We start from the raw sequence: 283,407 nt of genomic DNA, 5'->3' as shown, positions 1-283,407 counted from the left end.
CGTTTTTTGGTTACTTACCAGGTGATCAAGAATTACATAGTTGAACACGTTCCAGAAATAATGTGGCTGAAATGTTTACCCATAGATATCGCAACAGTTTCATTATAGGAGCTTTGCATAGTAGGAGCAATGATATGCTAAAGGTACCCTCATCTGGCGAGTCTCAGAGGGGAGAGGAATCCCCACTATATGGGTCCTTATCTGAGGAGTCATAGAGGGGAAAGGAGTCATTACCTAGTGAGTCATAGAGGGGAGAGGAGGCCTTGCCTAGTGATTCTCAGACAGGAGTTCTCATCCAGTGAGTCACAGAGAGGAGTGGAGTCCGCACTCAGTGAATCTCCGAAGGGAGAGCAGTCATTGCCTAGTGAGTCATATAGAGCAAAGGAGTCCTTACCCAGTGAGTCTCAGAGAGGAAATGAGTCATTGCATAGCAAGTCACAGAGGGGAAAGGAATCCTCGCCTAGTGATTCTCAGAGAGGAGTACTCCTCCAATATGTCTCAGAGGAGGCAGAGGAGTCCTCACCAAGTGAGTCACAGAGGGAAGTCAGAGGAGAGAGGAATTGTCACCATAAGGGTTTCAGAGGAGAGATGAATCCTCACCCAGTGAGCGTAAGAGGACACAGGAGTCCTTGCCTAGTGAGTCTCAGAGGGCAGAGGAGTCCTCGCCTGGCAAGTGTCAGTGAAAAGACGAGCCCTCACCTGGTGAGTCTTGGCACAGCGCACCTCCAGCACCACAGGCGGATCTGTGCACAGCTCAGCGCAGTATCCAAGAACAGCAGCACCTGGCAGGTACGCACACATAAAACACCCACACGCACACACACACACACACACACACACCAGGGAGAGAGGAAGAGATGGGGGAAACTCCTTTAGAATGTAAATGACAAAGCCTGACACATGCTCAGTCTATCCTCACCAAAATCCTGGCTGTGTCACACAGGGATGCCGATGATCCGGGACGCCACGTTGAGCGACGACCTCCCGCATCCCGCATGCCGCATGCCTACCCCTGCTACGCCTCGACTTTAATAAACCTATAAACGAACAGAGCAAGTCCCAATCGCACAGTGGACACTCACACACACTGAAGTGGCCCTTTGTTGGGGGTTACGTCTCTGTAATCCCATCCAGACTCTCCTGCTATCTCAGCTATCTCCTCGCTCACAGAGGCCCCTCTCAGAACCTCCCTGTCCAAACCACCCACCCCCCCCGCGCCAAGTCCTCGACGCGATAAGAGGCCCGGTGACAATGACAGCTGCGCTGAAATCTCACTCCTCCGTCCACGTCCTTGTAAAGCAGGAAACGATCTCCGAGGTCCAGCTGTGGAGGGAGAGGGACGGCAGGAACAAAGACTGTACGTGGTGGGAGACCCCCCCCTTATCCTATACATAATCAACACTCACTCCTTACCCATTGTACACAATGAACACCCACCACTGATTTGTCACAGCGGAAAATAAGGGCCCAGAGCAGACTAACCACAAAGAAGGCCTTCCGTAGGTCTCACGTACACCATCAAGACCCACCACAGACTGGCCACCAGACACAAAAAAGACCATCTGCCGGACATAGCAAAAACCCCACACAGATACCTTCCACATAAACATGTGTTGGACCAATGGCAAACAAAAGGACCCCCCCCGCACATACAGACTATCGGGTACAAACCACCCTCATTATCTGTAGTTTGTATATCAACCCTACTGAAGACTTAGCTGTCAGTGTTGGTCCCACCGAGGTATTTCTCTCCTCATGGTCTAAGCAGGGGCTAAGAAGATGTCCCCATCTGTCAGTTCAGGTGACCATTTCTTGTTGGGAGTGCTTTATCAGGGTGTGCCCCAGCAGATACACACCTCTGGGGGGGGGGGGTATGTTGGGGGGTGATTAGCATGCGCTCCCATAAACTTGCAATTCAGAAAAATGCTATTGAGGAAGTGTTGCTGTATTTGACGCGGGGAGCGGGAGCCTTTCATTACGGTGGGTCTTACAGCAATCCCTAATCTACGCAGCGTAATCCTGTGAGCGCCCAAAATAGGCTTTTCCGTGTCACTTCAGACAATTCGCTTTCCGACACTATTACAGATTATCACCGAGGCACTATTACACACATAATTGGAGGCCCTTTCACGGTCTGCAGGCCCACGCTCACCAGTCATTTTGCTGTATCTCCGGGGCTCGAGCGACACTTGGTCGTGGGACGTCGGTTCGTGAATTACACCACGCACACATGGAGGGGAAGCCCTTTGCTTGGGGTTCTGATGTGAAGGGGGCCGTGATGCATTTTTACACGTGAACTGGTGAGTTCTTAGGAAAAAATACAATGAAAGAGGCCCACAACAGCATCCAGGGAGACTGAGATCGGCATAGTAAACAAACTGGCACGGTATAGCAGTCACCTTCGCGGTCACCAGCTCATGGCCAGGGATTGTTTGTCTCATTACTTTGAGATGTCAGCATTCCTTTTTTACATCTCTACTCCAGTGAGAAAATGTGTAGAAAAACGAGGACCCCAGGCTGACCCCCAGCAGGGTGCCTGTCGTTTTCAGCTATCTGAATTTCCCACAATGCAGTGCGAGCCTGCCAGGAAATAACAGTGCTTCAAATTATACACACACACACACACACACACACAAAACAAACAACCACTGAGTACGCTCACTATCATACCTGCCCAGAGCATGTGTCTACTCAGAAAACCTCCCGAAGGCGCAAAAAAAAAAAAAAAAAAAAAAAAAAAGCTTTTAATTTCTTTAAATAAAATTTAGTTAAAAAAAGCATTTGTCAGGCTATCTTTGGAAAGATTCTTTGTAGGTATTTTTTCATGGTGGCCGTTTTCTAATTGTGGAAAAACTCGTGACCACAAAGATTACAAACCGCCCTTCAAACACACACAGACAGACAGACAGACAGACGTGTGCGCACACACAAACAAACACACACACACACACACACACACACAGAGCAGGGATTCTTCATCAGCCCAGCATCTCACATTAAGTGGGCCATCACTATTAAAGTCCTACACATTCATGTTAGCATTTGCCCTATAAACAAAAGCAGCTTTATGATGATTCTTTTTCAAAGTGTGTCAGGCAGCTCGACCACGATTCTCCACAGAATCTGCCATACCATTTTATGGGGACCCTCACACAGAAGAATGCAGCAGACCCCCAGAAGGTGACTTCCGGGCCTTTATGGGAATGGATACATTACATATTTTACATTTTATTTATTCAGCAGACTCTTATCTAAAGTGACGCAGCCAGACCCCGGGAGTAATCGGCCTCACTCAGGGGCCCAATGGTGACATCACTCTACCGACCCCGGGATTTGAACCGGCGACCTCCAGATCACAGGCGCAGGGTCCTAACCGGCTGAGCCAAAGGACGGAAAAATTGTCGCTGGCCTGTCCTGGAGGTAGAGGGGTCGGCGCGTCCATCTGAGAGGCAGACTGCGTCGAGGCTGCCTTTGGCAAGACGAGGCCCCCCAATCTGTCCCGCGTGGTAATGCGTTTGCAGGGGTGATTCCTGTCAATCTGCGAGCGCTCGTCAGACATCGCCGTTCAGAACTAATAGAGGCTACCTGGTACACCAGCAGAACAGCAAATGGACTGACAGATGGAGGGAAAAAATATGTGCGCGCGGAAAGATGGAGGCAGGGTAATTGGGCCGAGCGGGCACTGGCAGTAGAGCTAAAAAGGTAAATCGAATCCGTGTTGAATCACTGGGCAAGTTTAGCGAGTGGGCTGTGGGAACGCACTGCGGCCATGCGCCGATCGTGCGGCTCCTGCTTCATGCTGAAATGCGAGAGTCCCTCCGCAGCGGCGCAGAAACGCGAAAATAAAACATGCATTTGACATGAGGAGGGGAGCAGTAGGGGGCACAGAAATCCTGGCAGATTCATGCTGGTATGAATACAAAAAATTATATCATTATATAATGTAAGGAGGCAGGGGGGCCAAAGGTGATATTTTGTCAGAATTTCTAACTGCGCCCCTGAACACGAGAGGTGACCACTGCATAAGATCAACCCGGATGGGACTGCATGCGAGACCCCTGGAATACGCACCCCAAAGGGTATCTGCACCCTGCCCCCCCCCGCCATGCTTCCAGAAGTAGGGAAGGCAGTCTGCCCGTGATCCCAGTCTAGTGGTCGCAGCAGATCACCAGCAGCCGTCTCCAGCATTTAATTGCAAACAATTCAGGGGCACATGCTCCCAGGGCCCGTCAGCAGGGGCCTGTCAGCAGGGGCCCGTCAGAGAGCCCAGTCATCAGCGGCTCGCATGATTCTAAGCCGGGCCCCCTGTTCCGTTTCTCAGTACGGTCGTGACACACTTATGCAACAGTTCACAGCGGGTGACCACACGGCGGAAACGACGCACTGGCTTATTAGTGTGCTCATGAGCCCCACGCACTGAAAAGGCACGGAGAACCATCTCATGCTGGCTCTACTGATACGGTTTGTTCGGGATAAAGTGGGTCTTGGGTACCAAGGTATGTGTTCCTGCTCTATGCCCAGCCTGTTCCCCTGAACGCCCCCTTGAACCCCCACAGTGATCCACACCCCGTCTCCCAAGCCTGTCCCCAAAGGCCCATCACTGTCCAGCAACAGGCCGGGTCACACATCCTCATTTTCTTTAACACATCACTGTACCGCCACTTCCTCTTCCCTCTCCCTGCAAAGCGTTCCTCATCCACCCCCTGTGCACACCAACGCCTCTCCTCAAATATGGGGCTCTGTGGAGTGGCATCCTCCACGCACCCTATTATTCCTTGGGAACGACACCCCCCCCCCCCCCCAAGAAATACAGTGGTATGTCCCACAGGGGTGCACCTCACAATGGTATGTCCCACAGGGCTATACTCTGTAATGGTATGTCACACTGCAATGTACCCTGCTATAATATGTCCAAGGGAGCATATCCTGCTGTGGTATGTCCCACAGGGCTGTACTCTATAATGGTATGTCCCACAGGAGGTGTACCTCACAATGGTATGTCCCACAGGGCTGTACTCTATAATGGTATGTCCCACAGGAGGTGTACCCTATTGTGGGTCTATCCTCACTATTCAGGTGTGTATCACAGAATTCCCCGCTTTGCCCGCTGTGTGTTTCCAGCACAAACTGATGACCTACATCATTTTCACGCCGTTTTCAGCAGGAGAATCGCCGTATTGTTAAGACTTTGTGGTGCCTACAGGCAGAATGTATTTTCTTTGACACACACAGGCACACACACACACGCACACACACACACACACACATGCACACACACACACATGCACACACACACACGCACACACACACACACATGCACACACACACACGCACACACACACACAGGTCTTGAAAAGTTGAGTTGTGCTAGGCTGCAGTTGGGAAGTCAGGGTCAGTAGGAAATTGATTACTCAGTGATTTCCTCTTAAGCTTTTGGAAAACTCACAACTTGTTGACAGGTTGCAGCCATGACTAGATGATTTTCTTTCCCTAATCCTCAGTCTTCCTGCATTCCCTGGTGAACCCCTACCCACCCCCCCCCGCCCCCACCCCACTGTGTTTACTCTTATAATTATATCGCTCTGCGTCGAAGCCAGCCCAATCCCCCGCGGGCTCGTTTGCGCCTGTTTAATATCTCGTGGCGCAATCTCCAGCGTTGAGCGCCACCTGGGCCAGGAGCTGCGTGGGACATCGATGTTGCTCAACGACAAGCCCCCCCCCCCCCCCCCACCGGGCACGCAGTAGATATGGTGAGATGCAGCGAGATAGACAGAAGGGGAAGTGGGGAAGCCACACGGCATCGCCCGTGAGTGCCGACCCCCGACCCGCACATCGTGGTGGCGGGAAACGCGTAAAGTTGCGAGCGCCAGACGGGAGCAGGCCGCCTGATCCCAGGTACGCTACCTGCGACTCCCCTTCCCCGCTCAGACGCCCCCCTGTGTCAGTCGCCCAATTAGCCACTCGCTATGAGTGGCCACATGGGATCGTTGAGTCAGGCGTCGGGCTCCCCGTCCTGTGACACGGTCTTCCCCAGCAAAACGAGGGCCTCATCACAGTGGCTGGGGACGCCCCCCCCCAAATCTCATGGGGGGGGCATGCAAACTCCCTACGAGGCCAGTGTGCAACCTATGCTGGTTACTCATTGAAGCATCTCCATCAGAGAGCCAAGACTTCCACAGCTGACTGCGGCAAACCACCCTCATCTACACACACTGTCTCACTGACTCTCACCCAGCCCACTTAATGTCCCTTACGAAGTCTCACATGTGTCCCTTTCAGAGAGTCCAATCAGAGTCATTATAGTGTCCCTTTCAGAGAGTCCAGAGTCATTAGAGTGTCCCTTTCACAGAGTCCCATCTGAGTCCATTATAGAGTCTCTGTCACAGAGTCCCATCTGAGTCCCTCGAAGTGTGTCCCTTACAAAGCGTCCCATCAGAGTCCCTAATAGAGTGTTCCTTACTGAGTGTCCCTTACAAGGAGTCCCATTAGAGTCCCTTTAACGCTACACCTAGTAGGAAGTGACTTCCTACCTCTCGCTGCTAATCAACCTTGAAGATCATCCCCTCGGGCTCCGCTGTCATGTGGCCACTCCTGCGCTCTCCCGCTCTGCGTGATGCGAACACACAAACACACACAGATGCCCACACTGGCCCAGGGCAACACACATCTCTCCCAGAGTCCCTCCCCCACTCTTATCGGACCGCAACTTCTCTTTCCGTGCCGCTGTGGACGTGTTGACACAGAGCACAATCACACGTTTATTTCTTTTGTTAAGACGATACTTCCCCATTTAGCATCACATCCTGGAGCCTTTTACAGTTGCCCACTTCCCCTTCTCTTACTGTACTGTATCTCAGACCGCGGGCTGCCATCACTCCTGTCGCCTTCTGCCCTTATTGCCCCACCCCATACGGTGCCCCCTTGTCTTTGCCCCTTGGAATCTGCTTGCCACCGGACCCACACAAGGCAGTTTCCTCAGGAAGGCGAACTTGTTGTTAGTGCACAAGCCGCAATAGTGAACTGTAGCTGCCCCCCCCAGGCATTCACTATGAACTTTTGAATAATTGCACCAACATGCATCACTCGGGGTGGCATTCCCAGCATGCAACAGTTCCAGGAATTACTATGAAGTGTCACGCATGCTCTGGAACACGTGCATTTCTAAAAGCCCTCACACATATACTCTAATACCGCACACACACACAACACACACACACACACACACACACACACACACACACACACACACACACACACACACACACACACACACACACACACACACACACACACACACACACAGCTTATTCGGCAGAAGCTTCCCAGAATGGAAAGGTAAGGCTCCGGCATCAAAGGCAGCCCCGCGTTGGGGCTGCACCGCGGACGGCCGGGGGTATCCCAGCATCCCCCGCGACAGTTCCTTTGATCCGCTCGTACTCGCCATCAGCCTTTCCATTCTGATCTCCCTAATTGACCTCTAAAATGCAGAGTTTAAAGAAAAAAATGACGAGAAAATTTAAATCATCGATTTAGTGTCACGTGCAATTATGGCGTGGAAGCGCAGAGCGTGGCCGGTCACCCTATCGATGCAGGGCGGTGGGGTCAGACCTGTCACTGCAGAAACACGCCCAGCACAGGGATCCCCTCCCATGGCTTGCAAATGATGGCCCATGTGTTAAACGCACTCACGGTGAAAGGAGCAAAAAAAAAATAAAAAAACCCCAATGGGGGAGCCGGGACCCAGAGCAGGAAGAGGAAAGGGTACCACTGCAGCAATGACATGTTACAGAGCGCCCCGATCCATTAGTGGGAAGTTTCAGAGCATTGTGCTTGAAATATCTACCTATTACCCAGAATGCATTTTGCTGTAGGTGTGGCATTGAGGTGTGGAGGTTTCGCCTGTTGTGTCAGGTGTGGGAGTGAAGGAAGAAAGGAGAGGATGAGGGAAGGTCTGTATCATCTAAGAGGGAATGGGGGGGGAGGCGGGGGGGGGGGGTAGAGGACTCCATCGGCACAGGAGAAGCTGCCCTCCGCTCCACAGGTCCCAGATCAGTCACACGTACATGCAGCAGAGGTGACACATTCAGACGTTCTTTCTGTCCTGGGGGAACACGAACGGGGGCGGCAGGAACAACGGGAGAGGTGCGCGGAGCAGTGCGGCATTTTCACACCCCCGGCGCGCCCACAGGTGGAGAGACCCGATACAAGGATCACGGTGACAGTGTAACACACGCACAGCCATGCTCAGTCGGGGGCTTACAGCAAACACAGATGTAGCAGCAAGGTGACAGGAGAGGGGCTGCAGCGAGGGGTCGCCAGCTTCCAGGGCTGCACGAATAATGGGGGCTGGGGGGGGTGGGGCAGACAGAAGCAGGCATACAGGCCTTCCTTCCCTCTCAAAGTGTTTCCTATTATCTGACAGAGTCCTTCAGCCTCATCCTCCAATCTGATTGGTCAGATATGCAGTGGGCACTGACATAACAGGAAGTGAGGCCAGTCCCAAGAAGAAGGGGACGCCGGTGGACTTCGTCTGGCCTGGATTCCATTCTGGAGCAGTGATCTGCTATCGAGAAAACCGAATCCCCCGCGACAGCCACGGAGTGGGCGGGGCTTTAAGACCTTGCTGGGGGAGGGGAATCAGGATGCTATTCTCATTTATTTAAAGGGCAGTAGAGAGCATGGTGGTTACGGGCTGCGTTCAGACCCCCGTGGAGGCTGCGCTCGGGCAGGGCGATTAACACGCTGTGCTAAAACACCACCCTGCGTAAATGGGCAGGGGAAAAAAAGCGAGGAGGGCGAAGCCAGTCGCTTTGGTCCGAGGCGCCCTGCAAGCGACTGAATGCGACTTTATTTATTTCATGGGAAATAAATAAATAAGTGCAGGGAATGCGGCGCTGCGTCACCGTGCATTACGGGCCGCCGGCATCGGCGGGAACGGCAAGACAATGACAGGCAGTGCGGGAAATATGGCATAATAAGAGAGGGCAGGCCGCTCCTCTCCGGACCGCACCACTCAATTACCCAGCAGGCTTTTAGTGCCACTCCGCCACACTAATGCAATTCACCGAGGACCCGTCTCCACTTAGAGACAAGCCGCGGCTCAAACGGGTGGCTTTGTGACTGTAATGCATGCAGAGGCTACAGGAAGGGTAATAAGGTCATTTGGATGCCGGAGCCATTAGGCTAATACCTCTCTCTCCGCTGCTCAAATGTACGAGTATCGAGGGGAAGGGGGGGGGGCGCGCTGGGGGGGGGGGATGGGGGCAGAACGAGGGGGCCTTCTTACAGATCACTGGAGGCTTCTTCCTCTTCTCGAGTATCGGGTTTTCTCGGACGCTATTAATTATGGGGTTGTTTGCCGCACAGATACAAGCAAATAAATAATGACTATTAAACGCTGGAACGTTCCGCGACCAGGGGCTGGGAAGGAGCCGCCATCGGTGCCCGGGGATGCTTCCCCTGAATTGGCAGAACGGGCAAACCTGGGGGGACAAACCCACAGTGACGATCCCACGGTGCCGATCCCATGGTAACCATCCCACGGTGACCATCCCACGGTGACCATCCCACGGTGATGGTACGACAGTGACAGCCCCGCAGTGGTCACCGCAGGCTGCCCGATGACAAACTCAGGCAAGAGCACTACAGCAAATGCATCTCTGAATAACCCAGGGCGGAAAGCCGGTGTCAAAAACCCACACCACACCTACGTTGCGTTCCACCCCCAATTGGAAACGGCATAATCAAGGTCCACAGAGCCGAAATGGGTCAAGTATCGCTCAGGTACGCGTTCGCTAAATGACGACGTCCAGGATATCCAGGGTAGGACAGCATCTCCTTTGAAGTGTCCTCCATTAAAGCCCAACTGAGCCTCGCGGGGGTCCCTCTGGAAGGAGCACTGGCAGCGACTGCAAGCCAGGTTCACTGAAATGGGTGGGTCTACAGCTCCGAGCAGCCGAGACAGGAAGACCGCAGCGGGGAGACAGTGAGAGGTTGCGCGTGGTGGGGGGCAACTTTCACCTGGCCCCCTGTTCTCTGCACCCATTATCCACCCCCTCCGCCGCATTTAAAAACCCCGTTCACACAGTGACAGCCATGTCACCATGGGGGCCGCAGGTGCTAACAATCTATCAGTCCATCGAGTTTCACAAATAATAAACATCAGATGACATGGACTACTTAAGAAAAAATTCTGTTTGTTACGTCGCAGGAATCTATCCTGGATACGTACCTGAACCCACGGAGACCAGCGTTAACCCCCAGGATGGGTCCGACAATTGGTGCAGTAGAGCAGGCCGGCGGAGTTCGGCCATGATTCCGACCGCGTTGCCCTGGCAACACCACCTCACAAAGCACACATGCCTGTCGATCGACGAGCCATCAATAAAACAACACAGGATGCTAAATATTGACATGGCCGTGCGCTTTGTGGGGGAGACTGAAACAGGGTCACTTGACACTGCGTCGTTTGCGACACGCTAAGCGTTAAGTGTCTAATTAACCGGGGAAGTTGAGATGCTTTATAGATGCTGGCTAATCAATTGCTGTCAAGGAGTTTAGCATATGTTGCTATTGCGGTAAATCATGGATAATTTCATTAAAAAAAACACCTAGTAGCTTCAGGTGTGGCTCCATCTTGGGGTTATTAAAGGTGAGAACGTATCTTACGGTGTCAAAAAGGAATATCTCTAAGCATGTCTTCAAGCACGCACACGCACACGCACACACACACACACACACACACAGCTCAGGCCCAACACAGGGAGAGGTGGGCTGCCTCTCTCTCTCTGTATAATAAGAGATCTGTTAATTATAATTAACTAGCAGTACTGCGCTCCTGGCGTGGGGGGATCAAACGCAGGCGCTGGCCAGCGGGCTCCCTCAGCGTGCACATGAAATGCGCCGCGCTCTTTAAAGACTTCCTGTCATTAGCTGGGCCCTTGTCCGCTGGCAGGGCAGACCTCCTCTGTTCCTTCAGACAATGAGGATAATGACAGCAGATACAAAACAACCCCAGCAGGAACAAAGGAGCTCGCTATTTACCATACATAGCCAGGAGGAGGAGAGCCCCGCTCCACTCGGAGTGTCCGTCCCCGTGGGGGTGCGAGTGCGTATGTGAGTGTGCGCGCGTGGGAACGCGCGGGCTGGGTGCGTCTCCATACGCTGGTGCTTCAGAGCTGTGCTCCCTGTGTGAATTTCCATGTGCTCGCTGCACTTGGGAAACAGGAGGATGCTACTTAACACAGCGGCAGAGTCACAACCTCCATTGCTGCCCACCATCCGGGTGGACATGTTACCCAGAATCCTCATCATAGCCCCCAAAATGCTGATTGGTCCATATGGCTTCGTGCTGGCATCCCGATCCCCGATGAAATGCAAAGCGCCCGTGTGCCCCCTTCCCTGCGTCAACCCCCATCCCCCCCACGATACCCACAAGTCAGCATGGGGGGGTCACACACACAAAGGAAGAAGCAGCTGCGATTATTGACGACCACATGAGTGTTAATTAAATTACAGGTAGATAACTCAATGCATGATCTTATTTCAGGATGGTGAGCTGTCTGTCCTTGCCATTCATCTGGGACGCCTTGGGGACAGAGGTGACAACGGGCAGCCCGCCACCACGCTCCCCGCGAGAAAGCGAACCCCACCCCCTACCGAGAATTACCCAGAATACCCCAACCTGATCCAGACACCAATACACACCCTGTCACAAACACTGAGAAGTGACATCTCAGAGTAGGTACCCTCAGCGAACACAACCTGTCACCAGGCCATTCCCCCCCCCCCACACACACACACACACACACACACCAAAATCATATAAATATGAATACTAAAGACCTCTCCTGTTCTCAAAGCAAGGAAAACCGAGCTCATGCCCAACGCTGGGGTCCATTGTTCAGAGGGCACTCAGCTGAGCTCGTCATTAATGTAATTACAATGTATTAAAGCCTAATGTTAGGAGTATTAACTTTAACAAGGCCCAGAGCAAGCATCGCTAACTGTCTGCTGCTGGCGGGGCGGGGGGGGGGGGGGGGGGGGGGGTAGAAAGAAAACCTTCAGGTTTAGATTCAATATTATTAGAGGATAAAGATTTTGGGAACCCAGTCTACTGGGGCATGAGGCTCTCTCTGCCAGATACAGCAGGCCACGCCCACTCTTACCAGCTGCGTCGAATCAGATGGCTGGTGGGCCGGTCGAAGCCCAGGAAGCCCCGCCCCCCAGCACACTAGCAGCACCCTGATTAGCAGTCCAAGGCGAGGGGCAGGGGCTTTGCGGCACAGGCAGATGTTCTGAAGACGCAGACCTCACAGGTGGGCGGAGCAGCTGATGTGGGGGGTGAGAAGCAAGATGGCTTGTGTGTGTGTGTGTGTGTGTGTGTGTGTGTGTGTGTGTGTGTGTGTGTGTGTGTGTATCGGGCCCCCAGTTGGGTTTAAAAGCTCTCACACCTGCACACACATGCCATTATATCTATCTGGAACCTTCTCCCTGACTCTCAGTCACCACAGTGAGCTAAACCCCAACCTCACCAAGGAGCAGGCTGATGAAAACAACAATAGTGGCTAAAAGTTAGAAAATAAGTTACAAAACACACAAAAAAATCTTTGCACAACTGATTTCTCGGTTCAGCAAAGCACCAGAGACAGTGTGACAGCGTTAAGCCTAACAGAACAGACAGCGCTCAGCCAAAGGTCCGGGCTGACTTGTGATTAGGGGGAGGAGGTTCTGTAATAACACACCACACTTTGTATGGTTAGCAAACCTACTAATAAAAAGTCTGCATTGGTACCAGACCAGATAATCTTCTGCACTTACTTGTAAATCTCATTGAAGGCGATAAGGTAGTGATTTGTCTAACTGAAAAGGAACGATTTTCTCTTAAATCCTAAATCTCCACGTCAAAGAAACTCAGATCATAGGAAATTCCTGAAGGCTCCTCAAAGCCAGACAAAAAAAACGAGAGCCAGGGTGCAATATGGGAGAAAGAAGATCCTTAAGGATACCGCACGGCTGCTGGTGCTCCTGAGAGGCTGGGCCCAGCACCGCCAAGAGCGACCATCATGCAATGCAGCAATGCCACCCTCCAGTATTTGGTTTTTGTATTTGGGTCTGTTGGGGAATGTTTTGCACTTTAAAACTGGAGCCCCCCCCAGCAAAGACGCTGAAGTGGTAGCTACCCCCCCCCCCCCCCCCCGACCCCGAGAAGGCCAACTTAAAAACACCTGCGGAAGAGGCTTTGTGCCAGAACTGAGCCATTGTACTCTCTTCCTGCAGAATCAGAACCAAGATCCAGACTGTTATGCTCTCTTCAGTGAGAGATGAACTAGAGGCATAGGAAAGGGGGGGCAGACCTGCTTCAGTGCTTCTCAGTTCCCCGAACGCCCTCACCCCTACGCCCACCCTCAGGCCTGAACGGCAGCCCCAAAAGCAGCAGATCTGTCGCCCGCCCCTCCGCCTCGCCGTCCACGTCCACCACCCCCCCTTCCCTCTCGCCCCCCCCTCCCTCCCAAACTCGGTCCATCTGTCTTTCTCCTTCTCCCTGTCATTTCCCCCGTGCTGCTAAATGATCACGACTGTGTTTTCCGCTCACACCGGGAGCGGCTCCTCGCAGTCACATGCTGGTTAACGCAGCCGGACGTCCCCTTGGGCACGCCGCAGTCCTCCAACACGGTTAGGAGCATCCCCGGGCCGGCGTGTCGCTGGGCCCTTTTTGGGACACGAGCCGGCGACCTTCTGCTGGCAAGTCCAGCTCCCCAGCCGCCACATCCACAGACACAAAACCCAGCGGGACTCTCTCACCGCATGCACACGCTTGCTTCACTGGGCCCCACTCTGCCAGGATAGGGGCCTTGAACCGTCAATCTGGAGAGCGGCACCCCCGATTGGATGTTTCGCGGACCAATGAGGGTCCCCACCTGACCCCTCCTTTAGCAGTAAGGGCGCCAGTTTTCACGCGCTGTCCTTTCACCACTGTCATCTGCTCCTCGCTCTGCTACGTGAGAATCGCAGAGTCAGAAGTGCGAGAGGCTCACTGGAAGCTACACACACACTGCGCAGAAGTACTCAAACACACACTGCGTGTGAAATTAAACACACACTGCATAAAACTATTAAAACTGACACACAGTGTAACAAACACACACACACACACACACACACACACTGCAATACTATTCAAAATACAGACACAGAAAAACCGTTAAAAGACTCCATGTGCAAAGTTAAATACACACTTTCTACGCAAAGCTACTGAAAAGCTACTCACACTGCAAATTGAAACACTCTATTCAAAAAGCTATTCAAACAAACTCAAACATAGATGGACGCAGAGGCACTAAACACATGCACAGATAGACAGACACAAACATACACACACACACACACACACATGGAGTAACGCATTGACAGCGGGTCTCCGTCCCTGGGGTCACACCAGCCGTGTGTCGTGGCCAGTCCCCGGGCCCTCGGCACGGCACAGCCGTTGCGTGGACGCGGTCGGCGGCTGCGTGATGACAGGATGCTCCTCGCTGTGTTTATTAATGAGCCGTTTCCGTGGCGGCGGGCGCCGGCATCCTCGCCTCGCCCCCGCATCACATCGACGCTGGCCTCAGCCATGGCGACATGCTCTCAGCTTGTCCCCCCCCCCTCCCCCACAACCCCCCCAATGCATCAAAGCGGGGTTCGCATTTAAACACGCGCTCACCTGCCGCACTCAAGCCCCTCTGTCAGTCGGCAGCCGCGATCGCCGTGGAAACTGACCTCGCCTCTCCGGAGAAGGGCCGGCGTCACAGGCGAATGTCACAGCATCTCCCAGCCTCCGCCCCCTCCACCTCTACGGGTCGCAGCACCTGCGTGTCACACCTCCCCGCTCCACTCACCCACATCAGACCCTCACCACCAAATCATTCCGAACTTTCGCTTGCGAGTCGGTTCTCAAAATGACCGACCGTTTCTTTTATTTTTAACTTGGGAGAAACTCAAACCATAATGTTTGCATAACTTCATTTAAATCTTTCCATACCACATTTACCCCACCTGCTTGTTTACTGGCTCAAATCAGCCGACAGTTTAAGGTAAAAGCTTTCAGTCGGCGCCTGGAACCTTCTGATCGATGGCCCGCAGATCGCGGTTAACCGTCACGCTCAGCTTCCTATGGCTGATATTTTAGATATTTTATTTTTGACTTATCAAATCATGCTGATCTTTTTCAAAGGTCCAGAACAGTGAGAGTCTGCCGATCGCAGGCAGCCGAGACCCTGCTCAGCCAGCGTAGATCTGCGTACGGCACGCAGAGCTGCATTAAGCAGGTATGGCCTAGCCGCAGCTGGATCGGCCTGGCATCTCTATGATGCTATTCATGTCATTGTCATATCGCAGTTTCCAGCGCGTCCCTCCAATTTGCATAACTACTCATTACAAAACACAAACGTGCGAGCACGCAAACATACACACAAACACACATACACACAAATACATGGACGAACATTAAGACTCAGAAACAGACACACGTCCATCAGCACGTTGGGGTGAAAGGGGCGGGGCCAAGACGACCATCAAAGGTCCATCCACGACGGACTTCATTATGCCTCAAAACCCACTCCGTTTCAATTGTAAACGCTTTCTTCCTCAACCACCCACCCCACCCCCCCCCCCAGAAAAAAAACCCCACCCCCCGACTCCCCCAGAAAGCATGTCAGATGTAAACAAAGCCATTGCCAAGGCCCTAATTAAATACATGAGCAGCATTAACATAACCTGAAAGCCCCGGCCAATTCGCTCTCTTTTTTTTTCTGCCCCCCCCGTCCTTATTTATTTTTTTTTTGTTATTATGATCCAACCAGTGCTCCCCATTGTGGGCAGTGTAATTACCATCAGGACCCAGAGCCCAGGCCTTTGATATGGAAATGGACGCTCACTACCAGCCCCTGCCTCCCCCCCACCATATCACCCCCCACCGTACCCCCCCGCCCCTCGGACCATCTCCAGCATGCATTTCAAAAACGCTCGTCAACACCTGACGGCGAGGGCAGCCCTGCCCGTGTGCCTGAGCGCGTATGCGTATATATGTGTGTGCGTGTGTGTGTGTGTGTGTGTGTGTGTGTGATGCACGTTTGATACAGAGGAGGAGCTGGGTGGGTTGGGGTTCACCAGGGGGGTGGTCACGGTACAGTAGGACCTGCAGATTGTGGGGGGGTGGGGGGTACAGAGGACAATCTGTCATGTACAGTAACGGCTCTGTCGTCACATGACTCACTGCCCGGCCTTAATTATTAATTGCACTTGTCGACTGCCATTAATTCCTCTTTAGCATCCCTGTCTGGGCATAATTAGACGGAGCGCGGCCTGCTGCTTCCCCCGGCGCATGGTCGCAATGCCATCCCACGCTTAAGAGCCGCACCCCGGAAAGCGCACCTGCCCACCTCCCTGTTTCAGAAAGGGGTCATTCTGCAAGCCCCGCTGGGACACTGGGACCCACTCCCGTAAAGCACCTAATACAGGGGCCTCTGCAATCAAAAAGAGCATTTACGCTATTTACGCAAGATTAAAACAAAGGGTCTCCTTAAACTTGTCATTAAAACTTGTTCGGTCCGTCTGCATCCTATGCCATTGTTCCCCTATTTTCCTAAATAACAGATTGCTGTTAACGCATCCACTTCATCAAAAATGCTAAATATTTACCCATAGAAATATAACAGTTACTAACGCCAAATGGAGCTAATCAAAAAGATAAAAAGCGAGGCTCACCACCTTAACAGGAGCATCAGCCTCATCCTAGCGGGAGGGGATAAGGAATCAAACACAGTTGTCACTGACAGCCGGCTCTTGCTAGGTGTTCATGGGTAGGGGGTTGGGCTGACAAAGTGGAGATGGGTGAAACGAGAGTGTAGTTACGCAAATCAAAACAATGATGACAACAGCGGCAGACAGAGTGAGGGACGTTGTCACCGACAAAGACGATTCAGCCGAGGAGTAATTAAGGGCCCTGTACCCGACTTCTAATTGGCCGCACAGGCAACGGTGACGAGGACACATACCCTCCCCCCTCCAACCCTAGAGATAGGTGGAGAACGACCCGGGCTGGGTTTTTTCCCCTGTGATTCCGTCCCGCACAGCTGAGCAAGGATCGGATCGGGGGTGGGGGGGGGCGGGCAGGAACTGAGGGGGGGGGGGGGGGGGGGGCGGACGGCGACGGATCAGAGGGGAGTCCAGATGGACGCGGAAGCCCACAGTGTCCCCACACCCTCACGCGTCATATGTTGTCCCATCTGCGCTGTTACCATGTGCTGCCTTTAACCCAGCCGCTGCTCAAACGGGAGGCACCGCGACCATACACCCACCCCCCCCAGGTAAGCACCCCCCAAACGACACGCAGGTGACACGGGCGATGCGCTGGGTCAGCTGTCCGCAGACCCTCCCCACGCTCCTGCCCTCCATTTCCCAACTCGCGGCTTCGCTCTCGTGCTTGTCTGGGAATCGACGGAGGAGAAGCGGGTGCCTTCCTACGCTCGCAGCCGAGCGTCTCCCCCTCCCCCAGCAAAAGTGTCTCGCAAAACTGAAAGCGGGCAAGGAGGAGGAGGAAGTTTAATTCCCTGTAACGCTCTTCTTTCGAAGGGGTCAGAGTTGCTAGGCACCAGCAAGCAAACCATCACCATGGATGATGGACCTCCACCACGCCAACATCTTCCAATCAAGCTGGGAATCTGCTACCAAATTCACACGCTGGTGCTCTTACAGAAGCCACTGTGTCTAGCTCTCAGCTCTTAGTTTCACGTTAAGACAGGAAAAAAACAGGCTTAAAAAGTCACAGAAAAAATATCGTCCTGCTCTTTTCTCACAGCTCACAGCTTCATAAGCACCGAACACCATAGGTTACATGTTTACATTGTTATTTGTCCCCAGAGTCTTATTCTGAAAATGGAGCCACAGATGAATAGGAAAAATAATTTTGGGGTGGGGGGGGGTTGTTCTGATCCACTCCTGAGTATTTCTTCAAACGATCAGCTATTGTGCAACAATTAGTCTTGCTAATTGCTAAGTTTTGTTGTTCTAATGAGCCTAATTGCCTGGAATACAGGCAGAGAGGAGGGGGGTGGGAACCTGGAAGATAATGACGCTACCTGTTCTTCTTTGTTCTACAGGATAGAGCCCTCGAGAGGAAGGAATTACATCACCCCACCGGAGGCGAGAGCCCGATTAAGGAAAGAAATATCGTCTAGACTCTACGGAAGAGAGAATGAAAGAATTCTCACCTGAGATTAATAAAGCAAGCATTGAGTATCCACTCTTCAACAGACCTCCATTTGTGAGCATCTTGTTCAATGTCAATATGTTTAAAGAGAATTTTCACTTCTCTACCAACTGTGTGACAATCTGTCCATCTTAGCAGACCAGCACCGATGGGTAAATCGCCCTCCCGCTACCGCCCAAGGCTAACAGCGAATGTAGCCTTCAAAAGACTGGCAGGTAGTACTGGTGGCTTTCTGCTTCCTGGCTGGATGACGCCTGGCTTTTATTGACCCCTGGAGGATCTCTGGCCTGGATTCTACGATGGTCAGATACCAGCAGAGCGGTCATCACCGAGTGGCTGCTTGACCACTTCCTTGACCCGCTTTTCCCCCCCTTATCTCCCGGGGACACTGCCGCTTCCCAAAAATGGCCTCATTTACATCACTTCAGCTTAACAGCCGAGGTCATCACATTGTCCTATGGTGACCCCAACTTAGTATAAAATTGGATCAGGCTGCCTGATTGTAACCTGCTCACGTGTTTATGCTACAAGAGCCTGTGCTATAGTCATACTACAACCTGCAACATCAAACAAATCCACCTCCTGCGAGAATCACATAAGACAGGTCCACTCCATCCAGAACCGGTCCCGCATTCATTAACCTCTCACGCGGCAATGCTGAGGTACCTGTACCATTTGGCAATTAAAACCCCCCCTGGAAAACCACTACTAATGGGACAAACGGAACCAGGCTCGGCTCAGCTGATAGAATCAGTAACACATCTAGCATATTAGCCACCCAAAAGCCACTATAACTCTAAACTGTGGAGTTTCTTGCATCCACATGATTGTGCCGCAACTCCCTTTGCTTCCAGCCGGCGTTGTCTGTGTAATTGTTTAGTCTGAAGTGGCTTTGTTCTTCAATAGTCCTTCCTAGTCTTCCTCACTGATCTCATACTGAGGTCTTTACAGCCAAGGATCGAGATGAGGAAATGTGTACCTCTGTTAGTACCTGTAGGGGTAAGATTAGGTTCTGCGAGAGAGTATATCTATGTGAAAGGGTGTGCAATTGTGTGTTTATCTGCAATAGTTAGTCCCTATACGATTTCTTGTCCCCCCCAACACACACACACACACACACACACACACACACACACACACACACACACACACACACACACACACACACACACACACACACACAATACATCCATATTCTGAAGAAGGCTAATCTAAGACAGGAAGTGAGCTGTAATATCAGTTGTGAAGGTCAAAGAGTCATTGTGTATACAAGGACTTCAAACAACCTCTGTGGCACGGCACAGGAAGCGACGCTATCAGTCAGGCCCTCGAACCCGGGCGCCATGGCTCACATCCTACAGAGAAGCGGAATGAGAGCTGGAAAGCAGCAAGTTGCAAGCCCCTCAGCTGAGCGCTGAAGCCATATGTGATATAGCACAATGCCCCGTGAAGCGTGCAGGCCTGTCCCTCTGACAGAGCCGGGGGGGGCGGGGTCTTTGTGTTGGGGGGTCAGCTCCCAGGGTTTGGCCGTGTGGCACACTCAGCTGTGGACTACACATGCTACTATTCTGAAACTAAATCGATCCAAACACTGAAATCCCTATGGCACGACTGTCAATGTCCCTCAACTGACAGCAGCAACGACGTCCATATCTGACCACTGTGCTCTACCCCTATTCACTAACCTATGCAACTTTACCTCAAGCCTGTTTACGAATTAGGCTTATGTGTACGTATGATAAGCTAACTCATATAGCTTCCATCCTCCTGATCTACTCAATCAAAACCTTAAGATTGTATAGAACGTCCCTCAAACCTGACACCTCAGTTTTTGAGTTTTTGACACAGTATCCCAGGCCCACTCTGACCATCATTTTTTTGAGCTGAATTCCTTAGTTATTCATCTGACCGTCACAAACTAACTGGTCCGCTTACCTACAAAAGGCCCTCGAAGTGCTTCACTTTGAACCAAAAGACCCATCGGTGGGCAGAAGGTGCCGGAAGGAGAGGGGACATCATGGAAGGTGACCAGGGGGAGGGAGGTGAGGACGGCAGCTGGTCCCTGAGCACAGCCCCCAGCCGGGGGGGTTGGTGCTCTCTCGCCTGCCCGCACACGCGGTAAAAGAACCTTGTTTGTAAAACGAGGGGACAAGTCACCTAACAGGACGTACGTCTGGAGCCAGAGTGACCACGCCCAGCTTGAAGGGTCATGTGACATCCCTAACAGGGATCCACCCACCCCCTGCCCACCCCCTCCCCTCCCCCAGGCCCCACTTACACACACGCACAGACACGTCCGTGCAGACCAACTCCATTTATTACTATTTAAAAAGGTCACAGTTTTCTCTGGCTAAGCGCCCTGCGCCATTGATAATTTTATGCATAAACAAATGGCAAATTTGTGGCACATAAATATGTATTAGCAATTAATAATGTCCTCCACGTCGCGGGTAGTGCCAGGTGCATGCGAAAGCGGCGGTGTAGCTGGTGGCTTTGTGTCTGCCCGGCTCTCCACAGCCGCCCCACAATGGGGACACAAAGGCCACTTGCAGCCTGGTGGCTGGTGCCATGCTTTCAGGTCTTGGCCCTGGAGATGTACTGGAGGAGGGGGGAGCAGAGGAAACCTTAATATTTCTGTATTTTATTTTCTTTTTTTTTTGCTTTTTTTTTGTATGAATCTTACTAATCGACACCGTGGCAAACTCATTGACGGCCATTTTGATTTATAGACGTGGCCTGTTCGTCAGTTGATACAGTTTGCACAGATATATTTGTCTGTGTAAAGACAGGCTGACGATGTGACTGGTCGCAACAATTTAGAATGGTGACTGGTGTTAGGTGGGGTTGGGGATTGTTTGTACAGACATTAGGGGGCGCTAGTGAGCAGTGAACAAGGTGTGGAAGCCACCTGTTCTTCCTCAGTGTTTCAACAGGAGTTTTACCAGAGATCTGGGTCAAACTGCAGCTTCCCTCCTACAGCATCCATACAAACACACACACACACCACACACACACACACACACACACACACACACACACACACACACTCCCTCCGAGTCTCAGAGCAAGGTGAGAGCAGGACACTGCAGGTTAATAAGGTCCCTTAATGGGCGTCGGATAAACACTGCCATTGTGACAAATTGGACCATCTCGCATCGCAACGGCGCTGCTCCGCGCCGAGCGAGACAGGAGGCGGCTTCCCAGCAGCGGCGGAGAGAGACGGGGAGGCCGGTATCCGTCAGGAACATCTCCCTAATCACGCCTGTAATCCTCCTATTCATTTCATCAGCGTGGCACTACTGTTAATCAAAAAACAACACATCTGTCTATTCATTCCATCTCTAATACAATGATAATTATCAGGCAATCTGCTAATCACAGCCAATGCAATCAAAAGGGCATCCGGGGCTACATCTGTTCTATTGCTGTGACCCCCCCCCCCGAGCTCACTTTTGGGGAGGATTGTAACCACAGCCTCCTGTGTGCAGCTGCAGGGTTAGGGTAGACCTGAAAACGGTGACAGGACCCTCCCCCCCCCTCCCCCGCCCCGCCCGAGCTTGAAAGGCTTATTGTTCGCTGAGGTGGTCTCTGCCCCCCCACCCCCCAACAGACAGACACATGCATCACACACCCCACTACAGCAGTCCTAATCACAAGCCCCGACCCATGCACACTGGTAAATATTTATCTGAGATGTAAACGGCGTGCCGCGTGATTCAGCGACATGCTTTTCCTTCCTGGCTAATGACGATGTTTAGTCTTGAGGTCAGGAGGGTGTGCGCTACAGCCCCCCCCCCCCCCCCCCCCCGCCTCACTTGTCTGAAGCTCTATTCTGCTCCACCGCAAAGATACAGGGGCATGGTAACTTGCACAATAGCCACAATTAGCATCGGAGTTTGCAAGGAGATTGGAATCATCGCTGACTCTGTGCTTTGACCTTTTACTGATCTGACTACTCATCTCACAGTCACAGCACTTGGACTCCTGGAGAGTCATCTCAATTCAGACATTTGGACTGCAAAAGATTCGTCTCAGTCCCAGTACTCGGACTACAGGAGAGTCGTCTGGGAGAGACTCCTTGTCTTGAGACTATAGGAGAGTCAACTCATTCCCAGTGCTCAGATTACAGGAAAATCATCCCAGCCCCAGCACTTGGACTACAGGAGAGTCGTCTCAGTCCCAGTGTTCAGACTAAGGGAGAGTCGTCTCAGTCCCAGTGTTCAGACTAAGGGAGAGTCGTCTCGGTCCTGCTGCTGAGACTACGGGAGAGTCCTCTCGGTCCTGCTGCTGAGACTACGGGAGAGTCCTCTCGGTCCTGCTGCTGAGACTACGGGAGAGTCCTCTCGGTCCTGCTGCTGAGACTATAGGAGAGTTGTCTCACTCTCAGCGCTGACACTATAGAATCATAACAGTCCTAGCACTCAGACCACAGGAGAGTCACCTCAGTTCTAGTACTCTGATTCTACAGGAGAGTCGTCAGTCCTGGGGCTCAGATTATACAATGTCTTCAGTCTTTCAGCTCAGACACATTAACCTCTGCAGACTATACCCAACAATACAATCAGTGTCTCCCGCTGAGCATTCAGTGCAGAGAAGCCAGCCTGTGCTCTGTGTGAGGCTAAACGAGTATGGTTAGTGGGTGTTAATAAAACTCAACCCCACACACACACACACACACACACACACACACACACACACACGTGTATTTATATTTTTGTGGGGACTCTCCATTCATTTCTATGGGGAAAACTCAAACCCCAACATGATGACCATAACCCCTACCCACCCTAACCTTACCCCATAAGTAACCAAATATAAGACTTTTGGCATTTTTTTGTTTTTTAATTGCATTCACAGATCTTTGTGGGGACCCAAAAAATGGTCCCCACAATGTAATATAAACATAATCTACAGACACACACACACCTTCTGTCTGCCTTCTCACCACAGCTTTTTGGCTCCTATAAAGCCCCCTACCCCTCAGTATAGGCTTGGAATAAAGCTCTGCCCCTTCCCTCATTATACCTGTGGGGTACGGGGGCAGAGACGGGGGGGAAATAGTCAGATAACTGGGCAGATAGGAATCAGCTGCTAAACAGCTTAAGAGGAGTTAAAAATGGAAGGAAAAAAAGATGGTAAACATCATCATGTCTCTCCCAAACACGCTGAATCACCCGACCAAGGCAGCCAAACCACAGCCCTCACCACAGACCATAAAAACAGCAGGCAGGCCTTCAGAGCTTCTGTACCGGCAGTCGGTGTTGCAGGCAGGCCGCTCACGGTACATTAATAACCCACACACTCCATGTCTTCATTTACCATTAAAAAGAGTGGCAAAGGGCAATTAAGGGGGCGGGGCGGCAGTAACAATTTCCAGTTCTTTCTCCAACTGGAAAGTTTTCTTTGGTCTGGTTCCTTTTACCAGTAAAGTCTTCGCTGCTGCGGCCACAAGAAGGAACTGAGGAGCATGTGATTCGCCAACCGATCAGCCAGTCAAACCCCGAAGAGGTGAAGAGATGGATTACAGGAGAGTTTTCCCAGATGTCCAAAAGTGCCCAGGGAGCAGCCAGTGGTGTGCCCCCCCCCCCCCCCCCCAGTACAAAGGCGTTCAATGCGGCTCCCCAAGTTTACAGGGTGGGCTAATGTTAATGAATAAGTATCGCATGTTAGCGTAGCACACGCTGCACGCGGGCGGGTTATAATGGGAGAACTGGGGTGGGGGTGGTGGTGGGGGGGCGTAATGGGGAGCAGAACGCGTACGTTTGCGTTTCCCTAGTGTCTGCGTGCAGCTGCTATGCGACTTAGCCCTATTAATAGGACAGACGGAGCCCAGTCGGCAGGGGCCAGAGCGCAGAGCAGAGTCATGCTGCCGGGACCCTCAGGACCCCCTTTGTGGGCCCGTGTTGTTTTTGAAAGCTTTATTGGCCCAGCAGCCTGAGCTGACCCCTCCCCAGTCAAAGGCCCCCTTTGTCTGCGTCGAGGACACGGGAGACAGTGTGTCAGCCTGACACACACACACACACAGATCAATGATTCCTGACTCCTCGTTTCTCTGCCAAAAAGCAAGAGGATTTTAGAAGCAGAACTCTGCCCTCCTCACCGGGATGTCCGCCTGGGGTTTGTCAGCCCAGGTTTACTCTTTATTTCGAGGATTTTTTCGTCACAAGGTTACAGGAACACAATCACAGGGAGCAGGGGGAGCACACACACACACACACACACACACACACACACACACACACACACACACACACACACACACACACACACAGAGTTCATATATTCCAATTATAGGCACTCCTTTCATTTCTATGGTCATAACTCTAATCCCAACATGACGAGCGTAACCCCCTACCCAGCGCTAACCTTAACCATAAGTAACCAAACAAAATACAAGATTTTTGGCTATATTCAGTTTTTTGAAAGCATTCACAGATTTCTATAAAATAAATCTCACACACACACACACACACACACACACACACACACACACACACACACACACACACACACACGCTCGTAAGCTCTGAGTTAAGCAGATCAAGGAAGTGAGGGATGGGGGTGTAATAAGTTGTCACTATAAGCCAACCAGGGAAAAAAGGGACTTAAAAAGTGCTTAACGTGCATCAGAGATGTGTTACAGTGCTGGGGTATCCAGGGTCTCTCTCACACACATAGACACACACACACACACACACACACACACAAACCACACCAGGATCCCATCCTCTGCTTATACTGTATGTTTATCTGCAAGCGTTCCGGGTAGGGTCTGACTGCTGACACAGGGATATGAGAGGGGGTGACAGTGGGGTAGGGGGGGGCTGTTGGTAGGAGCATGACCCCCCACATGTGACCTGCTGCTTTGCCTTCAGCCAGCTCGCATGCGCCCACTAGCCGGCGGGGGGGGGGGGGGGCACTTAGAGTCAGCTGGAGTCATGCAGGGGCAGGAGGACACACCCCTTATGCCAGCCACCAAAATCACTTGCCTCGGTGGGACACTTAAACACCCCCTCTGTCAATTTTAACCCCGCCAATGACTCTCTCCATCACCAGTGACATCACAGATCCTAAATCGTAACCCCCCTATACTTCCCAACACCAGTAAAATGACCACCCCCAAGAAGAGAGAATGAGGGGCCAGCGGGACCGTCCCGTTATGGACCGCGTGGGTAAATCCCAGTCCCGCGTCTCACTGTGTGACGGACCGCACCGGCTGCAGAGTGAGGAGGAGTGAGAGACATGTCCGGGACGGCAGCGATGACAAAGGGGCGGGGCAGAGACATTCCTGGTATGTGGCCATGTGTTCTCGTCATGGGGGGTGGGGGGGGGTGGGCTTGCACAAAGACGCCATTTGTGTGGGAATTAACGGCCAGATGTTACAGCCGCTATCCTAATAAGCTAAAAGGTTGCAAATGACTAACCACTGGAAAAAAAAACATGTAATCGAAAATAAAGACTGAACTGATTTGAACTGCCCCTCCCACACCCAGCCCCCCCCCCCATTGACAAAAGAGTCACGTGAGCGGCACCAACTGCCCGCCCCATTCCGTAGCTTTACAAACCGGCCGACGAGCTTCAAATTACCAGCGAAAATTTCTGCCTTAAACAACATACAGGGCTTGGTTCAGACCAAAACGGGCCCTTTGAACCTGAATTCCTGCAGTGAGCGCAGTGATATTTCAGATCCTGGACCACACCAGGCCAAAAGGTCCCTCAGTTGGGCTAATCAGACCAATGTAAGGGCGAGTTTAACTACATCCACTGCTACAACGTGAGGGGTGCTAAGAATCGTCTAGAAGAGCACTGGGCCCGATGCATATTTATGAGTTAAAACAGCCCCGAATCCACTCCCCTAACCCACACTTATTTAAAATTGCTGAGCACATATGCACACAAACTCACGCGAACGCACTCGCTGTGGATTACCGCTTACAGAATAAAATGAAGCGAAATTACTGGCGGGGCGACCTGGAGTGTTCCGGACCCGGGCCGGTTCAATAACATTATTCCAACATCACCATGACCACTTCAGGGAGAACCACCCCCCCTGCCCCCGCCACTCTAAAAAGAGTGGGATCATTTCCACTTGATCTGGACATGGAGTGATATGTCAATACTGACCTGAGACTGGGATTTCCATCAAGCCCCCCACTCCTCTACAGCTCACGCAAAGTGCCCCCCCCTCTCAAACACACTCACATACCCAAACACATGACACTTCCTCCATCGCCAATCCACACCTTCTCCCTCTGGGACGGGAATGTGCTTCACATGCATGGGGCCTGTACCTTCACATTCGCCTGTCGCATTTATTCAAACCTACTTCCCTCTGAGTTTCAGGCATGATGATCTCCTTCCCGGGCCTTAACCCTACAGCCTTCAAGTTACCAATCGTTGCTGTTACCCCTCATGCTCAGATTGGGCTCAGATTTACGGTGCTGTGGGGGCTGTGTCGCCTCGCCCGTTTAGGGAGCTTGTTTACACGTCGGGCCTCATAAATCCCCCCCCCCCTTCAAACAGCGCACTGGGCCGCTGCTTGATTATACCTCTTGTCTCACAAGGATGCAATAAAAATTCCTTGGCTGCGGCCGGCTGCTCTGCTGGCCTCGTCTGCAGGCCGCCCAGCGCCTCCTCATCCCTTCCTTTTCTTCTCCTCCTACTTGCTCCTTTCCATGACTTCCTTCCTTCTTGTCTCTTCTCTCGCCAACCATCTTCTACCCACCACACACACACACACACACACAGATATACAGACACACACACATAGACACATAGGGAGATACTCACACAGACACATACACTGACAGACAAAAAAAAACCACACACAAACAGTTACACACACATACACACACACACACACACACACACACAGGCACACACCCTGATAGACATACTGACAGATACACACAGACACAACACACAAGGGGGGGGGGACCTGTCACTGTGAGCATTACGGGGACAAAACACACCAGCGCCTCTCGGAGACGGGTCAGGGCAGTACCAATGTCAGCCTGTCCTCCCCAAGAGAGGGAGATTTACTCCAAGGCACCTCAGTAGAATGTTACCTGTGTTACAATCAGTCAGAAGTGTTGATTATGGCTGCTGTGGGCAGCGGCCAGGCACAGACCCTTAAAAATCAGGCAGGCAAAGCGGCAACTATCGAAGCCTGATGTGTGACAAGGAGCAAGAGGAGGTGAGTCCGTGGGCTTCAGTCCTGCACCTGCACTACCACACCGCAATGTTTAAATCTCAGATTTGGAGAGGAGGTTCTCTGTCTATTGACCTCAGAAGACTATATTCATCACTCCAGTCCTGAGATACTCTCCCCCAGCACAGTTCCACAATTTCTGTGGTGTGTATTTATATCTGGGGGGGGGGGAGTGGTCACAAGACACGGAATCAATACCCCCTTCCTTGTACACCAGCATCTCCAGGTAACACTTCAATCAAGAGGCCCAGCCAACCACATGACCCTAATTCTCCAGAGAGCAAGCTGACCAGCAGAGGGCATGACGGTGAAGGAAGCAGCGCGCTGCTCCACGTGCCATGCGGCGCATCCTCCACTTAATCGCATTAATTCCACCGCAGCGAGGTAACAAACACTCAGAAAACCTGATTAATTTCACAAGAGGATTACGCCCCATAGGAAATAATGAAAAGGGAAGAGAGACGGGAAAAATGACATAAAAGGGATTAATCAACTATATTTGATCCAGAAATAGCAAAGTAATCCAGGTATAATTCAAGTGGAACAGTATCAGTGATCAGTCAGATGGGTAACATTCTGTTACACCGTTCAGCTGTTTGGCAAAGGGAGGAGTTGTTCTGATTCTGAGCCTGCTGGGCTCAACCCAAAACAGGCGACCCAAACACACCAGAACCATCAGAATGGCCCAAGTCAGCACTTTGGCTTCAGGCCCTGGCTTGCCTGTCTTGCTGGCTCAGTTAAATTCTTGTTTCTGGGTTTCCATGTGTGGTTCATTGAGTGTGTGTGTGTGTGTGTGTGTGTGTGTGTGTGTGTGTGTGTGTGTGTGTGTGTTGGGGGGTTAGGGGTAAGAGAAAGGTGTGGAGCCAAATCATCCAGTGGAATTGATACCTAACTGGGCCAGGTGAGACGAGATGAACTCCTTACAGCCCGTCCAGCCCAGGGAGAGCCCCAAAGAATTGGGTGCGTCCAGGCAGAAGTAATCGAATAAAGAATCGCGTATCACATGCTTCTGTCATCTTCACTTGGAGCGGGGGAATGCACTGTCCAGGCAGAAGTAATCAAATCAAGAGTCGACCCTCCACAGAAGTGTAAAGCTTTGGTGACTGGGGGGGGGGGGGGGGTCTTTGTTTCACCATGTTAAGTGGGTCTTCATGGTGCGGGTCATTCAGCTACCGCCACCCCCACCCCCCTTGCTGAAATCCCCCACACAGTGACCTGGTTCTGCTGGTATGGTCCAGTGCAGCACGCTGCTAGATAAGCCAGCATGGGGGGCACGTATGTGTACACACACACACACACACACACACACACACTCACCGGCCATTACACAGAAGACATTCACGCTCGCACAATTCATTAAATGGCAATTCAATGGCGCGCACGTATCTTCAGGCTCACGCAGAAGCATGTTCATGCTCACTGGGGGAGGGAGAAGATGTCAGTCTTGATAATGGATATTTCTATCTGCTGAGTAACTAATTATTAGCAAAGCATGTCTGTGAACACTGTTTTCAAACAAGTGCTCAGAGAGCCCATCCGTAATTAGCCACGGCAGCCACTGCCACCACCCCTTTCCTCTTCCCCCGTTTTCCCCGCAGCCTGGAGGTATTAGGTATTAGATCGCCCCCCCCGAACAAAACATGGCCATCGCTCGTGGGAAGACAGCTTGACTGCACGCAAAACGACACGTTCAGAGCGGGATATGCGAGCAGGAGCCTGTCAGGCACGGCGAGGATCTCGTTCCTCTGTCACCTGCCAGCAGCTGAGAAAGGCGCGAGTGTCAGGCTGCTGTCGAGTACCAAAACAAGCCCCCCCCCCCTCCGAGAGCCCAAGAAGAACCTGGCCTCATTCTCCAGGGTGTCCCACCAGGGCCAGAAGCTAACGCCCGAGTGTAAAGGCGTGTAAGACTGTGTGTGCGTGTGTGTGTGTGCGTGTGTGTGGGCGTGAGCTGGGCTGCCCCAGATCCGGCGGCCTGCCTTGTGCCCTGAGTGGAAGGGGGGGAGGAGGGCTGCAGTGGTGTGTCCCCCCCCCAGCCCTTGGGGCCCAGCGACAGCACGTTAGGCCACTGTTGCTGTCAGGTCTCATTACGCCGCCTCTTTAGCAGGACGGATATTAGGACGGACAGGCAAGTAAGCAAATTAAACACCCGACTCTGTTCACTTAAAGGCACAACGGCCCTTCAGTTAAGCTGCCCCACTGGATTGCAAAGCAAGAACAGGAGGGGCAAGGGGGCGTGGTCTGTGGCTGCCCCGCACACAGGGGGGTCATTAGCCTGGTCTCATGTCTCTCCATGGGCCGGGCATCGATAAGCCACGCCCCCTTGTCAGTCATCAGAGTACACACAGGCTTCGCTGCTTTCCCCCATCCCATCCATAAGATAAGACCGGTGATTGGCAGATGTCGGTTAACACCCTCCCTCCCGCCCCCCCCACCTACGCCAGCATTTTCAAGGCCGGCCAGGGCTCAAGGCCGACTCGCCGAAAAAAGCAGAGGGGTATAAAAGAGCTAAAGACCTGGGCGTGCGACTCCTTACACTCGTTACAGCCGAGTGAACAATATATAGGGCAGGCTGGCCTTTGCAGGGTGATAATAAAATGCTAAAGCCTGCAGGCTCACAGCACATCGTACATTAAGCTGAGGGGCCCAAACATCCTGCAAGCAGATAAGTCAATATGGTCCTATTCTGTCAGCGTGAGGGATCTGAGCAGCAGGCAGCAGGCAGCAGGCAGCAGGCAGCAGGCAGGCGCACCGCTAACCCGCCCCACTGCGTCCTGCAGCTTCACGGCATCTTTCCGTCACCCCTCTCACCCAGATCAGGTGGTTCAATCCCGAACCCGCGCATCCACCTCCAGACAAACGGACCGGAGGTGGGTTCTAGGTGTCACCAGGGCCGGAGAGCGAAGACCCTGCAGCCGTCTGTATCGATATCACGACGCTGCCGTGGCGACAGCCCCCGGGCCCCATCCCTTTAACCTCCGGAGCTTGTCGCCATGGCAGTGCTGAAGCTTAATCAATGGAATGGAAGCGACGTTTCAGACTAAATCAAATTACATGGAAATGAAGGCGGACAGGAGGTCGACACTAAGTGCTGCTCGTGCTAACGCTCAGGTCGTCGCCACGGCAGCGCAGGACCTACCCAACATTCCCGGGGGTCGCTTTGGCACACTTACACTCGGGGGCCGGGCAGGGAGGTGGGGGGTGGTGGTGAGACGGATCGTCGGCTGTTTGCACCTCCTCTCCCTCTCTGTTTTATCAGTTCCCCCCCCCTCACGGTTTCCATTCATCAGCGTGTTTATGGAAAACAAAGCCTATTAAGTAAGCTGCTTACAGAGCAGGGTCAGCCTACAGGCCTGCAGGTGATGCATGAGGGATTAAAGTAGGACACCGGGAACTTGCAATCGCACCTAGTGAGTTATAAAGCAGGCAGGGGGCGTCAGTATGCATGCAGGCTTCAACGGAGGCCAGGGACGGGTGTATCCCTTTCGCCCTAACACGCTTTACCCGCCCCCCCACCCCCCCTTAAAAAAGTGCATTTTTCACTTGAGTAATTGATGCTAGCTGCACGAGCAGGCCCAGCGCTAATTAACGCTGCAGGGTCAGGGCCGAACAGTGGAGTAAATCAGCATGCGAGTGGCACAGGCATGACAGGGGCAGCTATGCAGGGGTCCTGACCAGAGCACCACTGCCCTGGCTACCAATCATCAGTCCTGACAGTGTCACTCAGCACCCACTGCTGGGGCCTGGAGATCTGCAAACTGGCAGGTCGCAGATCGAACAGTATCACCAGCAACACACACTAAAGCAGGCTAAGTGCGAAAACACACACACACACACACACACACACACACACACACAGCAGGTAGCTCACTGTTTAAAACATGACAGACTTCAAACAGATTCCAGAAAAGTACACAGCTACGTGAGTAAAACCCAAACTATAGATATATAAACATAAATCAAAAGTCTACCCCAGACGACTTAATTAAAATAAGAAAATGTTCACTGCCGAATATGTAAATACACCGATGCACGCACGCACACACACACACACACACACACACACACACACACACACACACACACACACACACACACACACACACACACACACACACACACACACACACACACAGGTTTGTAATTATATCCTTGTGGGGACTCTCCATTCAATCCTATGGGGAAAACTTCCAACATGACAACCCTAACCCTACCCAGCCTTAAGCTTACTCATACTGTAAGTAACCAAACAAAATACGGCTTTCGATTGGCATTCACAGATCTTTGTGGGGACCTGAAAAATGGTCCCCACAACGTCAAAAAACACAAAGCGATATAAACTTAATCCACACACACACACACACACACACACACACACACACACACACACACACACACACACACACACACACACACACACACACACACACACACACAGACAAACACTCCTCTGCTCAGGAGAAATTAATAAAAAAACACCTTAAGACCAGCTATACGCTCAGCAGCTGCACATTGGATTCGGGACACCAGAGTGCAATCCTTAATTTCAGGTTTAGAGTTCAAAAGCGGGGAGCTGCTCTCCATTCAGCACTACTCACAAGCCACCCCCCCCCCTCCCCAAAATAGGAGGGGGCACACCCAAGGCCTTCCAACACCTTAAAGGGACAGCATCCGGAAACAACTGCAAGTCAGACACAGTGCCACCGGACGGGAAGCTAAGGGAGGGGCGGGGGGGGGGGGGGTGTTAACAAGATGGGATGTTTTTATTTGGGGGGACAGTAACAATACAACAAAAGGAATGGAGATGGCAAGGCAGGCCGGGCACGCAGATTCATTAAAACCCATCAGATTGTCTTCCTGTCCTATCAAGCAGCATCAAAACCATCTGCAATCTAGAGTGGACTACAAAGTGCGTCCCAGGGCCTGCAGACAGGCGGTTTTGATCAGACTAATTAAAAGCCATTTTGTTTTAAACAAACAGACACAACTCTAATTGGGTCTTTTACATAAGAAAGGGAAGATGTTGAAAGTGAAAACTCGCACAGTGAAGATCAGAGAGAGGCTGGTGGGCCACGGAGAGAGAGAGAGAGGGAGGGGGCAGGGCAGTGGGTAAATGCAGTGACACGCACAGGGGGAGGGGTGGACCCTGGCGACACACGTGTGAACAGCGGCCCGGTGCTACGAGATCCTGTGCTGTTCCTTTTCGGCAAGGATGCGTGAATTGGCAGCAAAGTACGAAGGCCTGGAATATGCCGGAACAGCCGGAAGTTCATCGAAAGAGGGAGTAGACCTCCCTGTCGTTTCAGAAGGATCCTGACTACAGACGGGCGTGCAAAGGAGTCTATAGTAACCCCGATGACGACGTGGGGGGCTGGAAGCTGTAGGCTCCCTCCTCTCACTCACACAGGGTGGGGGCTGGGATGGAGGGGGGTCATTCTGGGACAATTCTGGGTAATGACTCAACGGTGAAAAAGAAGCAAGGATATTTCTAGTGGAAGATGAGCAACGTAAGGATAAAGACCTGCATAGGAATATGGCTGCATTGCGGGTGGCGACCGACCGTCTGTGCCTCGCAGCTCTGTGCGTTTGCTGCCCCTCGAATATAAAGCCATAGGAATCGCCCAGATTAGCAGCATCACTTTAAAAAGTTATTCATTATAACCCAAAACAGCGACTCGTCCTGCCAATCAGTGTGCGGCTCCGTGCAGAACAGCGCAGCGGACGTGGACGCAGCTCCTGTGAGCTTGCAAGGGGATGCGGCAAACGCATCGATCACAGATGTTCTCAAGAGCCCCAGGCATCGTGCTGGGACACAGCGGGATGGAAATCATCACCAGCTGCCCCTTTTCCCCAACGACCGGTAGGGAAAAGTAGACGGAAAGTGTGGCCTGGTGGGATCGAGAGACGTATCCCGTCTACCGGCCCAGGAGATGCCACAAGCTTCCACGCCCAGGAATGACCAGTCTCCACTGCGCGGGTTTGGCTTTTCACAATGACCTACAGGCCACACATTCTGGTCCCAGGAGAGCAAATCCACTCCAAGCGCAATTTCATTGTAACAACAACACCCTGCGTGGGTAATTCCTTCATCCATACCTGATCTCCACAATAACAAAAGCTGTGCATGTCACAGGAGAGATTCGTCGCCTTGGGCAAAGGTCCGGCAGTGCATTTAACCACTATTCCCCCTACTGGCCCATCAGGAGAATGCGGCTTACTACCCGATCAACACCTAGGGGTAAAACTTAGAATTATTGCTACTAGCCAACTGGGCTAGTTCAGTAAAAAAAAAAAAAAAAAAAAGTCCGACATGCAAATTTCCAGTTCTGTCGAATCGAACCTAAAAGTAAAACGGCAGAGTCTCCTTTTTTGATCTGACGCACCAACTTTGACGGGTATCTATCCCATTCACCTAAACTGCTTTAACATATAAAAAGGACACAGAAAAAGTCTTGCGCCAAATGCCCCCCCACCCACCGCCCCCAAAAGGCCCTGTTCGCCATGCGTCATCATACACAAGGGAACACAAGAAGACGACGGAGAGCTGTAGCATACAAACCACTGCGCTCCCATGAACGTAAAAAATAAATAAATAAAAATAGAGAATCCGCACTTACATGCGACGCGAATTAACTGCACAATTCCTCGGGAACAACACTGACAACAAGATTGACTTCCCTTTGTCTCCGGCACAGCGATAATCGACACAACACCATTACAAAGACACTAAAAACAAATTCGAGAGCGCGGCTACAATGCGCGGTGCAGCTCCGAGCTCCAGGCCACTGAATACAGATGTTCAGTTATTTATATGATAATAATACGATCTGTCTGAGTCCATTCAGATAGGAATCACAATATGAGACAGATACACATTATGGTGGGATTCTCAGGTCTAGAGACAAAATGATCTGCAAAGCAATCTGTTCAATAGATTGTAGACGTCTCTCTGAGCGGACTTGTAGGGAATGGGGAGGGCAATGAATGCCTTGTGACAATGGGGATGGTGGTTATTTGCCCCCCGATACACAAAACAGCACAGGGATGGGCCAACAGGCCAAGGCAGGAGGAGTGGGACGGGAGTCAGGTTCGAGGTCCGGAATGTCAAGCTGTCTTTTCTACGACAAGCTGGGGGGGGGGGGGTGTATCTGTGTGTGTGTCATTAAGGAGGAGGGGGGCAAAACATAGTTGTAGCAGTACAGAGGGAGAACGCAGAGCCAAACTGTGCTGGGAAGGAAAGCAAAGTAAAATGGGGAGGAGCCAGACTAACAGGACAGAAATGCATTGGACAGGGGGCAGGGCCACAATGTGATGGAATTGGCACCAAAGGAAAGGGGTGGAGCCAGACTGTGATGCTAAGGAGTGCCAAGAGAAAAGGGAGGAGCCAGACAAATTCCTCCCAGGGCCACTTTCTGCTGTGAGCCGACAGGTGCTCCTATACAACCCAGATCCAAATGACCCACAAATGTACTCAGATGCAGATCTGCACTCACAGCCCCTGTTCTCCCACCAGGTACCCCCCCCCCAGCCCGGCTCCAACACCATCTCTGCTCTCTCTCGCTGCTGATTGGTAGCCTCTGATCACATGATCGACATCCCAGGCGCCCGGATCAAGCTCCTGCCCTCCGGAACGGACGGAGAAGACAGATCACAGGAGGAAATGTTGCCCTCTCTTCTTTTTGTAAGATGTATTATTAATACAACTTTTATGTGAACCTTTAAAATTTAAAGGGGGAAAAAAAAGCAGCATGTTGAGCGGATTAATGAGGTAAATGTAATGATCTGAGCTGATCAAAGACAATCGGAGCCGGACCAGCAGAGCCACCAATTAGTGATATAAGGCAAGAAAGGAAGTAAAATATGCAATGGGGAGGGCGATGAAAAGAAGAGGTCAGGAAGAACGCACCCGTTTTCTAAATGAAACAAATCGGTGACGTGGGGGCACTCCTGGGTGCCGGACCCCCCCCCCCCCGCTCTCTTGCACACGCCCGGGCGCGCGGTAGGGCCACTCCGCCAGGTGTACTTTGTTCGTTGACCGATCAAACAACTGGAGCAGATTCCTCACCGCATGCCGATTCCGGTTACTGTTTAACTCCAGCTGCTCTTCATCTGCCGCCGAGGTCGTCAGCTGGACGCTCTCAGGGCTGCCGGATTCCACTCCGCAACTCACTCCTCTCTCAAATACTGCATATAAAGGTTCTAACCCTAAAGTACAACAGCAAACCTTCCGCTGGATCCAAGACAGCAACATTCAATGAATGGGCTGTTACCTTACATCAGCAGCAGGTATCATTGCATATTAGGGCATACACCTGCATATATGTACCCTGGGGTAAACAGTCATCCCATCCAGGGTATCCCTGCTTCCAGGTAGACCCTTGGCTTACTGAGACTCTGTACTGGATCGAGGGTTAAAGAAGGTTGGATATGTGACTAATATAGACTTTGTTTGTCAATTAAGTCATACTTAGTAAGAGACATTTGTCTTATTAAAACGTGTGATGGATGATTACATGTCAGAATAGGAGCCCTTTGAAGTCACTATATGAAGAGCTGTATTAAGAGCTCATACAAGTGGGACAGGAAATCTGGGTTCGCAATCATCACCCAGAAGTTTATGATATTCTTATTGCACATTTTCAAACATTACCCAGAATCCACCTCACTTTTTATTTGGTTTGCCAGCATTCATTGGTTAGTTATGACCTCAGACTCCCACTCAGTTGTATCATTCCCCATTTCTTGAACCATTCTGACAAGCCACTCAAACTCTGACAGGAGCATCACTCTCCATCTCTGGCGAGAGGAGCGAAGGAGAACCGACCCCCACCCCCCACGCTGGCCAATCGCACAAAGGCACAACACGGCCTTCACAGGTAGAAGTTTCAACACTGTGACAGACCTCAGCACCGCGGGCTTGAATCGTGGTGAACGTGAACTGCGGTGGTCTTGCCAAACACGTGACAGTGGGAGTGGCCACTTAGACACCTGTCACGCAGTTTAATGGCCCAGAAGCTCCCAAAGCAGACAGCGGGTAACCTAGTGCTCAAAAACTAGATCCAGTTGATTCGCATTCAACTTTCAACAGATTAACTGTGCTGATATACAGACCGGTTGCTACCGTCAGGTCTCCGCTCGCCCAGCTACCACGTAACAGACGCGATCTATAAGCTATGGCAGTCACGTAGGAAAAATGCATCAGCTTAGCACTGAATAACATACATAATACCGCGAACATGACGTTTTTCAGACAAGCACCTTCACCTCCCCACACTTCGCCATGCAGGATCGGCGAGCTGGGCAGCTAAATTCAACAGGCAGGCAAAAAACAGCCGCGGGAACGAGTGACACAGATGCGAGACAACCGGGAGAAAGACAGCTGCTTAATAAATAGATTCAAGATTTAATATTAATCAGTACTGTGTGTGACTGTTGCATGCACGCACACATGCACCCTGATTAGTCTACCAGTTGGCCTACAACAGAAGCTCTATGAAGGTGAAAATGTTCAGCTACAAAGTGACTACTACTGCCGCCATTTTTTTAATTTTTTTTGTTTTGGAAAGTAACGCTGCATCAAATATAGTGTAATAAGTAAGTCAGCGCACATTATTTATTAACACGAGTGTGGGACACAGGACAAGTCTTCGTTTGTAAATGCTGTTCGTATGGAACATTCCGGAATATAAACAATGAGAGACAATGTAAAATGTATGAATACTGGGAGTGTGTATACAGCATAAGGAGGCTAAGTGGGTTTCAGTTTATAAACACTGTTTTTATACGACATACTTACGTTCATAAACATTCTGTGTATAAGATCTACGGCGTGCGCAATAGAGAGGCCGCATTTATAAATAACGCCTGTGTATACAGTGCGGACTCCTCTGCAAGGTAGCTGGATGCTTGCAGCGCAAGTCGCTTAGCAGGCAGTTTCACACAAAACGACTCGCACGGCCCATAATTCCACTTTTTAATGCACTCGCGCTGATGGCTGTTTAAGAAATTCGCGCCAAGTGCCATTCACAGGGGCAGCGCGGCCCTCGAACCTGGGGCCTCCAGGGCCACACACTCCTTCATCTTACCGCACAGGCCGCCCATGACACCAAGCTGCATTAGCTTCACGCTCTGCCTGTAGCATGAGCTGATCTGACGTTCCCACCGTTAAGAAATCGCCGGCGTGGCTGCGATCATCCACTTCAAGTGCAGCCTCTCAGGTGAGAGCGAGAATTAAGGCTCGTGACTGGAGACACAGACGCGTGGCGACCATGGACCCGCACGCCAGGCCACGCGGAGATGCAGAGCCGAACACAAGTTCACCTCAAGGCTCAGATGCGTTAATCCACACAACTACTGAAGCTCACACAGGCTAAACTGGAGGTGCTGTTTATAAAAACTACATTCATCCCCAAGGAGGAATTAAGCAAGAACATAAACGCAAGCAGAAATTCCTCCACTAGCCTGATGTCTCTCTCTGTTCTCCGAATGTCCTTAAAACTTGCATTCTCATCAACAAATTGTCTTATTAGACTCTTGCTTTATTTGCGCAGTGCTGCCCAGAACTGCAGTACTGCTTACATTCGCACCCGGGCCTTCACCGGAAGCTCAGCATAGCCGCACTTACGCCAAGTCAAGTCCTTGACAGCCGTATGTTTGTAATGTGCATTTTGCAAGACTTTGCATGTCGCTTTAGACTGAAGTCCCTGCTAAATAAATGTAAATGTGTATAAACCGGCCAATTTTGGCCAGGAGAAAAGCCCAGGTCAACTGCTTAGTACACAGCTCTGCTAGAAGACAGCTACACCAGTCCCTGTAGCATCAATGCAGAAACACCCAGAACGGAAAGTTTCTAACAGCTTTTATTTCGCCATTATGATTCCTTTGCCCCAGTTTCATGCTTCCACATAGAATCATATTAGGTTGAAGCCAAGTAGGGTGTGTTTCCCCCCCATAGGTTCAGTAAAATTGCATGGGGGTTTCGTTAGTTATTTTTGTTTTTTTTTTTCCCCCCCCCACCCCCTCCCCTTTGCATGTGTTTACAAATTCCAGACCTGGGCTCATAAGAAGATATTTTTGTTCCTGCCTGTTTAGGTTTGTCTCCCTGCCTGGTTTTGCTCCATTAAGATGTTAGGACAGGCCTCTTAAGCCCATTATCCTTACAATTCCGACGTCTTGGCAAATATCATTTAGCGTGGTCCAAGTTCACCAAGCGTTTCCCGCTCGCTGGCGAGGCAAGGGTGGGTTTAGCTCTAAGCCTCTTGAATGGCTCGCGGAATGGTGACCGCTGAAAGCAAAAGTACGGTCCCGCAAGTCGCCACACGTCAGGGAATTCTGTTTATGGGTTCCTGCCCTGAGATCAACAACCGGTTTAATACCCCCCAGGGCAAACGCAGCAGCAGACACCGTAGCATTCAAACGGCACTCGAACTTCGCAACTTCCACCTGGTCTGTTCTTTCCACGCCACACTTCCCCGGTATTCCCAAACAGTTTGGGATCGAGAACGTTCCACCCAGAACAACTTAACTACATCGTAATAAGGGGGTGAATTAGCCCTAGGATTTGTTGGAGTGACAGGTAATGGCAACTGGGAGAAAACTACTGAAAACACAGAGTTAGCGTGTATTTGTGTTTATTTGCGAGAGTGTTTGTGTTTCCCAGCCTGTCTCTACAGAGTCGGAAACCAATCCCTGATTCTGCGACGAGATAAAAGACCATGATCATGGAGTTCCACTTGGCAGAACAAACCGGTGGAGCAACTGACAGCACAAGACATGCAGGAGAGCTGCTTGATGCGTTTCTCAGAAGCAAAATGACATGCACCGAGTGCAGTTAAAAACAAAAATCCCACAGAAACTCCTAAAGCCTTGGTTCAGAAAGGAGCATACATGCCCTTATCTGATTGTTTGTGAACTGGAACATCCCACAACAGAGGAATCGGATAGATCTCATGCAACTTATTGTCCCCTGAATGCAGAAGCGCACGGCACTGCCTCTGAAACGAAAGGAAACCGCGGACGGGACAGAGACGTCCTAAACACCAAGACTGAGTAGCAGGCGCCGGCACGCGATGCCAGGCATATGACGCGTGTTCGGAGAGGCAGCTCCAAGGCCTGGACCTGCAGGAAGGCTTCACCGGGCCTGGCATGTTCCTCAGCCGTCTGCTTAAGCAAATAATGGCTACGCAAAACGTCAGCCCGCAAAAAATACACCGTTGACATAGCAACAATTACAGTTGCTACGATATCGTGCCCTGTCTTATTGTGGGAACAGATTGCCCGGTGTAGCTACTTAAACCCTGCTGTCTGACACTGCGAAAAAACTGGGTTGTTTTCACAAATGCGCTCAATATGGGGAATAACCTCTAAATCGAGATGCAGCTGCTCTATGCTAAATTAAGCAATTATGACCATTATCACAGGACGCATTAACAACTAAAAATGTTTTTTCCCCCTGAACTTTATGGCTGACTGGATAGATTTTCACAATACGCGGAAAGTAGGCCTATATTATTCAAGAAATGTATATAAATGTGGCTCACACCAGCCGATATAAATGTAACCTCGGAAGATTTGTTAGTGATATTTTACAAGTGGATGCCAGGATAAACACGAAACCCTGTTTTCATGACAGCGACCGCTGCTTTCAAAAGCCCTCGCTACCTGCGCTTGTTCAATGCAAAAAGTCAATGTACACACGTAATCATTATGTTGATAACAACAGCATGCAGTGTGCATGGAAAAGAGATAAAATGATCAGCGTTCCTTTCATCCGCTACACCGCACTACACCAGCTGCATATCCTATCTGTTCCCAAGTAAAACTTTCAAAGTACCATAATCACTAGTATTCCAGCATGCATGCAGACGAAAAGGGCTTAATAAATTAACTCAAATAACTGTAGCGTACACTAATTATGAGATGTACAAGAACAGACACAGCTTCGTAATTAATAATAGTTCAATAAAACTGCAGAATGTGAACCCACCAACAACTACATTTTAGTTCTCTCTGGCAATGCAACTACCGTATAAATAAAGTATACCACACTTATAATAAAGAGTGCCCTATATATGGCATATTCAACTTCATGTCCGCAAAGATATAAAAAGTGCATGACATTTGTTAAAATCATATGATAGACTATAGACGCGATCATTTGTAATATCGACAGTGTTATCATACTTTTTTTAAAAAATATGCGGCGTAGGTTATGTGCTGAACAGTGTGCATTAGTACCAGCAGCCTAACTATCGCCCCGGTCCGCTCGGGGAAAACGCGATAGCTTGACAGCGATGCGCGGACAGCGGGGGAAAGCGCGACGGTTCCCGGTGATTGGCGGGCTGCCTCGTAATCCCACACGAGAATCACGGCCGGAAAATCTCAGGGCAGGATTTGCTGGCGGCAGCGACGGACTGACTGGGACTCGGCGCCCGGTAGGTAAGGACAGCAGCCGAGCCGAGGCGCTCCGCCGCGGCAGCGAGACGCTCCGCCGCAGCTCGGCTCTCGCCTTCCCTCCGCGATCCTCTAAAAACACAATGACAAAAACCGGCGTTTAAAGTTGCAGATGTTTTGAGACACTTACCAGCGCCGACGGCCTCTTCCCGTTTTATTTGGAAAACAGCCTAATCGGAACTACCAGAAGGGGGGGGGGGAGGTCTGCTGTTGGTATTTTTTTTCCTGTTGATTTCTGTTGCTCTCAAGGACGAGGTGAAATCCCGGGGCTGGTCATCAGGCGGCTTCAGACGCAAACAACGGGAGAGAATTTTTTTTTTACAAGATACAGGGACACTGGGAGGAAAACTCGGTTTAATAACGATCCAAAAAAATCATCTGCCGAGAATAGTTACCTTAGCATTCAAGACACTTCGGACTAATTTAACTGGTAATAAAGGTTCCTATACCGAAATTACAGTGTATCCTTCCTGGAACCTGCCATATGCTCCCAGTTCAAAGGACTCCGCGCTTTTCCCCTCTCTCTCTCTCACTTGGAAATGCCACAGTGTGGTTCAATAAAGGCTATAACGGCGAAAGGTAACGGGGCACACAGGGAAACAGCCTCGGAAGCTGTCACAGCGAAATAATGTGTCACTACCCAAGTCACTTTTACAGTAAATACAAGTCACAACGAAACTCCGACAGGACCTTTCGGGTCCAGAGTTACGTCAGACTAGATCGCACAATTGCGAAGGGGGGGAGGAGGGAGGGCGCGTGTCTAAATTGAGTGACCGCGGCGGTCAAGTTTGACAGGCGATATTACTATGCATTCGCTGCTGTCCTCAGCTGCTCTTCAATGGCTCTTAACTACCGGCTAATCAGAGTCCCATCAACGGAGGCAACTCCCCCCCAGGTGTTACTCTAACGCGGGCACTGCGCTTCCCAAAGGTCAAGTGCAAAAACTGGGGTATTATCTCGGGTATTCCCATTTCCTGACCAGCGCTCAGCTCTGCACGCCTATGCTGCACGGGCGCCCTGATCCATTGTATAACTAAGTGATCGCCGAGCCCCCGTCCGGTCTGCCGGCGGACCGCCGTCCTGGGTGCTCGCAGAGTCGGCCGCCCTCCTCCGTGAGCCCAGGTGTTGATCTCGGATCGCGCACGCCTGTCTAATCAAATCGCCACAGTCGGAACCGTTTCCCCCATGTGTTCCGCAACAGCTTGTTTATTTTAATTTACCTGTCACATCCGCTGAGCCTCCACAGCTATCACTGCAACGGGGCCGGCACAAAGACGTCTCTATTGGGTTTTGTGGTTCCGACTGCGGCTGTTTTCACCTTTGTCGAGATCTATACCTGGAGAGGAGCCTAAACAGCGGAGCACCGATCAAAACTCCGCTCTATTTGTGTTTACCGTCGATATTTTGCCACTGTCACAATAATGCCACCGTGAATGGAAAAAGTTAACAACCCTACCCCATCAAAAAATTGGATTATTAACTAATGATTGAAGCAATTACCATAATTGCAGTCGGTTAATTCAGCGTTCCAAATTAATCAATTGTAATGGCCTTTATATCTATCATGCATAATTGTCTGATTAAATGTGGATAATACGTTAGTCCGTAGTGCAACGAGTAAAGAACTATGTATTTCCACGTACGTTCCTATGTGTTTGTGTATAATTGTTATGTTATGTATTATGCAGGGATCACCTTGTTGCTGCTCTGTCCTTATATGAAAGTTTAAAGGTATATTTATGCCTGGCGCGTGCTTGCCAAACAGCTGGCACTCATTAGGACTATTACATTGATTTTTGTATTTTTTTATTAATCATTTCGGTAGGCCTAGCAAATAATTTTTGAGACACATACAGCAATAACACATGGGTGACGTCAGAAGCCAGTCGTATGGCCGATCAAATAAAAATATGAAACTTATTTAAAAAAAATGCAATCCTTCGAATGGTTTCACTTGTCGTCTTTTTCGTTTACTGACGTTTTTAGTCTAAGGGCATATAAGAGGAAAACGCTTATAGCATTTTTATATTTGCGTGGCCTGTTTTACACAATAGTGAATCGTCGCGCTGGGCCCTGTTGTTAGGTTCGATTAGAGAGGATATATCCCACAAATGACCACCTGGCAGAAGTTTCTTTTCTCCCTCTGGTAGAGGTTCAGGCTCCCATCCTCATTGCTTGTCTTCCGGTCGCATCTGTTATGTTCTGCCGCACAAATAACTGAACCGTGCAATTCAACGGGCACGTTTTTTTTGTTTGTTTTACTCTGTGCGTTTTTTGTTCTTGTTTGTGTGATTCACAAAAGCTGCTTTATATAAACATTGTATATACAATTTCTAACGGAATAAAGGGTTCTTCTACCAATAACTTATGAAAGCAAATAATTATGGATTTCAACTCAACACTACTCACACCGGAGACGTTAGGTTACAATATAGATTATTTATATAGGTATGGTTGGGAAATGAGATGTTTCGGCACGCTCGTTTCAGGCTGTGTGGTCATGTACCTGGCTGTTATGTTATACCCGGCGAATGCATCAGATGTGATAAGCGGCGCCTAAGCCCCGCAGATTTATGCGTATCATATGTTCATCCATTTCTCATAGCTATAGAGCACTTTCGGGGCACCTACGAAGCTCTCAGAAACTCTCTCTCTCTCTCTCTCTCTCTCTCTCTCTCTCTCTCTCTCCTGCAGACTCGAATGGGCGCTTACTTCTCTCGATCAGTAAACCTTTTTGGTATAGGGTCCCTGTATGGACGTTTAGCCTCTTAATTGAGCCTTAAGCATTCCAATGAAAATGAGAAAATAATCTCCATTATCCCCCTCTCCCCACGCTCGTCCACAACTTGTCTTGGCTTCTTATAAATCTTACCCCCACCGCAGCGGTGTCTTTAGAGCTCACGTTTCACCGACGCAAATCCAGTGTATTGTTCATATTATGAGACAAACATTCGGCCATTCGTCTCACAGGAAATTGTTTTCATATGCCTATTTCACGTGTTCTTAGGTTATTTAACGCCTGTTGCAGGATTAAAGATTTTTATGTGAATTCTTACATGATAGAAAACTTTGTCCTTTCCAAAAAAGAATAAAACAAATCCTGTAAATTGTTATACTATCTTCGACGTGTCTTTGCGTGAAATGCTCGGTGAAAAAATGCCCCTTTTCCACTACAGAGTTGAACAATTATTTCATTTATCACGTGAAGCATCATTTACACTATTTATCACCCATTTATATACAATAACTAAAGGATGCTAAATTTTAACAAGAATGATTAGCTTGAGTAATTCAGGAAAATAACAATGATGTATCTTTGATCTATTCGTAACAGTAAATTGGCACTCAAATCGCTACAATGTTATAAAGTAAACATTAAGAAGTTAAATAAAGTGGAATAAATATGACTTTGATAATGGATCGACAAAAATATGGATATTGTTGCATTTACGGTATGAATATCATTTATTCATACTAACATGCTTCACTCATTATGTCGAAGTAGCAGTTTGTCGGCATTCGTTACTTAATTGGAAATATCATTATCTATTACCCTAAGCATCTGTGATTAAGCTTTTTATAATAATATTTGCGATTTTAATGGTATAGACAACTTAAAAGCTAGCGGCGTGGAGTTACGTGAATTAAATTTCCAGCACTGATTAGCATTAAATAACTATATGCTTGTTATTCGTCTCTTTAAAGAACTATGTTACTTTATATATTTTAACAAATATCCATCCATCAATCCATCTTATAATCGCGTATTCTGGTGAGGGTCGCGGGGTTTTAACAAATATCCGAAAAGCTTTTACGAAAAAAATGTTCGCGTTACCCAATACAGCAGGTGTTCGTGGCGAGGGGCTCATGTGCCCTCTAGCGGCAGAGCGTGGCCGCTGGTTATGTATAGTCTCAGAGTACAATTTCAAGTATTTCATTTCGCCCTAGCAAAAGTTTATTTAGTTCATAAAAATACGCAGATTAAAGTTGCCTCTCTAAAGTGAGTATTTCTAAATTCAATAAAGGTAGCGCAGGTGAAGATAATGCATGTGATTCTACACAAATACTGTACAAAGTACTTTTACCTTCTAAGACGGAAGCCAAATACTTACCAGAAAGGAAACGAAGAAAATAGTTATAATTTTAAATTAAACTTACAATAGATATTTACCCCTGTTTAACTGAAGGCATCTTTTTGTAATATACAAAAGTAATTATGGTTTATTACTTTTTAGCTGGTTAATATCGTGCAATTTCAAACAGTTTAGGCAAATTAGGCAAAGGTTTTTTTCTGGGACATATCCGTCCAGAATTATTACACCCGTTTAAATATTATATCCCCTTATTACCATTATTATTATAATGATAATCATAATTATCATTATTATTGTTGTTATTGATATTATTGTTATAGTTATTAGTAATATTATTGGTCATAATAATAATTCATATTATTATTATAATAACTGATCATATATTCTTATTGATCAGCACAGTGTTTGCGTTTAGTTTCATGTCTTTGGACGGGAATGTTTCTGATTTTATAATGAGCTAAAAAATCTCACCGAGAATTATGAGCAGAATATTACATTCGTTTCTCGTTTCAAAAAGGTTAAGAATTATGGCTAAATACACGCAGAAAAACACTTACGAACTTAACAAACCTGACAAGTATATAGATCTACACAATCAATGATGGTTAATAAAATTACGTGTGAATGACTCATTTCACTTATGGCAGTGAAGCACCATAAATACTCCATTCGACAACAAGACGTAAGTGCATTGCAAATAACTTACATCAGTAATCAAGAGAGATTTAGCAAATGGGACTAAAACAACACTATGCATCTATAATGTCTACGATGGAACATTATGGAGTTATATTTAAAACAGCAGGCAGGTGTGATTTAAATGCGCAAATTAACTGATGTGAAAATATTGTTTGTCAGGACGGTGAAAGCGAGTGGAAACACGTTGACCGTATATATTGCACGCCAATCGAAAATACCAGCATGCCGGTAAAGAAGTGAGCGATCTCAAGAGAACTATTATTTTGTTTTGCTCATTAATGCGTGAGATGGGATTATTGTGCATCATGCCACCTTTTCAGGGGATTGGGGGGGGATGTCAATGATACCCTTCAGTATGGTTTAATCCTAAATGCAAAGGCATTCCCACTGTATAGCACGCGACTTCGCAAATAAAACTTACAATTTCAGAATCAGTGTCTCGTGAATAATGTATTGCAACACCTAGTTTTTATTTAAAAAAAAAAAAAAAAACAGTTCTTGCCACTAAATAATAAGGGGAAGCTGGTAGAGAACAATACAGAGATAAGAAGATTATTGCAAACGCAGATCGTTTGCATGCGGATTCGTTAACTGTCATCATACTGACCAGAAACAAAAATATTTATTTTACATAAACAATACAACGATGAAGAGAGTCATTCATATGGCCAGCACGACGAAGCGAACAGAAGCCGTACGTGTAACATGGCAGTAAAATAGCGGAATTAAGCTGTGGATCAACAAAGACATTAACCATGACAGAGACGAAAAATGATTATAAAAATAAACTGATTACGTTCCTGGTGGGAGGTGGATGGAATTTACAACGATTCACTTTATTGCAGTAACAGTTAGTACCACGGGCCTGTGTGCTTAAGGGCAGCGAACTGTGGCACTGCATAAATACTCACGATATTTTACAAAAAGTCCCTGCTCAAGGGCAGCCTGTAGTCCTTTTTGGACCAGAATCAACAAAAAGTACTGATAAGTGCACCCTGTATCAGGTGTAGTTAAATTATTGTTCACTGCGTTGCAGTGTCAGGTTTTTGTCACTGCACTTTTGTGTCAATGTGTATGGTGTAACTGCATTTTTAAAATTAATCTGGTGTCATTTAAATGGTGTCACTGCATTACTGTTTTAATGTGGTGTCACTGCATATTTGTATTAATAGGGTATCACTGCATTTTGAATCAATGTGGTTTCACTGCACTTTTGTGTTAGTGTGCATGGGGTCACCGCATTTCTGTCATTAACCATGACGGAGATGAAATGGAGTGGTGTCACTGCACCTTTCTGAATATGTTCAGTGTACGTCAATATGCACGGTGTCTTTGCATTTTTGTATCAATGTGGTGTTGCCAGTAAAGCGTCACTGCACTTTTATTTTAAGATGATACCCCTTGTCACTGGAATAATTTTTCATACCTTGCAACAGTCTGATGAATTTCCCTCTCTGCCAGGCAGCATGATCATGACAAAACGTGATGTGAATTTAGTGATTATAAGTACTGATGTACACAAGTACGCAAGACGGTGCTTGAGAAATATCAGACAAAACGTTAAATGGAGAGCAGGGCCTTAGAGAATGAGAGAGTGTAACCTGTATAAAACATGAGTTGGAGTCAGACAGGAATACAGACACACACTCAGCGTCCGTATGCAAAAATAAAAGCATGTAGACACTTACCAAGGCTCTGACAACTGGTGGAGAATCACTGCGACTCTCAGTGTCACCGAGCCTCTGTGGAGAGACAGACATGATAAGAAGGGAGCCACCTCTGGCTCCCTGAAGCTGAATCTGAACCAGAAGGTTATGGTTTCGCATCTCACGAGGGTCTCAGCTGATGTGAGTCTCAGACAAAGGTCATTGGTTTGGAACCCTTGTGGCTCTTTGCCGCTGGTACAGCAATGGAGTATCAAACAGGTAAACATGTAAGCATGCATGTGAGGCAGGGAGGCGGCGGGGAGGAGGGTGGCGGGGAGGACGGTGGCGGGGGCGGGAGGCGTCTGCAGTGCCTCCCACACTAGAGGCCCGTCTGTTTCCCGCTGGCTTCCTGCAGGAGTCGTGTCACTTCTCTCTCAGCGCCGCCACCTTCTGGCCGGGATCCATCACCGCATCAGAGGGGCTGCCACTGGTCCCCCCACCCTCCCCATGTACTTCTGAAAAATACAGTCCCCCCCACCTCCACCTTGTCCTCATGCTCTTCCCCCGCATTACAGGGGAGATCGGCGAGCCACACCCCGCCCACCTGGGTCCGTAAGTGTTTTATGCACAACAAGCCGTCTGTTGCAGGCAGAGTGGTGGGAAGGGGGAGGGGGGGGTTGTGGGTAATGTATCTCTGATGCGATGAGACGCGCTATCTCATGTTGTTTGAAAAAATTTAAAAAATGTCCTCGCCCCTGGGCCGTGAGATCCAAAGATGTGCCGCTGAGGGGGATGGTTGGGGGCTTCAAACCCATCCCGCATTGGTGCCGTGGTGGTTCAGGAAGCCACATGCAAACACGATCGCCGATCGACGCTGGGGATCGTGACAGAAGAGCTTGGGTGTCATGGAGATCCAGGCTTGCCGGGGGCCCAGGGGGGCAGTGCACTGATACCCCCCCTCCATGTACACAGCCTTCAGGCTCTTGGGGTGTCTGTGACCAGCTTGCATCCGGTTCTGTACAGATAATCTGTTGAAGGGAGGAAATCCCACTCTTAAGGGAGCAGGTGAATCCTGAAACTGTTGGCATTTTTAGTTTTTTTATTAGAGCCACAGATTTTTATTAAATTTAATTTCCCCATGTGGGGAATTGTCAAATAACAGGTTTTTACCATGTTGTGGGGACTTTTGGTCCCCACAATGTAATGTATACCTGGACCACGCACACGCACGCACACACGCTCTCGTTAAAAAGGATACGCATAGTTAAACATCGTCGTGCAAGTTGAACATTCTGTCCTGGGATCGTGTCATGAGGGAAAATACCCTCGTTAGGACCCCCCCGTAATATTATGGGATGGCACTGTCAACGGCGCATGCTGCCTGCTGTCTGCCACAGCCTGCCACTCTCAGCAAACGCCCGCAAGCCGAGCCATGGCGTGGGACAGGGACACGGTGGGAGACTCGTCCTCAGCACTGGTTAGCAGTGCGGGGGGGGTACAGAGCACTGGGTGGGTGGGGCTGGCACTGGCGCTGACCCCGCTTCCCCTGAGGGACGATACCGAGGGCAGACGGAACGTCTCTCGCCCGGTGTCGTAACGGTGGAAAATTAGACCCACGGAACAACATCCCCGCCGCTCTCACTCGCCCGACGCCACCATTTTGTCAGCTTTTCATCACTCGGGCCTTTAAAAAAGGTTAGATATTTCTTGCCTTCGGTCCTCTCTGGCCCTATCAGGAAGTGACATCATGCCGTATCGCCGAGCCACAATGGCTATTGTCCGTGTGCCGACAGGAAGTGCCTGTGTGAAGCTTACTGTGGCTGATATGTAACGGCGAACGTGGGCGGGGGATTGGGAGAGAGAGGTGCTCGCATTGTTCCAGGTAGGTCCCGCTGGCACGAGGGTCCCCGGGGGAATCGCCTTTCCCAGCGTTCCGGCCGGGGCCTGATCTTGATCCCACAGCCTTAATATAGTCCTGAATGCCCCTGTGGCGGAACCAGCATCGCCTGCCAGTCTGTGTTTTATCCCCTCAAACCAGCACAGCAGCACAAACAGGAAGTACGCAGTAAACAGGCCTCACGCCTCAAATCTGCTTCTTTCTTCTTTAACCAGGGGGAAATCAGTCACCTATCAGTTTTTTTTCCAGCTTGAACTCGATTTGGGGGGGGGGGGGGGGGGGGGGGTTAACAGTTGACCTCTTTCTTTCATGGAAGTTTCCATTTTCTGTTACAGCTGTAATGGTGACAATTTTCAGTTTAGCCTCAAAGACACAAGTGGGTGAAATGCTACTTTTTAAGGACGTTTGCTCTGACCCTCCCCTCCCCCCCCACACACCTCCTCCATCCCACTCAAGAGTAAATGGACAGTCATCCCCCATCCCTGCCCCCCCCTTGCAAAATAGCCCCCATCTTTTAAAGGCGATTCAGGGAAGGGGGGGGGGGGGGTGTAATAGCAGCCATGGGGCACGTTTATTATCGTCCTTCTTGCTGCCTGCGGGGTAAATAATTTCTTTCGGGGAGCCCTTTTGTGCGGGCGGGGTCCCCATTAACCTCTCCGCGCTGGCATGGGTGTGCGGCAGCAGATCGGGCCTCGTACCTCTGGCGCCGGCCGGCCGGCCCTGTGCCTTCCGAGACTGGGCAGATGCTGCAGCATACGGAATATTTAGGGAGAGGGGATAGGTAAAGCATTTATGTTTCACCAAAGTGTCCCTCTGTGATCTTTAATTACAGGGAAGAGTGTGGCGGTGCCCCCCCCCGCCCCCCCCCCACATCCCGTCCTCTCAGCTGTGCCATATTCACTCAGGCTTCCTCGCCGCCAGCATTTAGAGGTTAAAGTGTGCCCGCCCGTCCCTTTCTTCCGAGGACAATTAGATTTATTTTCTTATTATTGGCGATTAAAACGTGGCAGGCAGTTGATTAATCCTCTTTTCTTGTGCTCTCGGAATAATTCCCGTCCCTGATTCGCTGGCCCCTCCAGCCTAAATGACCGTCCCGCTGCTTCACCAGCTCGTCCTTCCTCTGTCACTGGGCGCCCGCCAGTGCAGGGGCGACGCGGCGAGTCTGCCGGCCCGGATTACTGCCACAAACGCTCGCTGCGGAAGTGTCCAGCTCACGGCCGCTTGGCTGTGCTGCCGCCCCGCACCGTCGCTCTCTAACGGACCGGCAGCCTTACCTAAAACCGCTCTTTCAAACTCCATGCTTGCGCGATGGCGGATCCCGTTTGCTGCCATTTTGAGGGGAACCTCTCATTATAAAGTCAAACATAACAGGAGAAAGTTCTCTGCAAACTGCGGCACTTAGGAAAAGCACCTGGCCAGATTCCGGCAGGAAGGAGGGCGTGTCACAGATATCCAGGTATTGACCTGCAGTCACGGTAATTCTGTCACAAATGATTTAGCTCAACATCACACCCATCTTCTAACCGCTCATTTTGGTGGGGGGGTCACAGGGGGACCTGAAGCCAATCATAGGCAGTATGAGGCAAGGTGCTCCTTCTCCTCTGCTACCCTTTCTTCCTCTTTTCCTTTTTTCCTGTCTTAATTCACCATAAATGGTTTCCGTATGACGTAATAATGGATTGCCACACACTCTTGCCAAACGCAATTGGGTGCCTCTCTTGTGAAAGGCGCTATATAAAAATAAACTGAAGCCAGTCCAGTACACATAGACACTATGGACAGTTTAAAGATGCCAATCAGAGTAACTTCAGGTCTTTGGACTGTGGGACAGAGATCCTGCGAAATCCACATACGCAGAGCAGACGTGGGATTGGACCCCTATGCGATTGGATCCTCTAGGTGGGATTGGACCCCTGTGGGACTGGAGTCCTCAGGTGGGATTGGACCCCTTTGAGATTGGATCCCTCAGGTGGGATTGGACCCCTGTGGGACTGGATCCCTCAGGTGGGATTGGAGCCCTCAGGTGGGATTGGACCCCTGTGGGACTGGAGTCCTCAGGTGGGATTGGACCCCTCTGAGATTGGATCCCTCAGGTGGGATTGGACCCCTGTGGGACTGGAGCCCTCAGGTGGGATTGGAGCCCTCAGGTGGGATTGGACCCCTGTGGGACTGGAGCCCTCAGCCTGGTGGGAGTGAGGTGACAGCACTGCCCACAGAGCCACCATACCGCATGGTTGACTGTTACATTCATTCATAAATCAATTTATTGGCTCACAGTCAGAGTAATTTAATTGAAAAAGTATTAAGTCATAATCACATTAAATGAGAACAAATGGTTATGGAATTAAAGCTCCACAATAAAAGAATGTCTTATTCTACTGATAACTTTTTGTACTTGAGGTACTGACTACTAACAACACTGAAAAGTCTCATTGTAGGTACAAAAGCATCAGCAGATGATTCTGCAATGGCGAAAACTTCAACCGATCGATTTAACCAGTCGTTCTGGAGACACGTTGGCTGGTGTCTTTATCTGTGAGACTTTGATGGGATGGAAAGATGAGGCACACTGCCATACCGACATCGATCCAGGGCACTGGTCTGCATTAACATGAGATGTTTCCTTACATATAAGTGTGTGTGCAATCTTGTGATCAATGCCCCATTGAGCTCACCCCCCCCCCCAACTACAGGTCAGGTGACATCGGTAGCCGAGCCGATTAGGTAATGTTGTCTTTCCTCCAGGCAGGCGGCACCTTCACCCCCGTCAGCTGGCGTGCTGGGGGGCAGACAGAGCGTCCCCCCTAAAAAGGCCCTTTGTGTCCCACTCTGGTTCCTGAGGAAACGCCTGTGGTTTATTCTCCTGGAGGGAATATGAAGCTGAGGTTGACCAATCACACTGAACTAGGGAGGGGTGGGGGTGGGGGGGGTAATGGAGGCAGACCAGTTAAAAACAGCAAACTTAGACTCCAGGACCAGACTTAGACAAACACAGCCTCATAATGGGTCATTATGTCCCATCGACACATACCCCCCCAATCCAAATAATAAATCTTACAGCAGCATTATTCCTGGGGAGCAGGGTAAGGTATACCTTTTCAACTGTTTTGATCAGGAACCCTACTCCCACACCCTCTTCATATCTGCCTAGCCTCCCTGACCCTCATTCACTCTGATTGGATAAAACCCCACCAATGAAATCACTCCACCTTCTTAGTAAGGCGGGACCAGCATTATGGAACTTTTACTGACACTGCAGCACTAACGCTGTGATACTGACACCAAATTAAGCAGAGGTTTGGTTCGAGATGCGAGGTGGAGAACGTCACCACAGTGAACCAGATCCGTGATGAACGTAGGTGAGGGATCACTCCCACGTGGTTCTGGCAGGTGGACGTGACACCACTGCACTTGGACTGGCATTGTGGGCCTGACATGGCAGAGAACATGCTTTTGCTCGGCATCCCAGCCTAACAGCCCATCTGGGTCCATACAGCTGGGAGTTAAACGATTGTCCGTGGACTCATGACATAGAAAACAGGCCCTTATCCATGAGTGGTGATTAAGCCAATAAGGTCAAGGATTCACCTGATCCCTACAAACCCTACAAACCCTACAGTCCATGCCCAGTCTGCTCATTTTCCCCGCCAACTAAGATAGATAGAAGATTGCTCGATGCATCACGACTGGTTAGTCACACAAAGCTGGTCATGTGACCTGTCCTTCCGGTGGCTCTGATTGGCTCTGGGCGGCTTCAGTGACAGAGCCTGTGTACCGTGGATGGGGTCTTCTGCTGGTGTTTACCCTGGATGCCAGCCTGGGTTGGGGGGGGGCAGATAAGGAAAGGCATTTAAAGCAGGACCTGCTGCGAGGTGCCGTCCAGTGTTCATGTGCTAGGAGTGCTGGGGTGCCCACTTGCTCGCAGGCAGCTGCGTGACCTGACACACGCACAGCGCATGGATCAAGCTGCCGCAGCAGCCTGACCTCATGCACACTGAAGTGCGAGTCACACACACGCAAATGAGTTTGACGTCATGCATCCACACACACATACGGAGCTTAGTGGGCTCCAGACACACCCCACACACTTAGCCCAGGATGACCTTAAACACATGCACACACACGGGGGGCGGGGGGGGGGTGTGCCTCACTCCACAGCCAGTCAAATGGAACAAAACTGATATGGCAGCTACTGTCTCAGAGGTGCTCTGAAAATGTATGGGGGGGTGTTCAGTGTGTCCTGGATGCAGCCTGGAGGTGCCCCCTCCCCTGGATGGCTGACGGTTACCCCAGGCAGTGTGGGGGGGCTCTTAGGCTGTGCTATTGACCTCCAGCTGGCTTCCAGTCAGGGTGGATCCAAGAAGGAGAAGGAGGATCTTGGGCGGGGGCCACATTTCCTCATTCTGGAGGACAGCAGATTCTGCTTCCCCGCCCCCCCTGAGAGTCCTCCTTTCGGATGAGTCGGCACAGGCAATGCAGGGTGAATGGAGAAAGGGAGGGGGGGCAGCTGGGTGTACCACATCCTGACTCACTCAGAGTGCGGGAGCAGGCACAGCGCCCCAAGCAGCGTGACTCACAGCCAGGATCCGTGGTCTACACCCAGGGGCTGCTGCTGGCAGTCCTGGCCTTCTTCATCTGCCCAGCCCTCCAAAAAAGTGTTGGGCCTTGAACATACATACAGCAGGGATGTAGGAGAAGCTCTGAAAATGTCAGCCATCATGGTGCAGATTCAGCCAAGGGGGTCATTCATAGCGGAACACAGTCAATCACGGTGAAAAACTATTCATTATGGTCAGTGACGGTCACTCGCGGTCAGTGATGGTCACTCATGGTCAGTCCCCACAGTCATGGTCAGTCACGGTCACCTGTAGTCAATCATGGTCACTCACGGACAATTACAAGCAATCCTGGTCACTCACAATCAATCACAATGAAAAACAATTAATTATGGTCAGTCACCGTCACTCATGGTCAGTCACGGTCACTTGTAGTCAATCACGGTTACTCACGGATAATCACGGTTACTTATGGTCAATCATGGTCACACCCCTACTTCCCCATGACATGTTCTAGATGCTCATTGTCGAAACCCACATCCCAAACCGGCTGTAGGTTTGAGTTTGCTCATAAGTGTAGCACTGTCCTTGGTAGTGATTGGAGGTGGGGGGTGGGGGTCCCAGAATATGCACCCCCATTTCTGCTTCTTTCGATGGCAACATGCTATTCTAGGCCAGCCATTCAAGGGGCTCATTCTCCTGAAACGGAACCGTGCGACTTGTTTACTCACTTTGTACTATGAAATTGCAGTCCAGTTTGATCTTTTCTTCCTTATTAAAAAATACTTTAAAAGTTTATTTTTAATCTTGGTGAAACCACTCAGTTAAAGAAAGGATAAATGAGGGGAAAAAAAGCAGAAATAAAATCTCTGTCCCCCCATTACTGGGAGATTAAGCACATAAGCGTCACTGTAGTTAAAATGGACTAAAACTGTTAAGAATGATAACATGTATGAAGAGAGGATAACATTAATACAATGTCAAACCCACAACTGGAGGCCAGCGTAAGACTGATGTTAGCAAAAGCCATTACTAAATGTCTACTTCTGTCTGGTTAAAGCTGTATTTATTCTTTATCTGCAGCTTGAACGTTAAATGTGTGATATTATAAGAGAAGCCGATGGTTCATGATTAAACGATTGCATCACTCTGTTAGGGGATTAAGACATCCACAAAAAGAGATTAATTTTATATCCATGTTAATGTTGAGTGTCAGGCATCCAAAACCAAAAGATAAAGAAAGGGGAGAAAAAAATTGATACGTGAGACTTCTGATTGGTTCCGTAGGACTTGGCGCTGAAGCACTAGCGCCATCTCCTGGAAGAAGAGATTATATGGCTACAGACACATTCTTCAGAGCTCAGTGCTGCGTCCTCTTTTGAAAGCATTGGGATGTAAGAAGGTGAATCCACCATGTGCACCAATTAAACTTGACCTCATTCTCATCAGTTTAGCCTGGTGACCTCTCCTCTTCAACCAAAAGCAATCTAAACTCACCGCTTATTCCTCTGCTGCTTCAGAACATTTGGGCATTGCGGGCCATTGCACCACACATCTAGGTTACATGGACAAAGGATGGGGCTGCACTGCATATAATGAGGTCATAACAGGACCACAGCTACACAGAGTGAGATCAACACAGGAGTGTTGCTTACCCAGAGTGAGGTCTTGACAGGAGTGTAGCTACACAGAGTGAGATCAAAACAGGAGTGTTGCTTACCCAGAGTGAGGTCTTAACAGGAGTGTAGCTACACAGAGTGAGATCATAACAGGAGTGTAGCTACACAGAGTGAGGTCATATCAAGAGTGGAGGTACACAGATTAAGGTCATAACTGGAGTGTAATTATACAGAGTTCATACCAAGAGTGTGGCTACACAGAGTGAGGTCATACCAGGAGTGGAGCTACACAGATTGAGCTCATACCAGGAATGTAAATACCCAGAGTGAGATCAAACCAGGAGCATTGGTACACAGAGTGAGGTCATAAAAGGAATGTAGTTATCCAGAGTGAGATCATAACAGTAGTGTGAATACACAGAATGAGGTCAGTACAGGACTGAAGCTACCCAGTGTAACAGTATAACAGCAGTGTAGCTACACAGAGAAAGGTCATAACTGGAACATAGGTACCCAGAGTGAGATCATAACAGGAGTATAGCTACAGAGAGAAGTTATAGCAGGAGTGTAAGAACCCAGGTGAGGTCATAACGGGAGTCCTCTTGGAGCACTCGATAAATGACTGGACCTGTGCTCAAACCCCAAGCTTCACTCTGACCTGTATGTGTGTAATATATTATAAATGCTCATACTTGAACAAAAGGCAAATAGAGCATTATATTGCTTAATTTTACTTAATTATGTACAGTATAGGGGTGGCATGGTGGTGCAGTGGTTAGCACTGTAGGACAGCTAAGCAGTGACAGGTCATGACGTACAGCATGAAAGGAACAACTTAAAATTTGGAGTATTGTCCCAATTCCTTTTTTGCAAGACTTTTTATTGAATCATCGTTAGTATTATTTAGCTAACACTTTAACTTAATCCACAGTCACTGACAGCACCTGCACTTGGGAGAGAAGCTCCATTCTGGAATTATCATCTCTCCGAATGTGTGACCGAAAGGGTACAGAAAAGATGGATGGAAGGTAAGAAGAAGAAGAAGAGGGGAAACGGAACCACTAAAAAACAGAAGTGACTTTAAAGTCTGTTAATTACATCTTCAAATGGGTTAGACTGGTGATGACAGTGGTTTAGTTGTCAAATCGGATCACGGTCAGCCGGCCTGTCTGGAGTAAGATTGGGGGTGGGGGAGAGTGGGAGGGGGGGGGCCCACCAGCGCTGGGTGTGCTCATCCTTCTCCATATAACCCCCCTACCCTGCTTTTAGCACACTTCTTCTATAATGGAAAGTGACAGGAGAATCTCTGGAGGGCTATGCAGAGCAAGATGGGGCAGGGTGGGGGGGTGGTTGTTTTTGGTGGGCTGGGGGGGATGTTGCCGCTAGTTGCCGCATCTTGATACATAGTCAAATTGTGTCGCTGTCCAAGAAGACCGAGCCCAGGAGAGAGCAGCTTCCAAGATGGAATAGGTCATGCTAACGAGGAGAGCAGTTTCTGAGACAGACCTGTTGCTGTTTTGAAAGATAAAACAGCAAAGTAATAAATACAATATAGCCTCGCTGTGGCCTAGTTTAAAGTGCTAAATTACTAAGGAAGCCTGTGTGTCTTCATTGCTCCTAAACATAGGGGATTTAGAGCCACAGAAGTGTGAACTCATCCACAAGACAAAGAGCTTGATGTTGCAGGAGATCACGCAGGGTCAGTTCACTCCACCTCCACACTGAGGCGCCGGGGAGCAGCAGAGCCTCATGTCCACCCGCTCATTTCATCCACTTCATCATCATCACCATCAGCCTGCTCATTTAATCAGCAGTGGTACAACACCACCACGAAGGTTAATTCACATTATACTCGCATTAACCTGGGTGTTACGTCTGCAGGAACAGCACATTAACCCGTATGTTTTCTTCATGTTCCTTTTTAATTTTTTTTTGCATTAGAACTCAAGCTTGGAGCAGATTGTCTTTATTTTAAGATGCATAGAACTGTTTGTGAAGTACAGCTCATTAATGAATCACCATCGGGATTGTGGCAGGTCCGCACTGTGGGAACTGAGTGACAAGACATGCCAATTTCTCCTGGACGGGAGGAAGTCACTCTCCCTGTGGGCGGAGCTTGACCCCCCCCCCATCCCCACAACCCCTACATGTACATCTTGCTTTTTCTGCATTTACACCAAATAGTTTTCCTTCAAAGGCACTTTCCCCAAAGTTCCCTAATTTGCCCCAATAAAAATAGCTTTGTTTGCGATTTTCCACACCTTTGTGCGTATTTAGTCCCTAATGTCCGCTTGACCCTGTGGATCATTCCGTCGTTTCGGAGGCTGTGGTATTTCATCCTGCATTGACAGGAGCCAGCGCACCCCTTAGTATCTCTGCTGCCCCTACTACCATCACGTTTTAAAGCATTAACTACGTGTAGTTTAACTAGTTTGGAAAATCCACCTTATCTGTATTCTTATTTTAAGAAAAGGTAAGTTATGCCTGAGCAGTGAAAGCCTTATTTAAATCTACATTAAAATAAACTGCAGAATAGGGAGCACTGCAGCCTCACAGCGCCAAGGTCGGAGGTTCGATTCCCGTGCCAGACTGTCTGTGTGCAATGTTTGTATGTCCTCCGTGTTTGCGAGATTCCTCAATATACTCCTCCCACAGGCCGAAAATAAGCAGCTAGACAGTCCGGCAGTGTGATTATGTACGATCTGGAATGTCTGCGTGTTGCCAGAAGTTCTGCTGCCCCGTGCATCTTAAAAAAGGTTCTAGACTCACCTAGACCCGGTATTGGATAAGCAGGTATGGAAGATGGATGTGTTTATAAAATGCGGATCAGAATAAGAATGAGCCTGGTGTTCATTTTGTCGCCAATCACACACCAGAGCAGCTCGGGCTCAGAACAGCACCCGTGCAGAACCACGCAGGACCCCTTTCAGACAACGCAGTGGCATAGACACATGTATTTAGACAGGCATAACACACCATATGCTGTATACATACGTGACACCTGCCAGTTTACATGTAACATACTCTCAGAAGATGAAGACAGATCAGTACAGTAAACAGATTTTGTGCTTAGAAGTTTAGTCAATGAATGAAAATAAAGGCAGTCTGGATTTAACTATAACTATACGACACAGAGCATCTTGACCAAAATATATTTCTTACTTCTACAATTGCCGTGTACATACATTTCCTGTAAGCTAATATTAACTTTTATTGATCATTAAATATAGATTATGTTGTGCTTTCTTCTGAGTCCAAGTTATACTCTTCCAGAATGCTCCCAAAAGCACAAAGACATTAGTGATTTTTTTTGCTGTATTGGTTACTGCTGGTAGAGCAGAGGTATACAGACAGACCACAGACCACAGACCGCACTACAGTCTAGCAAAGCAAGTGTGAAAGCTGTCACATGTTTGGACATTGCATGTAGTCTCTAAAATACTAGGTAAGTTATCTGTGGTCTCAACAAAGAGTTTTCTACAAAACACCTGAGCAGCTGAAAAGTCAGTATTGTGAAAAGAATGCTACTAACCAACACTTTACTGTATTGTTCATCTATTCTAGCATTTTGGACACATCCAGATGGTTAAGAACATCGTTAGATGGTGCAGAAATCTGCATGCTGCAGCTGCTGTATATGGCCTCTCTGTTACAGTTATTGCATATCGTCCTAAGTCTACACATACGGAAGGACACAGACGGATGTCGTTTACAACATAGTGTGCATCTCTGTGCACGGTACACGTGTGCGAGTGCTTGTTGGCTCACGCATACCACACGTATGTGAGACACTGTGCGTATGATTTTGTACATGTCTGATTCTGAATGCTGGTAGAATTTTGGCAGCACCGCTGATACCGGCCGTCGCTCTCCAGAAGATCCGGTGGGTGTGTCTACACCAGGAAGCTCCATTCACTGAGGGTCCGTCCATACTGCGGCAGAGGAGAGCACAGAAGACCCGGACAGGTCACACTGGGTGAGGGAGCTGCCAAATATCTGTACGTTTACTATATTCTGGGCCCTAATGGTACCCCAGAAGGCAGCGGATGACCGAGAACATGCCTGCGCAGACCCACAGGCTGATGGAAATATCCATCTGCAAATCTACACACTCCGCGGCGAGAAAATCTGAACTAAATGTTCTAAATCCACGACAAGCGTAGAGGCAAATCCAATTATTTGCGTCTCGCGTACTAAATTCACTCTGACGGACTGAATGCGGGAATGAAACAACCGCCCGCATAGACAAACAAAGGCAGCCAATTTCTAATTAACATGAAAGTGACACGGGGGGGGGGGGCTCCACACACCGCCCTGCCGCCCCCCCCAGACCCCACGCTCCTTTGTGCAGCTCCAACTCGGCTGATTCACAGAGCAACGGGTCCGGCGTCACGGCATGTGCCGTGTGGCGGATTCCGCCAGGCCTTTGTCGGGACGGCCTTGTTTGTTGCCGTCCGGCCTCTGAAGTCCATGAAAGCTGAGACGAATAATTATGGTAAAGTAATTACACAGGATGCCTAATGAGAATTTTTTTCATTGGGAGGGTGGGCAATGTTTGCCCTTATCTCCTTCCTACCATCCCTGGGTGGTGATTAAACTCACATTTACGCCCCCCCCCCACACACACACCCACACACCCACGTCATGCTACTGTAGGGAATGTCCCACAGACACCAACACCACCCGGGGGGAGTCGATGGACGCAAGTCTTAGGGGTGTCACACTATCAAGGAGATCCACGACCTTTGACCTGCGGGATGCCACCGCTGCTGTAATGTCGAAGGTCTCACCTGGATGTCTGTGAGCTCCTTCACCAACCTGGAGGCCAATGGTGGGAAGTCTTCCTTGCAGGGGATCTGCAAATTCTGTGAAGGAAACAGACAGGAGCCGTTCAACCGAAGAAAATAGTCTGTGATTAAATAATGCAGGCAACAGATCCATGCCAGTAACGTCCTACTTAACATGCACAAATATGTAGAGACAAAGGGGTCATGGTACATCTGCTAGCTGTTGTTTTTTGGCTGGATATTTATAATAAAATCAAAGCAGGTATGTGGTAAGGAGATTGTACAAACCTCCCCCTGGTACAGAATGCGTCCCACTGGGCTCACGACACAAGCAGTACCAGACCCAAAGATCTCCTTGACCCGGTTCTCCTTCAGTGCACGCAGCAGATCTGCCATGGTGATGCACCGCTCAGAAACTTTGAACTCCTCCTACAAAGTGCGGGCCGCCAAATGTGAGTGCAACAGGGTTCCTACCCTCAACATCGAAATCGCTGCTAGTTCACGTATATTTTCTGGACTGACGTTAACTCCGCTCCCATTGGCTAAAGGCATGTTATGACATCTTTAGTCGCGGCCAATGACCACGGGCCCAACAGAAGATGCATCATTTCTCTCACTGCTGCTCCAACCGTGGGATGAGTTTCTCTTACCCATTTTTGGGAGAGTTCCAGGATGCTCTGCCGTGTGATGCCAGGCAGGATGAGGCCATCTAGTGGTGGAGTTGCCAGCTCCTCCTCTGGAACACAGAAATGCAAGAGGGTTGATATTTCTATGGTGCGCCATCAAATAGCAGGAAAGGGCAGAGGATTTACATCTGCTACTATTCTGGATCTCAGCCTAGACTGTAAATAAACCGGCGGATGCAGCAGGTCTTCGTCACCCTACTGGGGTCTTCAGGGGCTCTTTCTGACTTGCTGGTTTTTTATGTCACCCCCTATAAGAGTAACTGGTCTACCTTCCCACCACTTTTCCGATACTGGGGCACGGTGAGCCTGGAGCCTCCCCCAGGAGGCAGAGAACGCAAGGCAGGGAGACACTGTGGATGGGATACCAGTTCATCACAGGGCACACAAACACACTGTGCAATGCCACATACCAATTTTCATGCTATTTTTGGACTGCAGTAAGCAACAGGAGTACCTGAGGGAAACCTGCACAGCACAGGGAGTCCATAACCACTGCAGGGCCACCCGCTGAGCCAACATGCCGCCCCCATCAGATCAGCCATATATTATCCTCAAATTCCCAGAATGCTCGGCACATACGTATTCCCCAGGCTGCGTCCTCTTCCCTGTTAATATTACTAATTTTCTTGATGTATCACAGGTCTTTCAGAAAACCTTTGGAGCTGTTTCGTATGACTCACGCGCAGCAGAATAAAGCCTGCGACTATGCTTGCTACCATCGATCCACTAGTTGGTCTGCAAATGCTTCTGCGTAATACGCGTGGTTTATGATTACCGCCGTCTTCGTTGGTCCAGTGGATAAAAATATTCATCGTGCCAACTTCAGTGATCTGAAGGTCATCTCCGTACAGCCAGAGGACCTGCTGGCAGCCTAAGTCCGCAGCCTCATATTGTGCGTAGATCGTGGCTCCATAATTCCTGCAGAGGTTGAAGACACATATCTGAATGACATAATTGCCATGGTTGGTCAATGCGACGATATCGCAATACAAGGGGTCTTTCTTAACGTCATAAAATATGAAGGTATTGATCAGAAGAGTGTTTCCCAACCCGGGAGGGAACAAATACATGGACCGTCTGTGGATCCCTGAAGAGCGGGTTGGTAAACACTGGATTAGAGAATAATTAGCCTGATTACTTTACTATGCAAAATTGACACTCCCCCCCCCCACTGATATTCACAATGGCATCCAGTCTCCTGTGACCTCTGACACTCCAGAATGACGACAAAGTGACATTGTCCCCTCAACAAGATGATAGCCAGTTGGACTTCCTCACCCGCCTAACTTGCAATCTCCAGTTCCCCCTTTCCAGGCCCGGACGTATTTGGTATCCGCCCACAGGGACACAGGCTTGATCCCGGTGCTGAAGTAGGACCCGACTGGACTGAGGATGACGAAGAGCAGCGCACTGGTTGGCTTCTTTACACCCAGGGAAGGCTAGAAAACAGACAGAGCGATATACATACACTCAATGTTGTGATGATGCCATCGTAAGTTGAAAATATCATAAGCCGGATACAAATACGATATGACAGACAGACAAAGAACTATAGGATACGTTGTTAAACACCGTATGAGAGGTTTACGCTGGCAGCCACTACAGACACTGGAAGTACGGCTGCATAGATGCTGCCTTCGCTCGGCATCAGTGGACAGTGTCGTACAGCATATCGTTAGCCTGGATACAGATCAGACTTCAAAGTTTGGTCTGACGACTAATGAGTTTGCATCGGCATCGCACCATCAAAAAGCCAAAATATCGTAAGTTGAAGCTTTTGAACGCGAGGAGCATCAATGCACAATATGAACCAGTGACAGGTGTCCTCCTGCTGCAGTGATACACCGTAAAACACCCGGCCCACCGAGGGACCAGGCTACTGCCCTTCTACCCTTGAGCATCAAACCCAACAAGTAACCACGTATGCTACTGGAACCGTGTCATGCCTCACTCAGCCCATGCTGATGCTGGGTAACTAACCCTAACTTATGCCTAGCCTCATTATACAGATGTGCTGGAACCGTCATTGACATTCTTGTAAAACCTCTGGCTTGAAGAATGAACAGGTCAGCTGATACTATCATGTTCTATACAGATGAGCATGGGGGCGGTGCCCCCCCCCCCACCTCAGTGCCTATGAATGTGGGCCGGATGTAGAGACTAGCCGAGTCCGACCGTGGGACCCAGTCCTGGTCTATCTTCACCAGCTTCCTGATGCACTCTAGAAGCTCTTCACAGTCAAAGCTCTGCAGAGAGAAAGAGGACAAGGAAACACAAAAGGGATATGGGCATTCTGGATCGGTTTAGAACAACTATGCTGGCTTGGGAACCGTAGGATGGCAAATTCCCTGCGGTGGGGCAAGGTGCTTACTGGTAGACACGCCCTCTTCGCGGACACCGCCATCCTCTTCATGTTCAGCATCGGCCGGAAGAGACGCACCTGGCCGTCCTGCCCCCAGTATGCCTTCAGACCCTCAAAGAGCTTGGAAAATACCAGAGGCGTGACAGCAAAGGATTATGGGAAGGAGCACGTGATACAAAAACAAGTCTAACATGTGGGGCTGGATCTATGTCATGGAGCTGAGGGGGCTTCAAGCTCGGTCACCTGCACCCCTGAGTAACGAGCTCACCTGAATGGCATAATGCAGAGCCGAACACCCCGGGTGGAAGGAGAGCTCGCGCATCGGGCCGATCTGCGGGTGCTGCCATCCCCCGGCTTTGGTCCACTCGATCGTCAGCATGTGGTCCGTGAAGAACTTGCCAAACACCAGCTCTGACTCCTCAGGCTTGGCCTTGTGCGTGGGGGACAGTTCGACGACAGTATCCGAGGCCTAAGAGAGGGGGATGCAGTCACACATAAGCTCGTACAGCGTTTGTTCAGTGCAGCATGTACAATCCCAACTCCACCCAAACAAAACACATGCTTAAACACAAACAACGTGCTTGGAAACTCTTCAAGTGTCTAAGGAAGAGGTCTTTTACCTTTTTGGGAGATCCCCAGAAGGTCTAATTTTCATATTTAGCATTCTTTTTTCGAGAAAAGTGAAGGTTAAGAAAGCATGTACTTCATACTCTAGCGAACACGGGCCAACTCGCACTGGAATACGTCACACCAGCGGCATGAGGCCTCGTCTGCAATCCCTCCTAATGTTAATATTTCGTTCACTTTCCCCCCCCATCTGTTTTTCATTATGCTTATTTTCCACTGTGAGAACTGACACACTTTACCCTATTTTATTTACTCAATAGTCCACACATCCCCCTCCAGACTGAAAGCGACGCATGTGTTTATCTGTGCGTGTCTGTCTGTGAGTGTGTCTGGTAGGAATGCTGTGGGGGACCGCAGTACAGTGACGTGCTACGTAGCAACATTTTGTTCAACGGCGTACAGCATATATGGCAGTGGGTTATCGCCTAGTGACAGCATAGCCCTTGTAACATCACAGCACAGTGTGTTTGTGGTGATGCTGATGTAAATAAACCTATAAAAGTGTAGCACATACAGTCACGAACAGTATGCAATAGTTCATAATGATAATAAGCAACTACGTTAATGGTTTATGTATTCACTATACTTCTTTATAGATATTTTAAAGTGCACTATTTTTACTTAAGAAAGTTTACTGCAGTATTACTTACAACGTTCGCACAATGACGAATTCGCCTAATGACACATTCCTCAGAAAGCATCACTGCTGTTAAACGACACATGAACCTGCAGGTCTCCTAGTGACAGGCAGGGGGCAGTCACAGGCCCACTGGCTCACAGATGATGAGGCGATTATATGACTAGGATGGTAAGCGGGACATCTGGCAGCAAGGCCAGACGCAAGGGTTAGACACTGTCACACGCTCGCCCGCCTCCCCACCCCACCTGTGCAATCCCAGATTACCGAACACCATCAGCGCTCTGCACACAGTGGGTGTTCCCGCATGTTACTCTCCATTTTAGCTCTCTGCTCTGCTGTAATTTTCTATAACTTCCCTTTGGCAACGTAGGCAACAACCTTTTCTAAAAATATCTGCTGGAACTTAATATGCCTCATGCAGGGAAGCGGGACGAACTAAAATGGAAACGCAGGACTGACGTTGTGCACTTATAGCTGCTTACACTATGCTGCATGTCTGATGGGATGGTGAGATATAAAAGGAGAGGAAAGACAGAACAGTGATGCCACACCTACAAGCACACTAACGTGGGGGGGGGTGGGTACTGTCACTTTAAGGGGTTAGCCAGCTCCCCCCACAGCATGCCAGCTCTGCATGTCCAAATCCAACCTCCTCCAGGCTCAGAGCTCTTACCCCCGTGATCGGGTCTGGGACCAGCATGCACTGCTGCAAACTTGCACAACAGCTGCAAAATGTCATTCTCTCCATTCCTCTGCATATCTGTCCCCCCCCCCCCTCCCCGTGGCCACGTGTATGTTTACCCATCTTTTTGGCCCCTTTCGTAATTTCATGACAAACATTAAATCAAACATCTTTTCCAGACAGTCGTAAAACACACGCGTTGTACTGTGGCTGGAAAGTCCAAACACAAACCAGACATGGCGTGCTACAAATGTAAGGTAGAAATTAAATCCAGTGATGTACAAATAAGTAAATGTTAAATAAAGTTTCTATTTCAGCAAGATTTATATCATCTATGGATTTATTTCTCCTCATTCTATAAAACTTTATTAGAAGTGAGACAGGAATGCAGTCACCATTTGCCAAGAGAGAACAGAGGCGACTGTGTGCGGGTCACGAACGACGGTTTATCTGGCTCCTGATTCTGAACTGATTTCCTGCCAGGGATCATGTGACTCAGTGGCTTCCCCAGCTCTCGTTCCTAATCCCTACCTGTGTCCCAGAAGCCTACATATCAGTGAGCCCCAACTGACAGGGATCTGCAGTGATCTCAAGCTAGACAGTCTCCCCTCGCAGGATCCCAGTCCAAGGACTCATGGTTCATTCCCAGGGTGTCACACAATAAGAACCAGGCAAGCCCAGGACGCTGTCTCCAAGTCTGACCTCGACCGGAGTGCGCACGGATTTGGGGGAGTCTAGCAAAACACTTCAGCTGCCAGGCCACCTTTGACCAGGATACAGGAAAGCACGCAGAAAGCAGCGAAATCCTGACCTCGACCCGCCGATTCGGGACATTTTTATTTATTTTTGGACGGAGAGGGAGTAGCCATTCAGGATGCCTGCTATTGGGAGCTGTTCTGATTTGACAGGAGAGACGTTTGATTGGATGCACCTGAAAAAAAAAATCTACATGGACCCGAACTCAAAGACAAGTGTTGTGATTATGCCAGACACTGTTCTCTGTCATACCCAGCAGCGAAGAATGTAGTCCCTACATTTTCTGCCCGCATAGTTTACTTTGGCCCTAATGTCCCATTACCCATTTTACACTAAGATATCACTTACCCCAGTCCCGCGGTGACGACATGGGCTGTTTTATTATAAAATGAATGGGGGCTTGCCTATCCTATGTCTCGGGAAGGCGTAACAGTTAGCAGGTTGTCATAGTACTGCAATATGAGCAAGGAGAACAAGAGGGAACAACGGATTTACTGTTCTAATTCAGTGTATGAAGAAACTCACCTTAAACGTTGCCATATGTTCTGCCTCTCCATTCTGACATTCTTTACACGAACCCTAAAAAAACCCGTTAACTTTAAGTAGAAAATACCAGTACACAAAGGCAAGTAAATCAATAACACGTAACGTAAAGAAAATAGTATTTAAAACAGTATTAAATGTATATTCTTTTTGTTTTAGGAACCAGAAGTATTATAGCCAAGAAAACGCGGTTAAATTTCAAGCTGCCATTTTGAATAAGACGTATGAGTAGGCGAGGTTAAATGTAGGTACATTTTTTGGTGTTTTCAAGTAAATTGTAAATAGCTGTTTTTCTAAGTGGAAATGCACATTTCAGCCCTTCGGCTCGTTTGCCCGGACAAGCAGCTCGTTGAGCATGGCATTCCTATACAGTCATTTAAAACAAGAAAAACGCCCTTTTAAATGCCCCAGAACGCTATAAAATGCATGCGATAGCATTAATAAATATAGAAATCGCCATTTTTGCCTGACAGTAAGCGTTTCAGCGGCGGATTATAGCAAAATGCTTTCAAAATAAATGTACTGGAATTCCAAAACAAAGACCTTATTTTGACATATATCCAGTGACGTAATGCATAATGTGACATTCGTAAAGTCAAAATAATTAATCCATTTTCCTTAACCAATCGTCTGTCAGTGTGCTAGTTTCGACTAACTACTATATTTAAATATTACCGTAGACGGCTTATTCCGTGCAAGGCAGCCAAACGTTAACGCTGTGTTACGCTTTTCCTACCTAATCGTACGAATTAAAGACCCTACGGAAATTTCACCGGACTGTGTAGGAAGGCAGGGTTACACAGACACAGCATGCAACGTAAAAGCTAAGAGAAGCGGCTCCCGTCGTCCTGCTACGGGGAAGGTTGTACCTTGAGAGATGCGGCGCTTTCGGCTGATGCGCTCGCCATGATGAATTCGGAGCGAAAGCGGCGCGCTGTCAGCGCTGGTTAAACCGATTACAGATTAAGCGCGATGAGCACCAATGTACAGAGCTTCATCGAGGCTCAAGCCTCGGTTTTTATGCAGATGGATTACATCCCGTTAGATTATTTACAGCATAAGGCATAATTAATTAGGCATGGAAAAAAATTGGTGGTAATAAGGTATGGGACTTTAGACTTAGGACTTTGAATTAGATGAGGGAAATTGCTAGGTGAGCTTCTGCTCATTGGTCCCTGTTGGGTGCCTCAGACTCACAGGTAGTTGCAATCTGCACTTTGTCATGGCGTTCGGCTCTCTGATACACAACCAAGCGCCTAACAGCTCTGGGGAGTCATTTTCCGGGAAGCATGCAAACACAAACACGCTGGAGGGGTCTGTGATGCCCCAACACAACCAACCAAGAGCATACGTGGGATAGTCTGGAAGTGCAGTTTCATGCAGTGCTGCTGGCCGATGCTAGCAGCTACACTCCAACCTACAAGTATGGCAAACATTTTTGCAGTGTATTTGATTCGGGATTTAAATGACACTGCAAGCCAAGGAGAGGGGGGGTTGTTCCATTGTGGTAGAAAATCAGAGGACAGGGAAAGGGGCCAGCTGGAGAAGAAGTGCATGATGGGAGTGTGGCAAGCCTTGACTTGTTAGTCGGTATTTATGACCTTAACTTCAACACCATGTATAGACACAATGACATACCCTCAGGGGCATAACTTTGGGGTGAGTATTTTGGGGGGGGGGGGACCCATTTAAGTGTGTCCAGGGGATTGGCTGGTTTTGATTATTGGGGTGTTTACAACCCCCCCATCCGCCCCATACTTTACGGCCACAAATACTCTGCATCACATGGTACAAATACAATTCGTCAGATTTGTGTAGTTTTAATAGCCCCCTCCCTTTTGTGACTGTATGGCCCAGATAAAGATTTCTGCTACTTCCCAGCATGCAACCGCAACCACTTTATAAAGAATAACACGCATCGGTAAAGATTATGCTCAGGAATCTTGACCTTCCTTGCGGTTAGATTTAATCAGCCTGGGTCGGTGAGGTCATGAGAGGAATCAGAGGACCAGACATTTCAGACTAAAATGGACAACTGGGCCAAACGTGAAAGAGTCCGTGTTGGGAAGCTACTCACAAAAGTAATCCATTACAGAGGGGGGTGGAAAGTTCAGGTCCAAGAAGTAAAAATCCAGATTAAGGTTTCATTTCAGACAACCAGCGGAGTCTTCTGTCACTATTTATACTCAGGCCCAGTAGGTAGGACAGCAAGATCCTGCTCTAACTGCAGATCTCTCACATGCATGCAACAGTTGTGAGAGTTAAATCACAGATGTCATGCATATAATGTGAATTCCTGACATGCTACTTTTATATCTGTAATTTTTATGTATACAACCTCATTATGGTTGGAGTCAACAAAAACAAATAAATGGATAAATTAATCAAAATTGGTGTAATACTTAAAACAATTTCAAAATGTAATAGTTTAACGTTTTGTATTCAAACTATATCACAGAGGTGGATATTTAATGAAAAAAGTATGTGGAATTTGCTAACTACTCCAGTGCATGATGGATATGATATTTGGAGGCTACTTAAATTTCATTATCTGCAACTGCTGCAACAGGCATAGGCAGGTCATAGGTGTGAATTTAGAATGGGGGGGGGGGGGAGTCCATTATACAGTTGTTCTGCCACTGATTCAACTGTTGCTTCAAATAAAAACTTTGGTGGTATTTATACTTTCTGGACCTGAACTTTCCATCTCCGTCTGTAATGGATTGCGAGTAACTTCCCTAGCCCAGGAAATGAACGGTGAAGGACGCTAGTATTAGATACATATTTTATATCAGGATTTTCATTCATAAAAGTTCCAACTTCTATCAACTGTTCTTGACCTTGTGTCTTGACAATCAGAATGTAATACGCTTGTTACTTTGAAACAAGGTATTTGACCTCAATTTGGCATCGGTGTCACCTTGGCATCGGTGTCACGAGTAAATATCCACTTGTATGGGTGGGTAAAACAGTAAGCCTTGGATGAAAGGCTGTGCTAAGCAACCAGGCAAAGATTATAATGCTAGACAAGGTCTATAGGGTAACTGACCTCGAAACGGACTGGGGTTGGGCTTAGGGAAAGTTATGTGGTGACATATTAATGTAATCGGTTTGAATAGTGCTTACAATACATCGCGGTACATCATCTCCTTATCAGGGGAGTAGTGGGATAGTAACTCCTTCTGACCATTCAAAATCATTACGAAATCTTCACACATTATCTTCAAGGTGCAAGCTATAGTCAAAGTACATGTTATTGTTATCTCAGTTATATACATATATACTGTACAGTGAGACGAGGGACGACATGATGGGGTGGCTCCAGATTCTACAGTTTATAAAACACACACACACACACACACACACACACACACACACACATATATATAAACTCTAAACAAGTACAAATGCACAATGTACACAAGGTATTTTTGACATTCATAAATTGTGTAAATGTTCCATGTAATTATGTGTATTATATGTGCATAAGAGCAGCAGCAGTTCAATACAAATACAATACAGTTATTCTATAAAAAAAACAGTAACTCTGAGACAGTATGTCAGTGCTGCCTCTCCCTGGGTTACATTGGGGTAACGTTCCGATAACCCTGTCGTAAGGTGAAAATATTGTAAGGCGAAAATTAATTTTAACCTAATGCACCTAACCCTAACATCATAGCCTAGCTTAGCTTTCGTTAAACAGGCTTAGAGTACTTACATTAGCCTACAGTTGGGCAAAATCATTAACACAAAGTCTATTTCATCATAAAATGTTGAATATCTCTTTTCATTTATTGAATTATGTACTGAAAGTGAAAAACATTTACCCATCGTAATGTCAAAATATAGTAACAGGGAGCATGGTAATCTGAGAGCGTCTGTACATGTGACGTTGGTGTGTTTTGTGCATGTAGCTGCATATAAGACCGATCTGTAAAGTGCAAAAGTGCAAAGTAGAATTCAGTTCATAGTTCAGGTGTGTGTGTGTGGGGGGGGGGGGGGTGTAGGGAGGCAGGCAGTGTGTTAGGTGTCCGTGTTAGGAGTCCATGTGTGGGTGGGTGAGGGGTCTGTGTGAGGGGGTGTGAGGAGTCCATGTGTGGGTGGGTGAGGGGTCTGTGTGAGGAGGTGTAAGGAGTCCATGTGAATAGTCCATGTGGGGGGTGTGAGGAGTCCATGTGTGGGGGGTGAGGGGTCTGTGTGAGGAGGTGTAAGGAGTCCATGTGAATAGTCCATGTGGGGGGTGTGAGGAGTCCATGTGTGGTGTGTGCATGCATCTAAAGAGCCGAAGATGTTTACAACATGAGTTTCAGTCCAATAAATTTTAGAGATCTTGGAGTGAATCAGTGCAGGGGGAAAGGTTAGTCGCAGTTTCATCATAACCCATAAAATTGGGCCAGCAAACCAACTGCAAAAGTCAGGTCAGTGGGTGACTAATGAGGCCTCATTCCTGAATCATAAAACAATTAATGCTAATCTGTGCTACTTCACCCTAATACAGTGTCCTTGAGAAGACCCTATCAGAGCCTTGATATCCGAGTTCTTTGCACCAGTCAGCACTCTGGCATTAAAAAGTAAAGTGGGGCTTCAGCTAAACCCTTCTTAATTTTTCATACTGTGTGCCTATTACTTATATTTAATTTTAAATCTAGACAAATACAATATAAAAATAGGATAGTTTGCAAGATTCTGTTCACAGGTAGTGTAACAGAATTATAAGAGCTACTAGGAACAGTATGATTCATTTTAATGACTTGGTATTGTCGTTTGCGGTGCATAAATCAACTATATTAAGCTTTGGGTAACACATGTAATTTTTCATTCACATCACTGTAGCTACGTAACTGCATGTACCTACGTATGATTATTAGTGCATCAGTGGCTTGAAACTGTTCGTATATGCAAAGCCATTGTAAATATCATTCATAAGAGTAAATGAAATCTGATTAATTAACGGGTCTGCTAAGGCAACAAATCAGGATGTGATCTAGTACAGGTGAAAGGCACTCGTTCAGAGTACGTGGGACTAAATGTAGAATTCAAAGTTTCCACTCGGGGGCGACGTTAAATTAGACATGGAACAGAAGCGCCGTTACATAATTTCTAGCCACACAATTAGATATTATTCGGCATTACAAATGCTGAGCGCTTGCGGAGATCCGGTAATAATGCACATGACAGCGGTCATGTCCGAGGCGCACTGCTGCATGGATGTTACGCAGCTGCAGCTCTATAGCGTAAGAGCGCCCTTAAAAAGCACGCGTCAGCCTGCTGCGCTCCTTTGAACTCCCGGCAGGAGCCTGCGTTTGTTTGGAAAAAGAAAAGAAAAGGGGAAAAAAACCGAAAAAGCGAACAAAAATAACAAAAAAAGAACTGAGGGCAGCCTTCAAACCACCACGTAGTGTTGAGTCGTAAACGAAGGATAACTCGGGATAATAAAGGTATTTCTAATATACGGAAATTATTTTCGTACCTAAGAAATTTTGGTGGTGTTGTAGCAAGAATTAATCTGGTGAGCAAAGCTAGAAGTCTTTATGATATTTCAGTCTCTCCTCTTCATTTGTAAATCCCTTCAGTAGTTTAAATGAGGTAAACGAGTTTTGATGAGCCGAACAGTGAGCGAAACTGTGGGATTTGTAAAATTACTCAGCGGCTCAAACCTGCCCATTATCATCATGGATCCATTCGTTCTAGTTGCGTAGGAAGATGTTCAGGAACATCTGAAATGTTTCACGTCTTTAGAAGGCAACTTGACTTGCCTTATACCTTAATTATATTAATTAATTATAGTGTAGCACCGGCTGCCATTGATTTAAAAAAAAAAAAAAAACAGGTTGCTTGACTATCGTAAGTTAAGAATGGTGCTCTTAGCATTAAAACCGGCGTTGTGGACGGATCTGTGTGATAAATGTATACATCTTAGTTCATAGCTCGTTTGTCCCGCTGTGCATGTGTGTTTCACTGTAAACCCCAACCGCGGTGTGTAAGTGTGTCCCTCACGCTGCCTCCCTCGTTAGCAGCCTCCCAGCGATGGACACGGGTGTGATGCCCAGGAGGCACAACCCGGTGGACAGCATATGCCGGAAGCTGCGCACCATCCAGCGCCACGACCAGGAGGCTAATTCTCCCTTCCAGATCCCCAAGTTCCGCTCGCGCAGCTATGACAGTCCGCAGTGCGGCCTGCGCCACAACTTGGAGGCGATACTGAAGAAGCGTGCCGTCCGCAGCGACAGCGAGCCCCCCAGTCCCTCCACTCCCGGGACACCATGCACGCCTCACGATGCAGACCTGCTGACCCCCACTGGCTCCCCCGGAGTCATGCACACCCCATCTTACTTGGCCACTCCTACCAACACCACCTATACCATTACCAGCGCTTTGGTTGACCGCCGGGGGCCCAGCGAGGGGGGGCCATGGTCACGAATCTGCTCCACCCCCGCTGCCCAGACCAACGATGGCTTCTTCAGCTTCTCCCGCTGCACCACCTACACCAAGCGGGGGGGCCGGCTATCTGACGGGGACCCTCTGGAGAGTCCCACCCCCGGCATGCTCTCCTACAACCTGAACTTCTGTTCCACGGACAGTTCCAACCTACAGGATGGTGGGGGAAGCTACCCCGCACTCGTGGTGAAGAGACTCTCCATGGGAGATGGTGAGAAGCTACTTCTGCTCTCGTTCCAGGCCGGTGTCTCAGATTCCAGTTTTTCTCAGACCAGTCCTTGGGGACGACCCCCCCCCCCCCCAGATGGTCCACGTTTTTGCTCGCTCCCAATCTCCATGGGAGTTGGGAGGGAGTAAATATGTAGACCATCTGGGGGGGAGGGGGGTCCCCAAGGACCGGTCTGAGAAACACTGTCATGTACCACACAGCCAGATCTCTTGCTTCTGGGACTTGTGTGTTTTCCTCAGTCTGTGGCCTCTGAGTGTTTTGCTAGAGAAGCTACATTTAGAAGTTGCATTCTGTAAGTGTCTTGGAACAAAAGCATCGTTACATCAAATGAAGGAGGGTTTCTGGAGGGGGTCCATGCCTCTTTACCCCCCCCACATCCCCTCAATTACCTTGCGCAGGTACCTTGTGCCCCTCGGAGGGCCGGAAGGAGTCCATGGCGGAAGTCAGTCTCATCTGTGAAGAGGATCTGCTGGACACCATCTTTCACGCCTGTGACACGCAGCGTAGAGGTACGTGCCAACGAGGCGCGTTCAGGTGTGAAGCGGCTCATTGTCATTCCGTCCCAAACACACAGGTCTTTTTTTTTTTTTTTGCTGCGTGGGATGTGTCGTATGAATCGGCGGGGAACCTGCGCCGGTGGAGAGAAACTGTCCAACTCAGCAACAGTGTCCATCTCATTTTTTTTTTTCCCAGTGTCCATGTTGCCATGGCAGCTTTTTGGGTTCCGTTCGGTTCCGCCGGTCCCCGTGCGCCCCGCATGATTCAGAGTGGCGTGGGTGGTGCATGTTAGAAGTTCTTGCCGCCCCCCTCGTCTGACGCACATGCCAGCAGCCCGCAGTGGGATGACTTCCGGCGAGTTGCCGTGGCGATGCCACTAACTCCGGCCTCTCCTTCCAGGCAAAGTGTACGTGTCCTGCCTCGTGGACTATCTGCGGCACACCACCAGCCGTGGCTCCGAGGACAGCGGCCTGGAGGAGCTTTGCAACATGCTGGATCCGGAGCGCAAAGACGTCTCCATCGACCTGGACACCTACCACGCCATCATGAAGGAGTGGATCGAAGACTGCCGCAACCAGGGGTACGTACGGAGGGGCAGTCGGCAGGCCCAGTGGGCTGGGTGTCTCCTTGAGGGGGTACTTGGTTCAGAGACTGCTAGCGTATTGCTTAGCTGTCACATGGGGGGTGTGATGACGCACTGCACAGGCTGCTAGTGTGGGTTTGGTGGATTTGGAGGGTTCCGGAACAGCACGGTGCTCGAAGCCGTGGCCGAGATGCTGCAGTAACTCTCTCTCTCTCTTTCACACTCTCTCTCTCTCGTGTGAGTTTGTGTGTTATCACTTGCTTGTCAGATCCTGATTTAGGTTTTTCACGTCTGTAGAATTAAATAATGCTTGTTCCCCTCGCATCAGGGACAGCACTCCAGAAGACCTGACACAGGAATCGGTGAAACTCAAAGACAGCTTGTCAGGTAAATTTAAGATATTCGTTTGGTATGTTCTGAGTCAGATTTGCTATTTGGATGGCTGGTTGGTTATGTACACAAGGGTAGTAGGCAGATGGGGGGGGGGGGGGGTGGTTCTTCACCTGTAGATAAGGCATCTGCTCATGTAGCTGATTTTATAAATCATGGGGGAGTTAAATTAAATGTACTTGAGCTCAAGTTCAGAGTGGATGCAAGTGTTTAATGGCCTAGTTCCCATCTATGTTCCGCAGCTGTAAGTTTGAAGGGTTCCTTGACAATAAAATTAAAACATAAATCATTGGAGACGTCAGCTTGATGCTGTTGTAAGCAGCTTTGTCGAAAGGCATCAGCCAAGTGTCTGTGATTGACAGTGAAGTGTGTTCTTCCCCTGATGCCGGGTCTCCCTCCCTCTGCTCCGGTCCCCACGCAGCCAGGCGATCAGCACTGCTGAACATGACCTCTGGCAGCCTGGAGGCGTTTGGGGGCGAGGCTTCTCGGGGTGATCTGTGAGTACAACACTGACTAAGTTTTGCCCCCCGCCCCCCGCCATTCTGCTTTGTGGAGTCCAAGATGCAGACTGACAAAGAGACTCGGTATGAGAGAGAACCTTGGTGTTGCTTTGAGATATTTTAACTTGGAGCCTGTCAGAATGGGGAGGAAGATGATGATGATGATGATGATGATGATAAATGACAGCTAGGTTAATCAGACATTGCTTAGGTCCCCATAATGGCTGGGCGGGCCCTGACTCTGATCAGTTTGAAAAGGGCATCCAGCTATTAGAATCATATCTCCACTTGGGTCTTTGAATATAAAAGTTCTAATATGATTGTGTGTGTGTGTGTGTGAGAGAGAGAGATCTTGCAAGTGGATTTATTGCGAATATATACCCTTGTGGTTATGACCAGCACATTGGCCAAAGCTGAATGCCTACACCTGTGGTGGTGGAGGATGGTGTGCAAGGCTGACGTGCTGCTCTCCGTGTCCCCAGCGAGACATCTGACCTGGTGTACTGTGTGGCTGACCTGCAGTTCAACAACCAGAAGCTCCAAGAGGAGGTCAGGAAGCTGAAGCAGGCCGTGGAGGCCATGGAAGAATCAAACCAGAAACTCATGGAGGAGAACGAAGAGCTCCAGGCCCAGGCCAAATTGTACATCCTCTCTCTCATCCATTTCTGCACCCGGCTTCTGCCCATGAATCCCAGGACAACTTCCCTAGTTCTGACTCGTCCAGGTCTCCATGTGACCCTGGGCTCTTACCTAACTTTGGCGCCTATGGCTTCCATGTTTACCCTAGAGGATTTAGCTGGCAAGGATGTTCCTAATTCCTGTAGGAGATGATGAGCTTTCAGGATTGTCCTGTAGTTTCTGGGAGGGGTCTGCAGGGAGCCTAAATTGCAGTATTGACTGGCTGTTATGAGGAACTTTGTGAAATGCAGGCTGATCATGCGCTGACCATCTTCATGGCCGACATCTTAAATGCCCTGCATGGTCAGAGCACGTGGACCATTTCTTTCTTTTGTTTTGTTTGCTTTAACTTGACGGTGACTGACGTGGCACTGGGTAAACTGTCCTCCCCCATCCGGCCAGCAGGGGTCAGCAGTCAGCCCAGAAAGAGAAGCTGCTGAAGGAGGAGGTGGAGGTGATGAAGGCTACTCTCAGTGCCTCCGAGGAGGGCCGTGCCCGGGTGTCGGCCCAGAGTAAGCAGACCGTAAGTTTCCGGTCGTGACTGGTTCACCATTCGAACGCTGGGGCGCTGCTAGCGAGTTCTGTACAGTGATGTTGGGCCTTCAGCTCGTGGATTAATAAGGAGCATTGTGTCTGCAACCCTGGTTTCAAACATGCATTTATGAGACATTGTTTTGTTACGCTTGATAACGTATGATTGGTTTCAAGGACCAGGGTTGTGAGACCCAGCTGTCTTCTGCATATTGTAAGAAGGCCTTTACTTGTAAACTGCAAGGTCAGGCTTTTAACTGGGACCAAGCTCTGTGCCAAGTCGTGTTTCCATGCTGCCGTCACCCTGTGCTTTTTGAATAAGCATGTAAGTGCACCATCGCTCCTCTTCTATTGCAGGAGGAGGAGAATCAAGGCCTCATTTCAAAGATTGCATCTCTTCAAGAGGAGGCACTTTAATTCCACTCTGATCTTCGCTAAGCGAATATTACGTGGTTGTCAGTAGCAATAAACATAACTGAACATAAATGTTATACTACTGTATGTAGTATTGAAGGTTAAATGGCTGTATAGATGTTATGTACATGCTGTAGTTTTCTTGGCTTAAAAACCCATTGATTTTTCCCAACCCCCTCTGGTTTGTAACCAGAACCTTAAGATCACCATGGAAAGTGATGATCTTCAAAAGAAGATTATTGAGTTGTGTGACCTCAATACTGATCTCCAAGTGAGTCTGTGTTTTTGGCTGATCGTATATTGTGTGAAGCAAAAGAACAAAGATTTAATCTATTCTGTGTGGGTCAAATCTAGGTGCAAAATAAGCATCTTTTTTGACAGGAATATGGCGCAAGATGGTGGTCTTGTCAGACTTGTGTCTTTATGGGCCATCATTATATAGGCTAATTTGGTCAACCATGGTAAACGGGAAATATTTGTGGGATACTTGTGTATAAAACCATGTCTTGGAAGATTTGCTAACGAAAGCACAGAATTTGTGCACTGAAAGTGAGAATAATTTGAGCCTCCGGGATTGTTCTGCATGAAGGTGCCATGTTCCTCTTCCAGGTGCAGATCCACGCGTTTGATGGAGTCCTGAATGAGAAGGATGCATTGGTGCTGGAGGTCAGCATCCACCTTCCAGTCAGGATGTCCATCCATCAGCTTATCCAGTACCGCGTCACGGGCCAATCAGAATGTGCGAGCGGTGACTATGGTCTGCTTGGGATGATGCCAGAGATGCCCAGGCAGCTTGTCTCTGCTTGGTGTCTGTCTGGCCTTTCCTTTCCGCACAGTAGGCCATCTATGTGCTGGGATCCTTACTGTAGGGAGATCAGAACCTGTTTATGTTCATGTCTAACAGCTGGCTGCGCTTGGTGTGTTTAGTTTATCCTGCATTTGAAGATCAAATGAACTGAAAATATTTAAAACAACTTGCCAGGATTTATTTATAGGTTTCTCCTGCTAATGTGATCATTTCTTTCACTGAGAGGTCTGTCCAGTTCCTTATCATTGTGCCACCTACTGCCTCTTTATTTATTTTATTTTTTAGCACCTCAAACTATAAATGGCTGTTTGGCTCGTCTGACCGTAAATTAGATGTCCTTCCTCTACAGAGAAATCAGCAAATCGAGGAGCTGAAGGCAGCTATCATTGAGTATTCCTCAGTCACTGAGGTGAGCCTGTGGATGCCGGTTTTGAATCGGGGGGGGGGAGGGGAATCCTGCCTTAGAAGCAGCTCGTCTTTTCTCTCTGTGAATTTTCCCTTTGAAGATCTAGTGTGAGGTTTTTTCTTTTATATCAATTTTTAATAATAAGAATACTAAGCTGAGGAACAGTCTTCAGTCTGGGTTTTTCTATGATACCCTTGAAACTGTGTGTGTGTGTGTGTGTGTGTGTGTGTGTGTTCCTCACTGGTTCCAGGTTCTGAGAGCAGACAAAGCCAGGCTAGAGAGCCAGATGCAGATGATGCTGCCCGATTTGGGGGCGTAAGTGTCTGCCCTTGTTCTTCCAAGTGGGCACCGTCTCCCTCCCCAGCATGCAGACACTGAGACCTCGCATGTTGTCTGTTCGGCAGTGCCAGTCTGTCCCTGTCGGTGGCGTACAGGCTCAACCAGATGAGTTCGGGGTCTCTGCAGGCAGAGCTGGCTCTCGCTCAAGGGAAACCTGAGGTCAGCGACGCATCCTGGGCTACTTGGGTAGCCGAAGGTCATCCCTGTACCTCCTGCAACCTCCCACGTGCAACCAGCATGTTCTGGTCGGCTCACATATCTTGGTTCTCCCCAGGTCCTGGAAAAGCACTCCTCCTTCGCCTCCTCACTGGATGAGACCTTGGATCGGGAGGTTCTCCTGCTCCTCCAGGGACCTACACCTGAACAGATGTCCCTTGAGTTTAAGGCTGTCATCAGCAAACTGGTATGGTCCAGCTCGAAGATCATGGGATATATAGGGTTATATGTGATGTAGCTGGGACGTATAGTCTAAATGAAGTGCGATTCTTCGAAGACAACTGACTTTGTGTCTGTGCTGGGGTGGGGTGGTTTCAGAATCAAGACTTTAAAGAGGACAGTTATACAGTCCTGAGTGCAGTGAAGGGGCTTTTCGAGACCTACACACAACTGGACAGTGGCTGGGAAAGGAAGATGCAGGTTAGTGTGTGTGTGTGTGTGTGTGTGTGTGTGTGTGTGTGTGTGTGTGTGTGTGTGTGTGTGGGCGCCACCCATTTACTCAAAACTATTTCCTGGATCCTCAGGGCAGACCCAGGACATGCTGGAGAGATTATATCTCTTGGCTGGCCTGGGAACGCCTTAGTGTATCCCCCGGAGGAGAGGGGGGTCTCTGCATACTTGCTCAGACTACTGTTACTATGACCCAGAACCTGGGTGAGCAGTAGAGGATGGATGGATTGATTTGATTTTCCAGATCCACTTATACAGCTTGATATTTACTGATGTTTCCTGATGTCTGGGGACTCAGGACTTGTTACCTGTTTTACCCTTCGGTCCAGAAATCCACATCCTCGCCCATGGAGCACCGGTCTCTCCCGATTTCCTCGTGTCTATCTAAGCGAGCGCACAGCCAGATGGCTAGTGAATGCCGCTCTTCTTGGGTTCGCTGCAAAGACTATTGTCTGTGGAAGTGTGAATGAACTGCGTGGGCTGGTGTTTATTTTTATTTTTTTTCCTGAATTCGGAGATGTATTCATTTTGGTAAAATGCGTCATTAGAATGTCCATGGATCCACACTTTGCTGACCACGTTTCGACCTGTCGGATTCCTCTCCAGTGATTTTTATCCGTTCCATTCCGCTTGACACGTTCTGCGCTCGTACCCAGTTATTTAAGGATTATGTAAAAGGCTGATCCCAGGGTTCCCAGTAGCTGGGTTGCCTTGCCTGGGCTATTGCATAACTGGCCATTGTAGTGGGCAGCAGGCTAGATGGAGCTGCAGCAGGGGAAGCTGTCGCTCCCCCTGACAGAGCGGTTCTGGTAACCTGGGAAGCTTTCGGAGAACGGGCCGGCCGCCTCTGAAGCCGTCCGCCGTCCCGCCGCAGAGCCTGCAGGTGGACCTGGAGCAGAGGCGGAGGAACTGGGCGCGCAGCATAGAGCAGCTGGAAGAGTACACCGCATCGCTGGAGAAGGAGCTCATCAAGATGGCCAGCAACATGCGCAGGTCCCGCACTGAGATCCTGCACCTGTCAGTCAGGTGAGGGGGGAGGGGGAGGGGGAGGGGGAGTCTTCAGGAACATGCGGGGGGGGGGGGTGGCGATTCTTTTAGTGGGAGAGTCGAGAGGCAAGACGCTTGCATGTGGAGGAGAGTAGGACTACCGTGACTTGCATGTAAGGTTGGGGGACATGGGCCTTCCAAATGGACGGCGGGATGATTGCTGGACTGTCGCTGACTGGACTGACCCACTTTAAGTTAAATCGGGCTGTGACTGTAATTCCTGCATTGGGCCTTCAGGTCTTGTGTCATCATTTGTGAGCCACGTGTGATGCTGGCGGCATGTTCCCACTCCCAGCTTGATATGGTATAGTGGGAGGTAGAAGAGGCTGGGATCCTTAGTTTGCTACCGGTCATAGGATTCACTGGCTGCCTTGGGTCTTTGTTTTGGGGTCTGGATGTTGTGCTGTGTGGGTGGTGTGGACTGGGAGGGATGGAGCCTCATGTCAGGCCTTCGGAACTTCATTGTTTCATAAACACCACTTAAGGTAAGAGCGTATTTGTTCCCTTCTATCCCTTGTTCTTCTGTTTCCTCAGATGTGTAATCTATTGTTCCAGTGGCGTTTTTTTTTTCCCCTCTTATTTGGTGCTCTGGGTTCATCGGTCTCTCTCCTCCGGTCCCGTGTGTCTGAGCAAAGCATGTCTTTCAGGGTCCAAGAACAGGAGAGTCAGAAACAGCAGCTGCGTGACGAACTGGCCCAACTCCAGATGTCCGATCAGGAGGCCGCAGATGCCAGCTCCCAGACCGAGGATGCCCGGCGGGAGACCGGCGACGCGAGCTGCCAGACCGAGGGCCGACCGCGGCAAGCCGTCGACAGCTGCTCTCAGACAGAGGACCTGCTACAGGAGGGTATCGATAGCAGCTCCCAGACAGAGGCCGTCCCATGGGACGGCATCGAGACCAGCTGCCAAACTGAAGACCCGATAAGGCAGGGAATCGATGTCAGCTGCCAGACCGAGGAGGACCTGCCACAAATGGGTGTCGAAGCCAGCTCCCAAACTGAGGACTGCTCCCCACCAGAGGGCACTCATGCTAGCTCACAGACGGAGGAGGATCTGTTTCAGGTCAGTTTTACATGGGTTTGGGAATGATGATGATAATGATGATGCTAAAATACAAATAAACCAAAGCTGACATGCGATGGCTAGATGCAGGGCAAAGAAGGAATTTGCCAGGGAGTAGGCAGTCAGTTTGTTAGCCTGTGTTAGCAGCCCATCGCAGAGCAAAGGGTAGCTACCCCTCATCCTCATGGCGCTTCATCCTGATACGGAAAGGCTGCCATAGGTCTCATACAGCCACTGGCATCGTGATGGATAGGGGGGACTCAAGTGCATTAGAGAAGCGGACCAGCGGAATGGAACAAACGGGTGGGAGGTGTTTGATACTCCAGAGGACTCGGTGGGCTGTGCAGGATGCGCGGGCGGCCAGTGAGGACGCTCGTGCCACTTCAGTCTCCCCTTTTGTTTCTGAAGTTCTTTTTCATGTTTCTCCACACATCTTGTACTTCCTGTTCAGTTTGCAGACGAAAAAAAAAAACACTTAGGATTAGAAAACTGACTAACACTTACTGCGCGGCCCTCAGGTCTCCGGAGGGTCCGGCGCCCACGCTCTGGGCGAGGAAGGAGCGATCATTGTGTGTGAAGCAGAAGATGATTTGCTCGGACAACGGAATGAGGAGATGAACGCTTTGGATGAAGATGAGCAGATGGACCTTGGGGGCCTGTGGGGGGCAGAGCTGCAAGCCAGCCTTCCTCTCGCCCTGGCAGTGCCTCTTGGACAGGGCTCCAGGCGAGTGTTGGAAGGTGAGTATTATCCTCTCTGCGACAGCCACCACCTTCAGTGTCATGATCCCAGCAGATTCTAAGGATTTATTGTGTGTGGTTTTTATTTTTTATTTAAAGGGGGCAAAAGAGGAGCTTTAATTGATACAGAGGACCAATCTTATTAGCCAATCATAAGTTTTGAATCGGTGAGTGACAGGGAATGCAAGGGCCAATCAGCTTTCAGCTGGGGCCAGTGCCCCGCCCCCACATGTATTTCCCTGGGCAACTAGTGCAACGGCTGCTCTATCACTTTATCAATGTTTGCCTCCTTAAAGCCAATTGTTCAAATATCTTCCGAAAACTTCTATGCTTTTTCTGTTAAATTCACAGCATCACAGATGTGCATATTTTATTACCCGCTGTTCAAGTGTCCCGCCATATGGCCATGTGTGGGGTGTATTATGGGATGGCAGTGGCACAGAACAGTGTGGATGAGAGCTGGTTTTCAGTAGTTCTGTTCTGGGGTGAGTGTCCTCAGGCTGGATTGTCCCGTTTTGTGGTTCTGCTAAAGACCTGAGAAGCAGATACCTTATTATCTCACTCAAACTTCATCCTCGGTGGTGTCAATGTTCAGATACGTCAGCTCAGATGTTCCACTTGAGCTCCTAGCACCGTTGTCCTGTGTTAGGTGGGACGGGGGTTACTCTGAGTCGCGTGGTCAGCATGGTCACTGGACCCCACGTTTGTGACGTCAAAAACTACGCCTGCATTTAACCGGCTCTGGGACTCAAACTTCATTCTCGCTTTTTTGTTTCAGCAAGTGTAGGAATGGTGAAGGACGGTCTCCGAAGACGCAGTGTGGATCTCAAAGTGAGTGCCGGTGTTTTTGGTACATAAATACTCGACTTTCCTATGAATCCTATGACTACTTAGTTGTTCAGTATTACATATCTGTTGTGACTTCCAGCTTCTAAGATGGTCATTTTTAATGGGGGGAGGTTGTTTTGGTTCAAAATGTTCTTTTCTTGGGGTCAGGAGATTTGGCTGTGATTTTTGTTGTGTGTGTTTGTGAGCGATGCGGTTATCAGACTTCCTGTCTACATGGTCCCCTCACCACAGTGCCAGGTGTAGGAGGAGTGACCGCCCCGGGCTGATGAGAGACCGCAGGTGTGACTTCCATGCTGATCCCAAAGGGACTATGAGAGAGACTCCTACATAAACTATTCTCCCGCACACTTTCCCTCACGTGGGACTCGCTGGCTCATAAATTTGCTAAACAAATGAATGCTGACCTATTCGCTGGGTTGTTTTGCCCTGAGCAAACGCATCTCCCATGGTGTAGTGGGAGGGTTTGTGAGATGAGTGGACGCTGACCAGGAGCTCTGCTGCTAGAAAGATAGGCTTCCATGACACTGCTGCGATCCAGCCCTCTTGTCCTACTTAATGCTCACTCACAGGAATTACAAATTGGTCCAAAACGCTAAAGGATCCGTATATATTGAAGCCATGGGTTCAGGGAACTTGACCTATTTTTGACGGCAGGTCAATCCCCAGGGGTGTAGGAACCAGGGGGACAAGGTAGCGTGTAAACCCAATATTTCATTTAGTTCACCCCCCCCAATATATAGACCTTTAATTTAAGTTGTTCCCTCCCCATCACCCTCTGTCGTACGCCTCTGCCTGTCCCTATCAGTAATATCGGTGTTCCACAGCCAGAAGATGGCGTACCAGAATGCACTAGCCCTGAGGACTCCACCCATCGGGCTGCTTGGACTGCGGGGGTGATCTCTGATCACTCTCTTCGTCCACATTCCCACTTCCATCTCATCAGTAAGGCCTTCTGCTCCTGTCCATACATCAGTTGTTGGTCTATGGCACTTAATTAACGCTATTTGCATACGGCCTGCCGCCCTTCAGACGCACTGACCCTGGAGTTGCTGCTGCCCCCGTCCCGTGTTTGGCTTCCCCTGCCGAAGGGGGGCTCCTTGCAGGACCTGACGCTGCTGGATGGGTATGTCCCACCCAAGTGGGGGTGACTGTTGCACTCATCCAAACTGTCCAACCTGTCCCTGCTGTACGGTCTGTAAAGTTTCTACTTAAATGTCAGGCAGCGTTACATCAGCGGAAGGCGATAAGCTTATGTAATGTCTGATTCAGACTTGTGCTGAGCAACAGATGCTGCATTTAGGCCGTGTGGTAATTATGTGGGCCATATCCCTCCCTCCCTCCCTGCCTGCCTGCCTGCTGGCAGACTTTGCAATGCAAAGCGATGCGTTCTGCACACCCAAACGAGGTGTGGTGCCCCTTCAGATTGGGTGGTGTAGCGTGGTGGCTGACTTCCCCCATTTGCGTGAGCATGGGGAGCGCGGGGACTGGGCTGCGTCAGTCGCCTGAGTTTGCCGGAGTCCCTGGCAGGTTCCTCAGCTCCAGCACTCCGGCCCGATCCGGACCTCATCCCTGCGCGGTTCTGCCCTCTTTACCAGGTCCCGTCCGGTCCTGACTCGTGAAGGAGCCTGTCCGCCTGAGGAGGAGGAGGGGGAGGACTCCATCAGGAAGGAGGATACCACTGCCCCCGGCATGAGCGATAACCAGGTCAGAGGAGAGGTTTCCTTCAAAATCGTCAGTGAGGCGCTGTCATACTCCGCCCTCATCCTGTCTGGCATTCTCTCAACCTTCTTTGACATTTTTTTCCCCTCTCAAACTATCAAATGCCACATGCTTTTCACTTCTGCTCTGAAAAGTAAGCCCCTCACATGACCCTGCCACAGGTGGTGCTGTCAGGCTTGTCATGGAGTCCGAGTCGGGTTCTCCGAGGTAAGCAGGCTGGTGGGAGTCGCGTTCAAGCCGGGTTGGTCGCTAGGAGACGGGAAGTGCCGGGTGGCCTGCGTACCATGCATGCGTGCAGATTCCAGTTGGGTGGTACTACTGGAGTGTCTGTCAGTTTGAGGTAGCCTTCAGAATAGATGAGGGTAAAGCGGTTAGTGTGCACTAAAGAGATGTTGCTCTGTGACCTCTGACCTTTGTTGGGACCAGTGTGCATTGTAGGAAGGAGGCACTATCAGAGTTTGTAAGTTTACTGCGTTTTGAAGTATATTACTCGCTGAGAAGCAAAGGTTTGGGCAAGGGGATAAGGCGGAGATTGATATTGGAGGAGGGCACAATGCAAAGGGTTTTTTTTTTTTTTTTTTTTTGGGGCGGCGGCACACAAATGAAGTTGCATTTACATATTGAGGGTATATGTTCTGCTATCCCCCTGGTTACTTTGCCCCTGGTTTAAATGACTTATGTCTGCAGTAATAATGTACATTATATCTGATTCTCCTTAGTCAGCAGTTGGGGCGACTGCTATGGGAGACCTTGCCCGCTGGTCTTCATCAGCTAACTAACCATACTGCTAATGGCATTAATGGGTTAAAGGCTGAACGAGTCGGAGCCAGACACATTGCTGTGCTGAAGCCGCTGGGGGTCTCAGCCTGCAGAAGCTCGGCTAAAACTTTACGTAACGGTGTCTTATGTAAGTATGGCGCGTGGGGGGCTGAGCGGTTAGCGTTGTGCTATGGAGGCGTCAGCTTGCACCTTCTGGAGGACCGCGGGCTGGGACCAGCTCGCTGTGTGCGCCGGGCTCCTCGCAGGCGTGCCGTGGGCTCTGAGGTACGGGGTGTCGTGTTCATGTCGCCGCAGGGCTGTGTGTGCATCCGCGTCGCATCTTCCCGTCACGCTCTGCCGGCTCACTAGGCGTTTTGGCATCAGGCGAGTTTTGTCGCACTTTGCAAATTTTAATTGATACTTAACTATCGTTTTGCTACATTTACGGCAAATGTAGCAAAAAAAATTTTGCTTTAAATATGGAGCTGGGCTGTACGGTGTAATGTGGCGTTTTCCATGTGTGATGCTGTGTACTTGGTCACCGTTGGATCACCGTCCCTGCTACCGTTTTCCAGGAATTAACGCTATCAGCAACTAATCATGATAAAAAGAAGCCTGTGTTTCCGACTGGATTACAGGTAATGGTATGCCATTATCAGAAGCAGGTTTATCAGTAACAGCGTGGGACAATGTAGTAAGTTCAGTTGCCTAGAGGTAAGTTTGTGTGTTATAAAGTTGTGGAATTTATGAAGCTCTGAGCATGGTCTCCTCTCCCCCTGGTGGTGGGTCTGAGTACTGCTTGAAGATTTCCTGTCTCGTCTGCCTGCTGCCTGGCCCAGCTTTCATATCTCTTCACTCTTCTTGTTTAGCAGTCACCTGTGGACCAGGTACCATCCAGCAGTGTCACGGCGGATCGGTGAGTGTTGTTACCTGATCTGCTGTAATGCGCATCATGCAGTCTGATTTTCATGGTATTTTATGGAAGTTTTATCAAGGTTAGTTTATAAAAGTGACTCGCTGGATGTCCCATTCCCCCCCCACCCCCTTATTTCCATGGTTTTCTTCTTCGTTGAGAAATGTTCGATATAATGGCATTCAAGATGTTTGAACACACCCTATATTGATAATGTGTTTCACAGTAGAACTATGCATAGCAATGTGCTAATTCAGAAATAATGCATTGGCCCAATTCGGTGACACTATAGCTTAGGAGTGGGACAATAGGGGAAAGGCGTAGCGATGTGCTATGGTGCGGTGGCTCAGTGAATAGCAATGCGCTAATGTGGCACACTACTGTCTACAGTCTGCCGCTGACACCAGGAAAGGGACAGGAGGCTATGCAGGTTCTTCCTGAAGAGAAGAGCAGAGCAGGTAGGAGACGCCCACACTGGGGTGTGGTTTGACATCATTCTTGGGCTTAGCTCATGAATCACTTGCTTTATTCTCAGTCAGTGCTCATTCACTCTCTCTCACCTTGTCTCTCTCTCCAGCTTCCCCTGAACTGGTGGCAGGCAGAGGAGATGGTAGCCCTGTGACATCAATCTACAGAGGTCCTCTCCCTCCATCGGAGAATCGCGCCGTGACGGGTCGGCATCGTCGTCGTCTCCCCATTGGCTTGGGACCTGATCGGGTTTGTGCGCTCGTGAACCCGTTTTTCAATGCCTTGCAGATGATGGCCTGTCGCCACCAGCACGAGGAGGTCAGAGCCCACAGGCACTCCGAGACTCCATGAACCTGAGGAATAAGTTTAAGAGGGAAATGGTACGTGTCCGTGGGTCACCCAGGCTTGGACTGTGTGATACTCCGTTCATCTGTACATGCCAAGTCACATGTTTGATCAAGGAAATGACCTTTTTCTTATGAGTGGGTTGCTTGGGGGGGGGGGGGGGGGGGAGGTGTGTGTTTCTCCTCAAGACCAGTTTCACTGCTTGTTAGAAGGTATCTGACTTTGGCCAGGGGAGAGCTGTAGCACGCATCACCCGGGCGTTACCACAGTGTTTAGAACTTGATTGACACAGAATAAATATCTGAGCTGCTGTACAAGATTCTTACAGTCTCAGGGAGTTTAAAGTCTAGGTCAGGGGTAGGTGACACTGATCCTGGAGTGTCAGTATCTAGCAGATTCCTCATCCTACCTGCTCTCTGAGGAACCAAACCTGATCTCGGGTAAACGGTAACTCATCAGGTAGGATAGAAAACCTGCTGGATCTGGGTTGCTTACCCCTGGTCCAGAAGGTCTGTGTGCTGTAGGAAAATGTAAGTGTGTGTGTGTGTGTGTGTGTGTGGTCTGGCAGGTACTTTCACGGAGCATGGAAGCTATTGAGGAGAACAACACACAGGAAGATCTGGGAGAAGCATCAGAAAAAGAAGGTAATTTGTGTACCACATGGTATCGTGATTTACGCACTACTCTGAAAATATGTACGGGACCTTCTATTTTCATAGCAAAATGATTTAAGTTTATTCTCAGTTTGGACAGGCATGAATTTACTTGAGTAACAATTTTAGTGGATCAGTGAGTTTTAAACAGCAGGACGTTCTTTTCATACAGGTGAGAATCCACTAAATGGCGAAGACGCGAGTGACGAGAACAAGGAAGAAGACAAAGACAGGTTGGTGCCGATCGCTTCTGTACATTTTTCATTAAATTTCTAAGTAATATTTCATGGTGGTGGTTTTTTTTTGTCCCTCACTTACGATTGATTGTTCTGCTCACAGTTTGTCTCAGAGTGAAAAGGAGATTGAGGTGAGTTGGAGGAAAAAAAAAGCTGGATTCAAATATCCTGTGTCATGTTACCCCACACCGGTCGGTTCGGATAGTTGCTGGATTGTCATGGCCTGTAAGTTGTGCGTTTGGCATGCTTCTCCTCTCAGTGTGTATCGCTAAGGTTATATTGCTTATGGACTATGGGTTTGCATGCTCCTTCTCACCCAGACCGAGTTCCATCGGCTGTCGCTGGGCTTCAAGTGTGACATGTTCACCCTGGAGAAACGGCTACGCCTCGAGGAGCGGTCTCGTGACCTGGCTGAGGACAACATGAAGAGGGAGGTCTCCAGCTGCCAGGGACTCCTCCTGGTATGTCAGTAAAGCAGGGCACCACCCTCAGGAACAATGTGGGGTACCTTGATGGGTCATCATAAAGGTGGAGGTAAAAATGTAGCAGATCCGTTCGGTCCACCTGACATGCTTTCAGAACATTGCAGAGTCATGGTAAGCAGATCTCTTGGTAAGACTACAGATTAGTGTCTAGCACTGGGTGTTGGTGCCCATTTTCTGCAGGCTCTGATACCCTTGTGCGGGGATGACAACCAGTCCATGGAAATCATCCAGAGGCTTGGCAAGAACCTGGACATCTTGATCCAATCAATGAGCCGAGTGTCCACCCGCTCTGAGATGCTGGGGGCCATCCACCAGGTCTGGTATCCAGGCTGTGAGATGGACTCTGGGGGTGGGAAGGGCGGGGGACGCGACGAATGGGATTTCCATTAAGACTTGTAGGGGTAAATGCACTGGAAACTGATGTCATTCCTGTGTGCCTCTAGGAGAACCGGGTCAGCAAGGTGGTGGAGGTGATGATCCAGCATGTGGAGAACCTGAGGAGAATGTACACCAAAGAGCATGCTGAGCTGATGGAACTGAAAGAGACCCTCATACAGAATGAGAGGTCTTTTGGCTCTCTTGAAAGAGGTGACTGAACAGCAGTTCTTTTCTGAAAACCTGGTTAGCCCCGTTACGTGTCTACATGTTAGTTTACATGCTCTCCCATGTCATCATGGGAGCTTGCATGTTTTCTCCTTGACATCTTGGAGTTTCCCTCCACGGTTACGCTAAGGTTGCCAAATCATCCTGTGTACGAATGAGTGCTCTGCGATGAGTTGGCCCCTCATCCTGGTTTATTCCTTGCCTTGCATCTGTTGTTTCCGGGATAAGCTTCAGACCAATGTGGCCCTGCATAAGAATGAATGAATTAAAATGTATCAGTATCATCTAATATGGTACCTCCATGTTCCCCTCCAGATGACTTCCGGAACAAGAAGATGTCAGGATCTCAGTACTACAAGGTAACTAGGATATTTATAAAAGACATCAATAGCATGTGGGCACCTGTGTGGCTCTTCTGCAGGTTCAGCCTGCAGTGAGTGGAACACCAGTCTCAGGCTGGATACAGCGCCATAGTAACCCCTCCCCACTGACCTCTGCTCAATCCCCTCTCATCAGCCCTCCACACGACGCGTCAGTATTGCCGTTATCCCCCGGAACAGCGGAGGACCCGCAAACTCTGACATGGTGAAAGATGCCATCCTGTTCATCAACCAAACACCTTGGGAACAGTGTTGAGCACTCAGATTATGGCAGGAGCTCCTACTTTATTGGATTGGAATAAGAAGCTTGGACTCGATTAGGGTTGCAAAGGGGCGGTAAATTTCTGGAAACTTTCCAGAAACTTTCCATTCAATGGGAAGTTAAGCTGTGGGGATTTTAGAAATATTGAAAGTTTTCAACTTTCAATGGGAATTACCAAGAGTATATGGAGATGATGCCCATATGTTACCAGAATTTTGCAACCCTAGACTCTGAGGATGAGTAACAGCTGCTGAAGCATTTAAACGCCATTTTAGGTGGGTGACTGGGTCAGCGAATGTTCTGTATGAGCAGAAACTAGAAAGTATCAAGTAACTGCTCTGAAGAATTGCTTAATTTCTCGCTCCATTTACACTTTACCACTCCTTCCGTGAGCTCCTGTTTATCTGTCAATTCATCCATCCATGTGGTTGTCTCCATCTTGAACATAAAATGACATCATATGAATGTGAGAACGTGGATGTCATATTGAAAACGCTAATCGGTTTATGTTCCCAGTCTTTGCTGCAGTTTTGGTTTGTCATGACAGCATAAGCATATTAGCCTTTGCGCATTTTCACGTGACCAATAGACGCCTGATGTGTGGTTTCTCCATCTCTTCCCACCTGCAGACTAGGCCACACGACACGACGGACACAGAAGCAGAAACACTCCGGAGAAACTCTTGGTAGGTCTTGTTTAATGTTGGGTTGACTGGGAGCATATTGCCGAGTGGGAATTTCTAGTATGTGTTGAATGGTGGTTGGAGAGGATTATTGATCTAAAATCGACCCAAGTTCTTTATCAATGCTTTGCAGGATTTCTCTCAGGTGGGTTGCGAGTAGTAGGTTCCTAGAAAAAAAGGGTCCTTAATCTTGTATTCTACTTTCAAAACCAGTAGCTTGTTTCTGTATAATAGTGTTAAAACAGCTTCATGGGCACCCAGGAGCAATTCAAGCAAAAACCTAAAGCCGTTCCTGCAAACCATTACATTGCTTGAAGCAGGTCAATGGTTGTCTGCTGTTCCCATGGTTACAGGAAAACGGCAGGGAAGAACAGTCTGCAGCCATCGCTAAAACGTGTTGTTAACTCCTGCGCTTGGGCAAAGAGTGAGGATTCTTTTTCGATGAAGGGGTAAGGATTCCCAGTGGAGAGCACTTGTGGATGTGAAGTTGACCAAACCCCTCAAACGAGCGGAACGTGTTCGTGATCGATCTCCATCACGTTTGCATGCATTGCTGTGTCAGGCTGGGAATCACTGTGGCTGGCTGAAGCGAGAGGCTGATAAAAAAAAAAATAATAATAATAATTCCATGCACAATCGGTCTCTCCCATCGCAGACTTCGTTTTCATGCCATTTACATGCACACTGTCTCACCGCAAGTTGAGCTGCTGCCTGGAAACTGCCGCATGGCCTCTGCTTGATCCTCAAGCTGCCTACCCCAGCGTGCGTTGTTATTAATGCCTGCAGGTACGAAAGCGAGTGGCAGTCCCTCACTGAAGAGCAAAAGGAGGAGAATGCAGAGAGGAAGTCGGGCAGCAAAATGCCGTCGCTTGTTATGTCATCCATGAAGTTAGTGGGACGTCTCTCTGCCGACGTGTGGGTTAGCGTAGCGTAGCGCTTTTTTTCTCTCCTCCTTTCCATCCCTCCAGTCCTCGTGTTGGTGCGGGTGCTGCCACCGGTGGCGCTGGCTGCTCTGTGATTCTTGTGCTCTTGATGTCGTCTTGCCACTGACCCATGCCTCCTCTTCCTCACTCGCTCCCCATCGCCCCATGACTGATGCCCACACTCAGATCTTTCTCTCCCTTCAGGCCAGACCAGACCTCACCCTCGTTGGTGGCATCGCAGCCTGTCGTGCCCAAGGGCGGCCGGAGTCTGTGGCTTACGGTTGCGTTGGCGGTGCTGCTGGCGGCGCTCCTGGCTGTCCTAGCCAGCGTGGCCTTGCAGCCAGCAGTGGACGCGGCACCCGTCGGACCCGGTGATTCTTGGGTGACCATTCAGCAGTTCCTGTGGCCGTACACTGGCCTGAGGCACAATGGGCAGCCGCCGGTGTGAGAGGCCGAGGCTCCAGCATTGGGGAATGGAGGGATGTGACAGAAGGTGACACTAGCCGTTCTTATGAGTGAAGGTGGAGCACTTGGACTGTTTAGCAGTGTGATCCTGCTGATGCCGAAGGCTTTCTGAACGCGCCCCATTGACCATTACGGCCCGTCGGAAATTCAGAAAAATGTCGACCTCGTTGTGCCCCATCCTGCACTGTGTATGGGGGGGGCATACCATGGCCCGCAACACTGCCCAATCGTGTTGCAGATATCGGCAAACTGACCAATGGAGGCTCTTCGTTTTAAACACTCATGTTTTATTGTTAATATATCAAGGATTTATTTATTTTTTTTGTCTTTCCCCTGAGCCCAGTTCGGAATCCTGGGTTGCCTTGCATGGCGGCTTTTTAAAACACTTTAGTAGTTCAGACACAGCTGACGGAAAAGGTAAATTTTATTGGTGCATATTTAAGTGGTAATAAATGACCATTTTAATACATTCTTTCTTTTGAGTGAAGCTTTCATTTTACCATTTTATTGCATTTGCTTTTTTTTGTTTGGTTGTGTGGAATTCTTGTTCTTATGGGACACCGTGTGTAGTTCTTGCTGTGTTGTTCACCACTATGACTTCGTACGCATCTGGAAAAGGGGTAACGTGGAACTTTCACAATAAAACAACCGATTCTATGCTGCTGTCTCGTCTGTCGATGACCTGCAGTCAGGGAAGTGGGCAGGTGCCAGGATGGGGTCGGTGCTTTCAACAGGATCAGTGGTCGGTGGTTCTCATAATGTGGTGAGTTAAATATCATTTTACAGATCTCTCCTAAATTCTTGCAACAAATCACCTTCAATAAAATGACCACACCAGAAATTCAGCAGAGAAATATATTTTACAGGTTTTTTACAAATGTATATTATCAATATATATTTAATATATATATTCAATAAAGCCAAAAAAATATCAGATGACTGGCAGCAATGGCAACCAAACGAAAAAGATTAAAGTAAAATATCGTACTTCAAATTAAGTGGAAAAAAACTTCAATTAAGTGAAGTGTTAAAGGAAAATGCCTTTTTTTTTTTTTTTAATTAGTCAATTTGCAGTCGACCTCTGAGTTGGATAAGAGGGTGCCTACCTTTCTCTTGGCTGCGCTTGCAATGCCCAGTCTGACACTGTTAATGTAGTTTAGCGTAATTCACTGGGAGTAGCTGTCTAGCTATATCCTTCAACTCCTAAAAGGGATGGCATCCATTTCTAGTGAATTATGCTAGACAAATGGTGTCAGACTGGGCATTGCAAAAAGAGAGAGGAGAAGCGTCTATAACTCTGGGGTTGACTGCAAATGAGCAAATCAAAAAGCTGCTGATTTTTTTTTTTTTTTAACGTAAGCTTAAGACTAACACTTATTTTAGAAGACAAAACTGATAAAAACCATAAATATACCACAGTGCAATACAAGCATGCCTATGGCACTAAATACAATGCAAAGATTCAGTTTTGTAGAATTAGGCCTACGGTACAATACTAAACTGAAAAACTACATTTAGTGTGGCACAGACCTATAGTTTTTAAACTGGTTTAAAGTAAAGTGGTTTGGACGGTTCCACTGCAAATACCTCCCGCAAGATTATTCGAAGTTTGCTTCCTACCCCCCTGTCAGTTGGACCAGCAAAATGTAATACAAACCCGGGACAAGGTTGCAGAGGTGTAACTTGCACTAAAATTTTTTAAATAATGTTGCGAGCCCTCCTGACCAAACATACAGTGAAACTGTGAAAGGTGACAGTGCACTGTACCCCATAAAGAGTTATCCTCTTCCAAACTGGAAGTGGTCCACTGGATCCAAAGGTTTTTAAAAAAAATAAAAAATAAGAACAGCAAAACAGAAAAGGTTTCTATTCTGAGGAGAAGAGATGGGTCTCACCTAATACATATCAGGACATGATAAAAAAAAAAAAATCTGCTGGTCCTTACCAGGTCCTAAAATATATCTAACCACAAGTGCCCAAAAACACAGATTCCACCAGTCATTATTTATATAAAAATGGATGACATGAAAAAGCACACCTTTGCTTCTTCCATGGGATTTACATGGTTAAGCAATTGGACAGGGCTCCATAGTGTGACCATATGCACATTGATGAGGCCAGAATTATTTTTTATGTAGTATTGAGGATAATATTTTCTAAAAAATAGCTGGCTGTGGCTTAAAGGGAACTCTGACATGACGAAACCTATAGCCCTGTTTTAGAGGTCTTTGTGCATCGTCTGTAGCCAAAAAAAAATAATAAAAAAGGAAAAGAATTGGTTCAATACTGACCGAGCTCTTGTTACGGACGCCACTTTGTAATGGTGGAATTTCCACAGTCCCAACTGAACAGCGTATGGAGATGACCAGTCAGCGTAAATATGTATGAAGATGAAGGACACAGGAGTCTGCGTCTGGTCCACCCTCTCAGTTCACTGCATTATTCCTCCTGTATACTGAAGCATTGACTGCTGTATTTTTGTTTATTTTAATGTCATGTTGAATGTTTATACCGAGATGCATAATTGCGCTCTGAATAAGGCGCGGTGGCTCTGACCGTATCCCCTTTGCATCTTCACAACTGTTCTCCATACTGGGCATACTTAAGTTCTCCAGTGTGTCCAGTACAATCTTATACAATAAAAATAATAATAAATTGATTTTTAAAAATTATATATAAGCGACCCCCCGAAGGGAAACACGGACCCAGAATTGCGGGACAGAACGATCTTTATTGGATCTTTATTAGATCGGACAGGCAACGGTTTTTAAAGGGGGAAGACGAGGAGAATAGTCTTGGGCGATAGCTGGGGTCAAAAGCCGGGGTGGTCAGTCCTACACGCGGAAGGGGAGACGCGAGGTCAAGGGGCAGGCAGGGCGGGCAGGACGGGAGACTCAGGAACGAGGGTTGGTCTGGGGAAGGAAGGCAGGCAGGCAGGCAGGGTGAGGAGCACACAAAAGCAACGGGCAAGGCGAGGTATGAGGGAATGGCACGAGACAAGAAAACGCTCGGTGTTGCAATGTAACATTGGCAAATACTTCGCGACTGGTTTTGCTTGCTTTCCGCCTTTATAGTGCTCCCGTGTGGAGCCTAATTGGTGGCTCTTCGGCTATCCACGCCCAGGAGGCGTGACGGGTATAGTGTTAGATAAATTTGTACTGAATTCACGTTTCCAGTTTTCATTAAAAGAAACTCAAGCTTGGCCAGCGTATGTTACTTGCCGTCAAATGCAGAAGATCAGTGCCACGATTTGAAAAGTGCGCCAAAGCGGCATGTTAGGTACTGAGCTAGAAGCGTTTGGGTTGCCATGCGCATGCGCGCAGACGGTTGGCTTAGACGCACTGACCCAGACCTGTGACATCCTGGATATTCTGATAGGGTTCTAAGCAGTAATCAGTGCAAGTTCACAATTCATGTTAACTAATTCAGAGTTTAGTTAATACAGTAAAAATTAATATACTCACGTTCATACTTCACCATTTTAGGTGAGAGCTAACTCACTTTTTTACCGGTTTCATTCATCACAGCTAAGGCAGTAACCCTGTATTACTAAGATTTTATCTGGACGTAAACGGTGATTCGCAGTGTCACAAAAATCCGAACTAATTCAAGTTCTTTAGTAAATGTGTTAAGTTCAGTTCACGGTTCACAGAAAAATGAACTTAACACAGTCTGACTATGTGCATATCCTTGATGGCTAGAAATGTTTGCCCTCCACATAACATCGCAATTAATAATGAAAATATAACATTTTCCCCTTTGCACTGCGAAACAATATATAGTCGAACCTAGTTACTTCCTACAAGACGGGATATCAAAAACATGTACGTTATAAGCATAGAACGTTGTAACCACTTAATGCAAGATGGATGAAAGAACTCACGAAATATCCATGTAAATGATAAAACTTTAATAGAACAGACCCTTAAATTGACTACAAAACAAACGAACACATTATTACTTGTTAAATAATTCAACAAAGCTCATTTGGATCCTTGAAATTTCCCTTAAATTACTCACGATTACTTAGTGCCGGCCGGCGATAAACGGCAACGAAAATACACGACGGCTGGTCAAAATGGATTTTTAAAATAAACTTTCGCATCCAATAGGCTCCGGACCCCCCGCGACCCAGTAGGATAAGCGGTTTGGAAATGGATGGACATTCGCATCCAAATTGGCATTTGACCTGAAAATATTAATGAAATATTGGTCAAATTAAATAATAAAATCCTTTACTTCCATTATTATTCTGAATTCACAATTACCGGCATGACCGGTATTTCACAAGGTTTAATAAACAAAGAATACGCACAGGACACTTAACAAGCCATTACTACGCAGTCCAGTAACGATCGGTCAAGGCAACTCATTTAACACGGGAAGTTTGAATTTTACTTTAAATGTAAACAATCTATGCCTATGTGCATTGTCGGGCGAAGATCAGGTAGATACAGGTCGATGTAGCGATACAAGTTGTGGTGGGCGGGGAGAGCGCTGTACGTTGTAACGATGGTTAGCTTTCGTATTTTTTCTAGAAATTTGGATGTTGTATCGAAGTTTACGCTGTAAGGGTGTACGCTGTAAGGGTGTACGCTGTAAACAGTGGCTGCTATTGGAATAATACGTAGGCTAAAAACGGGAATTAGAAACCTGTACGTTGAAAAGGTGAAAACGTTGTATCCGGGGTACGTAGTAACGAGGTTCGACTGTAGTAACCATACACACCATAAACGCCATATGAATTACACTTAACTACATTGATCAGCCTTTGATATTCTTCCTATTTTTCTGCTAAATGCTGTGCCAGCCAGATGCATAATGTTTACTGCAATGGTACAGCTCCTTGCCTCTCAAAGTGCGAGGGGGGGGCACCACTAGTGGGGAAGAGACCAGACAGATGGGGCGCAACAAACATGGGAAAAGTTGTCTATTTATGGCAATATTATGTAATACCTTTCTTTAGCGCCTATAATGAATAGCAACCTATAGATTTTACACAGACACGCCCACAATATGCAAAAGATATGAAAAGAAAAAAAAGTGATGTGGTCTCATTTTTTTGAGGCTGTGTGTGTGTGGGGGGGGGGAAGGGGTGGACTAACACATGCATGGATGCTGAGTATCAGTCCTCTATATTACCTAATTCATGCTTTTGGAAGACATGGAGCTGATAGCCTATTACAAATAGAAATTACTATAAAAAAATGACAGTTATTTTCTGTAAAATTATCTTTTTTTTTCACAGTGTACAGGTGGTCCTTTGAAAAACCTTTGCAATCTGTGTGATGGTTTTACGTCCACTGCTAAATAAAAATATGACTTAGAATGAAGTTGGAACTTTTGAGAAAACAGCCAAAATATTAGATCCCTCTGTTTTCGATTTCACGTTCAAAAATGGCAGTGTCATTCAAGTCCGTATAGCTCTTCTGAAGGACAACAACCGTTTCAATGTCCGAATACTAATAATGATCTAGTATTTATGTGCCAGAAGACCAAGAATTTCTTTCTTTGTGATACCGATACTAAAAGCTTTACTGTATCTTCTACGTCGCTCATTTTGCCATGTGAAGTGCGTAGGTGATTGACCTTTTTACATTGCTTTAAATGACTATTCTAGAAATGTTACAACTTTAATCTTGTAACTATTACTTTAGTCTTAATTTGAGAGTAGTCCCAAAAATTATGACTTCAAGAATAAAGTCTTTATATATTTGTTTTATTTAACAATGTTGTCAGTGTAGTTACCTTGTATTGCCTTTCACAAGGCAGCACTGGTCTAAGATGTCTTTGCACAACAGTTTGGGGTCCTTTGAGATTTTGGTCTTTACAGATAGTGAGCCTTGTTTTTTGGGGGGGTGGGCAGCAGTCAGCAGTAGCTGAGCACCCGTGTGGCCATCAGCAGCTGGAGCACGCAGTCCACAAAGAAGGGGTCAGCGTCTCGCACCCGGCCATGCCCGGGTGCCCCCATGCCGTCACGCAGCATGTGCAGCAAGGTGGCATGGAACTCGCTGCCCCCGTCCAAGGCTGTCGAGAAGCTCTCGCTCTGCTCCCTGATACGCAGCCGGCAGGTCCTCTCTGCATTAAGCAGGTACAGGGACCAGGCCTTCTCCGGCACAGGCCCCGCCTCCAGATGCTCACAAGCCTGGGGGGGGGGGGGGGGGGGTACAGGATGTGAAACAATGGTTCCATTTACGCATATGGGAAAGTGTTTCAAAAGCTGCATTTTTACATTCCATTAACGGCAAAGCAACAAAGGTATAATGTGTGTATTAAAATGGTGTATGCAGGGGCGTGGGAACCAGAGGGATGTGGAGAACAGGGGGATGTGTCATCCCCAATAGTTAATTTGGCTGTATTCATCCCCCCAATAAATAGACCTTTGTATTTAAGTTATGCCCCCCATCAATATAAAACTATGCCCCTGGTGCTGACTACCCCAGCCATTTCTGCGGGGGGGATAACCCTCGCTGTTCTCCCCGTTGCCGTGCCGACCTGCACCACCAGCTGCTCCCGACCGCAGTGCGAGTTCCAGCGGCTCCAGCTGAAGGCCACGGCGCAGGAGAGCAGCGCCATCTGCTCGTAGGCTGCCTGCGCGATAGACGGCTCCTGTGTGCGCAGAAGTACGATGTTGTGTCTGCAGTCATACAACCAGCAGTTCAGACTAGGTAGTACATCTGAAGCTAAGCAGGTATGGGCCTGGCCAGTACTGGCCAGAGAGACCAACTAAGAAAGCCCACCCTGTGGTCTGTGTGGATCCCAGTGCCCTAGTGCAGTGATAGGAACACTGTGGACAACAGGGGAGCCCATTCTGTGGTCTGTGTGGATCCCAGTGCCCCAGTGCAGTGATAGGAACACTGTGGACAACAGGGGAGCCCATTCTGTAGTCTGTGTGGATCCCAGTGCAGTGATAGGAACACTGTTGCCGACAGGGGAGCCCATCCTGTGGTCAGTGTGGATCCCAACGCCCCAGTGCAGTGATAGGGACACTGTGGCCGACAGGGGAGCCCATCCTGTGGTCAGTGTGGATCCCAACGCCCCAGTGCAGTGATAGGGACACTGTGGCCGACAGGGGAGCCCATCTTGTGGTCAGTGTGGATCCCAACGCCCCGGTGCAGTGACGGGGACAATGTTTTGTAAAAATGGTGCTGTCCTTTGGATGAGACTTAAAACCGAGATCCAGATTCTCTGAGGTCATAAAACATCCCTGGGCATCTTTTAGAGGACTAGGGCTGGTACCCTGACATCCTGGATAAAACTGCCCACTGTGGCCCTAACAAATCCGGCCTCCTACTCATCAGCTATATTTAACTGGTGAATTCAGTCCTACCTCTTCACCACCTTAACTACTACGTGGTGAGCAGAATGGCTTCTATAAAGTGCTATACAAATACAGCATTCATCCTGTGAATAATGGAGACCTCCTATCAGGCCTTCCGGTCTTCTGTGGTACTGGGAGACATGCAAGCCATCATTCTTTTTAAGAGTATTCTGCTAATTAATTCAGTTAATTATAATTTAACTGTAACGTGTTGCAGTGGAGACAGGAAGGTCTCCAGGCCTGCATAAATCAATAGAATAGGGGAGTGATACCTTACTGATCTCCATAATAAAATCATTCTCCTGCCTACCCCATCTTGCTCTCCGATAGACAGTTACACAGGCAAGGGCAAGCTTTGGAGTCACAGTGCAGTGCCAGCTAGCACGCAGAGTCTCAGCAGGAATTGGGGATTAAGGGCCTTACTCAACAGTGGAAACTGTCTGCCAGCACCAGGATTTGAAATGGAAACCTTCCTATCACAGTCACAGAGTTTCAACCTGCTGAGCCACACTCTGTGCCCCCCTCCCCCCCCCCCTTCTGTGTTTTGTGACGTTCCTCAGCGACTCCCACCTTCGCGTCGATGCTGACGTACTTCTCCGAGCTCTCGCTCGCGAAAACATCGAGCCCCGCTCTCCTCACGGCCTTCTGCAGCGCTGATGGGCTCATCCACCTCCCCAGCACGTGCGGCAGCTCGTACTCCGTGGCTGAGCTCAGCATGCAGTGGTGCCCCTGCTGACGCCAAAAATCATTACAGGCTCCGAGTCATTCCACTGGAGACAAGGGAACGTGCGAAGGGCTGAATGCTTGCCTTGACCGTGAAGTGGACCTCAGTGACCGCAGCTGTGACCACCAGAACCGCAGAGTTCAGGCCCAACGGTCGCAGCTCCCAGCTCTGGAATGGCATGTTGATGTGCATGTCCTGCAGGAGAGTGAATGGGTAGAACGAGTCCATCTGGAAGGAGATCCTCTTCAAGGACGCGTCATACGTGATGTTGCCGATACTCTCTCTTGTCCACTGGCAAGCTGTAGGAGTTTGGCAGGGTGGCACAGATATTCATATCTACCCAAAAAAGCAGAAGCTGGGTACCTTCAGTGTTTACAAGCACAGTAAGACTCACCTACTGGATCCCAGCGGGCTACCTGGGGGTCCTCCAGGAACACTGCAGAATTTGGAAGAGTGACTGTGACCCCTACAGGCGGGGAGACTAAAGCACCCCCCTCATCCAGTGGTCTAGATGTGGAGCTGTGCAGCTGGGATTCATCCACAGGGTAAGGAAATCTCTGCAGGCCTGTATCTGACAGCTGGTGGGTGTAGTGGGACGATTTCCGTCATTTCCGGTCACTTGATCCAATTCTTTTTTTTTTTTTTTAAATAGGATTAAATTACATTGACAATATTACCATTGTGCTGAGTACATGAGCCAATGGAATGTAATTTGCACCTAACTAGGTATGAAATTTACAGACGCTCCTCTACTTACGTTCAACTTACGAACTTTCAGACATACGGACGAAGAGGACTGTAAGTCCAAATTGTGTTCACTGGGCTCCCGTTTCCTGTCCGCAACATAATTTTTTTTCCTGCGCACCAATTCCGCCCAGTACGGCTTCTGGCCGCTACTCCCACCGCGCAGCAGTGTAGCGTGCGAACTCCCAGCATCCTAGTTCTTAGTACTTGCGTATACCATTAAAATGATGTTGAAAACCACTTATGAGTAGAGGACCGTCTGTATATATATACACAAATACAATAAATTGTACATATGGTTGCGTGCAAAGTTATGCAGTAGTCTGGGGTGTAAGGTGCAGACAGGAAGTACAGAGCTAAGTGGAACCACGGATCCTTCTTTTCTTATGGATCCATTTTTGATCAGTTCACTCTCACCATTTGGAGGCCAGAAAAAGTATTGCAGGCTTTGTGATGGCTGGTGAGCTGTGCCTCACTGGTGAGCTGTGCCTTACTGGTGAGGGCAAAGGATGTTCCTCTTGGTAATACCTGAAGGGGAAATCCTCCATCACCTACTGACCTCTCTCACATCCCAGCCATTGACCAGCTGGGACTGGGGTGGTATCCGGAATGCGTCGAAGTAGAAGACCCCGCCCAGGGGCGTGTACTGATGCAAGTCCACCACCTCAGTCTCCACCAGTGTCGCTGGTGGCTCCGGGGGGAAATAGGAATCTCTTTCACCTGCCACCAAACAGAATGCTGGCGCTCAGGGATGAAACTCTGGGCATGATTTATGGTGATTTATATGATTTATAATGATACCGTTTCAGTTGGGAGTGTTTTTGTATCACAAAACAGCCACCATAAGGAATGGCCAAGTGGAAACCAAAGAACCTAGAGACCAAAAATCCCTCTGGACACAAACCAAGATGCCACAGGCGTTCTCCGCCTACCTGCAATCGCGGTCTCCTCCTGCAGACTGTCTCTCCTGGCCTCCCCCCAACGCTGCTCCTCCAGCTCCTTTACATGTCTGCCATTCTTCTCCTCCTTCTCAGAGGCCACGCTTGCAAAACTCTACCACAGAGATGCACACCGAATTCAGCTCATGCAAAAAACGCAACAACGGTGACCTGAATCTAAACAAGACTATTGTTAATTTCAATAGCAGTTGACCACATTTTTTGACCAACACTCCCTTCATTACTCGTCAATGATTAGGGGTGTTTCTCATTATGAATATTTGACCGTACTTGTGTTCTCATGTATCCATTTCGCATCATCTTCCATCGCCGAACACCAGTTCCAACATTCAAGAACAGAAGTACAGAGGATGGTAAAAATCCTTGGATGTTGTTCTTGCCCCATCCCAAATATGAAGGATACATCAGTTGCATCCTCGCCGAACAAGACCAATCCTTTGATTCATTACGTCCCAAGTTCATTCTTAGGAGGCAAGTCAACAAGTCGGATTTTACCAAGAGTGCATGTACGATCTTTGCATTCTTGGTATAGGTCACCAATCAGCCAATCACCTGCTCCCAGTGTGCACATGCTCAGTGCATCTCACCTTCCTGGTCTCAGATCTGACAGAGTCTTCATCCGTGTAGTCTAGACTCTCCTCTGTGCTTCCCTGCTGTTCTTTGTCTCCATCCCCCTCTTCTACTGTTGAGGGATGAGACTCCTCTGTCTTGATGGAGCCCTGGCTAATGTGATGTGCTCCGGCGCTCAGGCATGAAAGGTGGTCAAATCGCGTATGCAGGATGCGCACGGCCACGTCGCTCACGGCCAATTGCTTGGGCAGCTCGAACCCGAAGCCTGCCTCGTGAAAATGGTATCCTTTAAACCTAATGGAAAAATATGAATACCATGGAGAACTGGTGAGCTTTACAACAGACGTAGAAAAAAACCATCCAGAACTTTGTAGACATTCAGAAGCTTTGACTAGTTTTATTACCAATATCTGTATTTCAAATGCATACCGCGTTTTTCTGTTAAAAAAAAACAAAAAACGTGTTTTTTTAATGCATCTTTCAATGGCAGGGAAGGCAAAGCTCATGATGCACACATTTCACTTTCCCCACTGCCTGTTTTTTCTTTAATATGCACCTTAGAAATGCACAACAGCTAGTGTGAAATCTTTTTAAGTGTGCATAATTTCGTTCCCTGCATCTCTGACAAATCAGCTAGGCTGGGCATTGCCTCGTCTATAATATTTTCATGACTGACCCATGCTGTGCATATTTCTGTCAGTGCTGTGAGGGGGGAGGGGGTTACCTTGGGTTCTTGTTGAGGTTTGCCCAAAGACACAGGGTTACGTCTGCATCCCGAACGACCGTCTGCGTGTTTCCTGTCTCGATGTCCATGTTGGCCCTTGACCACTGCACACAGAGAAGCCAACACCAATCAAAGGTTTGCCCCATCATTGAAACACAGATTATCATGTATTTCCATATGTTTACAATATCATCTTCTGTCCAACACATACTTCACTCACTTTCACACACTTGAATATGACAAAAAGTATAAAAAAACACAAGTTTACTAAATTAACCTCTTTACAGCTATGCAGACTAATAAATCAAATTCATATCCGAGCCTGTCCCAGGCAGCACAGTGCAAAAGGCTGGGATCACCCCGCATGGGATGGCAGTGCAATACAGGGCACGCACACACTCCAGGGAGGCACCAGGTGTGGACTTACAGGGTTTAATCCCTCAGTGTTTTTAGCGGAGCCCCAGTTCGCTCTTGAACCATCGCCATCAGCCTGTTACAATGTGTAACAATTTCTGACCTGAACCCCAGGTGCCTTCTGCAAAGTTGGGGCCATTTCAGAATGCATTCATCAATTCCAGTCCAAATCAGGAAATGGACCTGGAGTTGGGAACAGAATTGGAATTGAATTTAAGGGACATTTACATTCCAGCTCCAGTTCCCTTTCCTGATTTGGACTAGAATTGAGGAATGCATTGTGGAATGGCCCCAACCCTAGCCCTCTGACCCCCCCTGTATGAGCCACCACTCCACTACATATAATATACAGCGCTAACACTGCCTCGTGTCTTCCAGGCTGGGTGACGTTTTCCCTTTTCCCCTGGGGGCTGGAACTGCTCCATCCGTTCCCTCTCCTGGCCTCACCTTCAGGATCTCCTCTGTGGCCTGGTTGTGCTTGGAGTGGATGAGTTCTTGAAGGGACAGTATAGTCTCTTGATGCCTGTGTGTGTCGCTGCTGCTCCCCGCAGACTGAGGTGTCTCACTAAGCAGGTCCTCCAGCTCCTCAATCAGCTGGGGAGAAAATTGGGCGGGGGGGGGGGGGGGGGGGGGGGATCATGAGGTGGTAGTGGTGGCAATGGGTGAGCTGTCAGATTACCGTCTGTAAAAACCCAATTAGAGATAATCACACTGAGAATGGAGTTAAAACACGCAGTGACTGACAGCTCACTGCACTGCCTACAGGGATTTCTCAGCCTCTTCTAATCCAATACTTCATTTGTCTTCAACTCAAACTATCTTGAGATTGGATTAGATGAGATTAGATTTAAGTAAATTTTATTTATAAAGCTCATTTCAAGAACACTTCATGTTCACCAAAGTGCTGCACAATTCATACCATCAAAATGAATAGTGAAATAAACAAAGAAAAACAAAACATCTTAAGAGATAAAACACCTCAAAGGGAAAGCATTTAAACTACAGGGTAACTACAGTATGTGAACTGCCTTTATCAGCAATTAAGACTTTAGACAGACAGACAGACAGACAGATAGACAGATAGATAGATAGATAGATAGATAGATAGATAGATAGATAGATAGATAGATAGATAGATAGATAGATAGATAGATAGATAGATATACATCCACAGATTCATTCAATCATTCATTCCAGCTCACTTTATCAATCCTCAGAGGGAAAACCTTTATCATGTGTTAAGGTTACTGACCCGCTGAGCCAGGGAGCAGCTCTCCAGCACAGGAGCAATCTGGACCTCTGTGTCCTCGTTCCAGAGGCTGATGAAACCATTGATCTCGTGCGGTATCGACGGGTCTGGAGTACCGTCACACCGCATGTAGCGCTCCCACTGAGGGACAGGGCAGAGTCGCAGCAAACAGTCGTTGCGATATGTGCAACTGCAGTTTGTTTTTACACATTTTCTTTTAGCAGGATGCACATCAGCAGGTGAGCAGGCACAGCTTCTGGCCTACCTTTGTTTTTGCGCTAGCCTCGTGTTTCCATCGTGCCACTGCGTTCTGCATTTCATCCAGCAGGTGTCGCAATTCGCTCAGCTCATCCTCTCTGCGCTCCCTATCCTGTTCAGAAGATCACAACCTTCATCTACTTACTGGCAGTAACTGATTTACATTTCAAGAAAAATCTGATAGGAAGCTTCTTTAATTTAAGGTTAGAACTACTAATATTTTACAGACCGTCTTCAACTCATACATTCAAAAAATGACATTCCATTGTAAACTGTATAAAAGCACGTTGTCCTGTATAAAAACACGGTGAGCTATTGAACTTGACAGCTGCAGGAGAATAGGGAAAGCGGCAATACCGCGAATATCTGCGGTAATCCATGGAAATGGGGGGAAAATACAATATTCCGGTGGAATAGCTGGAATGGGGATGACATTTAAGTTATTCCTACAGGGATGATAATAAAATGCACAGTAATACCTCGGTCATATTAATGAAATTCTTCATATATGCATATTCTTATATCTACTACATTAATTATATGCCCTATTTTCTGTTAAATTACTTTTTCTCACCCTGACACCACCTGGTGGCAGTATCAAGCGAGTGATTTAATAATTAAGATATTTAAAGGCAAAGACGGACATGGTTAATTTTACAGTGTAATGTTGATGTGCTGGTGAACACGGGGTGAGGATGGTTTTGGTACATTTGGGGACGAGGCGGGGGCAGTTTCGGTACACGCGCGGATAGGGTGGGGACAGTTATGATGTCCTCAGTGACAGATGGGGATAGACATCATCCCCGTGAGGCTCTCTATGTTGAACGTCCCCGGTAGACCTTCAGTTCGAGTCTCTGATGTTCCTCCTGCTCCTTGCGCTCCTCTTCTTGTCTCTGTAATTCTTCCTGCTCTGCCAGCAGTCGAGCCGCCTCTGAAAAAAAAATCACGTATGATCAAGGGACAGGAATCGTCATCGCAGTCAGAATGCAAATCCGGTTTACGGCTAACGCTACCCTCCTCCCTCTGTCTCTGCTCGTCCTCTTCCTTCTGTAACTTCTTCTTTTCGACTTTGCTGAGTTTGTCTCGTCTCTTGTTGGCCGACTGAAAAAAAAGCGGAATATTAATGGTGTATTGAATAAAAATCCCAACTAGTTTAAAACTCAATGAGTAAGAATTCTTTTACAACAAGAATTTCTCACCTAAAAGTAAACTCCCCTCGAGTATAAATTGAGACTAATCACACTTTTGTTCATTTAGTCTCTTCTGATAGATGAAATATACGACTGATCAATATATCTTTATAATAATATGCTAAATTACATTTTGTCTGTCTTACAGTGTTTTATTTGTTTCAAGATTATGCCGAGGGAAAAAAATGAGAAAATTTGCAGACCAGAAGACAGAATTAACTTAGGGAGTGGAAGATGCATGATGTACTAAAATCCCCTTGAACTGATTTAACTAAGTAAAAAAGGGGGGTAACAATGACAACAAAATCCTTGTGAATGTTAAAAGAGTCAGTAAGAAGGAAACATGTGCACAAGTTACCAAACATTCATTAACGTCTAATAGTCAAGGTTATTTCTTTCATGGCCATTTGTTAGGCTATAATAATATATTGCGTAACTATTTTACAACAGTTAATAATTTAATTATTATGTACAGCTCAGCTGTGTCCTCATTTAATCTTGTATATTTTTACAAAATCAGTTATGTACTCACCATTTTGTAAAACTCATAAAATGATATCCAGTGTTAGCGTCCCTGTTACCGTGGAAACTACAACCAACGAGCAGCTGGCAAAACTGGTTTCCTACAAGCGTCGTTACTTTACGACATTTAAAATATATTTACGTTTTTGTTTATGGCCCTGTCCCATTTTTCCGACTTGGTCCACTCTACTACACTTGACGTGCACGTTCATTCGTCTACCGCGAGTATTCTAGGGTGTCACGTTCTTCAAATAAGCTAAATGCACTTTATCCACACTTTGACAAATACCTCATAGAAGTGGCCTTGGACTATTTAGACCACAATGCACCGCATCAGTGACAACTTAATATTTACATGGAACACCAGAAAGTCTGTCGGCTCCATGCCTCCAAAGGAGTTTAAAGTGGCCAAAGTTGTATAGCGGATGTTAAAAAATGCCCTGGCTAGCATAAAGGACAACCCCGAGCTTAAATGACAACATAGTTGTAGCGTGTCTCTTGTTTATCTCTTAATTTAAGATAGCAAATGCGCTCCATTGATTTCAAGAAAATCCTCGCGCACTTGGGCGCTTTGCGTTTACGTCAAAGTACGTCATCAAAGTGCGTAGTATCACAGCACGATTGTAGAAAGTCACACATAACCGAAGGACGAGCGTATGAAGGTACAATATTGTAAACAGTTCCATCATGTTTTTTAAATGATAGTGGTATAGCATAAGCGGTGGTATAGCATTACCTGTTAATTAACTAAAATCCATTTTGTCTGAACTGTACGCAAAACGAAAAATCAGGTAATGTGTCTTGGTTATCCTTTGCGTATGTGATGGCTGTGTATATGTGGAAACCGTCACTGTGCAATCTAAATCAAATTATGATTAAATCTGGTATCGCCGTAAACTACGTAACGTGGATGACCGTTTTGATATAGCTGGTCGTACTTGAATCAGGGCGGTTAAGTGTGTTCGTTCGTGAATAAATCATTTGGCTGCACATAACCCCTGTTTTAAATGGCTGTTCTGTAATTTTCTGCGGATATACTATCTGAACATTAACCGTGTGAAATATTGTTTTTCTCTTAAATGGAATAACTGACTGTTCAGTATTCTATCACAATGGTCTATGACACAAAGTCAACCTGTTTAAGTTATCTGAAACCAGATTCATTTTCAAAAAAAATCTCAGTTTTGGAGCTCTGTTTTAAACATGACGATTTTGCGCTTTTTTAAAGCATCTGTCCCATGTTCCCAGTGCAGTGCTCATACTTATAGTAAGCATTACTGAAACATGCTTGGGATGGTTACGAACTGTATGTACACACACACATATATAGCTAAATGAGAAAGCGTGTTTCGTGGAACACCCCCAGGACTTCTCGGTTAGCTTAAGATATAAGTCATGATTGTCCAGCAGGACTGCTCTTTGCCTAAACTTTTTTTTGGATAATACAACAACAACAACAAATTTATATTTGTATAGCACATTATCACAACATTACATTGTCTCAAAGCGCTTTACAGTATCCGCACCCAAAGCCCCCAGTGAGCAAGCCAAAGGCGACAGTGGCAAGGAAAAACTCCCAAGAAGGAACAAACCTTGGGAGGGACCAGACTCAAAGGGGGAGCCCATCCTCCAGGGGCCGGCAGGGATAGTCAAATAAGAGTCAAGTCACATATTTCCCAAATCTTATGATTGAGACAAACTAATCATTACTTAACCCTGCTAACAAATAAACCTTGCTCCTTGGAACGACCCTCAGAATAAGTTCATAACAGATGCCGTGTTCATGTGGTGGAGATGACCAATGAAAAATGGTTTACAGTCATGTTGCACATTGAACCACACCTATCACATAGGCTACAGCTACAAAATGGAATGATGGCCCTTTTATTGCTGGAGGGGGCTGTCTCATGGCTGCAGGTGGGGTCTCTTAGGTCTTACATACGACACAAACTACACCCAGCAGAAATAACATGTAATTGCTCTTTCCAACAGCCCCTAATTCCAAGCCTACAAGGCAGAAATGGCCAACCCTCTGAGGAGTGCTGTGGTCAAACTGTACAAAAATGTGAGTTTGAAGGCCTCTTTTGCATTAACACTAATGCATTAGAACTTGCTCTTGCCTATAGTGACATTTTAATTCTTCCTGGAACAAGGGACAAGGAGTTAACCTTAGTTTTATAGTGGTTCTTGGACAGGAAAATATACTGTTTAGCTTAAATTTTTACTAATTATCTGTCTATCTTCCAATTACTTATCAACCACATGTGCAGGAGTTACATCTTAATTATAGGAAATATCATTGGTAACATGACAAGGTATTCTTTAATTCTGATCGTTTTTACACGGAGGTTCTGTTCAGACTGACAGTGTTTGCCTCTTTTGAAGCTGCTGTATGTTGGACGGGAGTACCCCAAAGGGAACGACTACTTCAGAGAACGGCTGAAGGCTGCGTTCATGAAGAATAAGGATGTGACAGACCCCGAAAAGATAAAGCAACTGATTGCACGAGGGGAGTTTGTCATGAAAGAGTTGGAGGCTTTGTATTACCTTAGGAAGTACAGAGCCATGAAGAAGCGCTACTACGACTCTGAAGGTTCAGAATAAATAAGGCAAGGCTAGCGAATGTGTAATTGTAACCATCCGCTTTGCTGTCATTCGAAAGCATTCGTCATGCTGACGACCCACGATGTTGCCGTTTGATTGCCTCCTACCTGCCAGGCCAAGGTTGTCCGCGTTGTTGCACTTCAGAAGTTGAAGTATGTCCATGTGTACACAAGGGTTTAGCTACTGGAAAGTATTCATGTTGTATAAAGTGTTTCAAACAAAAACTCTCAAGTTTCCCCAAGTTGTACGATGTAAAGTATTTAACCAGAAGGGGAATATAGTGATGTCATTCTGACAGCCCCCTAACAACTACGGCACGTGCTCCACCTGTCTATTCCGTACCAAAATGGTAATTTCCTTTTTGTGTATATATATATAAATAAATCCTCGTTTGCAATAAAAGTTTATGGACAAATTTTTTTTTTTTTTTTTTATAAAAGGTTTATTTCAATACATACAAAAAGGTTCAAGGTAAAGAAAGTCATGTTTAGTCTATGTAACTTCAGTTTCAGAGTGGCGTTCCTTCTTTGCTTTCCGGTATCGTTTTCCAGTATGATTGAAGCTGATTTCTTCGTGGCTTGTTGAGGTCAGTCACTTCCCTCAAATGTAGTTAAATAATCCTGTTGGTGAGGTAGACACTGGCACTCCTGTCATATGGGACCCTTAGCTGCCAAGTTCTGACACATCCACTCGGCATACAGGACATGTGGCATTTTCCTATAGGAAAATGAGGGGGGGGGGGGGGGGTGTCATTGCAAAAAAGAAATTCAGCAATCCACCAACCCATAGCTGGCATCAAAAATGCTTCTGATGGGGGGATTAGACCTGAAAACCCTTCCCATCATTACCGATACGCCAAGCTCATAACAGAATAATTTTCACAGATAAAACAATAAGCCTACCTTCAGCCAGCGATCGATGCACTGTACATGGTAGTCATGGAGACAGGGAAGAGTCCGTAATTTTTCTCCTTCCACATATTCTGAGAAACAAATCTGGCACCTGCCCACACAGGAACCATCATCACAGAGAAATCAGCACGACAAATACACTCCCTCATTAACAGCAAAAAGCCTGTGGAACCAAGACTCACGTGATCTTCCCGGCACTGTAGGCTGGTTCAAATGTTTTTATGGGCAGCCTGTGGATCTCTCTGGTGCTCATGCTCTTCTTGGCAATAACAGCACCCTGGCTCTCCTCAAAAGCCAGAAGAGCCTGGGTACAGGAAACAGTGGGCAGGGGCTGGACAATTCATGGTGCTCAAGGTCCACTAGGAGCAGCACTGGGGTGCTACTCAGAGCCTTTGTTGCACCTCATTGATCTGGACATTTCTCCTAAAGAGTTTATATTGTTTGACATCAATATGTTATTTTAGTTTGTGATACACAGGTCTCTCCTCTACTTACGAACTTTCAAACATACGAACGAAGAGAACCGTAAGTCCAAATTGTGTTCATTGGGCTCCCGTTTCCTGTCCGCAACATCAATTTTCTTTTTTCTACGCACCAATTCCGCCCAGTACGACCTCTGGCCGCTACTCCCACCGCGCAGCAGCGTAATGTGCGAACTCCCAGCATCCTAGTTCTTAGTACTTGCGTATACCCTTAAAATGATGTTGAATAATGACTCACGAACATTGCAAGTAACAAACACCTGTTCGGAGCACAACTCTTTCGTAAGTAGAGGAGCTGTATTACTTTTTCCATCTTGTCATATCGCGTTCATTGCGTCCAGTAGTGTTTGTCTGTGCAGTTGTAGCATAAGCAATTTTCCTCCTGGGATCAATAAAGTTTTTTCTGATTCAGATGGTGGCTCAGGGTGGGCTGTATTCGCAGGTCTTGTGAAATCCGACAGAGTCCTACCTCATAGTTTTCTCCCTGGCTGTTATCAAATAGGTCTGGACCCCGCTGGCGGGAACCACGGGAGCCCCGGGATCTATGGCCACGTCTAGCAGGTCTCGCTGTTAAGATATAATGACAAAGTGCCATCAACCCACGTTTCAAGACAGGGTTCAAATTGAGGATAAAGCAGGCATACCTTCTGCTAATTCCAGAAATTCAGATAGTCGATAGGAGTTTACAAATGAGGACAGAGGAGAGGGTATCCAGGCTATCTGACCAGGCCTGTCATACTGCAGAGGGAGACAGAAACTGTTAGACACGGGCCTGTAAGCTTCACATGAAGAGTAAGTAACAAATTCTACAGGTACTGACCAGGTTGTGGGATGAACGGAAGGAGGCCAGCTCTCGTTCCTCCTGATCAAACTGTGCCTGCAGGAGTTCAAAGGTCATATGCTACTCAAAGTTCATCGGCCTGGAGATGGCAGGCAGATGCTTACCTGGAGCCTTCGAGCAAACGCCTCATCCACTTCCTCTTGGGCTGAACGCACCATGGCCTGGAAAATGACATCCTCGTCATCACTGATGACAATCTCTTCCTCTTCTCCTGAAGTTCTGTCGGGCTGTTTCGAACAAGAAGCCTGATTGTCCACTGCGGAAAAAAGAATCTCATCGTGCTCATCCGGTCAAAGAAAAACTTGTGACTTCCTTGCTCTGTGAAGAAATTATTCCCCCCCTTACCTCGGATCCTGGGCTGTCTCAGTTCGTACACTGAGCCGGAGGGGCCCGGTGACTGGGATACGATGGTACTCGAGGTCCGCTTGGAGGACCTGGACATGGATCGTGTGACTGCATTGGGGTGCTGCTCAGAGTCTTTGTTGCACCTCATTGATCTGCATTTCCTGTTGTGGGTGAAGTCAGAGGGCTGTTTCTCTCCATCGACATCAGCTCTCTGATTGGCTGAGTAACCAAGAGATGTACAAGCCACTACGGAGGTTGATGGGGGCGGAATCCTACGCTTACGGGACACCGGGGTGCTTGGGGCAACCAGGGATGAGGTAGCAAATCTGTGTGCTGTTGTTAAAGGAGCAACTCCCCTCCCAAACACATCCCCAGCTGAACCCGCAGTAGATCCATCGTCCGAGTCAGCTTGTGAATCTGTGGCCATGAAGGACAACCTCCGGCGCTTGGCCCATCGGTATGACGGGGTCGAACTCCGTTCAGAGGGATCCCTTGCACCCTGGAATGACCGAAAGGGTGTCACCTAAATTCAGATCAGACACGGGAGTTGATGGCACAACTAAGCTTCTCTTCACTCATGTCTCTACACCACTACTACATGGGTGGAGAAATTTGGGTGACCGGAGCAGCCAAGTCAAAGGGGAAGAGCCACACTCACCTGTATAAGATCCTCTGGTGTATCTGCCACATGTCCAGATCTCCAGGTAGGGGAGGAAAAAAAATGCTAATATAACACTTGAATCCAGTGAACATTACTGTCATACCATCCACACATATACAGTGGCATCAAATAATGCTCCCCTAAGACCACAGTGCAACATACAGACAGCAAAAGAATAGGGGAGGGTTTTCACAGTGCAAAACACCAGAAAGCACAAAACAGGGGGTTGGACGCAATTATTTATACACATAGTGCAGTTGTGCATTTAAATAATCAACAATACAGCAAGGTAAAGACTGCTAACTTATAATATCAACCAGCAATAAAGAGCAATGGGAAGATTGCACTTTGCTCATTATATGAACATAGAAAAGCCATTTGACAGCACAAGTGACGGCATTACCTGGGTGTCTCAGGGATGACTGTGACTGGTGACTCAAAGTCATCGCTGGAGTTGACAAAGAGTAGGTCACTGTCGTTCAGTAGACGAGCCTGGTTCATTTCCGTAGGTTCCTCAGTCTCAAGAAAACTATAGGCCCAGTCCTCCATTCTGAGACTCATCTCTGCACCTGTACCGGAGTGACCGACCATCAGATATCTACAGTGCCAGTAATAGAGACATCTCTGTGGTTCACAACGTGCGAAAACAACCAAAAGAAGATATATAAATTTACTGGTGCCGGCTTTCATAAGAGCCCGCTGGTTAACACTGAAAGCAACACGGGGATATCAATGCTGCGATTACAGCGTCATTAGATTCACTTAAAGAAAATCAACGTTCATTATTAGCTTCTTGCATACCCTAAATATTGCGACAATGTACCTCGTTACAGTAACCAATTACCAGAAGATGGTGCAACAAACGCAACAGAACTGTAGTTAGCCACCACGCTGAGGTAAACGACGGTGGAATACTTGTACCGAAATTCCATAATCTGAGGAAAGTTTGAGATAAATATCAAGATGCCCCTGACTTACCATAAACGTCACTTAAATTACTATTAAAGATCCACCATGACATTCATCCAGTGTCTAACAAAACTTACAGCCAGACGCTTCCTGCTTCATCAGCAGAGCAGATGCGTTTTACTCATACGTCATAACCACGTGCCAGGGCGCCGCGTGTTTCAAATGACCTTACCAATGAAACGTTGTCCCTTACTGCGCACGCGCGTAGACAGTATCGGCCGCTTCTATTTTCCAGAACTTTTTTAAAATGTTTAATTTTTTTATTTCCAATCCTTAACAAGTACAGGTAATATATTTTGTAAACAGAGCATTAAACAAAATACAGAAAAAAAACAACACACATCCAGAGTTATTACAAAGTCAAAGATTATCATCTCAATACCAAATATGAAAGAACATTTCAGTACTACGTCGATACATCAAATTAAAAAGCATCAAATGAGGATACAGTTCTGATTGATTTTTTATTTTTAGATTTTCTGATTAAATTCATACAATTTATTAGGTCCAATTTGTAAACAGGCAAAAGGCCTTAGATTTATTTTATTTACATTTATGAATATAAAACTTTGCTAAGAGAAATATTAAACTAATAGAACATATTTGAACGGATAAACGTTATGTATCAATTTAAAGATGACTTCTTTTACTTTATTTGTTAAAAACTTAGAAGATAAAGTGCACGCTGTCAGGTTCGCGGGTGCAGCGGGCAGGCTGGCAGACAGAAGGCAGGGAAGGAAGACGCTGGCAACCAAGAGATGGGGTAACGGGGAATTTATTAAGGCTAAGGGCAGGGCAGCACTGAGACCAACTAACATCGATGACGGACAACAAGGCAGGGCAAGACGTGGACTGAAATAGACAAGACTGGGCGAAAATAATAGGACACAGCTGGGCAAGATCAGGGAAGCACACGTGATAATCAGGGGGCGTGGCACACACGAGGATTGGACGAGCCGGGCATGACACAAACCTTTTTCCAAAGTATATTATCTAGTATGCCATTCCAATATGAAACGACATGATGTAGTTTTGGGTAGAGTGTCTTAATTTTTCTATTATTATTTCTTGCGAAGCATGAAGAAAAACACACCTTACCAACACCAGATTCAACAGGGTCCATAGATGGAATAGTCGGATTCTTAAAAGAAAAACTCTTCAGCGACATAACTACTCCATCAGGGATTGCATCAAAAACAACGGCAAATTCTGTAGCGCTTACTGGGATTTCAAAAACTGACAGAAACTAGAATAGTAATATAATAGTGATAGATAGATGACCAGTTTTGCTATAAAAGTACTGTGGCGTTGGTGAGCCAAGCGCCGTCTGGTGAATTTGCACATATCCCAGCATGCCCTGCCTGCAAGGTGTAAATAGCCCTTGTGGTGGTGTTGTTGTTGTTATTGTTATTAGTTATGTTCTTTATTGTTGCGCGTGTGGTTACCTGTGTCTTGCGTGTATCCTGTCTGATCCTTATGTGTAATTAGCTTTCATAGGTCTCCCACCGTGTGTGTATCTTACAGTTCAGCATCTAACAACCGTGTGTTTCATATATTTAATCAGTTTTGGTGCTCGTTGGGTGCCTGATGTAGTTTTTTTTTAAGGACTGCTAAATATAAAGATCCGTGAATATATCTGTATTCTCGGTGTGGCGTTATGGCTGGAACCAACGAATACCACATTATTTTCATACCAATTCTCAAAAAATACAGATTTATGTTTGTATAGAATATCCCTGTTGTTCCAAATAAAATAGGAATGAGGAGAGAAGTTGTGTTTGAATATGTGGGACCAGGAGAGCAACATTTGTTTATGAAAGTTTAACAACTTTAGCAGGATTTTAGAAATTTCATAATTATACATAAGCAAAAATTTCAGACTGCCAACTTTTGAAAATATAAAAGAGGGAATAATATTCCAAATATTGTCTGCAGTTTTAAAATAATGTTTTATCCAGTTAACTTTGAACATTTTATTTAAAGTTGAGAAGTCAGTGAAGCTTAGGCCACCATTTTGCTCATTATTTATAATTACAGAATTCAGCTTTAGTTAGAACTCACCCTTTAAGAGATAAGTCAGATTTCAGCTTTAGATAGAACTCACCCTTTAAGAGATAAGTCAGATTTCAGCTTTAGATAGAACTCGCCCTTTAAGCGATAAGTCAGATTTCAGCTTTAGATAAAACTCGCCCTTTAAGCGATAAGTCAGATTTCAGCTTTAGATAAAACTCGCCCTTTAAGAGATAAGTCAGATTTCAGCTTTAGATAGAACTCGCTCTTCTGCAGTCTTTCTGCAGCCAAGAGTTCAGCTTTCTTCTTGTTTTCTCCAATATAGGCTCAAAGTTTAACAATGATCCAGGGGAAATTGGGCAGACTTGACGTATCCCTCGTGACATATTAAACCTTTCAGTTTGAGCTTTTGTCCAAAATACCTTGATAAATTCTTTTCCTTTATCATTAACAGATGAACATTCTAGAAAAGAATTATTTAATTTCTACAACACTGCATATTTAGCGATGAGACCACAATCAGGAGTAATGTTAATATTAATTGAAATTGCTTTATGATCTCTTAAGTGGGCACAGGAAATATTAACTGAGACACTTTTTTTTAAATGTGAAGATATTGACCAATAATCAATTCTTGACTGCAGAGAGGAATCCTTATTGCTCCAAGTGTATTGAAGACCATGCGCAGGAGTCCCGAATGAGACACAATTTCTGCATTGTGAGGGAGCGTCAGTTACAGCCGTGCGGCACGTTTCCCTGAGGGGGATTCGGCTCACAGGACCCTCTCTGCTGAGGACCCGAGCAGATGGACCAGGCCGAGGGGACGCCCACGTAACACCTGGCCGCAGCAGGTGGATGGTCATTTCTGGAGTGTGGGACTGGACCGTGTGTCTACCTGGGGGGGAGTCGCTATCCGTGTGGTGGGTAATGCAACTTGCTGTATCTGACAACCTGTCCTTGTGGCAAACGGACGTACATGAGCGCTGCAGTATCAACCACCGCTACCGTCATACAGTACTCTATTCACCTTGTCAATTTGACACTGGAAATGACATCTGGGTATGTATGATGGATATATGGCGGGATAGTGAAACCTCGGGAGCATTTGTGACGGATGCCCACATTTATGCACGAAAGGGCCATCAAAAAAGGCACTTAGAACATGGGGGGGGGGGGGAGGGTACTTTTATTCTTTCAGGCGAAAGGGACAGTTGCTCAGGCACCCCCAGCCCCCTCCCATTGCTGCATGTGCCTGTTGACTTACCATCAATTTCATAGAAATTACCATTAATGGCCATAACACTGATCTAGTGCCTAAGAAGTCTCTTACACTCAAATGTTTCCTCCTGTGACAGCGTAATGGATTGGATTTTATACACACATCGTATCCATTTTACAGTGCAGTGCGCCGCACGTTTTAAACTGCTTTTCGAATTAAAGTTGCATCACGATATCTACTCTAATTAATGAGCAAACGCATCTATTAGAATATTACGTAGACAGCTGTCAGGATCCACCACCGTCATGTCCCCTTTTGGCCAGCAGAGGTAGCTGGTCATCTCATATTCACCTAATTTTTCTCAGCCTGACGTAGTAATCTATCACACCTGCCTTTTGTTAGGTCCTCGCTAGTTATGTACTGTATATATGTGCTCACCCTCACTGCGTTTCCCAACCCGGTCACTGTAGCTCTTACAGTTGGTGTTCCTGATGTGTGCCGGTCCCAACCTTCAAAGTGCAATATGCACTGCATGCAAAGTTAACTGCAATTCTACATTTCAAAACAAATATGAAATTAGCATTGAAAATGGGAAAAAGATATTGTATCACCAACAAATTTAGAGAAGTAATTAATTTATGTAATATACCCAGTTAACAGATTTCTTGAAAAATACAGAAAGATATTGATGGAAATTGTACATCTAGCCAAAAAGAAACAGAAATTACTGAATGTTTATTTCATTGATGTATTTACACAAGACATTCTTGGCTTGATTTTAAACATTACATTAGAAGAATGACTGGAATGAATATTAAATTGTTACGTAAGGAAATATTTACTATGAAAATAATCAGAATTGTAATATTCTAATATAATTCTACTTACCAATATTTTCATAATATATGGCAAATATCATTTACATAAATGTAAACAGGCTAAAGAAAGACCAGATTATAATGTATTTGCATTACTTTACTTACTAGAAATAATAAAAAAAAAGAATTATAGCAATAAACAGAAGTATGATATGTGAAAAAGTAACTATAGACATGAAATAAATATACAGCTCTGGAAAAAATTAAGAGACCACAACAGATTTTTGTTTCAGTCATTTCTCAATTTATGGGTGTGCACCTGTGTAAAATGTTTCCTGCTTCTCATTGATGAAGAACTTCGGCCTTGCTGCAAAGCCCTCCGTTCACTTCACACCGCTCACTGTTTCCCATTCCTTCTGAAGGTCACTTGAGGTCATCCTCCGATTTATGAGGCCCTGCCGGATAAGTTGACAGTCGTCTCTGGCATTAAAAAGTCACTTCTGCCCGCTACCTGGCTGGTTTTTTGGTCACTGCCAGTGTCTCCTGCTTCACCCTGGTCTTGTGTACCAATGCCTCAGCCTAACCTGCCGCTCAGTGTAGCCGGCAGAACCAGCATTTAACCAGGATTTTAAAATGCTGTTAGTTTAAAAAAAATATAGCATGGCCTCATTTTTTTTTCCAGAGCTGTAAACCCCTGTAGTTTTGGTTATTTTTTCTTTACGATGTACATTAATACTTTGGATAGACTGATATATTCACTAAATGTATATTTATTGTTACATAACGTAAACTGTTTTACTATGCTAAGTTTAATAAAGTTTTGGAGAAATAAAACATGTTTGGTGTTCCTTGTGACAACAGTACACACACTTAGACAGAGTTAGCAGATGACTGGAGGGTTAGTGCAACTGAGTGCTCACACGCCGACCTTATGTTCCCAGAAGTGGCACACGGGTGTGCATGAGTGCTGCTGTGTCAGCCACTGATATCATTACACTCTATTCATTTTGTCATTTTGTCTGCGGCGTTTGACTCAATGGGTCCTATTTTTTTATCTATTGAAAATGACACTAGGTATATGTAAGGTTAAAAGCCAACCATTTTCGGTATATTTACCAAATATATATATATAGAGAGAGAAAGAGGGCGGCAAGAGAGTTCTGTAGTCTTGCGGCATGAAAGAAGGCTGCTGGATGTAATTCAGGGAGAAAACCTGCCTCGTCTATCAACTGGCACTTGAGAAGAGAGGTCCAGCTCAGAACTGCAGAAAGCAGGATTGTTTCTTCCAAAGTCTTTCTTACTATGCTTGTTCAAGTCCAGATTACTGGTACGTTTCATTGCCTAGGAAAAGAAACCACGCAAAAATAGGTAAATTCATATTTCGCTAACAAACTGGCTGTTACATCCTGGGGGAAAAAAAAACTTTCTACCAGTGTATTTATGGTGATGACAGTTTTCACCTGGGAAATTTTCTGTTTCAAGGTGCTATACAAGTAGTAACAGGTCAAGTCCTCCTTCTTCAGAGTCATTTCTGGTGCCAGCTTCTTGCTTCCTGGTTCAAAAATAATAATAATAATAATAATAAAAAAAACAACAGTTTAGGCCACTCAGTAACAAAATGGTGACTGACATGAGTGCTGCGTGAGCTGATAACAGAGAATCAGGGGTAAAGAGAAATGAAACAACTCCATAAAATTGGGTGGGAGACACATGAGTGTGCGGACAAGAGGCGACCATTACCTGTTAGCAGGCTAACGATAATGCCGACCGCCATTACTGTGATGGTTCCCACGACGCTAAAGTACAGGTAGGACAGAGAGTACCACTCGTTGACCATGTGAGTCCTGTCAAAGAAGTACCACACCTCACGCTCAGTGCTTTTGGCACAGTTGTCCCCCACTGTATAGCAGCTGAAATGCCTACACCATCTATGGGTAACATGGCTCACTGTTTTAGCCGTTGTTTACACTGGCGTTATGATATCCATGAGTAACTGCAATCTCTGAGAGAAGGAACCTGCAGTAATTCCTTTTGGTTTATCTCATCTACAAGCAGCTTACATTTTGCAACTCACCTGTATTCTGGATCCTCTTGCAAGACGAGAGGTGACTCTTCTCCACTTAAAGTCCAGTTTAGCCTCCCGTCAGTCATGGTAAGGTTGCAGCCATCTGTGCTGAGGTACAGTGGCTGCTTGTAGTTTATTGAAGGGGTGTGCAAGTGGGATCCTATCCCAACCCACAGAGACAGGGCAAGGCCGCTTAAAAAGCCCACCAGGGCTCCCTGAATGAGGCACCAGGCCATTGGTCACCGAAACACAGGGGGAAAAAAACACAGATGATTCACATCTATTGAGAAATTACAGCAGACATTTGTATATCTGCAAGCAAACTTGCTTTTCTACTGTGGAATAATCTACACGCCGAATAATAAAATAACCAAGCCCAATTAAGCACTGAAGTCAAATTTAAACTAGAAGGTGTTCTGAAACATATCTGGACATTTTTCATGTTGGACATCACATTTATATTCTAGGTGGATGTAACTATTCAGGTTATGTGATGCCCACAGGTATAAAGATATGTTTGAGAACCTACACTACTCACCACAGAGTTGGCAAAGGGGCAGAGAATGCCCAAAGAGAAAAGACCAAGGAGAGGCCCTCCTGTGATGCCCAAAATACTTATAGCTGCCTGTAGGGGGAAATAGAGAGCTTCTCAGTGTGTGGCAGTCAGAACAAGGAATATCTCCTTCTCTGTACTACCGTCAATGATGGGAGATGACTGAGTGATGGTGAGCGAGTCTATCCTCACCTGCAGAATTCCCCCCATCACAGACGCAATGCCAGCCATGCCAATGCATATGACCCCAAACACAACACCTGGAAGCATCAGAGACGAGAATTTCGACGACCGAGTCTGAATCAGAGAGTTTTAATAGAATAAAACTAGCCACAAAATATAATAATGGACAGCTGCTGTAATGGTGAAGAGGGATATTGGATCTCAGCCCCATCCAACTCACTAAGCCCTTTGGAGATCCAGGATAATGTCCTCTCAGATATGCTGGAGTGAGGCTTGACCAGGTCCTCCACTGTCACTGCGGTCAAGGCATTTATACTGGAGGAAACCGTACTGTAGAAGGAACAGACACAGATCTTTAACCTACACATATGTAAGCTTACAGAACATGCATCATTTATAAAACAGTCTAAAATGATATAGTTATGACCTCAGAATGGTGGTCAGCTGACAACACATACAGTACCAATCAAAACACCTGCTTTTAATGCATTTGTGTCTATTCTATCTATGCTATTCACCTTATAGTAAAAGGCTCTGAAGCAATGAAATCATATGTATTAAATATTCGGTAACGCTTTACATTAACTGCACCTTCATAATGAATTCATAGGACATTAATAACAAGCGTTATATAATAATAACAAACATAAGTCTATAATCATGTAACATTTGTTAATGTATATTAAAGCTGTTAAGGGATGTTAGGATGTTAAAGTGTACTTGCATGCTGCCCATGAATGTTCTATGAATGCATTATGAAGGTGCAGTTAATGTAAAGCATTACCAAATATTCCAACGACCAAAAGTTGTGTTCAACATCGCAAAATTCTCTCAGATTTGAGACTCTTTAAAATAGCCCCCTTTAGTTTCGATGACAGCATTGCAGACGCTTGGCATTCTTTCAACCAACTTCCAAATATAGCCACCTGGAATGATTCTCCAAAAGTCCAGAAGGAGTTCCCACAAGTTCTGGGCACAAGGTGGCAACCTTGCTCTTACCCTTCGATGCAACTCATCCCAAACCAGCTCTATAGGGTTTAGGTTGGGGGATTGTGGGGGGCCAGGTCACCTGTCACGCCAGTCTCCATCTCTTTCTTTGTTCACAAAATAATATAGCACATACATAACCTCAAGGTGTTCAACATTATCTTGTTGAAAAACTAATTATTTCCAGTAGGTATTTCCAGACTTTTGACTGGTACTGTATCTAAATTGTCCTGCACAGTGGAGCGAGAGAGACAGGAGTAACAAGGGCCTACTTCAGTTCACCTGTCTTACCTCAGTGTTCCACTGTAGGCAGCAGCCACAAACAGCCCAGGGAGACCAGGGAAGTCCCTCAAGATATCCAGCACCATGTAAGGCATTAACTAGGGAGCATTGAACATGTTCAGTATCTTAGCAGTGTTGCAGGTCATTAATGTACATGTCAGTTAGGGTGCTTTTCCACTGCACCAAGTACCGTACTTTTGGTACTTTCGCTTTTTCATTGAGTTCTGGTTGAGTACCAGTACCAAAAGTTCCAGTACCCAAAGTGATAATCTAGCTGAAGTACTTATTTGGTATTTTGGTACTTTGGGTTGGGACTTGACACTTTCTTTGACTTCTGGTTAAGTTCCAGTACTAAAAACACCAAACCAGCTGAGGCACTTCTTTGGCACTTTGGGGTGGGACTTGAAATGCTTTCTTTGTTGATTGGTTATGCAAATAGCCTGCCGCTGAAACACGATACAACCGTCGCCTTGAAAGCAGTCGCGAACTCAGAAAATAAGGATAAACAAAGTAAAAAAAAAAAAATACTGCGATCTGGTTGGAAGAACAGATACAGCAAAAAGATCAGGATGGCAAGACAAGAAATTTAAAAAGCATTTTGCTTAATACACAAAGACAGCGCGCATGCCTTAACCTCCTACATCATGTCTGCAATGTCTGTATACAGAATTGAAAGTAAGAAAAAGCCCGATCTTAATCTAGCTGACAGATCTGCACATACATAACACGTGACGTTGGTATTAATATTACACATTGTGCAGATAATATGCTATAGCCATTTTCCGAATTCAGCACAAAAGGCCCTGCCTGAAGTTGTGATGTCATTCGGCACCGTTACCAGTTTTTACAGTCGACACATAGTTACTGTCCCCTTTTCTCTGCATGGCCGTACCTGATCGGGAGCCGATACCAAGCCTGCATTCCAGGGGTCACAGTTCTTGTAGATGGAGTACAGGCACAGTCCAGAGAACACCGAGCACAGGAGGATGACCCACAGTCCCACCAGGTTCAGGAGGAGGGCCCTGTAACAAGCATTCACCCACACATATACCCCCACAAGTAGCAACTTACGAAGAAAGATCACCTCAATGCATTCTTCCTTAACACTGCAGTACTTCCTGTTGGGTAACTCACATTTTAGCATGGATCAAGGACTTGCATGATATGTATCTCTGCACTTGAGCCTGATTGACCCCATATATGCTAATCCAGATAACGGCTCCCCCGAACGTGATGGTCCAGAAGGTGTGTCGCTTTAGCGGACTGGGATCAAAGCTAGACAGGAAGAGAGAGCACAGGGCACATATGTAACGTGCTGAGCTGTCGTCATGGAGAACCTTCAAAATTGGGCAAACTCACTTCCAAAAGTTCAGTCTCCCTCCATGTCGGGAGTCGTCAATTATGGCCAAGAAGCCTCCTTGTTGCCATGTGGCTCGGACAATGACGGAGAGCAATCCGGCTACCATGATGCCCACCTGGAAGACGTCTGTCCAGACCACTGCCTTCAGCCCACCCTGTGAGAAAGAGTACAACAGCCACCTCAGCCAGGGAACTCAGACCAAGGTCTGCCTGCAGCACCAGTCAAAAGTCTGGACACACCTGCTTTTAATGCATTTTTCTCGATTTTAGCTGTGTTCTTCACTATATAGTCAAAGCCCTTGAGGCAATTAAGTAATACATATCAAATACTGCACTGACCAAGGGAAGTGATCAAGTTCTTAAAACTTTCTCAAATTTTAGACTAATCAAAATAGCCCCCCTTCTACTTTGATGATGGCATTGCAGACTCTTGGCATTCTGCAATATTTCTCCAACTGTCCTGAAGGAGTCTCCACAAGTTCTGGGCACAATTTGGTTCCCTTGTGATCACTCTTCGATCCAGCTCATCCCAATCCAGCTCTATAGGGTTTAGGTCAGGAGATTGTGGGAGCCAGGTCACCTGTCACAGCACTCCATCTTTTTACTTGTTCACAATATAATACAGTACTTACCTAACCTTGAGCTGTGCATAGGGTTGTTACCTTGTTGAAAAACAATTTATTTTCAGTAGGTGTGTTCAGACTTTTGACTGGAATGGCAGATCTCATTTTCTTGTATTTTGATTTTACAATTCTGCAGTTGAGAGTATTTGGAATTTTATTTTGATTCATTTTGAAGGATCTTAGCGCACTTACACAAACTAGCATGGCACTCAATGTTTAGGTACACTTGTATTTGTAAAATAAAAGTTGTGTCTTACCAGAGTGCAGTAAAAGGTGCAAACTATTCCTGTGGCAATCACTGCACCCCACAAATCAAAACCAGTGACTAGAGGAGGAAAGGATAATTAGGTTAACTATACTGCAGGTAATGAACACAAAAGGCATGTCACAAAACAATCGGTTGTCTCTACTGCTCCTTACTGGTGACAGGAGGCCACTGAAATAAGGTAAAGTTAACAGAAAGTCAGCTGGCTTCTGCTGACACCCAAAGGTGGGACCCAAAATGACCGGCACCGCAGAACTCCCGATTGGCAAACATGGGAAAGTGGAGAAATCATTTTTACAAAAGTAAATAACAGACGGGGGCGGCATAGTGGTGCAGTGGTTAGCACTGTTGCTTCACACCTCTGGGACCCAGGTTTGAGTCTCCGCCTGGGTCACATGTGTTTGCATGTTCTCCCCATGTCATCGTGGGGTTTCCTCCAGGTACTCCAGTTTCCCCCCACAGTCCAAAAACATGCTGAGGCTAATTGGAGTTACTAAATTGCCCGTAGGTGTGCATGCGTGAGTGAATGGTGTGTGAGTGTGCCCTGCGATGGGCTGGCCCCCCATCCTGGGTTGTTCCCTGCCTCGTGCCCATTGCTTCCAGGATAGGCTCCGGACCCCCCACGACCCAGTAGGATAAGCGGTTTAGAAAATGGATGGATGGACAAATAATAGACTAAAGGACGGTAGGGCTACTCTACCTTGGTTTAATGCAAGAGCGGGTGCGTAGATGACCATCCCCGTGTAGGACACCTGTAATTACAGGGGTAACAGACATACTGGCACTTTATACATGCCCACCGCCACCTTAAAGACGTGTATAATGTAACATTGTATATAGGGACAGACAAATACCACGCTTTCCCCATTGTTTGCACTTTATTTGGATCTATCTATCTATCTATCTATCTATCTATCTATCTCTCTCTCTCTCTCTCTTTCTCTCTCTCTCTCTCTCTCTCTCTCAGATGCTAATGACCCAGTTTGCTCCAGTAAATCCTACAATGTCAAATAAACAGGCAGCCGTAATGTACTCACTGTCTGCAGTATGAATATCATCGTCCCACACAGACGAGCCCCCCTGTTGAAGCGCATCTCTAGGTACTGTGGGTTCATGAAAATGCAGATTAGAACTTGGCCAAGCCCCGGCGACTTAAAGGCAGAGATAAAACTATAGCAATCAGGAGGCGAAATACCTTCTACTGAAGCTTGGTGGCGGTATTGAGGACATGATAAACTACCTACCTCATAACTGCTGGTGATTCCAAGCCTGTAGAAGACTGGCAGGAAGACTTCCGAACAGACAGCCACCACCAGCATGTAGGAGATGCCAAAGAACCCATAAATGGCTCCATACTGGTAGACTTCGGCGGGGGTCGCCAGGACAGTTATGGCGGACATGAAGCTGGCTGTCAGGGAGAAGGCGACCGGCAGGGCAGTCAGGTCCCGACCCCCCATTAGGAAGTCCTGGCTGTTGCGCTGCCCTTTCCCAGCCAGGGCGAAGTATACCCCCACTCCAGCCGACACCAATAGCATCAGTGCAAAGACCACGTAGTCCCACACCACGAAGGTGGTCATCTTGGTTGAAGCATCCATGAAGTCTTCTAGATGTATGACTGACCACTTCCACCCTCACCAGCATCCGCCACTGGGAGCTGAGCTGAGCTGCACCTGAAGAAGACAGTGCTGCTGTCCCAGGTGTACGGACGTTACCAGAAGCTCTGTCTTTGATGCTGAGTTGGTGCGATAAAAAGCTGAAATGAGCTCAGGCAGAGCAATGAGTTTGATACTTTTCTCAGGATGAATCCAAGTTCAAGTCCCCTCTAGCCCCATGAAAGCACTGGTGTGCTCACTCACCCAGTCGCTGCCTCATGAAGAGCTTCCCTTGTGCTCCAGGGGACCTGTGGGATTCTTGGCCCACAGCAGATGTCTCTAAAGTGCAGGAATTGTTCGTCCGGTCGGTAGATAAGTACCCTGTCATTACCCACCCCCTCCTTTCCCCTTACCACCCGCGCTTCCCTCCGCCTCTCTGCTCACCACTGAGGTGAGTGTAGGAGTTACAAGCTGGTGGGGGGTTAGTGTGCGGGGGGGGGGGGGGGGGTTCATGATAGCATTTTTAGCATTCAAAAGAATTCTGTTTATGGAAGTTGATAAGCCACATGTCGATGTGGGCATATTAACAAACCTGTTTGAGGAACATTGGCAAACTTGATGCAATCTGTGCTGGTAATGATGTGAACTTTCCTCTAAGCGATTTATAATCTCTGTTGGCACTTACCTTGCTGCTCTCCCTTTCACACTTGTCTATGGCCGGACCTAACTTGCTGTATAATAAATAACTGCTGTTTTACACAATGATGTGAACAGTAAGAATTTTAAGTAAGGTTTGTCATTTCTGGTGCAAATATGCACCACATAAGACTAAGCCTGTCATCCATCCATCCGTGATGTTCTAATCGCTTATTTGGTGCAGGCTGGGGGGTGGTGTAGGGGACAAGGCTGGAGGTCACCCTGAGGACCAAGTCAGTGAACCAAAAAGTGTCAGTGGGGTGTGATGGTGTAGCAGGTAGAGCTACTACTTCTCACCTAAAGGCTGGAGGTTCAAATAGTGCCTCTGTGTTGCATGTGCGCGTGCATGTGCGTGCGTGTGCATGTGTGTGCGTGCGTGTGCATGTGTGTGTGTGTGTGTGTGTGTGCATGTGTGTGTGTGCGTGTGCATGTGTGTGTGTGTGTGTGCATGTGTGTGTGTGCGTGTGCATGTGTGTGCGTGTGCATGTGTGTGTGTGTGTGTGTGTGTGCATGTGTCTGTGTGTTTTGTATTTTGTTTAGTTACCGTATGATTGAGGTTAGCACTGGTTAGGGGTTAAGAGTGTCGTGATTGGCATTAAGGTTTTTCTGTGGAAAAATAGAAGGTTCCCATTTTGACAGGTATGCCAGCGTGTGCCTGTGTGTGCACTGCAGTGAATTCCATTCCTCTCCAGGGTGATCCTCAGGCAACAACAACAAATTTATTTTTGTATAGCGCATTATCACAACATTACATCGTCTCAAAGAGCTTTACAGCATCCGCACCCAAAGCCCCCAGTGAGCAAGCCAAAGGCGACAGTGGCAAGGAAAAACTCCCATCGAAGGAAGAAACCTTGGGAGGGACCAGACTCAAAGGGGGAGCCCAACCTCCAGGGGGCGGCAGGGAGAGTCAAATAGAAGAGATGGCTAAGTGCCAAGTCACACACTAAGGCTTATTCCCTATGCTGCCTGGCCCCCTATGATTTGAAACTGATGCAGAATGGGTGGGTTTCTATATCTCTATTGGCCTAGGAACTGGATTTCTTTAAGGAGTATCTCCTTAAAAATCTTCTCAGACTGTGGGCGTTGCCAGGGTGATTACAAGGCTAACCTCCATTGACTGACTGAGGTCTACGTACAGTTGTTACCTGTAAATTATTTTCAAAATGTTGGGGTTAAATGGAAGAGTGAACCATCAGGTAGAAAAAAATGGTTGTGCTAATTCCTTTGACAATGTGTGATTTAGCTACAATGTAGCTCTTTGCCTTTGACGAGCGTTAGTTAGGAGTTACTCTGTGACTACAAACTGTTACCACAGAGATACTGATACATTGCTGTGAATTGTTTTACGCTTCTCTGAAGACATACCTTGTCACAGTAGTGCCATAACATTACACGGTGACATAAGTTGTGGGACCAGGAACCATAAGTTCCAGTGTTGCCCGCAAATAACATAGCAGATGTCATTCCTTGTGTTCAGTGAGGAGTTTTCTTGCAGTGGGTGACATGATATTGATGTAACACTGTTAACATGGAAAATGACACCGCTTCACACTTACCATAATTGCTGTTGTTGGCTGTAACTGTCCCATCCTAAGTGCCGGTATTGTCCAGGTGTCTGGACCTGAGAACACAAAAAGACTTATGATATTTGCATTTTTTTATTGGCAGATAATGCTGTTCATTATTCTGTTGGCCGTGGATTTCCAAACCATGACCTTAAGGATGCGGAAACAAACAGCTACCCTCTCTTTAACAGATGCTTTTGTCCAAAGTTACATTCACGAGTGGCAGATAAGACACAACCACACACAGTCAATTTAGGCACAAGTGCGATAGGCAGAACTTAACATGATTTCCCAATAAATGCAAGTTAGCTATACAGTATTCCCCGGAATGGTCTAGGAACCAGTGAACCTGATGGAGATGTGTCACACAAAGTTGGACTTAGATGTGGGGGGAAGGGGGTGATGGAGTCATCCAAGGAATATATTACTGTTGTTCTGGCAGCATGTAGTTTTTATTTAGGTCATGAATGATCCAATTACAGTCCTGGGTCCTCTACGGTAATTTTATTGCTGTTTTTCTTGACACAATAGACTTTAGTGTGGAAACATGGCTTCTCATATATAAATAGAAGCATATTCTACTCGTGTAAATCCCAAAAGTGGTTAAGGCAGTGAATAATGGACTCTTTCTATCTTCATGTGATGGTGACAGTAGAAATTGGATCTGGCCTAAGGAAAAAAGCACCAATGGAAAAACAAAGCAGTGAAGCTGTTGTTTTACCAGAAAAGGATAAATTTTACACCAAAACGTGAGGAACAATAAAAGTGACGAGATCTTGATTAATTGTAAACTGAGTGAATGCACTGTGGTACTATCCAGTTATTGTTTAGCCGGGGACAAAATAACCTACTTCCAGAAAACATGCGATATCCTGCTGCGCGACACTTATAAAACCCCAGTGTCCCCACACACAACTAACCTGGATCATATTTCTGTTTCATTTTCTGCTCAGTGGTTTGTTTTTACTCTGGTTGTATTAAGAATTTATCAAGAGACTTTTCAGTTGAATATATTCTTCATTATAGAGCTGTAAGTAGAATTTTAATTCATTTAGATTTTTTGAAACTGGATATAATTAATACCACAGGCATATAATATAGACTGATCAACAGACGGTTAAAAAGTGAAATAGATATTAAAAGATCAAATACTACAGCAATGAGAAACAGAGGTGGCAACTGGTTGGTTGAAAGTAAGTTATGGTCTGGATTTTTGCTTTCTGGACCTGAAATTGCCACCTCTGATGATAAAAGAGAACAAGAAAGTAAAACAAAGTGAAATAAAAAAACACAAATTATTACACTTTCTTTAACATTATTTTTATTATAAAAATGCATTGACTTCTGCAATGTTTCAGGGTATTCAAAGAATACCCAGAATGTCCTGACAGACCAACACTGAATACTGTTGGGTCATGGTGAGTCAGTGCCAGACAGCACGAGGCAGGGGCAGCCTTATGTCCGTCACAGGGCACACAAATGGGAAACTGGCTGTTTTGGGGGCTGGACTGCAGGAGGAAACCTGCAGAGAGCATGCAAACTCAACACATACGAATAGGTGTCAGGATTTGTACCCCAAACACTGGAGTGCTAAGCGATCCACCGAACCACCTCGCCAACCGTTTTCAGGGGAAAAAAAAAAACATTTCTAAAAATACAACTCTAAAAACTCGCACTTAAATGTCGCAATGAAGCTAATAATAAATTGACCAGTTATTTCATCACAGTAATAACGCATGAAAAGTCATTTTCCATTCGCGACAAATGTATTAGAAATGTATACATACAATTCAGTGCATGAACTGCAAACACACAAAAACATTCACTAGAACCTCATGACCAAAGAACCACGTTTTCCCACAATGCAACATTCAACATGGCGGCGCCCTAGCACCGACATGTGTATACTGTGTTAACTTTTAAAGTCACTATTTGTTGCTTTCATGGTTTCCCGTCTGTTTTTTAAACTTTAATCGGAGAATCAAAGATCACGTTAAAATGAAGACAAAATCGTCATATCATAGATCGGAAAACACTTACAGGGTAAGTATTCACAGCTAGTAAGCTAAGTAATACAAACTGGCAGCCGATCTGTCATATTGTTCTTTAAATGTTTCCGAAAAGGAGCAATAACTCTGCTTAGTTATGTGTTTTTCTTGTTCTTGGTCGTTGTCAGGTCATGATAAAATGGTGAAGTGAATGAGTCGCTAACCTGTCCAAACACGGACAAATGGCTAGACTCGTCCATATCCGTGGCAAGATGTTTTGATTGCAAAAAAAAAACCTTTTAAAATGCCATGTCCGTATTAAAAAAAAATAAGTTCTTTGATCATAATGTCCGTCCTAATTCGCCATGTTGTTGACCCCTTGTAAAATTATATAGCAATTTGAACTATTTTTGTCTGTTTTCATCTCCAGTTTCTTACCTTCTCTGAACGGCTAGCGAATGTGAATATAGATGTCATACATCGCATCGACAGAACAGGCAGCTATGCTGAGGTAAACAAAGCCGCTTACGTCTGTAATGAAATTAAATGATATTCTTGATTTGTTCTTTGAAGCAACGTTTTACTTGATATAGTTTCCCTGCAATTACTGATTTTATGTTTGCCCCCCAGGAGGTAGAAACTTACTTTTTTGAGGGATTGACGAAATGGAGGGACCTCAATTTAACGGAACATTTTAGTAAGTGGACATTAACTTCAGAGTTACATTCTTCCCCTGATTCTGTCAAGTTCAGTTTTTCAAAAACTTGGAATTTCATTCGGAGTGATTGTGTTACTTGTGTTTGTTTTTCCAGCCACCTTTTTGAAAGAAGTTTCACAGAAGAGTCAGTCATTCAAACTGCTCGTCTTCCATCAGGACTCCATTGTGGAAAGTCTAAAAACACACCTCAGTGTGAAAAACAGCCTGGCCTACCAGCCCCTGCTGGAGTGAGTATAGAGGGGCACGATTTACCTTGCTGCCCCGGTTGGAGCTGGCTTGTACACACAGGCTGTTTGACTGGGACTGTTACTGGTTCACAGGCTTTCCTAAAAATTATACCTTTCCTACAGCCTGGTGGTTCAGCTGGCTCGTGACCTCCAGACAGACTTCTACCCTCATTTCCGAAACTTCTTCCTCATCATCACATTGTTGTTAGAGACCCAGGACACGGAACAGTTGGAATGGGCTTTCACGTGCCTGTCGTACCTGTACAAGTACTTATGGAGGCTGATGGTGAAAGACATCAGTGAAATGTATAGGTGAGTCCAAACATGCTTCAGTCAGTATCTTATCTTCTGCTGTTTGGTTGCCTAACTGATTTGTGTTGAAATAAACTCACAATTTAACCTATTAATGGGTATTTTTTCTGATACAACTGCAGAAAAGTATTATGCTAAACATATTATGCTATATATATATTATATGTATATATAATACAAACTGTATGTATGTATAATATGCATGTATGTGTGTGTGTATATGTGTGTGTATATGTATATATTATATATATATATATATATATATATATATATATATATATGTGTATATATATGTATGTATATGTGTGTGTGTGTGTGTGTGTGTGTGTGTATATATGTATGTATATGTATGTGTGTATATGTATATGTGTATATGTATATGTATATGTGTATATGTATATATGTGTATATGTATATATGTGTATATGTGTATATGTATATATGTGTATATGTATATATGTGTATATGCATATATATATGTGTATATGCATATATATATGTGTATATGCATATATATATATGTATATGCGTATATGTATATATATATGTATGTATATGTATGTGTATATATGTATATGTATGTGTATATATGTGTATGTATGTGTATATATATGTATATGTATGTGTATATATGTGTATGTATATGTATATATGTATGTATATGTATATATGTATATAAATGTGTGTATATATATGTGTGTGTATATATATATGTGTGTGTGTATATATTATGTGTATATATATATATATATATGTATATATATATATATATATATGTATATATATATATATGTATATATATATATATATGTATGAATGTATATATGTGTGTATATATATATGTATGAATGTATATATGTGTGTATATATATATGTATGAATGTATATATGTGTGTATATATATATGTATGAATGTATATATGTGTATATATGTATATATATATATATGTATATATGTATATATATATATATATATGTATATATATATATATATACATATATATATATGTATATATATATATATATATATATATATATATATATATGTATGAATGTATATATGTGTATGTATTTTCCTCATCTCCGAAACTCCCCAGTTGCCAAATAAACTCGCCTAGTACAATAATGATGCATCATCCAGGTGTAACCCACTCATCCAGGGTCAGGTGACTTCTTGTCTGACATCTTCCCTCCATAACAACTCTCACTACAATAGTTCAATATTGTCTTAAGATGTCTTGCATTGTGTCTTCTGTTGTTCTGTGTACTCCAAATTGCATTCATGTTTGTTGCACATAGTGTTCTGTGATGTGGTGCCCCCTCGATGTCTTGTACGTGATGTTTTGGTTCTGGTATGTTATTACATACTGGCAGTGATTATTCTGATTCTGATATGTGAATGACCACGATCAGGTCATACTTCACATTGGATGAAATGGTGACGTCTCCCTGTGATGAGAGCAGTAGTCCCCAAGTGTGTTATCTCACGTTTAACGTTTGCACAGTGTTATAAGAACGTGCATTTTCTTCTGATTTTTTTTTATTTTTATTTTTTATTTTAGCTTGCATAGCATCTTGCTGGTTCACAAGAAGGATCACATCCGCAGCTTCGCAGCAGAAAGCTTTGCTTTCTTGATGAGAAAGGTCAGGTGAAGTTTCGACCCTGTGCTCTCAGGAAAACGGTAAAAGTTGCACTCCGATGCATTTTTAAGGCTTACAAATATCTGGAAGCACAGCTGTGGATTTGAAGAAGGGCTCCAGGTTTCAAGGAAGCTCTGTTTCAGATCTGGTTCTCACTGTGCTGTGTCTATAATTAAAAGTGTTGAGAAATCTTAGTCCAGTTTATCTCCAGAAATTCCTCACGCCAGACTGCTTTCATTTTCTTACGTGGGTCTACACAGCTTGAAGGATATCATATTTCCCCATGATGTCGTGCAGGTGCCTGATCTGGATGGCCACCTTACCTTCATGTTTGGGGACCTGGTCGCTCATCCCCAGAAGACAGAGGGACTGGGACAGCTGCTGTTTGAGATGTGCAAGGGTGTTCAGAGCAGGTTCCACTCCTGCGCCAGTATGGTGGGTAAATAAGCATCTTGCTGTCAGACCTCGTTAGCGAAGTTGTCAGGTGTTGATCGTCATGCTTCCAGCTGGACCAGATGCAAGTGTTTTTCTTTGTGGGGCCTGATCTGATATTTGAATTAGTCATTGTGTGTTTTTTACTGAAACCCATGCCCAGTATTGCTTTATTCGTTTCGGATTAAATATTTACTGGATGAGTTGATGTCAAGGTCTGGGCAGGCGTAGAGATTAATTGTCCTTGGAATTTTGTAAATAAAAGCTGGAACATTTGTCGTTATCTAAATCCGTGATGTTCAAAATTGGTTACCCCCCCCTCAGGCTGCATCAATGTTGCGAGATAAAATGTGCACACTGCCTCAGATTCCTTTTGAGTTTCGGAAACATTGTAGGGGAATTTTAAAATGAATGGGATAAGAATTTTATTTAGACCCCCCTAGTAGACACAGAAATGTACTGGCTTCTGTGCCAAGACGTCACGGCTGATCACCACAAAGAGATTTGCTGACCATGCCGACTTTCACCTACAGCTCCCTTGGCCTACTTGTACCCCTCCCCCCCCCCCTTCTCTCACTCTCAGGCCCTTCCTGTGATCCTGAAGAAGTTGGGCCCAGCTGGTTCTGCGGGTCCATCTCTGCCGTGGACCACTGTCGGGGAGGTGCTGGTTCACATGGCGGATGCAGTGGTCAGTCACGTTGATAAGGACCACCTTCTTGTCATGTGGGAGTGTCTGCAGGTGAGTGCGTGTGATGCCGTTTCCAAAATAGGGCGGGCCTATTAATTGGTCCAGTGATAGTGATTATTTTTTAGGTTAGTGGTGAGGTGCGTTTAGGTTGCATTTATTTCATAGTAGCTCTGTGCAGATGCTTTTACTGACATTCATGATATTAGCAGCCCCGACGTCCTCTAAATAGTAGTGATCTTGGATGCTGCCTTGGGAGCCTACTTGTTGACATCTTGCTTCGCAGGGCTCCTTGGAGGAGGCGATGAGGCAGGCGGAGAGGAGCAAGGACAAAGGGGAGGCGTCCCAGCATGTGGAGAGGCTGCTGAGTATCTACCAGCTCCTGATGGAGCACCGACAGGGGGCTAAGATAACCAGACCGGAGTCTGTCTGTGAGGTGCGTCTTCACCTAGCGCTTCTATGCTCGTCGGTTTGTTGGTTTTTATGATAGAATTGAGACAGTTGTAACAAGTAAATATCTCTGTGAACCTTTTTGGGGAATTCATGTTCTTAAACGGGTTTTTTAATTTGTTCCATTTCTGGTATCGTGGTGTTTAAGTGGGTGGCACTGCTGTCCCGCACCTTCATTGTTGGGGGGTTTGAATCCTGCCTCCACTCTGCATGTGTGGACTTTGCATGTTTTCCTCATGACATGTGTGTTCCCTCCAGGTACTTCAGTGCAGAGGTGGAGATTTCACGTCCTGCGAGTACGAATCAAGACCAAGATTTTGTTTCAACCAACCAGTTGAATATGAAGAGTCACAGAGGACTCAGCTGGTTGGTTGAAACGAAATCTTGGTCTTGATTCATACTCGCAGGACCTGAAATCCCCATCTCTGCATCAGTGTTCTCCTACAGTTAGGCTGATCAGAGTCTCAGTGTGTAAGTGTGTGTGTGCCCTGCGTTGGACTGGTATCCAGTATGATGTGTACCCTAGCCTTGTGCTCTGGTCCCCCCACAACACTGACTGGGATAAGTTTGTTGAAGATGCATAAATAAATATCATTCTTCACATTTATTTTACATTTTTTTGCAAAGCAGCCATTGAAACTGATGGCGTTTAGGTTCAATTTACAATGGTAGTAGGTAGAAGAATGGGTGCAGTTAGGGCTGGGTGATATCATCGATATTATGTCGCGCATGCGTAGTAACCACCGGAGCTTCTATACTATGGTTTGGTATACTTCAGGGCGATATGCATTGTAGCGGGGCACACCACATAATTCTGTTTTGGTATACTATGGTTTGGTATACTTCAGGGCGATAAGCACTGTAGCGGGGCACACCACATAATTCTGTTTTGGTATACTATGGTTTGGTATACTTCAGGGCGATAAGCACTGAAGAGGCAGTGAAGAAAGGAACAGCTCAGCAGCCACATCATCTTTTAAAAGAGGAGATCTCTTTAAAAAGTAAAAGACGTTGGTGGTGTGGTGGCACTTCTTGTGCGGTTTAAAGTCTGGTACATTTATTAAACATAAGGATGTGCCAAATTTATACTGATTACTAACCTTTGGTCGTCATAAAACGCCTCATTAATATTTTAGGCGCACTACTAATCTTCTTACCAAATTGTGGCCAGTCAAATGTTTCACCCGTAATCTGAAGCGCTGGTGATTATTACTATTGCGCAATATATCAATATGTAATCGCCCATCCCTAGGTGGAGTCTCATTGTTTTTTATTATGGATGGCTCCGTTCCCTTACCCTGTCTCATGACTTCCCCCAACCGACCCCCTCTGTGTGACCTTTAACCCCCAGACCCTGCTGCAGCTGCTTCCTCTCCCCTGGCTCTCCTACACTTGCCGTCAGTTGTTGCTGGAGGTGATGTCGACGCTCATGCAGAGTGAGAACGTCTCCCTGCCTGCCCCAGTAATCCAGGAAACTGTGAAAAAGGTGTGTTTTTGATTCTCTCCGTATGTTTCAGCGATGATGTTTTTCGTGACTATGACTGTGTGTCCCTCTCTGCCTGTCACCCTGGGGGGGGGGGGGTCCCTGATCAGTGCCTGGCCAGTTCTGGGCTCGCTCGCCCGTTTGTTTGCTCACTCGCTCGCTCATTCGATCACTCTTGTCTTTGAACTGCCATCAGGTTCTCAGAAGTGGGCTGGACCAGGACCACATCCTACCCTTCGCCAAGGAAATGTTCAACATGGAACAGTTTGAACAGGTACGTGCTGATGAATTCTCCAGGTTCACGATTCTTTATTCTTCTGGTGCACAGATACCATACGATAATGCTGAGAATTTTTCAGGAGCAGCATTATAAGTCATCAGAAGCCAAATTGTTAGGAGGAGGCATCACTGCCTGCTTGACTGACTCTTGCCTCGGCTGGTGTAGCTCTTCCTGCCCAGTATGCTGCTGTACCTGGAGCAGATGTTCATGGATGATGACCCAGTTACACGTCAGCTGGCGCTGGAGCTTCTAACCTGCCTGATCCTGGAGAAGGCGGAGCCTCCTGCTGATGGTTCCATGGCCTTCGAGAAGTACCCCTTGGTCTTCACCGGGCAGCATCTTGGGTTAGTTTGACTCGGCCTGCTGTTGATTTTCCCCCCGCCGGTTACTGGGGGCTTCTGCGCTTTAAGTATTTCATAAAAACTTGTTTGGACTTTCCTTGTTTTGCTTTTGTAGGCTGAGTGGCACTAAAGACAAGAGGCTGCCCTGTCGTGGTAAAAACAGCATCCCAGTCCCTCAGTATATCCTTTCTCTGGTTGACCTGCCAGAGGACCATGTGCTCTCCGATCTCTCCCACCTCTGGGCGGCCCTGCTGGTCCTGCCTCATGTCAGGTGAGCTGCGCCCTTGGATCAGTTGCCTTTCGTTCTTGCATCTTCCATCCCGCTGGCGGTGTCTGGTGTCACGTCAAGCCTTCGCTGTGTTTCAGGCCGCTGGACACGGAGAAGGTCATCCCAGTCTTGACTAAACTCGTCAATCGGTTACTGCACCTTGTGGAGAACGGGGCCTTGGAGAATGGTCAGTCGTCCACGTTGTTCAAGAGAAATGCAGTGTTCTTGGAAGTCTGAGCATTTGACATTGTTTACTCCGTTGTCCTCAGTACAGCTTGTTCTAACTCTGCTCTGGATTGGCTTTGATCTTTCCCAGGGGGCCTGTTTGTTGTCAGGCAAGCCCTTAGTTCTTTACTTAGCCTCAAGGAGTCTGCGGAAGTTCTGTCCCCGATTCCAGCTGAGCGCATTCGCAGCGTGATCCAGTGAGTGGAACGTTATTCACATGGCATGACCTCATGCTTTGTTCTGCATTTGATATCTGTTTGTCGGAGAAAGGCGCAGAACCTGAAAGTTCTCCTCCTGTCACTTGTCGCAGGAAGTTTCCCAGCAACCTCTCTGCCCTTCTTCTGGCTGACCTCTACTACACCAGACTGTCCCTTGATGGCTGCTCTGCCCATCTGTCCCAGGATTCTTTGCTGGAACTGTACCAGACGTTGCACTCAAACCTGTCATCTAATGTGTCGAAGGTCCGCGACAGTACAAACCTCGCTCTAATGGCCGTTCACGTCACAAAACCAGAACCTGAGTGTGATTCTCCTCCCGCAGATTCGGCTTCTTACACTGAGAGTTTTCTCCCATTTCGTGGCCGGACTTCCGAAGGGGACTGAGGTAAATAACAGTCCACTGTTTCTGAATATTTATTCAGACGTCTCAAATATCTGAGACGCCTGCTGAGAAAACGCTTATATCGCCATCGGCGTTAACGTCCGAGAGCTTTTGATGGGTTATTGGATTCCCAGGGGGATTAACCTAAAATGCTGTGCTTCCAGGGTGAGGAGGCTCTGCAGACGCAGACTGTGTTTGCAGTGTGTCTCCTGGCAGAGCTCGTCCCAGCCACGGTGCAGGACTACCGAGAGAAGCTGCTGCACTTGCGCAAGCTGCGGCATGACCTGGTGCAGCCCACATTGCCCCTGGGAACCTTCCAAGAGGTACGGAGTCCTCCTCCGGCTTCAGCAGGCTTATTAAGCTACAGGGGAATCCTCCTGTTCTCACATCACTGGCAGAGGGTGTACAGAGTCACCTGGCGCTTTGGTGAAGCATACACCCCGTGCTGTCACTCTCGTAACTGTGTGTGCCTTTCTCGGCAGCGGATTCGAAACTTCATAGTCTGCATCCTTTAAGATAACTGTTCTTGTGGAGAGTCATCTATAATAGCTGAGTCATCTCTTCCCGGGATCTTTCCCAGGTGCCTTTGCGGTATCTTATCGGGATGCTGTTCATAAACTTCAGCCACCTCTGGGATCCAGTGATTGAATTGCTAGTGTGAGTAGCCCAGCACCCACCCCAGCAGTAGCCTTGACTCTGAAATCATTTATGTGCCTGTCCACCACTTGCTCGGCGTGGTCTGAAGTGTCTCTCTCAATGACAGATCTTACGCCAAAGACATGGAGAACAAGAGTTTCTGGAAAGTTTTCTATGAACATTTGGAGCTGGTGGCCCTTTTAGCTGGTGAGCACTCAAGTGTAACTAACTTTGATGGAGTCTGTGTGACCTGCATTTATTAACGATGCAGTGTTGGAGATCCCACAGCTGTCGTGCTGGTGTTTTCGTTTCTCAGAGAAAGAGCTCCGAGAAGATGATGGTGATGGCGGCAGAGAGCCCTCCGGCGGAGAAACGCGGGCAGACTTGCGTCCTGCCGGGGACGTGGTTGAAAGCGGGGACGTGGGCGTCCTCTTCCTCAGGCAGCTAGGCCAGGCCGCTGCTTCGGATGAGCGTACGGACTTCACCAACTTCCGCTTCCTGCTCTGGAAAGCCATGGCCCAGTTCCCTGAGCGGGTGGAGCCACGTAGCCGGGAGCTGAGTCCTCTGCTGCTCCGATTTATCAGGTGGCTCCCCACTGCATCTTCACTGCAGTCTCCCTCTTGTCCATGGCTGAGACTCTACCTAGTCCACCAGTGGACAGTTCAGTCCTTGGTTTTAGTTAGAGAAACTTGATTCAGACCTAAAGAATCTCACTGTACTCTACCACAGTTCTAGGAACTGTTAGATGAAACCTGCTGGTTAGCCCGAAACTGACGCACATATATTCTGGCGACTACCAGCCAGGAATATCACCGAGCGGACCAACTGGTGGCTCCCACTCAGGACCTGAAGAGGAGAACCGGCTCCGTCCCGCAGCCCGAGGAGCCAGGCGCTGAGGCTGAAATGAAAGAGGATGACGACGAGCGAGATCCCGCGGAAGAGACCAGGCAGACTGAGAAGAGGGTCCCGAGAAGAGCAGCCGGCAAGTAAGTCTTCCTTCCTGTGACTCTTAGCGTCGTGGTGAGTGATGCTGCTGGGCTGCTGCATTCAGTCTACTGTTTGCGGGCATTAAGCTGTCTTTCTGTGGCTGTCAGCCCCCCCCCCCCCCCCCCCGAAGCCTGACTGCCAGCCCACCTCATCCTCGTCCTCCCCCCCAGGAAGACCCCTGAGCCCAGTGCCAAGAACAGCATTAACAGACGTCGTCTCTGTTGGTACAAAGTACAGCATGTTCATCTAACGCTAAGATCAGTCATGATGTACATGGACGGTATCTGCAGTGTCCACAGTGTCATCGCAGTGGTACCTACAGCTGCACTCAGAACGTCCTGGGACTCTGTGTCCTGTTTTTCTCACGATGGACAGGATAGGGTTTGCTTCACGGGGTAAATCAGTCCGGTTTGACATCAGTCTCATTTTGCCCTGGATTCTTCCATAAACAGTATAATGTTTAATCTGACACGACATGTGAAGGAACCTCTTTGTGCATGAGGGAATTCACTGTCCTTTATTAGTAAGACTCTTTGTGTTCCTACTATTAATGTCTATCTGGCCACTACTGTGTTTTCGTTGACATTTCACTTTGTCCAAGTATCCAAAGCAGGCTACAGTCTGTTCAAAAAGTACATAAAAGAATTTACTAAACAATTAAATACCTGTCTGAATATTTGCTCTTTATGGGTCAGGTTAAGTCATCAGTTAACTTATTAAACATGAATGTCTGTCTAGACGACTGTCTGGCTTCTGACATCACGAAAGTGCCCACAGGAAATTGATAAATGACACTTACCTGAATACTGACGCAGGTTAAATAACAGTCCTGCTGCTGTTTGGATCTTATTGCAGCTTTTGATAGTGTCAACAGTAAAATACTCCTCGACAGGTTGGGAAAACAGGAGTATCAGAGATGGTCCTTAGGTGTTTCAGGACTTGCTTACAAGGCCAGAGATATTTTGTCACTGTTGGCAATTTATGATGAGGTCTTTTGTTCAATTTTTACGTGCTTCTGCTCGGCCTAATTCTGCAAGACAGCAAGGCTGCCTGCAACATGACACCCAGATATATTTAACTGTTACTTAAAGATCAAGACCCTGTAAACTCACTGTTGATGCTGGAGATGGACACAACTAAGCTTCTTTAAGCAAAGACAAAGCTTTACATAAATAGGGAAGGCTTAGATTTAGTGCATACCTTATACAGACGCTCTCTACTTATGAACTTTCCCCTTACAAACTTTCAGACATACGAACGACGAGGACTGTAAGTCCAAATTGTGTTCATTGGGCTCCCGTTTCCTGTCCGCAACATCAATTTTCTTTTTTCTACGCACCAATTCCGCCCAGTACGACTTCTGGCTGCTTCTCCCGCCACGCAGCAGTGTAGCGTGCGAACTCCCAGCATCCTAGTTCTTAGTACTTGCGTATACCCTTACAATGATGTTGAATAACGACTTCCGAACATTTCAAGTTACGAACGGCTGTTCGGAACGTATCTCATTCGTAAGTAGAGGAGCGTCTGTATTTACATTATTTAACAGACATTGTCGTCTAAAACACCCTATATCTTTGCAAAAGCAGGGTCACACAGTCCCTGAAAAAGTTGGGGATTAACAGCCTTGCTCAACGTCCCGGTGGTATCATCACTCTGCCAACCCTGGGATATGAACCAACAACCATCCAATCACAGACACAGCAGCCTAACCCGCTGAGCTACACTCTGTCACCGTCTTAATTCTTAGGTTCAGAGGATAACAGCTCAGGTCATAAATCTTTGAGTAATTCTGCTATTTTTACTTTGTCTTCCAACTAAAGCTTGGGTCTTTTCATTTGTCCACACATTCATTATTATTACTTTTATTATTATTTTGACTTTATTGTTGTTTTCTGTATTTGTAACTTTTTTCGAGATGCCGGCTGTATTGTGTTTCAGAGGCAGGCTAGTTGCATAACTAGTCAACAGCAAACGCATTTGGAAGTGCCACACCATCAAAATCAGTTTTTTGTTGTGTATCACATTTTCGCAACATTACATTGTCTCAAAGCGCTTTACATTACCTCTGCCCAAAGCCCCCAGTCAGTAAGCCAGAGGCGACAGTGGTGAGGAAAAACTCCCTAGAAGGCAGAATCCTTGGGAGGAGCCTGACTCAAGAAGGGGGGGGGCATCCTCCTGCGACCAACAGTATTAGTCAAATGAATAGGATGAGATTCACTGTCCAAACTTTTAAGATTTGAGTCTCAATGCAGGGGTCAGGCATGTGCTGGTGCTGCAGGATGGCAGGATTTGTAGGGTTACAGCAGTAGGGAAGTAAAGAGAGACTTCAAAGGGCGAAGGACGGGCAGGACGGGTGGGTGTCACTGGTAGTGGAGGGGTCCTAGGCAGCAGGATAGACAGAATATCTTGATGGTTTTTTTGGGTCATCAGGCAACAAACCCTGAGGGGAAATAAATTGCTTTAGTCAAAATAGGGGAGACTAGAGTACTAAAGTACCCCAGCTGCTTTTGTACTTTTGATACTGGTACTGGAGCAGAAGTCACTGGAAAAGGGAAAATACTGAAAGTACTGTTCCAAAAGTTTGGTACCTGGTGCAGTGGAAAAGTGCCCTTAGATCCTTGATCCACTTGAGTTCTACAATAATAAAATGGCTTGTTGTCAGTTTCCAGGTTCTGTAGGTGCCTCCGGTGTTTTTTTCCTTGTTTTATCCCCTCTGTCTTTCACATGAAGTACATCGAATTGCTTCATATATGGAAATATGCTCCATAAATAAGGATGCCTTGCCTTGTGCTTGCAGGCAACTTATTGCACATCTGAAAGTGTTCGCCAGATTCACCAACCCGCGCTCATTATACCTGGAGCCCAGCCTAAATAAGCTCTACATGCAGGTAAGTTCTCCTGCGTTCTCCGTCCCGCTTCACTTCTCCCCGATAGCCGCTACGTTCGTGTCTCACTGGGGTTTTTTTCTGCCTTATCCTTCCAAATTTTAGTTGCTTTGCCATCAGGACCAGAACATCCAGAAGATGGCCCTGGAATGTGTTCTCACCTACAAGGATCCCCACATTATGCCCTACAAGTATGTCGGAAGGTTCTTGACACATGAAGTTGTGCACAAACTCTTTAAAATCGGAGTTTGCAGCAGTTCTTCTCAACCTTTCTTCCCCTTTTTTTAATCTAAGGACCCTCAGTGTTCAGGAAAGCATGTCTGAGCCCACCTACACAAGCCTTGATACTGTTCCTCTTGTATGCCTTCTGCAGCGATGACAAAAATTGCCAGTGTTTATTAATATACATATTTTACATATATAACATTTTATTTCTTTGAAATATCGCTCAAACAAGGTTTTACTCCACTGTCCACCAACACTCTTTTTCTTATGATAATGCTCTCAAAACAGAAGGTGAATGTTTATGAACAAAAAAGCATCTAATCTAAAACCTATTTGGCAAATCAATCAGCTTCCCTGTGAGAAGGAGGTAACTGGTTTTATTTTAGCTCTGTGCTCTGTGATTCTGTGGAACATCACCAATAGCTCTCACTATTCTTAATTTCTATTATTTTTTATTATTCTTTATAGAAGTTCTAATTTTACCATGCAAAGTATATCGGTATAAATGGTATTTTATCACCTTATATTGTGTTCTGAAAAAAATATCGATATGCCGCAAAAATTCAATATAAGATACCGCTCAGTCCTAGGCTTAGCGATGTCTTTTTATTTCCTGTGCTTTTCAAAGACATTGTGTCCCCCCCCCCCCCCACTTTACGTTTCATAAAGATAGACAGGAATCACCAAAACATTTATTTATTGTTTTATATATGTTTCATTGGGATGCTCGCAATCTTGCCTGTTTTTGAGAACAGGTCTTATACCTGGAAAAACAGACTGAGAAACAGAGTTTCTACAGGGTCTTTCTGTTCTCTTTGACCTTCTCCGGTTTCCACTGCCTCCCGCAAAGAAATTTAGAACCTGAAAATTTTCCAGATGCTCGGAACACAGGGTCTGGTCTCAGATTACTAACAATGCAGCTCTGTTCATTTATCATTCACCTACAAAAGATGGCAAAGGTGAATACCTGTTTTGTTTGGGTCATTAGATGGAAATTGCAATACCACACTGCAAATAGTCTACAGCTTTTCACAGTGAAATGAGTTACAAAACACAACATATGTTAACTTTGGTTGCCTTGTCAAATGTGATGATCTGTAATGTGTGCCCGAAGAACAGCAGGCTGGCATGGTTATGTCTCTTTCAGTAGTTGAATGTTTCAACGTCTCTGCAGGGAGAACCTTGAGAACCTTTTAAATGACAAACGGTTCAAGGAGGAGATAACGCACTTCAACGTCTCCGAGGACGGGGCTGTGGTGGACACCTCTCACCGGCCACGTCTTATTCCGGTACTGTTGAGGTATGTGTTCCCTCTCCATCCCTTTGTAGGAAATCCCGATGGAGTCTATGCTGTGTTTTTTTTTTTATTATTATTATTTTTAAACCTTGCCGTGGCATAATTTTTGCAGGATCCTCTACGGACGAATGCGCAGTAAGACGGGCAGCAGGTCGCAGGGCAAGGCCTGCGCCACTGCTCGCTCCTCTATCGTGCTGCGATTCCTGGCCGGCTGCTTGCCGGAGGAGATGGGCATGTTTATCGACTTGTTGCTGGAGCCCGTGAGTCACTATAGCCAAGGTATGGTGACTGACTGCCAAACCCAACAGCAAAGGGCCACCCGTCTTTTCAGGTTGCCCCTAAAGCCAACATGAAGCTCTTATAATGTCTTCCAGAGTAAACGTTCTGTCCCCTCTCACTTCTGTATCCTGTACTTTTTCATTCTTTTTGACCGCAGTTTTGCTTTGAGTTGCCTCCGTGAAAAATATTGAAGCAGTCATGTGCCCGGCTGTTTCAGTAGGACGTTGCGTATTTCCTGAAGCCGGTGCTGAGATCACATGAGTGTTGCTTTCTCCAGGGTCTTGCCTGGCTGCGGTGCAGGGCGCCTCCGAGAACACCGAGGCTTCTGCCGTCCTGCCCCTTGGCCGGCAGCATGGCCTGCTCAACATGGTGGACGTGCTGATCCACAAACTGGGCCATCTCATCTCACAGCACCTGCCCAAAGTGCTACAGATTCTGCTGTGTCTCGCTGCTTCGGTGTCTACCCTCTTGGAGCAAAGAGACCAGGCACGTGCAAGAAGGAATGACCTCTAAGGCGTTGACACAGCGAGGATCAGGATTTTAACCGTACTGCTTTTCCTGCTGCCTGTACAGCTCAAGGCGGGATGCATCAACCCACTGAAGAACCTGAGGCGTCTAGGTGTCCTCCGTGTTCAGGACTACTTTGCTCGATTCGAGACGTACAGCTTCAGTGCAGAAGAGATAGATGGCATCTTTGAGGCAGTGGTGTGGCCTCAGGTATGCCGGCCAAATCAGCCCATGCGACTATCATCAGCGAATGGCTCTGCTGTGTCTGACATCTGACCCCCCACCCCCCAGATATGTCGGCTGCCCTTTGAGAGTACCTACACACCAACCCCGCTACTGAAGCTCATACACGTGTGGGCCAAGAATGAGAGGTGAGTGCCGGTGTCTGCTGAATTGCACGATGGGGTACGTCTGACGTTGGAACGAACGTCTTTCTTCCGCTTTTGATTGTCGTGTTTCTCAGGTACTTCCCCTTGCTGATGAAGCAGAGGCCCGGTCGCCCCGAGAGCGACGTCCTACTGAACGTCTTCGCCCTGCTCTCTGCCAAGAATGTGTCTCCGGCCACCATCGCCATGGTGATGGACATAGCGGAAAGCCTGGTGACCACTGCTGACTTCGTTCCCAAGGAGACAGAGTTGCCATTGATTGTAAATGGCTGCGTGTTCCCCCAGCCCAGTGAAGGGTCTCACATTGATGCAGGTAATAACTCTGTCTGCTTCCTGACCGTGATCTTAAAGTTACCTGTTTCCCCCACGTTTGAACTTTGCCCTCTGCGTGAATCAGCAATATACCGGTTTGTTTTTGGTCTTTTTGGAGAAACGGAACAAAGTAACAAAAATGTCTTCCACAACATCATGATGATCATCTTAACCCTTCTCCCCTAGACTCCCTGACCCTGGGTTCGAAGCTTCTCCTCCCCCATGTTTCCATGCTGTTGCAGTATCTCAGCAGCGTCGTCAGTAACTCTGACCGCTTGAAGAAGAAGAAATTCAGGGAACAAGTCAGCAAAGAGCTCAATATCCTCTCCAAGTAAGTGTCATTCTCAGAATTCCTGCACTCGCTAAATCCTTCTCTTGCTTTGAAGCTGTTGCGTTCTTTAAGATTCTAACCAAAGACTAATGACTGAACCTATTTAACTCTATTCCTGGGTAGTATAATGAATCCCGTTGCCCCCATAGACTGGCAGTACATGGTTTAATTCATTGTACAGGTCCAGGATCAGTAGGCGTCGTGTGATTCCAAAAATTCATGTTGTTTTTCTTTGTTCCAGGATCAGTAGGTTTGTGAGGGACAAAGAGCAGAGCTCCATGCTCATTAATCTCTTGCTCCCACACCTGTACAAACCCGGGACTCCCCAGGTACCCTTTTACGGTGACCCTCCTATGTCCTCCTACATCATGCGATTTTGAATTTTCCCACATTACCTACTCGTCTTGACTCCCCCCGCAGGAGACTCAGGTGGATATCCTGGAGACAGTGCAGAACCTGCTGAGGCAATGTGCAGATCCGCGCGTCTTCCTGAAGCCCCTGAGTCGTCTCTTCTCTCTCATCCATCAGAAGCTTCCCCGCCAGGCCCTCTGCTCTGTCTTCCAGGTGAGCATCTCCAGCAAGGCCTTTCTTTGAAGCCTCCAGGGTCCAGCTAGTTGGCTGTCCTGAAGGTTCAGTATCTTCTCTACCAGCTCAATCTCTAAAATCCTTTAGCCACCAATGCTATTGTGCCACAGCTTTTCAGGTGGGGGTGGGACTGAGGTTATGCTTCTAGAGTAGCAGTGCCTGACCTGTGGTTTTTTGTTTCCATAGACGGTGTCAGACCTAAACAGTGAGCTGAAGTACATCACGGACATGGCCACACAGGTATCCGCTCTCTCCGTCTCCCATCCATGTTCTTGACTCTGTGAAGACATCTGTCATGTGACCGCTTATGGTCCTCCTCCAGCTTAACGCCTTCGACAGCCGCCACCTGGACGAGATCCACTTCGACGTGCGTTTGACAGCCTTCCAGGCCGCAACGAGGCACATCCAGCGGATGGAGACCCTGGACCTCAACTACCTGCAGACCCTAATGCACAACTGCTTCTACTCCTTTGAGGTCAGTCTTGCCTGCAGCTTACTCAGAATTTGCCCCTACTTTTGAGTGAAGATGTAGGCCTTTCTCAGTTGGGGACAAGGAATGATAAGCGACCTGCTTTAGTGACCGTGGTTCATCTCAGATCTAGATGGAAGCCATTACGAAATGATGCTTCACATGCACAAGTACATTGGAATTCTGCATTTTTATGCATCCAACCTTGCACTCCTTTACCACACTCACACAACTGAGAGTGAAGCTTGGTGTGTCCCTGGAGCATTCTGGGTGGGGGTCCAAAAAGACATGGCACTATTCTGCAGAGGACGGGATTCGTACCAGTGACCTTCCAATCACAGGCACAGCGACCGAACCTGCTGAGCTGCACATGGCATTGAGTTCAGGCTTAGAAGGACTGGTCTCAGACATGTTGGTCGGTAGCAACAATAACCTCGCTAATGGATCATGTAGGAGTTGTACTGAGCCTCGGACCCCTACCTATCTTATCCCACAGATTGGGGACATGTCCCTGGCCGACAGCGCTACCGTGTGTCTGACAGCGGTCATCAAACGGCTATCCGAGATAGAGCACAGCGAGGAGGTGTTCAAGGAGGTGGTGCGACACACGCTGCTGGAGGCAGTACGGCGAGGTCTCCGGAGCAGAGCCGAGGTGGGGGCCGCACCCATATGTTCCTCACACCATTTCTGTCCGACAGCAGCCACTTTTCTCATGAGTTGATGTCCGCCTGCCTTCAGACCGTCCAGCAGGATTACACCACGGTCCTGTCTTCCCTGATTCGCTGTTTTCCCAACTGCCCGGAGTTCCGAGACCTGGTGCAACTCACCAACTACACCGACCCGGAATCTGACTTCTTCGAGCACATGAAGCACATCCAGGTAGGAGGTCTGCAAATCTCCTGGGGTGTCGATTTCAGCCCCATCGCTTGCTCGGCTCTATACCGGCAAGTTTGCAAATTCTCCTGTCCTTGATGATTCCCTCAGATCCACAGGAGAGGACGTGCGCTCAGGAAGTTTGCAAAGCAGCTGACAGAAGGGACCGTGGTGATGTCGTCCCGGTCCCTACAGAACTACATCATGCCCTATGCGATGACGGCTCTCTTCAGTGAGAAGATGCTCAAGGTAGCATCTGCTCTATGTATTCTGGAGGGAAGACGTGCGCATCTGTGTGTGGGTCGACTGACTGTGTTCATGTTTCCACAGTACGAGAACGTGACCTCGGCATCTATAGAGGTTCTTGGAGCTGTGTGCAGATGTCTCACCTGGTCCAAGTACGTGTATTACCTCAAGCATTTCATCCACGTTCTGCAGACTGGACAAGCTGAACAGAAACTGTCTGTCAGGTAAGTGTCCTCCTGTGTGAGTTAGGGTTTTGCACTAGGAGTGCATTTTCCTCTGACCGATTTCTCTTTTCCCTACAGTCTGCTGGTGATTGTTTTAGACGCTTTCCACTTTGACCACCAAACAATGAGCAAAGAGATAGAAGCAGCAAAAAGCAAAGAGGCTGATGGTAAGTGAGAACGGGCATTAGGCATAACGCTGTTGCACTTTCAGGTGCTGATATGCGTCATATGTGTTGCATTTGTTTCTGTGAATTTGGCCTCAAACAACGCCACGCGTCTGGTGCCATTAACCATTTCTCTCATCCTGCTGGTGTCGGTGGCTTGGAAGCAGAAGGTGAGGAAGATGAGGAGGCGGCCATGGACACAGGCGAAAGTGACGTCGAGGAGGCTGTGGAGGCAGATGTCCCGGAGACTGTCGCCATAGAGACGGACTGTGGGAGCACGAAGCCAACATCAAAACCCCCGACCTCAGCAATGACAGCGCAGCCTGTGAAGACCGTACCCACTGGGCTTCCCCAGACCAGGGAGGAGCTGGAGGTTCTGATCACCTCCATCCACCACACTGTCACTGAGAAGATCCTGCCCAAGCTGCACAAGTGCCTGACAGCCAGGGTGAGTTTGCCACATTTCTGATGTCTCTGGCACTAATGTGTTTAGGTGGTCTAATAGAACAGTGATTCCCAAACCAGTCCTCAGGGCACACTGGACAGATGCACAATTTTGTTTTATCCCAGTTCCCAGAACGCCTGACCCAAGCAGTCAGGAGCTCTAAATACCTTACAGGTGTGATGGAAACTGGGATAAGACAAAAATGCAGATCTGTCCAGTGTGCCCTGAGGACTGGTTTGGGAAACATTTCTATAGAAAGAGCAGAAAGAGCCTTTCGATGAACTGAGAGAGAACTTTACTCTCCAGTTCTGATTCAGAGGTGTACCTGACAAATTTGCATGTATTGCCACATCTTGCAGTGATGACGTCCTCGTGTGGTTCTTCTTTCAGCTGAAAAAGGACGAGGAGCACAAGCTGGCAAAGTCTAATGAGGCGGATGAGGAGGTGGCGGTGAGGGTCCCCATCGCCTTCGCCATGGTGCGCCTCCTGCAGACCCTTCCGCAGGAGGTCATGGAGGCCAACCTTCCTGGGTCAGTGTGTGTGGGAGCAGCGGGACCACGTTTGTATTCTGATGTCGACCTCGTCTTCCGAAGACCTGCTTCTATTGACTATGTCCTGTCGTTGACAGCATTCTACTGAAGGTGTGCGTGTTGCTGAAGCACCGGTTCCAGGAGATCCGGGACGTGGCCCGGAACACTCTGGTCAAGATCATGGAGACTCTGGGCTCTCGTTACCTGCAGTACTTGCTGAAGGAGATGCAGAGCATTCTGGTCAAGGGGTATCAGGTGACTGTTTTTATCTTGTACCAAGTTTAGCTCGGAAGAAAAAAAATCTTGTCAGAGAATGGAATGTGAGATTTCTTTTTTTTTTATCCTTGCAGGTCCATGTTCTGACTTTCACTGTGTATAAGCTACTGTCCTGCCTGAGTCCGACCATGAAGAGTGGAGATCTGGACCCCTGTTTGGGCCTGCTGTTGGAGGTACACATTAATTCACCTATATATGTACTTGGAAGGATTACATTTCCTTTATTTTGGTCATCGGCATTTTGCCTGTTCTTTCGTTGAATTTTAGCATTTTGTGGTCTTTCTTCCAAATGGTCGTCTCTCAATGTTTGGGCAGATCTTCAACAATGAGCTCTTTGGACCGGTTGCTGAAGAGAAGGAGGTGAAAGGAATCGTTTCTAAACTGATGGAGGCACGTAGTAGCAAGAGTATGGAGTCCTATGAGCTGCTGGGCCAGTTTACTGGGAAAGAGTGCGTCACCCGGATCATCCTGCCTCTTAAAGAGGTAGGCGGGGCCATGCTGCTTACTGCTCTGATATGAATGGAAGCAGAGGAAGGAGGCCAACCTTTCAGACCCTCATTGTCTGCAGTTCTATAACCTTTTATCATTAGAGTTCCAAAAATGTAACCCTACCTTCCATAATACTGCCTCAGATCCGTCACCTTATTTTTCCCGTCTTTTCTTGTTTCTGAAGATCCTGGAAAACACAAGCAGTCTAAAGGTGTCCCGTCGGGTCCACACTGTGCTGCAGCGCTTGGTGGATGGGCTGCTGCTTAACCAGGGCATGACACCCCAGTCCATTCTGCTCCTGAGTCACGGGCTAGTCAGCGAGAGCCTGCCTCTCCTCACGCAGAAGACCAGGTGTGCCTCTGTCACGTGTGCGCACACACACACACACACACACACACACACACACACACACACACACACACCCCACACACTCGTACACATTTCTATTCATATCTTTGTAAGGACCATCCATTCATTTTTATAGGAGAAAATACCCTAATCCCAACTGACTAACCCTAACCCTACCCAGCCCTAACCTAAACCATAAGTAACCAAACAAAATGCAGTCAGATTTGTATAAAATTGTGGTTATCCTTGTGGGAGGTGCAAAGGTGCATCAGATTTTTATCACATTGTGGGGACTTTGGGTCTAATACATATACACCCCCCCCCCCACATGCGCACACACACTGCCCTCATATCTTTGTAGTTGTGTCAATGTAAACAATCCCATATTTCTATGGAGTAGCAGTTGGGAACCTTTTGGATCCTGAGATGAGTTTCCTTACTGTTATGTGTTGCAGAGGCAAGGTGTCAGCTCCGCCCCCTCCAGACCCCCGGCTTCCCCCTCCCAGCTGCCTGCTTCTGCCCCCCACCCCCAAGCGGGGTGGCCAGAAGGCTCTGATCAGCAGTAGAACAAACATGCACATCCTGGTCGACACGGGATTGAAGGTAGGCAGCCTTTCGGAGCCGTATGTTTTATATATGTCTGGTCTCGGTATTCTTCATACACTTGGTGTGTTACCGATTCTTCAGTAATTGTACCCTGTGCCCCCTCCCCCCCACCACCTTCAGCTACTCCACCTGAGTCTAAAGAAGTCAAAGGTCAACTCATCTGAAACAACCACCTTGGAGATGCTGGATCCGTTTGTTCTTCTGCTGCTGGATTGCTTGAACTCCATGCACGTCAAGGTAAGGACCTGCCTCAGTGCTGCCCTCAGCTGGTGGGTTGGTGCCTAGGATGCACTGGTTCCTGACACCAGTCAGGTGCTTGACCAAGCTCATTTGCATGCTATTGCAAGTGCTGGAACTTCCCTGCACTGTGCGTGTGTGAATGTAACACATGGTGACACTGTGCTAATCGTGCGTGTTTGTGTGAGCAGGTGATAACGGAAGCCCTGCAGGCCTTCACGTGGGTCCTGAAGTTCCCTCTGCCGTCACTGGCGGAGACCTCAGACCAGCTGACCAAGACGCTCTTCGTCCTGCTGAAGGACTATGCCAAGGCTGGTGCAGCCCGTGGGGAGAACTTCAATCTGGTTGTCAACTGCTTTAAGGTGATTCAGTGGCCACCAGGCCCTGCTTCTACATACATGCCATGGACATTTGTTTGTCTTCAGTTCTATGCAGCTCTATCATCGCTGCGCATGGACTTCAAAGAAATTTAGACAAATAGCATGAAACTACAAGCTAAATATATTAGACACTTAACTATTTGAGAAGCTAACTGTTTCACCGGCTTCCTGTTTGCTCTTCATCATTGTGTCCTTGTTTCTGGGAGTCACTGTCTCTCCTTCCCCTTCTCTGTCCCTGCCAGACCATTTCTATCCTCGTGAAGTGTGCAAAAAAACAACCGGTTTCTCCGAAGCAGTTGCAGGTATTGCTGGGATATGCTGAGGAGGACATCTATGACCGATCTCGTCAAGCCACTGCCTTTGGCCTACTGAAGGTAACCCCAGTAACAAGAGTGTCCCTCACCTGTTCCTGCCTTCCGTGACTCAACATTTGAATTTATGTTCCTGTTAGAACATAGAAATTTACAAAGGGGAGGCCATTCGGCCCATCAAGCTCGCTTGGAGAATTCAATTAATAGCTATAAGGTTTTAACTTGCACTACACTAACAGGAAGACTATTCCATACTCTACACGCTGTGTAATGAAGTGCTTCCTCAAATCCAATTTAAAATGTTCTCACGCTAACTTCCACCTATGGCCATGGTTTCTTGTATTTGAACTAATACTGAAGTAGCTATTTGGTTGAACAGCATCCCGACCTATTAGAATGTGATATATCTGTATCATGTCCCCCCTTAGTCTCCTTTGGTCGAGGCTGAACAGGTTCAGCTCAGCTAAGCTCTCTTGTTTTCTGTTAACTGTTCTCTGCTGTAGGCTATCCTCTCGAGAAAGCTGGTGGTCCCTGAGATGGAGGACGTGTTAAAGAAAGTGGCCAAACTGTCCATCACTGGTCCGAATGGACAAGTCAGGTTGCAGTGTAGACAGGTGCGAAAGCCTCTTGGGTGGGTTGACTTGACTGTGAAGGTGATGCTGAGTATGAGTGGGATTAAAATGGTTTTCCTGCTCCAGATTTACATGAAGTACCTCCTGGATTATCCCCTGGGGAAGAAGCTGAAGGCACACTTGGACTTTGTAGTGGCACAACTGACGTAAGGCAGAACCATTAGTGTACCATGCTTTGTACTTTATGATAAGGTTGCTGTGATTATTGAAGGGCACTCTTGTGGTCTTGTGTGGTCTCTAACTTCACCTACTCGTATCTTTCAGCTATGCGTATGACACAGGGAGAGAGTCTACTCTGGAAATGTTGGCCTACATAATCCAGACCTTCCCCCTGGTATTCTTGTATTTCATTTGCTTAACATGTTTAGTGGCCACATCCAAAATCACGAGTGCTTCTAAGGTAGCTTCCTCAATCCTCCTCTTTGTTTCTGTTAGGACCTGCTTCATGAACATTGCGGCCTGTTCTTTGTGCCGCTGGCGTTGTCCGTGGTCAATGACGACTCCCCAGGCTGTAAGAAGATGGCAGCACTGGCGATAAAATCCCTGCTGGAGAAGATTGACCTGGACCATCAGAACAACATGTATGCTCTTGTCAACACCTGGCTCTCTAGTGACAAGGTGAGCAGTTTTGGTCATCTCCTACCATGGATATTTGTATCTGACGAGCCTCCGACTAGGAATGGGAGCAGGAGGCAAAGAAAATGGCGGCCTACCCTCGACCCCTAAAATAACCATCGTCTCTTCTGCTTTAAGGTGACCCATCAGCGACTGGGTGCGCAGGTCTGTGGGCTCTTTGTGGAGGTGGAGGGGATGCAGTTTGCTCAACGCCTCAGCGCCCTGCTTCCTCTCATTGAGAGAGAGATCAACCCCGACAACTATGAAGACGTGGGTTCCTCATAAGCCTGCTAAGATAGACATAGATGGACGAAATGGGCAGCAGGAGTGACTCAGTCCTCCTGAGGTGTTTAGATCAATCCTATTTTTGCACCCGGTACTACAAACTGATCTGATACCCTACAAATGAATCCAATTGATAAGGCATGATTACAACGTTGTATGTCCATTGATGGATTGTAACAAAGCTCATCATAAATCAGTGCGTGAACGTGGTGCTCATGGTTGCAGGTTTTTTGGATGTGTTGCAGGTTAGAGTAATAGCTGTAGCTGTATCCATATGTGCACATGGGTGAAAAGGTGGTGTGTATCCATCAGATTGACGAGGAAGCAGATGAGAAGGCTGCCGACAGAATGCTGTTTAGCTTCCTGGTGCTTCTGACGAAGCTCATCAAGGACTGCAACTTCCTTCAACTGCACGAACCGAGTGAAACCCTCGCCAACGTGTGGAGTAAGACCGAGGGCACATGGCCACCTTTTGCAGTACTTGAAGCGCGACAAAAATTTGTACTTAACGGCTGGTGTAAAGCAGCAGGAAGCGGAGGTGTTGCACGCATCCTTTCTGGCCTGAGGTAGATCAGTGGACATGATGTTCTCCTGCTTCTCCCTCAGGTCACATTCATGCTCATCTGCGCTATCCTCACTTCTGGGTGTGGCTGACCGCCTCCCAGGTTTTCGGACAGCTGTTCGCGGCCCACAAACCCGAGGAGCTGGTCGGCCGGTGGAGAGCCCAACAGGACGTGAACCCAACGACTGAGCCTGTTGCCACAATTTTCCTGGTAACTGACCTCGACAAGAAGGTAAGATACAAGATGCTTAAATGTGCTTCACCAGTATTTGCTGCTAGGCGTGTACTGTTGGATTTTCAGGAAAACGATTATTTTTAAAATTTCACTAAGTCACAATAGCACATATCAAATCACCAATCATAAATTGGTCTGAGATTCGTTTTGCATGAAATCCCTCCCTGCACTGCTTTTCAAGTGGTATTAAATAACAGTTCCATATCCTGGTAAATTTTCAGCATCCAGAACTCTGTTCATACAAAACTCTCATTCATATCTGACCTTATCTGAAAGGTTTTGGATGTCAGGGCACTAAGGCTCCAGCAGTAACCCTTATTCACTTTTTCTCCCCCCTCCTCTCAGATGAGGGAGCTCGTTCTGTGCTTCTGTCATCAGCTCCAGTCTAAGTTTCTTGATGCGTCAATGGGTGAGCAGGTAGGAAGTCTCCCGGATATCTTTTATCCTGATTGATTCACACAAGGCCTGGGAATGGAATGTTTGGCATCACCCCATGAAAGACAGAGGGTTCTATTACCATAGCAACAATCGCAGGACTCCTATTGACCATGAGGACAATCAGACCTTGTTCCATAACATTGCCACATTTTAAGTAAGATCATTTTTTTGATAGAACTAAGGTTTGCGCGTCTTTAGAAAAGTTTGTGGATTTAGTGTATGGCTCTTAGATTCCCTTGTTATTATAAAAGAAGTCCACTGATTACACAGTCTATTTTAACAGTGAGAATTCATTAATATTAAACAATACACGATTGCCTTCTTAGTTCATCTTTTTTCCTGAAGACTTTGTTGTACAGGGAGCTGTCAGTCTTGCTTTCTGAAAACTAAAGAACAATGGAGACCCATGTGCATACCTGAATGAAACGTTATATCGACAGACAGGGGGCGTTGCTACAGATTTTGGCCCCCATGAAGGCATATCATATTGGGCCCCCCAGTCCAGACCAATTCAGTTATTTTCCAAATTTTCTAGCCCCCCTCCCCATCTTACGGCACCCCTGTCAACAGAAGTCTAGGAGCCTGAGGAGGTCACAGGTTCCACAGACATCAGAATACTCATCAGAATACTCATCAGAGTAGATCAGAACCAAATACACACACATGCACACTGCAGTGAGGATTACAGTTCATAAAACGTGCAGAGATGTATATTGACCATTTTTCTCGTTAGTGCATTTCATTATTTTCTTATGAATTTGTGTTGAACGGTTGGGTTACATTCTACTGAATGTCCCCAGATGCATCCCTGGTTATGAATGCTAGGATTGCACGCCATCTGTGGTATAAGCAGAGGAATTTAAACTGTTATCCATTTTAATTTTCAGATGATGTATCAGATCTTCTGCATTTCATGTACAATTCAGACCAAAATATGGCCTAATACAGCTACTCTCACAGATATTAATCTGTCCACTTGCCAACACTGTTTCCTTCTGTTCCAAGGTAATAAAGAATCTGCTGTTCGTGGCAAAGGTGATCTACCTGATCTCGCCCGAGTCTGAGACAGCCAATGGCGAGGGGGATAAAGAGCATGAGGAAGATGAGGAGAAAGAAGATGATGATGAGCTGAAGAAGAAAAGGCCTCCCTCCTTACTGTGGGTGATGAAAAAGCTGTCAGTCTTGGCAAAGAGGGAGGCAGCAGACGCGCCCAAAGTTCCACTGAAGGTGACTGCAGTCTTACTCTAAGTAATACATTGTGTGGCGATAACCAGCCAGCCCTTCCTGGCAGACCGGCTTACTGAGAGACTTTTGTTGTGGACTGGTGTGCGTGTGTCTTGGCAGAGAACGTGTGTGTTTAAATTCTTGGGCGCCATGGCGATGGACCTGGGAAAAGAGAGGATTGGGCCATACCTCACCACCATCATCGCACCGCTCTTCAGAGAGCTGGAGAGTACCTATGCTGAACAAGGTGGGACATCAGAGGGGTGTCACAAAGGGTTTGCTTAATTAGGCTTGATTGGTGTAGGGTGAAAATTCTAGTCAGAACTACTGTTGCAAAATAGGGAATGTTTTTCTTCATTATCAAATTGATCTAAATTATTTTCAAACTAATTAGGAAGTCGACTGTAGTAGCTCCTTGGAGTTATTTTAATCAAAAATTAAAATATGGTATTAATGAAGCGAACTGCTCACGCAAGTCTTGCATAATACTTCTTTCTGGAAGAGGACAGTAAATCCCCAGGATGATACCAAGACATGATCAGTATCTGTTGCTGCTGAAGTTCACAAGAACCTTGTAGGACTGCAGTCACAGCCATATAGCAACATGGTCTACCACGGTCTCTGTCCCAGATCCCACCCTGAAGAACCTGTCCCAGGAGCTGATTGATCTGCTGAAGAAGCAGGTGGGCCTAGAGGATTTCTCTCTGGCCTTTGCTGCAGTGCAGAAGGAGGCCACACAAAGAAGGGCAACACGTAAGAGGCACAGAGCAATTCAGGTGAGTCACAGGGCCTGCTGTAGACACCTAAACAGCATGACCTTATTTTGTTCTCAATGAGAGTGAACATGAGTTTTCAGGGTGGAGATCATTGCACCTACTAGGATAGACGTGCTTCTGATTTTGTGTTTTTAGGAACGTGCTACCGTGAGTCATCTTTGTGAATGCGAGCCGAATGACTGAATGCCGACCCGTAAAACAAGCTCAATTCATAATCACTTCTCTTGCTCTGATAGGCTGTTGCCAACCCTGATGTTGCAGCCAAGAGAAAGCTAAAGAAGCACCAGAGTAAGATCGTGGCCAAAAAGAGAAAGATTGAGTTTCTGCGGCCGGGATACAAGGCAAAGAAGAGTCGCAGTCACACGTTAAGGGACTTGGCCATAATGCAGTGAGAATCTCGATGCCTAGACATCCCTGTGAAATAGATTAAACCATCACGTGGACCAGTACTCAATGTCAGAGGTTTGAGAAATGACATGTAAAGTTGCAATTGCCATTGTATTTTTTTTTTATTAAAGATGATTGCTCTGTACAATTGTCAATAAGTTGTGAAGGTGTAATGTAAGATTAACTGCACTGAGTGCTATGTACTAAAATTGGACAAATGTGAAGCTATGAAATCTCCTGGTAGACACAATACAACACACACCTGAGTCCAGGATTGAATACCGAACAATAAAACAGGCAGTGTTTTGAAACTGAATAACCCTTTTGATTTATTCAGTGTGAATTCATGTAAATTTACGAGTCCATTTTAAAGCCGATTAAATAAATATGCAGAAAAGGTGTGGAAGACCATTCAAAAACAGTTAGTGTCAACTAAAACATAGCAAAACTGCAGTCCAAAGACCTCAGTGCAAAGAATGAAATCTGACCACACAACTCAATAAATCTTGCACATGGAAATTAAAAAGGAATCAGTACCCATACAAAAGACTAGCACATGGAGTGCCAGGACAGCTGTTTAACCTGGAGACTGTGTGCACCTCCCAACACCTTGCTATTGTAATGTCCTTCCCTCTGCAACAGGAGCTGCAACTTCTTCCCTGGGTTGGAATAGAGGAGTGCTGGGTGTAACTGAGGAGTATTTACACAGGGTGTGGGGGCGGGGGACGAGTAACGGAAGGTCACTGCTGACATCACTGCCTGCTCTTCAACGATTCCACAAGCCTACGGGAGGAGAAAACACAAGTCCTCTATCTTTAACAATACGCTTAATGAGGTTATAAATTATACATTCAGCAGAGTTATTTTTAAGAGGACTGTTCCATGTCGGCCTTCACTCACCACTCCATGGCCTCATCCAGTCCTGTACCCTTGGTTGCCGACGTTTTGAAGATCTGCCACTTCCTGTCCTTGAGTGCTGGGAGTCCTAGGGAGTTTGCCACCTCTGTAGGTGTCATCGCCTGTTCCATGTCTTGCTTGTTAGCAAACACTACCAGGATTGCCTTCTTCAGTTCCTCTTCCTGCGTGGGGCAGAGGCCAAAAATTAATCTGTCAACAATGTCTCCAGACTGCCGTATCAAGACTCTGATCCCGCCACCATCCTGTTATCCGGTGTCCTGTTCTCTTACCTCCAACATTGCCACCAACTCTGACTTGGAAATTCCCATCCTGTCCCGGTCACTGCTGTCCACCACGTAGATCACAGCATCCGTGTTGGAGTAATAACACCGCCAGTATGGCCTTAGGAGGCAAGGTGACAGTAAGAATGAAAGTCACTGTAAAAAGCTCCATCTACATACTTCATGACACCACAACATCCATTGTGACTTGCCAGCACTGGGAGGCCATGTGGCATGGTGGACTCTCATTCGTACCTGATACTGGTCTGACCCCCGAGATCCCACACTTGAAATTTCAGATTCTTGTATGTCACAGTCTCCACGTTGAAACCAATAGCTGGAAACAGATGGGTCCGACTGAGTTCAATGCCAGTCTTGCAACATTACTATCCTGTACTGCCCATGTTTTATAGAATCACACCGCTGGCAGAAACACTTGCATTTGATTGCTTTAGTGGGATTTATCTGGTAAAAGTTATAAATGATACACAGCACGTACAAGTTAAAGAACTAGAGGTAGTCTAACTTCTTGAGGTCGTCAAGTTTCAATAAATATACGTACTAGGAATGGTGGTGACGACTTCTCCGACCTGAAGCCTGTAAAGAATGGTGGTCTTCCCGGCGCCGTCCAGTCCCAGGATCAAGATCCTCATCTCTCTGGAGCCAAAGAGGCCGGAGAAGAGACTGGAAAAAAACCCGCCTGTGGAGAGGGACCATGAGAGTTATGATCCAGAGGACTTCAGGGAACTAACAGTCGCACCTTTTTCGTCGCCTTTGATTAAGCTGATTAATAAATTCACTTAATTGCGAAGCAGCATGTGATCCTCATGGTTTGATTGTAGCAGCTAAACAAACGATATTATGATGAGGAAAGTAATGCTCGTACGCCGACGCACTACACCTAGTCAGCCTGACAAGCAGCTAACCTGAAGACGAGAATGTGCGGCGAGGCACGTCAGTTGAGCTCCGAACAAGGCAGACCGACAGTACTGAACTGCCTCAAAATAACGCCAAGGTTTAGCTAACGCCATGGCTGCTGAGAGGCTTGTTTATTTCCTGTTAAAACCGGATCGCTGAATTGAAGAGGAAACAAAACATCAGCAAAAAGAAATGATAAAAGGCTGCAGTCTTAAACTGTCCGCTATGTACTTTGAAGCATTATTTATGAATTTCAAAATCGTACCCATATTTTCCCGAGCCTGATTCCTTCTTCAACCTGGCAGTGCACTCCACTCGGAAATACAGTGACGTGTCCTGGAATTCAAGGTAAATATATTTTTTTAGTTTCCAGTTTAAACCGTCGCGAAATACTGCCAAAAGTATTAAGCGCTATTTGATAAACTGCTGGATTAAAAAAAACACATATAAATGAATTATATTTTTTCAACTAATTATGGGCCTGTAGTTGTTTGAAAAACAAAAGTTGAATCGTAACGAATGTGCTTCTCTCTGGTATTTAACTTTTACTTCCGCGTACGATGAATGGAATGACGCTGTATATGTCACGTGACTGTTACCGTAATAATAAAAAATTTGCAAATGTTTTTTGCGGTCTGCCTCAGCCACGCTATATGCGATGGACACTGCAACTGTAATGTTACGTTTGCCGTACTTTCGGCAGTAAAGATCGCCACACTGCTCCCCTCAAACATTTTAGAAGCCCTACTTAAACTCAGTATGATCATTTAACTCCTCTCTGATATTCACTGTAAACTGTGTCCTTTACATGATTTGTTATCAGCTACAGTAACTGAAATTCTGTTCCTTAAGGAAGCATCAAGTACCCCACATACCCAATAACTTCCCACCTTTCGCTAGTTCATTCTGGTTAATAGCGCAAAATAGCTATTTTTCTGAATTCACTTCCCAGCGTATTTACGTGTACATTTCGCTGTATAGCTGGTGCTTTTATCCAAAACAGGGAGCCTCCTAGCTGGTGACCCATGTAGTGGACAGTTAACTGCGACTAAGGGATGGATACTGCGGGTAAGGAATGTTTCATTTCGTTTTCTAAAGAAGAAAAGCCAATGAAATAATCAAAATAAAACTTCAAAAGTTGCTTATGAATTTTTCCAGTAAAGTAACAATGCATGGGTGATTTACAGTGGATGATTATCAGTTATTCCAGGAATCCAAGGACCCAGATTCAAATCTCCGCACAGACTATCAGAGGAAAATGTTGATTATGATCAAGGAGGGCAGTTAGACCCTGACGCGAAGCTGAAGGATGCTGCTGCATGTCTCATGAGAGACAATTTAAATTTATGGATGAAATATGCATATAGATATAACTGTGCTTCACTTTGAATGGAGTTGGCAGTGACAGATATAAGGCACAGTTAGTGGTTTATTATTATTATTATTATTATTATTAGTAGTAGTATATTGTTATTCCTGTAGTGTTATTGTCTGGCAGGTAACCTTAAAAAGCATTCCATGTCAAATACAAGTTACTAAGGTTAACAAAAGTTAACATATTTTTAAATGCAGTTGTTTGGCAGCCAGCCAGATTTTATCGTAGGGCAATTCTTTTATTTCTAAAAGGGAAAAGTGAGCTGTTGGGTTAGGGTTCTCGATCTATGGGCCTGCTGAGTCACACGATAGTCATTTTGCTGCAACAGCTCATCGTTGTTGGCATCGATTATAGTAACTGCTTTTTTTAAGCATTGTCTCATTTAATGTTAATATTACTGTTGTTTTGTCCATTTAATATGGAGTGAATTTGTTTTATCAGCATAAGTAGCTGGATGATGATAAAGAAAAGCACATTAGGTTAAGAACTTTCCTCAAAGTTTTCAAAAATAGAGCCCAGCTAAGGCAAAAGGTAATCTTCAAGAGAACTGGTAACTGTCAGCTTACTGATCTGTGTTTTGAATCACCATGGCACCTACCTTCCCTGTCTTTGGTAACAAACAAAGGACGTTTCACTAAACTGTGATGATTTTCATGTGGCAAGAGAAATGAGTGATATTCCATTTTATTATGACGCAGCTACATACGTTTTATAAAATGCTGCAATTTAAAATGCTGTAATTGGGGGGGAAAAGCACACACATTTGGACATATATGCACGTACAGTACTGTGCAAGAGTCTTAGGCAGTCAAAGAAAATGATCTTTATATGATTTTCATGTTGGTGTAAAACTATGATGTCTGTCAAAGTGTGTCAGTTTAGACATTTTAGATCCTCTGCTCAAGTTACCCCAGTATTTGCAGTGACCATCAAACATATCCATGCATTTGTTGACTTGACCAGTAGCACATGTTGTTTGATTAATCAATACCTCACTGAGTCATTCAATACATTTTTATTAATTAATAATTTAGTTAATTGAGTTGGTGGTGAAATTTAATGAATACACAGAATGGTTGAGGTGCCCCCGAGGAGAAGTTTGGAAACCGAAGTGGTCTTCATCTTACCATCCATCTAGATATCAGCGACTTTTTATTTTTTATCATGTTAATGTTAATTTGCACATATTGTGATTGTGTCCTTTTATCTGAGCTAATGTACACTTACTTTGCAGATAAATTGATGTAAACATTTTATTTGATTGCCTCCATGTTTTGCACGGTACTGTATATATAACAGAGTCATATAACGCTTGCAAAAATAATAGGTGAACTGTTTATGTATATAAGAATTATGCTTGTTCTAATTGTCCCATCTTTTCACACCTGTGGGCCAGTGCAAGTGGAAGTGTGAAAGTGATGTGTGTCGATTACGAGATAATTAGCGTATGAGGAAATGGTTCTCCACCTGCGGCAGGGAGCGGAGGGTGATCCCCGGGGGGTGGGGGGGGGGGGTGCCTCATTCGGCCTGGACGCCTGATGAGCGACCGACACAAAAGGACACAGGCGGCCGGTGCAACGGCGTTGGTTGTGAAATCTGTTAACATGCCGCTCGGACTCTGGGTGGCACAGATATCATACACGACATTGTCAGAGAGATTATTTAGCTCTGGGCACTTCTTTATTTTCACTCGGCACTGGGGGAACAAAGAAGTGGAGTTTGGGGGGGGGCAGATATTTTGTGGTTATAGGGCTCTTCCTGTATTACTGTTGATACTACTTGTCCTTTTGAAAAGGGCTGCAGAGAAGAGGAAGGAAAGAGCTTTTGTTCCATGAGATAAAATCCACTCCCACCTGGTTTACTGGAAATTGTAAACATAAAACTTTGTCTTGGTCACATGACTGTCCTTTGTATGTGTAGCCTCTGTATTGGACGCTGTTTTGGGCCCCTTATATCCTCTGTATCATGTCTTCTACTCATTTTCTGCATCGGTAATATTGAAATGCAGGCTACAGCAATGTATATAAATGTGTTTAAAGCATGCTAACGGTGTTAAATTGCAGAAAGCATAAACCTATGGATTGTAGAGCAAAGATGATGGATAGAAAGTATTCCGGTTGGGCAAATTCGCATTTGTGAACTGTCCAACTGCTGAATTGTTGTTATTCTGTGAGAAGCTGCAATCCACATGTTCCAGGGTACAGATTCCTTTTCTCCATGCCTGAATTATGCCACTAGTCAGCCAAGAGCCAAACACCTTGTTGAGTATGAAGCATTTAATATGCTCTCTCATCTCCACTCATCCCTACATTCTCCTTTTTTATTACACCATTGTGCCGCAGATGTAACAAGTCATTTGGACACGACTTACGTATATGAGTAACATCCGGTTAAATGGCATTTTGACTTCAAGAGCAGATTCAAGACAAACTCTCACAAATGCATACAGTCTGTCACCCGTTGCACGCAGGAGTTAAATGCCAGTAGCACGTCTACTGTTGCATCAGCTTCTCCTGCATGGTCATGGTAATCTCTGCATTTCCAGCCTTGGGGCACCGCGGACCTTAATCTCTCCATCTTGTTGGCCAGGTGGCAAATCTCTACCTCTCTCACTCTGAAAGGGGAAGTGATGGAACCTGTCAGTTTATATTTAAAAATTTTATTACCAGCATGTTGTGAGGGCTTTTCTCAAAAAGTTGCTGTTTGTTTGGGTGGCAGAACCTTCCCTGATGCACGTGCGCTTTTTATATACCCTAGAAGAATGTTATCCTGACCCTTTAATTATTCAGCATGCAATTTTAAAAGCTTAAATGTTGTTTTGATGTCAACGGAATCTTTGATTGCAAAATACTCAAGGAAGACATGCATTTTGTGATTACTTTGAAATTCTTGACCAACTCTACATTTACATGTAGTTTACTTAGCAGACACTAAGAAGCGAGGCAAATAGCACATTATAAACATTCACTACCAGTCAAAGTTTCTTACACATCACAGGTTTTTACCTCTTTTCCATTTATTTCATAATCTGCAGATTTTTTATTTTTGTCGAGTATTGCAAAGTTGAGTGAACAATTATAAATTAAAATGTGTCAAATAAAACAAGTTTCCTTTATAACTTGGAAAGAGTATGTATCAGTGCACGTCTGACATCCTATTAACTGGTTGTGTCCTGATGGCAGAGTTAAATTCTAAGTTGTCCTTTAACTTTAAATGCACTAGTTAACTGTTTCATCCCATGAAACAGAGCAGTATTTTAATGTCCCTTGTAGAAAGAATGCCTCAGATTTTCTCTGCTGTTATAACTGCTAAAGGAGGTTACCGTGATGAATCAAAGATATGACATTTTCTTGCTAATAAAGTTACTCAACTGGTGAACATGCTGTGAATTTGTTAGCAAAGAATACTGAGTGTATTTTTAGCAAATGTAGAAAATCCCAGTGTGTGCAAATATGATTGACCGGTAGTGTGCGTGTAGTCAAGGAGTCAACTGGGCAAAAGTGCAGCTCGGCTGAGCTTCCAGTGAATACCGAGGTACAAGTGTAAGCGGAGAGGGAGCCGGAGTTACACAACTGCTGCTTAACTAAGCAAGAACCTAATAAGACTGTTCAAGGACCAGAAGTGCAAGAAGCAAAAGAATTATCAGGCCTCTAGAGGAATTCAGGGAATAGTTGGGTCTTGAGTCTTGAGGTGGAAAGGGAGTCTGATGACTAGACGTGGTTCAGAAGCTCATTCCACCATCGAGGAACCACAGAAGAGAATTGGCTGGACTGACATGCCTCTAGGATGTGCCTGAATGACAGACTGCCTTTATTTCATTATAATAGTCTTGAGAAGCTCGAGTGATAGACAGAAGAAGCCTATCTCAACACTGTGTGAGTGAGAGGTGAGCATCACCTCCGAAGACTCTTTGGGGCACTTTCACGTTCTGTTGGTTGGTCATCCGTGGAGAAGGATGGTCCATGTGTCACAGGAAGTAATGATAAAAAGGTGTATTTGAAGCTCTTAAATGATCTGATGGAAAGATATCTATCCATTCATCAACTCTACCCCCTTGTACTATGAAGGGTCACGGGGCTCCAGAGGCTACCCTGGAAGCTACGGGCGCAAGACAGGGAATTACTCAGAACGAGGCACCAACCCATCACATGACACAAACTCCATTCGCGTGGACAATTTGAGAACTTCACCATGTCTTGCAAGGATATGTACAAAATTCAGCACCATGCAAAAGTCATAGGCAGCCAAATGATCCTTATGTTGGGGTAACATTATGCTATTATGCCTGTCAAAGTGTGTTAGCTTAGCCATTCCAGAACCTCTGCTAAAACCACCCCAGTATTTTCAGCAACTGTACAATACACCCATTTATTTTTTGACTCGACTACTAGCATGCCCGGTATAGCTAATCAATATGTCATTGACTTTTTAAACTAATTATGTTAAATAAGTGAGCTGGTGGTGAAATGTAATAAATACACGGAATGGCGGAGGTGCCCCTGAGGAGAGGTTTGGGAACCAAAGCGGTGTTCATCTAGCCAGCCACCAAGGTATCAGTAACTTTCTGGAGAACTGAAGAAATTTTTACTAGTTTTTATACTGTTACTCTTAATTTGTGTTCTAATGTTAAATTATGTTTTCATATTTCTGAAACGTCTCACGTCTGTCCGTGCCGTTCCACAATAATGATCAGAACTGACCCAAATTGCCATGGCTGGCTGCAGTTTTTTAGCAGCTTTGAGACCAGGACCTGCACCTGAACGGCAGTGGGGGTACATGGAAAGCAAAGCAGAAAAGCAGATAAGTCGCTCAATAGTTCGGATGTTACCCTTGATAAACGGCACTGAGCTGGGATGATGAAGTACGGACAAGATCAAAACATCTGTCTAGGTGCAGATGGCTATGAACTACTATCAAATTTACATTTCAAAGGTTGCAGGTTCAAATCCAAATCCTGTCATACACTTCAAATTGCCCCAGAAAGACACTTTACTAGTATAAATGCAATATACAGCTGTAAATATACATATGCAGTATGATCTGCATGTGTAACACATCCGATAAATGTCAGTCAGCTTTTCCTTAGTGTGGCATGCATCGTAATAAAGAAGTTTTATGCACAATTTATATATGGAGTGTAAAGAAATGAAAAAGAACATTGTCCATGTTACACAACCCTCATATGGTGCATTAAGTGTGTTTTATAATCATCTGTTGCAAAAATGGACAAAAAAAAATCCCCATGACCCTGATAAGCAATTCATTGATGGATGGATGAATGGACAGAGAGCATTACTGTTAAACTTTCCCAATTTTGCTATAGAATTGATTTTTTGCAGTTATTATCCATCCACAAGGTAATTTGCTGAAAGTTTCCATACTAATTGTGAACAGGATCCGAGCCACTACTTCACTGCAGTCCTGTGACCCAAATGGCATCTCTGGACAGAATATCCCAGAAGACACTGGGCTGTGCATTAGCACAGGTTACAGTGGACGGTGTTGGGGCGGCCCGGCCAGAATGATGGCCGCGTGAACAGGCTGACGGTGGGAGGAATAACTGATCTTCATTTACAAAAAGAGAAGTTGCAGAAAGGGCTCTGATCGTGCCGTGAGGAGGTGACGTTGACATATTTAAAACGGACCGTGTATTTATCTGATACATCATTCATTTGGGGGGGATGGAGGTTATCATATATATATAAGCCAGCATCCTCTCTGGCCCAACATCAGTTAATCGTCAGGCGCCAACAATGGTGAGTTATTGCTCTGTATCACTAAACAGCCATCGCACTAACTTAAATTAAAAAGTCTATCAGACTATTGACAGCAATAGGCAATATTGGGGCTTTAAACCTGAGCATTTATGCATGTATATATAAGTCAGAATTACTAATTAAGGTTCATCAGTGGTTTCACTTTATACGTCATATTAGAATATCAGGTCTCAGCTTTTTGGAAGCCGCTCTGTGCTGAGTTACACTGCTGTTTGTCTTCTAATTGAATTATTGATGGATCATGCAACGGACTTGCCGGTTCCTTTCAGAATGATCTGGACCAGGATCACTTTAACCAGGAGTTCCAGGATGCCATAGATGTCATCCAGCGGCACTCCAGCGAGCTGCAGTTTGAGCCAGGTATGGGTTTGTCCGGCGACAGAGCCAGCTAAGCACGCAGTCCGGAGCAGACGGACAACCACGGCTTTGCCCGTGTTTTGCCAAATCACAGTCTTTATTCTCGTTTTTCTGTGAACCTATTGCACCCTGTAAATTCTCACCTTCCCTGTAACCTGACTCCGATCCTCTAATCACCCTCCACTTCTGTCATAATTATAAAGCCGCTTTTTTTTTGTGACAGAATTTATCCTTTTCTTATCATTTGATAGTGTGAAGCTTGCTGTTATTGAAGCGTGCAGATTAACCAACGCGCATCTTCTTTCCCCACGTCCAGAGTACAAATACTTTGAGACGCTGGGAGCTCAGGGTTCAGCCAGACAGCCTGGTGGTCCCTGCTACCCCCTGAATCCCGGCCCCAGCGCACCAGGGTCCGCGTACGACTGGAGAGAGCAGCTTGTGAGTGTTCACACTTCATGCTACAGCTTCCAGAACAGCCAGCTTACCTCTGTTCTTCTTTATGTGATTGTGTTGTTTTTAAAAATAAACGTGAAATGTTAACGTGTGATTTGACTGTTCTCTCTCCTAGCCCCAGCCCTGGGACTGCACTGTTCCGGAGACCTCCAATTCTTCTTCCACACCCTGTGAAGCCCCTCAGATTTACCCAGTGTTTCCCTCACAGCGGAATGGGAAAGGTGGGTTGATATAATGATTTTTGGTGAGGGAAGGATTTTTTTTATATGACTGAACCAGTAGGTTTTGGGATCTGTGACCCCAACAGGTCGGAAGAAGCTTCGACTTTATGAATACCTGCACGAGGCTCTGCATGATGCCAGCATGGCCGACTCCATCCAGTGGGCTGACCGGAGCAACGGCACTTTCCACTTTGTGTCGAAGAACAAGGAGAGGCTAGCGGAGAGCTGGGGCAAGCGCAAGGGCAACCGCAAGACCATGACCTACCAGAAGATGGCGCGCGCCCTGCGGAACTACAGCCGCACCGGCGAGATTGTCAAGATCCGCCGCAAGCTCACCTACCAGTTCAACCCCCTGATCTTGCAGCGATTGAGCTCGGGCCACACGCAGTGCCACGCCCCTGGCCACGCCCCCGCTCATCCCCCACGAGATGTGTCTCACCACCAGTGCGCCCCCACTGAGCAGGTCTACTATGATGCTCTGCCACCAGACTGGCACAGCTGGTATGGACACTATCCCTGTGACAATGACTATGATGTCACGCTCAGGCTGAGCTAAAGTGGTCAAAACATAGAAATGCTGAACGCCTAGTAAGAACAATACTAACCATGTAAATTTCTCTGAGAAAACAATGCCTTAAATGGTGAACTATTACTGAAGCCGTAATCCGAGGTTCTTTGTTCTCCAGTCCCTATTTCTGTGCTCACTGCAGACCAATGCTCATGTCTATCCATGCTCCACTCGAAATGTCCCTCTTTTATCAGGCTATAATTTAATTTCTCCTGTCCTTCATAAATGATATGTTTTGATGTATAGTGTGTTGCAATGGCTTCCTGTAACGCTGTGACCTTCCCGATATTCACCGCAGTGGCAAAATCCTACCAAAGCTTTGTAAATACAGGTTAATTTTGTGTCTTATTATTTTGCAAGAATAAAAGCTCTTTGGTTTGTATCTTGGGGACATGTGGCACTTTGATAAACTCTAACTCTATTTTATTATCATTTTTTATTAGTCAGTTATCATTGTTCTCTTTGTTATTTGCCTCCAAGGCAATATAAGCTTCTCGCGTTTAGGAAAGCCAGAGAACGTGCTGTCGCTCTATAAATGCGGAGATTTCTGTGTTTTTTTTCCCCCTGTTTGTCTTTTGAGGATGTACTCCATATTTTTGAATCTATGAATAGAATGTATTTTTGGAGAAAAATAATAAAATGATTTACACTAAATGTGTGTCTTGGCTAGTTCACTTCTGAAATTTAATCTGGTTTTGGTTTTGTTGGTTCTGTGGAATTCATTTAATTGTTGCTTGCTTTTGAAGATGTTGTCCTGTACATGCATGATTGCATCCGTTAATCAGATTACACATATCATAAATTCAGTTCAATTCAATTCAAGAAGTGTATTTGTCACATGTACAGTTATACACATATGACTTGCAGTGAAATGTAACCTTGAATATCTCCTGAGGTATAGTAAAAATATAATAGCATAAGTTTAACAGATAGGTAACAAATAAACAATATGTACTTCAATTAAGATTTAAAGTGGCATTGTCCTATGCTAGAACAGATGCGAATATGGCATTCCGATGAGACATATTTAGGACAGCAATGATTGTAATGTTGATAATAATGGTAAATCGCAAGCAGAATGTGCGTAAGAATTATCCTGGAATACACACATTTTCTGTGAATCATTGTTTTTCTCCAAAAATACATTCTATTCATAGATTCAAACCATGCAGATTAGGTCCTCAAAATACAAACTGGGTAAAATAAACATGAAGGTCGTCGGTTTGAGCCTGACCTCAGCCCATCTGTGGGTCGTTGAGTAAGACCCTTAACAGGTGGCTCCCCTTCGCAGCCAGCTTGTTCTCACTAACAGAGAGTAACTTAGGGGGAGGTGTAAATTGAATTTCCCCATGGGGATCAATAAAGTATCAATTATTATTATTATTTAGAAATGCATGCACTGTGTAGACATCATTAAACAGTTTATGCAGCGGTCTTTTGTTTCCTTTGGCCAGTAGAGGTCAGTAAAACGCCGCTTAAATTAAAGTTTAGCTTAATACACACAGTGCGATAGGCTGGCGGTACTGCTGTCTGACACAGGCCACACAGTACAGGAAAAACACGGAAAACTCGCACATTTACAACAGGGACGGGATTCAAACCCACAACCCCCAGAGACGTGAGAATATATTGCTGTCGTCAAGCCAATTTGCCGCCAGCTAAGAAAAAGAGAAGCCGTGGCGCTGAGTTAATGTTTAATATTTAAACATATATGAAGTTAAGTTAACCTCATCACAATTCTGTCATTAAAAACGTTCTAACTTACTTCCAGTAAAAATTATTAAAGCCGGAAAACTGAATATCGAATACGAGGCTAACTTAACCGCAGTCAAGCTGGGAACGTTTTATACTTTACTTTTAAGTTACTAAAAATGTAATGCTGCTCTTATTAACAGTTATATTAATTATTAATAATTAATATTAATTATTCGTGTATTTTTCCAAATATTTTCCCCCATAGCCATCCTCACATTTTCATAATTGTAAATTTGATGTATATAAAGTCGCTCGAAAAAACGAAACGTTCTTTACAAGTATAAATAAATAGCTTCTTAACCAACCTGAAAGTTAAAAAACTAAGGTAAAAGTAATGAAAACAGAAATATATTTCCGCTTAACAGACGGAAAGGTACCACCATAAACTCTTTTTAGTTACCTGTTAAGCAGGTTTAGCTCATTGGTCATTAACAATATGAAAAGTATTATTTAATAATGTTAGATTGTGAATTAGGAAACAATTTTGGTTTTAAGTTGGGGAAGATGATGGCGCAGGAGGTAATGTTATCATTCGGCAGCTGGTTAGTTGCAGGTTCGAGCCTTGGTTCCTCTTGACCCCATCAAAGTGTCCTTGAGCAGGACACTGAACCCCAAGTTGCTCCCGGTGAGCAGTTTGGTGCCTTGCATGGCAGCCTCTGCCACCGGTGTATGAGTGGGTGAATGTGAGGCATAAAATGTAAAGCACTTTGAGTACTCGTAAGAGTAGAAAAGCGCTATATAAATGCAGTCCATTTAAGTTTCAAGTAATGGCAAAAGACTGTTGGGAAAAGGTTTTGCTGTATGTCATGCTTTTTCATTTCTGTATATTGATGCAGTATTTCTGAATAGCCTGTTTGTGCTTTGTAATAATCCTGCCGGTTTGACATCATCTTAGTAGTAAATCTGATGGTTGAGACATTTATGTTTCTGAGAACCTGGATCATTGTTGGAGTGCATTGAGCATCTGGGTGTTACTGACAGTGTCCAGGATCAGACATGTAAAATGTGCGTACGTATACTAAATGTATGGCCCCTTAGGCGCATGTCGTATATATGAGTTGGCTATTATGGCGGATCTAACGACTTGAGGGCGGATCCGCCGCTGATTCTATGCTGCTAAGTCTTTATAACCGCATGATACGTCTGTGAGAAATTTGGTGATTATTGATCACTGTTTTGATACATTAAACCACATTAAGCTTTTTCACGTTAAGCGTTTTAGGATGTCCCATCGTTCGGGTTGGCAAAAAAATACTTGTTGAATGTTTTGTAAATTTTTTAAAACATTTTTAAATTTCAAAAATGGAAAATGTCTATACCTCTGATGTTAAAAAAATAAAATAACATTCCGCTGAATTCAAGGACGGTCTTTTACTTTAATTTACTTTAAATTTAATTTTTATATATACTTTAATTTAATCTACAGTAACGTGCTGTACATAACATATACAACAATGAACTGTCAAAAATACAGTAAATTAGTGCAAAAACAGCAAAAAGTATGAAAATCTACAGTAACATACTGTACACAACAAATACAGCAATGAACTGTTGAGAATACAGTAATTTTACTGTGAAAACAACAAAAATCAGTTACAGTGCAGGAGGACCCTGTAATTCCCTGACAATTCAAAAGACGAGCTAGTCTGCGCCAACTATCTGCAGTTTGTAACATGTTTTATTTATAGAGAAAAGCCCCCAAATTGGATTTTTTGTGAGTGTGAGAGAGGGGAGGACTAAAACATGAAGAAATTTCACATCCCCAAGATAAAGTCACACAGCTGATACAAGTGGGTCCTGGATCATATGAACAGGAAAACAGTTTCTCAGGAATGGATTCTTTCTCAGGGGCCAAAATTCTGATCATGACACAGAGTCATTTTCCATCTCCTTATTTAAGAGGAGGGAGAGAAGAATCTATTTACGGTTTCATTGTCCATGCCGTCCATGTTGGGTCAGAATGGTCTGTAGAACTGATCAGGAAGAAATGGTGGTTAAAATAATGCCTTTATCGCCGAGAGTGGCGGAGGTTTGCACAAGTGCTTGTGGTTCTTAATATTTCTCGATAGATGAGTAAACACATCACATGTTGAAGTTCCAGACTAGACAAAATTTCTGAATTTGTGCAATAGCTTCTGAAAGTGACACAATGTTTCCGAGAAGTTAAATCACCATAATAGTGGTTGAAGATACTAGGCTATCTGTTCTACAGGTTCTATTGAGTGGATTTCTGCGGTTCCTTTTAACAGATAAGCTGAGTATGGTGTACTGTCCAGGCTGACGAGTTAAATACATCAATGGATGTTTTACGGTTGTTCTTACTAGAATTCCAGAATGAGACTTGGATGCTTCCAAGTTATATTGACTTTGACCTAACAATGCGCTTTCAAAACAGGAATGTACCTGTGTACTGCACAGAATGGGGTCAGCCAGCAGGGGGTGCTGCAGACCTTGGGAAAACACTCACACCCCATTTCTCTTCCCCTGCTATGACGTAACGGCTAAAACCAATCTGTGATGTGACTCATCGTCCAGCCAGAGCGCTTCAAAATGTTTTGTGGGTGCGTTGTATCTGGCCCACATGATATTACCCTAAGCCCCCCTCATCTAACTGGAGCCCACCCTGAGATATATATGGTCTAACACCGATCTCTGTGTCTGCTACCAAGAAAGGCCACATTCTTCAAACCTGGCTCTGAAGCCTCTTACATAAGCCAGATTCTCGGGGCTCCCTCCTTAAATTTGCTCTTCTTTGTGAATATTCTTTTGATCCAAAGCCCTCCACACCTAAGAGCAACGCAGAGATTATTGCGCAAAATAAAGAATTACCAGCTTTGTCGGATTATTTTATTTATCAATACAGAATTTTGCATCAACATCACAGCAAAACTGAAAGTGCTAATTCTACACTCATTACGTATTTGACTTCAGTTCATAAAAATCAATCAGTCTGGTGTATAAATATTGTTTTTGTGGTGTTATGTTCCAGTGTCAAGAACACAAATTAATGAAGATTACAATAAGCTGGAAAATTAAATTAGTCAATTTAGAAGTTGCATGAAATTTTACAATTCCTTAATCACACTCTACAAGTAATTCGTTTTTATTCTAATTCTCATTGTCCTCATATTAGCCTTGTAAGACAGCGCTTCCTAATCCGGTCCTCGGGGGCCCACAGATGGTCCGTGTTTTTGTTCCATCCCAGCTCCCTACCAGACAGTCCACTTTTTTGCTGGGAGCTGGGAAGGAGCAAAAACATGGACCGTCTGCAGGTCCCCGAGGACCGGATTGGCAAACACTGTCGTATGATATATGAGGTGTCCTGACATGTGGCATTCAACTCTTATTTGAGGTAGAGGGGTAAATCCATAATCACCGGTGTGTGAATGTTTGCTAGGGGCCTCTGTCCTGACTGTCAAGTGAATTGTCAAGAAGGCACTTATCATCCCCCACCTGTTTGCAAGCAGAGGAGAGGTACAAAGAATTACCTTATAGTAATTACAGGTCTTTAACACATCACTGCTTCCCTAGATGGCCTGTTTAGCCTCTTGATAACATGCTGAAACATCAGAACTAATCAAGCTTCTGTCTTTCAATCAGATGATTTTTGAGCCTCGTTGCCTAAGTCTTCTTCTCCAGAATGACTTACTGATCACTCGAGTGAATCCCAAGTCTTGGGATTGATTGACTGCTCACTCAAGTGCTAAAAGGTTAATTAGGAACTAAAGCAACGATGCCAATCTCAAAATTCACTATCAGTCTCTCTTTCCATGTCAGATATGTCAAATGTCAAGGTTTATGATAGCTTTCTAAGTATAGGCTATATATCTAGCTCCCAGGAATCTCTTTAGTATTTATTGCTTTGGCTCTTTCAGACTGGTGCTCATGGATGGAATCCCTCTTGGATTAAGCAGATCTGGCTCTTGGCAGGAGCTCTGCAGACTCACCCAGTAGCTCCGGTTTATTCGAGCTGCACCAGGCATCATGCATGAGCACCGCCTACAAGCCTCACTTCACTTAGAGTGCTGCCTGTCAAGTGGTTGACGATCGTCAAGGACCGCTTGCTGCATATCCGTGCATTGTGAGCTTTAAGGAGCAGTGAGTCTACTGACATGACATAAACAGTCCATTGATTTATGGTGATGGAAAGAAAGCAAAGTGATACTCAGTGTCTGTTGTATTTGCAGGCATTAAATCCTCCCCGCTTCTTGCAGTCTTTTACTGTAACCTACCTTCACACTCTGCTTGCTTCACTGGCTTTTATAGCAGTGGTGATCTTGCATCAGGGCCATTGTCTTTCTTTGCCATCAGTACGTCTATGTCCGGCTGTTTCTTCTTTATTCCTGCTTCTTCTGTGGAACTTGATGGAAACATAGTAGGCTTTTCCATGTGTTGAAAGACGCCAATGATAAAATGGGTTTTCCCGACTCAGCAATGAACCCAGTCATGTGGATGTGAGTACCTGCTTTTGCATAGAAGATTACCTCACCTAGGCAGTATGTGACACACACTGTTAGAGTCAGGTGAGTAAAGGCTGGCAGAAGCAAATTTTCAGGAATATAAGCTTCCCTGTGGTATTTACCACACTTCCCTGGATCGCCCCCCACCCCGGACACTGCACTCTCACTGCTATGGCATTACTAATCCAGCAGTACTAATGACATGTGAGTTATGTAATCCAACCTAGTTGCCCTTGTTCCCCGTCAAAGGCTCTTATGGGTGTTGCTAGGGAAGGACTTGTTGACCCAACCTGGCCTGAAGGACCGTATGTATCCCTCCTGTTTTAATCCATTGGTTTATTCTGGAGGAAGTTTTTGATGGATGTGGGCCGGTCCAAAGGAAGACTAGAGGGGTGTGATGCTGCAGCTGGGGAGAGAGTAACTTCATTGTCTAACACCTAGAGGAGGGGCCAGAACTTCTCCGTATAAAGACCAGTAGCCTGTCACCCCCTAATTTGTCACTGAGCTGCCACTCTTGTGGACTGAAGGTTCATTTCTCTCCTGTTCATCTTCCACCTAATCTTTGGTCACGCTTGTGCAAAGGGTCCCATCCCAGACCCTAACTCCGGCTCTCTTCCCTGGGGCTCGCTGGTCACGCTGGTATAACAGCATCATTCACAATGCCAGAGCCCACAACAAAAGGTAAGAGCATCCTGTTACTCATCTTCATACCAGGAAAAACTGCAGAGCGGAACATGGATGCAAGTGGGTAATAGTTTGCTGGTTGTTTTTACAAAAACACATAGATTTAGATCAGAGGTTTTTCCCGCCAGAGCTTTTGTTCTTGCTTAAGCTGCTTATTTTGAGTGGTTTTTTTTTAGTATTTTGAGTGTTTTTTTAATTTTTCTTTTTACTTTGGAATTAAGGGCTAGTTAACAGTTAGCATGACTTAATGTGGTGATGAAAGAATATTAGTCTAACCCTGAAGCATAGCATTTAGAAATGTCATTAACGTTTGCCCAGAAAAAGATAAAAAAGATATATACCACAAATTCATTTATGTAAAACCAGACTATATAGTAAATAGTGGTTTCACAAATGAATCCTTTTTTATGATTAGAGTACTGATTGAGAGATCTTGGACGTGTCTGTTGTGGACACCTTCCTGGAATTCAGAATATGACTTTGATCATGTTGTATTACTCCTGGCATGATATTGACTCATCAGACCTTTTTACCTCCAAAGAAGTGGATCACCACATCTAAGAAAGCTATATATAAAATATTTAATTGTTGACCCAGTTGATGTTATCTTACTTCATTGTTCTCTCATGTTGGGTGCAGCCATCACCCACCCACCTATACGCTTCCCATGTGGTCTCGGGTAGCACTTGCTTGCTTATTGAAGTCGCCTGCGTTAAGCAGAGTGATGATAACCTCTCCCCCCTTTTTTGGTCGCTCATTGCTCACCCGAGGGGCTGTTGATTGATTGGCCTTTGTGGGACAGAAATAGCTATGTGCAAACATGTTTATAGTTTTGCACAGTTTGTGCCACACACAGCCAGCTAGCAGATGTACACAAACAATGAGGATCAGTAAACGCATGTGTGGAATATCAGAAATTTTCTCTGTCTCTGTTGCCTCCTTATAAATATGTTAATTGCCAGTGAGGTAACTGTCGAAACCCTCCCAGCTGCTGCCTGATGTTGACAGACTAAGAAATCCACCTAGACTGAAAAAAATTGGTCTATAGCACTCATTGCTCATCATGCCACTCTGCTTTTCTTATTTCTCTTATGCACTTGAAGAATCTATCTGAGACGCTAATTCTTCAGAGAGTGCTTCCATATACAGAGTCCTGTGGATGGTGTTCGCCCTAATTCATGAGTGCACTAGTGAACCACCATTGTGTCAACCCTCACGCATACAACAACTCAACTTAAGTGCTCAGGACTGCCTTTGTTGTGGTTGCGGGCTCCCTGACAGGGAACATAACGTTGTTTAGGGCCTATCTGCTCAACAGGTGTCTTCTTTGGACAGCTGTCAAAGGCTGAAAAAAGAAGATTAATGGACTGCAAGTCATTGTTCTCAAGAAAAGGCAGTTCTAGATTAAAGTAGACGAGTTTGGCCTGAGCCTGCAGACTTAGTTTTCTAAATGATGGGATTCTTTTTATTGAAGGACAGGAGACCTGTGTCTGTTTTCCCCTTGGGACAGGGATTATAGAACCCCGGAATAGTCCAGAATGACTGCCCTTTTAATCTCTATTCCTCTGCCTGTGGAAGGGAGCTTCAGCATGTAAAACCCAAAGACCTCTATGGCCTGGAACAGTTATCTGGCAGAGCTCTGCACACACACACACACACACACACACACACAGACGCAAGCATGCAGTGGGGCAAAAGAGGTGTTGTTCAGCCCGCTGCATGCCACAGCCTTGATTTTCTCTTGGTGTCCATTACATGTCCTCACCTGAGTGTATTTATGATGGTTGCAGTTTATTGTTCCTGTCGCCTTTGTGACGGCCATAATTTTTGCTCTGCATATTTCGGTAGCACCTGTTAACCATGGACATTTCGGGGATATTGCTTTACTGTAGACTAGAGTATCCGGGCTAGTAACTGCATGGTAGCTCACTGTGTGGACAGAAGAGTCCTTATTTGAAGAAAAAGATCTATATTAAGCCAATGAAGCAGTCGGAGAGAAAGAGGCTGATGATCTTGTCTGTCGACAGCCAGGGTCGTGGCGACAGCTGGGAATACCTGCCGCATGGTCAGCTGCCCCGGATCTTTGGAGGGTTGAAAACAATACCTTACTCAACTCAGATATGATCTTTGGTGAGGGAAATGAGGCCTTTCTACGGACTCGATAAGAGTCTCTGTTCCTCCAGCCATGCTCTGGCTTAGCCTTGGAGAAGGAGAACATCTAGAAATGGAACCTAGGATATAGTTAAGGGCCCTGTACTAGGGTCCAACAGTCATAAAAAATAAGATAGTCTTTATTGATCCCAGGAGGAAATTCTTGTGCATCCGGTTACTCTGTTGGGCATGGTGTTTGAACTCACAACCTACCATACATGGGCATTCTTAACTTGCTAAATTACACATCACCCCATTAGGAGCAGTTGGGAGCAACCGGGTGAAGAGCTGCCTTGCGCTACAGAGGAATCATGAGCGTGCCAAAGGGTTGCACAGTGATATTCGGTGTCCTCCTGGGTCCTTAGCGATGGCGGTTCAGTAGCCTTCTCAGAAATTGATGAGGGCCATAAAAGCACTTGGTGTTCCTGAAGGAAGAACGATGAGCAGAACGTCTGTGCAAGAACACGAGGCTGAGTGGTATTATCCACCCGGGGGCCTCATCATCATCATGTTTCTGTCTCTGGCTGAGTGGTGGAAGCTGCACGGTGCCAAGTCTCCACCAGGGGGCACCACAGCTTCTTTTGTGAGTCAGTCACCATCACCGACTCTACACTGAGGGAATGTTGTGTTTTGGGAATAACCCATTCAGGAAGAAGGTCAGAGAGAGCCCCATCTATTCTGAGTGACGGCAGCGGTCTGCAGGGTCCGAGTAACGTGTCACTGTTGGAATGTGAAGGGAGGTCTTTGGTCTCTGTGGTTTAGAATCTGCGCTGGAAAGGTCTGGCACCCTTTCTGTAACTATCCGTCCAAGTTTAGCTACGGCGGACCAAATCAGGAGACTGTCATATTGCTATTTACTAAACTGGAAACACTGTAGTGAACTGCTCGTATTACTTTATATGTCATGCATGAAATTAATTTTAAATGTAATAGGAACTTGAATACTGAATACAGGGTACAAAAATGTCCTATAATCACTACAAATTGTGGAGCATACAAATATCATAGGAAATATTCCAGGCGTCAAACGAGGCGTCTCAGTTCTCCTTGCAGGTTTAGTTAGGATTACTTAAATGGTGGTTAGATTTTGCATTGTGCTAATATAAATGAATATAAAAATGGTGGGGTGTTACTCTACAGTTTATTACAGTAAATCCCCACTAACCTTGGTGTAAAAATGCTTTGTTTTGATCTAAGTTAATGAGAACACCATTGCTGACTTTGAAATATTTCCAAATCTGGACATCCTTGAAACATAAGTTTCTACAGAGCTTTTAGAATTCGAGGAAATGTTGTCAACTGTTTATGTCAATAACCCATAGAATTCTTAGCTGATAAAGTGAAAATTAATTGCTACCTACTCTTTGAGTTTTAAATTTCTGTTCCATATTAATAGCTACACTTTGTTGCCATTCAGCAGATCTGTTAATTAAGGAAATATGCAGAGACTTGATGCTAAGTGCGTTGTTAGAAGACATCTCTCTCTCCCCCACAGACACCACCAGTGCTCCTCCTGAAGGTGAGTAGAACGCCCCATACTTTAAAATTGTACTGTATAGGCAGAGGTCAGAGGTCAAAGCTCAAACAGCTGTCTGAGGTCCCGAGTGTCGGTGCGACTTGATCTGTGCTTGACCGAGAGTAAGCATGACGTCAGGGATGGAGACGCAAAAGATGCAACGCTCAAGACACGGACACTTGGAAGAATGATTGGTAGAACATGAGGAAGTTTAACACAGAAGGGTTCGGGTTAGGGTGTGGGTTAGGGTTCAGGTTAGTCAGCATCACTGCAGGACTTCCTGCAGTGTTAGACAGTGAAGGTAGTCTCAATGCGAAAACAATCCCAACGCCGTAGCTGCATCGTGTATAAACTGGAAATAATGAGTATTACAGCTCTGGCAAACGTATAACTGTCTCCTCATGCAGTTCTCAATGAGAACCTCCTATTCTGTGAAGCTCAAGTGGGCCATTTGAACCCCTATGGACCTCCGAGAGAGTCCTGAAGTTCTGTGTGTCACTTGATGGCTGGGTTGACCGTCATAGTGTAGCTCGGATGCCCCAAGTCTCTGCCATAAAGGCCACTGATACAGCATTTTTGCTTGCTACAGTGTTTGTCACATGTACTCGGTCAGTGCCAAACTTGTATGCTGATGTCATACAAGGTCCCCCCCCCCCCGTGGATCTGCCCCACATGTCGTAGCAGCTTTTCTGCTCCAGTCACACCACAATCGGCCTGCTTTTTCGCCGTCTCCTGATAGGATGTGCGCTTTCATACTCTTTGCTTTGCCCCTGTGCCTTGGTGGTGCAGAGTGTCACCCCGCTGTGTCTGTCATGTGTACTCAGAGAATGTTGCCCCAGACAGTACTGACGCCCTGCCCCTCCCTGAGATCTCGTTTGAGATTTCTCCGCCAGGTGGGTGCATGCGTACTCTCACCATCCCATTCGCTCTTCTGTTACTTCCTGTTACACCCATTTGCTTTTAGCTCTCTGTCCCAGGTTCATCCGCTCCCATCCTTTTTCCTCTGCTGTCTGCTTCACCTTTCCTCACATTCCAGTGCCATAGATACGTCTCTCTCTATCGATATTTCTCTCTTTATGTGTGTGTTTAATCCACACTGTTTGCTTCATGGTTGTACTGGCACACTTTTTGGGGTGATGTTCGTGTCACGTATTTCTGTTTGTGCACACTTTCTGGGTGGTCAGAGGTCCTTACTGCCTTCATTTTGTTTACACCCCTGCATCTCCTTTCTACATGACCCGGTGTGGCAGCCGAATGCACTCAGGCAACACGGAAACACACACACACACACATATTAGCCCAATGCCCGTCCCGTCGTGCTAATCTGTGGTTCCTTATAGAATTACCTGTCTGTATGTACATACTTTGGCAATTGCATCACACTGGTCACATGTCTAAACATGCTTATGCACTGAACACATACATATGATTAAACAGACACACACAGTTGCACAGCCTTGCACTGGCCTTGCTGCTCCCTGGCTGCCTGGCAGGAAACCTGCTGCTCGGTCCTGCTGCTGCCACCGGCTTCTTGGTGCATGATTTGCATGGGTTTGCACGTGTCAATGAGCTGTGACAGGGAGGCCACCTTGGACCCCAGCCTCTCTCACAGTGTAGCGCAGGAGCCGTTTTCCACACTCTGTGCTCGGCAGATGTCTGTGGCGGGTGAACAAACGGAAGGCCTCATGCCTCCTGGCCCTCGATTTGGCTTTCAGCGCTTTAGGAAATATCCAGTTTCTCAATGGCTAAGAAAAACCCCGTCAGAATGTGACATAAATGATAATTTCCACTGAATTTCATGAACGTGGTCACTGCAAATGCCACTCTTTTAAATGTTTATAAAAATTCAGACTCGTCACAGAGTGAAATTTCAAGATGCACAGATGCACAGAGCTGGATAATGCTGCTTATCAATGAATCACTGCACTGCAGATATAGAATACTAGACTGACAATTTAGTTTCATTACCTTGTTCTACAATACACTTGCTAAAAAGCCTTGGCAATCTGTTGTTGTAAGGTGAAAATTCTAGTAAATATGTGGTCCTTATACATCACAGCTCAACTCTTTCAAATACAACCATGACTTTCAAGGCTAGGAACCGGTCTAGTCATTCTATATCTATGCCAACCACCTAATGCATTGCAGTGCAGCTGGTTAAGCTTTGCTCCAGTGTTGTGCTCCCCCAGTACTTTTGCAGCCTGGGTGATGCACTGAAGGCCCACTGCTTTAGCTGGAGGATGGGGGTGCTGTGTGTACTGTACAGAAGCTGCAAACGAGGTACCAGAGCCAGTGATAGTGGGGGAAGTGAAGGAGCCCGTGGAGGGCAATGTGACGGAGCCCATAGTGGCTGTAGACCTGGGGGTCACGGAGGAGGTGCCCTGCATGTCCCCTCCCCCTGGTAAGTACGGAACTGTCTCCAGAGTGTGCTCATGACTACCAACCACTAGGTGGCGCCGATAAGCTTTGTAGCAGTACTCTCTAGTTCAAGAATGTGATTAAACTCAAAATGTTATTGAGTGAAAGACCTAAATATAATGCGAGCTTGCTAAATGTATGCAGTGTTTTTGTATGTACATGGTGCAGCATTAGGGGCATTGAGTCAGGGTGAGTTTTTACTGCCGGGTGGGAGATGACAGCTGGATCTGAAGAGTATTATTAACCATTAACAATTCAACTAATAAACACCATTCATGTGTTTCAGTACAATCTGTGGCAGAAAGTTTTAACCGTAGTGTTTTTCAGTTGGAGGATGCTTTTTTTTTTTTAAATCACCAACATCACATGGACTTTGCGCATCGCAGACGCTTTTTACACTGTGGGCCAATATAAAATCCATGCTCATTTTTTGTTTGTGTGTTAACCCCTTGAGTTAGAGATTTAATGCTTTGAAACAGGGATCTCCGCCTACAAATCTTTTATCTTCATTGATGATGTGGCTCGTTTGTCAGAGAAAGGATTAACACACTAACAGCTCTGTTTAATACATAAAGGGTCTTTCATCCATGTGTAAGTCATTTTACACAAAGGTAAGTTTAAAGTATTGGTGACGGACGTGGGACATAATTGTGAAAAGTTCCTGTGAGATTAGAGTGTCTGTATGTAATGTGTGTGCACACACATAGTTAATATGTACGATCTATGAGATATATACCAGTATAACCAGTGTGTGACGTGTAAGTACTGGGTTCACGCTGATGGTGCGTAACTGTGTTCTGTATGAGTCTGGTGCATGTAACTAGGGGCATAGGAATGGGGGTATGGGGGAAGGGGGAGGGCTGAGTGTACCCCACATTTTTAATTTGGCTTCACCTCCCTCCCCCCCAAAAAATATGAGACCTTTGCATTTAAATTATGAAGTTATGTCCCCCCAATATGGAACTCCTACGCCCCTGTCTGTAATACCTGCCAGCCTTGCCTTGCCCAGAGCCACCTAAGAACACGGAGCAGGAGGGCACGGGGCCAGCTCTCGCGGTGGCAACTCCACCTACACCTCCGCCTCCCGTCCCACAAGGTCGGAAGCTGGGTGTGACCTTCTGGCTCTGTGCTTGTGTACATGTCCCCCACCCCCAGAGGATTGCCCCTCCTGGAAAAGAGAGCCGACAGCTGCTGATCGGCCCAAATAAAGGGCCTGGCTTGGATTCTGTTTGCAGCAGCGGTGACATCACCAGCGAGCCACAGATAGTGCGCATCACGGAGCCCCTGCCGTTTTCCCGGAAAGTTCAGGGACCCGGAGCTGTCACTTGTCAGCAAGCCTCCGCTGACCTTGGGACGGGATTCTGACATTGTGGCGGAGCGACGTGACTAAAGTAGAAACAAGCCTCCTCATTACTGGTATCTTCAGCTTGTCATTGCTCTGTCTATTACTCATGTCTTGGATACGGTGAAGATCATTTTGGCCCGTTAGTTTAGTATGCTGATTACGGAAAGCTTCCGCGTGGAATAGTGTTAAACGGCCCAAGTCAACACGCTGAACTGTGAAGGCGTGTCAGAGGTACGGAGAAGGTGTCCGCTGGTGCTCTCTGCTGCTGGAGACAGAACCCAGGACCTGGGCCCTCCTGACAAAGAGCTCTGCTGGAGGATATATCTGTCAATTTCCCCGGCATGGCATCATTCTGAGTAACTGCCGAGTCCCCATCCATTGGATACATCAACTAGCGTTCCTCATGACAGCATCGTGTGACGTTCCTCAGTTTTTATTGCATCTTGCACCAGCATGCATGACCTTAGTCAAAGACTGTTTCCCTTCAGCGCACGTGTGCCTCCACTCCCCTCCCTCCATGTCACACACACATCCGTGGCTTCACACGTCACGCTGCTCTGCGGTGATCACGAGTGCATCCACACCACCCTCCTCTGTGCCACCTTCACTTGTGTGGTGTCACACGTGTGTGCTTCTGTCTCGTCGGTATGCGTTTGCTCTCATCCCGCCCCCTCTCCATGTCGTAAACATACGTGTGGTCTTACATGTCGTGTCTTTATCGTTGCTTGTCTTGCCTCCCTGCCGGTGATGGACGTGGGCTTCAACAATTGGTACACCAATCACACCATTATTGCAGCTAAAGATGAGGATACCACCATCAGCACCCCTTCACCGCCGCCCCCTTCAGGTTGGTAACTGTAATAACCATGCCTCACCACCCCCCTTCTACCCTGATAAATATTAGGTACTACGATAAAGTGAATATAGTACCAATACATCTCCTCTGTTTGAGAGATCGGGACGGCAAGGACATTCCAATCAAGTTTATAGATTAACCTACGGTCTCTGTTGGTGACTTTATCAGTTAGGTGTTCAAGGTGCTATCGACAACATTTTCAAAAACAATAGCAAGCGTTCTCTTCGGTAAACGGTAAAACTCTACATACCCCACTAAATAGAAAGGGGCGTGCATGCAGCACCAGTTATAGCAGGTTAATGGGAACATGCTCATCAATTAGTCCACATGCTTTTCCTGCATAAAACATTTTCATAACGCATAGCTTCTCAACTAATGCTATGTATGTATACGCATATTACATACATGTATGCTTTTCATATGTGTGCTACCTTTAAAATGCAATGTGAAAGACAGCTTTCCTACAAGCACACAAAGCTTCTTTTATTTGGTCCAGGTTATATAATTGAATAGATGTAACATTACACATCTATCATATATGCAGAAACAATGTATATGTGCTTTGTGTGTGCAGTCTGTGTTTATATATTTATAAGTAACACGTGTATGTGTTTGTACTGATGAAGGTTTATGTCTACCTGAGGTAAAGCCATCCTTGATTTGTTTTTAGCGCATTCTTAGCATACCTGACATACAGAAAACAATCTGTGAAATGGTCTAAATTGAATTGGATGTTTAAATCATGTTACTTCAAGGAAAAAGTGATTTAAAAAGGTAGATGACTATTATTTTAATTAGCAAACAGCACTTCATTACATTCATAATTTGTACTTTAGGGGGATATTTTTGCTTATACATCCCACCCTCAGCCTGCTCCACCTCACTGAGTTCTTCCTTCATATTCCTCTCCTTAAGATCGGCAGATTTTCACCTCTCCGTTCTCATTGTGCTTCCCTTCACAGACGACGCCGGTTCACTCAAGAAACTGTCTGTAGACCTCGCTAGTAAGGATGGCTTACAATTCATGACGGACGTTCAGTTCTGATGGAGCTTGTAGTTTAGGCTGACATGGAAGAGCTGCCTCTTCCATAATAAACATGTTCTATGACATGTTTTTATGTTTTTAAGAATTTACATCAGAATTTAGGAACCAGTTAATTATTATGAGTAATGGAGTGCAGCTTTAATCCGTAGCCTTAACATTCTCATAGAGAGGGTCTGTCCTAATGTGTGTTCCACAGTTTCGCACTTAAATGGTTTGTTTTGTCACATGGGATTGTCCTTGTCTGTGTCCATGCTATGCTTGCTATCGTTGCTATTCTAACATGTAACACCACTTCACTTATTCATAAAATGTCCTTTAAAATTCTTTTCATCACATATAAAGTCATCCGTCGACTTATGTCCTGTTATGTAACATTGTGCAACGTTCGCTTGATCTTCAGAGGATGGATTGTACCACGTATGTGGTATGTGAAAAGAACCAAATCAAACCAACTGTACTGCCTCTATAAAGGTTTAGTCAAATGTGTGTGATATTCCATCCATCCATTTTCCAAACCGCTTATACTACTGGGTTGTGGGGGGTCCGGAGCCTATTCCGGAAGCAATGGGCACGAGGCAGGAAACAACCCAGGATGGGGGGCCAGCTCATCGCAGGGCACATTCACACACCATTCTCTCACACATGCACACCTACGGGCAATTTAGCAACTCCAATTAGCCTCAGCATGTTTTTGGACTGTGGGGGGAAACCGGAGTACCCAGTTTGACCTCTACCATATAATGATCGAAATACATTCAGATTCACTTAGGTCTTCAGTTCTGAGGCACAACCCAGGCATAAGTCGATGGATACCTGTATTTTGAAGAATATTTACACTTCAGTTTATTCAGCACAGCCTTCTGTCCAAAGCTGTGTTTTCTTTTCTTTGAGAAATCAGGGTCGGCCTGTCCCTGCTGCAATTGTGGCTTAAGGCCGCTGCTCTGGTGCCCAGTGGTGACATCAGTCTGCCAACCATGGGATTTGATCCGGCGACCTTCCAATCACAAACACAGCATCCTACCGCACCAAGCGACACACCTGCCCCAAAATATCATCACACCCGTTTTACTTTGACCTTTCAAGCCTGCCTCTCTCTTTTATCGTTATCAGGGCTGGTTCTCAAACCCAGATATTTGGTACAGCAGGCCAAGCATTAACCCCTGAGCTAATCAGGAATAATTTGCACACCTGCCAGATCATACACCACATAAGTACAGCATGTCACTATGTTAGTCCCCAACAGCACAGATGCAGATTGCTAAAGATAGCACTGCGGTGCACTGCACTAACACTGCATGCCTGACCCTTTGTGTCTATCGTGTGCTGTGTGCGTGAGTGTTGCTGCCTTGTGCTTTCCGTCACCATTGCGCATTATATTTCGTAAACATCTTTTTATCTTCGTTTAGATGATAGCGTTCCTGAGTCAGCCGTGGGGAGGAAGGACTCAGGTAATATTGTATGACAGTAGCCATAACAATAATAACCGGAGCAAAAATGCTATAGGAAAGCGATGTCCGATGCCAACCCAGATGCATTTTCAATCCGTACTCTTAACAATGGTAAATGTGGGGTCAGGTACAAACCGCGGCTGATTTGTTAAACTGCGTGGATACGGAGCCCTGGGGGGAGGAGAGATAGAGCTGAGCTGCCACTGCATAGCAGCAGTGACTTCACTAGACCTGCACTGGAACCTGTAGGGGGCGATAATTTATCTATACACAAGGAAGAGGCTAGAATACAGACAAGAAAAATATTAAGGAAGATACTGGGTAAAGGTATGGATAAGATGGACTCAGAGCATTTCAAGAAATGTGTGGAACTTTCTTAAAAAATTTTCCTGCAATTTTCCAATGAATGGTTTAACATCAACAGTGAAGCTGGTGAGTGCTTTCCTGTGCTTCTGCTTTCTGTCAGTCCCGTTCTGCTTTGCCAAAGAGCTTAATTTAAGTTGGAGTAGGACAAAAGTCACTTTTTGAATGTACAGATACTTATGTGTGTGCGTGTAGATCGACACCCTATTCTCAATATGGTGAGGAACTGTGATGTGTGGGTGTTTCCGTGATTCCCGAATCCTGACGAGTGAACAGATGAGTCAAAGCGTCGTGTGTGGAGCAGCCAGATGTCTCCTTTGAATGGGCACTGACTAGGTGACGGTACCTCTCTCCTGAATGAGCAGTGTGGTCCCTGGGAGATGGACAGCCTCCAGAGGACTTGGACAAACAGATTGAGACCCCCCCACTCTCCACCCTGCTCATTGAGAAGCCGCAGACCACCTCCATCAACGTGGGTGAGTTCCACGATCACAGCTTGGTTGAGCAGTGATGGCGGGAATCTGGTTCTGACAGAAAACCGGAGGTTTCAGCTTTTTAAGGAACTTATATAAAGAGAGATCAAAATGGCACCCCTCAATGGAGACTGCTGACCTATGCATATTGTCAGGGGGAGATGCCAGTTTCATTGCTAAGGTGGAAGCCAAAGACCTGCTCCGGAAACCCACTATTAAGTGGTTCAAGGGGAAGTGGATGGACCTGGCCAGCAAGACCGGGAAACATCTGCAGCTAAAGGAGAGCTTTGACCGTTTCACCAAGGTATATGAACTCTGACCCTTTTGAAAGTTCAAGTAAACAACCCTTGATGTTAGCAGATGCCACACAGGGCTGCTTTCTTCAAGGTTAGATGTTAACCCAGTTGCAGAGTCGTCTCCCACATCCAAAAGAATGAAAAGGAACAGGGGTCAAATTCGGTCTCCAGTTTACAAAGTAAAAGGCGATGGATGTGGTAAAATTGAAAGTAAACTGAGACCAAAAACCTTTATTATAGGGACAAGAAAAAAATCCATAACTGCACAAGAAGTATGTGTGAGGTAAGACATTAATAGGGCACTTAAATGAACATAGCCGCAGGTGGTAATTAAGTCATAGGCAGGTAGCCTGGAATGGGTGAGTCTGGTGTTATCCCTACGCAGAGGCTCTCCGGCAGTTAAAGTTAACCGCCGGTAAACAGTCTTAAAAATCGCGAAGGCGATACCAAAAACACAAAACCAAAAGCACGTCCACATGTATATAGAGCAAGACATTTTGTCAGAATCCCCTTTGGTGTTAATGTGTGGTCCTGCAGTACGCTACCAATGAAGCTTCCTGTTTCCTGCCTCGTTCACCCATAGATCCACACCTTTGAGATGCACATCATTAAGGCCAAGGCGGACTACGCCGGGAATTACAGATGTGAAGTCACCTACAAGGACAAGTTTGACAGCTGCTCCTTCGACTTGGAAGTTAAAGGTAGGTCACACAGTGTCCTGTAGCGGGATGCACACTGGGGGTCTTTTTATTAGGTATCCCTAGATAGGACCAGGTGGGACCCCCCCTTCGCTTCCAGAACAAGGGTTGACGAGCTGTAGATTCGCGGAAGACTTCCTGCTCTCCACTGTAATAGTGAGCTGTTATTTTTCCAGTTGTCACCTTCCGTTCTCTGGCGTTCCTTCGTCAACAAGGCATTTTCGGAAACAGAACTGCCGCTGAATAGATTTTTAAAAGTATTGCATCATTCTCCGTAAACTCTCCAGACACCGTAGCGCATTAAAATCGTAGGAGTGCAGCTGTTCCTGACACGCTGTAACCACCAGGTCTGGCTCCAGCAATCACAGCATGTTTAAAATGACTTTGATCATGTGTCTTAGCCTTTCTAATCCTCAGCCACACAGTGACTGTACCTGACCTTGTCTACATGATGTAAATATTCAGTTGTAGGCACATGATTTGCTATTTGTAGAAGCAGGATGTTTGCGTTAACTCACAGAAGTACTTCATAAGTTGGCCGCTAAGTGTATGAGAGTAGATACGTTTTGTGATTTACTGTCTTTCAGATGTTCCAGAAGCTTCTCAAAGCATCGACATCCGCTCTGCTTTTAAGAGGAGGTAACAAAGTAATCATCAGTGCCATAGCAACTATCTTAGATAACTAAGATGTTACTCTCATGGCTGAACTGATATTATTTGGGAGAGTCATTCATTTTCTGATTTGGAGATTATCAAGGACAATCCAATTCTCACAGGTTAATTAATGATATATGAAACATTATTATTATGCTGTTCGGGATACATGATACTATGTACAATGATTCTGGTTAATTATAGGTAACAATACTGCAGCCTGTTACAGTATTTTATTCTATATAGAACTGAAGAATAGTGACATTCTTAGTAACATCATGATTGTAATCCTGAGACCTTTGCAGATTAGTGTAGCCCTATTAATGCTTTGCATATTTGTGTAATATAGATTCTTAAGTTTACACATCTTAGTATTGTTGACTGCAGATCACAAGAAATGCAGTTTATGGCCTGTTTAAGGGAATGAAATGGGGGGAAATGGCTGCACGCTCCGTCTTATGAAGGTTAACGCTGCTGAAGCACGGCACACGTGCAATCATCAGCTGGGAGAGACAAGTGTCTTTATGGTTGGGTATGAACAGACATGGCAAACCATGGCACTTATCGCAGCAAACCATAGGGGGGTATGGTTTGGCAAAATGCCCCGATTGTCGTCAGCCTTCACAGCGATTATGCCTTCATAAGGGGAAATTCACTAGGGGAGTCGACCAAGTTGGCACACCGACCAGATACGAATCATTTCAGACTATAGATGAACCATTAAGGAAGACTCCCATCCAACGATGCGTCAAAAAGCAATGCAAGTATCCCAGATCGCACGTGGCGTTCTCCTTATGCGGCCTTGCGGAGGCGCTGTCGAGAGAACATCATCATGTGTATCGCCCTCGGTTTCCTCCTTATACAAACCGCTTTGCTCAGAGTCTCAGTTACCATGGAAACAACAGCGTTTTTGTATAAGGCTCAAGTATGCGTTAGTTCGCTCCTAATGCATAGATCGCATTATCTGCTGCTGCTCTGCATTGTTCTTTTACGCATTGTTTTTGTGGTGCCTGTGTCTGTGGTATTTATTAATCTTTCCTTGTTAACAACAGCACTGATGGGCAAGAAGACGCAGGAGAGCTTGACTTTAGTGGCCTCCTTAAACATAGGTGAGAATTACAGTCCGCCTCTTGGCGACTGGAGGCTATTCTTACCAACGCATCACTGGCTCACTGAGGGCCTTCGGCTGCTCTTACTTCCTGTTTCTTTTCCTTGTTTGAACACCCAGTTTTTTAGGCCAATCATGAAAAACTTTTGTCCTTCGCAATTTAGTCTTAACCTGGTACTAGACAGAAGATATTCACGAGCACTGTATTTTATTTTCTATAGTATATGAAGCTTTTATAGTAAATCTATTTAGTTGAGCAATAAACAATAAATAATACAACTTAAACCTCAAATATATGTCCCAGCTCTTTATTTCTGATGGCAAAAAACAACAGACAATTGCATTTTCAGTTGTCATGCAAATATTTCCTTTAGCTGGGCTTATAGATTGACACCAGAATGTTATGATTCCATTCCCACTGGTCCTAAAAAAGTCACATTTATTTGGACTTATCTCTTCTTTTTCTCCTATGCATTCAGAAACAGCAGGTTAGTAGAATGAATAAGTAATTAAAATATTAGATCTTAACACTGGTAAGTAGCATAAGCCTGTAGTCTCACCAGCATGGACTGTAGCCCGAGGATCCCGGGCAAGCAAGAGTGTTGGCCCAAAGTAGCCTGGTAACACTTCATTTAGAGGCAGCATTTATGCATCCTACAGCAGCCGGGATCAAACGTGGGAAGGTGTTTTGCCTCACATACGTATGGCACTGAGAAACCCACACTCCTAGCAGCTGTAGGTCACTCTGTGCTATATGGCTATATCAGATAGCAACTTCTCACAAGCGTTTGTGTCCTGCTGATGAGCAAGACTGTAAATGCTGCTGCAAAATAGTGTTACCGCTACATTATTGTTATGTTGCAACATATATATATATACACGTATATGTGCTGTATATGGTATATTTATTATAGCGTGGATGTCAAGCTTCTTAATACCTGCCTGAACACAAACGGTAATCATGAGACCATATAAAAAAAAAAATGGAAATGCATTTTATCTGCTTATGCCTCAAAACTTTCAGACATTGGGGAATGTCTCCGAAAGAAAGGATTGGTGGCGTGACTGAAAAATGAAATCACAGACTAAACCGGACCCTTGATCATTAATGTTGCTCATTAACATCTTTGCTAACGCATCGCTAACATTTACAGACAAGTGCCTTGTGAGGCTCTTCTCCAGTGGCCTTCTGGGTGCTGTCATGTCTAACACAATCCAATTAGCATCATGTGATGGTACTTGAATCAATTCAGGTAGATAGCAGCTGTACAATAGTATTTCCCCTGAATCATATCCAGTGTGAATCATTTTCACCGCAGTTCCATGTCCATCTCCCTGCCACCACCAGTATCCCAGCATGCTTTGCACAGAAGCTACTCCTGCAAAACATTAGGGCTGCCCATTGATTGCACTTTCCCCATTCATGTTTCACGTTAAATAAAGAAAAAATGCTATTTTTGTAAATTTAGAAATAATCCATCAATTCCTTAGAAATATATAGCTTTTAAATGTGTTTGGCAATTAAGCTATTTCGACTTATTAATTGGTACAACTCCACATACGTTATTTGTATTTTACTGCCATAGAACCCCCCCCCTTCCTCTCCAAGATAGTCACATGACCACAGTTGCAGGCAGAGAGGATATCGGAAACCCCCATCCCGTTATGCGACATGTCCTGAGGAACTCCAGAGCGCACAGTTGCATGATGTCATGTTGTCACATCGTTAGATTAGCGGATCAGGTAAACATGATGTAAGCTAAGTGGCGGACGTGTTACTGCAGACAGTACGATCTCATTTCCAGATCCCTTTCTCAGCCTAGCAGATATATACAGTAGAGTATATAACCCAGAATCCACTTCTGCAATGGCGTTTGTCACCTACTGCCTCTGGCCCTGACCTCCAGAGAGATGTTCCTCAGAACATGTTGCGAGCTCTGCCTGTCAAGTAACACGCTAACACCCATCACTCTGCGGCATGATGTCTGCTGTCCAGGGAGCCCAAGCAAGAGGAGGTGCCGGAGGTAGATGTGTGGGAGATCTTGAAAAATGCCCGACCAGACCAGTATGAGAAGATCGCTTTCATGTATGGAATCACAGACCTGCGGGGCCTGCTCAAGAGGTTGAAAAAGACCAAGAAGGAGGAGAAGAAAAGCGAAGGTAGAAATGCAGGCCCCAGACGTTATTGGCATATTACTTAGACCATACCTACACAATTACATTGTTCCCAAACTCACACAGTGGCCAAGACATTTTCACTCGTTCTTGGGGGAGACTTTGAAACTATGTCATTTCTAAAACTAAACATATTCTTCTCTGGGCACCTCAGGGTGTACTCACACTTACCATTACCAAGTAACATACCCAAACATGATTGTACCCCCTTCCCACTCCCCTGCAGGTCTGTGTTCACATTGTCTTTAACATTCCGGGCTCTAGCATGGTTTCATCATCACCGTGCGACTTCTTGGGTTAAAGAAAACATAAGAAAAGCATGACTGCACAGCACAATGGAATTCATGATTAATGTGGCGTATTTGGAGTCAGGTTGGGTGCGATGACACATAAGCCCTTATATAGATTCATCGATTATACAGTGCAGCAATTTTTATTAGATCCCGCTGCATGTATTAGAAGATCATCGCATCTTTTACCAAACATATCAGAGTTTTTATCAGATCTGACATGTGTGTCATTCCGGGTCTGCTTCCTGTATAGTGCACATGTACAGATGCGTGTGCTAGTCGCATCAGTGACGTCATATATGTGTTCAGTGCTCAGGCATGATTAGCGATCACACTCTGAGTTTAACTAAACTGTGCCCTGGGCCCACCTTCTGCAAGCGATCACAGTAGTCAAACAAACCGGACTTTGGGGGTCTAACATTCTTGCCATGGTACGGATAATGTAGTGTGAAAAGACCCTCAGGGAGACAAATGAAGATGTCCACAACTGCCGATAGCAGGTCTCACGTGAGGTCTATCATCATATCAAAACCAGCTCATTTGTGTATCTACAACATTTCCCTGGGTTTTATTTCCCTTAAAAATGCAGTACAGAATATACAAGGATTACTCTCCCTGTTTTTTTTAAGCTTTCGCGAAGAAGTTAGAACCTGCATATCAAGTAGACAAGGGTGGGAAGATCCGGCTTATGGTGGAATTGGCAGACCCAACAGTGGAGCTGAAGTGGTACAAGAATGGACAGGAGATCCGTCCTACTCCAAAGTGAGTGATGTACTCCTCTCTGGTCTATTTTCTTCTCACTGTACATTTTCACTTTGCAATTTCTTTCAAATGAATGACATAATATGCATTATTATGCATAATATGCATAATTTGCATAATATCGCACTGAACACCGCAGCAATTTCCTGATGTTGTAAACCTGCTCAACATTTGGCAATAAAGTCCATTCTGATTCTGATTCTGATTCTGATTCTAATGGGGAATTTCTCCATAGAATATGTTTATTTAGTGGTATGTTCCTCACTGTCTTCTGCTGCCTTTGGTTACCTGTTTGCCTCCAGAGCACATTTGCATAAGAACTTACTTTCGTAATACAGATAATGTAAAAGCTCACAGCTGTCATGTTGTTGTTGCACTAGTTATGATGAACCAGGATGATTAGCCAACAATATGCTTTGAATTAGTAAGCGGCAGGGTAGGGAGTACTCTGGGCCCAATCAGCTTTCATCTGGAAATTCAGGTTAAGTACATTGTGAGGTGTCCAGCCAGAGTCACAGCTAGACAAAGTCATCTGGACCTTTGCTAGTCTAGGACTCTGAGGGCCCCTGTGTCAGGATCCCTGGCTTTGATGCTGCACCTTCTGGTTCTCTTTCTTCTTGTGGTCATTAATGATTTATCCAGTTCACTCTAGACATGACATCTCTTTGTCCTTCTGTGCTGTTGTCTATCATCTGTTCCCATGACGTTCCTCCCTGCCTGCCATGACGTCCATTTCCTGCACATTCTTTGATGAATCTGCTGCCATTCCCCAAGCCAAAGGAAGTAAGTCTGCATTTCAGCTCTGCATTGATAGCGACCCTGATCCTGAACCCTTTCCTGAACACAGAACAGTACTTTTGAGACTCTCTTTGTTGTGATATCTGTAAAGCCGTCCAAGAAAATTGTGTTGTCCTCTCGTCTTTGAGATTTTCTGGGAGACTGCGTGGTACTTATTGGAGCAGGGTGTTGATGAAAAGGTCCATTCCACAGATATATCTTTGAGCACAAGGGCACTCAGCGGATCATGGTTATCAACAACTGTGCCAAAAGTGATGATGCTGCCTATTCCGTTCGTGCTGGTGATGAGAAGTGCAGCACTGAGTTGTTTGTTAAAGGTACTTTTCAGTTCTGTTATATATTCATAGATTATGTACACAGATATTCATACATACATATCACGTGTATCCAATGAAAAACTCATATCTCCAAAAATCCATTATTTAAGGAGGGTGAAAAAAAAATGCATTTTCTCAGAAACTATTTTATAAAATAAACCAAAAACAACATCAGGAGGCACCTTAACCATAAATAGAAATCTGTGTTTACCCAGCAGCCAGTAAATGGTTTAATGTCATAAATGGATTTACATGGATCATTACTAGAGAGGCATATATGTCAGTGTCAAGAAGATGCAAACTAATTTTACTTTATATTCACAGTAATTGATGTTAATTAGATAGATATATCGCTATCAATGTTAAGCTGGTAAAATTAGCGATATAAAGTAATCCATACAAACAAGCATCATGCATAAAAATGTTCATTTTGTACAAACATAGTACTGCTTCATACTAATAGTAGTTAAATGCATGAACTCATAAAACATCTTTTCATTGGTGAATTAGATCTCAAACGCTATCAGTAGACAGAGGACAGAGGAGAACGGGCGTATTTCATCTATAGTAAAAAGTCACAGTCGTCAAGTATGCAGTAGAATATGCAGTTTTCATCGGACAGTGATGAGATATGTATGTATTTATATATACAGCCAAATTAGGGAAATGTGCTGATGTTGTCATAACCTGTGACGTTTGTCTTGCTACTGCTTGTCAGAGTTGCCGGTGAATATCGTCAAAGAGCTCGAATCTGTAAATACCACAGTAAATGAGAGAATCGAGCTGGAGTGCGAGGTGTCTGAAGAAGGAGCCCAAGTCAAATGGTGTGTCTTCCTTGCCTTTGTCCCAGAGTCGCTAATGACAGTCAAGATGGCTAAATTGACTGATAGAAGAAGTGTTTCCTATAAGGATATGATGGCTAGGAATCCATATCCTGTGTCCTGAGCCATAGTTCTGTCTCCTAGGCTGAAAAATGGTGTGGAGGTCCCAACTGGAGCTCGCTCACGCTACCGGATCAAGTGCGAGGGAACCAAGCACCTGCTGATCATTGATGATGCTATGAGGGAGGACTCAGGCACTTACTCCCTCATGGCCACTGGGGGCACTAGTCAGGCCAAAGTGAAAGTTGACTGTATGTATCACTACCTACCGAATAATCTATTCCTCTTTCTTTTTTTATTGCTTTCTTGCAACTTTTTTTTTATCCAAAAACCATCTAAAGGTTCCTCCCATTCTTTCAGAGTTACTTTTCCTTTCTGCCACTCCCCTGATGTCTCCTTCCTTCTCCTTGCCTTCCCTCTAGTGAAACCCCTGAAGATCATACAAGACCTGAGTGACATAACGATTCGCCTGGGCCAGCCACTGAAATTGCACTGTGAAATCTCCCCGGGAAATGTGCCCGGCCGCTGGTACCGCAATGGGCAGGCAATCCAGGCCATTGAGCGCATCAACATCTTGCAAAGAGCCAGGTATGTCCCATCATCTTTGTAGCCGAGAACTAACTTCCATCTGGTTAAAACCTCTGTTGGCTGTCTTCATCCAGTCAAGTATACAATTTCTCCAAATAAAGATTTGTTCAGGCCATAAATACGTAATAAAATCCCTTGTCTAGGTCTTCCTAGTATAAAGACCCTATTCCTTCTTTCCTTTGAAGGATCCAAATTTCGAAAAGTGCTTTTAGACAAAGATGACCCTTCTAAAAGCCTTTTAAAGGTGCTCATCTTGAATCTTTTCCTGATCGAGCACTTTTTGTCCTAACAGGAACCACAGGTTAGAGATTGAAAGCTCCATAATTGGCGATGCAGGGGATTACACATTTGTGCCGGAGGGTTATACTCAGAAGCTCTCCGCCCACGTGCATATCATAGGTAAGGCCTTCAGGGCGAAGAATATAGCTGGGAAAGGCATTGGGGTAAAGATATAACAAGTTAGAGCACTGAGTCTAGAACATGCACTATATGGTCAGAAGTATGTGGATACCAGCTTGGCCAACATCTCATTCCAAATCCAAGTGTATTAAAGAAAATTTGGTCTGCCCCTTGTTGCTATAATCTATTCTCCTGGGAAAGCTTTCCATTAGATGTGGATTCATTGCTTGTAGGGTTTGTTACTGTTCAGGCTGGGTATTGATGTTGGGTTGTGAGGTCCTTCTCTGTGAGTTCGTAACTGAACTTGCTCCCAGCCATTTTGCCCGTCACAATCACCTCACCAGTTGCTGAACAGGGCAGCTCTAGCAGGGCAGACTGCTGATCATTGGCGAACTAAGTTGTTGGAAAGATGGTGTTTTATGATGGCGGCAACTGTAACTGTACAACCAACCATTCTGTTACTAAAATTGTTGCAGGAGACTGTGTGACTGTGAGTGTAATTATACAGCTATGTCAGAAATGGGTGTAACTTTTTTAGACAGTCCTCATTGATAGGGGTGTCTACATACATTTGGCCATATAGTGTACATCTAGTTAAGGAGCCATGCCTGCAAAGTAAGCCGAGGTAAATTCCTGGGACTACAGTGTACGCCCACAGACACAGACTACCCAAACAAATCACGAGTCACATGACCTCATCCCTGCAGACCCCCCAAAAGTTCATCTGGACCGTCTGAACTTCCCTGACAACACTGTGACCATCGTAGCCGGTAACAAGCTGAGGCTAGAGGTCCCCATTAGCGGAGAGCCGGCCCCCAGAGTGGTGTGGATGAAGGGGGAGCGGGTGAGTCTATACTGCCCTGGGAGCAACCAAGTGGGGCTCTGAACAGGGGTGCAATGATACAAATGTGGTTGTGTACTGTCCTAAATGAGAATTGTGATACACATGGAAAGAATGAACGCCCCCCCACCCCGTAGGTGATTCTGGACACGGGCAGTCGTGTTCGAGCTGAGACCTTCCCTGACCACACCAGCCTGACCATTGATATCACGGAGCGGGAAGACACAGGAAATTACAAGATAGTACTCCAGAATGAGGCGGGTGAAGACTCAGCCATTGTCAAGGTCAAGGTTGTGGGTAAGGAGCTTGAGAAAGACCCCAAACAGGATGTGGCAGTCAGTCCAAAATGTCTGACGTCATGGTGACCGGATTGCATGTGGACATCGTTCTAGGATTGAGTAAAACAGTTTCCAGCACTGTTATGACCAAAATCATGTACATACTGCAGTTATCATAAGAATGTTCCCCCACTGTATGTATACCTTTCCACTGGGAACCCCCACACTCTCTAAAGACATGGCAGTTGGTTAATTGGTGTCTCTGAGTTGCATTAATTGTGTAATTCTGTGTGTTAGTATTCATGCTGCAATGAGCTGGCATCCTATCCCAGATGTCCACTACCTCATGCCCTGTTCTTCCAAGGATATTCTTCAGGCTCACAGTCACCCTGTACTGGATGAGAAGTTATAGATGGATGGATGGATGGATGGATGGATGGATGACAAATTATTGTGCAAATTATTTTATATATACAGTATATAATTATCACTGTCAGAATTTCCTGAGATCCTGTTCTGGATGTGGAGTTGAAAAATGTATAAATAAACTGTCAGAATTTAGTTCCAAAGAACAACTATCTTGATGAAATTTTAACATGTATTAAAACGGATTCTCTCCTCTCAGACATTCCTGATCCACCAGAAGCCCCTCTAGTTACTGAAGTGGGGGGGGACTGGTGCTTTATGTCATGGAGTCCCCCCCACTACGATGGAGGGTCACCCATCTTAGGTAAGTAAGGGATGTTGCTGTACAAACTAGAGAAAATAGGGTGTTATACACCCCGATTCAGGAGATTCAGGACTACGCGTATAACTAATGTTCTTTAATGATTACAGCCCTCCTTAAAGAAGGTTTAAGAATGGTTGGGTGCTTTGTAAAGTAAATATCACTTCTGAGCTTTGAAAATCCCTTATTTTAGGTGTGAAATAACTCAATTTCTCAGAAATTGCTTACAAAATAAACCTAAAACAAAGTAATGTGACACCCTTAGCATCACAAATAGAAACCTTTACTCAACCGTCACAAATGCTTAATAATAACTAGTGAAGTACAAATCATGAACAAATATAGTACAAATATAGTAACTACTATATATAGTAAATATAGTAACTACTAGAGATAAAAGTGTCATGACTCAATAATGAATAACAAACATGTGATGTGCGAGCTTATTTCACTTGTGTTATTCATGCCTTGTTCCTTCAGTGTTTCCTTCAGTAGTTCACATTAAGAGTTATAATTGTTAAAAAGTGGACATACATGCTTTTCATTGGGCAGTGACCATATATCGATGTGTGTAGGGGAGTGTGTGAGAGAACTTTAATGCTGGAGGCTGCTGGTCTACGTGTATGGGTGTAACTGACTGTGGTTTCTCTCTGAGCACGTTCTCACACTCGCGTGCCTGTATCCATCAGGCTACTTCATAGAGAGGAAGAAGAAGCAGAGCTCCCGCTGGATGCGGCTGAACTTTGACCTCTGCAAAGAGACCACCTTTGAGCCCAAGAAGATGATCGAGGGGGTCCCCTACGAAGTGCGCATCTTTGCCGTGAACGCCATCGGCGTGTCCAAACCCAGCGAGCCCTCGAAATCGTTTGTGCCACTGGGTGAGCATTACGCTGCGCGCCAGGATCTGGGACTTTAGCCTAACGGTTAAAAGCACAACTTGGTAGGTCTCAGGAAAGCCATTTTTCATTGTACCCTCATTCAGAATACATGTGGCGCTGCAGTCTGCGATCCAGGTTTGTGCAGCGGCTAACATGGTTGCCGCGCCTCTAGAGATCAGGGTTTGAGTCTCCGGCCTGGCTGTACGTGTGAGCAGACTTGGGTAATTCAGGTTCAGAGAGTAAAGTATAGACCGGGATTTTGTTTCAACCAACCAGTTGAGCATAAAGACTCACAGTCATGGAGTATTCAGCTGGTTGGTTGGAACAAAGTCTGGACGTTTACTCTCTGGACCTGAATTACCCAACTCTGCATGTGAGGAGTTTGCATGTTCTCCCCATTTCATTATGGGGATTTCTTTAGGGTGCCCAATTGCCCATTGAAGCCTGGTATGGGTGCCCAGGAATGGGTTGGCATCCTGTCCTAGGCTATTACCCGTGTGCTTGCAGCTTCTGGGATAGACTCTGGACGCTCTGATCCTGCATAAGTCAAGTGGGTATGGAAGATGAATGAATGTTTGAAGTCACATTTGATGTTAGGTGTTATTTTGCATGAATAACACTGGGCAGTGCCAAGTCATTCCAGGGTGTTGTTTTGCTCTGAGGGCCAGACAAAGAGACTGTATTGTGAGCTGAGAAAGGAGGCGTTCCGCATGCCTGGGCAGCCCAGCTCCCGTCTCTGCAGCTGTTCCACGTGAAACAATGCGACATAGGTTGTTCTGCATGTGACATGTGTCTGAGGGGGGGGGGGGGAGATAAATATGTCTTTATAATGGCTGCCAGAGAATGTGGAGCATAACGCTTCAGTGACATTTGGCTTCTCCCACCCAAACTCTCACCCAGCTGCAAGCTGCGGTCAAACCCTTTTTAGAAAGTCAGATCGTAGGAGCAGAAACGTAACAGAATAGAAATATAAGACCACGTCATCTGAGAGGCACAATGCTGTAACTTCTACATGAAACACGTCTGCAGCGTTTCTGTAATTTCCCATCCGTCTAACTTTCTACGACGATGTGCCTAATAGCATTGTCAGCACCCTAAATAGTCTGGACGGTTTATAGTTTGGCTAATGAGCGTTATTCTGGTGAAGGATGCTCTCTTGTGCTCCCCTCCTGCAGCGGTGACCAGTGAGCCCACGATGCTGGTGGTGGATGAGGTCACGGATACCACGGTGACCATGAAGTGGCGGCCGCCGGACACCATTGGCGCTGCAGGGCTGGACGGATACATGCTGGAGTGGTGCCTCGAAGGATGTATGGGGCCGCCTCTCAGTAGCCAGTGCGGCTGACACACTGCCACTGCGAACAGCACTGATTTGTTACACTTCTGTAGTATTTTCCTATATACACGCAGGCTAAAGAGTGTGAAACACTCTTTCATGAAGTACTTGTATTACTGAGTCTTTTTTTGACCTGCTTTAGCTTGACGATGATGATGCGGTGTGCTTGACAGCTGACGAGTGGATTCCCGCTAACAAGGAACTCGTAGAGAAAACCAAGTACACCATTACTGGCCTGCCAACAGAGGGCAAGATCCTAGTGCGTGTCAAGGCAATCAATGCTGCAGGAGCCAGCCAACCCAGGACCACCCAGCACTCCATCCTGGTCAAAGAGGTCGTAGGTGAGGTCATAGGTCATAGGTCATTGGTCAAGTTCTGATTATTTTGTTTTTGCACACCGAGAGTCTTACTCAAATCAAGTCATTATACTTAATACAATAATACTATACATCTTCTAGACACTTGGTTGGACAGAGACTCCTTCAGTTCCACTGCAATAAGATTTGTTGCAGGAGGTCATTCCTACATCTACAAAGGCTCCTTTCTGTGCTGGAAGAGGAGTTTTCTCCACTGAGGCAATGCACAATAAACACTTACATTTATTTACCTTTAGTGTAAGTCTTTAGTTTTTCAATCTAGTATAGTAGTTTGTATATTTGTACATATATAACTTATGCGTCATGTCTTCCTTCATGCCTACCTTTTGTGTGAATTTCTTTTTCATTTATGTGAATTGCTACTGCAATCCAAATATTTCCTCTTTTAGGTAAATGAAGCACTCTGAATGTGAATGAATGAACCTGAATGTGCCGTACTATAACTTTTAGTATGAGGTATGCCCATCTGCCTCTAACCCCCCCTTCTCACGCCAAACTAACCCAACAGAGGCCCCCAAGATTCGGGTACCTAGGCATCTGAAGCAGACTTACATCCGCAAAGTTGGGGAAGCTGTCAACCTAGTCGTACCTTTTGTGGTAAGGCTGCTAAATATTTCTTGAAAAGAAGAATCGTACTGCTGCTTTGCGTTTAGATGCATGCGGTAGGGCGCTAAAGATTTAAGTCGGCTTCGATATATTAAAACCCCACAGCCCTCGTCGGGCATTACTGGCTGTACCTGTCTTGTCATTATTTCGATGATGTCATGCGTTTGGCTTCACCGTCCCATGGTCCGTCTCCAGGGCAAACCCAGGCCTAAGGTGACCTGGGTGAAGGAAGAGCAGGTCGTGGAGCCGTCGCAGGTCAGCATCCGCAACACGGACTGCGACAGCATCTTCTTCATCCGCAAAGCCGAGCGCAAGCACTCCGGGAAGTATCAGATGAGTGTTCAGGTGGAGAAGCACGTGGACACAGCCATCTTGGACATCCAGATAGTGGGTAAGTTTTGGGACAGCAATACAGTAGACACAGAAGGTCTTGGCATGCTTGCTTAATTCTGCAAAATCTTGCAATTTTTGTGAACAAATGAATTGAGTGATGATTTTTGTCATAAAACCCATATATTTGCTATATTTTTGCTCCATTAAGCAAATGTCCCAAGACTTCTCGTGACCACCGTACTGTATATGCATTTAAAATGTTATGGTTATATACATTTAACATAGTGTTAAACTAGTGTGGCTTAGTGGTTCAGAGGGTAGGACTGTTATCTCACCCCCTACCAGGGTGGGGGGTTGAAATCGCAGCCCCGTTTTGTGAGTGTGGCGTTTCCATGTCCACCTTGCGCTTTATAGGATTCCTCTTACGGTGCAAGAACCTGCAGTTAGATATCCCTGAATTCCCCAAACCGTCTGTGTGTTCCTTGCAATGGACTGGCACCCCAGCCAGGGTGTTCTCTACTTTGATTTATATATACTTATGATTTATAATGAGGCTTTGATTAATGTTTTTAATGTATAAAATCAAAATATCTGTCTTGCCAACCCCCACTCCCTCCCCAAAAGACCTTCCAGGCCCTCCCCAGGCAGTTAAAATAGATGAAGTGTGGGGCGTCAACGTGGCGCTGGACTGGACCCCCCCGAAAGACAATGGCAACGCCCCTATTACTGGCTACACCATTCAGAAAGCGGACAAGAAAACCATGGTGCGTAGCTGTTGGTGCTGGATTAGGCCTGATTATTTAGGGCGTAGTGTCATTTAGTTGTGTTCTATAAGAACTAAGCTCTTCAGTAACTCTGGCCGGTGCAGAGTGATGTCGCTGACTGTGTTAACCATGTGGCATTTTTCTGCCCCGTGCCAGGAGTGGTACACGTGCATAGAGCACTACCATCGCACCTGCATCACCATCCCCGACCTGGTGGTGGGGAACGAGTACTTCTTCCGTGTGTATTCGGAGAATATGTGCGGACTGAGTGAGAACGCAACCATGACGAAAGACAGCGCCCTTATCGTCAAGGAAGGTGTGTGCAGGCCGGCCGCAACTCCAGGAAGTAACCAAGCGGGGTGGAGAGACTAAGGGAACTCAGAGATTACGAGCTCATTGAATTACTGGTACAGAAGCGCTATACTGCACCACTTCCCTGGTCGCTACTCCTGAGTCTTCATCAGAAGATTTATTGCTAAGAGACACATTATTGTAAAAACAGTCTCTACAAAAACACCCCTTTTACATGAAGTCAGGTTTGCATGCTGCCTCTCCTGCTGATTCACAAGCCTAAGGTCTTTATGTTCCCGCATTGCAGGTTTTTTTTTTTACCAAACCCTTTTTTTTCAGAGAATAATTTATTGTTCACGTGAGAGTCGTATGAAAGCGACCCGCTGCGAATGGAAAATGCTTCTGCATGTTTAGAAGCAGGAAGAGTGGGACAGATGCATATTGATCCCGATTCGCCCATGATCTTGCTGAGAGTCGGTATCATACAATCCCATCACCTTCCCTCCCCAGGCCTGAACCTGAAGATTCCGGAGTACAATGAGTATGATTTCACTGAGGCACCCAAATTCACCCAGCCGCTGATCAACACGTTTGCCGTGGCAGGCTACAACACCAGGCTCAACTGCAGCGTCCGTGCCAACCCCCGGGTGGGTCCGTCTCCCTCATGCCGGCCATATGCAAACCTGCCTCTTCTCAGGTTCTGTCCCAGCCCTGTTCAGGAGCCCCGGCTCGGTCCCCCTGACCTGGAACAGGTTGCTAGGAGTGAAGCCACCGTAAAGGTTGTTTTGTCTGCATCAACGTTCATGCCTTGTTTAGACCACTCAGCATTATTCATCCATAAGCAAGAAGCCTGAAGGCCATTTAAAATGTGTGAAATGTGCGAAATGAGGTTCTGGAGATGATGCATCCTTTGTATTCTAACATCCTTTGTACTTTGGTTCTATGACACCTATGTCATTCGAATAAGATAACGTGTAATTTTCCCATTCCGGCTGTAGCCTAAAGTCATTTGGATGAAGAACAAGATTATAATCCTCGATGACCCGCGCTACCGGATGTTCAGCAACCAGGGTGTCTGCACGCTGGAGATTCGCAAACCCAGCCCCTACGACGGGGGCGTCTATACATGCAAGGCCATCAATGATCTCGGGGAAGCGCAGGTGGAGTGCAAGCTGGAGGTCAAAGGTCAGTCCCGGGGTGGGGTTTGGGGGGCACTGACGCTAGTCTGTGGCTGCCATCCGCCCAGGGTGAGGGTAACTTGGTCTCCTGAGATCTTGATAAACATCAAACAACTGTTCAATTTTATTTGAACAATATCACTCTGCCATATATCTAATGATAACTGCATTAAAACTGTAATACATATATCATAAACACCCTCATTAACAAAGCACACACAGATATATTATTTATGTAAATTATACAGGTTTTTCAAAAAATCAGTTTTTAAATTCTGCTGATGTAGTATTTTTTTTTTTATCTCCAAATGTCTTAAGACTCTGTTCTGCCAGAATATCGAGATTTTGAGCGGTCCGGGCTTTGGACCCCTTCCAGGTGCTCTCATTTGGACTCCTCTCCATATGGACAAACTCAACAGGAACACCCCCCCCCTTCCCCCCCCCCCTCCGCTGTCACTGATAGCATATCAGGTGGCTGGCGGCCTGCCTGAGTATACACAGGCAGGTGCCCTTTGCCTGGACCGTGCTGCGCCTATACGCTCGGGGCCGTCTGCACTTGGACGGCTGCTGGGGGCAGAGGTGACTCAGCATGTTAAAAATCAATTACAGCTTCTGAATAAGGGTAAATAAAACATAGAGTAGCAGAAGAAATCACTTCATGCCCATGTGCAAACCTTCACGATGGGGCACTGAAATGGAGAAGCCCTTTGCCGCTTTTGCATTGGCTTTGAAGACCTGCACCTCAGGTCATTTTTTTTTTTATCTTTTTTTTTTTTTTTTTTTTTATCTCATTGGCTTTTGGATTCAGTCTTTCTTCCCATGACTGCATTACATAATTCTACATTTTCAGCATGAACTCATATTCCTGGAAGGCTCTCTGAAACCGATCTATTGATCTATGCTCAACTGCACCGTGATTTTTCATCATGTATCAATAGCGTAAAAGGTGATTAGAGCAGAAAGACTTTTCGGAGCCATCGTGTGGCCATGAATCATTCAGCGCAGAATCATTCCAGAAGGAAACCCTCTAATTTATGTCAGTTTGACATCGGTGGGAAATGCTCTCACAAATGACTCTTCCAAGATGTAAATCAGTGGTATTAAGCAGATGTGGAGACTTCAGGTCCAGAGAGTACAAATCCAGACCAGGATTTTGTTTCAACCGACCAGTTGAGCATAAAGAGTCACAGCCACAGAGTACTAAGCTTGTTGGTTGCAATGAAATCCTGGTCTGGATTTGTACTCTCTGGACCTGAAATCTCCACCTCTGATATTAAGGCACTGTGACTGGCAGGAACACGAAGGTCTGATTTAGGTTTGTGTTCCTAAAGCAAACACAAGATGAAGGCAACATTAGCCCTGTGGACAGACTTTCTTTTGGCCCGGAAAACACTCATTAATTTGCATGCCCACCTGCAGCTGGAGTTCAGCTTGGCCCAATAGGGACACATGCGTCAGAGTAAATGCGCCCTCTCTGCTTTGTCTCACTCCTGCTGGCGCCCCAATCACTAGGCCAGCTGAAACCCATTCATTCACTGTACAAAATCAGCAGAGAAATCGGTGAACTGCGGGGAAATTTCTTGGAATGTGCCAGTTTGAGTTCTTAGTCTGGCTTAATTGTTTTCAATGAGGTTTTTTAGATTCCAGGCATTTTTCGTTTTTTCATTTTGTCTGATTCTTCTTCACCTTTGTTTTATGCTTTTTTGCATTTTACTGTGATTTCCAATGGGTTCCTTTTGTGAAATGTACTTTTTTCATCTCTATAACCTTTCAATGCCCTTATACTCTTCCCATGCATACTGAGGTGCATGTGAGCCTAATAATGACATCACAGTCACATTTCACATCCTATGGTTTGTTCTTACCTCTAACCTCTGGATTACTCTCCATACCTTGACCAACATGCGTCATTGTTCACATCGTGTTAACTACTCTCAGTATACACCTTCTCCCATAATGCAGCAGTTGTAAACTAATTTCTTGCCATATAGCAAAACAGATTAAGGCCAATATTTTGCTTTTTTTTATTATTTTTACTCAGCTTTGTAGCACACTAAAAACTTTTGTGAAATCTAGCTTGTAACTTTGTGACTTTAGTAAAAGTAGAAAAGTGTAATAAAAATATTTACATGACATTAAGATAAAAAGCACCTTCTTAAAATTTTCAAAGTGGCAACAAGGTGTGAGTTCACACTTTTACAAGTTTGTCGTCACTGGTTTAGTCACCAAACTAATGTCCCCTGAAACACCTAGAACTCCAGTATTCAGACCTAATGAGTTAAATTCCTTTGAGTTTCATAACACACGCTTCCAAACGCCAGAATCTGTAACACTAAATATCGATACATCGTGGACAACAAGGTGTTTCTACAAGCATGATGGGTAGACTCAAAAAAACCAATGACATCATACGGTGCTAAAATCCAGCACCAAAAATAGATATTAAAGCAAGGAGAAGTATCAACACTCCCACGGTAGGTCCAAAAAAAAGAAGGAAGCAAGCTACTGGCCAATTAGCTACATGATAGCTATTCTTCCCCAGGTGCGCTAATCATAGGGTATTTAAATTACCAGCACGGTGGAGTCACATGACAGCGGGATCGGCCACTTGGACCTGGGCTGCTTTAACTGTGCTGACCCCTCTTCTTTTCTCTCCCCTAGTCACCAAGGAATTGTGAATGTATGTTCTCATCCAAGGTAAGCTTTCATATGGTTCTGGCATATGAAGCTTATGTCATTCATTCTGCACCTGCCAATAATCCCGCAGATTGCTCAGCGATTGGAGTTAAGAGGCAGACAGTCAAAGTCTGTGATAGGAAAACTGAGATTTCGGGACAGAGCACCAGTGTCGCAAATATGGCTAACGGCGTGTGACCAATTCGTGAATAAATGACGTGCTTTTGTTAGTAAATAGTGGAAGAATGCGTGTTCAGTCCCCTGTCCATGTACGCTACACTGTGCTTGTCTGGAAGTGCCTTACGTTAGGGAACTCAGGGACTTTGGCTGTCTGCAGTAGAGGTTGACGTTGAGCCTCCTGCTTGCATAACATATCTGCCCTGCTAACAGCTTTCTGATCTTCATGTAAAGTTTACCATACAAAAGGTGAGTAACCCCAAGACCAGAGTGAACAATACCAGAGTCTATTCTCCTAGCTAAGCAAGACAATAGTCAAATCAAATGCCATTAGAAAGCAAATGAGAGCGTTACATGCACAATCACACAAGTGCCTTATATGAGTGAAAGAGCACTTTGTATTTGGTTTTACTCACTACTTATCTGTTCATTGGTTCAGGCGGCCAGCCTGCAGAACAACTAGATCTTTGGGGGGTTTTGGTACTGAGGGGCTTGCAGTTTCTTTCTGACTCGTGTTCACATATATTCTTCCTCTCACATTCTTCTGACAATATATCTCCCCCCACCTTCCTCCGCTGTCTGATCTAGGACTGCACAACATCACATCCTGCTGTAATCGCGATTACGTTGCGATGTGATATCGTGCAGCGTAGCCTGATCACTGACCACACCATAGTCTCTCTTTTCAGTCCACCTACCCCTAACTCAGGCTGAGGTTATCACTCCCCCTAGAGACCTTAGACTGACCTGGTCCCCTTTCCACCTGTTGCACGGACACTGACTTGGCCTCTCCTCTTTCCCCCAGGGGGGATGAACTTCTCTGACCTGTTGCATCGCGGAGTTCCTTTACATCTGATTGATAAGTTTATGAACGAGTCAAAATCGCCTGAGCCAGAGAAGAAGTGATCGGAATTACTGGCTTCTGCACTGGAGCTTCAACCATCCTTCCTTCTTCCCAGCCATCTGCAGCCCATCTGGGGCTCGTGGAAGGAAAGGGGGCGGGGCTTCAACACAGCATGCTGTCTGTACTGCAAGGGTGGAGCTTGTTACCATAGACTCAGTATATATACAGCTGTTTCAGGCCCCGTCTTTTTAAAGACTGATGTTTAACAACTATTTCAAGCCCTAAAGCATGTCAGTGATGTTTTTGGCAAACTGCTTTGTGTGAGACATGTTTGGTAGTGTGGAAAATTTTGAATGAACAGTTCTGATTTCACAGTGATTTGTGTGTGTCAAAGGCAGACTGGGGAGAACGCCTTCATTTGGGAGCTGAATAGAGGGGAAGAAATTTAAGTAAAAGGTCTCTTGATTTTTGATAGAAGTCTGTTTAAACTAGCCTCTAGCTTCCACAAAACTCCCTTGTGATTCTGTTTTCCAGTTATTTTATTTTTTTGTGAGGCTATAGAACAGTGGTTCTCAAACTCGGTTCTCGGGACCCACTGCCCTGCTTATTTTCCAGCTGTTCCTGCCCTACACACTGCTGATTACCTGGATCAGGTGTGTTCAGTCAATCAGAAGCTGAACGACAGCTGGGACTTGTGTGTAGGGCAGGGATAGCAGGAAAACAAGCAGGGCAGTGGGTTCCGAGGACCGGGTTTGAGAACCACTGCTATAGAACATAGTTTTCTCAGCCTGGAGATCAGAGCATGCTTTTAACTTCCACACTCATTTGTAATTTATGATTTACTGAAGCCAAATGAATAAAATGTCATGTACATATGAGGCTGTTGGAGTGTATTACTTTATTGAAACTAGTATTCCGTAAATAGGATTATAAACATATATGGGGAAAAATAATCCCATAAAAGGTTCTAAAATGATTCTGCACAATGTGAAACAACAAGCAAGTACTGATGACAAACGTAAAACAAACCTCATTTCACTTTCAGTTATTACGCATATTTTTGTTTCATACCAGGATACGCATTACAATGAATGGAAGAACATTCTTTTCATTGCACACATTCCTTATATGCTTGATTTGTGAGAACACAGAGGCACTGATCGAATCTTGAAAATGAAATCAGACGCCAGTGAACACAATGTATAGCTCATTTACTGCAGTTGAATGCTTAAGCAGTCGCTAGATTTCTTTAGCTCGGAGTCACTAGGGAATCATATCAGTCTCCAGTGATCTGAAGCTGAACCATTTCATAGTGCTTGAAGTCTGAGCGCGTCGTCTTCTGGGCGTCGTTTATGAAAACTGCCCTTAATGTATTAAACACCTATTGAACAAGCATCAGTTCAACGGATTTTCCTCTCCAACGACCCCTGTGGCAGACATAGTCAGTAGGCGGCGTGCGGTGGGATTCATATTTCCCGGTCGCATTCTCTTCCGGGCGTGAGTTTCCTGTCCAAGCTCACTCTACAACTCCAGCTCGGAGAGCGACGGATGGCTGGCGAAACGCGGGGATGCCTTCCGCCCCGCAGCGCCTAAATGCGTGACCCTCCACCGATCGGACGAGTGGTGCGTGTCGGACGTCGTCAGAGACCGCAGGCATTAAGCGCAGCGCAATAAGGCAGCAGCGACGATGCCGATCCCTGTGCGCTTAGAGCCGCTCTCAGCCCAGCAACTCAAGCGACTGGAGGAGCACAAATACAGCGCGTCGGGGCGCTCCCTCTTCGAGCCGCCTTGCCAGATATACTGGAATTGGCTTGTTCAGCAGATCCCCACCTGGGTAGCTCCCAATACACTGACCATTACAGGACTTATCATCAACATCGTCACGACGGTTATTCTGGTCTTCTACTGCCCGTCTGCCACGGAGGAGGTAAGCGGTGCTCTGCTCTGGCTCCGGTCACCGTAAACTTTGAGTGGCGCTTTTTTGCGGGGGCCCGCATGCTCGTGCCGTCCGGCACCTGCGCCGCGTCTCGCGGCGAATTCCATCAGCTATTCACGCATCCCTCTTTATCCCGCTTTCATCACAATGTGCAAACGGCTTGTTGCTATAAAATGTTTTTTTTTTCTTTGAAGAATTATTGTAATAATTCCCCCACCTTAAGAACTGTTGCATTAAATATATTAACATACATCTATCCGCACTTGCAGTTTCATATTAATATTATTGGTGTTATCAGGCTGTTTTAGTATTAACTAGTAAACGACTAGCGTGACTAGATTAACTCGGTCCTTCCTTTTAACAATAACGCCTGTGTTACAATCTCCCACTGCGCTCCGCAAGGCCTGCTTGCATGTCCACGGACTTGTTTGCTCTCTCCCGGCGTTTACCGTGATCGATTTTATTTTAACTCAGTCGGTTAGCTTATTGCAAACAGCTGAATAATCACACACCCTACTACGACCTGAGGATAACACTATTAGCTTTGTCGGGTTTCCAGCAAGTCACCCGCAAGTTATCTCTCGCGCGACATTGTATCGAACTGTTACGATCGACTGGACGGAAGGGATGAAACCAGCAAACATCCTGGATCAGAGTAAACTGATCAGATAAACATTGTATTAGTTTCCCACACTAGCTGCGTGTAGCGCTGGGCCGGCCGGAGATGGACGCACTGCTGTCTGCCAGTCACTCCGCACTGTCGGCACCGATTCCCCCTCAGGTGCCGGGTGACATTTCCGTGCAGACTGACAGACATGCTGGTCTACGGCCAGAAGTTACCGTAACTCTGAGTGCGGTGAATTTTATCGGAGGACTTGACGGCAAAACAGTCACATCGTGCTGCTTTTAATTAAATATTTTATGTACTGTCTCACTTTGGTTACAGCCAGTTTGTACACATCTAGAGTATATATTTGCTATTTGGAGTATTGCAGTATAGGTTTTATTAGTACCTAATACCTCTTTTCTTTTATGTTTATTTGAATTATTTAATATTTATTGTCTTCTGTGTATTGGAGATAAACGTCAAGTGAAATTCTTTGTAAGTGTCACCTTACTTGGGCTATAAAACTGATTAAGAGACTAAGCCTTAAGGTAAACTTAAGTATTTTTTTGTTTCTTAGTATTTATTACATTATTTGGCTGATTTTTTTAAAGAAGTGTTTTCGTTTAATACCGTATGCACATTAACAGGGTCTAATACAGGTGCAGGTGCGTAACTGCCCCAGCAAACACAAGATGCCTGTCAGCCGTGTAGATTGTCTAAATTGCGTTGGTCGGTCCAGGACCATATCTATATCTGCATGACGTGCAGGTCACGTTCAGAATTTGGACGTCTGACCACGACCCCTTTTGCGTGTAGATATGCAGTTTGATATCTGGACCTCTGGCTGGGAGATTTTTTGGACATTTGTGGACGTGCAGGACCCAATATTGGACATTCAGAAGGTTCATAAATACTTTAATTCTGGCTTCTCAGGGGGCAAGACGTCCAAAAGATGTACTTTGGACATATCTTTGCTCAGTGGGGGGAGGGAGGAACTTCCTTTGGGCAATGGGGTGGGTGTCAAACCCCCCCCCTTGCACATTAAGCTGCTGCATATTATGTTTGCACAAAAAGATATTGTCAATCAGGTGGTTTATTACGGAGGATCTTTTCAAAGTTTTATAAGGGAGGCAGTGAACGGCTGTAATAAACATCTCTGGTATTGAGGAGCACTGGGTTGTATTTGTTTTTTCAAGGTTTCATCACCGTTGTGCTGATGGTGAAGTGACGTCTGGCTGCCTTGCAAGGTCGCTTGCCTCGTTAGGGCATAGGAAGCCTGGCCTTTCTCTTCCGTGTGTTTGTAAGGTGTGCGTTTCTGGAAAGGAGCCGGGAAACGGGAATTGCATCAGTAGGTTGAGCTTCAGGCCCTGGCAGCCTGAGAGCGTCCAACTGAGGGGACATCTGGACCTGCAGGGCAGACGCGTGCACGCTCACACGCTCACACACACTCACGCATGCACAGTTACACACCTGGTGATGCTCCAGGCATCGCCTGCTGTTAAACAGCCTGTCTCGCTGTCTCTCAGAATCCCCTGGTTGTCTCGTTATAGGTATGTCTGCCTGGTAGGCCCTTGCTTGCCTTACCCTGGTCAGTGTGCTCAAGCCCCTGATTGGCTGTCCTCCACATGCCAATTTTACATGCGTTTTCCTGCCGCATAGTCACCGTGCCCGTCTTCCAGCTCTCCGTTACACTAGCGTAACTGGGCCGAGGAGGTAGATAGGACAGTGGGGGGCATGAGTCCTACTTAGCACCCCCGCACAGCCAACGCTGCGTGGGGGAGTTGCACCTCCGGTCAACAAGGGCAAACTATTAATTTTACCAGCTTGTTCAGGTTCTCGCTCAGTTCAGAAGCAGGACAATCGCATTGATTATGCTAGAAAATGCATCACACTTAAGAGGTCTTACCTCTGTAAATGTAGCTAATTATACACAAGTAGGGAATCCGATTTAAGCTTTTTCCAGCGCAAAAACACAAGATGAATGTTGTGTAGCTGTAATGCCCCTTTTGCTAACGGCATTTCATTATATTGAAAATAAAATGGCCTCGTCATTTAGCTGGGTCACGAGCAGCCAGCTGCATTATATGATTTTGCGGAACTTGCCTGATTGCAGTAGCGTCACTAAACAGGTTCTTCAGCATCCTGGTTGTTTAAAAAAAATGAAAAAACAACAAAACACTCAATGGACTTTAAGCTTCTGCTCTGCTGTTTGTTGGTAGGGGCGGTTATGCTCTCTGACTTCTTAAGAGATGCCCTTTTCCCCTGAATGTAGACGCCTCCCCCTGTGAACATCCAGGGTATAAAACCTTCTTTTCCAGGTGACGTTGTGGTCATCGTATTCCTGTTCCAAACTAGGGTCTTTGAGGAGAAAGGCAGGAGAGTCCAGTGACAAATCCCATTTAGCGTGCCATCACTTATACAGGTCATAAACCGCTCCTGGTTGTCGCTAGGAGGGTGAGTTCTGTGTTCCGTGCGGGTGCCGGAAAGCTCCGGATCGTTTTCCTCATCCCTGAGCTCTGCCTGGCCTGACTGCCTCCCCTTTGTTGTCAGCCATTTTTCCGTTCAGATACAAATTGACGGCCTTTTTCATTTACCAGCGTTTCAGACGTTCACACACCTTTGCTGAGGTGACTTATTTGTTCTTTAGTCATTTAGTTAATCTTTTGCCTATTTACTTGGGCACCTTTATTAAATGAAACCGGTTCTCCTACTGGCATTTGAACCTGTAATTTCTTGTTTACGAGTCCGGCTGGCTGCCATTGGATGATGCAATCCTGCTGTACCATTTACACGGCTGGGATAGATCATTATGGTGAAGGGATTCCTGGAGTGGGTGCTGCCGTTGGTTGCAATTAAACGAGAGAGTGCATTTTATCACTGAAAATATCATCGGGCTAGAAAAACGAACGATGGAATTTTAAGTATATTTTAAGAAATGCCTCTAGAACATTAAAAAAATACACTTAGTTGTCAAAAAAAAAACTGGGAATCTAAACATTTGGCATTTAATTTTTCTTGTTGGATAATATGTTTATTAACATCCAAGGCTTTGATTGGCCCCTTCTGGCCAATGGGAGAACAGCAGGGTGTGACTCGTCTTTCTCGCTCTCCCAGGCGCCATGCTGGGCCTTCATCCTCAGCGCATTTGGCCTCTTCATCTACCAGTCTCTGGACGCCATCGACGGGAAGCAGGCAAGGAGGACCAACAGCAGCTCGGCGCTCGGGGAGCTCTTTGACCATGGCTGCGACGCCGTCTCCACAGGTACCACGTCAGAGAAATGTTGTGCTCTTAGCTGACCTGTAACCTGCGTGTGGAGCAACAGGAGGATTAGACAGTTTGTCTAGGGATAGAAAAGTAGGAGGGTGTAGTTAGTGTAGCTGAGGTTACAGGATCTCTTAGATACACATATTCGCTGTGCCCCTGAGGAAACAAGCTTAGGCTATTTACATTACAAGTATAGCAGATGCTTTCATCCAGAGTGACGTTCAGGTCAGAAAGCATGGTCAGACATCGTTGTGGTCAAATGCCCATCAATGACATCACTGCCAGGCGTTAGATCTGAACCGACAACCTTCTGATCACAGGCACAAAGTTTTAACGCGCCGCCCTTTGTAGTCGCCGTGATCCTTCCTGATATTTTCTGGTCTGTTTTTATTTGCACGTCCCAGCAATTAATTTTTATATAGCGCCTTTCACGACAGTCAGCCCAAGGAACTTTACATGGGCGTCTCCATTATAATATCGTTAAGATAGGGATTGGATAACCATCCCGTCTCCTGTGTTCCGCCCAGTGTTCGTGTCCGTGGGAACGTGCATATCCTGTGGAATGGGAGTGTATCCAAACTGGATGTTCTTCTGCGGCTTCGTGGGCATGTTCATGTTCTTCTGCGCGCACTGGCAGGCCTACGTCTCCGGGACGCTGCGATTCGGCCTGTAAGTGGAGAACCCCCCCCCCCCCCAATCATCTCTCCACTCCCCCCTGAAGCTTGTCCCAGCTCTCCCTCTCATCCTGCACATACGATACCCGTTTGCAGGCTCTTCTTGTGTGTCTCCCAGCCCCGGCTTGCTGTTAATCCCCTTCTGCGCTCTCCTCTTCCAGCGTGGATGTGACGGAGGTGCAGGTGGCCATCATGGTGATTTACCTGATGTCAGCCTTCGGAGGAGTGGCTCTGTGGGACACAAGGGTACAGCCTCTGTGCTCTCTCTCTCTCTCTCTCTCTCTCTCTCTCTCTCTCTCTCTCTCTCTCTCTTCACTCTCTCTCATGCGCACATGGCCGCTGTGGTTGACCTCACATGGCCACTGTGGTTGACCTCTGACCTCACATGGGCGCCCACCTTAAGTCTGGATCCTACCTCCACCCCCCAGCATAACTCTCAAAGTTATTAAAGATTTATTATTATTCTTATTTTTAATAACTGTTATTAAGAAAGTTGAAGAAAGGCTTTACCTCAAGGTAACACCACATGTAGTCTGTTTCCCAGGGTTTGTAAGGAAGATCTATTCTCTCTCTCTCTCTCGCTCTCTCTGCCTGTCTGTCCTTCTTTCTCTGTCTATAACACACACACACACACACACACACACACACACACACACACACACACACACACACACACACACACACACTCTGGCCATTCTACTCTACGTGAGGTAATTAAAACAGAAGAATCACTAACCCGGATGTAACGGCTCCTCTCCACAGGCAGGCTTAGTTAATAGGATCCCTCCGTTTTTACTTACTTCTAGTCTGTAATTAAACTCTACGGTTACCGCTGCGGGACTGGAAATGAAACCTGAGGCTGATCCGTACCATTAAAAATGTGACACCGTGCAAACCGCAGCCGTCGCCGGTGACCAAAGGTCATGCCCTTTAACGGCTCGGTGCCATTGGCTCACAGCGCACCCAGATAAATACCCGGTGTCACACCATTACTCTTTGAATAGACCCTCTGTTTCACTTTTGCTCTGTGCTGCCCACGGACGCGTCACTAAACTGCACATGGGAAGGCGCCAAGGTAATTATGGGATGCTCTTGTCATGGCAGCAGCTCGCTCATGGCCATGAACTCTTTGAACAGCTGACACGGCCCCCACCTCTCCCCCCCCACATCAGCTTCTCCTCCCATTGTGCTCCGCATGCTTACAGCTTCGTCTGAATACTGGAACGCTCCCGTAACGTTTGCATAACGTGGCTTCAGCCCTCGTGCCTGTTTCTCTACAGCTGCCTGTCATTGGGATAAAGCTGCAGACCTTCCCCATCCTGGGAATCATCGGCGGAGCCGTTTACTCCTGTTTCAACTACTTTGAAGTCATTATGAATGGGGGGGTTGGCAAAAACGGCTCCACCGTGGCTGTAAGTTCCTACTCGTTAAACTTTGTTAAACTCTGGGTGTGTGAAATGAGTTACCATGGTTTACTTCTGCTGTTCTGCTTTGTACTGACTGTACGTATTATAAGACAGACACTCCTTGGGTTACGGTAGGTTTGTCAGAACGTAACCCCGTTATAAGATGAAAATGTCGTAAAGTGAAAATTTACTTAACACAGAACACCTAACCTAACAAGCATCATAGCCCAGCCTAGCTTGCCTTAAACATGCTTAGAACACTCACATTGGCCGACAGGTGGGCAAAATCATTAACGCAAAGCTTATTTTTCTAATAAAGTGTTGAAATACCTCAAGATAACGTAACGCGGACCATCGTAACCCGTGGAGCGTCTGTATGTGTAGCTGATATTTAGCATCTCTTTTGCAATGTCAGAGAAGGGGGCAGTTTGCCTGGTTTAGGATGCTGACTCGGGGAGCACCTGTGGTCCAGCATCTCCAGGGTTGTGGATGTGATTCCCAGCCCTGGTCCTGTGTGTGCAGCTTGCATGTTCCTGTGGCTTTTCCATGTTTCTGTGTTTCCCTCTGCAGTCCAAAATGTAGTTTAGTTGAACCGTTACCAGTAAACCAGACCGGTTTCCTGGTCCCCATAAGGGAAAACTCTATTTTATAAAAATCAGTGACTATGTGCTATGAAAAAACTAAAAATGCTAAAACTTGTGCATTTTGCTTGGTTACTTATGGTTATGGTTAGTGCAGGGTGGGGGTTAAGGTTGTCATAGTTAGCGTTTTAGCATTTTTCCAATAGAAGTGAATGAGCGGGCCCCATAAGGATAGGTGTATGTGTGTGTGTGTGCGTGTGTGTGTGCAGCATCCACAGTGTTCTTCTGCCTTGTACCATGTACCATTTCTTAGAATGGGTAATGGGTACATAGAAGACCCAGAATTTGATGAATGGTTATGAAAAAAATGGTTGTTCTGTAGAAAAAATAATATCGGTTTTTAAGAAGCATGATATACATGCTGTTGCAGATCACCATGGATTGACAGGTCGTAAATTAACAAGAGAATGATTGTAGCTGTTTATAAGTAGTGTATTTAAACTGTGATTTGTCAGTTATGAACCTCATTAATCAGTATGACCGACACAAACAAGCTGAACCTAAGGAGGGGACCAGCTGCAGTTAGTGGGGACCATAACTGGGATGCATTATTTCTGCACGCTGTTGACCCATAACATCTACCAGCCAATATCACACGCTGTGTAATTCCTGCAGGACACCAGCGTTCTTTCTCCAGGGCTCCACATCGGCCTCATCCTTACTCTGGCCTTTATCATCTTCAAGAAGTCATCCAGTCATTTGTTTGAGCTCCACCCCTGCCTGTATATATTAGCCTTCGGCCTGGTCAGCGCCAAGATCTCAAATAAACTAGTGGTGAGTTGTTTCTCTCCCATGGTCAACATCTTCTAGATGGTGGTAAGGAAAGAGCGTCTAGCTAAACCCTATGACAGCGATTCTCAACTGGTGGGTCGCGACCCAGAAGTGGGTCGTGGGACCATTTTCACTGGGTCACAGATTCTGCGGTTAAAAAAAAAAAACTTTTTGCTTTATTATGTTGGACTTTTGTGGTTGCAAATGATGTGCAGAGTCATCCTGGAAATCTTGTATAACTAAGCAAAAATTGTTCTACATTTAATACACCCCTATGCTCGGAATACCATTCAAATACAGTGGTGATATGGGTTTGGCATCACTTCTGCTCTGCCACTGGACATTTTCATTTTGAAGGTCACAGCTCTCTGTGATGTTCACATGACGTCGGCCCACACTGGCAGTAATGTCTCCAATGTTCCTCTCCTCTAGGTGGCCCACATGACCAAGAGTGAGCTCCATCTTCCAGATACTGCGTTCGTAGGGCCTGGCCTCCTCTTCCTTAACCAGTACTTCAACAGCTTCGTCGACGAGTACATCGTCCTCTGGATCGCACTGGTGAGTCGTCCTGAGCTCTCCTCCGTCATCACATTGCCGTAACAGTACAGATGTCATTTGTGGGAGAGACTAATGAGGATTTGTTCTCCGGTCTTGTCTTTCCTGGCCCTCACAGGTCCTGTCTGTGTTAGACCTGACGCGGTACTGCACGGCGACGTGCCTCCAGATCGCGGCCCACCTGCGGATCCGGGTCTTCAGCATTGTCCCACAGGTCCACGTCTCCCGTGACTGACTGCTTGCCCAGCAGGAGGAGACCGGGTCGGGGCAGAACAAAGGCACCGACCCGCCACTAATGCCCGGGGAACCTCGCGACCTCCACAGCCATAACCTGATCAGCCTCGACTCTCCTGAGTCAGATTCGTATCCGAGCGACAACTAAACCAAAACGCGGATTCTGACAGTGCTGGATGTCGTTATGGGATTATGGTTTGCCGTCAGATTTCGTTTCTATAATATTTCAATTTATACCTAGACTACTTTGTAAGCTAACTAATTTAGAAACAAAACTTGTAGATTAATACTGAGACATTCCCCAGAGCCTTTATCTAGTATATTTCCTTGATGGAATACCAGCATCCTCACTGCCTACTTGGGTAGGAGTTCAGAGACTCTGATCCAGTTTAGATATGAGGGACACCTGTCCTGACAGGCAGAAGTCCCTGAGGACTGACACCACTGCGTTGTTTTGCAGCTGGATGTCGATATTTTACTTGCCATTTCCTGTCATGAAAGGCTTGCAGTATGTTGTGAGTAAGGCTTACTCAACACTGGAAGGCCTACGGTATGCTATGAGTAAGGCTTACTGTACACTAGAAGGCCTACTGTATACTAGGTGTACAGTATGCTATGAGTAAGGCCTACTGTATACTAGATGGCTTACTGTATGGTTTACTGTAAGGTTATCTAATGTATTTTAAGTTTGCTTGATTCAAGTTGAAAACTGAGCAACAGTAAGCATTCCCGAAATTCCTACCGTTTCTATTCGGACAGATCTAAGAGAATGAATGACATCATGCTTTGGCTGCTTTTATATGTAAATCGCCCGCCCCCGATGACAATGACGTAATGCTTAATAAAAGTTTCATAGTTAGGAGTGAAAGCGGGACGACAAGAGACTCGTCAGATATCGAAGTCGAAACTTTTGACAGTTGCGCCCTGCTGCCAGTTGCTGGAGTCTGGATATAGAATGAGTTACATTTTTAGAATGCAGTGTTTCCAGTGAGCATAGTGTATATTTACAGTGCTTTTAGGCAGAACTCTGTCAAAGGCAGCAGGCAGAGAAGTGACTCAGCGTTGGTTCTCATAAGTGTGGCGATACCCCCCCCGAAGCTGCATACTCCACAGAATACTCCATTTTCTCCTCCCTGTCTATTCTGTGAGCAGACAGCCAAGCCCTGCTCACATCCCGCGTCAGCATGATGTGCCAAAACACCCGGGGGTGACGTAAACGACCCAAAACTTGTTCTACGGTCTCCTCCCTAAGGGCTAAGCACGCAAAAAACCAATTTGGCAGTAATGTTATTCTCCAGCTGGGCGTGGGATACAGCTGCTGCACATGGACTCATATTTCTCAGCTGTTTTGATGCCCGGAACCAATATTTTTTTCCATCAATAGCTCATAAATTATGTAAGTAGTATTTATAACGATAAAGCTGGAATTTTTTTAATAAGGAATTCTGTTCTTTGTACGTCTGCAGTTCCGGCTGCGCATACATGTACGTGTAAACTGTATACGTTTGGTACTGAACTACTTTTCGATTACTGGTATCGCATATATGTATGTAACAATGTAGGTGTGGTTGACGGTGCTCTTCGTGTGACAGGACCGGATCGTCGCGTGACGAGCGATGAAGCTCCGAGGGCTGAGTGTTTAGAAATTTTGCTACCTTTTAATAATTTATTACATAAGTGCTCCGTTGTAAAATAAACTAACACATGTGGACTAAATGCTGTAAAGAATACTTGCAAGTATTTCTAGTCATGGTGAGTTGGTGGGTTTGTCACGAAGGTCATTCTTGTGAGATGGCTCAGACGCCAGTGGGGATCACAGCGGTATATACCCCACCTTGCGTCAACGTAAGATGACATCAGCTGCTTCATAGGAGCCTCCCTGAATTAAGACTTAAATTTCTTACCCATAATACGAATTAAGGCTTGGTCAACGCAGTTGTGTAACGCGAGCTATCAACACGTGCATCGTAGCGTGAACGATAAAAGCGCGTGGCTTGTTATGGCGTTTAGCGCGTCCACGGGGAGAGGGAGGCGAAAACCTCCAGTGTGACTGTAGTAACATCTGTCGTATCGCCGATGTAGGAGGATGGAGTTTCCCTGGTGATGGTGAGCCCTCAGAGCAGCAAGGATTGAAGAGTTATACACATGGTGACCATCTGCTGTTGCTGTGGAGGGGAAAGGCAGTGGGGAGGGGTGGCTCACGAGGGCCGGGGACGGGGGGGGAGGCACGCAGCAGTTACTGCGGACCTCACCTCTAATCTCCTGGACCCCGCAGTCGCACCCTGGAAACGGACCGGGAGCCAGGCGGACCTGGCGCTCTTCCTTCTGCACATCATTCTTTTTTAAAATGTTATTTTTTTCCACAGAAAACCTTTTGTTGTGTGATTTGTCGCTCATGCCATGTTTCGGTCCCAAATCTCCATTTTGATTGGCCATTAAGAAGGACTCGTTCCGTGTCACTTTCTCCAGATCCTGTGCTCACAGACAAATTGTGGCATTTCTCTGGCCCTTACTGTGAGATGGCATTGGTGCTAATACATTTGTTACAGTGCAGAACTTATTAAACATGTTTTTTTTTTCTCCTTGATCCCACCTAAATACATTTCTTTGCTGTCCTGATCCCATTTGGGGGGCCCACCTTCATCAGTCACGTCCCCCTTTGTGTGGCTCAGCCTTGATAAAAGCTGCAGATGAAAAGCGGATGACAGCTCATCTCCCTCATAAACCGTTTTGCTATCTACACTGTACTTTCTGGAATATTCTGATCATAATGTATATGGAATTTCATTCAAAGCTTGTGCAGATTTTTAGTGTCACCGAACACTAAATGTATCTCACTTTTATGCCAAAGCAACACTGATCAAATGTGTCGAAACTAGGTCCACATTCGCCAAATTTTGATGGTTTTTATAATTTAATATATTAAAATTCACTGTAGACTCCACAGCTGCGTGACTACCTCAAACACATCCTTTTGCTTGGCCAAAAACAATCTGCTTGGGGTACATAAAATACTCAACAATCATGAATACATATACTGTATACTGTATGTAAAATATTGAAATAGATGTTATATTGGATAACACAACTTGTTGCTTAGTTATTAGTGTTCATGTTTCACAGGAGTACAGGCAGCACCTGTCTTACTGTTCAACAAATGTAATTTTTTCTGGTGTGTTGAAAGTTTGCCATAACATTTAATTTAATTGGCACAGAAGCGTCTACCAATTATATATAAATATTCTACCATATTGAATATTTCTCATATGTTTAAATTTTTGCAACCATTGATAAATTGCAAGAAGGCTCTATCACAGTTACTGACAGCTGTTGGTGAACATGCGGCAATGAACATCAGACATTTTGCAAAAAAAAATAAACGTACACGTGCAGTAGCTTCACAGTTTACTGGCGTTGGGCTTGGAGACGGGATGGTGGTTAACGGCACACAGTTTGAAGTTTGCCAGAATTACTCTTCCCCTTTTCCATTGCGTTTACAGCGGTTGGAAGAGACGGCCGCACTGTACACGCAGTTGCAGAGGCTGCTTGTGTATTTTCAGCATTGTAGTGGCCATGTTCTACGAAGCCCTTCAGCTTCAAAAGAGAATGACCAATAGCTTTTAACAAGTGGCCATTTTGAGGATTATACCTAATGATGATTTACCTACTGTAACTCACACTTTTTTCCAACTTCGACCATTCCGAGATAATATAGCCAAAAACTCATTTTAAACTTTGTTCCTTATATCACTGTTAAATTTCTAAACGTACCCTAGAGTTAAATTAAACAACTAAGCCTCCACTGGGCAAAAAAACCTTCAGTACCAGTCAGACAGGTTTACCAATTACTAATCATCATGAGTAAACTGAAACATCATCTTTATTCCCCAGCACTTGTTCGTGGTAAAATGTGGGCTCACTGAACAATCTCCAGTGCTACATGTTTGGGCTGGGCCTTCGTGTGACGGAATATCCATGTATACATGCGTATGGGCAGATACACTGAATGAAATGCATCCATGTTCAGTCCTGCATTTGACTTCTGCTACTCTGATATCTGAACATGGCTGCCCCAAAGCCACAGTACCGAAAACGGCAGACAGGAAGTAATCTCGGGACCCCATTTTTAACCTGCGCGAATACAGGAAATGTCTAAAATGAGAGACCAGACAGCAAGGGAATGGCTTCACTGAAATGCCACGTTGACATTACCTAGCCCCGATTTACCGGGAAGTTGCAGCTCTGAGATGTTAGGGCCGTCACCACTGAGGTGGAAAGCGATATACGGCGCTCAAGTCCCACGGGCTCTTGTGCTAACGTACCATGCTCTGGAGCAGTGAAACTGAATCACACCCCAGTAAAATGTCCTGCTGTTAAACTGGGCTAACCACATAAACCACTGTGGATGGATCCATTATCTAAGCACCGAAGTGAAAAGAAAATATTTACATTTTCCAGATAAACAGGCAGGGGCAGCAACACCTGTAAGTATCTCATTTAAAAATATATAGTATATACAGCGAGTCCTGAAGGTACTCCCAACTTGCAGTGAAAAATTTCGGGGCTGGAGGCAGGACTGGCACTTAAGCCACCAAAAAACCTTCACACAGTTCTGGTGAAGCAGACAGAACTCTTTTCTGCTCACTGCCAGAGTAGCTCTGCTGCAGCCACCCACAGGAAGGTTGCACGCCCCATGTGGGGGATGGGGGAAAGCCCTCCATAGTCTCATCCCCAGAAGAGTCGAAACCACCAGAGAGCCAATGAGGTCAGGCCTGTTGGGGATCGGAGCAGGTGTGGTGCTGAGGCATCACCCACGTTGGACATCTCTGGGTGCACAGGTCTTGAGGCCGATCCATCGATTAGCTGTGACCCACCCAGTCTCATTGAGATTACGGTGGGTCATTGAGGTGGTGAACCAGCTGAGGGTAAGGAAGGCTGCAGGGATCTGTGGCAACCTGGGTGAACTTCTCCAGGCTGCTGGTAAGTTTGTCCTCCTGGCATTGCAAGCAATCTTTGCTTCCATTTGGGCAGACAGGTGTCATCCCAACTGATTAGAAAATGGGACTTGTTTTCCCTATCTGGATAAGGAAGGATGATCGCCTGGATTGCGACAACTACAGGGAGATAACACTGCTCTCAGTGGTGGGTAAGGTCCTTGCCAAGATGAACCTCAATAGGATCTGTGATTACTTGCTTGCCTACCAGTGACCAGAGCCTAAGAAGTCTACCATCGATCGCCTCCTGACACTGAGGGTTCTCATCAAGCACAAACACGAATATCGGCAGAGGTTCTTTGCAGCCTTTGTCAATTTTCATGAAGTGTTATACTCAACTGATCGAGCTGCCCTGTGGGACATCCTGAGCCTTTGTGAGATTCCCCCAAAGTTGCTGGACATCATGGCCGGCCTATACACTGGTACTGTGAGTGCTGTGCAGAGTGGAGGCAGAACCTCTGCATTCTTCCTACCCGATTCTGAGGTGCGCCTGGGGTGTGTTCTTGCTCCTACTCTGTTCAACGCTTGTATGGACTGGGTGTTGGGCGGGGTCGTCGATGCTGTGATCTTTGTGGAGTCATTGGTGGCTCTCATTGGGGCTCTCGAGAGACTGAGTCCGAGTGTCTGGGATTGAGAGTGTCCTGAATAAAAACTAGCATCCAGACCTTTTTTTTTTACCTCTTGGGCACAGCTATCAGAGAGAATGTCGACCACATCCTGCTGGTTTGTCGAATGAACAGTTGCTCAGGGAGTCCCGAATGAAGCACTTTGCCTGCATTGTGAGGGAGTGTCAGATACGACACATGACCGTAGTGCAGTATTTCCCTGAGGGTGATCCGGCTCACAGGAAAGTCATTGCTGAGGACTTGAGTGGCTGAACCAGGCCAAGGAGACTCCCACGTAACACCTGGCTGCGGTAGATAGACGGCAATTTCTGGAGGGTGGGACCAGACCTCATGGTCACCAACCGGGACCCCGAGGCATTTTCTTGTGTGGTTAGTGCAGCAACACGCTGTACCAGTGCATGTTCCCCAACCTGACCCGAGGTTTTGTGTGATTAGCACAAGATAGAGTTCAATAAAGCATATTTTACGGAGAAGTGAACTGGAAACAGGAGCGCTATGACAGGTGGGGAATGGAGCTGTACCGCAGAGTGGTGTGTGGCTTAGCGGGTTAGGATGTTGTGCCTATGATCAGAAGGTTGCTGGTTTGAGTCCCGAGGTCAGTGGAATGATTTCACCATTGGGCCCCTGAACAAGGCCCTTAGCTCCCAGTTACTTCAGGGACTGTCTAACCCTGCCGTCTCAAGTGTATGTTGCTCATAAATAAATATGTTGTTAATGGAACGGACCATCATGCAACAGGGACAGTGTGATGGTTCTGAGTCAGTTTAATTCAGCATCACATTTAACATTGGCAGAAAGGCAGGACTCGGGGAGCCCACAGCTGTGCGTGCAAAGCGAAAGAAAATCAGAAAGGTGGCTGCGTGTGCATGCAGGAGTACAGCACAGGTGACATCGGCGCAGGCGGAGAGGAAGATGGCACCAGGTAAACATTCATAGGAGCACAATGTAATCTTTAACAAAAAAGTAAGACTTCAGATGCACCAATCAAGTCTGACCAAAAAGTACATGCAGATAACATCTGAATTTCAGACACTGGAGGTATCGCTCATCTCCTCCACACATGTAAGACACATGGTTACCTCAAAATCGGAGATCAGCCGTGTTACATTCACGATTAAAAATACATATAAAAAAAATTTCAAGTGAGACACCATCCTCTCTTGTGCAAAATCAGTCCAGCACAACTTTAAAAGGGCAACGTGACTTAAAAGTAACACAAGGACAAAACCATGGATTATGGGAATTACCAGGAAACATGCTTCATTGAAACATCCCCAAAAAGGCACTTGACGTGGAAAAATGTGTTTCATTAAACCGGCCATTCTTGTTGCGTTGCTTCCCGTTTGGTTAACCAGCCAACCCTTTTCCCAGAGGTCTTCTCACCCAGAACACAGTCAATCCCTAACACCCATAGGGAAATCCTCTTAGGTGGGAACCCACTATTCCTGGGCAGATGTACACGACGAATCATTGGCCCGGAAGTCCTCAGGCTTTGGGTGCCACTCCAATGCAATCTATGATCCCTTCCACCCCAACCCTCATCCAAACACCCAACAACAAACCGCGCCCCCCCTCCCCCCAATAGGATCATCCTCCTCACAAGAAGAGATACCCAGCTAGGCACAGTCACTTCAGTCCAGTGGCAACATGCAGACTAGCACCAACAGGAGCTCCTCAGTTCTCCTAGAGCTCCCTCAGACACTTCCTGTTCCTCCCCACCTTCTGCTTTTTAAGTCCTGCCAAAAGAAAGGGTGGGGGGGGGGGGGGTGAGGTGTAGGAAACACCTTTCTATTCACACTCGTTCCGGGTTGATGTCTCTGTTGGCCCTCCGTCGCGGGAACAGCCTCCGTTTCAGGAGAATGAGCTGGGGAGGCAAAGGGAACAGAGTGGTCAGGTGAAATAACAGCAATGAGGTACGATCGTGTGGAGCAGAGACTGCAATGGGGCTGATGTCAGTGTATAGGGGTCTGTGACACGTCGGGTATCAGATGTTTTGTGAAGGCCCTGCTTTCAGCCTTATAGATCTGTGAGGAGGAGAGGTCTGTGCAGAAGGTCCTTTGTACTACTGAACTTCTTCAGATGTCTGATACAGGAATCCTGCATGAACAGACGCAGCACATCCTCACCCTGACCCACACACGCATACACAGACCTGTACTTATATCTTTGTGGGGACTGTCCATTCATTTCCATTGGCAAGACCCTAATCCCAATAATGACGACCTTAAGCTCTACCCAGATTTCGTCTCCACAATGTATTGTATATGACCCACACGAACGCAACACGCACACATGCACTTATGAATGTTCTCAGCATAAATATAAACGCCTATTTACCTGTTCTGCGAAGAAAGAGATCACAGTGAAGATGACCAGGGTAACCAGTACACAGTGCGTCCAGAACTTCAGCTTGTCCCGATACACACGCCTGCAACACACACATGCAGAGATATAACAGCGTATTTCCCTGATTAGGGAAAGGCACTCTACAAACTGGGTACTGCAGTCCTGGGCAAGATGTACTTTTACTCTGAAAGGCACTCATTGGCCTCTATTAGGTTCCTCTATATAGTTCCAGGTAGGAGTCCCTTCGTCTCCAGAAGCAGGCATGACGAGCTGTATATTTGGGGAACCCTGCTGCACATCACTGCTTTAGTGAGCTGTTATTTTTGCACTTGTGGACTTGCCGTTAAGTTTCATGAGTCTGGACGCCTTCCTCTAACCCGTCTCATTAACGAGGTGTTTTTGCCCACAATACTGCGGACGTACTGGATGTTTTTGCTTATTGCACTGTTTTGTGTAAACAAGCCATTGTAAGACAGTGCCAGGAGGGCGGCGGTTCCCGACCTGCTCCAACCACCATGTGTGGCTCCCACCATATCTCAAAAATTGCTGAGATCTCGCATCTTCGCTATGCAGTGACAGAACCTGTTGACCCTGCATGTTGTATATTTTCAGTTGTAGCCAAATGACCCTCTCAGTAGAACAGCAGGCTATTTGCGTTAAAGAACAGGTGTACCCACTAAAAAAAACACTGACGGGGGCCTAGGCTGCTTTTCCACTGCGCCAAGTACAGGACTCCTCGTACCGTACTAAACAGATTCAATAAGATCTGGATGACATGACAAGAAACAAACATTTAATACACTAGGGCACACAATATTGGAAAAAAAATCAAATACTGGGATATTTCACAAAAAATAAATCTTTCACAAACCCATCTAGAAGCGATTTAAACAGCAAGGATGAAAATGATTACGATTGGTTCGGAGATGACATACAGAGCTCAAGCAACATCAGTGCCGGTAAACTTTAAACTGATTTTAAAACATATACTAGATAATCTTGGAAAGGAACAATCGTTAAAATTGCAACTCTTGCTAAGTTTTGTTTCCTATGTAAAAATGAGTAAAAATGTTTCAGCAAAACTTAAACCCCTTGTAGCAAATTGAAAGAGAAAGCCTGATCTCAGTCTCGCTAACTATTGATGTGCGAATTGTATGTGCATAATATGTCATGTTAGTATTAAAACTGCACATCCCCCAGCCATATATTATACCACACCCATTTTTCAAATTCAGAACAAAATTCCTCGCCTCATGTTGTGATGTCATTCAGTAGCAGTAGCAGTATTTTTTTGCCAGTGGAAAATCCACCGCCTCAAAGTGCCAAAAGTACGGCACCTGGTGCAGTGGAAAATCACCGCCTCAAAGTGCCAAAAGTACGGCACCTGGTACAGTGGAAAATCACCACCTCGAAGTGCCCAAAGTACGGCACCTGGTGCAGTGGAAAATCACCGCCTCGAAGTGCCCAAAGTACGGCACCTGGTGCAGTGGAAAATCACCGCCTCGAAGTGCCCAAAGTACGGCACCTGGTGCAGTGGAAAATCCACCGCCTCAAAGTGACAAAAGTACGGCACCTGGTGCAGTGGAAAATCACCGCCTCAAAGTGCCAAAAGTACGGCACCTGGTGCAGTGGAAAATCACCGCCTCAAAGTGCCAAAAGTACGGCACCTGGTACAGTGGAAAATCACCACCTCGAAGTGCCCAAAGTACGGCACCTGGTGCAGTGGAAAATCACCGCCTCGAAGTGCCCAAAGTATGGCACCTGGTGCAGTGGAAAATCACCGCCTCGAAGTGCCCAAAGTACGGCACCTGGTGCAGTGGAAAATCACCGCCTCGAAGTGCCCAAAGTACGGCACCTGGTGCAGTGGAAAATCACCGCCTCGAAGTGCCCAAAGTACGGCACCTGGTGCAGTGGAAAATCAACGCCTCGAAGTGCCAAAAGTACGGCACCTGGTGCAGTGGAAAATCACCGCCTCGAAGTGCCCAAAGTACGGCACCTGGTGCAGTGGAAAATCAACGCCTCGAAGTGCCCAAAGTACGGCACCTGGTGCAGTGGAAAATCACCGCCTCGAAGTGCCCAAAGTACGGCACCTGGTGCAGTGGAAAATCAAAGTCTTGAAGTGCCAAAAGTACAGCACCTGGTGCAGTGGAAAATCAACGCCTTGAAGTGCCAAAAGTACGGCACCTGGTGCAGTGGAAAATCAACGCCTTGAAGTGCCAAAAGTACGGCACCTGGTGCAGTGGAAAATCAACGCCTTGAAGTGCCAAAAGTACGGCACCTGGTGCAGTGGAAAATCACCGCCTCGAAGTGCCAAAAGTACGGCACCTGGTGCAGTGGAAAATCAACGCCTTGAAGTGCCAAAAGTACGGCACCTGGTGCAGTGGAAAAGTGCCCCTGGGGCCGCAATATCTGTGCTACGCCCATGTTGGATCACTAATAAAGAATACAAGTCATCCAAGTTTGACTGATTATTGTTTATATTAGTGGTTTATATTTGGGCTGGGGAGGGGGGCATTTTGCATCATTCGACAAGGTAAGTCAAATATCTACCTGTTAATCATGATTTACTGGTTGTTTATATACACTTTATTGCACACTTTAATATTTCACTGGACCGCATTTAGCTTTGATTATGGTGCACATTCGTCAATGGTTTGTTTCCACATGCTTATGCAACATTGACATTTTTTTTCCATCCAGATTTGCATTCATTTCTCATTGAGATCTTGTATCGATGATAGGTGAGTTGAACTACTCTGTAAAGTCTTCTTCAGCACATCGCCAATTAACCTATCGTGCATCTTTTTGGACTGTGGGAGGAAACCGGAGCTGCCGGCGGAACCCCAGACGAACAGCACACAAAGGGTCCTACGCCCGGCCCTTCTTGCTGGGCGTCAGCAGCGTTAACCACTGCGCCCTCACTGAACCACTCTTTGACAGTTTGAATCTTGGCATTATCGTCCTGGCATATGCCCATGCCGTTAGGAAAGAAAAAAAAATCAATGGATGGATAACCAGGCCATTCAGGAGATTCAGGCACTCAGCTGACTTCACTTTGCTGCATAAAGGTGCTGAGCTGTAATAATGATCCAATCATTGGCTCTTAAGTACTGGCTGATTTAAATTCAAATGGTGACAGTGACAGTCAGTGAAGTGGCCACTAAGAATATATGCTTTTTGGCAGGGAGGCTGTTTGTACCTTTCCTCCATGACAGGGCCACACAACCTTATTCAGCTTATATATAAACAGAGTTGGTGTTCTTCCCTCCTTGAGTGACTTTCATCATCTCACTGGACAGCTCCATGCATTCCTGACAGCTGTTTAGCAAAACAGCTCACCACCCCCTCCGTCCCACCAGTGGTTCAACCCCATCTCAGTCAATCCTCTATTGACAGGACTAGACCATTATTTATGCACTTATAGCAGAGAAGGGCATTACTTAAAACGTCTTATAAAACCATAGGAGGGGATTTGAAGATGTGCAGACACACGCACACCCAGCAGCGCACTGCACAGTACAATGCACACGGATCACTGAAGACATGCGGGGGACAGTGTCACAAACGCTGCGGGATGTCAACCGTCATTCATGCAGAGAGACAGACAGACAGATACACACACACACACACACGCACACACACACACACACACACACACACACAGCCGCATTCCATGCAGGGCCCAGTGAGCGGATGTGTGTCTGGGGACTGCCTGTCCATCGCCACTCGAGAAAGACCACATCAAGGGGCCAGAAGCCAGGCTGTTCATCCACGATGCAAATCAATGGCATAACCTTTCCAAAAATGGGTACTGCTTTCAAAATAGCCTCCACTATCCCTTATAAAGACTTAATGTCATTCATCCACCATTCCAAGCAGGTTAGACTTACTAAACCACTGACCAGAATGGCCGCTTAACCTCTTGGCTTAAAAACTAAAGTTCGATTAATAAAACAGGTAGACTCAGCAGTAAACGAGCAGTAGTCCAACACAATTCACTAGCTGAATGATCTAAATTTCCTTCTGGAAAATCTATCCTTTAAAACACCCACTGACAGAATACATCACTTATGCTATGCAGTGAGCAATCACGCACACACACAAATGACAGGTTAGTGACAGAATGGTAATATACAATTTAGGCTGACAGTTCTGACTGGCTAACTGCGCCTTCTGCATTTACCGAACGCTTTCCTTTCCCTGGGTCTTACCATTCCTGGAGCTCCCCCATGTGGAGGAATCGGTTACGGTACTCTCTTGGCAACTCAAACTGAGAAGGAATGGGAAACATGGACTCGTAGAAGTCCCGGAGCACCGCCTTCACCGTAGGGGCATCCTTATGGCTGTGGTCGATGTTATCATTGAGGCAGATGAACTTCCTGTAGGGTACACAAGTAGCACCTTCATACATGTAGGGCCTACGGAAGAAGATTTTGAAATGGGCTTGGCAATGGACACCCGAACCTGCAAGAAAAGCTCCCTTGCCCACTCACCTGGGGTTCTTCCTAATGTCATCCAGCTGGCCCACCACATGGGAGACATTGGTGCGAACCATCTTGAAGGCAATCTCCTCCTCCCCCATGATCTCAAACCTGCTCGAGGAAGTGTAAGTGATGAGCGCAGTGAACTATAAAGCCATGAGGTCTCTCTAAAAGACATTCACCCGCCATGAACTTCAGAAACAGCACATTCAACTAGGGATGGCAATATTGCCTTCGGACCACATTTTTAAAGCAGGCAACCAAAAATTATGTAAATGACTTGTATAGTTGAACTACTCCATCCATCCGTCATTCAATCCATCCATCCATCCAACTACTTACCTTGGTCAAGGTTACAAGCATAGTTGAACTACTTACTTGTATTTGTTTTGGTCTTTGAAGGCCTTGTGAATGCGGTCTATGATGGGCTTGCAGTTGACAACCAGACCTTTAGTAACTGGAGGCTGTGGATATACATTTCACTCTCAGGCACTCGTTACATTTCCAACTTGACCTAGATCTATCCACGACTGCCCTGATAGATCTGCAGTCAAACTTTTCTTAGATGTATAACACGGCATTTATACAGTACCTTGCGCTATGGAGCAAAAAGAGCGCACGTCCGAGGGTCTGGGGTATTAGTTCCTCATGAGATACTCACCATGCTAGGGTCATAGTAGGCCTCCTGGGTGGGGCTAATCATGTGGAGCTGTGTGACATTGGCGGGCAGGATTTTGGAGCAGTTAATCAGCATTTGTTCCAGACCAGTTAGATCCTGTCCAAAACAAAAGACAGTGATACATCCGAATGCTTCAATCCGCGTATAACATACGCAAACAGCAGGACAGACCAGCTATTATGTGTACAGAAGAGTGGGCACATCAACTCTGTGGCCAACGTGCTGAATGAAAAGCAGGAAACTCTTCCCTACCCAATCGTGTTTCTGGACCTGGCGCTGGACCTACCTGGAGGCTGAGCGGCAGGTCGTGGATCCGGGTGGCAAGCGTGCGTATCTCTCGGTCGGAGAGGACGCCGGAGTGGTCGGTGTCGATCTCGTCAAAGACCTGGGAGACACTGCGCTGCTGGAGAGCGCTCATCAAGTAGTAGAAGTAGGAGAAGGCGAACTGCATGTCCTGCGAGTGCCGCACTTTGTGAGATGAGGTCTTGTCAAACTCACTAGGGAACCTAAATGTAACAAAATGACAGATGCCAGCTTATTATTAAAGGACAGCACTTGTGAATTATATTTAGCATAGTTTAATTACCATTGCTGGTACGATTTACAGGTACATTGTTGGTACTGGTGCAATTCATAGGTAATGCCTGCTGATGGTACGCAGGGGCCTCTAGGGGGTGCTGCTTACATGTCCTGCAGTCCCTGCATGATGAGACGGTCAATCATGTGAGGCATATGAGCCGGCACTTTGCGTGACGTGAAGCCGAACTGGCCATTGAGCAGTCGGTTGACGTAGCGCAGCGAGTCGGCGAAGGTGTCCTGCAGCCTCCGGCCAGCGGCGGTACCATCAGCACGGTAAGCCAGCTTCTGCTCCAGCTGCTTCTCTAGCTCCTCGCCTTCCTGCAGAAGGTTAACAGGACACCAAGGACACTGACTTACACCGTGAAGCATGTAGGACGGCAGAAATCCTCTGACGGTATGCTTCCCACCTCCAGCAGGTCATGGAAGTACTTCCTCCTCTCCCAGGGAAGGAAACCTCGATCTGCTGATGTATAGTGCTGGAGCTTCCTGCTGAGGAACGCTGCTCCACCCTCTACCTTCTGTTCTGGACCTGTCCTTTTGGCTGCATTGGCCCCCCTTTCAGAATCGGCAACTTTGGACCCAATCCCCACTAATGCAATAAGGTGTTTGGCTGCTGATGGTCCCCTGGTGGTGATAGGAACTGGAGACATTGGGATCTGGGCAACTGCACCTTCAGGGACTTGGCCATCCACACGTAGCTTGATGGAAGAAGGGTGGGTTTGGACCAGTCTCTCTTTCTCTTTACCACCCACCAAGGGTGCCACACCCTTGTCTTTCTTAACATCTTCTGCTCCAAGATCTTTGTATGGCTTGTGGGAATCCAGTTTCTCTGGAGGTTTAAGTTCCACCACCCTTTCAGGAGGGAGCCCTCGTTTTTGCTGCATAGCCTGCCCTGCTGATGTGTGGTATAGTTCCAGAAGCTTTGCTTTGGTGAAGTTGAAGCCTTTAAGAGTGATGTCACCAATCAGGAGTCTGTTTTCCAACTCCAACAATTCACTGCGAATGTTGGCTGGGAGCTGGGATTCGTTCAGCTGAGGCACTTTCACCACAATCCCAGGCATCTCCCCTGGGGGTCTTTTATGGACTCTGGGACCTCTCTTCTCCAAGGGAACATCTTCAAAAGGTACCTGAAGCTCTTGGGCTATTTCAGTGGGTTTGGCCTCCTTGTCAACATCCTTCTGGCCATCATCAGATGCGTTGGACCGGACACCCTCACGAGTGTCAACATCCACAGTGAAGACCATGGAGAACTCATGGTCATCTGCCCCCTGGAAGGTCAGGTTGTACTGAATCTGCGTAGCGTTCATGCCAGCATGCAGCAGCAGGTGGACCGTTTGCCACTTGTTGGCTACAGAAGTGTGACGCACCACAGGGTTGTCACTGACTTGGGCCTCGGATACCCTACGACCGATAAGGGCAAAGCTGAAGTAGGGCTTGGTCTCCCCTTGAGGGAGGGAGTACCGGGTTTGGTTCTTCCGTAGGGTCACTTTGTACAGTTGGCCAAAGTGTTCTGGTTCAAAGAAAGCAGGTATCAAAAACAAACAAATTCATATAGAAAAATTTTGAACATAAAATTCTTTAAAGCACACCTTGATACAATTAGATAACGCAAATCTCTGAGATACTAACCTTGGCCACAGTCACCCACATCAAATCCACAAGACAGCACATTGCAGGCCTGGTCACAGAACTTGTCTGCCAGCCAGGAATTGGCACAACCCTGGTTGCAGTATGACACACCAGTTATGCCCCCCAAACCTCCGCCAAACTGCCAGGGCTGCCCATTTCCCACACCAGGGACTCCACCCCCAGCACCGGCTCCAAACCGATTGCCTCCCGGAGCACCTGCAGGAAGATGGGCTACCTTCATTACCAACTGACACAGAGTTCCACACAGAGATGACTGGGGCCATAACTCCTAAATTCAAGACAATACAGGTAACATCTGTTACTCCACGGGATTACGGGTAAAAATATACTCCATACTGTACTTCAGCACTTCCCAATCTCTGACCTTGAGGACTTCTGTTTTTATCTTCTAGCTGAAGACCATGAAATAGCTAAAACACGGACCTATGCTAATGAAGCTAAACACTAATTTGGAACGTTACACAAGATACACAGATAACACTCTCTACACCAGAATTTGGGAATTCATGCATACAAGACAAAGGGCAGAGTCTTCGCTCACCAAGGCAGTCTCCCCCATCCCAGTCACAGGCGCTGTTATTGCAGGCTTTGTCACAGTAGCCGTCCTTTATCCATGAACCAGGACACCCCTCCGCACAATTTGGTACAGGCCATGTCAGGTACACCTTAAGATAAGTAATTATACAACTTAAGTCATTTGGAAGAACACATCAAAAAATGGCTCTGACCTTGAGGAAACCAACACATTGAAGTACAATACTTTTGGTACTTTCTCATAAGGGCACATCTGGAAAAAAATCATCATATGAATGGTGTCCAATCAGAGAGCCAGGGCTTCCTCCCTGTACTCACCTTCTGTCCCTTGGAGTGGCTGTAGAAGTCATCCGGCCAGACATCTTTCCCGAACATGACATCATCATTAAGGTAGATGAACTTGCGTGAAAGGCCAGGGATGCGGTGAATGTGAGTCTCAATGGCAGGTGAGCTGAAGGTGGGCAGGTGTGAGATGTTCTGGAAGATCTCCTAAGAAGGGCAATGGGGATTGAGCGCCTTAAACATCTACAAAGCTATGCTGGCTTGTTCCTCACCAGAGAAACACCATCACTGTGTAAGAAAATCCTATATGGATTTTACAATCCAACCAATTTATCAAACTTAAATTATCACTGCCGGTAAAAATAATAGAGCTTGAAGGGATGGGTCATGAGTTGTGACACTCACCTGGTGTGTGACAATCGTGACCCTTGGGTTGTCCAGGTTGAGCCAGGATGGGATCTGACCATTTGTGACAATGAAGATGTGACGCACCCAAGGGGCGTGTCTCTCCACTGAGCGCAGCGAGTAGCGCAGCTCCTCGTTGTCTTCGAAGCGGCTCGCTGAGATGTCCTCGTCCTGCTTAGACTGTCGAGCCCAGCAGAGGTAGGGAGCAGGGGGAGGGAGAAAGACAGGCCAAACGTCAGCACCTCTGAAGCCATTCTGCTTACTGCTTGAAAAAAATTAAATGATCACAAAGTTCATGATAAGGGACTGTAGGACAGGCTTTTGTCCAATGGATACAGTCGATACTACCAGCCTGTCAGGGAACCGGCCAATCGGGTGGCTGTTGTGAGAAGAAGCAGGAAGTGAGCAATACCTGGCTGATGGCACTCAGATCCCAAAAGAGGTAGGCAGGGCTGACGGTCAGCTCCTTGCCATCCAGAGTCAGGTTCTTCCGGGCCTGCTGAGTCAGCTCGCCAAAATCCTGAGGGTCATTCAGATGGAGAAGCGCGATGCTGGCCTCTGAGTAAAGCTGAAGCTGCAGAATGACACAAATACAGTGTCAGGATCCAGGGAGCCAGACAGCTACACGTTTCCTTAGCCGCTCCAGCTCCCTCCATGAGCAGAAGCCCACAGTGTCAAACCCACCCCAACAGCAAGCACGGAGCACCCAATTAACTCAAAACGCCTCTCACAACTACATCTAATGCAACAGCTGCTGCTCTCCAGAGACCCTGATTTAACACATGATGAATCAACAGGGAATAAGCAGCAGTACAGAACTATGTAGCATTGTCTTTATATTACAGCACAGCCAAAGACATGACATTCAAATGAGGTTGAAAAGGAGCCACCTAAGCCCAAATAAATCCTAGACGTCCTTAAAGACACGGTGACCAGACGATGACATGACAGAGCCCTCTAGTGGCAGTTCAGCTACAATGCGGCAAGCTCATAAACTAACCTGCCTCCTATTGCCTTTCAAGAGATAAATCAATCTGACGGTGCTGCTATAAGTAGAGGCCTATTGTCTCACTCTTCATTCCCCCAAACAATTAAAAATGAACCTGCTCTTTCCTGCACCCTGGACTGCCTCACATACTCTCCGTTACTCATGGTGGAGAGATGTGGGCTGTTCCCAGAAAGTGGCATGATGTCATTCCTCTCAGGAGAATGGCCCTTGCATGGAGACACACACAGAAGCATTTCCAGGAGCTCTCTGAGGCATCTGAGACACGGTGAGAGACTGTTTACTCCTGCCTTCACCTCTACAGACTTTCAGCCCACTGACCCCCCAATTGACATAAACAACACGTCAAAAGCCAGACCCCCACTGGGCAAGAAAATTACAGCCCCCAATTCACCCCTCTTCAATCAACCATGATTATACAATTATACTGCCAAGATATAACGGCGTCAAACAGCTGAGCAGCTGCCATGATCCGGGACTGACGGGAGCAGCTGCTCTTGGGCTCCAAACTCAGATCCGCCAACAAAACGCTGCATTTCACCCTAATCATTACGTCTGACATTATTACGTCTCAGTCTCTGGTCTCCCAGGAGAGACGGAGAATAACCAACCATTCGCTGTCATCACCGGGCAGTGATATAAAAAAGGAAGGACTATCATTCCCTTAGTTTAATGCTTTAAGTTTCTTATGGATTTATTTATTGAAACAGAAAAATTAGCTTCTGTGTCACCAGTAAAGCTCATGCAGAATTTCATTAGGTGGGGAAAAAAATTTAAATCATCCCTATGTACTACATGATGATTGATGTATCATTTAGCCGAGTCAGTCGTACCAGATCTCTGTGCAATTATAAACTTTATAATTTATGTTCTCCTGGTTTCCCTGGACGGGGCTACACCGGCACCGCAAACGCCAAGGCTGAGCCGAAGTCTCCCCCATCCCTGGCTGATACCACGGCCTCCCTCCAGATCAGATTCTCACTGCTATTTCAGGCATGGCAGGTCACCATTTCCATCACCTCAGTCGCCTAGCCAACAGAGCAGGGAAGGGGGCCATGGGGCTGTTAACACCCCCATAAACACAGGTCTTTCTGCGGCCAATCAAAGGTGCCGGAAGCGGTCAGAAGGTGATTCTGGTATGGTGTCACCGATGATGAGGTAATGCCTACAACTGATCCACCTGGACCAGAAACAGGCTGCTTCCCCCAGAAGCTGCGGGTATATTTAGCGCCGGCCTTGTGACACGGCGGGGGGTACACGCCTCACACCGACACCTCCTCTCCCGGAACATCTGGCGATATTCTCCAGGCACGTGGATGACAGGGGGCAAAGCTGGGAACTTTCATCACCGACGTATTCGACTGCAACTGTAGACACTGCCCTTCAACCCTAAAACCAGACCTTATCTCGTGTTACATTACTCCCATACTAATTGGAGACCCCCACCCCATCCACCTCACAGTCCAAAATCCTGAAATGCTAACATCTTACCTACAGGGGTATCAGATCTCTGGGTCATTACCCAGTTCCCCTCTACCCTCTCGCCCCCTACAGGCTGCAGTACCTCCACCGGCTTTCCCGCACCTCCTCACATGACCATCAAAGGCCAGGAAAAATCACCGGAGATCCCTGACCCCACCAAAATATCAACGCACCCGCGAGTTGCTTAGCGGATACTTCTATACAGTGATACTGGGCTGGTCCCCGTCTAAGCCTCTGGGTTGAAGAAGCCAGACTTTCTCAGAGAGGCTCATCGGTGACCGTCGCACTCGCCTGAAGAAGCGCGGCCCCCGTTTGATTGGCGGTAAGCTAGCAGGACACTGCTGAGAGAGCAAAGGGGACAGGTGACGAAAATACCTCGTTGACCTTCTCCACAACTGGTCTGGCGTGCCGCCAATTCAAACAGTTGTTCTATAGTTAACCCCCTGTCCCCCCCGCTCGGGTTTCGCCCCTAATACCCCTGCTGTTATCACATGACAGCCCATGACCCCTGCCCCTGCCCCCCGCACCCTCCCTTTTCAAGGGTGGGGACAACATTTCTATCACGGGGTGCTGCCAGTTCAGCAGCGGACTTTAAGGTCACCTAATGGATTAAATGGTTAATTACTATAGGAACCCAAGGTATATATGGCAGACGAGCACAAGATATCAGCTCCTGACATAAACACCGCATGCATCGAATTTTGGAAACCATCTCTAAATTGATCTATAGTGTACACTTCATTAGCTCTAATGTGAGAAAATTCATCCACCATTTTGTGGAAAAAAAGATGTCAGTGATGTCCATTTAAGGCAAGGAAACCGCAACCTTTTTGGGTCACACCAGGGTCAGCGTCATTGGGGGGGTTGTTATTCGTGAGCCATGCCACCCCCAAATGAGCCAGTGTGCCTCTCCACAAACCCCCCCCCCCCCACGTAGGACACCATCTTTGCACTTATGTCTAGGTAACTCCTTGACAGTATTTATGTTTAAAATGCGCTATTTGATTCATCTGCTAAATATGTAAATGTACATGCAAATGGAGAGAAAGTCAGACAGGTGATTGAATCGGCATCTATCCTGTAGGGCTCCATAGCAAATGAACTTATTCCCCCAAATGGACACGGAACAGGAATCGGATATAAACCTGAGAGTGGACAGTGGGGGGCCACAGAAACCCGGAGCTTTGTTTCCATTGCAGATCCCCCACCTTACAAACATTCCGCCACAATCAAGGTCTCTGAAGTTGCGACAGGAAGGAAAGTGTTACATTGTATTTGTTGCCTTGGGGGTATAAAACAGTGATACTCCGCAAATCTTCGAATAACAAGCCAATTACTCACGATCCGCCGCTTAGACAGGATCGGCCTTTCAGCTAAATCTGGAAGCTTTTAAAACGACCACACTGGTCTCATGTCAAACTATCTTCACCACAGAAGGTACTGTAAGCAACAGCATAATAACAGAGTGACAGAGAGCCCAATTACTCAGTGCCCTGTGAGATTTAGTCGAAACACATTCACACGGGTTTTCAGGGGAAGGGTACCTCTTAGGGGGGGAACAATACTACCCCCTTGTGGCAGAAATGAGATTAACACAAAGTACAACCTTACTCCTCTAATATATACCATTTATCTGTTTCAATCGTATTTTTATTGATTAAAGCAAAGACTTGAACCAATAATCTTACTACAGGTTGCCAGGCTGAATAGTGATTTTCCCAGGGTGCCCAGTTCACAAAATTTATGTGTCTCTTTATTGTCAATGTTACTGTTAACGCTGATACTGAACATAGTGACTCTTACTTATATGGAGCTATCAGGACAGTGATAGACTAGGAAGTTTAACCATTTTACAATTACATTTAATTCACTCATCCAATGTAACGTATACGGTTAAAATGACAGAAAAAATCTTAATAAATTCGAATGAAAGATGAAAATAATTATACTGAAGAATTAACTGTTTAAAGGGTCAAGATGCAAAAACTCACAGTGACACATTCCTCAGACTGACAAGACCAACCAACCAGCATGCACCATGCTTGGGGTCAATGGACAAACAGTCAAAGTACAGGACAAGTGTAATTACCCTTGGCTCTACTGCCCTCTGCTGGACTCTACCATGTGTTACAATGAAGTCAGTGGATTTCAGCTGTTCTGTGTCCACTGTGAGTGTCTCTTGCAAGGAACAATGTGCAATGATGTTGTACAATCCTTACTTAATCCTATCAAATAATACTTGTATACCTACCAGAAAGAATAAAAACACTGATGTCCTTACTAATAGGAGCACAGCATCTACAGACTGACAAGAGAAATACTGGACTTCACTTCCCATCAGCCACAGCTGCATTTTCTAAAATCTACCCAGCTGGGATCCAGTGGTATGTGACAGAACATCAAAATGCTGTGGCCATTCTTTTATGAGACATACGGTGAATTCCATGGCCAGGGAGTCCTCACCTGTTTGATCTTGCCAGTGATGGTGGGTGGCAGCTTCACCCTGAGCTGCTCAGCCTCTTTGAGGGATGATGGGAAGCCGCTCAGGTAGGCCAGCGACTGCATCCGTACCACTCCAGGGGCCTCCTTATCTGTAGTCTATCAAGGGACAGAAAAACTCAATGTCCCAGCAGTCATAGGGAAGATGTCGTAGTGTATTCTGGGTAAGAACACATCCTTTAAAGAACACTGTTTAATACTGGCTGCAACTCATTTTCTGTTCCCATACAAAAGGGAATATTGAAGATGCCTCAGGAATGTCTCCCTGTGTGGGGGCAATTACGGGGGGATCCGGGGGGGGGGTTAGTTGCCACAACTCACCAAGTAACAGCGGCTGATGGAACGCTTCAGAACATCGTTCGACACCTCAGAATGAGCTTCATTGGCTGTGTTAAGCCACGGGAGAGAGAACAACAGGGCAGAGAAGTGATGGTGTATGCTTACACTGTACGTGCATTTAGAAGATGAAAAGACTCTTGAAGAGAACGGATATAACAAAAACATGCTTGTTCCCCTAACACAGGGGTGGCCAGTATTATCCAGAAAGGGCCGCTGTGTATGTGGGATTTCACTGCAACTCCCTACTTAGATTACTATTTAGAGGACTGATTGGTTGAAAAGTCCTCACATCTGGGTTTGAACAGCTGTCCTAAAGGTTATCCCAAAAACCTGCACACACACTGGCCCTTTGCAGATAAGATTGCCCACCCCTGCCCTAACATGAGGGCAGTATGTGGCCAGAATGACATGGGTTCAAATCCCATTGCTGGCAGAGTGATTTCACCGCTTGACCCTTAAGTTCCTTATACCCAACTGTACATTGCTTTGGATAAGGGCTGATGGAAAAAAAAACACATCCTCAGCACAAATGGTATTAGCTGAGTTAGGGAAGACTAAGGGAATTAAGGGAACCCAGGATACCGATTCACACTGGCCCAGTGGGGTGGGGAGCATGCAGCGCGGTATTGCTGTACCTTCAGCCTGGGAGTGGAATATGAGCACAGACACACTGGTGGAGGGGTTGCGGGGCTTGGCCACCTGCAGCAGATGCTTGGCCGCCGAGAAGGCAGCGGAGAGCGAGGGCAGCTCCTTCAGTGTCATGTTGGCTGGAAGGCCGGGATCCAGCACCAGCACGGGGGCCGTGATGCAGTGGGACAGGAGACACTCCGGTTTCTCGCTGCACCGTGGACACGACACCATTGCCACGGCGTCCCAGCAAATGGCAGCATCTCCACTCAATTTCAACACCATCGCCACGAAGAATCATCTACAGGCCGGACTACCGGGGGGGTCATTGGGTCGCGATCACCTTACAATGCTACCGCATTAACGATGCCTATTACAGCTAAAACACTGGCATGACCACAGAGGGGAGGCCATCATGAGAGGCAGCCATCGACTCGCCCCCCCCGACTGAATTTTGCCCCCTACAGCTCACCTTTTCTTTGGCACTTCAGTCACATCACTGACGTTCTTCCCAAGCTGTTCCCTGTGGCAAGAAAGCAGGTTTCATTAAGAAGGACAGTATTAACTAATTTCTTTTGTTTAGGAGACCTATTACTCTTAATGTTACTAAATTTTCACCTGTTTATACAGGCAAATTCCCTCCACAAGGGTATAACAAGGAGCCCCATTAATGGAATAGTGTCTTGTGTCTGGTGTCCTGGTGAGTGCAGTGCACACCGTGGACCCCCCCAGGTAACAGCACTGCACTGCTCTGCACTGCTCTGCTCTTACGGCAAACCACATCTAACCACTGAGAGTCACCATCAGGGAGCATCATCATAGCTGAGCCAGGTTACGGGTAACGAATCATGAGTCCTGGCTACCTGTATATAATACACTCCAACATATTCCCGTTAATTCCCATGGAAAGTTTCCCATGTAAGTCTTTGAAACTTCCCAGAATTTTGCCTCGATCCCAGTCTCAGAAGAAGAGTTGCATTGCCGGTGGGCCATTAACCATGGCCCTTAACTCGAAAAACGTTGCAGGAATAGACCCTACGCACCAAGCCCCAAGGTTCACTCTCATCGGCATGTGCGTGTCTGTCTTGGAAAAGGTCAGCAATATGCAATAAAGACGTTTTCCAGCGTACCTGTGTGAATAAAGCATCATTCACTACCTGCTATATCTCTCAAGAGATTTCACGTGCATTCACAATGAGTGCACCATCGTGCGCAACAGTGAGTTTATATTTACAGGTAACTCACTTATCTGATGCTTTTATTCAAAGCAAATTAGCGTGCAGGGAGGGCTTACAGTTTGTGTGTGCTCCCTGGGATTCAAACCCATGACCTTTGCATTTTTAGCACAATGCTCTACTTGCTGAGTGGCAGGAGTTTGCGTAATGTCAGCGTTCAGACAATTCCACGTGGAGCACCTGAGGGCTTTCTGCTCCGCCTGCAACTTCTCCCTCTCCGCGTGGAGCTCCTTCAGCAGTGCCGCGTCTGTACCGTTCACCCAGGTGTACACCACATCGATGGGCATGGGGAGGCACAGCCTGGGGAAGCAAATGAGAGAGAGACTCCCTGCAGCAACCAGCAACAGATAGCAGTGATACGCAGCATCCCAACGAAACCAGGATCAAATCGAGACTCAGGCCACTCGGCTTAAAAGCTATGGGTCAGGAACTCACCGTGTCTGGAAGGACTTCCCAGCCACGTTGTCTCTATAGGAATCAAACAAGACGTGATACTGATCTCGGCTCCATTCGATCACGACCTGTCAGGCCAAGACACTGACAATTAGCCACTGACCACTGAGACCACAGACAACATATCTAAAAAGGCACAGCCCGGACTGAAGCTCGAGTCAAGGTCTGAGATGCAATTTTTATTCAAGATTCACGATTTACACATAACCAGGTTGGTGGTATTTCCCTTTGGCCAAGCAGAGAGCAAAGACAAAAGACTTCGTAAAGTTCGGGGGGTACAATACACAAGACATTCACAGGTCAGGCTGAACCCCTGCACGTGCTGTACCTTGCATGAGTAACTGCAATAATGGACATAATAAATAACGTAAGGCAACCCGGAAGTACAACATCGAGAATTTATATTGTGCAGTACTAGCTGCAGGAAAGTACATAGTAAAAGCATTCAATAACATCAATTTTCACTCAAATTAATTAATTAATTAATTTAATTAGCTGCAAGTTTGTTAACATGCATATCTTTTAATTGCACATGTCTGCCTGTTCTTGCAGTTGGTCATTTTACTAAAGAAATTTCACATAAGCATCTCTTTAGGGTACAAACAGTCTTGTTCTCACCTTGTTGGCACTACTCGCGCGAAGCTTTCTTTAACGTGCAATCACTATTTACATTTTCTTTCCTTTCTTTCTTTCCAGATCTTCATGTAGTACCATTCTATCGATCGCGACAGTTTGCTTAACACTAACGCATTTACTGTGTCAGTCATTTAGGTAAAAATGGGAACTGCAGAGTTAGCCAGAAAAACTAAATGCTGAGAAATGCTATACAACGGAGATTTAAACGATACTAGCCCCCCCCCACACCCACACCCCCCCACACACACACACACACACACACACACACACACACACACACACACACACACACACACACACACACACACAACATATAAACATCTCGTTTTACTCACCTCCCCAAACTGAAAGGCGGAAACGATCATGAGGACAATTCCTCCAAAGCAGAGATACAGCCCGTATCTGTGAGACAGACATGTGTACGTCTGCCTCTGTAGCAGTTTCAGGACGGAATTGATGATAACCATGGCTGTCATCCATTCAGTAACACCATGGACCCATAACGAACGTTAACAAACAATATACTCATACAGTACTTTACTAGTGCTATTGAAACATTACTACCGTGTGTCCGCAACGCCCGACCATTTCGGAGCTGTCACAACGAAACCCCGTGAACCACACTTCCTCACCGTCACCTGAGTGACAGTCTACGCGCAATACTTTCTGTTTACGCCTTCTAGCGGCCGGAGGCCAAAATACCGTTTAGAATGAATTAGTACTGAGGAACAAGAGCACAACATACAAGAACAACATCATAATATGATAAGAGATATTCAAAGAAATAACACCAAAATATTTTTGGTTTTCCACTTTGTAAAAATGTCAGCGTGAAATAAATGTCTGTCATGAAAAATGATTCATTTATAAAGGAAAACTTTGTCTTTCCATTTTTTTGCCATTTACTTGTGCGGTATCTATTCTTTTAATACCATCAAAACTTCTAGACATCTCACCCCGGCATGTAGTATTTGACGGTACTTAATAATAAAATAAACGTAAATCATGTAGACTACTGTATACTCCGGAATCAGAGAGAGCCTAAGGGGGCACATCAGTAAGTAAGCTCATGGCTAGAGAAATGAAGAAACAACTCCTCGCTGAAGAGTTAAAAACATCACCCTTCGTTTATTGCAGTGTTTCTCAAACCAGTTTTTGCTCCCTTCCAATTACCTGCGAGTTTGGAGAGACCGAAAACGTAGACCGCTGGGGGTCCAGTGTGGGAATCTGTGGCCGCATGCGCACTAGGTTTCACGTATACTCCAATAGTTTCTGACATTTACTGTTTTTGTGGATTTACCCACGGTATGGGCGTTATAATTTCTATACTTTTTAACTTAAGGAAGGCCCCAAGCTAACGCTGGGCACTATAATGCATCGCCTACATGCAGCATCCCTGTATCAGCTAAATTGAAAGAGGAGCGTCTTTATTTTTGGCGGTATTAAAGATACTATTATGGGGATTGCTGAATACCGGAGTATACCGCAATATCGTCAAATCGCACTAGCCTATTTGCCATGACCGGGGGAGTTTTGGCAGCGAGATAATTGGAACGTGTTTTGCGCTATAGTCTAGTCTCGTATCCTTGAAAGATCATTTCTGCACGTTATAGTTTGCATGGGCAGCACTAACTGCTCTGGAAGGACGGGATGAGTACTGGTTTAAGTTTGGGCTCCCATGAGCCTGTTTGGGTCAGTTATGCATGTTTATGATTATCTCTGTTCAAGGTCGTTCCAGTTAAAAATGTGTTATTTCTGTAAATTGTAAGGGTTAGTGTATACAGCTGTGTTATAATGCTATATTAGTATGAGGTTAGTATTTTTGGGTGGACCACCGTGGGGGTGTGACATGCAGCTCAATGGGGTGGCTGCTCATGGTATGGGGGAGTGCTGGTAGATACGGCATTGTCAGCTAATCCTGGAAGAGCAATTGCAGATCAAGTTGTGTTACTATTCAGGAGTTCCTGAAGTTGTCGAATAAACGCGTTTTGCCTTATTTAAGTGGTATCTTAGCCACGTTTTTTCTTCCGTCCATCCAGACATGTTCGTACGGTATTAATAGATGTGTCAAACCGCATGTGACGCCTACAGCGGAAGTAATGAGGGCGAAACGTTCTTAAGAAAAGAAGAAAAGCAGAATAGACCCATCAGCAAAAGAACCGTATAATAACAACCCACCACGTGATGGGGCAAATACATATGACAATGAATATTACTTCGAAACAGACTAAACAGCTTTGGAAAAGTAAGAAAACACTGTATATGTTTTCAAAATCTGCATTTTACAATCCTGGTTTAATCCTGCCGGCAGAACCTCATAAACCCTCAAAAGTAATAGTTAATATTAAGTGGTGTGAAGTGCTAGAAAGAAATGTGCGAAGACACAAAGCAAAGAAGAAGCCCTCCATCAAGGAAGAGCAGAGACGAGTCAAGCTGGGTTTTCAATATTTAACACAGGCGCATATACTCATAAATTGAGAAATTAGTGAAACTGAATATTTTGTTATACTAAATGTTTCTTTTTTTTTCCAAAGCTGTATATTCAGCAAAAGCACAACGTTCATAACTAGGACTTGTTAGAACTATTCACTGATTACATTTCAGAGGTTGTACGGGCAATCAGGAAGAGAGATTTGCGGTTGCATCGTCATTTAAGCGATTAAAAGCGCCCCTCTTTCATACCAGCCCACGTGACACTTGGGTCGGAACTTTTTCTCTTCAAAAGTTTTGTTCTGTAAGCGTCACTGATTTCGTTTGACTGGACAAAAACAGTTTCCACATGAGACGCTTCTTCACTGTTACTTGACGGCCAGTGCACTTTGAAGGCGTGATGGTTTGGTTCATGGAAGGAATATGCGTTTTACCAGTTTTTTTGGTGATATGGTCCTCCTCTACATTCTTAATTTCGTATATTGTCGCACTCTTAAGAGGTGATGTTGACGTTATTTTCCCATATATAAGGTGAGTGCTTTTGCGAACATTTTAAAGGGCGGTATTTATCACTTTATTCGCGATCGTTAACAATAGCCGAAGTTTATTACCCGTAACGGTTCTTTGTCGAGAGGGTGGATTATACTGTGTTAACTTAAAATTATATTAAACTCTCATTGATCTGTATTAACTATCACCTATTTCTCGCTTGTTTAAATGTCTTCATATGCGCCGTTTTCTGCCATATGGACTGTGGAGATTCCGGGCTGAGAAAAAGAAAATAAATCAGTTTCGTTTTCACCCGAAAGTTTACTGCTGCTGGTGTATGTGCATAGCTACAGATGTTTTTTAGTTACTAATGTTACCACTGTTTTGCAAGATTTATGACTGTATTTTGTATTGGATTCATATTATATATATTTTTTCATCATTTGGATTAAATATCGTGTATAACGTAACCCGTCAGCTGTATAATACAACATTTTTTCGATACTTGCGAACTCAGTGGCCTATAATACTACAGTACGAGTAGGTAGCAAGTATAGCGGTAAATATTATGTTGCATACAAGACGACAGGTCGGCTTTAATTTACCCTGTGCATTAAAGGAAAATTAAACGGTTCCTTTGCTTCCATCCAGGAAACCATTTCCTGCGACTAAGTAGTTCTCTTTCATATATGTTTGTTAAATGAATAATTTGTTAAGTCATTTGTTAATATATATGTCTCTAAGTCTTTGGGGACAGTGCATAACTGTAAAGAACATTGAATAATGTTGCATTTCATCAAAGATGACAAAGTGACAATGAAATGTCTGATCCTCTCTAGTGACACCGGCACTAACCCCCCAGAAAGTGGCATTTTTGGACTGATGACGACTATCGGTGCTTTTGCAGGTGAGTTAAAATAGTCTATAAAACCCTGTATTACTGCAGTGTAGTAATGATGAATGGCTAAAAAAAGGCCTCGAGGGGCCACAGAGGGGTGTGGATACCCGGGCAGATTCTAGGAACACAGCTAGTCCCATAACATGTACTTAGCCAGTGATTCTGCACATTTTGTATTTTGCTCCCCAAGAAAGATGTAGAACTGAATAGATCTTTAAAATTCCACACTTAGAACCTCAACCATTTTTTATTTCATTGTAAAATTGTACTTTTTGACTTTCTGCATTATTTTATTGCTGGTCCCCCTCAAACAATAAGAAAGACAAGTAAGAGGGCGGGCCTTTCTCCCAGGTAGGAGGGATGTGAGAAGCTTCAAAGCTTTCCGAGCAAGGAAGGTTAGGTCATGCCTGCACTTGTATGTCTCTCTTGCTGGGAAATCTGATCATCTGAAGAACGTTGAAATACCGCAGCTGCAACTTCCCATTTACGGGCTATTGAAAGCAGGATGTGGTGGCATGATGGAACTCTGGGTCAAGCACACTGACTATTTGGCCGCACATGTGATTTGCATTCTTTCGCTATACTGTCATGAAATGGTTTTTTGGGAAAAGTCCCAGTGTTACTCAACAGCATTTGGAAAGAAACACGTTGTTGTTTCTTTTTGTTGTGAACTTCATTCTCTGGGTGTTTTCCAGGATTAGCCACCATATTTGCCAGGTACAAGTACGTGGAGAAGATATGTGAGGCCACGACTAGGAGTCGCCTAAACCGCATTGCCTTCTGTTTTGGAATAACCTCTTGCTTGGGAATGTGCTTCATTGCTACATTTCAGGTATGGAATTGTTCTAATTCATGGTTATTGCTTGTTCATCTCATTGCACACAACTGAACTCGTTTGTAATCCCTTCCAGGTTTTGTACTTCCTATTACACAAATATGCTACACTGTTGAACAAATCATGGTGGCAGATGTATAGTGGAAAGTGAACCAATAAAGTTTCTATGGCTCCAAACACACTATTTTCCCATATTCTATGTCATGTTTTAATTAAGCATTCGATACGTAAGGGCAGACACATATATACACTAGTAACTTGGACAAGACAAGGGGCAGGTGTGGGCCATTACTAAGCAACTAAATACTAGGGCTAAGAGTTACAAGGAACACAGAGACAAACAGGATGGCCAGTGACATCTGCTGGCCAAACAGGGAAACAACATGCAAGACAGGGACTGATCATGGCAGTTCAGCTTGATCAGCATGTTGTATTATTTTTTTATTTTTTTCAGACAGCAATACTCTCATACTTCACACAGCAGATCTCAGGCTGCTCTACTCTCTTTAATCATTAACTGACTTGGCATCAGATCAATCATCAGTCATTTCGATTTATAAGCAATTAGGAAAGAAATGCTTTGTGGGAAAGTCAACTCAATGTTGGATGCCCTAAGGAGGGTAGACCCCCACACCAGTGTGTAGTAGGTTCTTTGCCTCATTGTGTGATGCACCTATTTGGATCTTGGTGTTGTTCCAGGAGACCCAGAATCCATTGGTGCACGATATTGCTGCTCTCACCGTCTTTCTGTCAGGAGAGACCTACATCATCCTCCAGTCCATCATCTCCCGCAGAATGTACCCTTATTGGTCCTCCAGGACTGTGTGTCTCAGCCAAACTTTCATCTCCGCCATTTCCGTCTTTGCTTCTGTGACAAGTATCCTTTGCTGCCTTAGACACCTTAAGCACTTGCCTTCGAACAGCCAAAGTGCCGTGGTGTGATGTGAGGGAAGCGGATATCTAGGAGTGTGATTTGTCTGTTATGATCAACTAAAGCATTCGACTTGGCTTGAAACTGTGTGGCCTAGCTGCACTGTAAAAAATAGCCTGCTTAGTTCGTAAGCAGAGGAGTGTCTGTATATGTTAGTCTAAGTGTAACTTTAATATTCAAAGTCTTACCTTGACTACCACTTTGCAACCAGCCTCTCTCACGTTAGCTATCTTTGTGACTGCGAGTTATAAACTTTTCACTGCCATATTGACCTGCACCCCACAGAAATCATCCTCTTGATTTGAGATTACAACACTGTGTTGTGTTGAGGTTCTCCTGAACTTTCCCTCCATCAGTGATCGTATGTGGAGTGCTGGTGAAGTCCTCCAAGCTGCACTGGAAGATACATAATGAGGTAATACGTCATACTACTGCATCGCTGCACCAAAGGAAGTTGAATAGAATGCACTTTAAAGCCATTTATTTTTCCGGCAAATCTGAAAAGGAAGGCGGTTTATTTTTGTTATTGTTTTAAGACTTCTGTTTGGAAGAAATAAATTTCTGTACTGAATAGCTGAATGTATGTTTGCAAACAATGAAAGAAACCCTGTGTTTGCAAACTGTGTAGCTCTGACTTACGACGGAACATTTAACCTCTAGATGTCTTTCATTTATATCTCCAACAAAACGTTCGTACGACTGCTCCGAACTCGTTCAGGGTTTGTTTTGTTTTCGCCGTGCCTTTTTAAATCCAAAAATCTTCATATAAATGTGCATACAAATGTTACTTTGTTACTTATGAAGTCTTTATGAATAAGGCCCCATATCTTTCTATTTTTAGCCAGAATAGCAATACATGATATAACTTCTTTGAAGTTATTTTTATTATATTTGATATAGAACTAACATTCAGAATTTGTTTGATTTTTCTAATGAATGAATTTCTATGTAAGAATATATTCATTGCATGGAGTCTGAGTTACATATGCACATACTGAAAAGTCAAAGCAAATACAGGCACCAACATGTGTGCATCTGCATGTACACCCCCTTCACATTTGCGGTATCAGTTATTTGTGACAACAATGCTGAAAATGATTTGGATCACATAAAATAATATAATATTTAAATATTAGTGAAAGGTCAACAATTAAAGATACGCTTAGACTATCAAAAGGTTTTTAGGCCCTACATACTACAGACGCTCCTCTACTTATGAATGAGTTACGTTCCGAACGGCTGTTCGTAACTTGAGATGTTCGTAAGTCGTTATTCAACATCATTTTAATGGTATACGCAAGTACTAAGAACTAGGATGCTGGGAGTTCGCACGCTACGCTGCTGCGCGGCGGGAATAGCAGCCAGAAGTCGTACTGGGCAGAATTGGCGCACAGGAAAAAATATTGATGTTGCGGGCAGCCCAATGAACACAATTTGAACTTGCAGTCCTCTTCATTCGTATGTCTGAAAGTTCGTAAGTTGAAAGTTCGTAAGTTGAAAGTTCATAAGTTGAAAGTTCGTAAGCAGAGGAGTGTCTGTATATGTTAGTCTAAGTGTAACTTCAATATTCAGTCTTGCCTTGACTACGCCTTTGCAACCAGCCTCTCTCACGTTAGCTATCTTTGCGACTGCGAGTTATAAACTTTTCACTGCCATTAACTGCATTTTTAGTAAGGGGGCCAAAACATAGTACTTTCAGTGTAACTTTGTACATAATTTTACATTATTTAGATGATTTGTATATTAGGCTTATATAAAAAGTTTAGGAGGCAAATGTAATTTGATCTGCAAAGTGTATACCATAGCACTGTTTGTTTAAACATTGATAATAAATAGACTTTTTATGTTATGAACGCCAGTTCAACAGATTTTAAATTTTTGTCTGTATCCGGCTTGTTGACTGACCGCATTAACAGCAGCAGTCACATGTTGCCTTTCGAGTCTTTTTAATTTCTTGTCAAACTGGCAAATGTACTGCAGCATAAAATGGTTTGCCGTTCCTCTACTTTGGACATTAAAACGTCTACACTTCGCTTTCTGAGAAATATCTTTTTTCTCTGTGGTTCATGGCTCCATCGTCATTGAAATGGTTTTGCAAACGTGCTGGTGAGAGTTTCACTTTCACAAAAATGTTTTGAGGGTAGAAAGAAAAATGATTGGTTATCTTCTTCGGAATGGGACAGTATCTTAAGTACCCACACGTGCAGATGTTTCTACTATATGTGGGATTTATAATTTGCATGATACATATTGTGGTTTATACAAGGTTTTTATAAATCTGACTTTTACTTTTCATATGAAAGGAAGAAGAATAATTTACAAACATTGTTTATAAATGTTTTTTGATTCACATCGCCCAGCCCTAGTGGGACCAATTCTAAGTGTCCTCTTCCTTTCTGTGGCCAACAGCAGTACATCCTCCATGTTGTCAGCGCTGTCAGCGAGTGGATAGTGTCCTTTGCTTTCGTCTTCTTCTTTTTTACCTACATTAGGGAGTTCAAGGTAATATTGCTTATCTTCTAATAATGTATCTTTGTGCATTTCGTTATTACTCTCTCCGTCTCTATACCTGACTGTATCCATCTCTACTCTCTACACCCCTATACCTGACTGTATCCATCTCTACTCTGTATACCCCTATACCTGACTGTATCCATCTCTACTCTGTACACCCCTATACCTGACTGTATCCATCTCTACTCTGTACACCCCTATACCTGACTGTATCCATCTCTACTCTGTACACCCCTATACCTGACTGTATCCATCTCTACTCTGTACACCCCTATACCTGACTGTATCCATCTCTACTCTACACCCCTATACCTGACTGTATCCATCTCTACTCTACACCCCTATACCTGACTGTATCCATCTCTACTCTCTACACCCCTATACCTGACTGTATCCATCTCTACTCTACACCCCTATACCTGACTGTATCCATCTCTACTCTACACCCCTATACCTGACTGTATCCATCTCTACTCTCTACACCCCTATACCTGACTGTATCCATCTCTACTCTCTACACTCCTATACCTGACTGTATCCATTTCTACTCTCTACACCCCTATACCTAACTGTATCCATCTCTACTCTCTACACCCCTATACCTGACTGTATCCATCTCTACTCTCTACACCCCTATACCTGACTGTATCCATCTCTACTCTACACCCCTATACCTGACTGTATCCATCTCTACTCTCTACACCCCTATACCTGACTGTATCCATCTCTACTCTCTACACTCCTATACCTGACTGTATCCATTTCTACTCTCTACACCCCTATACCTAACTGTATCCATCTCTACTCTCTACACCCCTATACCTGACTGTATCCATCTCTACTCTCTACACCCCTATACCTGACTGTATCCATCTCTACTCTACACTCCTATACCTGACTGTGTCCATCTCTACTCTGTACACCCCTATACCTGACTGTATCCATCTCTACTCTCTACACCCCTATACCTGACTGTGTCCATCTCTACTCTATACACCCCTATACCTGACTGTATCCATCTCTACTCTCTACACCCCTATACCTGACTGTATCCATCTCTACTCTCTACACCCCTATACCTGACTGTGTCTATCTCTACTCTGTACACCCCTATACCTGACTGTATCCATTTCTACTCTCTACACCCCTATACCTGACTGTATCCATCTCTACACCCCTATACCTGACTGTATCCATCTCTACTCTCTACACCCCTATACCTGACTGTATCCATCTCTACTCTCTATACCCTTATACCTGACTGTATCCATCTCTACTCTCTACACCCCTATACCTGACTGTATCCATCTCTACTCTCTACACTCCTATACCTGACTGTATCCATTTCTACTCTCTACACCCCTATACCTGACTGTATCCATCTCTACTCTCTACACCCCTATACCTGACTGTATCCATCTCTACTCTGTACACCCCTATACCTGACTGTATCCATCTCTACTCTGTACACCCCTATACCTGACTGTGTCCATCTCTACTCTGTACACCCCTATACCTGACTGTTTTCATCTGTTATATTGCACACTGCATAAAACCTTCTAAACAACTGTATGACGTACATATCAGTTCAAAGTTTCAGCAAATGGTTTATAACCATAGGCCATAAAACTTGACAAAACTGAGTAATGGGTAATCTGAAATAATGTTGTAGATTAATGATTACTACCTTGTATTTTTTTTCTTTTCCAGAAAGTCACACTGAAACTGAAAGTGTCAGTCCACTACTGACAAAATTGTTTTGTTGAATTTTTTCATTAGTTAATGGATAAAAATGACATGTTTATATTTTGACTTTTTTGTATAAAGTTGCACTTAACCTACAGACATATCATGCACTTTGAAATAAAACTGAATTCTTTTTACAGATGTTGGATTTTTATTACTCACAAACTATTGGATGTTGTATTAGTTTTTTCCCCAAAAGAACCCAACTATACCCAATTTATTTCTCATCATCACAACAGTAGGTTAGACACATTTTATTAATGAACACTAAAGCGCAGCATAGGCTCATGGGCCATGGATGAAATGTCCAAAACCCGACCCCCCAATTCTCCATTTAGTCCTCCTCGAAATTCCTCAGACACTCAAAACTCCCTGATGAACCAAACAAGCTCACATATGAATAGCCCATCAGAATCCATCACGAAACACTGGGGTTTAATTAGAACTCTTGTTTTAAGACAACTCGGCTGTCTCTAGTGACGACATCTAGCATAAATGCTGTGCTACACGGGGATGTGTTAGCCAATAAGAACTCAAAGAGACATATTTGGGATGAAACAGAACAGGAGCCATTAAGAGTAAAGAACAGCTGAGACAGACTCTGGATGACGCTACTTTGGACTTTCCAGCTCTTACTAATAACACCTAAGCTAGATCTTCAATCAGTAGCCTAGCTAGACTGAAAACTTCATTTAAGAACAAACCCCCTGATAAGTGCATGTCCATATTAGGCCTTCGCTGAGTCATGTGTCACATGTCTTTGGGTGTGACACACACCTGCAGGTGTTCACTGCAGTTACGCCTAGCAGGGGAGCCCCAGTATCTCCTTCCCGTTTCATTCCTATTACACCCAGTGATCACACATTGTTCCCCCCTGGGAGCGCATACAATTTGAGTTTCTACACCGATGTGGTCCCAGCCATCGCAGAACCGCCGGTCTGGCGTGAGCGAGAATGGTATAGGAGCCAGTGATGTTTATTCCAGTCTTTTAATGCTAAAGTGAGATGGCTGCGTCACGGGAGGAGATCAGTCGCTGAAGGATGATTCGCTGCCGGAGCTATTGTCTTCCTCGTCTACATCCTTCTTTCCTCCATCTGGCACCGGAGCTTCAGGATTACTGACGACGGAAATGGGGAAGAGAGATCCACCACAAAGTCAAACAGAAACAACGGGCAAAGCTGTTGTACCATTCAGCGACATACGCAAGCTGAACTGCTAAGTAAATAAACAGCTACATGGATGTGGAATCTGTGAAATTAAGCTTCGCTTAACGTTTTATTTTTAAAATGGGTCTAAGTTCAGATAATAGTTTGAAATATTGATTTTAAAGCCTTGGAATTAAAATGAACAGGACACTTCCCAGGATCGATATTTTATAACTTTTAAATACCACCTCTGAGAAGGATATGACAACAGTTCAGACAATGTTCTGGCTCCGCCCCCAGCCGTGCTAGTGGCAGGAGCAGCGTGTACAGGGAATTTGCTACTTAGAGCAATGAGCAGCGATGCACTAATACAGTAGCAAGAGTCCAAACATGCCAGGCAGTGTGCACAAGACTGAATGCCTTTAGTAGACGTGCCTGATATCTGGAGAAACAGCCCTTTGAAACCCGTAGGGGGTGGATTTCACATACATTGTCAATCACCGGTTAATTCCAGTAAAATACAGTAAGAGGCGAGTTGAAATCTGTGATTAGGTGCTGTTTTTGTACTGATCCCATTATAGCCCTATACTCACACCTGGGTTTGAACAGCAGGCCTAAAGGTTATCCCAAAAACCTACATATACACCGGCCCTTTGCAGATGAGATTGGCCACCCCTGCCTTAGTGCTATTCACTACTGCTATGCATGTATACTGTACATAATTATATCACTTATTCTTCCAGATAATCCATATGCCCACATATACAGTTACATATTCATACTTATATTTCTTAACCTTATTGTTGGTCTATGTCCTGTTACGAAGTCAGTGTTTCTCAATCTTTTTTTATTTTTTTTTTATGGCAGCCCAAGTTTTACCATGCTATGATCAAGCACGCAGTGAACTCTGCAATTTACGCCAATCGGTGCCTATCACACAAATCTGATTGGATGTGCCAGTGAATTTAAAATTAAGCATCTGTGGTTTGGCTTCTTGGATTGGTTGAGTGTTCACTAGTTCTGCACTCACCGGCTGCAGACCCGAAACCCATTTACATAGGTTAATTGGGGCTGGGAAATCTGATCATGGATCAGTGTAGGAGCTTGCTGGTTTTAAAACGCGTGCATTTCCAACTCTGCCTCGCGACCCTTTCAGAACTTGATTTGGGTCGCGACCTATGGGTTGAGAGGAGCTGTACTAAATGTTTGTCCTGTGTCCTCTTACCTTGAATTACCCAGTCTGCAGGGAACGCACAAGCAAGCATCTCACTGTACTTGTACTATCACAAATGACAAACTTTTTTTTTTTAACAACAGTCCCATCCATCTCAGATTTCATAGCCTCACATCAACAGCTGCAGTCGAAGAAACATCATTGTGGATGGAGGGGTAGAACTTTCCGGAAGGGGAACTTACTCCAGCAGGCTGGGATCCAAACCTTCGAGTATCATCTTGTTTTTTATGGCCATGACAGGAACACCCTAAGATTTGAAAAGATGTAGATTTACCCCCAAAACAGAGTAAACGCCGAGTATCGGAACACCAGCCCAGTTGACTTCCTCCCTGCAGTCCACCCTTGACTCCCAACTTACCACTTGCACCATCTTTAAGTATCTCGCATATCGTGGGTCTTTGGACACAGTCATGATGTTATCTCTACCCTCATCTGCCCGGTGTTGCTGTTGTGCTTCCTCTGGGTTCTGTGGAATTACATCAAACCACTGTGCTGTCGCATGATATACAACATGCTGATGAAGTTTCAAACTAACCATATGACAGGGATGAAATCTGAAGGATGGGAATGATTGGAAAAATTATAAAAACGTCATAGTATATTAACATTAAACCAAACAAAATATATGATAAGGTGCCTGCACACACTGGAGATGTTTAACTAGGTTAAGTAGTTTCTGCATGGATACCTCTGGAGATGACGCTGCTGTGGGGTTCTCTGACTGCCCAGACATCAGCACGGGGCCATTAGACTCAGCCTGTGCACGAGTGGCTCCCTCCACTCTCACGTCCTCCAGACCAGGGATAGAGGACAGCTGGTTGAAGAAACCATGACACAATTTCAGTTCCAGCTCAGAAAAGGGCAGTTTAACATACAGGCTTTGCCGGGCTACAGCCCAGAGACCTCTGGGTCGTAGGGGAACCTCTGACCATGTGCATCTGATGGACATCATGTGCATTTTCTCATTTAAAAAAATAATATTTTAAAAAAACAACCAACTAATGCAAACTACAATTAACTACAAAATAAAAGAACCAGTGCGGGCTAGACATACACATGATACACGAGACAAATACAACTAACCTTCGCTTCCAAAATGCTGAGAGTGGTTTCAATTTGCTGAATCCTAAGGGATATGCTGGCCAATTTCTGAAACAGACACAGGAACAGTATGTCCGCTACCCAAACACTAACAATGACCTTTATTATAATATCATGGACAGTTGGACAGGTTTATTTACCTCTTCACAGACAGTGGAAAACCGGTTGAGGAACCTGACCGTATGCACAATGAACTGGTTGAGAAACGCAACGACTCTTTTCTGCGGGATAGCCGGGACCTGAGGGATGGATCCGTCAATAAGATGCAGGCAGTCAGGCAGAACGCAAAGGGCTTAATGGCTCCAGAGCGAGGAGCTGTGCACTGGGAAACATTCGTCATATTCATGTGCTACATAAATAACTTTCCTTTGCATGTCTTCTTTTATTACAAAACGAAACGAGTGCCCCGTGTCAGTTCCGTTTACTGTGGAAGACGCAGACAGCTAAACCGAAACCAACGGAAAGCTCACCTTTGTCAGATCAACTCCCGAGCCGACAATCGGCAGACCGTCTTCATCCATGGCTATCTTTGTCGAAAGTGTGCCAGTGATCGTCAGTATAATCTCCAGCCACCTCGTACTGGCAGCCACTACTGTCAGCCTTGTGTCACGTGATTTTGTTACCCGGAAGTAGTTGATTGTATTTACCAATACCGCTAAATTCATTCTTTAAGCACTGACAATAGAAGCACATCTATCTCTTTAGGAATATTACCACTAGACGGAAAAGTAGCCTATTTAGTGTTTTTGTTTCCGTGATATTAACTTCTCTTATTATCATTGCTGTTGTTATATTGCAAAATAATGGCGCTCATTTGCTAAATGCTATGTAAATGTGTGTGCCCTGAGATGAACTACCATCCCGTCCAGAGTGTTCCCTGCTTTCCCCACTGTGCTGCCTGGGAGAAACTCTAGGCTTCCCCGGGAAGATATACTGGATAAACCTCTCGAAGGTGGATGCATGGACACCTACGTAAATGAATTGTGGTATGGTGATATGATATGGGATTGTTCAGATAACATGAAAACATTATTTAATCTGAAGATGAAACTTTACACGTATTCAAATAATTTACAGTCCCTCCAGTTACTGTTAGGTCTTAATTTTCGACTGTATTCCAAGTATTAGAAATCCTTTGCTTGTCCTTATGCGGGCACTAGATGGCAGTGGCGTGAAACGAATGAAAAATCAGCAAAGCTGTGGCTACGAAGTTAACAGTGCTAGTCTTTGTCCGGGGAATTTCATTAATTTCAGTACGCTTTCACAAGCAGGCTGGCACGAAGTGCTTTGCATTTCTGTTGATTTTGCATGAATGAGTAATATGTGTGACACTATGAGGAATGGCTAGTACATTTCTTTGTATTTTCCACGATGGCAATTACTGGCATAGTTGCTGTTGATCTATTAAATGTATTTAACATCTGAGAATTGCTATGGCCAAAGTTTAGGCTAAGCCATAACTTCTCAAGTTTTTAGTGACAGAATTGAAAAAAATTGACATCTAAATATATAGCAACGGTCACTTTCGTTTAGTAAAAAGGTCACTATGCACAGCATTGCACAGTTTGTTTCTTGCTGGTGATTATCCATGGAATTGCACTGACGTTTCATTTTTAAAAGGCAATCGTGGTAACCTATCAAGGAGGATGATGGACAATATGTGTCATATCCCAAACTGGCGTGAAACTTAACTCTATTTCAACTAACCACACCCTGAATAGAATTAACCCCCCCCCCCCCCATCCCAATTCATTCCAACCAACCGACCCCAAAACAGAACTTAAACCCAGGCCATTTCAAACCCCACTGCGTTCCGAACTCACAAATCAAAACAAACCTGAATCATACCCTGTCCAGGGATTGTTGGGAACAGATCAGTTTTAAAACCAACTGCAAATTGATTTATACGAGCCTCTAATTGCTTCAGTGTGTCCTGGACGACTCCCCGCAAGGGGGGTTGGGGTATGGGTGGCTGGGGGGGGTCTGGCTGCCCCTTTCGCTTTCACCTCCCCAGTGTCAAGTTGTAAGCAGCGCAGCCTTCATCTGATCCACCACCCCCCCCCCCCCCCGGCCCCTCTTGACCTTTAAACCCACCGGTTTGACCTCCCAACACACTACCACCCTCCATGTGCACTCTCCATGGCGCCCTGATCTTTTCCACCTTCCTCATACCTGCATCTCCATGCTGACGGTCACTGAGGGGGGGAGGGGGGTTGTGGATTGTCTCACGCGAATCTCATGAAATGTAGATTGCAGTAATACATTGGACAGGTCATGCAGGCAGAACATCTTTGCAGACAAAGATACGGAGGAGTGCACCACAGATCGTAACAAAGTTGGTATGATAGGATGATAGATCGTGGTAACATGGCTTTGTACTCTGGTTAGGTGGTGCGAGGCAATTCCATCTACTATAGGGGGGAGGGCTAAGGCCCAGTATCCAGCCCTCAGCTATACACGGGAGACTGGAAGCACGATTCCCTGAGGGTGAGGCTCTGTCGTTGCTGGATGAGGCAGGTTTCTGACCTCTAAACAGACTCAGGCCAGCCAGAATGCTGTGTGCATGTGTGCGTGTGTGGGTCAGATATACATTACACTGTGGGGACCAAATGTCCCTACAATGTGATAAAAACATGTCATTTTGACGTTGTGGGGACCATTTTTTTTCCAGTCCCCAAAAAGGGAAATTCAATTTTATGAAAAAAAAATGCCAAAAGACTTATTTTGTTTGGTTACTTAGTTAAGGTTAGGGCTGAGTAGGGGTTAAGGTTGCCATTGCTGGGATTAGGGTTTTGCCCATAGAGATGAATGGACGGTCCCCACAAAGATATGAGTACAGCTCTGTATGTGTGTGTGTGTGTGTGTTGGGGAGCAGTAGTGCCACACTATTTTGAGCAAACATCTCCTTTGTTAAATGGGCTTGGATTTGCCAGAAACATGCTGCAGGAGCATGTTAGCAATTAGTTTCGAAAAAGATTTAAAAATCAAAGCTGCAACTGATACTTTTGTTATTGAAGAGAGCTCCTTCCACTGAACACTGAGAAGTTGCCAAGAGTGCCTCTTAACTCTTAACTTTTCAGCATGAGCTTATTTTCTTTCGGTTTTGTCTCTTTCCTACGTAGAGTGATAATATGATCATTTCTTCTCATGGTCAGTCACTGCTGGACTCGACGTCTTTGGCCTGCCACATGGTAGCACATGACCACACAAAACCAAACTGGTTTGTTTTGTGCCTTTTCCTTGAATTTCTCAGCTGATTTACAGGGTGCTGGGGTTTCTTGTGGTCTAAATTATTATAAAACCAAAAGTGCTTTTTAAAGGGCCCAAGACAATGGAGTGCGAGTCAATGCACCATTTTACGTATCTTCTTGGGGATTCTTCATGGCAGATATTCCCGAGCTTAAGGCCCCAGTCGACGATCTCAGACTAGCAGAGTGGAACTTTGCACTTTCTTGCCAGAATTGCTTTGCTAAGCCTGAATGTGTTTCTAAGAATATTCAAGGACTAGCACAGTCGTTGATTAGCCAGACACTCCAGCTGTCTTGTTATTTAAAACTGGCCCACTCCACTGATTCCGTCTGTCGGTCCTACTATGTATACTTGGTCTTAATCAGCTGGCACTGTGAGATCTTCCCTCAGACTTCGCCGAAACATTCTGACCCAAGCGTGTTGCTGGGGCAACACAGAGGATGAAAACAAGAGCCTGTTTTTAGTGCGTCACGTAATGACACATCTTTATTTCTTCCATATGAACAGATATAGAATGAGAATATATGTAGATGGAAGGACAGACTCACACGAACACATAGCCGTAGTACCGCTTCCATTCCGTGACCGGCGTCCAGAACACCTGTGTGCTACAGCAAACGGTTTGTGAGGTCTGGCATTCATTCCATGGACTTGTTGCAGCCAGAAGAGCATATAGACTCATCAGCAACGACAGCTGCATGCTACTATATTGTGCAATAAAAGACAACATGTGGGCCATCATTCTAGAAATAATACAATTTCTAGAGTTCAGGAAATAAATGCGTGGGTTATTATGACCAGGATTTGAGTAGAAGATCAACCAGTTATGGGGCCCTCAAATGAAAGTCCCCGCTTCTCCTGGCTGGTTTATTCGGCTCTCCTCCCTCACCTTCCGCCTCTCCTGGGTCTCTGTCAGCCACCACTGTGTGAAGTATAATGGAGTCTAGCAAACTGCAATTAGGACATCCTACTCCTAAAAACCTCAGCCTCTACTTCCTCCTCTTCGACAGATCTACGTCCTCTGCAGGCCAGTCACGAGCCGGCACACCCTGGTTTAGATAAGACCCGGACTAGTGAGAACTAGCGAGTCTTATAATGCTACGGACGTGATGCATGGTGCAGGCAGGAAAAAAAGAGGACGATCCACTTGCGGCCCAGAGTCTAAATGGGTTTATTAAACAAAACAGAACACACAAAAAAAACCACAATCACCCACTAAGGAGATGAACAAAGGCAGGTACTTTAATATAATGATAACGAGGAGTAGCAAAAGGCAGGTGTGAATCATCAAAAACAACCAATCAATGAGGGCACAGGGCAACAAAACACAGCTGAAGACTCTTGCACTAATAAACAAGGAACCAAAGAACCTGAAACTGGGGAAACACAGGGAAATACTGCACTCTCAAGAAAGAAGTAAGACAGAAGATAACCAAGGCAGGGGCAGAGAACCATAAACAAGACTGATTAAACACAGGGATAAACAATATCAATCTAAGGATAAACCAAAAATAGGGACGCAAAGGGCTATTAAACACTAGGAATAACAGAAAAACAATAAACAAACAAAAGAGGTGAGGCTGACCTCGTAACTACAACTGCAGGGTAGAGCCTCTGTGCTCCACACGCAGCCCTTTGAGCTATGTGGCAGTCCAGGGAGCAGGAGAGACACGCAAGGGTCTAGTACAAAGACAGGAAGGAACAGGATGGCCAGCAATGGCTGCCGGCCACACGGGGAAGAGACCCAAGGACAGGGTCAGACGGGCGCTGACCCTGACACATAATGGTGTCTTTCACCATCTCTTAGCGTCTCAGATCTTGACCAGTTGTATGGTTTCAGAAAACAAGACATGAACGTAGCTAACGAGCAGTGGGTAAAATTCTGCTATACTGGGCCGATCAAGGCTTAAAAACTGCCAGTTACGTGAAAATTTTAAGAGCTGTCAACAGGGTTTTCTCGAAAGCACGATTATTTGCAGGTTGCTAATGCTAAATTCTATACAAACCGGAATATAATGGAAATGATGAAAAACAGCCAATTTTTAGCTGCTTACTGTGGCCATATTCGTTGTGAAAAGTGATGTAACTTAAACAGGCTAACAGTTCAAATGTCTGTTTTTTATTCTATTCACCCTTCCATCCAATTTCCATAGTCCGTGCAGTACAGGGTCTTCTTGGGCCTGGACCCTATCCCAGGAAACACGGGGCATAAAACAGAGGACATCATATTTTTAAAGCATCTATTTTGTTATCATATAATCATCTAAGGCTATAAAATCACTAGCTTGTTTATTGCTTATGTTGTATGGTGTCAATTATGCAAGTTCATTCCCCTAAATGAGTGGACACGTTGAAATGGACACAAATCAAACTTTCAGCTTTTAAGGTTTTATTTAAAAACATCTGAGAGTTGTTTTGCAATCGCGCTAATCTTGTTTTGTCTGCTCTTTCCTCTGGATGATCTTTTATAGCTGCGTTGAATGATGACCTCATATTTCTACTTATATATGACTGTGCTCTTTAATGACCTCAGAATCCACTTCCTGTATATGGCCTCGCTTAGTAATGACTTCAGACTCTACTTCCTCTAGATTGGCTCAGTGCAGTAACAACCCCTCCTGACCTCGTTTCTCCCCCTGCTTCCTCCCAGGAAGAGGCATGCTGTGCGGGCAAGCTAGCAGGGTCGGGACCAGACGTGGGATGCTGTCAACTCTCTCGCCATCCCCCCAGAGTCCGTTGTGGGGAAAACAAACCCTTTCCTGGTCAGCGAGTTCGAGTGGGCCGGCAGCTTCCCAGACGGAGGGGGCTGGCAGGGAGACAGTTGTTCTGGCGGCACGGCAGAGAGAGCAACACAGGAAGCTATCCAAAGGTGATGTTACCCCTTTGCTTCAAACAGAATATGGGAAAGGAGCGAGAGAGAGAGAGAGAGAGAGAGAGAGAGAGAGAGAGAGAGAGAGAGAGAGACGGTGGGGGGGGGGAGACTGTTATTGTAGAAGAAGCTTCCAGTGTTTATTTTATTCTCCTGAAATGATGACACTGACACATTTAACAGAGAGGAAAGGTTGTTAAATGAAGTAAATTACGGTCACACTGAGGATGGAAGGTGTGGAACGAAAGCCAGGATCCCTCACACCCGTCTCACACCAGGTCATCTGAAGTTCCTTGAAAGGCTTTGAAAAGTGTAATATTACGGGGGAGTGTTTATCTGCCTCAGACACCGTGGAAATGTATTGGGGAGTGAGAAAAAGCACCCGCTTCCCTCTCCTGTCCAGAAGTGATCAGATTTACTGAAGCGGTGCAACTCAAACTACGGATTATGACAGTTTTGAGCCCCGACTCTGCGATTGTTCTCTCGGCCTGGAGTGAACTGTGCGGTACCCTCTGCACCTTAGCAAAGAACACTAGGAGCAGCGAGACCCCAAGGGTAGAACAATGTGCTCACGGGCCAGAAACAACCACAGAGGATTTTGAACCTCCCAGAAGGGATTGGCTAAAACAATGGAAGACTGCAGAATGCAAGCCTTTTTGTTTAACCCTGTGCTTTCCGGTTTGTTTCCGTAAAAGGCGTTTCTGTGTCATGACTCGAGAAAGCTTCGAAAACGTTCTCTACACAGCAGTAGCGCAGAGTCACATTTATGGTCGCAGGTTCTAGTCCCAAGAGGCTTTAATGGTATTATACACCTGCTCTTGTTTTATGTACAAGTCTTATAAATGGATTAACTGTATCAGTTATCTCGAAAGGCAGTTATGAGGACCGTGATGATTCGTCCGCTGCAGTGCATGACTCATGACCTCATAAATGCCACCATGTCAGCGTCTGTGTCATGTGATCAGGGCTCCAGTTGTATCCAGGTCATTTTTGACAGCCATTGGCCTCACATCTCCATGCCCCTGGTTCTGTGAACTGCCACAAATTTTTCCTCCATCTGCTTGGTTATTTTCAGTGCCTTCTCTCTAAGTCTCCCCCCTTGATCAGAATCCCGTAATCTCTTTGACTTCATTCCCTAAACATTCATGTGCGAGTGCCGCTGGTGTGTCACCCTACATGCCTCCAAAGTTTACCTCATCCTTGGAAATATAGGAGCTGTTGAGGATTTTCTGGCTGGGCTTGAGAAAGCAGGGGAGCAGATTTGGTTTGAGGGCAGGTGCCAAGAATTATGTATTACTGTCATGCGACCACTCAGAAGCTAGAATGTCATCTGGTATAAAATTAGTGTGCTGAAGCAGTAACGTAATAATTACATAAAAAAAAAAATTAACCTAAAATATTTCATGTTTTTTCCTCTGAATACAGATTTCATGCACACTCTGTGAACTTACATTTGACGATGTGTTACCGTCTTGTGTGTGTGGTTGGGGGAGGGGTGGGGATGGTTGTTGTTTGGGGGGGGGGGGAGAGAGCTCCACAGTAGACATGTCACATTGCATTTGTGTCCTAAGATGCAGGTGCCTAGATTTGAGTTCACGCTGAGTCTGGTGACGTCAGCGTTTTGCTTTCCATCAGTGACGTCATGCTCCCAGCTGTTCCCTTGGATTGCAATGATGGCAAAGCAATGTGATGATCACGAATGATGAGGGATGTCTTACGAGAGGCATGTAATCTGCATGGCGGCCGACGCGTCTGTCCTAACACGCCTGCATGAGAAAATGTCTGCAAAAAGAAAAATAATAACGCGAGCGAAAAATGTGCATGTTTGATAAAGGGCATCTAATGCAGGGTATTTTGTGAGACGAGGGAAGGCAGTGGCTGTAGGATTATGTTGTGTGTGTGTTTGACAAAGGAGAGAAATGGCTGTGTGTGTGACGACTGGGTCTTTGTATCCAGGAATCCTACCCACAACTGCCTGCAGTTTTACCTCCTGAGTGATGCGGAAGCACTTTAGATGCCTCAGAAATCAATCGTCTTCCCTGGCTTCCTCCACACAAGATCCAGTGTGGTACGCTGATTCATCTTCCTCGCAGCATCCCGATTAAGAAGGACACCAAGTCCAGCATCTCTTCTGTTCTTCTGTGACATGGTTCAGTCGTGCAAAATCGGGAATTGTAACCCCAAGAAGAGTAGAAGCCAACAAGCCAAGACCGCAACATCAGTGGATGTTTACAGCAACCGTGTGAGATAAAGGTCTTCTTCCAGTTGCCCAGCAGCACTATGTGCTCTAGGGTTAGTGTTGTGGCATCAGCATTGTACATGTAGTGCTTTGGGCTCTGTGCAGTGCTACGTCATCAAGGGAAATGGAACATTGATCAAGAGCAGGATTTCATACTGAATATCCATCTAATCATTCAAAGGCAAATAATGCCACTCACGAGACTGATCCTTTTACAAGCTTGAACATATCGATGAAACAATTAACCTCACGATTCAACTGTCCAGGCAGCAAAAAGTGTTTTTGTGAAGTTTTATGAGGATAAGCTTTTCAGTATCGTATCTCCTCTATATTTAATATGAAAAGATATGCCCATGTTTATAAAATTCAATGTTTGTAATCAATGTTGATGTTCCGGAACAGTCCCCATTCATGCATTTGCTGCCGCCTAAGAACTGGGACAAAAAGTCACACGATAAATAGAAATTCAACTGGCCCTTTATTCGTTCGTTTATGGAATACGATAAAACAGTTTCACTGGGAAACAAATGAACCCATCCAACCTAGCCCACTATGTTTCGGTGAGCAGCAGTGGACGGCTTGATTCTTGACATGTGAGCGGGACGGGAAAAGTGCAAGAGGTGCCGATTGAAAGGTAGGCTGGGTGTAGATGAGGCGTGTGTCTGCGCGAAGACACCGCAGAAAGCGTGATCTGCCAGCCTCTCCGACTTTCCCCTGTATAAGGTCAACCTGCCCTGTTTTCTCCCCCCCCCCCCCCCCCCCCCAAATCCAGCGGACGCGCGCCAGACCAACACCCAACAAACGCAAACGGATTCATAAAGTTTTAGTGCAGTCGTAGTTCATGTTCAGTGAAACTGAACTGTTGGCTACCTCTTTTTTAGCTGACCCAGCGTCTCTGATTCAAAGCGCACAAAATCCCAGCAGCAGTGTAGTAGGTGAATGTATTTAACAGTCTAAATGAAAATAGCAAATAACATGCTATCAGTAACACCGGTATTACAGCGTAATAAGACAAGTTAAATTCTACAGTCAGGTTTCTCCTTTCTCCGATTGTTTGGTACCTTTCTGTGCACACACACACACCTAACACCCAATAAAGCGCACAAATGCTTCGTGGGCAGTAATATTGTCATGTGCTCTAGTCGCTGATTCGCACAGATTTTTAAAATGCATTTTATTTGAACTATATACTGATTATAACGTGCTGTTTCTCCTAACTAGCTTTGTTAAGCAGCGCGGGTGGCACGGTAACTCTCTTTTATCTTGAAAGGCTTTACGAGATCAAAATTCAATCCCATCGAAAAAAAAGTGGAATGACGTTATTTGAAAATGTGCCCAAAATTCCTAATGAGTAACTTAGCGAGAGGAGAAGGCAGAGACTGCAACAGCTGTTTCCTGTTGAAAATATCTGTAATATAGATAAATGTGAAGGATTTTCTCTCTAAATCCGTCTCCTGTTCGCTAAATCTCACTTCACCAAAACGAGCCTGCGCAATGGAACATTGTCGAAACACTGAGATGTGACATTGCCTACATCCATCCCATCGTCTTTCTCGCTGGATTTTTTAATGACTTCAAACAAATTCATTTTTGCTGGTCTTTGCCGTGTGGAGACCCTTGGGTATGATCGCCGGTCACTTCTTTCAGTGGCAGTTGTGTGATGTCTTCAAGGTAACTGTACGGATTTCGTTTTACTCTAAATAATACACCTTGTATTTGATAACGCATTACATATCATCACTGCGCTGAGCGCTTAGTTTTACATCCTGTGAATAAATACTTTCCACCTATGAATAGAAAGATTGCATCAATGATGACATAACTTAATCACTGAGCTTTGAAATACACCATTTTGATTAAACTAGTATTATTTTACTGTAGATTAACATCTAATTGTCTTTCCATCGGTGTTTTGTGTTGTATATGTACATGTCTTCGTATGCATATAATTTCATTTACTGTTGCAATTTGTCATTTTTGTAATAATATTGACGTGTATTATTACTAGGTGCACTACAGAGCACGTGTTTGTCTCTATAATAATATAGATAAACAGGGACGTTTATTGACGTGTGTACGGTTTTAGCATTTTGGATACGTTTTGCCTTTCGGTGCATGTTAGATGGATTATTTAATTGGGCAGTGGTGATAAATGATAAGTTATGGGCATTCAGTTGCTGTGAACTTTGAAACTCATTTCCGACAGCTCCGCACAAATAATAAAATAAAACGGAATAAACAAACTTTTTCCAGAAATGGCTTGCTGCACAGCCGCGGCTCTCACAGGCGCACTTGGAGAAAACGAGCAGAAGCGCAGCGGATTCCAGGCGGCCGCGCGAGAATCCGCCGTAGATTCTTTTTATTATGTAAATTTGGCCCGTGCAGCTTCCTCGAGCTCTTGCCACCGATTCTGGCAGTTCTGCAGTTTCCATCTCATTTTACTCTGTCCTAGACAGCAAGATCCCCGGCTCAGCATTTAATGTGCGTGTGTTTTCAGGCAGCTGAGCAACGGTGTCTCACTGCGTCCAATTACTACTTTATTTATTATTAATTATTATCTATTAAATTGCTGATTCCCATAACCACTATCCGCTAGCTAATCATCAAGGTAAATAGGACAGTATTCCAGTATATATAACAAATTCTGTTTAAAATAATCTGAGCATTCATTAAATAAATAGCTTATGTGCCCTTTATGCTAAAATGGCACACATCGCTTCTGTATAGGGCTTTTGGGCAAAAACTATATAAATGCCGCGTGTGACATTTCGCCAAAATACCGTTTAAAGCCCATCCTTAGACATTGTAAACTTCTTGTTTGTTTCTAGAAACACTTTACGTGCGGTCGTTTCCTTAATCTGGCACACTTACTCTTTTGAATAAAACGCCTTTACGGCTGGGACAGATGTGGGAAACACCGATTCTCCCTGGATGCAGCTCGCGCATGTGAGCTCGGTACATTCCACCTGACCGGACCGATCGTGAGATTCAGCCTCTGCGAGTTGGGCAGGTAGCCTGAATGAGCGACGTCTATGCCCCCCACCCCCCTGCAAGTCTGTCGCTAACCATTCGTCTGTGTTTGGCCACCTGTTTATCTGTAACTACACAGATATCAGTGCACTCATCCTTGAGGACAGGAAAGGATACGGCGTCCTTGATTATAATGAGATGATTACGGAACTTTAAAGGACTGAAGCGAAATACTATTGCTGATCATAAGCGTCGCGATTACACGAGGGATAGGAATAATAGTTTAAAGCTGTGGAAGAGGCTTAGGCGGCCTGGCGCGCTTTGTGCTCCCAGTGACCGCATCCCTCGCTATCTATTGGTCGCCCTGCGTGCTGTGCTGGAATCCTCTGACGGTGTCCCTCTCCCTATTGGTCGCAGAGTAAGATGTGCTGTATCTCCTGTACCCATACCCTGTCCCTGGTGCTGTGCGTTCTGGCGCTGACGCCAGCTGCGACGGCGGGTCCCGAGACGCTGTGCGGAGCGGAGCTGGTGGACACGCTGCAGTTCGTGTGCGGAGAGAGAGGCTTTTATTTCAGTAAGTGCACTTTTTATTTATTCATAAAGTACAACCAGTGCTTCTCCCCCCCCACCAGTGCTAATGGGCTCTTCATAAATAAAGAAACAGCTGCCCTTTTTTTGGTGTCCTCTTTTTTCCGACCCCTTTTTTTATTTTTGGGCTTCAGCTGGGTTTATAAGAAGAGTAGGTGCTAGGGTGTATCTGTTAATCCCTTTGTCGCTTTCATGTGTGATGGGACGATTAGTCAATCTACAGTGTAGATCAGCAGGCCTTGCTGATCTGAAGTGCAGACGATGCAAGGATAGCGAGGTTAGCGTTATATGGGCTGCTGAGGGTTAGATTAAGTGTAGATTGATATTTAACAGCTATAAGTATATTATATTCATGGCAAGTAGCTGTTCTGTCCCTGGGGACAGAGCTTTAAGTGGAATTTGGCTGCCTGTGTTTAAATGAGGGGAGGGAAAAAAGAAAAATCTGCGCACAAGTGAGCTTTTTTCCAACAGAGAGAAAAAGTTACCCAAAGAAAACCCTCTGTGTGGAATCCATTGCCTATTTTCCATTTTAAATGGTGAATGCCAGGCTAGCATTCCAATGCCGAGTCGAGGTACCACGGTCAGCGCGCCAAGTGGCAAGCCGCTTCTCTGGGAGCTACCGCTCATAGCATGGACGCGGGGTCTCTGACAATGTGCACTGCCCCTGGCTGGCCAAATCAGGTACTGCACCCAAAACACGGCTGCTTCGCTTTACTACCCAGAGGGGCCTTTCTGGTGCAATATAAGAAGTGGTACTGATTCTAGCAGACCTTTAAATCATAAAATCTGTTTTTAGATATTTTATCACAAAAAAGTTACCACTATTTTTTTGCCATCAGGCATAAAACGATAATACAACACCTGCACGGCCATTGAATGTTCCGGAGCAACATGCTGTTTTTGTCATATACTTTAGTAATCCAGGAAAGTTAAAATAAAAATGTTTGGGGGTACTATACGACAACTTGTCTCTTCTTGCTGTGCCGGGATCATGAGCTGGGAATAGCTTTCACCACAGACAAAGGAAGGTGTATTCATCCAAAAGGAACCCCGTTTCGTATTTCCTTATGCGACGATCCATGCCGCAGTGACGTTTTCCAAAAGGAGCCTTTTATTTCTGGGAGGTGTGGAGATACAGCTGAGAGAAGCGGCCCCCGATCCTGGCCGTCCGCCTGTCGGTTTGGACGCCACGTTTGAATACAGGGTTCGCCACGGCGGTGGAGGCATGACAGATAAAACAAGGGGCGATGACGCCGATCTGCGGTGAGGCCCCGCGCTGCCTGCTTAGTGCCCCGGCACGATCTGACTTAGCGAGCCGCGAGGCGGCGATGGCAGCTCAGCCGCTAGGAGCATCAGGTTCATCTGGAATGATGCCAGCCAGGCTCTGCCTTGGCATCGGACTCTGTCGCTGCTGCCTTTCCCTGAAAACAAATACCAAGAAAACCCCATGAGCGACATTGCGCTTGCCAGGGGTCCAGCCCCGTGCCTCAGGAGGCGCTGCTGCCGCTCGGATCAGCGTCGATACAACTGCTTAAGGCATCACGATCCGATTGGCTCTGGCAGTGTGAGCGTCCGTTAAGGCCTCCTGGTGCCAGGGGCTGGAAATGGATCAGAAGAGGGCTCTGTGGTGGGAGGAGTCACTGTGGACAAGGAGTCTGAGTAGCCAATCAGGAGAAAGAGACAGGGAGTGGGAATAGCTATCCAAGAAAGGGGTTTGAACAATGCAGTAGGCAGAGACATGGTCCAGTACGTTGACATTATTTATTGTTATAATGTTGTACTACAGTACCGCAAGCTAGTTGTCACCGGGATACCAGAAGTAAGATCTACAATGAGGCCAGGGCAAGGGTTTGGGTATTTGTGTGTCCGGGGTGAATTCAGGACAAGGCCTCGTTCCCAGAGCTACGTTCAATGAAAATGTCTAGTGCAGTTAATGTTTGTGGTTTGAATGATGTATTCTACGGTCAAGCCCATGAAAACAGCTTATCTGGAGACCGTAAGTGTCGTGGGAGCAAAGATGTAGGCAGAGCTGCTGCTAATTAGCAGCACTGCAGTGTGGGGAATTCATTTAAAGTGGAGTTTTGCGTAAGTAATTGACGGGAAGTAAATGGCGTGAGAGTAGAGGGGCAGAATGACTGTGACCTCACGGCGGATCCATTTGTGGGTCACTGAGCAATGGGCAGCCACATTGCAGCGAGGAAACACGGGGTGCCGGTGATTATACCGAGGGACAAGACAGCGGCGTCGCCGTGCCAAAACGATGCCAATCCACCTTGCGTGCGTCACCCTGAAAGTGGACTTCAAGACTTCAGATTTCATTACCTTGACAGAAATGTGAAATACGACACTGTGGAAAAAAAACCTTTTATTGAAACAAAATGTGGTCTGAAAAAAAACCCAGCTCTAGTCAGTTTTTCCAATTATTAGCCTGACCTAGAAATCTAGTGATGTCTTTTTTAATGTTCGAGCAGACAGACTGATCCAGAAGCTGCATCTGCAGCGAGGGAAATTCGGTGGTATTCTAACTGCAAGGTAAATATGAAACCAGAGAAGAAGATTCTAGATGGTATTAACATAACGGGGATTGCAGCCAGCAAGGCCCCTCCTGTCCCCACACAGAACTCAGATTGGTCTCACAGTATCTATTGCAACTATAGTTATTTCACGGTCTCTGCTGGGCTTACCCCATTTTTAAGGAGGAGGGAAAACATCCTTGAGTAAGATGTCTGGTCTGCTGTTAGCCAAGGAGGCTGTTTTCCCTCAAAGCCACAACAGCACTTACCTAGACACTTAGCGATGAATCACGGCACAACAAGCAGCCAATTCCATTTTCATTCTTCTTTTGACAATGAGCCCGTTATTGCAACTCATTGCTTTCAAAGACATGGAGATCAGCCTCAGAGTAGTCATGAATGCAGGGTTCATTGAGTTCTGGTGTATGGTCTGAGGAATGCAGTTCTTGGAGCAACATCTAGGGGGAACACTGCCATCATCTGCATGGAGGAACATGTCTGCCGACCCATCGATGTCCTGCCCAAACAGTGAGAGCTTCTTGAAAAGGACAGGGACCAATTAGAGGCTGTTACTCTGCGTGATGTAATGAGATTTTCCGCACTAACATGCCCCTAGCAGAGTATCCCTGGGGGAACAGCAATCTTTCTCTCCTACCATCGCAAAAGTGACATGTCCTTGATCCAGGACGGGAGTGAAAGGATGGGAGGGTTAGTGGAAAATTTCAGCAGAGCTTAAACAACAAGTTGTAACTCCTGCATTACTGTCAGCGAAGCAGCTCCCTTCAGTGCAGTAAAACTATCCATAGTTCAAAACTCATAACTGCCTGCATGAAATGACAGTCCGAGAAAAGAAATTAAAGCAGAGGCTGTTGATGATGGTGCCGTAAATTGCTTGGAACTTCTTGGAGTGAGTATCCCTGTCTGTCCCATCTGTGGAGCCGTAGATGTTTATCTAACGAAAAACAATGGTTTACTTTTCAAGGAACGTTTTCTCAATGAGGCCGTTGGTGACACCAAGGCGAAGCAGAAGTTTCCACATGGGACTGAGCATCTGAGTTCTCTTTGCTTAGGGAAGCTGATTTAAGGTGATTTTGCACCTGGACGGAAAGAATAACGGAACACCTTGGTTTGATTATGTTTCCTGTGCTTTTCCTGAAGCATATGCATGAGACAGTGGATAATGTGCAAAGAGCATATAAACTGAAGCTTGCAGTAGGGCCTTATTGAAGAGGAACAGGGGAATGTGGGATTGGGTTCACGCCAACGGACCCCTGAACACGTGCTTGAGCAACAGTAAATGTTGAATTGCAATGTTAAAATCGTTCCCAGGAGCCTGAGCTGTTCTAAACTGTGCTGATCTGTGACTGGCTCTTCACAAAACCCAATAGGGAATCGAACTCTTTCAGCCACTGATGTGCCACATAACATTTCGTGAAAGGAGCAGATGCTTGTGAAGGTAGACAAAGAAGAATCCGGAGAAACTTTTGGGCTTAATTGCTCAGCCTATAAAGACAAAAAAGTTTCTCTAAAAAGTGAGGGAAATTTCACTTAAGCCATAAACACTTTGTGGTGCCAGTGATAAAAAGGCAGTTTTCAGGCCTGTATGGTCCCCATCGTGCCATAAACTCCCTGACACTCTGCAGTCAGCGTGCACCGCTTGGTCTCAGGAATCTGCTGGTTTTTATTAACCAACGCAAGCCTGTAAAACTCATATCCTTGTTGTGGCACTCAGGACGGGGAGCCCAGCCATTTTTTCCCCCTGAATTGTTCCTCTCAGGAATGTGTGATATGTTCGGTGTCCTCAGCAAACAGGCCTTTGGCCATTGGCTGGATTGCTGACCTGTCTCTTTCACACTCTGGTGGTCCCACCAAAGTCAACATTAACAGTAGCGACGGCAGTGCATTTGAACCTCTCTGTATCCTACTGATAGGAAGCATCAAGCAGAGTTCTCACTGGCCTGAATTGTCTTGCTGGCCTTGGTGTCCTTGCACGCATCCTTCATTCCACTTGCACACCTGAGCAACACCATCTAGAGCCCCATCAGGAGGTTTGCCATATGAACTCGTCCCCAATATGAACTTGGGATAATTCAGGTTTAACAGGAAACACCTCCAGACGTATGAATTGTCGTTCTCTACTGGACTTTTCCACTTTGCAACTGCAACAAGATCACCTGGAACAGCAGGCCTTTGGGGGATCCAAGATCTCTGTCAAAGCCAAAGAAAAGTTGGGCAATCTGATATGTATTCCACAACGAAATGCACATGAGTGGGAACACAGTTAAAGGCCAGTCCACCGCTGATCTGCTTTGGAGAAACTTGCTTCCTCGCCAAGAGGCAGCGCATGAAAGACCACCTCATGTATTTATTTATGAAGCCTGGCGTATAAAGCCCTTTGTTTACAAGGGATCGGAGGGTGTAATCTTTCCAAAAGCACCCCTTTTAAGACCAGCTGGTTATTCCTCTCTCCTCTCCAGCTGTTTGTGTGGTTACAGGTTATTTTGAAAAAAGCAGCGGATGTTAATTTGCAGAACTTTATCCCACGGGAGTGGGGAGGGGGGAGCAAAACAGGAGCCAACCCACTTCAGAGAAGCCTGGCTTGCCACAACCTGTGATTGCATAATGGCAGGATCCAACTGTGGGCTTTTACTCTGGATTCTGGGGTGAGGAACAATGGTTCTGCCAGTTAATCTTAAGGCACAGTCATGTAAGGTGAGAACGTTCCGGCCTTTGACCAGAGTGTTAGTGGCCTGGGTGGTAGATTAGGTAGCAAAGGCCAAACCCAGAGCGAAGGAAAACAATCACTTTCATTCCAGCTATGTGCTTCAAACTGTGGAAGGAAGAGAGGACCTGGAAGCAAAGCCATTAAGTTAGACTATATGCGTCGTAGAAGAAGTTGCTACTTTTCCACTGCCATCAAGAACCAAGCCCTACCCAAGCGTACAGGAAACTGGAGGTTTTCCATTGTAAAGTGTGCAAGCTGTACCTGTGCTTACATGGCCCTGCTTACTAGGGCCTAAAGTATGAGCAAACTGAGTTGGTTGTGTCCCCACCATCTGATTGGTCAATATGCAAGGAGAAATCTGTGTTCTGTTCATGGATTATCTGAAGAAAAAAAATTGTATTCTATGTATTATTCATTATTAGTAGTGTTGCACATTGCGATGCATTCCAGAAAACTCAGAACTTCCCAACCTCCTACTTAAAAAAAGTACTATAGAACAACTGAACGGAATGGATTCGTAATGCAAATTCATGCAAGTGAACGCTAATCCTGCTGCTGTTTGATGCTTGTATAGCCTGACGATTCACACAAATGTGCTAGAAAATTAAGAAATTAGCACATAGTGAATTATGATGGGGGGCGGCATGGTGGTGCAGTGGTCAGCACTGTATGGGGCGGCATGGTGGTGCAGTGGTTAGCACTGTTGCCTCACACCTCTGGGACCCGGGTTCGAGTCTCCGCCTGGGTCACATGTGTGCGGAGTTTGCATGTTCTCCCCATGTCGTCGTGGGGTTTCCTCCGGGTACTTTGGTTTCCCCCCACAGTCCAAAAACATGCTGAGGCTAATTGGAGTTACTAAATTGCCCATAGGTGTGCATGTGTGAGTGAATGGTGTGTGAGTGTGCCCTGCGATGGGCTGGCCCCCCATCCTGGGTTGTTCCCTGCCTCGTGCCCATTGCTTCCGGGATAGGCTCCGGACCCCCGCGACCCAGTATGACAAGCGGGTTGGAAAATGGATGGATGGATGGATGAATGAATTATGATGTACACCATGTGAACAGTAAATAAATGTCTCTTTGGTTTTACATGACTATCGTTCTCCAAACCTGGCAACGCCTTTACCAAGCTGACCCTTCTGCAGGGGAAAATGGAAACGAGCTGGAACCGCGCTGTAACTAGTCTCTCTTCGTGGTGCTGGTCGGTTCCTGTACGCCAGTGGAAAAGGCCCATAATTAATGTGTGACGGGTGGCCGAGTTTCGGGGGACGAGATGGATGAAAGGATGAAAAGAAAGTAGGTATTGAGGGTGTGAACAAGAGTGGGAGTTGCTATGTCAGAGACAGCTTACAAGAATTCTCCTGTTTTCAGAGCTTCGGGTGGGTCAGGCATCATGAGCACTTCTGAGCGTCAGTATTTATCTAGTGTCATGTGGTGTCGGGCTTGTGAAGGGAGCCGGAGGTGGTGGACCCACGACCCGACCCCTTCCTTGTAACGGTCCAGCTCTCTCTCTCAGCTGCAAAAAAATAACCCTCCATTTCTGATTTCCATTTTGCCCTAAACCTTAATTTTGTGAACAATTAAACAAAGCAAAAGAGGACAAAATTAGAACCAATTATTAAAATACTGTCATGCTAGAAAATTGTTTATATATGTTTATAAATAACCCATTTAAAGATTGCTGCCCAGTTTTGAAGAATGAAAGAATTAATATGCAGCCCACCAGCTAATGATCTAAATTATTTTTTCATCTGGCATGAAGAAAGCCTTTGAAGATTGTCAGAAGTTTCATTACATTGATGGATGCCTCTTTTCTCCAGATTGCCCTCTGAGCCACAGGCAAACATGTTGCCACTTAAGGAAAACTTGGGATTTAATAAAGTCCCAATGCCCATATCTAAGATTTTAAGCTGGGACAAATAAATTGTGGACCACAGAGAACAGAACTATTTTCCCTTACGCACAAGAAGTAACCCTGATAAGCTGAGGTATAGCTAATTGAAACGGAAGAACAGGATCCCTGCCTTGGACAACATCCTGTTCTTCAACAGCCATTTCCAAGTGAAAAATCACAAGGGACCAGCTTTACATCACCCTTATTGTGTATTCAACACCTCCGTCTGATATCACATGGCTATAGGAGGGTGGGCTGTTCGATTCACCTCTCTGTCTGCCATGTGGATGGGAGACCCGGTGGCTTCTCATCGATTGCTTAGGAGGCCGCGCCGGGAAAATGTATTTACCAGCGTTTGGACGCGGCGGAGGATCAGATTGAATTAACGCTCCATCATTTCGTCAGCTGCTCGCAGATCCGGCCGTGCCTGAGAGCTGATATATACACACGTTTAATGGCTTCCTCTTGCGCTCTCTCTCTCTCTCTCCCCCTCCTCTCTCAGCTTCGGTCTTTAAATTTTGTTTGCTTTATTAGTGTGACAGGGATACGGAGGCGGTTGCCAAAACGCGCACGCACAGCGCATGAATGGAGCGCTCCAATAATAAAGGTTAATTTATCTCTCTCTAACCCCTCTGCACTCGTCTGGCCCTGCCTGGCGGGGAGAGATCGCAGAGCGATGGCCGTGGCAGCAAGCTTGCAGCATCAGAGTGCCAGAGAGCCTGCGTGTGTTTGTGGAGAGGCCCAGAGCTCCTCCTTATCCCCCCCACACTGGGGCACCACCCCCCCATGGGCTCCGCTCTTTGGAAAACAGGCCCGTTTCACAATGGTAGGCCTTGGACGTCCGGCACAGAGCACTGTCACAACAAGGCAGGCCGCGCGCAGAAGTTAATGCGCTCTGTCAGCCGTCCCCCAAGCCAAGAGCTATTAACTGTGAAAGGGAAAGGCATTTCCTCCTTGTAAATGCCATATTACATTATGATTATTTCATTTGGTAACAGGGAAAAGTCTATTGGAGCTGTAGGGCTCCTTTTGAGAAGTGTCCTGGGCTGGAGGAAAATTGGGAATTATGGATGGAGTGTGGTTATGCTTTAGAAAGGCCAGTTTGGGGTGGGTAGGGGGGCTCAGTGCGTCTGCCTGAGAACCACTTACAAGGCAGGGTCCAGGAGGGTCACATGGGGGTCCGTTCATGTGAATCTCCCACACTGAATAACTGTGTGTCCATGCATTACTTCAGCTACTTTCAATAAGGCCACTAGTTAGACATGTGACTGTTTTGATCGGATACCTGTCATAGCACTGTTAGTATATCTGCAGGTATTTCAGTTCTCCCACTAAAGTAACTCAAAACACAAACCCTACAACAACAATCTCTTAGATCTGTTTACGGCAACCAATGTGGATAAATATGGAGATCAAAAGACCTATACCTTTCATAAAGTACTTCCAACATCAATCCTTCTTGTCACCCTAATTCTGTTTGGACTTCAGACCTTCTAGAGGTCCATCATTAATCAATAGTCCGGTCCTCACAACACCAGCAGCATGTCAGAACTCCTGGGTTTCCTGTTCCGTCAGAAATAGACGAGGCCACTGCAGGAATGTAATGATATACGGTACGTCATGCGTCTGTTAGAGGCTGTTGGGAGGTTGACCCTCTGCATGTTTCCCTCAGGGATCCTGCATCTGCTGTAAGATTTGAGCCCTTGACAGATAGTGTTGTCCAGAGGTACCATAAAGAGGGGGAAAGTCAGGACAATTCCAAGCACCCTGAGTGACAGGGGCCTTAAAATATTAGTCTGGGCTAATATGATATTCTTTCATTGGGTCCAAAATCTCTCGCGACATCCCCGGTGTTGTCTCTTCCGAAGGGGCATGTGCTGTGACATCGGTGTCTTTGTGAGAGTGAGGAGAGACAGGGAGGAGGGAAAGCAGTTTGAAAACGGGTCAATTCAGGCCAGCTCAGTCAGTCTCGGGCGGGGGGGGGGGGGCAGGGGGGCGTCGTCAGGCACGAAGCGTCAGACCGTGATGCTCTCGGGTGACCGTGACTTCGCTTCCTGGATGGGGACGGCAGCCAAGAGGGGCCTGCATTCTGGCAGCGCAATGCGATATCCTGTAAATTTTACACCAGCGAAATCGGCGTCATTAGCGCCACCCCGTATATCAAGGCAATTAGGCTCCGTTCTGGCCCTTGCCTTTGCACAGCAACACGGAGCCTTCGGTGTGGGGGATTAGGGTCGAATACCCCTCTTTCTTATATCCATTTCCAGTGTATTGGGGTTAGCAGACTTACAGGGTTCCACTCCAAAGAGAATTTGGCTCCAGTACCTTTGGCAGAGTCCAAAAAAGCTTTGAATGTTCTCTGTGGGTTCTCATAGGAACCGAGCTACGGCTGCATCTTAGTGGGGGGGGGGGGGGTTTCCACTTTGGCTGTAGTTTTTGTTTTAAAGGAGACTTAAATGCAGGGCCTGCTCTAGCTATAGGCAGAATGGCCGGTTGCATGGGGTACAGTTACCTGGATTGCGGTTGAAGTGAAATGATCATCAATTTTCCTGGAAGGGAAGACCTCCCAGTAAAGTCTTGGCCTAAGACCCTGAAAAGGTCACGCCGGCCCTGCTTAAACGCAAAGAGGGCCTAGAATTTCCAATTAGCATTTGGTAACTGGACATTAATATCTTTAGCCATTGTTGTGATGAAAATTATATGTGTATTAGTCCTAAAATGACATGTTCTTGCACTATATCTTGTCCAGTCACAAGGTGAGGCTGATGCTGTTCTTCAGAACTGTCACTTCTTTGGCACTGCCTTGGTCGAAGTTCGGTCTGGTTCATTGGGTGTCCGTCTCTCGGCTCGTATCTCCACAGGTAAACCCGGGGGCTACGGGCCGAGCTCGCGGCGATCGCAGAACCGAGGCATAGTGGACGAATGCTGCTTCCAGAGCTGTGAGCTCCGCCGGCTGGAGATGTACTGTGCGCCGGTGAAGTCCGGGAAGGCGGCGCGCTCTGTGCGTGCGCAGCGCCACACGGACACGCCGAAAGCACAGAAGGTATGCCGAACACTACTTGCTAGGTGCTATATGTCACACAACTGCACATTATAGAGAACTACCCCAAAAAAATGCCAAATGTGTGCCTAACTCTACATGCTACACAGGAATCATATCACACATATGCCGACAGTAGCAGCTAGACTTGCGTCTTATGCTACATGCTACATAAATATCCTAAAACCATATGCTACATGCTACGTACATCTGCTAACGATGCAGGATGTACTGCCACTGACTGCGTGAGCTGGTTCGTCTTGACTGCCCATGATTCTGGTGGTCGAAACCTGGTTTCCAGTCTTTCTCTTTTGAATCTTTTTCACAGAAACACTTATCTGGTAATAGTCACCCATCTTGTAAGGTATGTCGGGCCCGTGGGACGCTGAGCTGTGCATGGCCGCTAACCGCAGCATGGCCTAGCCCCCACGACGGCTGGGACCCCTGTCTTTGTTGTGTCTCAGCTTTGCATGGAATCTGGCAAAGATGCAGCTTAGCCTGAGGTGCCTGAGAATGCAGACTAGGCTGGGGGGTGCGGTAAAGTAGAAGCCTGGGAGTCTATAGAATGTTGAGTGGCAGAGCTCATAGTCCCATCTGTGCCCCCACCATGAAATTTCCTGCCTGACCGCATACTGGTCTTTTAGAGACAACAGTCTGAACGACAGCCTCCATATTAAACATGAGGTCTTCCAGCGACGGTGGCTGTGCTCATATTTACTGAGGACCGGGCGTCTTCTTTCCTATGCTTGTGCCTTCGCAGCCGAGCCGTACCCTAACCACAATTCCTGCCCCGTATCTCCTTGTCCCCTGCAGGAGGTGCATCACAAGAATTCCAGCCGAGGAAATACAGGTGGCAGGAATTACCGGATGTAGAGGAGGAGACCCAGGAGGACAGACAGAAGGACCCACAGGGGTGATAGAGGGGCATATTGACCGACGGAAGGATGGAGAAGGGTGTGGCCCCCAACCTTGTCCCAACATGTAATGGTTCACTGTAAAAACAACGAAAATAATACAAAACAAATAAGCAAAACAAAACAGGTTATTGATTAAATATGCTCAATAAGTACCAAATAGCAAGAAGGGAGAGAGTTCTGTCCATAATGTACACTGTTATTTGTAAGAAAGTTATGTGTGTGTGTGGAGGGGGGGGAGATCACTGTCCACCTAAAAGATATATGTTAAACTGAAAGGAGAAATTTGCTGCTTGACTCCATTGCGAGAGCTGTAGCACCTCCTGGCTGTGGGAGGACCTTTCTGCACACCCAGGTCACGCGCATCATCTGAGCATCCGTCCTCTCTGAATACCCATCCTGCCTGGGAATAAACCCCCCCTCCCCATCCCCCCCCCCAGTCTGCCTCCTGCCACTGAACTGCAGTGGAGAGGGTTAAAAACAGGCTTGAGGTCATCAGATGGAGCAGCCTAAAAATGGGAGGGGGGGTGTCCACTTCACAGTAAGAGAGGACCAATGTTTTAATCCATACACAAGTTGGGTGCTTTGCTAGAAAAAGAGAGTGTGATTTTTAATCTTGGGTCGAATTTTATCACGTGGCCTTTGGCCTGCAGACATCATGGTTGTCTCACGTGATTTTATCCAGTGTATTAACCATTCTTCTGTCTGCACTGACTGTGCAAAAAAAGCAAACAATCCCTCTTTCCCTAGGTCAAAATGACACAACCATGCATGCCACTGGAATGCATTCTGGGAAAGACGAAAAACAGATTAAAAGAGTTTTACCAACTGAAACCAACAGTCTCCCATTGTCATTGGGGCTTTCTAAGAACATCTGTGAACGTGTGGAAAAAGGTGTCACCACCAGGGTTTGCGTTCGCTGGAACGGGATGTTCAGCCCGTGATGGTTTTTTGGAAGGGTGATCTTGTGTGTCCTGGAGCCAGATATGTTCTTAGCTGCGAGCCTGTTTGGTGGGGTGGGGGGAGGGGGCATTAGCGTATTAGTGTTGCCATGCAGAGACAGGAGATTAACGATTGATTCCACTTGTCCTGTGTTCTTCTCCTTTGGTAGCTTAGTGAAGGAACCTTTGCTTTTGTGATACCTTGGACCGCATGCTTTTTCATTTGGGAAAAACAAAACAAAAAAAAATGAGAAAAAAGGCAACCAACATGCACGGGCAACCAACATGCACGGGCAACCAAACCCGAATTACTAAGACACACACGATACTGCTACCCGGAATGCTCACGCACACACACACTTGCACGCACACGCACACAAACTGGCTCCCTGTTCATAAGAATTTCCACCATCTCAGTCTGGGATCTCCAAACGTTGTGGCTTCCAGACTGAGACAAGCCAGTCCCTCTGAGATATACTCACCATAGCGGTGACCCGATGACACGGAACATCACAAACACACTGTCTTCTTCTGTACCTGCGTATAATCAAACAATATTCCCATTTATTTTAGTTTATGCATCGTCCTACTATCATTGTACATAATGGTATCATATAGCGAAACCGTATTAAGGAATCTTATCCACTGTATAATGGTGCTATTTTGTAGTTTGTTACTTGCAAGGGTTGGCTGGAAACAGGAAGAGAAACTGAGAGCGAAGCTGATTGGTTGGACGTCTTCCCTTTTGCACAGCCTTGTGGCCACCGTTTTATATGATATATTTTTTATTTGTAAGCTATTTCAATCAGTTAGTGGTGTAAGCGAGCAAACGTATTTGTGGAAAGCCTGTGAATGCATAAACAAAACATCTTGATGTGATCCCAAAAGGCTAATTGCTATTTTTTCTACTGTTTTTAAATTATTATTATTATTCAATATTGATCCCTATGCCAAATGACTTGACAAAGAGTACTGTGAACTATTATCTTCCATTATTATCAAGGTGTTCAAAGTCAGTGTACTTTTGTCTGTCCTAAAATATATGTAATGTATTAATGGAACAGAGCCTGAGTTTTCACTCCAGCAGACATACACACACTCACACGCATGACCACCGACTCTCAGCAGTAACACCTGTATAACAGTGCGATGTGCAGGGATAGTCAGACGAAGACAAATAGGATGGACTGGTGACAGCTAATGACCACTGCAGGCTCTGCTGTGATCTGACAGGTGGAAGGAGCAACAGAAAACACTACAGAACAATCTATTAAGTTTTACGTGCTTTAGATGCCAAAATTAAGTCACATACAACTCTTACTGTGTGTTTGGAAAAGTTGTTCCCTTAGTAGAAAATTCTACATCCATCCCACTGAACATAATATCTTGCTCTTACACCACACAGTCATCTCATACCATCCAGGCACTCTATAGTATATGCAGGTTGGTCAGTTGTTACTTGCGTAATGAATTGTGGAACGACGCACATAAACCAGTGGAATGACAAAGAACAGCATGCCCCCTATACACAGAGCGCTTTGGTACCTTCCACTTCGCCTCCACCGATAGGCCGACCCACGAGACAATGACTGAATATATCACACAGTTGCAGGAACTGAAAGGAAGTGAACTTTAACATGTTCCAAAGTCACTTGACCTACACCCAAAATATTGCACAATTGTATAGCAGCGTTAATGTGTTTTGAAAAAAAGAGCACGACTTGGAATGGTTTTCTAAATGCTTTTAGCACATAATAAGCTGATTCACTATCTGGTTAGTTACCTTCATAAAGACAAGGGGGGAAAAACATGAGAATTTAGTTTTCGAAAATGTACCATAAGTTTAACTAGGGGTTTGGATCAATGGATCTTATTGCAGGATTTATTATGCAATTTCAGGATCTGCTCCACTATGGCATTCTTGGAATTACAGTTACCTCAAAAAATCAATCAACAAAAGATCGCCAAAGAGGCAAGAGGGTTAGCCTTGTCACTGGTTTAACACGTGCAAATGTGAAATGACTGGCTGCATGAAGACCCGCGTTAATGAGACAATGTAAGAAGAGTCTGACAACTGCCAGAGAGTCGGAGAGCGTTAGCTAAGCTCATTAGTGTGGACCATCACCGCCGGTGCCCTCTTGCTCTATGTGGAGAATGTTGGATTGCTGACAGATTGTTCACAATTCCTGCTGAATAAAACACTTGTTGATATCACACGCCTGTCGGGGTGAGTGGATTTCTCAACCTTTCTCAGGAATCCTTAATGACTTGTTGACCACTCTTTGCTTCCTGTCTCATGCTGGATGACTGAGCATTATGGGAGTTAAGAAATCTTGCAGACAGATTACTATGTCATTTTATTTAACTGATTATTGCATGATTTAGGGTTTTTACCCAGTTGTGGATACTTCAGTGGAGACACTGAAGACTAAGGAAGTATCTTCACAAGTACAACAGCCGTTAACCACCGTGGAAATTAACACACTTTCAGGTTAGGGTTCAAGATGTGGTCGTCAGTCATTAAAGCTTAATAAACGAAGTTTCATGGCATTGCAGGACCCAAACTGCTATTGAAACTGCCACATGGCACAACCTTGAGACTCGGTCTCTGCAGTGATACACATGGTCTGGAAGCACAATTAGCGAAGTGGAAGGATGAAACACACTGGGAAGCTAAGTGGAGAACACATGTGTTGCAGGCTAAAAGCCTTGGTTTACTCAGTAGTATAGCCCCTAATATCATCTGCTGAATTAATTTTTCGCCCCATATATGTTTAAAAGTCATATCGATTGGAAACCGATTTGGTTAGAGGATGATTTTCTGTGTGCTCAGAAGTGGGAGGATGTCCTGCATCAGCTCCGGTTCTGCACATCTTCTATTGCCTCCTGCCTTGAGATCCTTTTCCCAAAAGCATCCGTTCAAGCAAGGTCCCCCTCCGCATATAGCTGAGCGTAACCCTCAGCGGCTACTACAGCGGGGCCTCTCTGACTTAGGAGCACTTAGGTGTTTAGATCTCCTGTTCACAGCGCAGATCTGTGATCCAGTTACAGGAATGTAGAAATGCGTCTCCAAGACCACACAAAACCTGGATGACCTTTCAGCTAATAGTACGGACTTCTTACGCTTTCCAGAATAACATTTTCCCTATTAGTCATGACTCCCCTCTACAGGCCCCCTACAGAAATACATATGAATTAAACCCACTGGCGTCTTTAGGGTGGGAAGGAGAGCTGGTGGGGGGGCGGGGGGGGGAGGCTTTCAAGGAAACAGTAAAACATTATGTGCCATCATTTCTTGCCACAATCCTGTTGTTATAACAACAAGAAGAAATAAACAATAATTAATTTGTTAAATTTGGAAAACGACTCTCACATTCTCTACACGCATGGAAACCTATTGTGGTACAGGCCCGCGATTCTGAGCCAAAATTACCTCCCCACTAATTTCGGGGGGGGGGTGAACGTGGCAAGTCCAAGTCACCCCAGACCTGGAGCCTGTATCACGAAACCAGATTCCTTGCTTAGCTGGACAACTTGTCAGATTTAAGGTATAAACAGAATTTATTGTCATGTACATTCATCTAGCCCAGACTACCTTAAATCTGACAAGATATCCAGCTAAGCAAGAAATCCTGCTTTGTGAAACAAGCCCTGGATAAGGGGCGGCGACGCTTTACCATCCCAGCGAAAGCAAGCAGAGATCGGGCAGCAGGCTCTGCAGTCAGCTACAGCAGGGAGCGGGGACGACGGTCCGCGAAACTGAACGAAAACAAAGGGCTTCCGGGGGGTGGGGCGATGACTGACGCAGAGAGACGTAAGATGATAGACGAGACGATAATCTGAGCCCCATGTCCAGAAACATATTTGGCTCCTTGCCGTTTCTTGTTCTCTTAAGTGGCGGCAGGGACAACGGCAGCACACAGCCTGTGGGGGCCACCTGTCTGCAAAGTGCTGGCGAGGGTCAGATCCGAGAGCGACTGTAGGGGGTCGTATGTGGAAGGGTCCATCAAAACACCACTTGATGGAACTGAACCAGTGCCAGATTTTATTTATAAAGAATGCGGCATTCATATATATGTGTGTGTCTGTATTACACATTCATGTCATCAAAATATATGAAACCAAAGTACTTGTTTTATATGAAGTTTATTGTTAGTATTCATAGGGTGCTTCAATGATATAGATATATATATATATCCATCTGTGTGTGTGTGTATTACACAGGAACAACTTAAATTTGATACTGATGTCATTCTTTATTATCTATTTATATCCATTGTAGCACATTGATCATGGAGCCTGAATTCCTGTAAGCAGGACTGTCATCTACCTCATACTCCAGAACTGAAATGCACACTGGGCCATTTTTTTCATCCTGGCGAGCGTCTCCAGTTTCTCTGGAGGGGAGGACCACGGAAGCTCTGGGCGATGAACTCGGATGGACCAAGCGTGCCCTCAAGCTAGGGGTAAGGGGGGGGGAGGGGGAGAGAGAGAGGGAGAGAGAGAGAGAGATCACAGGAAGGAAGCCAGGAGGGGAAATGGCAGACAGGATGGCAGCAGTAAGTGCACCGTGGATGGTCATTAATAAATCGATGCCGTTGCAACAAAAAACCTGAGAGCCGGAAAAAAATAGAAGACATGGGCGGCCTTATCTCAGCTTTTTATCCCCCCCCCCCCCCACCGGCCCCCTCAGCCCCCTCAGCCCCAAAAGGAGAGAAACAGACCCCTCCGCCTCCAACCCTCCAACCTCCGTTATCTCCCTTTCTGCCTCTCTGAAGTCCGCGGAGCTGCCGGCAAACGGTGAGAAGCTCCGAAAGCTGTGACGGTTAGCGAGAGCGTACAGACCTTCTGGCCCGACGCGCGAGAGCAGCGACTGTCACCTCAGGTGTCAGCCACGGCGGCGGGATTAATGCACCGCTGAAATGTGTTTGCATAGATTTGCATCTCGCAGAACCTCGGTTTGCCTCCATACTTTTCTTTCAAACACAGCAAACCCATAATAATAATAATAGATGTTTATAAATAACAGTGACCAATTAAGACAGCACTGCGACCGATTAAGATGTGGATAAAAATGGTACTGACAGACTAGGGCAGACTGAAATGTTTGCAATACCACAACTAGGTAACTGTGAGGGCAATTTGCATCTAAATTTAGGTTCAGATTCATTGTCATTGCACAAAGCAGAAGTAATCACAACAATGAAATGCAATTCGGCAATGAATCCAGATGTGCAAGACCGGATAGAAACAGCTGTATAATATATACATGTAAGATAAATAAACTGAAAAATGTATGTCTATACAGTGGTATATATGGTGTACATGGTGCAATATAAATAATGAACATATACAGCATCTGTGAGAATAAAAATGAGAGTTCTGTACAGTCTATCTATCTATCTATCTATCTATCTATCTATCTATCTATCCTGTCCCCCCATCCATCCATCCATCC

At 46.1% G+C, this 283,407-nt stretch overlaps 16 protein-coding genes and 3 long non-coding RNA genes across 51 annotated transcripts in view; 8 read left to right on the top strand and 11 right to left on the bottom strand.

The window, feature by feature from the left end:
* Positions 1–14,764, bottom strand: part of sox5 (SRY-box transcription factor 5) — a 118,902-nt gene extending 104,138 nt beyond the window's left edge. Inside the window, 2 exon segments of the mRNA XM_049011261.1 lie at positions 700–782; positions 14,708–14,764. The gene's annotated coding sequence lies outside the window, so the exon portion shown is untranslated.
* A 43,599-nt stretch (positions 14,765–58,363) lies between these two features.
* bcat1 (branched chain amino-acid transaminase 1, cytosolic) lies at positions 58,364–67,616 on the bottom strand. The gene is made up of 11 exons (XM_049011273.1): positions 67,377–67,616; positions 66,490–66,543; positions 63,528–63,728; positions 63,269–63,379; positions 63,024–63,143; positions 62,176–62,336; positions 61,673–61,815; positions 60,862–60,947; positions 60,500–60,640; positions 60,215–60,289; positions 58,364–59,356 (listed from the first exon to the last, which is right to left on the bottom strand). Exons 1-11 carry the CDS (start codon positions 67,413–67,415, stop codon positions 59,318–59,320), a joined length of 1,170 nt encoding a protein of 389 aa, XP_048867230.1. The 5' UTR covers positions 67,416–67,616; the 3' UTR covers positions 58,364–59,317.
* On the bottom strand, positions 66,010–66,425 carry LOC125740323 (uncharacterized). Its single transcript, XR_007397505.1, has 2 exons — positions 66,313–66,425; positions 66,010–66,139 (listed from the first exon to the last, which is right to left on the bottom strand). It is a non-coding gene; the product is annotated as an uncharacterized LOC125740323 (long non-coding RNA).
* A 3,935-nt stretch (positions 67,617–71,551) lies between the features above and the next one.
* Positions 71,552–92,233, top strand: LOC125747214 (lymphoid-restricted membrane protein). 6 transcript variants are annotated; one of them, XM_049022157.1, is made up of 39 exons: positions 71,559–71,945; positions 72,525–73,156; positions 73,573–73,683; positions 74,072–74,252; positions 74,584–74,642; positions 75,067–75,142; positions 75,628–75,786; positions 76,229–76,346; positions 76,712–76,762; positions 76,962–77,039; positions 77,378–77,434; positions 77,926–77,985; positions 78,233–78,297; positions 78,387–78,480; positions 78,596–78,724; positions 78,856–78,957; positions 79,862–80,013; positions 80,682–81,096; positions 81,615–81,834; positions 82,613–82,665; positions 83,508–83,625; positions 83,713–83,806; positions 84,279–84,387; positions 86,031–86,077; positions 86,465–86,532; positions 86,652–86,747; positions 86,831–86,922; positions 87,456–87,531; positions 87,713–87,773; positions 87,880–87,907; positions 88,097–88,237; positions 88,442–88,576; positions 88,705–88,849; positions 89,180–89,223; positions 89,381–89,449; positions 90,136–90,191; positions 90,542–90,637; positions 90,975–91,076; positions 91,316–92,233. In XM_049022157.1, exons 2-39 carry the CDS (start codon positions 72,535–72,537, stop codon positions 91,557–91,559), a joined length of 4,623 nt encoding a protein of 1,540 aa, XP_048878114.1. In that variant the 5' UTR covers positions 71,559–71,945; positions 72,525–72,534; the 3' UTR covers positions 91,560–92,233. The 6 variants fall into 6 exon arrangements, 5 of the variants coding, with proteins under 5 accessions (XP_048878114.1, XP_048878122.1, XP_048878109.1 ...); XM_049022165.1 differs by having other exon boundaries at positions 72,522–73,156; positions 86,034–86,077; XM_049022152.1 differs by having other exon boundaries at positions 72,522–73,156.
* Positions 92,234–97,259: 5,026 nt separating this feature from the next.
* On the bottom strand, positions 97,260–106,627 carry dnai7 (dynein axonemal intermediate chain 7). Of its 4 annotated transcripts, none has more exons than XM_049020462.1 (16): positions 106,262–106,627; positions 105,553–105,640; positions 105,379–105,470; positions 104,547–104,651; positions 104,285–104,422; positions 103,480–103,626; positions 102,619–102,722; positions 101,877–102,188; positions 101,595–101,787; positions 101,298–101,418; positions 100,925–101,085; positions 100,016–100,199; positions 99,706–99,920; positions 99,468–99,629; positions 98,072–98,185; positions 97,260–97,721 (listed from the first exon to the last, which is right to left on the bottom strand). In XM_049020462.1, exons 1-16 carry the CDS (start codon positions 106,262–106,264, stop codon positions 97,446–97,448), a joined length of 2,415 nt encoding a protein of 804 aa, XP_048876419.1. In that variant the 5' UTR covers positions 106,265–106,627; the 3' UTR covers positions 97,260–97,445. The 4 variants fall into 4 exon arrangements, with proteins under 4 accessions (XP_048876419.1, XP_048876447.1, XP_048876428.1 ...); XM_049020471.1 differs by having other exon boundaries at positions 97,261–97,721; positions 99,468–99,626; XM_049020490.1 differs by lacking the exon at positions 106,262–106,627 and having other exon boundaries at positions 105,248–105,470; positions 105,553–105,609.
* A 152-nt stretch (positions 106,628–106,779) lies between these two features.
* On the top strand, positions 106,780–109,270 carry LOC125746492 (electron transfer flavoprotein regulatory factor 1-like). Of its 2 annotated transcripts, none has more exons than XM_049020521.1 (3): positions 106,780–106,913; positions 108,244–108,316; positions 108,637–109,270. In XM_049020521.1, exons 2-3 carry the CDS (start codon positions 108,272–108,274, stop codon positions 108,853–108,855), a joined length of 264 nt encoding a protein of 87 aa, XP_048876478.1. In that variant the 5' UTR covers positions 106,780–106,913; positions 108,244–108,271; the 3' UTR covers positions 108,856–109,270. The 2 variants fall into 2 exon arrangements, with proteins under 2 accessions (XP_048876478.1, XP_048876487.1); XM_049020530.1 differs by having other exon boundaries at positions 106,902–107,042.
* Positions 109,271–109,307: 37 nt separating this feature from the next.
* Positions 109,308–113,218, bottom strand: si:ch211-59o9.10 (uncharacterized protein LOC561841 homolog). Of its 2 annotated transcripts, none has more exons than XM_049020509.1 (11): positions 113,142–113,218; positions 112,499–112,664; positions 112,093–112,132; positions 111,435–111,933; positions 111,194–111,345; positions 111,069–111,125; positions 110,893–110,986; positions 110,718–110,815; positions 109,949–110,070; positions 109,758–109,857; positions 109,308–109,572 (listed from the first exon to the last, which is right to left on the bottom strand). In XM_049020509.1, exons 1-11 carry the CDS (start codon positions 113,161–113,163, stop codon positions 109,519–109,521), a joined length of 1,404 nt encoding a protein of 467 aa, XP_048876466.1. In that variant the 5' UTR covers positions 113,164–113,218; the 3' UTR covers positions 109,308–109,518. The 2 variants fall into 2 exon arrangements, with proteins under 2 accessions (XP_048876466.1, XP_048876458.1); XM_049020501.1 differs by having other exon boundaries at positions 113,074–113,185.
* Positions 113,219–117,013: 3,795 nt separating this feature from the next.
* On the bottom strand, positions 117,014–127,337 carry slc5a8 (solute carrier family 5 member 8). 3 transcript variants are annotated; one of them, XM_049029621.1, is made up of 16 exons: positions 127,273–127,337; positions 124,673–125,098; positions 124,466–124,531; positions 124,129–124,180; positions 123,421–123,488; positions 122,541–122,695; positions 122,316–122,456; positions 122,074–122,203; positions 121,191–121,279; positions 120,133–120,242; positions 119,922–119,989; positions 119,715–119,801; positions 119,186–119,391; positions 118,852–118,955; positions 118,572–118,663; positions 117,014–118,452 (listed from the first exon to the last, which is right to left on the bottom strand). In XM_049029621.1, exons 2-16 carry the CDS (start codon positions 125,021–125,023, stop codon positions 118,312–118,314), a joined length of 1,860 nt encoding a protein of 619 aa, XP_048885578.1. In that variant the 5' UTR covers positions 125,024–125,098; positions 127,273–127,337; the 3' UTR covers positions 117,014–118,311. The 3 variants fall into 3 exon arrangements, with proteins under 3 accessions (XP_048885578.1, XP_048885568.1, XP_048885588.1); XM_049029611.1 differs by lacking the exon at positions 127,273–127,337 and adding an exon at positions 125,285–125,411 and having other exon boundaries at positions 124,673–125,160; XM_049029631.1 differs by lacking the exon at positions 127,273–127,337 and adding an exon at positions 125,285–125,397.
* A 1,801-nt stretch (positions 127,338–129,138) lies between these two features.
* On the top strand, positions 129,139–156,258 carry utp20 (UTP20 small subunit processome component). Of its 2 annotated transcripts, none has more exons than XM_049010602.1 (62): positions 129,139–129,324; positions 129,700–129,780; positions 129,900–129,966; positions 130,082–130,214; positions 130,338–130,526; positions 132,089–132,170; positions 132,465–132,602; positions 133,183–133,338; positions 133,571–133,720; positions 135,086–135,220; positions 135,414–135,491; positions 135,663–135,841; positions 135,954–136,109; positions 136,205–136,293; positions 136,423–136,528; positions 136,642–136,792; positions 136,872–136,934; positions 137,096–137,254; positions 137,512–137,588; positions 137,695–137,774; positions 137,884–138,151; positions 138,368–138,553; positions 141,352–141,442; positions 141,545–141,630; positions 142,839–142,964; positions 143,074–143,240; positions 143,518–143,726; positions 143,814–143,957; positions 144,039–144,118; positions 144,211–144,446; positions 144,632–144,776; positions 145,018–145,105; positions 145,197–145,340; positions 145,548–145,601; positions 145,684–145,836; positions 146,327–146,482; positions 146,569–146,709; positions 146,815–146,952; positions 147,034–147,173; positions 147,252–147,340; positions 147,505–147,785; positions 148,173–148,312; positions 148,411–148,567; positions 148,663–148,761; positions 148,904–149,071; positions 149,262–149,428; positions 149,881–150,028; positions 150,152–150,268; positions 150,460–150,630; positions 150,891–151,022; positions 151,463–151,573; positions 151,658–151,737; positions 151,856–151,925; positions 152,027–152,209; positions 152,345–152,476; positions 152,804–152,936; positions 153,098–153,285; positions 153,634–153,705; positions 154,732–154,953; positions 155,071–155,197; positions 155,581–155,726; positions 155,963–156,258. In XM_049010602.1, the coding sequence occupies exons 1-62, from the start codon at positions 129,280–129,282 to the stop codon at positions 156,116–156,118; spliced, it is 8,355 nt and encodes a 2,784-aa protein (XP_048866559.1). In that variant the 5' UTR covers positions 129,139–129,279; the 3' UTR covers positions 156,119–156,258. The 2 variants fall into 2 exon arrangements, with proteins under 2 accessions (XP_048866559.1, XP_048866549.1); XM_049010592.1 differs by having other exon boundaries at positions 147,502–147,785.
* Positions 156,259–156,416: 158 nt separating this feature from the next.
* Positions 156,417–158,630, bottom strand: arl1 (ADP-ribosylation factor-like 1). The gene is made up of 6 exons (XM_049010614.1): positions 158,475–158,630; positions 157,854–157,991; positions 157,547–157,628; positions 157,301–157,412; positions 157,014–157,192; positions 156,417–156,896 (listed from the first exon to the last, which is right to left on the bottom strand). Exons 1-6 carry the CDS (start codon positions 158,476–158,478, stop codon positions 156,866–156,868), a joined length of 546 nt encoding a protein of 181 aa, XP_048866571.1. The 5' UTR covers positions 158,479–158,630; the 3' UTR covers positions 156,417–156,865.
* A 200-nt stretch (positions 158,631–158,830) lies between these two features.
* Positions 158,831–167,614, top strand: spic (Spi-C transcription factor (Spi-1/PU.1 related)). Its single transcript, XM_049022765.1, has 6 exons — positions 158,831–158,966; positions 159,213–159,277; positions 165,631–165,721; positions 166,035–166,156; positions 166,287–166,392; positions 166,479–167,614. Exons 1-6 carry the CDS (start codon positions 158,831–158,833, stop codon positions 166,946–166,948), a joined length of 990 nt encoding a protein of 329 aa, XP_048878722.1. The 3' UTR covers positions 166,949–167,614.
* A 6,045-nt stretch (positions 167,615–173,659) lies between these two features.
* mybpc1 (myosin binding protein C1) lies at positions 173,660–207,406 on the top strand. The gene is given in 35 exon segments (XM_049022561.1): positions 173,660–173,856; positions 177,506–177,529; positions 178,351–178,419; positions 179,793–179,927; positions 180,939–181,040; positions 182,086–182,136; positions 183,108–183,149; positions 184,597–184,638; positions 185,367–185,477; positions 185,630–185,778; positions 186,354–186,471; positions 187,056–187,107; positions 188,175–188,231; positions 190,227–190,390; positions 191,325–191,457; positions 192,232–192,240; positions 192,448–192,572; positions 193,291–193,396; positions 193,538–193,704; positions 193,876–194,041; positions 194,334–194,440; positions 195,148–195,284; positions 195,419–195,578; positions 196,185–196,289; positions 196,976–197,164; positions 198,340–198,474; positions 198,674–198,841; positions 199,386–199,474; positions 199,679–199,874; positions 200,441–200,580; positions 200,737–200,896; positions 201,382–201,518; positions 201,870–202,056; positions 205,708–205,927; positions 207,262–207,406. Coding segments are annotated over 35 exon segments (4,119 nt in total). The 5' UTR covers positions 173,660–173,834.
* chpt1 (choline phosphotransferase 1) lies at positions 207,197–218,777 on the top strand. Of its 2 annotated transcripts, none has more exons than XM_048972287.1 (9): positions 207,197–207,673; positions 211,404–211,551; positions 212,082–212,223; positions 212,390–212,474; positions 213,509–213,640; positions 214,891–215,049; positions 215,479–215,604; positions 215,720–215,815; positions 217,918–218,777. In XM_048972287.1, exons 1-9 carry the CDS (start codon positions 207,434–207,436, stop codon positions 217,966–217,968), a joined length of 1,179 nt encoding a protein of 392 aa, XP_048828244.1. In that variant the 5' UTR covers positions 207,197–207,433; the 3' UTR covers positions 217,969–218,777. The 2 variants fall into 2 exon arrangements, 1 of the variants encoding a protein (XP_048828244.1); XR_007381778.1 differs by having other exon boundaries at positions 207,198–207,673; positions 215,720–217,231.
* Positions 218,778–222,201: 3,424 nt separating this feature from the next.
* gnptab (N-acetylglucosamine-1-phosphate transferase subunits alpha and beta) lies at positions 222,202–241,331 on the bottom strand. Of its 2 annotated transcripts, XM_048972268.1 has the most exons (21): positions 241,024–241,331; positions 240,035–240,120; positions 239,780–239,899; positions 238,837–238,887; positions 238,373–238,575; positions 237,720–237,784; positions 237,363–237,497; positions 232,824–232,985; positions 232,412–232,591; positions 232,043–232,213; positions 231,732–231,855; positions 231,170–231,385; positions 229,948–231,050; positions 229,647–229,858; positions 229,248–229,467; positions 228,944–229,057; positions 228,661–228,746; positions 228,295–228,393; positions 228,013–228,180; positions 223,793–223,883; positions 222,202–223,319 (listed from the first exon to the last, which is right to left on the bottom strand). In XM_048972268.1, exons 1-21 carry the CDS (start codon positions 241,162–241,164, stop codon positions 223,248–223,250), a joined length of 3,819 nt encoding a protein of 1,272 aa, XP_048828225.1. In that variant the 5' UTR covers positions 241,165–241,331; the 3' UTR covers positions 222,202–223,247. The 2 variants fall into 2 exon arrangements, with proteins under 2 accessions (XP_048828225.1, XP_048828233.1); XM_048972276.1 differs by lacking the exons at positions 240,035–240,120; positions 241,024–241,331 and having other exon boundaries at positions 238,373–238,504; positions 239,780–239,827.
* On the bottom strand, positions 223,994–226,657 carry LOC125705976 (uncharacterized). 4 transcript variants are annotated; one of them, XR_007381808.1, is made up of 4 exons: positions 225,939–226,657; positions 225,375–225,468; positions 225,280–225,326; positions 223,994–225,185 (listed from the first exon to the last, which is right to left on the bottom strand). It is a non-coding gene; the product is annotated as an uncharacterized LOC125705976 (long non-coding RNA). The 4 variants fall into 4 exon arrangements; XR_007381813.1 differs by having other exon boundaries at positions 225,422–225,468; XR_007381812.1 differs by lacking the exon at positions 225,280–225,326.
* Positions 241,332–243,304: 1,973 nt separating the features above from the next.
* Positions 243,305–250,670, top strand: dram1 (DNA-damage regulated autophagy modulator 1). The gene is made up of 7 exons (XM_048972307.1): positions 243,305–243,649; positions 244,447–244,514; positions 245,201–245,337; positions 246,040–246,217; positions 246,628–246,686; positions 248,681–248,773; positions 250,496–250,670. The coding sequence occupies exons 1-7, from the start codon at positions 243,519–243,521 to the stop codon at positions 250,532–250,534; spliced, it is 705 nt and encodes a 234-aa protein (XP_048828264.1). The 5' UTR covers positions 243,305–243,518; the 3' UTR covers positions 250,535–250,670.
* On the bottom strand, positions 248,835–250,419 carry LOC125705941 (uncharacterized). Of its 15 annotated transcripts, none has more exons than XR_007381785.1 (7): positions 250,154–250,203; positions 249,969–250,116; positions 249,460–249,938; positions 249,240–249,424; positions 249,133–249,204; positions 248,915–249,062; positions 248,835–248,877 (listed from the first exon to the last, which is right to left on the bottom strand). It is a non-coding gene; the product is annotated as an uncharacterized LOC125705941 (long non-coding RNA). The 15 variants fall into 15 exon arrangements; XR_007381792.1 differs by having other exon boundaries at positions 248,952–249,062; XR_007381804.1 differs by having other exon boundaries at positions 249,133–249,276; positions 249,460–249,496; positions 249,534–249,938.
* A 99-nt stretch (positions 250,671–250,769) lies between the features above and the next one.
* washc3 (WASH complex subunit 3) lies at positions 250,770–254,624 on the bottom strand. The gene is made up of 7 exons (XM_048972315.1): positions 254,482–254,624; positions 254,152–254,250; positions 253,994–254,059; positions 253,599–253,724; positions 253,269–253,376; positions 253,093–253,157; positions 250,770–251,648 (listed from the first exon to the last, which is right to left on the bottom strand). Exons 1-7 carry the CDS (start codon positions 254,530–254,532, stop codon positions 251,558–251,560), a joined length of 606 nt encoding a protein of 201 aa, XP_048828272.1. The 5' UTR covers positions 254,533–254,624; the 3' UTR covers positions 250,770–251,557.
* An 8,850-nt stretch (positions 254,625–263,474) lies between these two features.
* igf1 (insulin-like growth factor 1) lies at positions 263,475–279,010 on the top strand. The gene is given in 5 exon segments (XM_049023429.1): positions 263,475–263,984; positions 263,986–264,039; positions 265,756–265,912; positions 275,916–276,097; positions 276,908–279,010. Coding segments are annotated over 5 exon segments (501 nt in total). The 5' UTR covers positions 263,475–263,936; the 3' UTR covers positions 276,968–279,010.
* Positions 279,011–283,407: the final 4,397 nt, after the last annotated feature.

The sequence above is a fragment of the Brienomyrus brachyistius genome, chromosome 1 (assembly GCF_023856365.1).
Source record: "Brienomyrus brachyistius isolate T26 chromosome 1, BBRACH_0.4, whole genome shotgun sequence".
NCBI classification, from domain to species: Eukaryota; Metazoa; Chordata; class Actinopteri; order Osteoglossiformes; family Mormyridae; genus Brienomyrus; species Brienomyrus brachyistius.
This window is presented reverse-complemented; position numbering and strand designations above follow the sequence as displayed.

Excerpts from the sequence above, each read along its gene's own strand:
- bcat1 (XM_049011273.1), bottom strand. The coding sequence starts at position 67,415 with ATGGCGAGCGCATCAGCCGAAAGCGCCGCATCTCTCAAG. Across the intron at positions 61,816-62,175 it reads GGAGATTGCAAGTTAGGCGG|GAATTATGGAGCCACGATCT; the intron begins GTGAGGAAGTCC and ends CAACCTCTGCAG. Across the intron at positions 60,948-61,672 it reads CTGGACCAACGAAGACGGCG|AGGAGGAGCTGGCAACTCCA; the intron begins GTAATCATAAAC and ends TCTGTGTTCCAG.
- LOC125747214 (XM_049022157.1), top strand. The coding sequence starts at position 72,535 with ATGGACACGGGTGTGATGCCCAGGAGGCACAACCCGGTGGACAGCATA. Across the intron at positions 76,347-76,711 it reads CGGCCCAGAGTAAGCAGACC|GAGGAGGAGAATCAAGGCCT; the intron begins GTAAGTTTCCGG and ends CTTCTATTGCAG. Across the intron at positions 83,807-84,278 it reads GACCTGACGCTGCTGGATGG|GTCCCGTCCGGTCCTGACTC; the intron begins GTATGTCCCACC and ends CCTCTTTACCAG.
- dnai7 (XM_049020462.1), bottom strand. Across the intron at positions 101,086-101,297 it reads GGAGGAGACCGCGATTGCAG|GTGAAAGAGATTCCTATTTC; the intron begins GTAGGCGGAGAA and ends GTTTGGTGGCAG. Across the intron at positions 99,921-100,015 it reads AGCCCGCTGGGATCCAGTAG|CTTGCCAGTGGACAAGAGAG; the intron begins GTGAGTCTTACT and ends AAACTCCTACAG.
- LOC125746492 (XM_049020521.1), top strand. The coding sequence starts at position 108,272 with ATGGCCAACCCTCTGAGGAGTGCTGTGGTCAAACTGTACAAAAAT. Across the intron at positions 108,317-108,636 it reads TGGTCAAACTGTACAAAAAT|CTGCTGTATGTTGGACGGGA; the intron begins GTGAGTTTGAAG and ends CCTCTTTTGAAG.
- si:ch211-59o9.10 (XM_049020501.1), bottom strand. The coding sequence starts at position 113,116 with ATGTCATGGTGGATCTTTAATAGTAATTTAAGTGACGTTTATG. Across the intron at positions 112,133-112,498 it reads GTCATCCCTGAGACACCCAG|ATCTGGACATGTGGCAGATA; the intron begins GTAATGCCGTCA and ends CCCTACCTGGAG. Across the intron at positions 109,858-109,948 it reads TACAGTGCCGGGAAGATCAC|GTGCCAGATTTGTTTCTCAG; the intron begins GTGAGTCTTGGT and ends CTGTGTGGGCAG.
- slc5a8 (XM_049029621.1), bottom strand. The coding sequence starts at position 125,023 with ATGGATGCTTCAACCAAGATGACCACCTTCGTGGTGTGGGACTACGTG. Across the intron at positions 122,696-123,420 it reads GCACCTTTTACTGCACTCTG|GGTGGGCTGAAGGCAGTGGT; the intron begins GTAAGACACAAC and ends TCTTTCTCACAG. Across the intron at positions 119,990-120,132 it reads CTGGATCTCCAAAGGGCTTA|GTGTTGTGTTTGGGGTCATA; the intron begins GTGAGTTGGATG and ends TGATGCTTCCAG.
- utp20 (XM_049010592.1), top strand. The coding sequence starts at position 129,280 with ATGAAGACAAAATCGTCATATCATAGATCGGAAAACACTTACAGG. Across the intron at positions 135,842-135,953 it reads TTCACCGGGCAGCATCTTGG|GCTGAGTGGCACTAAAGACA; the intron begins GTTAGTTTGACT and ends TTGCTTTTGTAG. Across the intron at positions 146,953-147,033 it reads TCAGTGAGAAGATGCTCAAG|TACGAGAACGTGACCTCGGC; the intron begins GTAGCATCTGCT and ends ATGTTTCCACAG.
- arl1 (XM_049010614.1), bottom strand. Across the intron at positions 157,629-157,853 it reads AGTCGTCACCACCATTCCTA|CTATTGGTTTCAACGTGGAG; the intron begins GTACGTATATTT and ends ATCTGTTTCCAG. Across the intron at positions 156,897-157,013 it reads CTGGATGAGGCCATGGAGTG|GCTTGTGGAATCGTTGAAGA; the intron begins GTGAGTGAAGGC and ends CTCCTCCCGTAG.
- spic (XM_049022765.1), top strand. The coding sequence starts at position 158,831 with ATGTTTTTTGCGGTCTGCCTCAGCCACGCTATATGCGATGGACACTGC. Across the intron at positions 158,967-159,212 it reads AGAAGCCCTACTTAAACTCA|GGAGCCTCCTAGCTGGTGAC; the intron begins GTATGATCATTT and ends TATCCAAAACAG. Across the intron at positions 166,393-166,478 it reads CTCACAGCGGAATGGGAAAG|GTCGGAAGAAGCTTCGACTT; the intron begins GTGGGTTGATAT and ends TGACCCCAACAG.
- chpt1 (XM_048972287.1), top strand. The coding sequence starts at position 207,434 with ATGCCGATCCCTGTGCGCTTAGAGCCGCTCTCAGCCCAGCAACTCAAG. Across the intron at positions 207,674-211,403 it reads GCCCGTCTGCCACGGAGGAG|GCGCCATGCTGGGCCTTCAT; the intron begins GTAAGCGGTGCT and ends TCGCTCTCCCAG. Across the intron at positions 215,816-217,917 it reads TCTTCAGCATTGTCCCACAG|GAGGATGGAGTTTCCCTGGT; the intron begins GTCCACGTCTCC and ends TCGCCGATGTAG.
- gnptab (XM_048972268.1), bottom strand. The coding sequence starts at position 241,164 with ATGACAGCCATGGTTATCATCAATTCCGTCCTGAAACTGCTACAGAGG. Across the intron at positions 232,592-232,823 it reads ATCTGAGTGCCATCAGCCAG|TCTAAGCAGGACGAGGACAT; the intron begins GTATTGCTCACT and ends TGGGCTCGACAG. Across the intron at positions 228,747-228,943 it reads CCTACTATGACCCTAGCATG|CCTCCAGTTACTAAAGGTCT; the intron begins GTGAGTATCTCA and ends GTATATCCACAG.
- dram1 (XM_048972307.1), top strand. The coding sequence starts at position 243,519 with ATGGTTTGGTTCATGGAAGGAATATGCGTTTTACCAGTTTTTTTGGTG. Across the intron at positions 244,515-245,200 it reads GACTATCGGTGCTTTTGCAG|GATTAGCCACCATATTTGCC; the intron begins GTGAGTTAAAAT and ends GGTGTTTTCCAG. Across the intron at positions 246,218-246,627 it reads CGTCTTTGCTTCTGTGACAA|TGATCGTATGTGGAGTGCTG; the intron begins GTATCCTTTGCT and ends TCCCTCCATCAG.
- washc3 (XM_048972315.1), bottom strand. The coding sequence starts at position 254,532 with ATGGATGAAGACGGTCTGCCGATTGTCGGCTCGGGAGTTGATCTGACA. Across the intron at positions 254,060-254,151 it reads TTTCCACTGTCTGTGAAGAG|AAATTGGCCAGCATATCCCT; the intron begins GTAAATAAACCT and ends TGTCTGTTTCAG. Across the intron at positions 253,158-253,268 it reads ACTTAAAGATGGTGCAAGTG|GGTGTTCCTGTCATGGCCAT; the intron begins GTAAGTTGGGAG and ends TTCAAATCTTAG.